This window comes from Periophthalmus magnuspinnatus, chromosome 3 (genome assembly GCF_009829125.3).
Source record: "Periophthalmus magnuspinnatus isolate fPerMag1 chromosome 3, fPerMag1.2.pri, whole genome shotgun sequence".
Classification (NCBI taxonomy): Eukaryota; Metazoa; Chordata; class Actinopteri; order Gobiiformes; family Gobiidae; genus Periophthalmus; species Periophthalmus magnuspinnatus.
The window spans coordinates 10,079,944-10,368,301 of record NC_047128.1 but is presented as its reverse complement, the minus strand read 5'-3'; the positions used below and the strand labels follow the sequence as shown (position 1 = coordinate 10,368,301).

Here is a 288,358-nt window from a genome sequence, read left to right as displayed (position 1 = left end):
CACACTGGAGGAGCTTGGAGTAGAGCCGCTGCTCCTACACGTCGAGAGGAGCCAGCTGAGGTGGCTCGGGCATCTGCTCAGGATGCCTCCTGGACGTCTCCCTAGGGAGGTGTTCAGGCCCCGGGTAAGACCCAGGACACGCTGGAGGGACTATGTCTCTCGACTGGCCTGGGAACGCCTTGGGGTCCCACCGCATAAGCGGAAGAAAATGGATGGATGGAGAATCACAAGTGTATTCCTGTCTATAGGTTATATTTATTTTACTAGAGGAAGGTCTGGTGCCAAGTTGTTAATGCTTTGCCTGTAATTTTCCACAGTAAAGCATTAAAGTTATGTGACACCATATAGAGAAGGAGATATCGCTATCAGGCTGAGTTACAGGTCAGATTTGTGAACATGAGGGCCCAATCATAATAAGTACATACATTTTGTCCAGGTAATTTTGAGTAATAAAAACATCTGTGGGATTGAATAAATGCAAGAAAGATAGATTTAATGCTGGACTGTGGAACATTACAGGCAAAGCAATAACATCTCCATGGAGACAAGCAAAAACTTGAAAACTTACAGAGCACATTTTGACAGGAATTTTCATTCTTAAAGCCACAATATGTCACCAGAGGCACACACTAAAATAAAAGTGTGTTTTTTGTTCAATCTGGTTGTGTATATTGCACTGAAAAATATACTCCTTACTGTGAGTGTGTCGTAACGGTGGGTGTAGCGGACCAAAGAGTGCAGACTCAGGGAATATTTACAGTGTTTATTGTACAGATTGAGACAAGATACAAAACTGAGGGTTGATCTGATGGTGAGCAGGAAGCCAGGTGCGGGCCAGGATCCAGGAACATGGAGTGCAGGGAAAAACCAAGACAGTACCAGGGCTGAGAAGCAGGGTAGAAGCAGGGTCGGAGCAGGGTCAAAACAGGGTCGAGGCAGGGCTGAAGGCACACATAGGATCCGGCACCAAACGCAAATAATCCAGTACGGAACAGGGTGAAGCAACGCAGGCACGACAGGAACACAGGGAACGACAGGAATGAAGGGACGACGACGATCTTGCGCCGAGTGTCTGGCCCCAGCTCCTCTTATGCTCCGCAGCAGGCGGAGGTAATTGCGCTGATGAGCTGCAGGTGCGCGCAGGAGGAGCTAGGAGCTCAGCCCAGCTCCTGCAGGTGAGGGAGGGAAGGAGCAGGACAGGAGGTAAAACGTGGAGCGGACGGTGCAGATCATGACAGAGTGTGCTTGCATCTCCACAAACCTGACTCTTATTTGGCCTGGAGGAGGACATTCTCCTGCTTGTTTTCATGGAAATGTTGTTCCTTTGACTATAATCTTCCACAGTGTAACACAAATATATCTCCATGAAGTATGGTTTTAACATTGTATTTTCCTTAGACATTATCTGTCATGATCCTGGTCTGTCTTGCCTTGTTTGTTGTCCTATCTCCCTCACGTGTCTTATTCAAGAGCTGGGGCGGAGAGCTGGGCTCCTCCCGTGTGCACCTGGGGCTAATCGACAATCAGCTGCACCTGGGGAGAATAAGAGGAGCCAGGACCTGACACTCAGCGCCAGATCATCCGCGTATCTCCGTGGTATTCCTCGCTTGGCTCAGTTCATGTTTTTATGTTTTTTGATCTCGCTAAACTGGATACTTTGCTCCTCACCAGGTCCTGCTCCCTGGACCCGCTCAGCTCTCCCGCCTCCGACGGTACAGTCCGTCCCGTCTCAGACTGTGCTCCTCCCGCTCTGCCCCTGGACCACGGCCCATACCCCGCTCCCGACTCACCGATTGACCCACGGTTCACTTTTTGCACTTTGTAAATAAACGATGTTAAACTTTCCCCGAGTTCTGTATCTTTGGTCCCTTGTGCTGAGCGTTACGACATTATCAGAAGAAAGAGTCGCACCCTCTGATGGATAGCTGCACAGCACACTAGAGAGCATTTTTTTCATTTGTACCAAAATGATTACATGATGCTGAATCCTACGAGTATCACCGATTAAGAAAATAAAACTAGAGAAGGAAATCATAGAGGGCGTGTAGTGGTGGAGGTGAAAACAGGGATTGATTGGTAGTATGGCATCTTGAAAATAAGTGATTAAAGATTACTTAAACATGAAGTACTCTATATGCAACTTCAGAGGCTCAAAGAGAAGGAAACAATTATAACATGGGTAAAAACTCTGAAAAGTCCATTTTGCAGAATAGGTGGGATTTAAAGTAGCTCAACTGGTTGACACTTTTGCCCAATAACCTGAAGGCTGACAGTTCAATCTCTACTTGTGCAAATTGCCGCTGTGTCAAATTTGCAAGCTACTGCTTCTGTTTTTCTCCACCCTTTTTCAGCATTTAGTTTCTAGTTAAACACTCCAGGTCTCCACGCTTATTAACAGGGCCTCATTGTGTTCACACTCTGAATGTATGAATCCCAAAGTCAGACTTGCGTGTTAGCTAAAACTCATTCATCATGTTTTGTAGCCGCATTAGCTTAAATCTTCACTACTGCTGGACATGTTGCTGGAAGAGTAAAAATATTCACACTCTTAGGTCTCTGAGTAGAACCCAAGGGGATAAGAGCTGTTGTGTTGTTTTACACTGGTGCAGACCTTGGCTCCGTTCATGCATTCCTACTACACAAAGCCAATGGGGAGATACGGGACAAAGACAGGGGCAGAGGCAGGGACAAAGACAGGGACAAAGACAGAGACAAAGACAGAGACAAAGACAGGGACAAAGGCAGAGACAAAGAGGGACAAAGACAGGGACAGGCCTTTTACTTCTAAACATGATGAGCCATGTAATGACTGGGGAAAAGGCTGGACAAGGTTGTAAGATGTAACTCAATGAACCAGGTCTCTGTATGCATATATTGTTTTAATTAGACAAATGGTGATACATGAGTCTGAATGATGATTTTTAGTGTTGTGTGTTTGGAAGTGAAAGATTTTCAACGGGAGGAAATGAAGTTGAAGATTGAAGATGGTTTCATGGTTTGGGAACTTTCAATTCAATATATTTTTGTAAAGATCACTGATTTAACCGACAGAAAATTAGAGAATCCAACAGTGAAACAGACATTGGTCAATAACAGACAAGCAAATTAACCAACAGACTAAACCATGACTAAACCGGGACTTAATTGGGACTAAACCAGGACTAAATTAAGACTAAACCAGGAATAAATCAGGACTAAATTGAGAATAAACCAGGAATAAACCAGGACTAAATTGAGACTAAACCAGGAATAAACCAGGACTAAACCAGGACTAAACTGGGACTAAAACTGGACCAAACTAGAACTAAACCAGGACAAAACCAGGACTAAAACGTAACTAAACCAGGAAGTAAACCGGGACTTAACCAGGACCAAACCAGGGCTAAACCGGGACTAAACCAGGACTAATCTGGGACTAAACCCAGACTAAAACGGGACAACAACAGGATTAAATCAGGACTAAACTGGAACTAAACCTGAAATAATATGGGACTGAACCAGGACAAAACTGGGACTACACCATATCTAAACCAGGACTACATCAGAACTAAACCAGTACTAAACCACCACAGGCAGACTACAGATGTGTCCAGGACTAATGTGTAGGGGCCATCCAGCCAGGTGAGGAATCAGGTGGAAGAATGGGCAAGTTGATTAGGGAGTCTCAGCTTTACCCTGCATCTTTTTACTCGGGGCAGGTACAGAGGCTGGCAGAGGACATTTTAAAAGATCACTCACATCCTCTAAATAATGAGTTCCAACTGCTCCCATCATGACAGAGCTTTAAAGAGCCTCTCTGTAAAACCAAGAGACAAAAAAGCAGCCATGTTCCAGTTGCCAAAATAATTGTGATTCATGATTATATCACAATAATTATTAAAACTGCTGACAGTTTAAAAATATAATGGATATGACTACTGTAATTATAATTTTAATATTATGAATAAATATTAAACCTGGAACTTCATATTGTTTAAACATGAAGTTCCATGTTTAAACAGCTGTTATAGTACAGCAATTTGTTACAAGTGAAAACAACTGTAACCCTGATGAGATCATCAGGAGCAGCAGGTTTGTTGAGCGCATTCTAGTGACATAATGGCAATTGTCCATCCATTCATCCATTTTCTTCCGCTTATCTGGGGCCAGGTAACGGAGGCAGCAGTCTAAGCAGGGACTCCCAGACTTCCCTCACCCCGAACACATCCTCCAGCTCCTCTGGTGGGACCCCAAGGCGTTCCCAGGCCAGCCGAGAGACATAGTCCCTCCAGCGCGTCCTGGGTCTTCCCCGGGGCCTCCTCCCGGTGTGACATGGCCAGAACACCTCCCTAGCGAGTCGTCCAGGAGGCATCCTGAGCAGATGCCCGAGCCACCTCAACTGGTTCCTCTCAACGTGTAGGAGCAGCGGCTCTACTCCGAGCTCCCCTGTGTGACCGAGGTCCTCACCCTATCCCTAAGGGTGCGCCCGGCCACCCTACGGAGGAAACCCATTTTGGCCGCTTGTATCCGCAATCTTGTCCTTTCTTGGTAATTACCTAGAGCTCATGACCGTAGGTGAGGGTAGAAACGTAGATTGACCGATAAATTGAGAGCTTTGCCTTTCGGCTCATCTCCTTCTTCACCACAACGGACCGATACAGCGCCCGCATCACTGTATACGCTACACCGATCTGCCTGTCAATCTCACGCTCCATCTTTCCCTCACTCGTGAACAAGACCCCGAGATACTTGAACTCCTCCACTTGAGGCAGAGACTCTCCACCCAGAGAGGGCAAGCCACCTTTTTCCGGTCGAGAACCATGGCCTCGGATTTGGAGGAGCTGATTCTCATCCCAGCCACTTCACACTGCCCCAGTGCCTGCTGCAGGTCCTGGCTCATTGAAACCATCAGGACAACATCATCTGCAAACAGCAGAGATAAAATCCTGTGGTTCCCAAACCAGACCCCCTCCAGCCCCTGGCTCCGATAATTGTCTCTGTTGGTGATTCTCACAATTATATAAAATGTCATTATATAAAATGTCCTATGAACGATTACTGTCGACTTTTTTTTTCACCATAAACCATATTATTGTTTATTGTCTCAAATCTCAATACAAAATGCAAAAAAGCCTCCAAATATTATTCACACTGTTGAGAGTTTGTAAAGAAACTAAATTGGTTATGTATCATTTCAAGTCAATTCAACTTTATTTCTATAGCACATTTAAAAACAAGTTGAGCTGACCAAAGTACTTCACTTGAAAGACAACAAAACACATATATACAGATAACACCATTCATAGGACAAGGACAACAAAACACCAAGATATTCTGTCTAGTTTGTATTAAAATCAAGTAGTAGCTAGTAAATTATTTTGAAAAATCTGACTACATTCCCTAAATATTTACACAAAATTTTACTTTTGTGTCTGTTTAAGGGCTGCTACCAACCGTTATGTTGCACAGATTATTCAGTCAATTTGTTCTTTTCAAATAATAATGCAACATTAGCCATAGCTAACATGAAGCATAGCTAAGACTGGAATTATGCACACATAGTGTGTTTAGTCCACAGTACTTGTCACAATTGTTAGTCATGATTAATTGAATTGGCTCTTGCAGCTCAGCTTACAACAACCACAATACTGTCATTATAGAGTCCAGTAGATCCAGTGGAAAAGATCTGCCCAGCAGCCGGTCTAATAATGCACTAATAAGTGAATACACTTTATTCAGACTTTTTACATAATGTATACAAGTGAATGTGATGTCACACACAGCGTTCGGCTACAGTCAAATGAAGCTCATCAAGGCTAGTGGTTATAGGGACAAATTTGGAGGCAAGTTCCATATTTGGAATTCCAACCACGAGTATCATAGCAACCAAACAGCCAATCTGGATCGAGCTGGTTGAAGGTAATGCCCTTTCCTGCCAGCACCGCTGGTTTAGCAGGGATCGGGCCCTTAGCAATGCTGTCAATCAGACCTGTTGCTAACTCTAGCGGGAGTGGCCTCGGGGAAAGAAGGCGCCTGATTTGTCTGCTATTAATGTTCATATCTTGATTTATGGACACAATAGCAAAATAAAAATACCGAGACAAGTATGACAGAGGCAGTTAAGGAGAGGGGTGACAGTTATAAAGATATATATTTCAGTAGTATATATATATATATATATATATATATATATATATATATATATATATATATATATATATATATATATATATATATATATAATCATTTTTCTGTGTGACCTGTGGATGCTGTGTCCCAGCTGTGCCTTGCTCCTCCCTCATCTCTAAAACACTCTGTCCATGTCATTACTGAGCTGAGAGGGGGGCTGGTCCTCATTCATCCAGAATCAGTCCCCCACCCCTCTCCCACCCCCAGGTCCCAGAGCGGCTGCTAAAAACCCCTCAGGTGAAAGTTCAATGATGAAGGGGGAACCACCTGCCAGTTACCGTTAGCTCTGACAACAATGGAGTCCCGCCCACTTCTAAGTCTGGTTCTGAAAGTACATTTTCCATTAATTTTTCACGTCGATTTTTCAAAAAAATTCAAATATTAAGAGTTCAAAGGCATCGCCGAGGCTAACCTGATACTTGCTAAGTAATGTCCATAACGCTGCTGTTTTAAGTATATTTAAACACAAGATTCTGCAAAATGCTTTAATAACTTGATGATTTATAAAGTTTCAGAAACAGATGTTAAATAAAATATCTTGTGATCATTGGTTACCATATAGCTGATTAGCCCAGAGCTTTCTAGCATATAGTAATTTTTTTTTTTTGTGAAGTCTTTGGGAAAAATAAATGCAAAATTTGACTTCCAGAACCAAGGAGTGGGTTTGGACATGTTTTGGGTTAAATATATCACAAATAATACATAAATGTCTGAAAGCAGCCTCTAAATAAACAGTATTGTAGTAAATATTTAAACTTACAAATAAAGATGTGATTATTCTCTTAAAACTGTAAGTCTTATAAAAATATAAAGAATGCTTGTAAAAGTTGTTTTTGAGTCATTGAAACACTTCAAAATAGGTAAGACATACTGTGGAACATTCCAGGCACACTAATTTATCTATCTTCTTGGCGACAAGCAGGTTGCTGATCCTCCACTAGAGATGTCACAAAGTGCAGTATAGCCACACACTGTGTAAAGAACAGTGAACTGAGCTACCCACAACATTCAGATCCAGTCAAATGAATCTGATTGAGGCTAGCAGTTATAGCGGTAAATTTGGAGCTGAGTTCCATATCTGGAATTCTGACTGAGAGTATCATATCAACCAATCCTGAGCAAAGCTGTTGAAAGTAACGGCCCTTAACAACGTTGTCAATCAAACCTATTGCTAATGCTAGCAGGAGCAACCTCGGGAAAAGAAGGTGCCTGATTTGTCTCATAGTAATGTTAGTATCTAGAATTAGGGACAAAATAGCAAAATAAAAACACCAGGATCACGTAGAGCAGGTTAATACGAACATTTTAAGACCAAAATGATGAGTCTGACTGCAGCAGTTCGGAGAGAGGGGGCACAGTCTTTCAATGTAAAGAGAATAAGAGCCAATGATGAAGCCAGAAGCGCGCCCATGATCATGTGCAATGATGTTGTGAGAATCTTCTCTAAATATTGACCCAGGACTCACCTGGACGCCTCCTCCACTCACACATACATGATCGTGTTTCAAATGAGACCTAAATGCTCTGCCATGTGCCACAGGTGCTCAGAGGCTAGAGCGAGAAACTAGCATGCTAAAGCACACTTCTTGATTACAATAACACACGAGATGCAAATACATGGGAAAAATCAGGTACTGGGCCTTTAAAAGGAATTGAATAAAATTGCTGTTTCCTTATGGTTCTTATGTAACATCTTATGTAATGCCTTTAAATTTCAGGACTAGAAGATGTAAGTCAGGTACAAGTTTTTAAATGTGAAAAGACAATCTTGCTATTTTTATCCAACCTGAGCCCGACTATCCACCTGTTTTTAAACTTGTGGTTCATTTTAAACCTGGCTTAGTCAGATTTGGCTCACGATTCTTTGGAAGCCTCTGTCGGCGCATTTTGTGTTGATTTGTCTCTGATCTTTGCCTTTGTACAACACAGCAGACTGGAATTCAGGCCCGATATCCCTTATAGCCACTGTCTGATGAAACAAAAACAGCTCCCAGCACTTTTTTGTTTGCCTTTATTTTTCTTGGAATGTAAAGTTCCTCTGGTTTTGGGATGTGTTGAGTGAAGTACAACTCTATGATCATTAAAAAGCACTGCCAACCAAATTGTTCTGCTTTTAAAACAGCTCAAACTGGCGTAGGCCCAGTTCTATAGGGGTGCAAAGGGCACCCCTACAGGACTACAAAGGGGTCTACAAGAGTGCAGAAGGGTCTATAGGGGTGAAAAGGGGTCTACAGGATTGCAAAGGGATCTACAGGGGTGCAGAAGAATCTACAGGAGTGCAAAAGGGTCTACAGGAGTGCAAAGGGATCAACAGGAGTGCAAAACAGTCTACAGGAGTGCAAAGGTGTCTACAGGAATGCAAAGGAGTCTACAGGAGTGCAAAGGGTTCTACGGCTGCAAACGTGTTTACAGGAGTGCAAAGGGGTCTACAGGGGTGCCACGTATTGTTTGTGTATTACGTCTGGTCCCCTTTTAAACACGAGTACAGCCTCAGTCGGTTTGGTCTGTACTCGGGCCTGAACCAATGTAACAATAATCACTTTTCAGTCCCTCCCAAAAGAATGTGCTCACTCGTGTTCATTTTTTTATTTTTGTGCCGATGTATTTTGCACTCATGCTAATTTGGCGTCTTGGAAAAACCTCAGGGCATGTATTGAATGACTCTCCCTTTCTTAATGCCTTACCCAGACTCTGCTGTATAGATGTCAACTATGTAGGACTTAAGACACTGTATATGATTTTTACTGTCTTAACAATGTGTGAACGGCAAAACTAGTTAATTTGAAACTGTTTGCAGTGGTTCAAAGTTATTCCTCACTTACCGTATGCATTCAGAGCATCCAGTTTATTCACAGTGATGAGTTTATAAGCACTTTTCACAATTTTCACAGGCAGTTTTAAAAGTATGGTGATGCTAACAACAACTAGCATGCTACTGCGCAGTTTCTGATTCTCAGTTAAAGATGATATATTGTGCTTGCCATATAGGAATAATCTATGACGGCAGTGCATCATTATGTTATAATTTGCACATTTTAAATCGCAATATTCAAATTCTAAAACAACTTACTAAAGGAAACAAGTCCCTGACTTCCACGTTAGAAAACTGAGGTGCCCAAAGGGTGCTGACATCGCTGTAAACATCATCACAACAAAGCAGATTAGGATTTCACATTTGTGCAGTTGGCATGTTAGTTAGTAGTGGCATGACGGCAATTTCACTCCGGCCTCTAAAAGTTGTGAAAAGCATTTATAAACTCATTACACTGTATACCTAGGATTCTAGGAATCCACCATTTCCCAAAATCCCACCTACTAGTGTCACTAAGGATACTTAGGATTAGACTCGATATGCGATACTGATTCTGATACCGATACCAAAATCATAATAAAAAACACATTCTTTAATTTGACAATAGAATCTTTTATATTCCCATGTAGCCTTATATCTGTGTAATCCTTCAGTGGTCCAGGTAGGTTCCATAGTGGTCCATGGGTTTGTACTAGTCTATGTGGTCTTATACTTGTTTTTATACAGCTCAAGATCATTCTAAAGCTATTCAGAAAAGGTTCATTTCTGTCCTAAGAATGTGAGGTTTTTAGTTTCAATACCTGCTCTAGTATCTAGTTTCTAGTTTTAGTAGTCTCAAAACTAGTTTTAGTAGTGTTAGTGACAACCCTACCCAGTACAGTTGAATTGATAATGTTTTCTTGTTGTGGACTGGGGAAAAGTGTCCTAAAGGATAATTGCTGTGTTCCATTTATCTTCGGAGGCAAGAATTTTGATTTTGATGTAATGATTTCTCTGACTTTGTGTTCCTGTGGGCAAGTCAGAAAAACAATAACCGGTATATTACAGTATGTACAATAATGTCTCAGCGGCAGTCCAGGAGCAGGTTCACAAACCAAGAGTAAACAGTAGTGAGCAACTAAAGACAAAACTGTATAATTACACTGCGAAAGTCTAATCTGGCAAAGTTTAAATTACATAAATTATTTGATTTGAGTAAATTACACTTTGCAGGAAAAATGATCTACCAATGGAACTAGGTATTTTATACTTAAAGAAAATATGCTAAATAAGATAAAAAAAAAAAACAACTATTACTAGATAAGATATGCTAAATAAGATAAGAATCTATTACTAGATAAGAAAAAACAATTCTTTCCACTTAAACTAAGAAACTAAATCTTGTTCCATCCGTTCTCTTCCATTTATTTGGGTTGTGAGGCAGCAATCTAATGCCAGATTTACCCTGTCTGCAGGTTGGGTCCATACTTACCCAGACGTGCACTCACATTCCACTGAGGTCAATGTTTTTAAAGGCTTTTTTAAAGTCTTGACCCATGCGAGTCCCTGACTGCTCCGCACTTGCAGTCAGTGTACATCCAGCATAAACATGGACTCCCAGACGTCCCTCACCCCAGACACTTCCTCCAGCTCGTCTGGGGGGGCCCTCATCGTGTTCCCAGGCCAGCTGAAAGGTATACTCCATCCACTGGATCCTAAGTATTCCTTGGTGCCTCTTTCTGGTGGGACATGCCAAAAACAAATGGAAGCATCCAAAACAGATGCCAGAACCACCTCTTTTTATTCCACTGGTCGATTTTTATTTATTTATGGATTTATTTATTTATTTATTTTATTTTTTAAGTTGAATGTACTTAAATCATGTTAAATTTAAGTAATATGAATTTACCTAGGTATAACTATTTGCAGTGTATTACTTTGGGTCAGCTACAGCCATGTTGGATTTTCTAATTCGGGTTCAGCTTGGGGTTCTGAAATGTTGGACAAGATTCTGAGTAGGAATTCCAAGATGGAAGGGTGTTGTTTCCAAGTCAGAACTATAGCAAAAACCGACCTTGAGGACAAATGGAACGCAGCACATATCCACTTTAGCCAACAAGCTGGCTCTTGATTATAAAAGGAACAACATTAAGAAATATATTTGGCAATATGGTAATGGGAAAAATGTATTCAGGCCAAAAAAGCAAAGAAACTCATTTTATCATTTATACTGGTCATAGGTTCTGTTGGTTATTTTAGGAAATATTTTGAGATGAAAATGAACTACACAACTTGCAAGGGACCATTTAACTTTTCCCTAACCCCAACCCCATCCTAACGCTACCACAACCCTAACCCTACCCTAACCTTAGCTTACTAACACTAACTCCCTAACCCTAAATTTTACAATAACCCTAACCTGCCTAACTCTTATCCTAACCACAACCTGCCCTAACCCTACCCTAATCCCTAACCATAACCTTACCCCTTACCCTACCATAACCCTAAACCCAAGCCTAACCTGCCCTAACCTACCCTAACCCATAACCTCTAACCCCCTAATCTCTAACCATAACCTTCTCTGACACTAACCTCTAACCCTAACCTTAAACCCTTACCCTACCAAAACCCTAACCTTACCTCTAACACTAGTCCTCTAATCCTAAATCCTAACCCTGTCCCCTAGCCCTAACTGTTCCTCCTAACACCAAACCCCTAACCCTACCTTAACCCCCTAACCCTAAACCCTAACTCGCAAACCCTAACCCCCTAATCCTAACGTTTAACCCCTAACCCTATTCATATACCTGGACGACTAAGGGATTATACAAATAGCCCACATAGTAATATAAAATAAAGTATTATTATTTAATGTTGAAAATCACATTCTAATGTCTAAAGAAAGAGTGTTTTAATTCCCATTGTGGTATAAGATCCGTATTGAGTATGGAGCCTCTTCCTTAGTATCGTGACAACACTATAGTTTGTTATGACAAACTCTAGGCATATTCACATCTAGCACTTTTCTCACACTCAATTTTATGATTTAATTTCCCCTCTATGTGTCAGATATTGGGCTGTGTGTTACCGGGGTGTAATATCACAGACTTGTGCCATTGGATGTTTGATATTTGGAGCACTCCTGTTTTTCCAAAGACATTCCTCTCTGATTCTACTACAGCATGTGTCCAGGTCACATGGTTCTGCAGCCTGTCATGTCTGGAAACCACCATCAGCTGTTGGGGCATTTCCAACGGACTGGAACTACTCACCAAGACTATGCTGGTGCTGTGCTTTAAACTGACTACAGCTGCTCATTGGGAGTTGGTTGAGGTGAAGCCAGATTGAGGCGAGTATAATCCACAAATTCAGTAACTTGGTTCATTAATGACAACCGATTATACTTATAGGTTTGAGGTAACTCTTAATAATAAAATTGCATTATCCTGATTCAAAGCACTTGTTTTATTTGGAGTTGTGTCAAATGGTGGCATAAAATACTGGACAGGACTATATATTCTATAATATCAATGGAACTGCACCTTTTGAAATTGTCCAAAAAAAAGGAGACTCTCAGGAGAGTTTAAGTCTATAAGCTACAAAAACATGCTACAATAATAAAACAATATTTTTTGGCAAAATAAAAGCATAGCAAACCATCTGCTTTATACTTTTGCTACATTGTTAAGAAACTGTTTGGGCGGATCAATGGGAGCCGTAGATGAAAGATGAAATAAAACAGAAAATTGACTTTTAAAAACTCCAGTTGGGTGTCAGTCCAATGCCGCACAAGGTTGTGAGACATGTTCAGAACACTAAATACTATCCAATTCTATTTATTTTTGTAAAGACTAAAATCACAAGAGCACTCATCTCTTAAATCTTAACGGGATCATTGATTTAACCAACAGATTAAATCAAATGTCAGACAACAGACATTGATCAATAACCATAAACTGTATAAAGAAGTGAACTAAGGAAGCGTGATATCACCCATAGCGTTCGGCTCCAGTCAAATGAAGCTCACTGAGGCTAGCAATTATAGGGGTAAATTTGAAACCAACTTCCACATTTGAAATTCTGGTCACAACTATCAACCAAAGAGCCAATCCAGCTGCAGTGAGGTTGTTGAAGATAACGCCTCTTCCCACCGGTACCACTGGTTTAGTAGATAGAGCCAGAAGTGTGCCCATGCTCTCTTCCTATTTGGAAGCCGGTTGGCTATGTCCAGTCCAGTTAAGACTTTGCCAATAACAGACACACTAACCAACATTCATAGAAAACCAGTAAATGCAGAACTGTTCCAGAGGCTCCTCCTGCAGGAACAATTAAAAAAAGTAGGAAAAATGGAGAAAAAGAGAAACCTCGAGGAGAACCACAGTGAAGGAGAGATCTGGATGTGTCCAGGACTGAACTGGGACTGAGCCAGGACAGAGCTGTGACTGAACCAGGGCTAAACCAGGACTGTAGCAGGAGTATGTCAGGTCTATATAAACAGTAGTATTGGAGTCACCCGTTTGCATGATTTGTATAGGTTTTGTGCCAGGACGTGATGAGTCTCTGTGTCCTCCTGCACTTTGGACAAAACTAGGACTGAGCCAGGACTAAACCAGGACTGAGCCAGGACTGACTCCGGACTAAACCAGGACTGAACAAGGACTATACAAGGGCTGAACCAGGACTGAACCAGGACTGAGCTAGGACTAAACCGGGACTGAAGCTGGACTGAACACTAAACCTGACTGAATTAGGAATGAACAAGGACTACCCCAGGATTAAACCAGGACAAAATCAAGACTGAACTAGAACTAAACGAGGACTGAACCAGGACTTAACCAGCACTGAACCAAGACATTCAGGCTGCAGATGTGTCCAGGACTGACACGTATTCATTTGCAGATACTACCATAGAGTACTTAGAGTGTAGTTTTTTTTTTGTTTTTTTTTTCTGTACTACTAGAAAAACAACAAAATCCTTCTTCTGAGCTGTTTTTCCCTGTCTGTGGAACAGGTGATGGTTCTGGCCTAGGGCACTTTGTGAATGTCCAAAGAATGTTCTGTTAACTCAGTCCAGCTCCTCCATTATCTGTGTGTGATTCACACTGTTACGTGGACACACAGGTGAATAAGCATTACTAAGTAGGGTTGTAAATAGAGCATCAATAATAGATACTAATTGTAACCTAGTAATATCACCACTGTCAAAACTGAGTTTAAAATTCTAGTATCATGACAACACTATACTGTGTATCAGTATACTATCTCTATCAGTGGTAACTTCTTCATACATTGTACTGTTATAACTCTATATCCTACCATTTACTTTTACTTTAGTAGCCAATTATTTTGAAGTTGCATTACTAGAATTGTACACAAAATTTAGTTAAAGCTGCAAGCTCGACTAGAAAAGTTACGCAGTGCACCTATAATTCTATACTATGGAACAACCCAGGCAATGAATGTCATCTCCATGGAGACAATAAGAGGCAGTGAAAAGTTACATAGTGTCCCTTTAACAGTTCTCCTACTCAAGTACCATATATTTGTCTCCACTCTCTTGCCTGTGCACACACTGAACAGAGCCATGCTTCAGAGCTCAGATGGGACAGTGGGAGGGGGAGGGGCGTCTGGAGTCTCATATTGTGTTAAGGCTCTGCTCACATGCATTGCTCTGTCTACTCTCCCACCACTTAGACTGCGCAGCTCCACAGGCTAGAGCAGAGCTGATCTTTGCACGATTTGTGTTGCCATTGGATTATTTTCTGTTTCTACAAAGACAGTATTGGATATTGCATCTAGAAAGTAAGTGTTCTTATCTTAAGTTCTTATCTTTTTTATATTCTATGGCTTCAGCTTCATGTTTGGGTGACATCCTGACTATAGAGATGGTTTATCAGTGATACGGTTATAGGTGATATCAGAAGATGGTTCCAGATATCGCTACTCGTCAGATGCTGATTTGTGTTTTTCTTATATCTTATCTGATTGCTTATGTAGTTTTCAGAATTGCACTGCATGTGTGGTCGGGTTAAGGGGCCTGTGCCTGATTTTTCCCAGCTCTTGAGGTCAAATAAGTTGTGTACTGTCTGCATCTAGTTATAAAGGATTTTATTGTCAGAGAATCAGTAGTATGTCTAGTGTTAGTATTGTATTACTGTGAAGGCAAAACTCCCCTCTGGTCTCTAGTAATGGAGATTGACCTGATATTTGGCATAGATTTTTTTTTTTGCACTGTCCCATGCGTCATTCCCAGTTTGTCAGTTTCATCAGATCAGAGTCAAAATGGAAATAGAAGAACTGTTTTGCTAAAATATGGCTGCATGTTCCCACAATCATGAAACAAACTACTTTATATCCCAGATAAATACATTTTGTCATTACATTATTTTTAACAAAAGCAAAAAGTTCATTTGTGAGCTTTAATTTGTTAACATAAACTTCTGGTTCTGGCTATGGATTTTAAAAGCTTTATAGTAAATATCGGTTACTGGCCACAACAGCAAGACAAATATCAGATATCAGTATTGACTCAAAAAAAAAAATAATAATAATAATAATAATTAATTAATTAATTAATTAAAAAATCATATTGGACCATCCCTGATTATGAGGACTTTTCACCAATCAAAAAACATAATATTTTGTTTTTTAAATAGTTAGTTGGTATGGTAACAGTTGTATTCATGAAATCCATGGAGAGCTGAAACTAGCAGCCCTATTTAAGCAAGTGCAAACCTCAGGTCTAGTAGCCTATTTTACATTTGCTGCAACCATAATTAAATTTGCAGTCTGCATTTTTCTAGCTTTTACTCTTTAGTTTTAATAGAGCATCATATTGCTATATTTATGGGCAAAACGTCTCCTGTTACCTTGGAGACTCCCGTGCAGTTAGCAGTAATACAAGTAACAGAGTGTCTCCTAATAGCTCTTATCTTTGGTTTAGAGTGCCTCAAATGAAATAGTTCATTGTCCTGTGCTTTAAAGTTTGGCCACAGGACATTGTTCCAGTGTACTGTGTGGGAGTCGTGCTAGCAAGTTACAAAACATTTGGGAAACACACTGATATTGTTAACATTGCAACCTTTTGGAAGCAATTCTTACATTACAATGAATTAAACTTTTTTTTTTTTTTGCTGTTGGTTGGTCTTCTATCTTCAAAATTATAATTAATGATTATGAGTGAATTTTGATTAGCAGATCCGTTCTAAGTCAATGCATTTATGTTATTTTGTGTTTTCTTTGAGCCCATGTCATGCAGCCATCGTGAAATGTTTGACTGAATGATGTATCTGTGTGAGATAGTAGAATCATCATTTTTTATTACTTTTGTGTTTTGGTTTGTTTTTCTGCTGCTCATTATATGACTCATTTAGGGTGTGTTCCGGTTCGATCCTGGTTTGAGCCAAGTATAGTTTAACACCCTGCCGCCCACTTCGAAGTCCACTCTGGTTAAATTTCCCATTATTTTTTCCCATTTAATTTTGCCAATGAATTCTTCCAATTGATTTTTTTTTTTTATTGAAGTATAAAGAGTTTAAAGGCAGGATGGAGGCTAACCAGCATTGTCCATAACGTGGTTGTTTCCAGTCCAAAAAATGCATTTATGATGATTTATGATGTTGTGATTTTTTAAGTTTTAAAAACATATATTAGATTAAATTACAAGTCTTGTAGTCATTAGTTACCACATAGCAGATTAGCCCCCAACACCCTTTAAAACTGTTAATATAGTTTTTCCCCCTAGAGTATATGGGAAAAATTTTATTTGGAACCAAGTGGTGGGCTGTCACTGGTGAGCTAAGGTTTTGTTCTGGCTTTAGTCCTAGTTTGATATGTGACCTCAAATGTACCTTTATTCTAGAATTGCACTTTCCTAGGTATGGCCAATGCATAAATAGTACAGTTGTTTTGTTGTATTTATATTTAGTCAAAGTCTTAAGTTAGTTTAATGCCTTATATCATGCATGCCTTTTATTCTAGCATATTGTATGTTTTACTATGATGTCATCATGGTTATGATTGGGTTTTTTCCATATCCCAGTTTCATTATGGTGCATGTACAAATAAGGCAGGATCCTGGTAATGAGAAATAAGGATATTGTAGCTGGGACATTCCAATTGGACACTGTAGCATGTATACTTAGTATCCCGGATAGGCCAACCTATGGTTGAGTGCGTATGCTTTAGACAGTGGTTTCATGAAAAGCTCAACCAAAACACAAGGCAGGTTGAAGGATGCCTGGCTCATTCTAAAGTTCTCCCTCCATTTACTGTCAGGCTCGCTCTGCACCTCCATCTGCTGGTCCTTGGTTTGAGTTGGTGTTAAGTACAGGCCCAAGATATTTAAAGGTATCAGTGTACCAAGACTCCACGGCTTCTTTTGTCTTCAGGTCATAAAGAAGTGGATGAGCAATAACTTAACTCCAAAGTGTGTAAATAAAACAGCGGGCGTCACAGTAAGCCACAGGGTCTCATGGCTTTCCAGGTTCACTAAATATATATTTTTTGCACTTGCACAATTACTTAAGCTTAGGTCAGTAAACTGGGACACTACATTTGATCATGTACACAGGTATATGAGTATCCCAGTTTCTCAGCGCACATGTAAACAGCATTTCCCAAATACTGCTATAACTGGGATATGGCTAATAACCGGAATACCCAAGTGCATGTAAATGCACTCTATGTTTTACTATTACTTTTCATAGCCCTTATCACCAAATGGCATTCCTAGTTTTACAGTGGCAATAAGATTATTTTTGTGTGAGTGGAGTAGCTTGCTCACATGTTGCTCTTTCTTGAACCAGCTGTGCAGGTGTGGTCTTAAAATCTAAACTTACATAATTCCCATTGGAGCTGGAATTCCCTGAAGGCTGATGGGGATTGTTGGAAGCACTTGTAGACAGGTAGATTTACTCAGTTTAATCGTGTGGAGAAGCAGGAACACACCGGGAACGTTTCAGATTTGGATCATTGAACAGGAATGTACCAATGTGTATTTTACAGCTAATTTCACACCCACGTTCAACTCCTGAGGCTTTTGTCCCAATTCAAACTACACAACACTTTATATTTACTGTGTTTGAGATTTTATGAGCTGGAAAGAACACTAGGAGGTGATAAGTACATGCCAAAACATCTAGTAATGAGTAGCTGTCATCGTTATGTTTTTCTTTCTTGATGGAGCTATGCCCAAACTAGTCAGTATTGAAATGTTATTGCACTATTCTACTAAGGTTTGTATCCATTGGCAGTTTATAAGTGAAACTGCAGTAAAACTGGACAGTGGGTTAGTAACTACTAACCCAGCATGAAGCATTTAGAAATCTATTTGAAGAGCTGTACAAATCTGTACTGCCTTAAAAGGGTGAAAAATAGAACTAGTTAATTTTACAGTGGTCCAGAGTTATTTCTCAGCATGCCGGTGCGCACTTCATGCTTATCAGACAGTAAAACGCTTTCCTGTTAGATAAAGACAGAACACAATGGGCTTATTTTGACTTCAAGGGCTGATTTTACAATATATCTGTACTGCAATAAGACAAATGTCGCACAAATATGAGGAGAAACATTATTTTAATGATTGTGATTCAGTGATTGTGTTTAAATGTGTGCACTCTATGGGTCCTCTTTATCTGAGGGTGTTACCGCAGCCCTATACACCACCCAGAGCCCTGAGGTCAGCTCACAAGCTTCTGCTGACTGTGCCAAAGCCAGGCTCAAGACCAGAGGTGACAAAGCCTTTTCGGTCTTTGACACAGTTTAAGACTAGACTGTAAACCCACCTACCCTCCTTGGCATTTAATACTAGATGGGATATACAGGTGCTTTATTCTTTTCCTATGTATCGTCTGATCTGTACATTTGTGAGTTATTTTTGTTGTTGTTGTGAAGCACTTTTTAAATGTGCTATAGAAATAAACTTAAATTGAATTTAATTGATTGAATAAACTTTGTTCAAACTGGGACAAATCCAAGACATCTGGAAACTGAGAAACTCACAGCACCAAGAAAGAAAGATAACAACAGGACAAATAAAGTAACCAGGATGTGAACTAACATAGAAGTTCACCAATGTCACAATTTGGGAATGTATCATCACCACATCACCAATACTGTGGGCAGTTATGTATCAGAGTTGTTTGGTAATCTTAAGAGTTCCATCAAAATCCTCTAGCTAAGGTCATCTTGAACAAGCCTAGTTCAAGATCCCTCCTGACAGGTGGTCAAAATGGAATTGAAATATGGGTCAAATGCACAGACAGTACAGGGACAAAATAGTATACATTATCTTATTTAACATGCACAGTAGGCTATCTTTCATGCACTCCTGAACAGTTGGCTCATTGATCTGGAGATGGGTCTTTAGGTTTCTAACTGCTCCTGACAGATGCCCCAGAGGAAGTGGTTGAAAGATAGGTCAAATGCACGACAAATTTCTTTATAACACTAATTTATGAATTTACAAATACAAAAGCAGCATCATTGCTATGTTTATGAAAGAATCTAAGATCTAATATGACTTTCTGATCATAGTCTGAAAGGAGTAGGTTGTGAATCTGTTATAAATAGTAAATAGTCACATTTTTATGTAAAGCTTGTCTACCTTCAAGACACTCAAAACACATTACATCAATGAACCACTCACCCATTCACACACACATTCATACAGGTAAGTTAAGTGTCTTGCCCAAGGACACAACGGCAGTATTCATCTATGGGAGCTGGAATGGGTCAGTGGTCAATCGCTCTACTAGCTGAACTACTGTCACCTCATTATACAGTCTGTGACAGGTTGACAAGTCACGTCTAAGGCTTGGTCCAGTCAGAGGCCTACACAGGGAGGAACTGGCTCTAATCTCTGCAGTCAAAGCCAAACTGGAAACCTGCTTTAATCCCTGGAATCCTCATTTTTTTCCTCTGTGTATTATTAGGACTGGGAATTTTACAGTGACTTTTGAGATTTTTGGCAAGAACAATCTGTCTCTGTTTTTCATATTATATTTCTTTCACATTCTACCTCATTCAGTTGTCAAAGAACATAGGACACTACATATTACAGTACATTTAACAGAACTAGCTCATTGTAAACGATTTGCAGTGGTGCAAAGTTACCCCTCACTTACCTTATGCATTCAGACCATCTTAATTATTCACCACAATGAGTTTATAAGCATTTTTCACAACTTCACAAAAGCAATCCATAAAACATTCAAAATCTCATCAGCATTCACAATATGCACTTGTGCACTCATTTTGCCTGTGGCACAAGCTGGCTGCTGTCTATTGAGAAGTGCTTACTGCCACACTTATCGTCTTACATAATAGTGTCAGCTCCTCAGTACTGTACATCTATGGATTCTGACAACGTCACTTGGGTTATTGAACAAAGTCAAAGGAAATTGCCAGTTGAACGTGCTCTGGCACAGACTCCAGTTTGTGGCCTTTTGACACCAGAGCTCCTCCCTGTTTTAAAAGCGCTTTGATCAGCTAAACCCCACATCTTTTTAATCAATGAACCTCAAAGACAAGGCCCCACCTGCAGGAGTTGTGCATGGAAAGTATTCTGGCTAATTACACACATTTTTCAAACGCTTAAGCTAAAATTATGTAGTTGTTGGTATACATAAAATGCATTTGACAGGTTAGACTGCTGTTAGCGTTCACAATAGTAACATTTCAAACTCGACTTTGATACTAAGGAATAGCCTCGATACTCAATATTGATTCCAATACCCCAATGATAATTAAAAAGACTCTTTCTTTAGGCAATAGAATTCAACAAACAGAAGTCATTTACAACATTAAATGGTAGTATTTTCTTTTATATTCCCATATGGCCTTATATCTGTGTAATCACTCAGTGGTCCAGGTAGGTTCCATAATGGTCGCATACCAGTCTATGTGTCTTATACTTGTTCTGATACAGCTCAAGATCATTCTAAAGCTATTCAGGAAAGGTTCATTTCTGTCCTGAACCTTTTCAGTACAGATAGATAGAAATCTAGTATTGAAAACAGAATCTAATTTCAATACTAGATTTAGTAAAATCTGTCAATTGGACAACAAGTTGTTGAACTGAAGAAATGGCTTAGATGAGCAGCTTCACTCCTACAACTTTTTGTCCAGACAGATTTAACTTTGGCTTTTACTATGGATCAATATATATATATATATATATATATATATATATATATATATATATATATATATATATATATATATATATATATATATATATATATATATATATATATATATATATATATATATATATATATATATATATATATATATATATATATATATATATTTTAAATTTGTATATTTGACTTCCTGGTTGGACACACACAGAAGTTATGAGATACATATAGAGGTAATTTCATAACTGTTACCTAGCAACTATAATGTAAATAAGGGCCAAAACCTGGCCTAATTTAATTACTAATTACGGGTCATGCCATCCAGACCCAGAGTCATGTTACCCAAAAGTAGTGAGCTGAGTGTCCGATTTGCTCTGTAAATGAGGCTCTATAGAGTACACTAAGAGTACGGGGCTGTGGAGTAAATGAGGGGTTAGGGCTGGGGAGATATTTGGACTCAGTCATTGTCTAAATATTTATGATTAGACTAATAAAAATTAATAACAACATCTCATTTTTTCAGAAATCAATTCATCAGTCAAATAGATTCTTCTTCCTATATTTTTGTACCCTTGTACCCTCATAAAACTATGATAAACATTTATCACAGGTACTACCCCACCAAACCAAGGAATTAGAAAAACAGAAAGCCTCTCCTATCTTGTTTCACAAAGCCACTGCAGAGACATAACACTGAATTAGTTGGAATACAAAAGGCTGGTTTCTTTAATGCAGGGATGTCCAAACTTTTCTCATTAAAGGCCACGTATAAAAACACAGACACAGCTAAGGACCGATTGAAGGCCATTGACCGGTCACCAATACAGTGAATACTTCAAATCTGCATTATTATTATTACATGTTAGACTGAACCACTAGACTTTTGTTCATGCTTACATCCTCAATGGGGCACATTAAATATTTGATGTGAGCTTGTAGAGCTTGTAAAGTTGATTTTCAGAAATGTACAGTAAAAAGTTGTGTTCAAGGTAATATGGGCCAATTCACCTGGAAGCTTAGGGCCAAGAAAAATTGGTCTGAGGGCCACATATGGCCCCCGGGTCCCAGTTTGGGCATGCCTGCTTTAATGTGATCAATTTACTGAACAAAAAGATTTGGGATTATAGCAGGATTAGGATTAAAACAGTTGAGAGGATCTTCCCCTCACTGTCAGGTCACATCTCAGAGACATTCATGCAGGTAGAGGGTCATGTAATTATGTGTGATGAATGATTGTGATTAGTTTATTAAAAAGTCTAAAATTGTTGTTGAGCAAAATTTGTCTGACTTGCCCCAGTACACATACTTTTTAAAAAATCTATTTTAAGTAGCTCTTGAGGTCAAAATAAGTCTGATGTGTTCTATCTGCATTTACTTACATACATACAGTGTTGTATTGTCAGAGAATCAGAAATATTGCATGCACGCTAGTTGTTGTTAGTGTTAAAGTGAAGGTAAAACTCTGCTCTCGTCTCGTTTTTGTTGCTTTAAAGGTCCTATATTACACAAAACTGACTCTTGTGAGCTTAAAATCATGTTATAATGCTGTTACCTCATATATAATGCTGTTATTGACACATTCGAGTAATAATTTATTATTCTGACTTTATTAGTCTGTCTAGATATCAAAAGCTCAAAATGTGCTTAATGTGATGTCATGAAAGGGTAGTTTTCAAGTTAACAGCTCCTTTTACTTTTTGTTCAGTAGAGATTGGCAATTCCAAGGCTGAAGTCACCCAAATAATTCTAGTGAAGGTGTGTGGAGTTTAAAAACACAGTGGTGCACTTCCTGTATTACCACATGACATCACAAGGTGGAACAGAGTGTTTCTATTTGAGAGAAGAACTCAGTCTAAATATGCAGGGTTTGTGTGTTAAAATGTGTGAATGAAACAAAAAACAACTGCAGGTCTGTTTGTGATGAGGAAACAACATTATAACAGAGAGTACATCAGAATATGGGCCCTGTAATAACAGTAATTATTAATCTGGGCCTCTACACTGACCCACACGCTTTTACTGACAGAAGACTGGCTGTAGACTTCTTCTGTAAAAAGACCCAATTTAATAGTTGACTATTTAAAATCATTTGATTAAAAGGTGATTAATTACACTGACCTACAGAATAGCAATCTAATGAAATGTGGTAGTTACTTTTAAGAAAACACAAAATAAACAACTTATTGAAATTCAAATTAATTAAAATAAAACCATCCAATTATTTTTTATATGTGGAATACTTCAGTTTGTGGTGTTGTTTTAATATTCCCTATACCTTAAAATTAGTATTAGCATTGCGACACAAACATGTCTCTAAACACAGAAGTGTCCTCTGGTCTTCTGGTATTCATTTTATTTGTGTAGTGTTGGGGTTGGGGGCGCTGTTGTACACAGGGCCTATTTGAAAGTTTTTGGAGAACAAGATTAAGCAAGCATGTTCCTCATATATGTGCTATGACCCTTCAGGCCCTTCTGCAACATGAGACCTTTATGTTCACTGTCACAGTTCAATGAGCCATGTAAAGAATCCAGGGCAGCAGACAGGAATTGCACTAACAACCTTTTTAAATCAACTTCACCCACTTTCTACTAATGAGGCAAAGCCCATGTCCTCTGAACTGTATAGAAATATGCCCAAACCAAGGTCAGGCAGTTCAACAATGTCAAAACTTTAAATCCGCTCTGAAAAAAAGCCCTGATGCCCTCCCAAAGTCAATAAGAGGATAAGTCAGTGCAGGCGGGCAGGAGGGCAGCTGTTACAGTCCACAGTTATCTGGTGAAGCTAAAATAGTTTGAAGTCTATTATAAGCTGGTGATAGTATCATGTGACTAGCTCATAGGTGAAACAATGCAGATAAGACGAGAGTGTTGAAGGGGAAAGATAACATTTCACAAACAGTATCTGCACATCTGTTCCCAGCGAGCATCTCTGCTAAAGGATTGCATTTAAGCAGTGGTGGATGAAGTAGTCTCTTTTGTTACTTAAATACAAGTACATATAAAGAGGCAAAAGGTTTCTCAGGTAAAAGTATCATATAAAAAGTCTATGTAAGTACTTGTTTAAAAATGTGCTTTAAGTATTCAAGTATTTCAAGTGTAAATGTATTGATATTAGTTAATATGATACATATTTTGGTCAGCAGTAACAACAGGAATCAGTTTCTTCATTTTTCTTATGATTTTTGTGTATTTATTTTTGTTTCCTCAAAGCAGAAACTTGAATTCAAAACCTTTAGTCAGGAACATGGTAAAAATGAACCCTCTGATCATGTCAAAAGTACTTTTTGTGTTTCAGTCCATTAGAGTAGAAAGTACAGATACCTGCTCCCAAATGTTGTGAAATAAATGTTGTTGAGTACACTGAGTACACGGGAGGAGCTCAGAGTAGAGCTGCTGCTCCTACACGGCAAGAGGAACCAGCTGAGGTGGCTCGGGCATCTGCTCAGGATGCCTCCTGGACGCCTCCCTAGGGAGGTGTTCTGGGCATGTCCCACCGGGAGGAGGCCCGGGGAAGACCCAGGACACGCTGGAGGGACTATGTCTCTCAGCTGACCTGGGAACGCCTTGGGGTCCCACCGGAGGAGCTGGAGGAAGTGTCCGGGGTGGGGGAAGTCTCCTTAGACTGCTGCCCCCGAGACCCGGTACCTGATAAGCGGAAGAAAATGGTTGGATGGACTGAAAAGTATTTTTTTAATGTAGTTTTTATTATTGTCTGAGACCTATTGAAAGGCTGAGGTTCATAATTTGAGCAAACAAAAATATCCAAATAAAAATAGAAAGAATAAATCTTTATCAAAATCACTACATTTGAAGCTTTATAAGATGTTTTCTGTGGAAAATCTGTGGAAAATACTTTTACTTGTTACTCTTTAAGTACATTATTTTTTTAATGGGTACTTTAATACTTTTACTTACTACGCAGATTTTTTCAACTAAATTTAGTATATCTTCCACCACTGATGGTTGCTTGGTAACAGTTTGGCATTACATGACAAAACAAAACAAAAAAAACAACGCTAACAAAAAATAAATGCAACATTTGACTAAAATCTGAAATGTAAGGATGTTAACTATGTTTTTGTGAAATTAGTAGTCTACCATTTAATATCCACTTTAAGTAGTGAACAAAAGAAAGAGAGTTTTGGCTTATAAAAGGTCTACTTCAGTACATTTAATGAAAGTATAAGGATGGGAAAGTGTAGGAGGCAGAAATCATCCTAACCTCTGTTGTGCTGCTGATTTGTACTTGTTAAATACTCACATCTGGAACAAGGTCCTCATATCGAACCAAGAAGGAAAAACATTTGGCCCCTGCTTGAACTTTGGGATTTTTTATTTTCAAAAAACTAAAATGGATGATACTTTCCCCATAATCTGTCTTCAAAACCGTGAACAAGATGAAGGATTAGGTGCAGAGACCACCATTGTTTCTTTAGTTTCATTTTCATCTTAACCAAACTAAAAACAAGTCTGACTGGAGACTGGATTAGGGTCCATTGCCTGTTTGTCACTATGGAGATGTTTTTCCTTCACCTGGAATGTTATACAGTAACCCATTAAATCTTAAATACCACCAAAGACGAGTAGGTGATATTACTTGGATCATTTTACAAGTCAAATCTGTGGAGAGCAAGCCTCCTCATAGTAAGATCATGTAAAACACCACTGTGGAACATTCCACGTGAAGCTGTAACATGCCCATCAGTTTTGCTGTTTTGAGCAGGAAGTCTTTTATCTGTTATTGCCATTAAAGATCAATATTACACTTTACAATGAACAAAATGAAGATTTACATGGTTATGCTGTAGTTTAGGATGGCAACAAATAATCATGTGTGATTTATATAGCACTTTAAAGACTCTCAAAGCATTACACATTCACTCCGCACTGGGTGGTGGTAAGCTACCATTGTAGCCAGAGCTGCCCTGGGACACACTGATAGAAGGGAGGCTGCCAATTTGTTCCCCATCCTACCACCATATTCATACTAGGCGGCGATGTGGGTGAAGTATCTTGCCTAAAGACACAACAACACTTTTTTGTCACTGGCACCCCACTGAGACACCTGGTATTCCCAGTGGTCTCTCATCCAAGTACTATCTAAATAACCAGGCCTAGCCCTGCTTAGCTTCTGAGATCTGATGAGATCAGGCTTTGACAAGGAGTTACAAAGGATACTGTCTTGTTTAACGCTCCAATTGTGTTGTGCCTGGATTGTTTCTGCAGAGGAACTTCATCTGTATCAGGTTCAGGTGCAGAGCTCTGACGTGTTTAAGGCCAGATGATATGAATCAGAACTGGATTTAACTTTGTAATGTCGTCCTTTTAGACTTGGAGCACTTCAGTACTAGTGTCTGGGCACATGCCGCTCTTTTGACTCATATACAACTTAACTGTGTCTGTGTAGAATATATTTGCAACCAGTATTTTCACTATTCAATGTACTGAATTATAAACAAAATGCAGTAGGATAAATAAACGTGATTAGTCATGTGAGCTCAGCAGCTGAGCTTACATGACGTAAGTGCAGACTATCTCTCTCTCTCTCTATCTATCTATCTATCTATCTATCTATCTATATATATATATATATATATATATATATATATATATATATATATATATATATATATATATATATATATATATATATATATATATATATATATATATATATATATATATATATATATATATATATATATATATATATATATATAGCTATTAAGCTAACGTGAGGTCCTGCTCTGTTTGGCTAACCTGTTTTATGATTGCTGTGACTGGCTCTGTAGTAAAAGACTGCAGCAGCATGGAGCGCACTCTGGACTGAATAATAGACTCTTAAAGGTCAAAGTTCATGGTCAAAGTGGACCCTCAAAGCTTGTTTTGGGTCATAACTTTGAACTCATGAGTTAAAAGGTGTGTTGGTGTTGGCTGGTGGTCTTTGTGGTTAGGTTAGTAACACATGGGCATCAAAAGGGGGTACTTTTCAGAGTACTTTTCTAGCAGCATACTTTTTCTCCTACTTGATTTTTTTTTTTTTTTTAAGTAACAGTACAGTTATTTGAGTAAAAGTTGTGGTTCCTCTTCTCACTGTGAGTGAGAATATAAAATTATTTGCACATTTGTGTTTCTTGCGTCACTCCTTCAGATATGAAGTTACTCTTTAAGTTACTCTTACTTGAGTCGCACATTTCCCAAATACTTTTTTATTCTTACTTGTGTAATTTCTTGGACCACTATTATAATGATGTACCATTAATCTTATTTAGTATAATATTTGGCCACACTACCCACCCCTGATATGTGTTGGGAAGTAACTCAATACATGCATCAAAAATATTCATAATACTAATTTTGAGTGTTTAGCTACAATTACTCTTTCAGTTGGTGATATTCAGAACCGTTACGTCTCTAAAATCAAAGGAGTACATTGCGAAAAAATAATGATCCCACCATCAGTGAGAACAACAAAACACACAGTGGGCATGGCTGAATAAGGTCAATAATACAATGTAACGTAATGATAATGTTAACTTGAAGTATTCAGAATACAGTACTCTGATTGAACCATGAAACAGAAGATGTCGCAAAATGAATTTTATACATTCATATTGGCATTCAGTTGCCTGGGATCCAGGTGGGGAATCTCCCTGTTTTCAAATGGGCATGATTGACAGGTGACATGCCAATCAGGAACACGCATGGTTCATCCATATTGGGAAAAAAAAAAAGGAAACATGGGGCTGAAACCAAAACCAAAACATGAACGCCCTTCAAGACAAATGTTGTAGTGATTTTGGGCATTACAAAAATAAAATGAATTGAATTGAATTGAATTTTGGGCATTATAAAAATAAAATGAACTGAATTTAAAAACATGGCAGATTTCAATGAGTGAAGCATTAAACTGTTAATCTGAGGTGAGAGAAATGTGGTTATAATTTGTAAATCATAGGTGACCAATGAGCTTCTTTGTTTCACATGTGTCACTGAAAAAACAGATCCAATTGGAAAATTACATTTGACCAGACAATGGAGGACATGGGGACCAGACTGACATCACTCTGTATAAAAAATACAGAGAGTGATCAGTTTGGATTTGCCAGGCAAAGTGTTCAGTATTCTGTAACTTTCACACATGTTCACAGTATTCTTCCCAAGATTGTCCATAAAGTAGGGACTAACCTAAAAAATATGTAGCCAAGATTAGCACAGATGTGTTTATTAGCCTTGTATATAGCCATAGTACAGTCAAGGTTAATCCTTGTTTAATTCATCCTTTTTCAACCCTGGTTTAAGTCCTTTATTGAATTTCATTTCAATCCTATAAAGTCAATTTTCCTAATGACCCTCTCTCTTCCTGATGACCTTTGCCCTGTGACCTCAGCCGCAGATGGTCCAGAGAAGAGCAGCTTTTTTTCGGTCAAGTGTAGTTCATTGATGGCCTCAGAGTCAACAGTCGAGGTCAGAGGTCACGGCAGCTTTACAGTCACCGTGGGATACCGTGACAAATGTCTCACTAAAGTGTGTGGACAGCCCTAGACTTTAAAAACAGTCTGCACTACAAACTCAGAACTCCTGTCCAAAAATCACACATTCCTCCCAGCCGCCATCTTGGCTTATGATAAATAATTGTTTCTTATCTGCACCAGTTCTGACCCCATGGAAAATAATACACTGGACATATGAGAAAACTGACTGTACTGTACAATATGAAGCTGTTTTTAAAGGTGCACTATGTAACTTTTCATGTAGGGGGTCTGCCACATGCTTGTCTCCGTGGAGATGCTATTGCTTTGCCTAGAATGTTCTGCAGTATGGCATTAAACTTGTCTACCTATAGCATTTATCCAATTACAGTTTTTTTCTTCTGCTACAAAAATACCTTGAGAAAAGCATGTCACAGATTAAAACTATAGAGTAGATGCAAGCACAATAGGGCTGCAAGAAGTTACCCATTTTCACAAACAAAATCACAAAAGAGTCCATGAAACCATTATTTTTACATAATGATAATAATCTAATAATAATAATACATTTTATTTATAAGCTCATTTAACACACAGGGATTCTACAAAGCACAAACACAATAAAAAATCATTTTAACACTACCATAAGAACATTCAACAGAACAATTGTAAGATGAGTCACTTTAAGTAAATTTTAAATTTTATGCAATTAGCAAATCACAAAGGCACATTTTTAATGACCATAATATCCTTCGCAAACAACAAAATCTCCAGTCTTATTCTGCATTAAAACTGCTAAACCTGTAGTTTAGATCTGTACAAACATGTTCTGAAATGCCCCTGTGTGTCAGATGCCCTCCCTGAGTGTCAGATGCCCTCCATGTTTCTCCATGGGGTCTTATTGTCCATAAAAGCTGCTAACCCTGTAGTTTAGCTCTGCACAAACATGCTCTGAAATGTGATTCTTGCATTAGTTTGTCAAATCATATTTTCTGGATGAGTTCAAACATTGAACTTTGAACAGAATCTTATTATTAAAACATAAATCGCAAATCTGATCTCAACCTCAAAGCTTGTCCGGAAAATCACAGTGAGATAAAACAGAGCAGGCTCATTAAAAAGGCAATGGGACTTGTTGCTTGGAAAGGGGTGAAATGCTGGCTTGCTTGTTCTAAAATAGTTTTGAATCTTGTTTAACCTGGCTTAATCCATATAAAAATCTACCTTTGGGCTCAGTTGGGCAGGTTATAAACACAGGTTGAAAAATGATAATCTTTATTTTTGTTATTATTAATCATACTCTGCCTTTTCCAATCTGCCCGAGCACTGACCCGAAACATAAAATAAACAGTGCCATTGTCCAGAGCCATGTGAGATAAGGGCCTTTCAGACAGCAGTAAAGGACATAGGACACAAAACTTCAGGACAGATAGCACTTAAGGGCTCTTAGTGTTTACATGCACCAAACATTGTTTACATGCACTAAACAGGAAGTGGAGCAGCCTTGTAAACCAATGGGACATCACCTCACTTCTGTTGTGGAGCACCCAGGCTTCTATAGTCCAATAATATTTAATACAGATGGGGGCAGCTGACTTGTAGCCCCTACTCTTTAGATTCACTTTTTCAGTCAGCTCTTTGTTTCATAACAGGTGATGAATTTAAAGCCAATCACTGTACACTCCATGAAAAAGTAGGTTGGCCATCACTATCTGTGAGAAGAGAACAGCACTGTATAAATGTATTTCTAAGGGACTACAACGATAGGCTGAGAGGGCTGACAGTTTTTCAGTGTAAAGTGAAATAGAGCCAGTCGAGGCAGAAGCACGCTCATGCTCACTTCCTTTTTGGAACGTGGTGGCTAGCAGGTTAGCTATGTCCATTTATATATACAGTCTATGATTCAAGATAACATAGGCATTTTCAATAAATCATCAAAGAAAAAATATATAATAATGACTTTTAAAAATGAATGGTAAATGGTCATGTTTATTTCTCCAGTCTTATGTTCATGTGTCTGTGTTGTCCCTGTAGTTCTCACATGGACTGCTCCCTCAGCCCGAGGCCTTAGTCCTGGATCATCTATGTAGGACATTAATCAGCTCAGGGTTAAGTGACTCTGAGCTGCATGTGAAGAGCCACTACAGGGTTGACCCTGTGTAAAATTCTGAACAGAATCCTACTTTTTCAATAAACATCAACAGTGTGAGCTGTGAAAAAACATCCATCCTTGAGCAAGCTTGCATCTTCACAAACTGACTCAAACGTAAAAATGTTTTGCAGCATTGCTCCAAATTTAGACTAATCCCTGATATTTGTCTTGGAGTCCGCTGTAGAACACTGGCAGTTTTTGTGTTTGAACTAAGTTGATGGTATCCTGGAAGCTGGAGTCTTATGTAAGATGAGCGTGAGTAATTCCGAGGTGAGATTTCTGTGTATTCCCCTCACCTCATGTGTGACTCCAAGCAAATGTTTGGGCTGGAACAGTTTGAGATTCCAGACGGAGCAGATGGACGGAGGGTCAGGACTTCTGCTTTTGCAAATGAGACCAATGACCTTGAGAACTTTTTTGGATTACGGACTTTTTTGCAGCTTTCTGGTCAAAAACGACATGTAAATCTAAGTTTGTGCTGCCTTCAGGGGCCTCACCAATGTCAAGTATTTGGTGATATCACAAAAAACTGCCATGATTACAGCCAGGTGTTTTCTGATTACGCAACCTGGCTGCAAGGAAAGAGTTTGAGTGTGGATACCTGTTAGACCAATCACTCTGTTCCTTAAACTTCTAGACCCCCTCTCCCCTTTAGTCCTCCAGGTACTGCCCACTTTAGCAGCTCTATTTGATATATGGTTGTGGGCGGAGTTAAGGTGCTTTGTCCCACTTTTAGGTACAAGTAGGAACATTTGTTCCCTGCATTTGACCTATTCGTCAATACGGCTGGGGAAACCTGTTAGGAACCAGGGACTCATCTCCAGATCCTGAAATAGTCATAGTCAGGACATCATTAGTGGGAGGACTTTTTATCTATGACACATAGCTTGGACTTAGTTTGAGAAAGAAATGTCAAACGGCTTCACTCCTACAACTTTTTTGGTTTAAGGCCGATAGCTGATTCGCCAACCAATATGTAGGTCGATCTCTAATCTTAATCAGAGTTTGAGTGTGCATGGATTTATGTATCTTAAGCAGAAGACCAAATAATCTGGAAGCATGTTTAAACCTATTATGGCAGCAGACAGGTGTGTTCTCTTATTTTCTTGCGTAGTCCGGGTGCTCGCCAACTCAAATTTTATGTAGGATTTAACTAATAAAATCAATCTTGCCTCAAAATGTGATTCTATTGCCACAGCTGAACTCCGAAATCTTCTAATGCCCCAGCGATATTTCATAGTAGGCAGCTCAGACAGGCCAGTCCATTTTATAGAAACAACCTGAAAGTACAAATAACAGAACCTATTTAAGAGGTGCTGACTAAGGCTAAAGATGTATTTTACATTTGGCCCAGTTTATTTAAGCAGTGGGTTTGGTTCTAATGCAAACAGGATTGACTCTAAAGGCGTCGTGCCAGATTTTTACCGTCTTAACAACGTGAAAAAGAGAACTAGTTCATTTTAAACGGTTTACGGTGGTCCAAAGTTCTTCCTCTCTTACCTTAAGCACTCCAAGTGTCCTAATTATTCACAGTGATGAGTTTATAAGTGCTTGTCACAACTTTTAGAGACCAGAGCGGAGTTTACCATCACTGTAATGCTAATGACAAGCATGCTAAACGTGTACTTCCTGCTTCTCAGAGAGTAAACCACTTCATAATTACATGTAGACATCACAAAGCTTATTTTGACCCCAAGGGTTGCTTATACAATATATCTGTGCTGGGGCAAGACACAGTTTACTCAGACACATGGACATAGATTCACCATCACTAATGAAAAGATATCATTAAGTGCTATAATGGAGCTGTGGGCCTTTGTGCCAAAAGTCATTTTTCAGTCTGTGAAGGTCGCAGGTCATAGCTGGTACATTTTTCTATTTGGAGAACCCAGCCCTAATTCTATTTAGAGCGTCGCCTGATGGATTTTTGTTTGTCAAGACATTAGTCAACTTAATAATGAGGTCAAATTGAACAATAATAGCGTGATTTATATAACCTGACATCTACGTCTGTCAAAAGAAAACGTCACTGTTAATTTTTGATTGGCCACTGCATAATATTTAAAAGGCACATATTACATTATTTTCTGATCTAAGTTATAATGTTGTTTCCTGTTCACAAACATACCTGGAGTTGTATTTTGTTTCATTCACACATGTTTAACACACAAAGCCTGCATATTTAGACTGTGTTCTTCTCTCAAACGGAAAACACTCTGTTCCACCTTGTGATGTCATGCGGTAATACATGACATCACAATTTTTTAAACCCCATACACCTTCACTAGAATGATTTTGGTGATTTCAGCCTTAGAATTGCCAATCTCTACTGGACTAAAGGTAAAAGGAGCTGTTAACCTGAAAACCGCTTTGTGACATCATAAGGTGGATAGAGCATTTTGAGCTTTGGAGATGTAGACAATACTAGACTAAACAATAGTTAATAGAATAATAAAGGGTTACTCAAACATGTGTGAATGAAACAAAACACAACACTAGGTGTGTTTTTCATGAGGGAACAACAGTATAGCATGGCTTAAATCTCTTGTAATATAGTGCCTTTAAATAAAAATGAAAGAAATGATTGTGTCTCATTCTCAACATAAGCAGGCTATATGTAAATGTATAATGTGAGGTTAAAATACACTTTTATTGTTCACGTAGAAAAATGGGTCCTCAGCATTTGACCTATCTCAGAATCTTTGAAAGGCGCCAAACAACACTAATGCATTGCTACTATGAGTAAGATACACTGCCTGGCCAAAAAAAAAAAAAAAAAAAAGTCACCACCAAAAAAAAAACGATCACACACTCTAATATTTTGTTGGACTGCCTTTAGTTTTGATTATGGCATGCATTTGCTGTGGTATTGTTTCTATAGGCTTCTGCAATGTCTCAAGATTTTTTTCCATCCAGTGTTCCATTAATTTTTCACCAAGATCTTGCACTGATGATGGTAGAGACCGATCACTGAGCAAAGCCTTCTCTAGCACATCCCAAAGGTTCTCAGTGGGGTTAAGGTCTGAACTTTGTGGTGGCCAATCCATGTGTGAAAATTATGTCTCATGCTCCTTGAACCACTCACAATTTGAGCCCGATGAATCCTTGCATTGTCATCTTGGAATATGCCCGTGCCATCAGGGAAGAAAAAAAATCCATTGATGGAATAATCTGGTCATTCAATATATTCAGGTAGTCAACTGACCCCATTCTTTGAGCACATACTGTTGCTGAAACTAGACCTGACTCATACCTATAGGCTTGTACCTATTTGCTTAATTAAATCAAGGTGGCAACTTTTTTTTTGCCCAGGCAATGTATTTTAACTTTAAAGTCACTGTACTGTTTTTACAACTGAAAAGCTTTTTGTTGAGGCCTAAAGTTATCCCTCATGTATCTTATGCGTTCTGAGCATCCTAATTATTCACTCGGATGCGCTTATAAGCACTTTTCACAACAAACCACAGGTGGAGGTGGACTAACCACAACTAACATGCTAACACAGACTTCCTGATTCTCAGAGAATAAAGTGCTTTATAATTAAATACAGATAGCATGCAGCAGGCTTATTTTGACCTCGAGAGTTGCATTTACAATATATCTTTACTGGGGCAAGACAAATTCGACTCTAATACATGGACAAAAATTGTGCACAACCCTTTTAATTGTGACTTCTTGGAAAAGTTTTTTTTTTCTCTCTTTCTCTCTGAATCTGAACTGATTGAACTCTGACAGTGGCTGTGTAGTGTCATGTACTCTTTGAGGATTGGTTTGTGTGGAATGGGGCTTTGGAGCTGCTGTTTGCTCGGCTGTGTTGTCTGACTTAATCCAGTGAAGCCAGTGAACTTCCTGACTTCCACCAGAGCTGCAGTGATGGCCTCATTCATACATTATCTGTGTGTGTATGTGTGTGTGTGTGTGTGTGTGTGTGTGTGCGTGGGGGTGTGTGGGGGTGTGGGGGTGTGTGTGTAGGGGTGTGTGGGGGTGTGTGGGGGTGTGTGCATGTGTTTGTGTGTGCACTGGATCACTGTTTTGGATGAGTGCACTGAGGATATGAGGCCAAATATAGGTTGAATTTGTCAACCCATTGTTTCATGTTGATAAAGTTCAATATTAGGCTCATTACACATTACAGGAATTTTCAGTCTTACATGATTTTAAATCTCTGAGTGCAAATACTGCAGTGGGATATGACAGTGAAGAGACTGCACACCACAAGTTAAAAGTTGTAAGTGCTTCTGGCATCAGCCTTTTTTTGTCCACGGTAAAACAACTCACTCTGAGACTCTAAAGTGTTCCAAAGATCAGATCAGTTGTTATTATTAGTTAAATGTGTTGTAGTAGTTCAGATAAATGTTTTTAATGCACAGAGGGAAGGAGATAAACAAACAGGACAGGAGTCATAAAGTCATTTCATTATTTTCCTGAGTTTGTATGTTGTGCCTCTTTTTTGTTGGCTGTTGCTGTGGTGATGTTTTGTGATTATATGACAGACCAGCTCAGAGTCACTTGGACATCACACACATGAAGAGAGCAGCAGATTCAAAATCGCATGTGAGGATCCAAAGTCAGGGAGAAGCAAATCGGGTCCTAAATCAGGTAAATTATCTTGTAGTATGTGGTGGGCTTAACTAAACCTTTTCCAAACACTGTTCAGAAAATGACACAGTTAGTATTATTTGCGCTACTAAGATAAATAACTTGGTACTGGTAAAAGATCATAAAATAAAAACAAAATCTGTCTTTTTGCTTTGCCTGGACATTTTCACCTGCTTGTCTCTGCAGACCTTGCTTAGAACAGAATGTTCCATGGCATGGCATTAAAACTAATCTATCTCTGGAGATAAGCACATGACAATACCAGGCAAAGTTACAGGTCAGATCTGTGGAGATCTGGCTGTAAGACAAAGCATAATAGAATAAATGGAAAAATAGAAATGTTTGTATGTATGTATAAATATGTTTGTATGTATAGTTTAATGCCAACCTGTATAACATTAAACAAGCAGGCAACGCCATGAGATCAAGTTACAGGTCAAATCTGTGGAGACACAACTCAGTTTACAGTATGAATGTATGTTTATTAAGGTATTTTTCAAGGCAATACAAATTCCAGTGATAGAATACATTCACGATAGATATGTTCAATGCCATACTGTGGAACATTCCAGGCAATGTGATTAAGTCTCTCTGGAGACAAGCAGGTGGCAGACCTTAGACCTTGAAAAATGCCCCACTGAATGAACATACACCAACTATTACAGCAAGTGACATATTTATACAAGTGTAAAAATTTAGAAGAGAACAGGTTTGCTCCCCTGAGCTGGACCCGGGACACTTTAGTCATAGGGAGCTCCATAGTCAGGGATGCGGAACTGCCTGCAGCTTCCACGCGGTGTTATCCTGGAGCCAGACTGGGTGACATCGAGGGGAATCTTAGGCTCTGAAAGAAAAGTAAGAATAGGTACCGCCGGATCGTTATACACGTGGGGGGTAACGATACTCAGCGCGGTCAGTCAGAGGTGGTTAAGTTACAGATAGCGGCAGTCTGTGAATTGGCTAAGTCGATGTCGGAGTCTGTGTACTTCTCTGGCCCGCTCCCAACCTACACCAATTGTGAAATGTACAGCCGCTTTTCAGCGGTCAACCAGTGGTTGACCAATTGGTGCCCGCAGAATGGTGTCGTCTTCATTGGAGGGCATTTGAGGGGAAGCCTAGGCTTATACGTAGAGACGGCATCCATCCCACGCAGGCTGGCTCCACCCTGTTAGCTCAGAATATGATTGCTAGTCTAGATTGACCAGAATAGCACGCAGAATAGCTCAGGGAAGCACAGCTATAGTGACGTTAGGAAGCAGTTTAGACCAGTGAGGCACAGCTCAGTCAGCGAGAACAGCTCCAAACAGACAGAGACTGTGTGTGCCCCACGTACAAAAAGTACAAATAAAACACCCCTAAACTCTGACAAGGAAGCTGTCAGATCTCATAACTTAATAAAAATAAATAAATGTGCCGCAAATAAACAAAATGATAAGTGTGTAAAATGTGGACTGCTAAACATCAGGTCTCTTTCCTCCAACTCCCTTTTAATAAATGAACAAATTGACGACCTTAATATTGATCTGCTAGCCCTAACTGAAACATGGCTTCGGGAAAATGATTATGTTAGACTAAACGTATCTACACCATCAAGTCACATGAACCTTCAGAGTGCCCGGAGCACAGGTCGAGGTGGTGGTGTTGCCGTCATCTCTCATTCCAGTCTAATTCTCAGCCCCAAACCCAACTATACATACCTCTCCTTTGAAAGCCTCGCACTCTCCATTACGTGCCCCAATTGGAAAAACCAAAAAGCTGTTATATTTATAATAATTTATCGACCTCCTGGTCCATATGCCGAGTTCCTGACAGAGTTTTCTGATTTCATTTCAAGTTTAGTTTTGAATTGGGAAAGGATTGTTATAGTTGGAGATTTCAACATACATGTTGATAACGGCAGTGATTGCCTCAGTAATGCTTTTGGCGCGCTCCTGGATGGGATCGGTTTCACCCAGAGTGTGAATAAGCCGACTCACTGTCACAATCACACAATCTCCTTCTAACCTATGTTATTGAAGGACGTAAACGTCATTGCTCATAACATCAAAGATTAGACTAAAAGGAGGTTTAGGACTTTCACGCAACACTGCACAAAAACACTCCATCCTTGCCCTATTGCATAGAAAACAACATACTGTGACAATAGATAGATTGTGTAGCATGTCCTCCCAGGTCAAGATGTTACAGATTAATGAGATTAATGATCTAATTGTCCTTCCTCAAAACCCTATACTCTCTGACCATTTCTTAATTACCTTTCAATTCATACTAAAAGACTATCCAGCCCTGCAGAAAAAAAAAAAAAAAACTATAATGAAAAGAACATTATCAGATAAATGGGTTACAGAGTTTAAAGAAATTATTGAGCCATTACTAAAAGATATGTCATGTGACAATGAGAATAATTTTAATCCAATTGTCACTGATCAATTGGTTGACAGAACAATGCTCACCTTAAAATCTGCTCTCGATGTTGTAGCTCCGCTAAAACAGAAAAGCATTAAACCAAGACCTCCGGCTCCATGGTATACGTTACAGCTCAGGACACTCAAACAACATATAAGACGCACAGAGAAGCTTTGGGGCCGCTTGCGCTCTGAGCAGTCTCTGAAGGCATGGAAGCTCTGCCTGCTCACTTATAAGGCCGCTCTGCAGAAAGCCAGAACCAGATACTATTCAAATCTAATAGAAGTAAACAAAAATAACCCCAGATTTTTGTTCAGCACTGTAGCTAGGCTGACAAACTCCCACACTGCTAATGAGTCTCTTATCCCCTCGAACATTAGTTGTGATGACTTTCTTCAATTCTTCGATTACAAAATTACAACCATTAGAAACAAAATCAACAAAGCTACTCCAAAAATCAGCTCTGAGCTAATCCAGTCTGTAATACCAATATCCCACATAGATCCTCTAATAATATTAGATAAATTTACTCCTGTTGATGAGGTGGAGATTACCTCAGCCATCATGTCGTCCAAACCATCAACCTGTATGCTCGACCCTATTCCAATCAGACTCCTCAAAGAAGCCCTCCCCCTAATAATAGATTCCATCCATAACATAATAAATATGTCATTAGAAAATGGCTACGTTCCTCAGACCTTTAAGTATGCTGTGATTAAACCCCTTTTGAAAAAAACAAACCTAAATCCTGATGAACTAGCCAACTATAGACCTATCTCTAATCTTTCCTTCCTCTCAAAAATTCTAGAAAGAGTGGTGATGAAACAGCTCTGCCGTCACCTGCAGGACAATAATATATTTGAAAATTTTCAATCTGGATTCAGAGCTCACCACAGCACAGAGACTGCACTGCTTAAAGTAACAAATTACTTACTACTAGCTGCTGATAACGGGCTGGCTTCAGTCCTGGTCCTACTGGACCTCAGTGCAGTGTTTGACACCATTGATCACAACATTCTACTGCAGAGGTTAGAATGTGACATTGGAATCAGAGGGACCACCCTCAAATAGTTTAAATCCTATCTATCAGATAGGTACCAGTTTGTTAGTATAAACCAGAGCACCTCTCCCTGTTCTAAAGTAGCCTATGGTGTTCCACAAGGATCTGTGCTTGGTCCAATCCTATTTACTCTGTATATGTTGCCATTGGGTAACATTATCAGAAAACATGGCATTAATTTTCACTGCTATGCTGATGACACTCAGCTGTACTTATCAATGAAACCAAATCAGACTGATCAAATAGATAAACTCAGTGCCTGTGTGAAGGACACCAAAACCTGGATGACCTTGAATTACCTGCTCTTAAATCCTGAAAAAACAGAGGTCATTGTCGTTGGTCACAAAGGTCAAAGAGATTCTCTGTTGGACCAGATAATCTCACCCGACAATGTGAGTATAGCTTCTAGTCCTACTGTAAAAAATCTTGGAGTCCTATTTGATCAAAATCTCTCATTCACAGCCCATATAAACCTAGCTTGTAAAACCACATACTTTCACCTGCAAAATATAACTAAAATTAGAAATATTTTACCTAAAAACGATGCTTGATTACTGTAATTCTCTGCTCGCCGCCTTCCCCAAAAGTACTATAAGGAGCCTCCAGTTGGTCCAAAATGCAGTGGCCAGAGTCCTAACAGGAACTAAAAGAAGAGACCACATCGGTCCTGTACTAAAATATCTGCACTGGCTTCCTGTCGAGCTTAGAATCAAATTCAGAGTCCTCCTCCTGACATACAAAACCCTAAACAGTATGGCCCCATCCTATCTGCAAGATGCTATTGTCCCGTACCAGCCAAACAGAGCACTCCGCTCTCAGAATGCAGGACTATTAGTGGTTCCTAGAGTGTCCAAAAGTACAGTGGGAGGGAGAGCATTCAGTTACCAAGCTCCTGTGCTATGGAATCAACTCCCTGCTGATGTTAAACAGGCCCCCACTGTCTCTGTATTTAAGACCATGCTTAAAACCTTCCTCTTCGGTATAGCTTATGACCAGGTTACTTAGTGAGGGAGTTAGGGAGTGACATTAAAACCCGGGATAAGATAGGCTGCAGTAGGAGATAACTAACTGGGGGAAGTATGGCAACCTGAGCACTATCCTCTGCTTCCTCCTATTTTCTCATCAGCAATACTATCCACATGTTGTCCCCTGTCCCACTGCCCCTGTGGAGTGTAACTCTTTCAGATGCCCCGATGACAGCTCGACCCCCTCCTCCACCCGCCTCCCTCTCCTCCTCGCCTGGCTCTCCTCCTCCTCGCCTTGTCTTCCTCCTCCTCGCCTGGCCCTCCTCCACCCCCCTCCCTCCTCCTCGCCTGACCGATTTTTCTTGTTTTGTCTGGTTTTTCCTGTTGTTTGATTTTCCTGTTTGTTTTTGTGTGTAGGCAGCACGGTGGCTGAGTAGTCCCCGGGTCGCCCAGGTCTTTCTGTGTGGAGTTTTGCATGTTTCTCCCTGTGTCTGGATAGGTTTCCTCCGGGTACTCCGGTTTCCCCCATCAACCAAAACATGAACGCCCTTCGAGACAACTGTTGTTATGATTTTGGGCGTTACAAAAATAAAATGAATTGAATTGAATTGAATTTTAAGTCTGTCTGTCCAAGATGCTCTATGTGTCTTGCTTTTGTTTTTTCATCTTGCATACAAAAAAACAAAATGAAAATGAAGCACTGGGTGACAGTAGCTCTACTAATCTGAAGGTTGGTTATTTGAATCCCTCTCTCAACATGAGTATCATTAGTAGGTCATTGGTCCACTGACCCACAGTTTGGCGGTGCAATTCCACCACCCACAGATGAATGCTTTCATTGTGTCCTTGGGCAAGACACTTAACCCCCGTCGCACCCGGTGTCTGTCTACACTGGTGTATGACTGTGTGTGTGTGTGTGAATTTTAAGGTGGAAAACCGCTGTATAAAAATGTATCTGCCATTTACTGTGCTAAAACCCAGCAGTTAGGTTCGGTTTTAGGTTTTGTCCTCTGCATTCATTCATACTTACTTCAGTGCTGCTGGGGCCACCCTCAGGAGAAGTGGGTGACTGCATATTACTATCAACTCTACTTCGCCTTGGACTTGAACCTACAAATCAATTTCTTGGCTTTGAATTAACATCATGTTTGTATATGAAAGATAACAATTTTCTGACAGTTTAAAGTTTTCATTTTCTTAGATAAAAAACTAAAATGGGACAAGCTTTGACCATTGTTTACATAATTGTTGCTAGGTAACAGTTATGGAATTACCTCTGTGTATGCCACATCTGCTGCCCGACCAACCAGGAAGTAAAATGAAACCCCACCAAAAGGCTCAAAATTGAAAATTTGGTACAATTTTAGCAAAATCTTAAAATATGACAATTTTTAAAAATAAATTTTAGTAAATTGTGTAGTCTTTCATATGCACTTGAACTTGAACCTGAATGTCATTTAAATTTCTCTGTCAGGTTTTGATTTGAAGTCTTATTATTTTGCTGGTCCAGTCTCACACAGAGCAGAGCGGCAGGATATAAGAGTCCCCCGTTAAAATCTGACACGTTTGGCCCCAAACACCAACTAAACCATTTAATCTGACATGTCACCCGTTCTCCGCCAGAGCCTGTGGGTCCCTGCCACTCTGGCTCTGCATTCTGGAACTGTGCCCGGGCTCCAGTGGGGTTCTGCTCTGAGTCGTTTCTGTTGGAAAGTGAAACTGGCAGATTGTAAATTGGTGACATTCCCAAACAAAAGCTGACTGTTGGTGTCAGATCTCCTCCGTTGGGCTTAGGGCACCTGTAATGGGTTTAACACAAGTGCGAAGTTTTACCTGTCAAATGTAACTTCATAGGCTGCTCTCTCAAATGCTTTGTTTAAATCTACGGTAAGTAATCTCCATGACCCTTCACCTCATTTTCAAAAACAAGAAAATGATTGCTGTCAACTACATTTAAATAAAGGTGCACTATGTTTCTGGTGAGGGTTTTGACACTTAAAGGGCCTGTATTACACTGTTATCTGATCTTTGTTATAATTGTGTTTACTCATCACAAACATACCTGGAGTTGTGTTTTGTTTCATTTGTCTGTGTAATCTCTCAGTCGTCCAGGTCTGTTTCATTCACACATTTAACACACAAACCCTGCCTATTTAGTCTGCGATCTTCTCTGCGTTCTTCTCTCAAATAGAAAACACTTTGTGATGTCATGTGGTAATACAGGAAGCGCCCCTATGTGTTTTTAAACTCCATACATCTTCACTAGAATCATTTGGACAATTTCAGCCCTGGAATTGCCAATCTCTTCTGAACTAAAGGTAAAAGGAACTGTTAACTTGAAAACTAGAGCTTGATGACATCACAAGGTGGAACAGAGCATTTTGAGCATTGGAGATGTAGACAAACTAATAATAAAGGGTTACTCAAACATGTGTGAATGAAACAAAACAGAACTACAGATGTGAAGTTTTTGAGCAGGTAATAACATTATAACATGACTGAAAACTCACAAGAGTCAAGTCTGTATGAGACTGTATAGGACCTTTAAATGTCACCATGGAGATGTCATGCTTTGCCTGTATTCCATGTATCTATCTACATTTACTCATGTCTATTATTGCTAAAAAAAAAAAAAAAAAGATCTGTGACCCTGCTCAAAGTAAGAATGCTTTTTGTTTCTCAATGTTTCTTTAAAGATGCACAATGTATTTGGTGTAAGCTGTATGTATTTTGGTGGGAATTTGTATTTGCTTTTCTTTATAATGATGCCATTGCTTTGTCTAGAATGCTCCACAGAATTTCATTAAACTTGTTTATATATTTTATATATATATATATAATATATTATATTTTATATATATTTACATTTTATCTGTATTGACTCAATTAAATGTGTTTTATTGCTAGAAAATATCTTGTATTGTAACACATATTCCAGCCTGTTTGTCTCCGTAGAGATAGATACGTTTAATGACATACTGTACAGTGGAATCTGACGGGGTAAGCAATAACATCTCCATGGTGACAAGCACATGGCAGACCAGAAAAGTTCCATAGTGCGCCTTTAAAATGTTTCTCCATAATTATCTGCCATATGTCGCTCAAGAGAGTAGTATGACTAATAGTAATGGTTTGTTTAGCAGTGTTTGTACGCCAGATGCCCTCCCTCTTTCAACCAACCACATGCTGTTAGTGGAGTGGACGTTTCTCTGGTTGGTGAGGTCAAGTTACTAAACATGAAAACATTCTTACTGTGAGCAGGGTTGTTTCTCCACAGATCTAACCTGTAACATGGTATCTCCTGCTCATCTCCATGAAGTTGGAAATGTGTCATACCATACACTGCAGCATTCCAAGCAAAGTCCAACCAAGTCTTCACTCTAAAAGTTTTATAAAGTTGACAAAATTAAATTGTCTTTTGCTATTCCAAGCAAAGCAATAACATGTCCATGGTAATAAATGGTGGACCCTTCTCCAGAAATGTTACACAGTGCACCTTTAAACTAAAAAATGCAATGAAAATTGTCATATTGTAGAACATTTCAAACAAAAAGCAGTTTGACAGAGCACCATCTGAAAAGTTACATATTGCAGCTTTAACTGACCTAACTATCGTGGGTTGTAATTACTTTCACTTTGTGTCCAAATGGTGCCAGACTCTTAAACATTTACTGTGTGCACTGGGAAAACATAAGCTTCCTTAGACAAACACACTCCAGCTCTGTTTGTGTGAGGGACAGGCCTAGTTCACAGGATCAGAATAGGAAGTTAACTCTATCATAACAGCTCCCTCATCAGGTGACAAAAGACAACAACAGCCTCTCCACGGCCCTGTGCCCCTCCTGTCCTCCCCCGGTGTCATGTTATCTATCCCCCATGGCCAGGAGTAGGGGTCAGGGCAGAGGCAGAAACAGGGGGTGTGGAGGAGAGCAGAGGAACAGCTGTTCAATCCAGATGTGACAACCAGAAGATTTCTTAAATAACTCTTATCACAATAGATGACCTGATCCTTAACGTGGTGGAGGGGTTTGAGCACCCAAATGATCCTGGGAGCTATGTTGTCGGGGGCTTCATGCCCCTGGTAGGGTCACCCATGGCAAACAGGTCCTGGGAGACGGGTCTGACTAAGAGCGGTTCAGAAGCCCATCATGAATAGAGTAACAACGAGGCCAGTTACGTCGCCCGGACTGGCGTTACCGGGGCCCCACCCTGGAGCCAGGCCTGGGGTGGGTGCTCGGCAGCGAGCGCCTGGTGGCCGGGCCTTTCCACACGGGGCCTGGTCGGGCCCAGCCCGAAGAAACGACGTGGGGCCGTCCTCCCGTGGACCCACCACCTGCGGGAGGAGCCATGAGGGGCGGGTGCGGAGAGATCCGGGCAGCAGTCGAAGGCGGGGACCTCGACGACCGGATCTCCGGACATGGAGACTAGCTCTGGGGACATGGAATGTCACCTCGCTGGGGGGGAAGGAGCCTGAGCTTGTGCGGGAGGTTGAGCGTTACCGGCTAGATATAGTCGGCCTCACCTCCACGCACAGCTTGGGCTCTGGAACCCAACTTCTTGAGAGGGGTTGGACTCTCCATTTCTCTGGCGTTGCCCGCGGGGAGCGGCGGCGAGCTGGTGTGGGCTTGCTCATTGCCCCACAGCTCAGCCGCTGCGTGTTGGGGTTCACTCCGGTGAACGAGAGGGTTGCGTCCCTGCGCCTTCAGGTCGGGGACAGGTCTCTCACTGTTGTGTCGGCCTACGGGCCAAACAGCAGTGCAGAGTACCCGGCCTTCTTGGAGTCCCTGGGAGGGGTACTAGACAGTGCACCAAGCGGGGACTCCGTTGTTCTCCTGGGGGACTTCAACGCCCATGTGGGTAACGACAGTGACACTTGGAGGGGCGTGATTGGGAGGAACGGCCTCCCCGATCTGAACCCGAGCGGTGTTTTGTTATTGGACTTCTGTGCTAGTCACAGCTTGTCCATAACAAACACCATGTTCGAGCACAAGGGTGTCCATCGGTGCACATGGCACCAGGACACTCTAGGTCGGAGGTCGATGATCGACTTTGTTGTCGTGTCATCTGACCTCCGACCGCGTGTCTTGGACACTCGGGTGAAGAGAGGGGCTGAGCTGTCAACTGATCATCACCTGGTGGTGAGTTGGATCCGCTGGCGGAGGAGGAAGCCGGACAGACCTGGCAGGCCCAAGCGCATTGTGAGGGTCTGCTGGGAACGTCTGGCGGAGACCTCTGTCAGGGGGGTCTTCAACTCCCACCTCCGGGAGAGCTTCTCCCTGATCCCGGGGGAGGTTGGAGACATGGACTCCGAGTGGGCCATGTTCTCCACCTCTATTGTCGATGTGGCTGCTCGTAGCTGTGGTCGCAAGGTCTGTGGTGCTTGTCGCGGCGGCAATCCCCGAACCCGGTGGTGGACACCGGAAGTAAGGGATGCCGTCAAGCTGAAGAAGGAGTCCTATCGAGCCTTGTTGGCTCGTGGGACTCCTGAGGCAGCTGATGAGTACCGGCGGGCCAAGCGTGCCGCGGCTCGGGCAGTCGCAGAGGCAAAAACTCGGGGTTGGGAGGAGTTCGGGGAGGCCATGGAGGAGGACTATCGGACGGCCTCAAAGAGATTCTGGCAAACCGTCCGACGCCTCAGGAGGGGAAAGCAGTGCTTCACCAACACTGTTTACAGTGCGGGTGGAGAGCTGCTGACTTCGACTGGGGATGTTGTCGGGCGGTGGAAGGAATACTTTGAGGATCTCCTCAATCCCACTGTCACGTCTTCCGAGGAGGAAGCAGAAACTGGGGACCCGGAGGCGGACTCGTCCATCACCCTGGCTGAAGTCACTGAGGTGGTTGGCAAGCTCCTCGGTGACAAGGCTCCGGGGGTGGACGAGATCCGTCCTGAGTACCTCAAGTCTCTGGATGTTGTGGGACTGTCTTGGCTGACACGTCTCTGCAACATCGCGTGGCGGTCGGGGACAGTACCTGTGGAATGGCAGACCGGGGTGGTGGTCCCTCTGTATAAGAAGGGGGACTGGAGGGTGTGTTCCAATTACAGGGGAATCACACTCCTCAGCCTTCCCGGTAAGGTCTATTCCAGGGTGCTGGAGAGGAGAATCCGACCGATAGTCGAACCTCGGATTCAGGAGGAGCAGTGTGGTTTTCGTCCTGGTCGTGGAACACTGGACCAGCTCTATACTCTCCATCGGGTCCTCGAGGGCTCATGGGAGTATGCCCATCCAGTCCACATGTGTTTTGTGGATCTGGAGAAGGCATTCGACCGTGTCCCTCGTGGTGTCCTTTGGGGGGTGCTCTGGGAGTATGGGGTCCGGGGCTCTTTGCTAAGGGCTGTCCGGTCCCTGTATGACCGGAGCAGGAGCTGTGTTCGCATTGCCGGCAGTAAGTCAGACCTGTTCCCAGTGCATGTTGGACTCCGCCAGGGCTGCCCTTTGTCACCGGTTCTGTTCATTATATTTATGGACAGAATTTCTAGGCGCAGCCAGGGGCCGGAGGGGGCCTGGTTTGGGAACCACAGGATTTCATCTCTGCTGTTTGCAGATGATGTTGTCCTGATGGCTTCTTCGAGCCAGGACCTGCAGCAGGCACTGGGGCGGTTTGCAGCCGAGTGTGAAGCGGCTGGGATGAGAATCAGCTCCTCCAAATCCGAGGCCATGGTTCTCGACCGGAAAAAGGTGGCTTGCTCTCTCCGGGTGGGTGGTGAGTCTCTGCCCCAAGTGGAGGAGTTCAAGTATCTCGGGGTCTTGTTCACGAGTGAGGGAAGGATGGAGCGGGAGATTGACAGGCGGATCGGTGCAGCGTCTGCAGTGATGCGGTCGCTGTATCGGTCCGTTGTGGTAAAGAAGGCGCTGAGCCGGAAGGCGAAGCTCTCGATTTACCGGTCAATCTACGTTCCTACCCTCACCTATGGTCATGAGCTTTGGGTAATGACCAAAAGGACAAGATCGCGGATACAAGCGGCTGAAATGGGCTTCCTCCGCAGAGTGGTCGGGCGCACCCTTAGGGATAGGGTGAGGAGCTCGGTCACACGGGAGGAGCTCGGGGTAGAGCCGCTGCTCCTACACGTTGAGAGGAACCAGCTGAGGTGGCTCGGGCATCTGCTCAGGATGCCTCCTGGACGCCTCCCTAGGGAGGTGTTCTGGGCATGTCCCACCGGGAGGCCCCGGGGAAGACCCAGGACACGCTGGAGGGACTATGTCTCTCGGCTGGCCTGGGAACGCCTTGGGGTCCCACCGGAGGAGCTGGAGGACGTGTCCGGGGTGAGGGAAGTCTGGGAGTCCCTGCTTAGACTGCTGCCCCCGCGACCCGGCCCCGGATAAGTGGAAGAAAATGGATGGATGGATGGACAATAGATGACATGCCGCTCTTTTGTATATCACTCTAAGTATTAAAACAGTTCGCTTTTTGTATACCATGGAGTATAAATGTGCCTTTGTTCCTGGTGTCACATATGGGACACATTACAGTCATGATGGGTTTAACAGAACATCATCTGTTACTATGGCACAAGACTGGAGCAATGCTAATTCTAATTTAAACCATGAATGAGCATTTAAATATATTTATATTATTATATTTATATTTGCCATAAAAATAATATCACTTTTATTCCACCATTTGATACCCTTGAATAATTCTCTCACAATTTGAATGAAAAAGGACATATGTAGAAAAGTTAAAACAAGTGAATCCAACCGAAATCAGTCAACCTGGCTTATATTCCCAGTGTGTCATACAGTCGTCTAGCTCCATTACTTCTAAGTGAAGAAAAAAGGTTCACAGTGCTGGATATTCATTTTCATTCTCAAATCGTTGCATTCTCCCATAACTTAAACCAGAATCAAAAACAATCCAGATTTATGTAGGATTTAAACACATATCTTGATGATTTTTGATCTACAGGTGGTCTGCCACTCTAAGATACAGTGGTCGGTTGTAGACATTCAAATTTAAATTGTACTTATCATGCTAAGTGTAGAAATACAAATCCTGGTGCAGGACTGTTGACATAAATTTGGGGGCCTGGGGCGAGAAACCTCACATGGGCCCCTTTTGCAGTGTTGGAAAGTAACTGAATACATGTACCAAAAATACATATTCAGAATATGTTTGAGTAACGGTATTCTCGTAGGCCTTTGCTTTGGTGGTATTCAGAACACAGTTACTCCTCCATGAGAGAAAAACAGAAAACATTGCTCTTGTCGTGAGGCATGTGAGATTTTTGCTTCTCCAACTAATATAAATAAATATACGCAGAGCAAACAGTGAAACAATTTTTTTATTATTATTTTTTTATCTTATGTTGCATCTTTACTCTATAATTTAAATGCAACTCTCTATTCAGTTTATTTTTGTAAAGCCCAAAGTCCCAACAGCAGTTGCCTCTTAGGATTGAACATAAGAATTGATTTAACCAACAGAAAGTTAGAAAATCAACAATGAAACAGAAACAGACAAGCAAATTAATCAACAGAAAACAAGCTAATGGAAAACTGTATAACTCTGTGTAAAAGTATTTTAAATATTCAGAAAACAGTACTCTGATTGGACCATGTATCAGACGACGTTATAAAATACATTTAAATGCTAGTATTGAGTAAAGTATTCGTCCCCTCACTGTTTATGTGAAATCTGCTTTAAAAATCCATTGCCCTGATATGCTGCAGTATTAGTGTTTGTCCAGCAGATGACGCTGTAGTGAGCAGCTTCCACAGTGGGCGTGTCTTTTGGGAGCAGAGGGTTGGACCGTGCGCTCCTCCACTGTGCGCGAATCAGTCTAATTTCAGACCTGACCGGGAGTGATCCACTACCAGCCTCTATCGGGGAAATACTGACAGAAAATGCACTTTAATAGGAATAAAACAAGACTCGACTGCGCCACAAGTCATGGTAGGAGCACTTTCAACTTTGTTTGCGCCAAGTTAAATTGAAGATGCGCTGAGTTTGCGTGCCGCTGGCAGCACATGGGCTCGCGCTGCAGAGTGGCAGGTTTGTTGTGGTGGGGGAGGGTTTGGCAAATGGTGTTGAGTTGCTCCGAAAGGTGTGATGATCCGCAAATAGTTTCAAAGTCAGTTAAATGTCTTTCTGTTGATATTATTTACAACGTTAGCATGCAAGTTACATTTTAATTTTAATACACATTTGGTCTACATATCTTTATATAGCCGTGTGAAAATGAACAGTATTTTTATGACAGGCATATTTAGACATTTAAAATATATATACTCTTATTACGCTTACGCTAATTTCGTTCCCGATTACCATGAAAAATAAATAAACTAAAAAATTGTTGAACTCACTTTAACGTTATGACAAAAACTTATGCTAGCATTTGAATATAACAAGTAATTCATGCTGCTAATTTACATGTCTGTTTTAGCTAACTTGGATTGCACAATTTAGCTAATATTCCAATGTGGCTTCATTCGGCTTCCATGGGCTTGTTTAAAGTCAGTTACAATTATAGATAGACCAATAAATCGGGCCGATATTTGCACTTTTTAGCGTATCTCCAGCATAGACTATGATCTCCAGCGGAGATCATAGGCTATGATAGGGTAGGTTGTTTAAGTCAACCAGCTGCCTAAAATGACCTAAAGTTTCATATGAACACTTCAGTGCAAAGAGAACACTGCGCTAAAGGTGACTCTTATCCAGTACATAAAACACGGTGGGAGATGAGTTTGTAATCTATAAAAAATGTGTATTTGGGGAAAAAATATCAAACTGCACTACATAATTGGGGATCAAATATTTGCAACTTGCTATGCTTATTTTTGTCCTAGGTTGTTGGCTAGGTTGTCTTACCTTTAAACAGAAGAAATTAAGTCTTTTTGTGGTTGCACAGAAAATTGTTATTACAGTATATCTGACCTAAAAACAGTGATGGAAGGTAAAGAATCAAAAGTAGTAAAGTACAGCACTGCAGTTACTGCAGTTTACATTTTAGGTACCTGTACTTTATTTAAGTATATTTTAAAGTGAATACTTTTTACTTTTACGTTACCTCATTTGAGAGCAGATTTCTGTGCTTTCTACTCCACTACATGTTTCAACAGGACTGAACAGTCAAATTATTTTTTATTAAATTTTGAAACCTGCTGAAAGGGTTGAGGCTTTATTTTTGAACATGTTCATAATTTCAGTAAACAAGAAAATATACAAAGGAAACCAGCTAGAAAAACTATTAATTAATTTGTTTCTGATGAACAAAATTCAGCACAAATCTTTATAAAAATCTATACATTTATGAGACCTCTAAATCTGCACAAAATACTTTTACTTATAGTCTTTTTAGTGCATTTTTAACTAGGTACTTTAATACTTTTACATTTTCGTAGGCTAGATTTTTTTCATGTGATAATTTGACTTGAGTATTTTCTGCTCCGGTATCTGTAGTTTTACTTAAGTAACAAGATTGAGTACTTCTTCCACAACTGCTTATAAATGAAGGCAAAGAGCCATATAACATTGCTGGTTAGGTCAGTGACCCAACTTATCATGTTTCTTTTTTGCATCTTTTCACACTGTTCTATTGCTTATGTATTAAGGAAAGGTCATAATCATGGGAAAATAACACAACTCAACCTTCTATTTTATTAAGTGAAACATGAAACATATTGTGAATCATCTCTGATGAGCATTGACAATTTCACAATTTCTTCAGCAATTATTGTGCAACTAGCTCAGGAAGAATGGCACGATTGTTTATAGATGTGATGTAATTAAGATTAGATAAAAAAGCATTGAACTGTTAACTTGTTCAAATGTGGGGACTACAAGCATGTTTAAAATCAGTTAAAATGCTACTGTGACTGTAGTAATGAGGAAAGAGCTGTTTGCTAGTGTAATTTTTAGACAAGATAACGGAATATTGTTTTTTAGTTTATTTGGATGACATGTTCAATATTCAATTATCAGTCCGATTTAACTGGAACTGATGGCACAGTTTAGGCAGCATTCACATTGCACACTGTATCAAAATTGGGACAAAACCTAGAACAAAACAACCAGGACTAGACTAGGCCCAGACTAGGCCTAGACTAGGCCCAGACCATGACTAAGCTAGGTTTACATCAGGACTAAAATGCGCTCAACCAGGACTAGACCAGGACCAAACCAAATACACATCAGGACCAAACTAGGACCAAACTAGGACCAAACTAGGACCAAACTAGGACCAACCTATGACCAGACCAGGACCAGACCAGGAATAGATCTGAACCAAACCAAGTCTACATCAGGACGAAACTGGGCTCAAACTAGGGCCAAGTGTGAAGAAGTGAACTTGAACCATTGACTGACTTGTAACTGCAGGTTTTTGGTTCACCTGTAGGCTATAGCTTTTATTTTTATACTCCACAATAGCATTTTGCAAAGCTACATTTCAACACATTTTTTACAAGGCTGTCAAAGAATCCAAAGTGTTTAAAAAATGTGGTCTGCAAAGAAAAACAGTTTTAGATGTAGGTCTGAATGAGCAGCTTTGTGCCTCATAAAAGATGATGACTCAGGGTTTGGGATTTAGGTCTTCTTGGTTTGGTTCCAGTTTGGAGCTTGTGAAACCAGGCGTCTGTCACACTGCAGCTGCGAGTGCCATACTGTTGTTTTTCTTTGGTTTGAAATTGGTTCAAACCGCAAGGACGTAGGTAATCCAACTCTACACTAGCTCTCACAAATGCACAAAATTTCAAACCTGACTGATTGAGAATAGACTGTAATTTCAATCTAAAATAGTAATAGTATTAGCTGTGGTGTGATTTTGGGAAAAAATAAAAATAAAAAATCATTGATCCGATACCACTGTTGATTTCTGCGGTTAATGCTACCGCTTACGCCTAGAGTGAGTTAAATGCAGACTGTGGAGGCATTGCAGACACTTTAAACATGCTAATAATGACAGAAAATACATTTGTGTTAGCTCTTTGATACCTTCATTTAGCCTTTGGCATGGATAACCAACACACCAGTGCTAACACGACAACAGCGCTAACATGGCAGCAGCGCTAACACAGACTTTGTTTTCTCTGCATAGCCCTGTGCTCCAAGGATGAGGTCTTTTTACAGGCCTCACTGTTGGTTTTATCGGTATCGGCAAGTACAGTAAAGCCAAGTATTGGTATGGGATCGGAACCAAAAAAAGGTATTGGAACAACATTAGCCTTAAGGTTAATTGGCTCATTTTAACCAATGCTATAGTGTAAGCCAAAAATGCTTTGTGGGCACATAAAACGCTTGCCAATTTCAGGTGCATCACTTTGAATTGCTAGCATTAGGCCCATTGTCGTCACAGCTTCTCTTGAACACTCTCTTTGGTTTGTCCACGGTTTAGTCTGGTTCTGGTCTGGGTCCAGGTCTCTGGTTGTCTCTGTTGTCTTTATGGTCCCAGTCGTTTTCTGAGCTGTTTAGGTTACTTTCTGAAACCTACAATCTGCTCATTACAGATGAGTGGAAGCAAACATAGTGATTTGCTCCGCACACGTTTTGCTAAAGTGATAATACTATAGCTCACTTAGACTGGCTCAGACTGCACACCAAAAACACAGAGTCAGGGTCAAATGCAAGGTCTACACAGTAATTAGCCAGGCATCCATATGATGTTTTCATTATTGTAAAGAGTTGTAAGCTTTAAGGTGGCCAATATATTGGATTTTTATTTATTTATTTTTATTTTTTATATACCTCATGTTCAAAATTTGCAAGTAATTTATAGTACAAAAGTAGATTGGCCATCACTATCTGTCAGAAAAGAACAACACTCACATTATAAAATGTATTTATGGGACTATGGCGATAGACTGACTCAATATCTCACTTGTTTGTTGAACTTTTAATCCAAGATCTCATGATTGTCTATATCTAAAAACTGGCAGCACTAGAAGTGAAATGGGGAAAAAAGCTTTTGGTTATTTTGCTTCTCAGAAATGGAATACATTAATGCCACTAATGCACTTTAATAATCTGGGGATAAACGTTAAAAACATTAGCAGATGTGATTATAAATGTTTGAAATGGACCTATGCAGGTATTTTGTTTGTTTGTTTTTGTTGTATAGTTTTGTATTTGAACAAGATGAAAAAGAATGTGGAGCTTTCACTGGGCTCTCTCTGTAGAAATAAAGATGAATGAAATAGAAAAAAAACAACCCCAAAATGCTGCAAAAACGTTGTTGCTGTCTTTCAAATAAGAGTTGAAAGTGTTTCTAGGTAATTACAGTCCTGTCATACATTTGCTTTGCTAACTTTAGCTTAGCTGGGGTGCCTGATTTTCAAAAAACAAAAGGAGAAAATCAAAATCCATCTTTCTTGCTCTAACAAACCCTTTGGCACATTGTACATTTACATCCATAAGTTTTTGTTCACTATAGCACAGTTGTCCCGATGACGCAAGTAAACAAGGTCTAAACTAAGACATAAGTGTAAAGCAGAAATTACATGTTTAATTAAGATCAATGAATCAAACTGCATTCAAGCTGCACTATATAACCTTTTCTGGTGGAGGCTCTCATAGAAATGTTGGTTGGTCTGTAATGCTCGACAATTTGGTATTAACCATTTTAATACCTGATCTCAAAAACATGCATTTTTACTGTGAGCAGTAATTGGCCTGGTGTGATCTCTGCTTGTCTGCTTTAAAATACCACCAGAGAAAATCCTTGGAAAAGATAGGCTCCACCTCTGGCTGCAAATCAATGTCAAACCCCAGTCCTTTTTGAGAATTCTTACTGCTGATGAATGGCTATGTTTGACCTCTGTACCATATTTCTTTGCAGTTGAAGTGGGACAGGTTTGACAGGCCAATTAGCATTAGAGTAATTAGCTTGTTTGTTTCTATGTTTGCTAATTTAGGCATGGAGGTGTAAAGTGAGACAGCCCCAGGGCTCTAGCATTCATACCACACATGGAAGCCAAAGTCAAGTTTAGTTTTCTGTATGTTTCACAAAAACCTCTACCTTTTTAAGCTCTGTAAGCACAGGTTCAGATTAGTGATGGTAAGTTTTGAAGTAGGAGGATATATTGGGGATTATCCTGATATTCACTAGGGTTGTGACGATATATGATAATATCGCTAATCACAATAAAAAAAGGTTCACAATTATCATTCTTGGCATTTTTTAATAATCGTGATCGTCGTGCACGATTATAATCGCCTTTACAGCACCAGACTGCCTCGTGTTTGCAGTTCAATACAATGTTTAGATGTTAGTTCTGGTGTTTGCCCACAAGGGGGGCCTCTGCCATAGCAATGACACTTGTTAGCTTCTGTGCCTATTGGGCAGCACAGTTATCACTGTCTGAACTATATTCTGCCAGATATCAACCATAAAGAAAGTCTGATCCGTAACTCTCTACAGGAACGTGCCAGAGTGCGCCTCACCCATGTGCATAGATGAGATGTTAATGTGTGCACATCTTATGTTTTTACAATAATGCAAACTGCAGAATAAAACAACAGCTTTCAATCAATAGACAAATGAAGTCCAAGTCATTCAGCTAAACACAAATGTGCCAGAGCACATGGTTCAAATGGGCTCTATGTGCACAGAAGCAATGATTACACTCGGTATATTTAACCTACAATTATGTCAGTAGCCGAATAAACCATGCTTACCGATCGAGAACAGCATCCAATCCATAAAAAAATAAGGTCCTCTACTTCTGAATCCACTGTGGAATCTTCACTCTTGCCACAAACCGCTCCAGGTCAAAGATGCCTCTAATATAACTTGTACAAACATTCACAGTGTCCTCGATCGCGTACTTCCTTTGTTTTGTCATGATTTCTGCATCCACTTGGCCGTGTCCCAATTCGCCAAAGTGCCCTTAAATACACCGTTCTCAGTGTTCGTCGAAGGGCACTTGCGTCACTTCTGGCGCAACAAGGAGTACACATTTTCGGCCGGGGACTTCGAATGGTGCATTTGACAAATTGGGACACAGCCTTCGTTTACGCACTTGTCAAGCTCGGTCTGTTTCATGGAAACCATGGCATGTGATACATCGTCATGTTCCGCTGCTCATTGGCTGTAAGGGGAAACGTCACTAAACGTGTGTAATGTAATTGTTTCATTCTACAAGGGGGAGAGAGGGGCATAAACTTTCATTCATCTGTAGCACTGATTCGCTTCAGTAACCCACAACCCCCATCTTATTGGCCAACATTGGTATCATTCAGAAGCTAACACGTGTGTTTAGCATTGAGGAAGAAAGTTGGCACTGTCAGAAGTTTATTATGCCTGAAATTGACAAAAGAATCACAAATTACGAATACTTTCCTGCAGCAGGTTGGACATGGAGGATTTAACTTATTTTGTGGACATAATTTCTTGACTGGATTATATTCTCTGGATCTGTACGGAACAAATGAGGCCAACTTTGTGTGAATATGTTGATGTTTGACAGAACCAGAGCCCTCAAAGGCAAGTGAAGTCCAAATAAAACATCTTTCCTGGCAGCACTGTGGTGATTGCAGGTGAAAATGGTTTGCATATTCAGAAAGATGAGCACCGTAGCTTTCATTTGATGTGTAGGTTGTTTCTGTGGGTGACGCAGAAGTATATGTACCTTGCTGTAGAGTTGTAAAGTAGGGGAACATTAACAAGTTAATAATTATCACGATAATATCATTAATTGCAATTATTTGGTCACAATAATTGTGACTCTAAATTTTAACATCATCCCATCCCTAATATTCACATTATGGCAATCGACCAGAATTGTGCTCATGTTTGTTTGGGTTGCCAGTTTGGTTTGGGTTCAAGTATCATGCCAAACTGCAATTTTCAATACTAAGGAACAGAGTCAATTGTCAATACTAATTCTGATACAATAATGATATTAAAAACACTCTTTAGAATTTGATTTTCAACATTAAATGGTAGTACTTTCTTCTATATTCCCCTTCTATATTCCCCACCTCTGTTTTAAATGGTAGAGGTTGGAACACTTTGAGTTTGTGTTTGTAGCATCACATTTTCAGTTAGATTCATGCTAAAGTGGAAATTTTAAAGCTGCACAATGTAACTTTTCTGGTGTGATCTGCCACCTTCTTATTTCCATGGAGATTTTAGCATTAAACATAAACATTCAGCTGTGTTTTTATTGCTTAAAAATACCTTGAGAAAACATGCTTTCTTATTACGAGCAGAGCCACCTCTCCACAGATCTGGTGGGTAACTTGTTTTTTTGGGTAATTGTTCCGTGATGATTTTGTTTACATTTTTACATTGTTTTGGCTGTGTATCTATGGATGTTTGGCACTACTGCTTCAAACATGGTGGATTTCCATGGTAACGGTCTATTTTTTTCCCCATACCGAGCTTTAGTAAATGTACTTAATGTTGCATGTATACTCTGGTTTTCTGAGCTTGTCCCTTGGAGGCAGAAGCAGGAGTCTAATTAACTTTGACTACCTGTTTTGAAGGGTGCAACCTGGGGCTGTCTGGTGTGGGCTCCGCGTATAAGGCTGTATTGTTGCGTACTGTAGCTTTATCTCCATAGCGACAGTATGTTTTTGTACATGACACTCATTGAAGTAGTGGGCGTGCTCTCTTGACTTTCTGACTACAGCCCAATGACAGGTCTAAGCCTGGACATGAACACATTACAAAATGTGCCTGACCGTGTACTTTTCACCAAATACAAATGACTCTGTTATTTGGTTTAGACAAAGGCTGGGGGCTGTTATTAGGAAATGTTTGTGTAAATGATACCTGTACTATGTGTACTTTCTTTTATTAAAGCAAGAGAGTAAGAGTCCTGGAGGTGGGCACTTTCTATCTGCACATTTCCATGATAGAGATAGACAACTAAGGAACCTTTGGAACACTGTCCATGGAGGTATATCAGTTTTGCCTTTAGAATGTTCAAGACAATTTAAGAACATCTCCACTAGGGATGTACCGATCCAGCTTTTTCCAGGCCCATACAGGTATTGATATTTTGACTTAAAGTACCTGCTGATACCTGATATTAGGCCTGTCACAATAAACAATTTTAAAGTTTGATATATTGCTGTAGTTAATATAGACAATAAACAATAATATTGAAACAAATTTATACCTCTGACACAAAAACCCAAGAGCAGATTTAAACCACAAATCTGTTCTAAATCTACAATCTCAGTCATGAGCTGCAATAAATAAACACACTACACTTTAGTTAGTAGTTTATCTGTACTGAGTCATAGAGGTTATTTATTCAACATTTTACAGCTTAAATCTGATCAACAGCCAAAGAAAAGGTGCTCATGATAAATATTGACCCCAAAACATATTGTTTCAGCTTTTGTATACTGAATCATAAGTAGATATAGTGAGTATTGTAACAGGTCTACCTGATAGTAACACACCAAACCAGTGTAGGACTGAAAATAGCACTTATTTCCTTAAAACACAGTGGGCTTATTCCATAGAGATCCAAATTTGATCAGTCTGATGTGAAGGAGAAATAACAGGTACAGAACAGTTTTACATCAATACAAGTTCAAACATTATGAGACGCTCTGGGGATAAAATCAGCCTATAAATCCTCTTATTACATCAAATTAAAGACCCAACCAGGATATCAGCTTAACAGTATCATGGACCCAATACCCGATTGAGCACATTTTTCAGTGTCAGCGTAAATACTTATACTTACTGATATCAGCATCGGTATCAGTTAGGCTAGGATAAACACTATATCGACTTATTGTTCAACACTTTTTAAGGGTCAGTATTTATCACTGGTTTTTCTTTGCATCACTGTTTTTTTTTCTTTCTTTTTGTTTTCTGTACTACAAAAGAGATTTGAGCTGTAGAATGCCATACCCTTTCATTCAGCTGTTTTTTAATATTTGTACATTTTCTTTTTGGGGGATATTTCTGATTTATGGTTTGAATATTATCTTTTGTCTAAATTGACTAAATTTACTTCAAAGTTTATCATGACAAACTTATATCGGTGCATCCCTATTCTTCATAGAAGTTGTCGACCCTTCAACAGAAAAGTTACAAATCAGATCTATGGCGAGTTAAGGCCCCTCACAGCAAGAGTGCATGTTTTTCAAAGTTTTTAAGTACAAGAAAAATGGACTAAAATAAAGGCATTTACTTCATTACCTATGTGTTTGTCCCAGTGGAGCTTTAAGGAGAACCTTAATGTTATTGCCACTTAGTTTTTTATTGATTTTTTTTTTTTTTTTTTTTTTTTTTTTGCGATATTGTGTGCAGCCCTCAACGCTAGCTCTTAGGTTGTGTTGACTGATAGTAGCTTGTTCAGTAGCACATGCACTAGTCTGTCCAGATGGCTGATTTACATGGTCTGTGATGTTTTTCCATTGTTTTTATGACACGGCCGTAAAGCGCAACCGCTGCCTTTGTGCAAGTCCATCACTGTTGACCTCATGTGTAACCTTCAGCCCATCCCACCAGACTAACATTGATTTGCACACATTCCATGGCTTTTACTGGATTTTTTTGTCAAATGAGAGCCTTTTACACCCTCCACTAAGTACTTACTGCACACACTGCTTTATCGACATTTTGGTGCATATTTTGTGGGCACATTTTGGCTTAAGGATGTATTTAGTTTTGTCTGCCATGCTTTTCATTTATGAAGATATGACTGGAATTTCACATATGAATAAATAGCAGATGGCTGAGAGCGCATGTTTGTAGCCTGATGGAGGAAGGTTTCATGTAAACAAAAAAAAAAAAGTAATCTTATACAACAGAATAGGCTTGTCAGAACTATAAAAAATCAAATACGAATCCATAGTAAAACTAATCGAAACTAGATAGTCATTTGAGCAGGTGAACATACTGGAAAAAATCACATTGAGTCTTATCAGATCAAATTTTAAGATGCCATTCTAAGATAAAGTACAGTTATTTTGTATATGAAATTTCCATTTCAATATCAAGGAATTAAGTATCATGACAACACTACAACAGTACAAAAACAGTATATTAGTTGGCAGGTACAGTGGGTACGGAAATATCCAGACCCCCTTAAATTTTTCACTCTGTTATATTGCAGGAATTTGCTAAAATCATTTAAGTTCATTTTTGTTTGATTATACTGTTTGGACTTGATTAGGAAGGCTACAAACCTGTATATATAAGACCTTACAGCTCACAGTACATGTCAGAGCAAATGAGCTCAGAGACAGAATTGTGGCAAGGCACAGATCTGGCCAAGGTTACAAAAAAAATTCTGCTGCACTTAAAGTTCCTAAGAGCACAGTTGCCTCCATTAACTTTAAATGGAAGAGTTTTGGGATGACTTACCCTTCCTAGAGCTGGCCGTTCGGCCAAACTGAGCAATCGGGGAAGAAGAGGCTTGGTGAGAGAGGTAAAGAAGAACCCGAAGATCACTGTGGCTGAGCTCCAGAGATGTAGTCGGGAGATGGGAGAAAGTTCTAGAAAGTCAACCATTACTGCAGCCCTCCACCAGTCGGGGCTTTATGGCAGAGTGGCCCGAGTGGCCTCAACTGCAGGGACAGGACGACTGGTTGCAATCGAAGCAAAGATGAACGCGGACAAGTACAGGGATATCTTGGGCGAAAACCTTCTCCAGAGTGCTCAAGACCTCAGATTGGACCGAAGGTTCACCTTCCAACAAGACAATGACCTTAAGCACACAGCTAAAATAACGAAGGAGTGGCTTCAGGACAACTCTAACTGAATGGCCCAGCCAGAGCTCTGACATAAACCCATTTGAGCATCTCTGGAGAGACCTGAAAATGGCTGTCCACCAAGGTTCATCATCCAACCTGGCAGAACTGGAAAGGATCTGCAAGGAGGAATGGCAGAGGATCTCCAAATCCAAGTGTGAAAAACTTGTTTCATCATTCGCAAAAAGACTCATGGCTTTTTTTTAGCTCAAAAGGGTGCTTCTACTAAATACTGAGCAAAGGGTCTGAATACTTATTTTTCTTGTTTTGTCTGATTTTTCCTGTTGTTTGATTTTCCTGTTTGTTTTTGTGTGTAGGCAGCACAGTGGCTGAGTGGCAACACTCATGCCTTACAGCAAGAAGGTTTGGTTCGATCCCCGGGTCGCCCAGGCCTTTCTGTGTGGAATTTTGCATGTTTCTCCACGTGTCTGGAACGCCCTTCGAGACAACTGTTGTTGTGATTTTGGGCATTACAAAAATAAAATGAATGAAAATGAACTTATGGCCATGTGATATTTCAGTTTTTTTTTTATAATTCTGCAGAAATTTCAATCAGTCAATATGGGGTGCTGTGTGTATTTTAGCAAATGGCTGCAATATAACAAAAAGAAATTTAAGGGCGTCTGAATACTTTCCGTACCCACTGTATATCGGGCTGATATTTGCACTTTTTACCGTATCAGCTGTCAACCTTAAATCTCCAGTGCAGGCCGATATTTCATTTTGGCTTTAACTAGCTGCCTAAATAATACACATAAAGCTTTACTTGAACATAAAGAAAAAGAGCTGTGGGTGAGTCTGTAGTAAAATTCCATTACATAATAAAAAAAATATATATACATTATACAAAATAGGCCTTACATATTGGCTCAAACATATAGGCAGAGCTTATCAGCCATCTGGATTCTACAGTATCAGTATTGGCATTGGCCATGAAAACACCCATATCGATCTCTAAATCACTGTAATTGTTGTAAATGATATTGATTTCAATGAATCCAAATGATTGTAATTAGAATTTTGTACATAATCTAGGAAATTCACAAAAGAAGAAAAAATTGAAACACCTTGGGAGCATAGACCTCTACCAAGACAATGGTAACAGTGGCTGTCTTGAACTCTACACACAAATTTGAATAGAAAATAATTACGTTTTGGTTTATGTTGGTTAGTTAAAGGCGCTGTACATGATTTTTACAGTTTTACAAATGTGCAAAACAGAAGATAAATGGTTTGCAAAAGTTCAAAGTTATTCCTCACTTACCTGATGCATTCCTAACATCCTTTTCAAGGATTTTCACAACTTTCTCAGGCCAAAGTAGAGTCACTGTAACGTTAACAGCAACAACTAGCGCACTAACAGCGTACCAGCACTTACTTGCTGGTTCACAGACAATAAAAACTATGTATAAATTCATGCAGACAGCACACTGTGATCTCATTCTGCTTTTACAATATATCTGTACTGGGGGATTGCACATTTGACGTAGGTCGAGCCCCTTTCAATTCAATTCAATTCATTTATTTTTGTAACGCCCAAAATCACAACAACAGTTGTCTCGAAGGGCGTTCATGTTTTGGTTGATGGGGGAAACCGGAGTACCCGGAGGAAACCCATCCAGACACGGGGAGAAACATGCAAAACTCCACACAGAAAGGCCTGGGCGACCCGGGGATCGAACCAAACCCTCTTGCTGTGAGGCATGAGTGTTGCCACTCAGCCACTGTGCTGCCTACACACAAAAACAAAACAACAGGAAAAATCAGACAAAACAAGAAAAATCGGCCAGGCGAGGAGGAGGAAGACCAGGCTTTAAGTTCTATAGTGATGTCTTTAAGCACAGAACTAAATGTAAACAGTGATTGAAACATGAAAAAAATATGGAGGTAATAGTCTCATGTTGTGACAGATGGCTGCTGGTTTTGTTAACTCTTGCATTTTCAAGGAGCCCCACAGTGCCTTTAATCCATGTAAGGAGATTAAAGTGGTTCATTGTTCCTGAAAACCAGCTATGACTTATTAGTGCTTCAACAGTATATTAACCCTTTAAGGACTGAGCACACTATGGGCCAGTATAGGTCACCTAGACTTTTATATTTTTGTTAGCCATAAAAATCATATTAAAGGAAGTATCAGAATTTACTGCATTTTTTCACACATCTACTTCTATTTTACACTTTCATCCGTATTTTTTCTTTTACGCATCGAATAAATGACAGGGAAAATCCCCGCAGCACCCGCGCTCTCATTCGTCACCTTCGCGGAGCAACAGAGGCAGATTACCGTAACTGACGGAAAAATATTTAAATAGCCCCGTGCCTCCGCTTTGAGACGCCATTTGAATTTACATGAGAGCAGGACTGGTTGCGGAGTTACGATGCTGGAAAGTCCGCATCCGCGTGCTATCGCCGACGATAGGATCCGACGCTATAGGGTTAACTACTGATGAAACACTTCGAAAACATTGGCTCTGTTTCACAAAGCAGGTTGAACTAAGCGTGGGTTTAATTCATGAGTCAGAGTTATCCCACTCAGACAGAGACAACTCAGAGTTTACCATTTCAGAAAACAGGTTTGGAGCAGAGTCGGACCACTCAGCTTCTTCACTTTGAGTTTAGCTGAGGAGAAATGCCATGATCAATGGATCCCAGAAGAGAGGATTCACCATGGCAACGGTAAATCAGAGGAGGGACAGGAGTCATGTGACTGTGGACAGGTTAAATTCAGATTTGATATTAAAAAGGGATTTTAAGTAATAATGTAATGAAAAAATTGTGTGATGCATTAAAACACATGATTTATTTATTTATTTACCACACTTTAAACTTTAATTATACAACGTTTTTTTTTATTTTCTGTGAGCCAGGAAGTAAGGCTAGTGCACTATTAGCTAGTTAGATAGTTTTGTGACCGAGGAATACGTTTGCACCGCTGCAAACTGTTTTTAAATGAATTACAATTTTTCATATTTTTAAGATGGGCACAGGTGTTTGAGATGTTGCGTTAGATGTTGAACAGTCAGACATGACTTTCCCATAGACGATGCTGAAGAAGTTACAGCCTACAGCGAGTCTCATCTTGTGTAATTATAGTTCTATGTGTCTTATTTTGACATTTGATGAACACAAACTTTTCAGAGATAAGTTTCAATGTTAGTGCTGTATCTCTGCCCCGACGTGTCTTCAGACTGTGCCATATGTTTTCAGACAGGCTGTAGGTCAAACTGAAGCATTGTTCAGACTGTTGGAGGTTGCATTCGGCTGCCATTAGACTGCAAGGACAAAATTCCAGCTGAAGAATGTTCTCCATGTCCCTGAAATGCCACTGATATGAAAAGTATTTTAATTAATTAATTTTTTTCCTCGTAAACAGCCATATTTGTTTTGACACGGACAGATCTGCGTGTCCCTGATTGGCTAATTCACCTGTCAGTCACCCCCATCTGAATTCTGAGAGATTCACCAGTGACCAGACTCACGTGTTGTAGTGTGTATTCTGAATCCCAGGCAGACTTCTTGATAAATCCCTACTTTGTGATCAAGAATGCAATCAGTGGCTATTGTATTTAACTGAGTAAGTAATCATGTAAATAAAAGTTAAGTAGGTTAGTGAGTCAGGAGTAAGGAAATCTATGACTTAATAAACAATTAACTTTTAGTAGTAATTTAAAGATCCGATATTACTAACTTGACAACTGGAGTTGTGTTTTGTTTCATTCACACATGCTTAAGTAACCCTTTATTATTAGTCTGTCTACATCCCCAAAGCTCAAAATGATCTGTTCAACCCTGTGATGTCATGAAGTGATAGTTTTCACGTTAACAGCTACCTTTTACCTTTAGTTCAGTAGCGCTCATCCAGATGATTCTAGTTTAAAGTTTAAAAAACACCGTAGAGTGTTTTTCTTTGACAGAAGAACTCGGCCTAAATATGCAGGGTTCGAACCGCCACCACCCCTTTCGAATCAGTGAACAAACACTGCCTACTCAGCTACTGTAATTTAATACCGTCCAGTCCTAATGACAAATTATTCAAAAAATTACAACATGTCAACTTATTAAAATAAAAATAAATAAGTAAATAAACAACAATTACAGATTTTATATTCTGACACTGCAAGTACAGCCAATATATGCCAAAATGTAGTATTATTTTAAGTAAAAAAAAAAAAAGTTAGCCTCCCAAGTAAACGTACGCCAAATATATTTTTTTCACAACTAAACAAAACATCGTGTTATTGCCTCATAGCTTTGCCTGTACTGAAGTGTATGGATGATGCAGTGATGGTTCAGATAAGAGTCTCTAGTTGTACTTGACAGAACTCTTCCTCTGTGACTGTGCGCCTGTGTTTGGACTTGTTTGGACGGGAGGAAGGGGGTGGAATGTGTCCATGATGGAGGAAGCTCAGAGCTCCTGTTCACAATACACATCTACACACAACAGGTATTCGCACACATCCAAACATGTGTGCCAAGTGTCAGTGTGCTGTATGCAGGAGGGAACACTATATGGCTGTGGGGATGGGGCTTTCAAAACAGTCTTGAGTCATGAGTTGTAACAGAATAGATTTACAATAGAGTGTTATGTCATTTACATGGTTGCAGTACAGGGCAGCAGTGGACTCCCTGTGTATCCCTTCAACTCAAAGCCAAGAATGAAAAACAGAACAACCCGAGTTCTAAGTTTTGTTTTTTTGCTGATACTGACACCGCATATTTTTTAGGTATAGGTAAGTACTCAGACCAAATCACCAACCCGATACCATTCTTTTTGGCTAATGCTACTGCTAACACTCAGAGAAGGTTGCATTCAGACTGTGGAGGCTCAACAGACCGAAAAGACATTTATGTTAGCTCTTTGATGCCTTCATTTAACTTTTGTGGTGGACACTGAAGTTGGCAAAATCACTACGGAGAGTGCAACCCGACAACAAGGCTAACAGGATAGCAGCGCTAACAGGGCAGCAGCACTAACTTGGACTTTGTTACGTCTTCATAATTATCCATAATTAGCTACTCAGACAATTTTCTGTGTGATGGCTCCCAAATTCTGTTGCTTTTTTATAAAATGGATCGAGAGTTTGAATTTGTATTGGCCCCTTTTGCTTTACAGCACAGGGCAAGTTTATTTGTAAGGCACAATTCATACACAAGGTAATTCAAAGTGCTTTACAGAATAAGAAAGACATTAAATTAACACAAATCAAAACATGAATAATCACAATTAATCATCATAAAATTACCATTAAAACAGAAGAGTGCAAAATAAATAACTTTCAGCCATATGCACAGCTAAACAGAACAGTTTTGAGCCTGGATTTAAACTTTGTCAAAGTAGAGGCCTGTCTCACATCTTCAGGAAGACTGTTCCAGGTTTTAGCTGCAGAAAACTGAAATGCTGATTCTCCATGTTTAGTCCTGACTGGGCACCAGCAGGAGGCCAGTCCCTGAAGTCCAAGATGGTTCATATGGCACTAACATGTCAGAGATGTACTTTGGTGCCAGGCCATGGAGAGAGTACACAAGTAGAGCTGCTTTAAAGTCTATTCTTTGAGCTACAGGAAGCCAGTGCAACGACCTGAGCTCAGGACTTATGTGCTCGTACTTCCTGGTTCTAATCAGGACCCGAGCAGCAGCGTTCTGGATGTGCTGCGGCTGCTTTAACGCACATTTGGAGAGCACAAGGGGTGTGAAATTCTGTCTAGTCTTTATTTTCTGCTACATTTTCTGTTTGAGGTCTGACACATAATCTGGAACCTGCAACTATCCACAATTTAAAGTGGTTGTACCTTCTTTTTTATCCATGTATTTGACCAGTACAGATATATTGTATAAGCAGCTCATGAGGTTAAAATAAGTCTGCTGTGTACTGGATCTAATTAAAGCATTTTATTATCTGATCATTTCAAAGTGCACTGTTAGCCTGCTAGTTGTTGTGCAGATTATTGTGACTCACTCTGGCCTCTGAAAGTTGTGAAAAGTGCTTAGGAACTCATTGTGGTGAATAATTAGGATGCTCAGAATAACTTTAGACCACTGCAAATGTTTCAAATGAACTAGTCCTGTTTTTCACATTTTTACCCGTGGCCCTGACTCTTCAGCACTCTCGTGCTCTCGCTCACTGCCTCAGAACTGGCTGGAGACCTGTCCATTGTAATATGCCTTTATCACAGAGATCGACCAAAGTTTAGATTGCAATTTTTGGCCCAGCCCTGTGTAGAGACTATATTTTCTGTGACTATCGATTACAGAGGGATGAGCTCAATTTTGTGTGAGGTTGTTTACATGCAGCCAACTTCCCATGCCCCCTCCTGTGCCGTCTTCTCCTGCCCCTTTCCCTGCCCTTTCCCTTGCCTCATCCCTTGCCTCGTGCCTTACCTTGTCCCTTGCCCCGTCCCCTGCCCCCTTCCCCTGCCCCGTCCCCTGCCCCGTCCCCTGCCCCGTCCCCTGCCCCGTCCCCTGCCCCGTCCTCTGCCCCATCCTCTGGCCCATCCCCAGGCCCTTCCCCTGCGCTCCTCCCCTGCCCTCTTCTTGGCTCTGTCCCAGTGACCCACTGGGCTGAAGCTGCTGCCTGTGTTTTGCTCTGCTCTGGGGTTTATGTATCAGAGGAGCAGGGCTTGACAGCATCTGCTCCACACATCCACCGGAACCTCCATTATCTGTGTAAAAGGACCCCAGACAAGGCGTGACATGCAACAAAGATGTCCATTAGACACACTGAGGCTCCCTCCTGCTCTGAAAAGCTGAAATCCATCTGACAGTTTTGGAGGAAGAGTATTGTATGGGCATTGAAATTACAATCTTCTGACAGACATCACAATTGCATCTGCATTGTATTTGTAAGAAGACTGTGGTGTATTTGGATTTGTGAGACATGGCTCAATGGAGTTAAGATACTGCTGTTCACTTCACTGAACAATTCACTGTCAATGCTTTGCCACAGTATTGCATTAAACTTGACAGTCTCCAATCAGAAAATGTTGCTCGGGTAGATCTGTGGATGCATGTGTTTTGGGCCAATATATCGGGAAGATTTTTATTATTTTCCCCTAATCACGTACTTTAAATTTACTACAAACTACCCTTAATCTGTATTAAATATTATTGTTCTATAGAATGTTGTGATGCCATCTGAAACCCAGCAGTCCCTTACACCTGTTATGTAATGTTAATGATCCTTGCCAAAACGTACAAAATGCCAATGACTAAAGAATATCCTTTTATTACATTCACTGATACCCTCATTAAAATACTGGGTATTCTTCCAAAGACTCAGGTTGTCTTAAGCAGCATTTCCTTCTTGGTTACATTTGGAGCTGATGTTGCCAGGATGATAGAGTCCTGAGGCAGCGGATGTCCACAATGCTCCTCTTGTGTCAGACGCTTGTTCTTTGGTTCCTGTGTTTTTCTCTTGAGCTCATTTTGAAAACCCTGTCATCCTCTGCTCGTCTGTGTGAAATCTGAATCTGTGCCCCCCCCACCCCACATCCCCTGCCCCCCTCTGCCCCCACGTCCGCTCTGAGAAAACATCCCCTTCGCCAAGTGGACACGCCCGTCACCTCAACCCAATGCTCACTCCCCCGGGAACAACCAAATGTATCTGTCTGACCCACTTAAACAGAAGGGGAAGTATCTAAATACACACTCCAAATATCCATACTGAGATGAATATTCAAAAGATAGATTTAGGGTTATTGATTGGCACCAAAAGCTTTAGTTTCTATCTGAATATACCCCCCCCCCCTTTCCCGCCATAAATTGTAAAATCCGCACTTTAACAAATGGAGTTGCTGTGTGCTGTCTGCGCTGTATAGATTGCAGATAGCCTTGTCATGATAACACATTTTGAAGTTCGATATATTGATGGAGTAAACATAGATGGTAAACGATAATATTGAAACTCATTTATGCCACTGACACTGAACAACCCAAGAGCAGATTTAATCCACAAAAACTATTCTGAATCGTTAAATTGTTAAAAAAAATCATGAGCTGCTATAAATAATCAGTAGAATGAAGATTTAGTTAAATTTTTATGACTTTAATCTTATCATATAGCCAAAAAATACCAAAAAAGAAAAGAACACAGGATAAATATTGACCCCAAAAATATTGTTCCAGCTTTCAAATACTGAACAATAAGTGGATATAGTCATTATCGTGACAGGTCTATTTGTAAACCGACAGGGCCTTGTGTGTTGTGTGAGTGTGTTGCTATCAATTTGAACTTGTTGGCAGAGTTCACCTCACCCTTTGAAATAGCTGTTCTAAAGCTGTGCAAACGCCTACAAATGCATGCGAATACTAGCCATGTATCTAAATGCAGCATGGCGGCTGAGTGGTTGTCACTCTCACATCACAACAAAAAGGTTTCTAGTTTGGCTCCTGGGACTTTCTGTGTGGAGTTTGCATATTTCTGCTTGTGTCTGGGTTCATTACCAGGCAGATGACACTGTGACATTGCAGGATGGATCAATGCAGAGGACAGATTTCCCAAATTGGAACTTTGAATAGTTCAATACCTACGTCATAGTTTAAGAATCTGCATCCCAATCTTTTAGATATGATATTGAAATTTTTCATTGAACCACTAATGTTCGGGTTTGTGGGTGAATGCTCTAACCGCTGAGCCACCCTAAATACCAATTCTTCCCTAATGTGTTGAGTATGTGACCTCTGTGTCCTGGTTCACCTCTGTACTGCTCCGTGCTGGGCCCTGCTGTGAAGAGGAAGAGGAATACAGGATAAACATAGACTGAAACTAGAGAGAGCAGAGTCAGGTGACCTCTTCTAGATTTATACACTGTAAATATCACAGAGAAGGAACTGGAGGCATCAGGACCAGGACTGGACTGTCGGGATTATACATCTGAACTAAACAGGTGGGCTTGGTCTGGATTTGTGTTGTCACACCAGTACCACCCCAGTAAAATAAAATACTGCATGACCTCGAAAACTGCTTTTGGTCAGGGGATTATGTCATTTCAGCCTCAATTTTTATGAAAAACATTTGATTGAATACAATTTTGATAACCTTTTATCATTGCGTAGGAATTCAATATATTATATAATCACAGCAGAGTACAGTGGAAAAATTACCATTCTCTTTCAATAGATTTTAAAACTGATGCCCTTCCTGACATACCCCTTTGTCCATCTATGGCCGACAGTATCTCAGTTAGTAGAGTGTTCGCCTACTGTTCTGAAGGTTGGCGGTCTGCGTACATTGGTGTATGAATGTGTGTATGAATGTGTGTGTGAATGGGGGAGTGGCTGCTTGATGAAAAATGCTGTTAAAAAAAACTCGAAACGCTTTTCATTTGCAGTTTAGTACAAAAAAGGTCAAATTATTTCTTCCAAATTCTGTATTCTGCCCCAAATCACGCTTTCACTGGCAGAAGATTGGCTCTATTCAAAAAGACCTAATTTCAAATGATTAGAAATGACTGAATCCTGGTTTTAATAGAAAAAAAGAGTACCACACAGCTGTAGTAATGAGATGGATGGATATAGTTTTAAGGGGGATTTTTAAAGACTGTTTTATATTGTGTCTAATCAGATTTCTATCAAGGCGCATGTCTTTGTCTCTGTAGCGCTGTGTAATGTGCTCTACCAGAGTTACTTCACTTCGATAAAATCTGCAGACATGATTGGCACCGTCTTATTAGATCTGAATACAACTCCTATTGTTTTTATTCACCATCTGTAACTAAACAGTCTGGAAACAAAAGACTCATATCTGTTCTTCCTCTGCCCTTTATATACAAGTGCTTCAACTAGAGTGCTGTTCAGAATGGACTTATTAAACATGTATGCATTGATTTAAGAAGGAGGAAGTGAACTGTACTCTATTACATCACCTCTATTTTGTAAAATTGACTTTTCAGAGTTTTTTGAACCATGTTATAGTCCTTTCTCCTCAACATTTGCCCATGAGCAATCTCGCCATGTTGCCGATCAAGCTGAGTTTTCACTGCCACATGCCCACTGCTGTTGTTCTCTGTTGTGTACTCGTTTTGGTACAAATGAAGAAAAGCATCCACTACTCTCTAGTGTGATGTGCAGCTATCCATCAGAGGTGAAGACAGCTGCACGGCGCTTTGTGGTGCCCATTGGGAGCTGACATTGCTGTAAACGTCATCACAACAGTTTTCTAACGTGGAAGTTAGACACGAAGACTTGTTTCTTTTATTAAGTCCTTTTAGATGAATATTGTTATTTAAAATATGTGAATTGTAACATAATGATCCACGGGTGTCAGAGATTATAACTATAGAGCACACACAAGCACAATAGAGCTGATTTAAGTAGAGGCTGGTGCTGCCATCAGTCAGGTCAGTTAGAAACATCCTGAATGGTGATGTTTAGAAACTCAATTTTCTTATTTAACATGCGACTTCATTAAATTTATTTCCTACACAACCTAACCTCCGTATGAACTTGAAGCTGCTGGTTCTGTTAATCTTTGGCACAAGATTAAAAGTCAATTGGTTGGATGCACCTAAAACATAAATCCCAAATCTGATCACAATGCTTGTCTGAAAAATCACAATTATATATTTTTCCCAAATCATGCACTGCAGCCCTCCTTGACTCTTAATCACAGAATGCAGTGGAACAATTTTCGTTCAGTAGATTTTGGTGGTCTTTGCGCTGTCCTTGGGCAAGCACTTAACCCACCTCGCCCCCAGTGTGGGTTGCTCCTTGATGTGCAGTGGGTATGGAAAGTATTCAGACCCCCTTAAATGTTTCACTGTTTGTTATATTGCAGCCATTTGCTAAAATCATTCAAGTTCATTTTTTTCCTCATTAATGTACACACACACCCCATATTGACAGAAACACAAAATTGTTTTTGCAGATTTATTAAAAAAGAAAAACTGAAATATCTCACGACCATAAGTATTCAGACCCTTCACTGTGACCCTCATATATTTAACACAGGTGCTGTCCATTTCTTCTGATCATCCTTGAGATGATTCTACACCTTCATTGGAGTCTAGCTGTGTTTGATTAAACTGATTGGACTTGATTATAGGGATGGGACGATATTAAATTTTAGACTCACGATTATCGTGGCCAAAATAATCGTGATTAACGATATTATCGCGATAATTATTAACCTGTTAATGTTTCTACACATCAAATGAAAGCTGCGGCGCTCGTCTTTCTGGATATGCAAACCATTTTCACCTGCAATCACCACAGTGCTGACAGGAAAGACGTTTTTACAGAAAAGTCACAAAGTGTGAATCTGGACTTCACTTACCATTGAGCGCTCTGGTTCTGTCAAACATCAACATATTCACACAGTTAGTCTCATTTGTTCCGTAACAGTCCAGAGAATATAATCCAGTCAAGAAATTATGTCCACAAAATAAGATCCTCCATGTCCAATCTGCTGCAGGAAAGTACTCCAAATATGAAATCTGCTCCGTCACTTCTTTGCATTTCTTTTGTCGATTTCAGGCAAAATAAACTTCTGACAGTGCCAACTTTGTTCCCCAATGCTAAACACACGTGTTAACTTGTGATTGACACCAATGTTGGCCAATAAGGTGGGGGTTGTGGGTTTCTGAGGCTGCAGACAGCGAATCAGTGCTACAGATGACTGAAAGTTTACGCCCCACTCTTCCCCTTTTAGAATCAACCAATTACATTACACACATTTAGTGATGTTTTCTCCTTACAGCCAATGAGCAGCGGGACAGGATGATGTATCACATGCCATGGTTTTCCGTAAACAGACGTACCTGGAAGAAAATGTGTACTCCTCAATGCCATGCTGTCGAAATGGACCAGTCCTTGTCGCGCCGGAAGTGACGCAAGTGCCCATCGACGGACACTTAGAATGACGCAATTAAGGCACTTTGGTGAATTAGGAAATGAGTGGATGCAGAAATCTGTGCATAATGGCACATTTTATGCACTGTTGTTTTGCGTTTTAAACATGACGAAACGGACAAAACAAAGGGAGTACGTGATCGAGGACACTGTGGATGTTTGTACAAGTTAAACTAGAGGCATCTCTGACCTGGAGCGGTTCATGGCAAAGAGTAAAGATCCCACAGTGGACTCAGGAGTAAAGGACCTTATTTTTTGATGGATTGGATGCTGTTCTCGATCGGTAAGTGTGGTTTATTCTGCTATTGACTGAATTTGTAGGTAAAATATACCGTGTATAATCGTTAGCATTGCTTCTATGCACATAGTGTGCATTTGGACCATGCACTCTGGCACATTTGTATTCAGCTGTATGAATTAGACTTAATTTGTCTATTGTTTAAAAGGTATTGTTTTATTCTGCAGTTTGCATTATTGTAGGTAAAAATATAAGATGTACACACATTAGCATCTCATCTGTGCGCACGGGTGAGTAGTGCTCTGGCATGTTCCTGTGGAGAGTTACGGATCAGACTTTGTTATTGTTGATATCTGGCAGAATATAGTTCAGACAGAGAAGCACAGAAGCTAACAAGTTCAAGCTAACAAGAGTGGGCAAACACCAGAACGGCCATCTAAACGTTGTATTGGAACTGGAAATATGAGGCAGTGTGGTGCTGTAAAGGCGATTATAATCGTGCGCGATGATCGCGATTATTAAAAAATGCCATGAACGATTAATTGCGGACCTTTTTTATCGCGATTAACGATATTATCATATATCATCCCATCCCTACTTGATTAGGAAGGCTACACACCTGTCTATATAAGACCTTACTGCTCACAGTGCATGTCAGAGCAAATGAGAATCATGGGGTCAATGGAACTGCCTGAAGAGCTCAGAGACAGACCTCAGACTGGGCCGAAGGTTCACCTTCCAACAGGACAATGACCCTAAGCACACAGCTAAAATAACAAAGGAGTGGCTTCAAGACAACTCCGTGACTGTTCATACATGGCCCAGCCAAAGCCCTAACTTAAACTCATTTGAGCATCTCCGGAGAGACCTGAAAATGGCTGTCCACCAATATTCACCATCCAACCTGACAGAACTGGAGAGGATCTGCAAGGCGGAATGGCAGAGGAGCCCCAAATCCAGGTGTGAAAAACTTGTTTCATCATTCCCAAAAAGACTCATGGCTGTTTTAGCTCACAAAGGTGCTTCTACTACATACTGAGCAAAGGGTCTGAATACTTATGGCCGTGTGATATTTCAGTTTTTCTTTTTTAATAATTCGGCAAGAATTTCAACAATTTTGTGTTTCTCTATCAATATGGCGTGCTGTGTGTACATTAATGAGGAAAAAAATGAACTTAAATGATTTTAGCAAATGCCTGCAACATAACAAAGAGGGGGTCTGAATACTTTCCATACCCACTGTGAAGTGCTTTAAGCTGTGGAAAAAATGCTATATAAAAATGTGACCATTTACCATTGACCAAATATTTTTGGACTCACAAAGCTGGTAGCTTATAGCCCCCATGTAGATGAACTATGGCTGCTAAAGTCTTTTTTATTTATTGTTTGTGATTTATATTTAAATCAGCATTTGGTTCAATGCTCACATTTCAAACACATCCAGGAGAATTGGCTGTAATAGGATGACAAAGAAGAATCACATTTCAGAACATTTTTGTACAGATCTAAACTAGAGGGTTAGGAGTTTGTATGAAGAATAAGATCCCATGGAGACACAGGGAGGGCATCTGGCACACAGGGAGGGCATCTGGCACACAGGGAGGGCATCTGACACACAGGGACATTTCAGAACATGCTTGTACAGCTCTAAACTACAGGATTAGCAGTTTGTATGCAGAAGAAGACATTTTGTCTAGAAGCAATGGTGGTACTTAAAAATGAGCTAATTGTGTCCATTCAATTTGCAATTCTGATTTGATTGTTATTAATCTTGTAGCTACTCATCATCCTTCCTAAATGCACGTGTCCGATGAGCTGTGAGGGGGGGCAAGCTAACAGTCTCAAAGGGGCTGTGTGTCCCTCTTTTCTTGGAGAAGGGACCTGAGGCTGGGTTGTTTGTGCCCATGGTTCGTGCACAGCTGGAGGGTAGAGCGCTCAGAGAAGTCCCTTTATAAATGCCAGTGTCTGAGAAGTTTAAAACTGTCAAGGCCGTCGCTGCCTCCTCCTCTGTGGCACCAGGCCCAAGCAGAATGGGCCAGATACTCCATGAGAGATGAAGTCATGACTAATCTCGAAAAAAATGCTGTACTTTCATTTTTGAAGTATTTGTATTTTGGCCTTTTTGAATCGCACCAGCATTCTTAATAAATATTTAAGACAAAAAAAAGGCAAGGGCACCCTATCCTTTAACAACAATATAACAGGACTTATTTTTTCCATCGACTGTATAAAGAAGTGGATGAAGTGAGTGTGACGTCACCCATAGCGTTTGGCTCCAGTCAAATGAAGCTCATCAAGGCTAGCAGTTATATGGGCCAATTTGGAATTACAACCACGAGTATTATAGCAACCAAAGAGCCAATCCGGCAGTTAAAGGTAACACCCTTCCTGCCCACACCTTTGGTTATCAAAGAACGGGCGCTGTCAATGAAACCTGTTGCTAATGCAAGTGGGAGCATCCTTGGAGAAAGAAGGCAGCTGGTTTCTCTGTTATTGATGTTCATATCTTGACACAATTATGAAATAAAAATACCAGGATCATGTAGAGCAGGTTAATATGAACATTGTAAGACCAAAAAGTCAATGGAGCTTGAAGCGTGTCCATGCTCACTTCCTATTTGGAACGTAGCAGATAATGGGTTAGCTATGTCCATTCATATATACAGTCTATGATTTTTTCATTGTCAAGCCTAAACAAAAGGAAAACAAACAAATACAATTTTTTTTTTATGTCTGCGTAATTCCTCAGTCATCCAGGTATGAGCCATAGTACTGAATCCAGTCCAGGTATGATCCATAATTGACTTACAGATGCCATTGGTTCAGTCTGTCTCCATCTCTGAAATCACCAGACCAAATTTCAGACAAAAATATTTTTAGTAGTCTACCTCTCACATACCAGCTTATGCCAAGTGATGAGTCATTTTTCGTCAGATTGATAAAAGTTAAAGTAATTTCCTCCATGTTTGATGAGTGTGATCAGTGTTACTGAGCACAATCTCATGATGTGACTCGCATCTCCCTGGTTATGGCACTCGTAGATGCAGTCAAGGTCATCTCCCTCACTCTCTGTCTGTTCTGCTCTCTCATGGGCACAGCGTGTTTGTGTGGGACCAGGATCTTCCCCCATCCTTCTCCATTATGCCCCATCCTCCATATTCTCCATTTTTTTGTATTACAAGGTTTCAGATATGTATGTGACTTTTGCCATTTGGCCAGCACTAGCTTTGAGCATGCTTTTTCTGTCTTGTGTATAATCTTATTTGTTTGGCTGCCATATTTATTTTGGTAAGTTTGATGATTTTATTTTTTGATTGACAAGAATCCTGACTTCATCGAATGGGAAGGATCAGACTATGTTTGGTTTATTGTGTAATCATTTATATTTGTTTGTTGTTGTCAGAAAAAGTTCAGATCCACTCCACTCCCACTCCATTCCCAAATGAGGTTTATGAAGAGCACAAATGCAAACACAGTGAAGCTGTTGTTGTATACATTAGAACATCTGTGTGGACGTTTGCAGCAGAAATGTCTCATAAATTTCCAAAAGCCCCTGCTCCTGACCACTGAACCATAAGTTTAAAAGTGTATCAAAGTTTGAGTCTCCCCGTCTCCACTCACACCTTCTCTTTGCCATTGGGACACCCCAACTCTGACGGCCCATCTCTATGCAAAGATCTATGAATAGTTTCTATTACAACTACATACCTCTTTCACCTGTCAATCATTTTGCTCTTTTGACTGTATACGTTTTTGTACTTTTTTTTTAATGAATGAGTTTTTAAATAAATATATAATTTATCTTTATTTATTTATTTATTTATTTATAATCTTTCCTAGACCCAAAACAGTGATCTGGATCCTCAGCGGATTTGAACATGTTTAACCTATGAATTTAATCCTAATTATTCAATTTGCATTATTTATTCATTCAGTTAAGTACAACAAACATTTTTAGGAATGAGCTAGATGAGCCTGAATGGGTATTGGTTCCTTGATATCGGTTAAGCCAGTACCCTGGTCGGGTCTTTAATTGGATGTAATGAACAGGATTTACAGGCTGATTTTGGCCCAAAACGTCTCATAATGTTTGAACTTTTCTTCATACAGAGTTGGAAAAATAACAATAAATTCAATGTTCTGTCCTTACACTGGTACCGGTTAATATCTGAAATTGGCAGATACTTAAAGTCCAAGTATTGATATTGGTATCTGAACTGAAAAAGCTGGATCGCAGCATCCCTAATATTTTTTGTAATTTTCGACAGGCTGAGACTTTAAGAAATGCATATGCTGGGATTAAGTATTGTTTTGAGATGCAGACAAACATCCCTTAGAAAAATATTTTCAGATTCATTAGTGTACCATTATCATATATTTTCATATACACTCACCTGAAGAATTATTAGGAACACCGTACTAATACGGTGTTTGACCCCCTTTCGCCTTCAAAACTGCCTTAATTCTACGTGGCATTGATTCAACAAGGTGCTGAAAGCATTCTTTAGAAATGTTGGCCCATATTGATAGGATAGCATCTTGCAGTTGATGGAGATTTGTGGCATGCACATCCAGGGCACGAAGCTCCCGTTCCATCACATCCCAAAGATGCTCTATCGGGTTGAGATCTGGTGACTGTGGGGGCCATTGTAGTACAGTGAACTCATTGTCATGTTCAAGAAACCAGTTTGAAATTATTCGAGCTTTATGACATGGTGCATTATCCTGCTGGAAGTAGCCATCAGAGGATGGGTACATGGTGGTCATGAAGGGATGGACATGGTCAGAAACAATGTTCAGGTAGCCCGTGGCATTTAAACAATGCCCAATTGGCACTAAGGGACCTAAATTGTGCCAAGAAAACATCCCCCACACCATTACACCACCACCACCAGCCTGCACAGTGGTAACAAGGCATGATGGATCCATGTTCTCATTCTGTTTATGCCAAATTCTGACTCTACCATTTGAAAGTCTCAACAGAAATCGAGACTCATCAGACCAGGCAACATATGTTCCAGTCTTCAACTGTCCAATTTTGGTGAGCTCATGCAAATTGTAGCCTCTTTTTCCTATTTGTAGTGGAGATGAGTGGTACCTGGTGGGGTCTTCTGCTGTTGTAGCCCATCCGCCTCAAGGTTGTGCGTGTTGTGGCTTCACAAATGCTTTGCTGCATTCCTCGGTTGTAACAAGTGGTTATTTCAGTCAACATAGCTCTTCTATCAGCTTGAATCACTCGGCCCATTCTCCTCTGACCTCTAGCATCAACAAGGCATTTTCGCCCACAGGACTGCCGCATACTGGATGTTTTTCCCTTTTCACATCATTCTTTGTAAACCCTAGAAATGGTTGTGCGTGAAAATCCCAGTAACTGAGCAGATTGTGAAATACTCAGACTGGCCCGTCTGGCACCAACAACCATGCCACGCTCAAAATTGCTTAAATCACCTTTCTTTCCCATTCTGACATTCAGTTTGGAGTTCAGGAGATTTTCTTGACCAGGACCACACCCCTAAATGCACTGAAGCAACTGCCATGTGATTGGTTGATTAGATAATTGCATTGAGGAGAAATTGAACAGGTGTTTCTAATAATCCTTTAGGTGAGTGTATTTTATTGTTTGTCTTGTTACATTTGTGAAAAATAAAAGTTGGGCTCATCTCAGTAAAGTCTGGAAGAAGGTTGTAATGTTTGAGCACTATTTTGTCACTGTTGTGAGAATGGACCACTGACCTGGCAGAGGTAAATGTTCTCTTTAAGTGTATCTAGATTAAGCATCTTGTATACATTTTTGCTCATGCAGCTGCTATTCTTACCTTAGTTTATAGCCTTGAGCATTCTTAAAAACCTGTCTGACTTTTGCGCAATACTGTACTATGTTGCAAACCTTCATAGTAGAACATAGACGTTTCATGTGAGGAAATTGTTGTTGAAATTTATCAAGGTTTGGTTACACAGATGAAGCAGCGGAGGTGATGAGCTCTCTTCACACGGGAATAGCATTACCGGCCTCAGTCTGTTTGTAATGATCAGGAAAACAGAGCCAGCTTTTGTGAGTCTAATCCAGTAAAGCAATGTCAAATTCCTCCACAAACAACGGCCGTACTTCACCAAAGGGTTGAGAGAATGAATGCAGCAGACGGGACATTTGGAAATGTGACTCTTGAGCATAGCTGGCTCCGCAGGTCTTGTTTAATTTGAAAATGCAACATCTTAAAAGCACTGTACCAGATTTTTATTGTCTTTAAACAAGTTTATTTTAAGCAGTTCACAGTGCTCGACAGTTATTCCTCTCTAACCTTATGCATTTCGAGCATCCTAATTATTCACCAAGATGAGTTTATAAGCTTTCAGAGGCTGGAGCGGAGTTTGCCATCACAGTAATGCTAACAACAACTGGCATGCTAAGTATGCGCTTCCTGATTCTTTGACAATATAACGCTTTATAACTTTGCAGACAGTACACAGCAGACTAATTTTGACCCCAAGAGCTGCGTATACAATATATCTGTACTTGGGCAAGACACAATACTGCTCAAATACATGGAGCGTACAGGCCCTTTAAAGGCACAATACGTAACTTTTTTGTCTGAGGGTCCATAACCTCATTGTCTATATAGAGATGTCTACATTGTTTCACAGCGTGTAATTACATGTATCTATTTTTATGGTGACAGTGACCAAGTTATATGTCAGACCTGTGGAGAGGATGGTTTTTCAGCAATAAATAATAACACTATTTCAGTGTTTCCATTGTAGCTGGCATCAGTTGTGTTTGATTTAGTCTTGACATGCAGTTTCTGAATAGTTTGAATATTTTGCTAGCTAATGTTATGTTTGCACGTAAAATTCCTTTCCCAGTGAATAGTCTAACGTACCTGCTGAAACTGCATTTGACATCACACATGACTTTGTATTGATACTTTGCAGCTGATGTCATCATCATTCCCTCAGGGTGTGATGCTAACTGGTCGCACAGTCTGTCTGAAACTGTTACTCAAGTTACACTTTAATTTGAGTTTAATTTTAACTAAATCTGACCATAAAGAACTGATTTTAACTGTAACTATAACAGGAGAACTGATTTGTGCTGTTAAACAAGTACCTGTCAGCATTAGCATTAATATTAGCATTAGCATTAGAATAATCCTAAACAAGACCACGAACACACATGCTCTTGAAAATGTGTAGCTTAAATCCATTTTGAAAAATGTTTTCTTTACTTTTCAGATCATTTTAAAACTATTTTGGCTTTGTTTGCTTATGTATTCATTGTGTCACCATGGTAACTAATGAACATTCCACCAACACGGAAATGGAGAGAGAATTTGCGCACAAGTTAAGCTGTTTTTTTTTTTTGACACTTTAAATCCTCATTTAAGAAAATAAAAGTGTTATCATAACTACTGTGCAACTTTTTGTTCTCGTTTAGGGTTGTAACATTATGTAATTACCTCTGTCATATCTGCCCAATCAGGAAATAAAAAAAGCTTGTAGTCGACTAAACTAATTCTTGGCCGTCGGAAGACGTGTGCTGCCGATCAATTCTTTTACTAAAAAGGACAAAAGCTCTCAAAAATATTACGTATCTCTGTGTATCTGACTCAAACCTCACTAAAAAGACTACATCTGCAGGGGAAATTGATGCAGAAACAACTACTTAGAAAACAGAGAATGACCGATATGTTTTTTTTCCTGGTCAATGGTGATTGTTTAAAATCCAGAGCAACCAATGGCTGATGAGCTCTGCCCATATTTTTGGGACGACACGCTGGTCTGATTTGGATAATTTTCCCCAAATGATGTAATTTAAATTTACTACAAACTCCTCCCAAGCCCATTTTTACCACAAACCTACAAGCATAGTCATATTTTGAGCAGTTATCTCTTCATATTAAAGTGTTAAGCGCTCTGTGTATTTTTAAACAGCAATGTGTTTTCAGTGGAGATTTGGTCATATTCTCTTCATTGACCAGTTTCTGTAGTGTTTATATCAGTGCGTTGGCTTTAAATCAGAATTACGTCTTACGTTTGACACTGCTATCACTCCAAATTCTCATAATGACTTATATCTACCCTGCTCCTCCCCGTCTCCCACCCAAACCACAGCTGTCTGGTTCCATCACTGGTGAGGGGTTGTAGGTTGGGTCTCTTGTGAGTCTTTAGCCTCTGCCCCTCAGTGTAGAGTTTTGATCCCGCCCCCTCCGCATCGTGTCGCTGTGATTAGATACCGAAGAGGTCACGACCCCTGCTTTTTGGAAGGCCCTTTTATGGATAGCGTTGGTGGAGCACATGGTGTCACTGCTTTGATGTTTCTGTGCATGGGCTGTGGACGCTGGTAGCTACTGTAATTAAAACATGAAAACACCCAACACTTAGAATTGAATTAGTCTGTGGAGTTCATGAACTATATCATTGAAAGGACAAAGGGCCTATCACATGGATTTTATACTGGTGTTGCGCAAGCCAATTTTACCAAAATACTAATCACAATTTTGTTTTCTTCATATAGTTTTGTTTTTTTTTGGTCCAATTTAAAACAAATAAAATGGTTTTCAATATGAATTTCTTGAACATAAACAACATACTTTTAGTCACTGCCAGTTGCCATAAAAAAATGGTAGAACTCGACTCCAAACTACATGCTTTTACTGAGAATTGGCTGTGAACCTCTGTGAACCAAAAACCCAAGTTGATGTATGTCAAATAGAAATGACATACATCAAATAGAAATGAATTAAAATCCAATGTAGTAGGGTTGTCAAAGTATTGAAAATCAGATACTAATCGATACCACAACTAGTATTGAAACTAGATACTCATTTGAGCAAGTATTGGTACTATAAAGTTCCATTCACAGTACATGAACCTTTGTTGAATAGCTTTAGAATGATCTTGAGCTGTATCAGAACAAGTATACGACCACATAGACTACTGGACCTGGACCACTGAGGGATTACACAGATATAAGGTGTGTGGAAAATGTGGAAAATCCCATTCTGTTTTCTAAATAGAAATTATTATCATCATGGAATTGGAATCTGTATTTAGTATCAAGTCTTTGCCTTTTTATCGAAATCAAGATTGAAATTTTTGTATTGTGACACTAGATTGTATACTTGTTCAACTCAATATGTTTTCCAATGTAGATAGTCAACAGATGAGTAGCTTGTTGTTAGCCTCCTCCTCTGACTCCACACCCCACAAGAACTGGTCCGACCATGGGCCTTGAGCATGGGGCATGTCCCTGTGACTCATGGTTCTCTAGAGACTCAGTCACTCATTCATTTAAACCAGAACAAGCCCAGATTGAATTAGTGTGAAGTAACCAGCTCCATCTGTGCTCCTGAGAGATGCTCACTTCAAATGCTGTTCTGCCCCCTGCTTTTGTTCCAATGTTTTCAAAGCACCAAAAACTGTCATGTTGTTTTAGTGACCAATGCCTCTGGCAGAGATTTGTGGAGGATTTGAGCTAAAGAGGCGTGCTCTGACTCCACCCGCTCAAAAAGGACAACAAGCCACCGTGCCTACTGATTTAGAATATAATGATGCATGGATCATTGTGTATTTTCTTCTTTTCTATTTTAGTCATCAATTTACTGACCACTGACTGACAAAAACTTTTCAACTTATTAATCATAGATATTGTTGTCATTTACTAATATGCAGACAATTTGGACTAATGATTCTGTTTTCTATCCTGATAATGATATTGATCACTCTATAAATAAAATAAATATACATTTGCAGGAGCCTATGGTCAATACAAGTGTTCATGGACCCAATGTGTGACTAACTGAAAAAACTGCTGGCTACGGCTAGCTAGCATGTGACTGTCGTTGGAAAGACTTGTTTAGCAGCACAAATAAACTCACTTATTGTAGTACTTCTAAGTCAGCTATAATAAATAAAGCTCCAGGTTAAAGTTTATTAGTGCTTCAGACAGGGCCGGGGCTACAGTTATCAATATGATTTATATAATATGTCAATCCAACAGAAATAGATTGTCTTTAGATTGGATCATTTGTTGAGGTTTCAGTATCAAGTACACATGTGAAAGTGCAGAAATGGCTTAGTTTACAGAATTTCGCCATCTTCATTTCAGCAGGTTGTGTTTAACTTCAGGCAATTTGAAATGATAAGAAAATGATCTCAGATTCTATTATTTCAATGTGTATCAATGAATTGTACCAGTACTGTAAATAAGGAATTTCAGTGAACAGTCGGAGGCTGTTAACTCATTGGTCACTGCAGGAAGTAGGATTAAAGCAGGAAGCTTTATTTCAGTCACTTTTGTGTTTTTACAAAAAGGGGTTCACACTCGTTTCTTTCAAAAAAAATTTCAGAGTCCTCTGCAGACTGCATATGTGAAAAGCAAGTTTAATGCAAAATGATGTAAAACCCTCATTAAGTTTGCCCTCATATGAGACATTGTGAGTAATAGTCTTCTATGGCTTATGACCTAGCACTGAAAACATGTTTGATATAAATATATAGGACATTCTTGCAGTACTATTTTGTTGCATTCTATAAATATTTTTGACTAAAAAATCTACCATTACTGTTTAAAAGTACTAAAAACGCATCTGAAATGCAGACTTCAAAACTGAATCAAACAAACTGGACACATTCAAATGGCAAAGTTACCACTGCCTTCTCCCAACTTTGTATTGCCAATTTCATGATTCAGCTTTGACTTTTGGTTGCACCCAAAATATATAGCCCTTTGCCTAACCCATAAAAGCTATGTGTCAAGTGGATTATCTGTATCCATTTAATTTAGTGCACTTAAAATGTTGCTCAAGCTTACACTGTATTTGTGTTGTTATTAGAGACGTGTGCATCAGGTTTGACTGGTTTTGACTGGCCTGTCGTCACATTCATTTACACTAAATAACACTGTGTAATGATGTTTACAGTAACGCCTTGAACCTATAATGCATTTCCTCTGCCACGGCACAGCTCACCACAGACACAACAGAGGCAGCAAGAAATTCATCTATAAAACTAAATGATACAATACAATACAATAGATTATAATGCATGCATTAAAGTGTAATATGTTGATTATGTCGGCCATCCGCTCATCTCCATAAAGATCTTATTATTTTCCAGTGAATGTTCAACATTATGACATTGAACGTGTCTATCTCCATAGAGACACACACCTTACAGGTCATATCTGTGTAGAGGTGAGGTGGTGAAATTTTGAAGGACGATATATTGTTACAGAGATGTATGGCGATAAATAGACAGTATCATTATGTGTCATGAGGTGCAATAAGTAAATAGCAGAATGAAGAAATAATTAGTCACAGAGGTGACTTTTTCAGTCTTCTACAGCTCAGATCTTATTGTATTACAACAAAAATGCCCCAAATCTCCACACTTTTGCAGAGAAATTCTACACAGAACAAATTTTGTGTCCCAAAATATATTCCCAGCTTTCATACATTAAATGATAAGTCGATATAGTCATTACCAATGTTCCCTCTAATTTTTCACAAGTCTGAGCAAACACACAAACTCCCTGAGCGTCCCGTGGACCACTGTGAGCAACATCAGACCTATGCACTGTGGTCATGCTGCATCACATCCATCCAAGTTAAATGGTTTATTAAAAGAATCAAATTACCGCATTTACATTTCTGTTATAAGACTTTTAATTAAGTGCTTTAGCCACTTATACAATGAAAATGACAAAAATCTTGCTCATGACCTGTGTAGTATGTTAATGCTATTGGAAGTATAAATATTTCATTTTAACCATGGCAAAACATTAGCTTCCAACCAAACCAAGCCAACTGTAAACTCCAATGTTGAAACACAATTTTAGATAAAGCTCTGACTTGTATTATGAGTATAAGCCATTGTGCGAAGCTTTAGCTTGATTTTTTACAACTCATAAACTAGTGACAGTATTCAATGACCAATACACACTGAGAGGAATCTGTATCTGCACACCCAGCTGCTCTATTACTGTACATTTATATATCATATCAAAACGCAATATATAATGTGTATTTGTATATAAAATATATTCAAAACAAGTGGTATGGATCAAAATAAATATATATTTACAAACCACACACTGCAAACAGTGAATAAACACACACACTTCAAAATGTAAACAAACACACACTGGAAACTGAAAATACACTGTACATGTGACAGTGTGACAGTCATTCTGTGACAGAGGCTGGAGATTCGAGTCCCGCTCGGACCAACTTCTGTCATTGTGTCCTTAGTTCTGTCATTGTGTCCTTAGGCAAGACAATTTGCCCAAGTGGTGTGTGCGTGATGATTGGTGGTGGTCGGGGGCGCTGATTGGCATTAGCTAATGCTTATAATTACACATAATACACATTTTACCCACAATTAAGTCAATAGCAGAATAAACCACGCTTACCGATCGAGAACAGCATCCAATCCATCAAAACATAAGTTCCTCTGCTCCTGAGTCCACCATGAGATCTTCACTCGGTTTCATGAACCGCTCCTGGTCCGAGATGCCTCCAGTTTAACTTGCACAAACATCCACAGTGTCCTCGGTCGCGTACTTCCTTTGTTTTGTCCTTTTCGTCATGTTTAAAACGCAAAACTGCTACAAAACAGTGCGTAACAGTACGCCCGAAGGCGGGCCGTCGGAACATTAAGGGGTTAAACAGCACTTAGCATCATTAGCGAGTTTTCACTCCACATCGGCCACATCGGCTAAAACTCTGATAGCGGCACATGAGGACACCAGTCAATGACGTTGATAAGCTACGCAAATACGTATGTGAATCACATAATTGGCTGGAGCAGCTCGTCCCCGGTCACACTCACTGACTCACATTGTAATAGCGCAGAATGAATTGTTGTGTGTTTATTTTATTTTCAACTCCAGTTCGATTTTTTTGTGCGCAGCACAGATTTTCTGTGTGCGGAGACCGTGTCAGCAGTGCGCAATTGCACACACGCAGCTTAGAGGGAACAGTGGTCATTACCCTGACAGGCCTAGTCATTGAGAATGATTACCAATGTGTTCTGATTAGGTCAGGTTCATGAAATAATGAGGACAAAAGTTAGACTAAAACATGAAGCACATTTAATCTGCTTGAAAACATATAACATATGAATACATAATATTTTATGGATCATCAGGGTTAATTTGCACTTGGACCATAGCTTGAGAACCCAGGCTGCTGCTGGCACTAAACTACTGGAAATCCTATCTTTAACCTTTCACCATGACCTTTGTATTTGCCTACCTTTGTAGCCACCAATTTCTGGAACACTTTTCTCCATATTGTGCTCAGACCAAAACTTGATCTAATAAAAATGCACAGACCAAATTACATAAAGTAGCACTGGCGTTTTATTTATTGAGATTTGGGGATAATGAAGGTATTATTCAGGGTAGCAGCAGAGTGGGTGGCCTCCATGCTTCTCCCATGGGAATCAGAGCGGTGCTTTCAAGTCTACCCTCTCTCCCCCTCCCTCTCTTTTTCTCTTCTCTCTCTCTCTTTCTCTCCCTCTTTCTCTCTCACAGCAGGCAATTCTATCCACTTAAAACTCTAATCCATTCATTTATACAACAGGAGGCTAGCAGTGATTTGCATGTAGTACAGTTGACCCTTAGCTCTCAAACTCTCCATTCTAAAACAAAAGCCACACACCGCAAAGGGACTGACTCAGGCCTTGAATGTGTGTCGGTGTGTGTGTGTGTGTGTGTGTGTGTGTGTGTATGTATGTATGTGTTTTGTTTTTGGTTTTGTTTTTTTGTCAAATCAGGAACAGGCTTTTGACAATATTTGGGTTGTAACAGTTTAAGATTGGATAAAAAAAAATTCCCACAGCTTGCATTACCTTAGTAGCCTTTTTTTATCATTTCAGATTAATCAGATTGATACAAAAATCTCAATTATATATAATCGAGATTTTTATAAATCCAGTTATTATTTAATAGTTATTTTTATAAATTCAGCTATAAGTTATTCAATTATAAATTCAGAACCAATTGTTTGTTTTTTCATTTGTTCATGTTTTTGTTTTTCTTACATAGATAAACAGTTAATATCACACTAGTTCTGGAGTAGAAATGAAGTTGATGCCTGGAATGTTCCACAGCATGGCATTCAGCCTTTCTATCTCCATGGAAACAAGGGATGACACTGAAGTATTCTGCAGACTTTGATATTGAGTTTTTGTTGAGTTGTTTTTTTTTTTAACACGTGTCTTTGTTTAGACTCATAATATTTGATGTCTGTTGTCTTCATGCCGGTTGTGTTTGCTCAGCGTTCACATTTAAACAGGAATCGTCTTTCTGAATTTTCTTGAGTTGAAATTGGCTTGATCAGTTCCTGTAAATGGAGTAAATGGACTAAATGGACTAAAGGGACATTGATATGGCAAACAAATATTGTTACAATCGTCTTGGAGCCAGATCACAATTCCAATTTTTATCACGGTTCATTTTTGCCTCTTTTCCATTGGCATTGTTCACTTGGGGGCGCCTTGGAGCAGACCTATTTGTTGTGGCTCCCTGCAGCCGAGTTGTGTTTCCATGCTCCAGGAAAGACTCCAGGTCTAGGGGCACAGCTCTGCTCCCTGAGACACTGACATCACCCAAATGTTACAAATGTTTTCTTAATTAATAAAATCAAAATCGTATTTTAATGATACTCCTGCAGTTCACGCAAAGACGTTTAGTGTGTGGCGTTGTGAGACGAGGCTAAAGCTAAAGCTAGCATAAACACTAAACTTCTGGTTTCTTGTCAGCTTGTTCTGCATTTCCTCCTCTGCGCCGTTTAAAACCCCTTTATGTAATGCAGTGGGTTTGGCTCAGATCCTTTATGACCTGGAAATATCACATTTTCTTTTTTTTTATATACATGAGTTCTGTGCATCGAGAAACAGGAAACAGCTGTTGCATTTGTGCTTTGTTTTGCAAAGCACATTGGCTCAACATAAAAAGTGGAAATACGGCGGCGATGTTCATATCTGCTTTTTGCAGTCTTGAGTCTGCTTTTCTCTTGTCCAATCATCTAATTTCTTGTATAGCCACACCTCAGCTAAAACATTCTGTACCATACTGGTCCCCTCTGGAGCGAGTACTCTCCAGGGTCCACTTCAGACCCTCAGATGGACCAGTATGGTTCACTTTAGGCAGTGGAGACTCTTGCAGCCCATATTGATCCGCTCGAAAGCAAACTGGTGGAAATGAGGATTTTGTGTTTTCTATTGTCTTTAAGTGGTAAATAACCGTGCTTCTTCTGAAACACTTCATTATGATTGGTTAAGTCCAACTGTCAGAATCTTGAAGCAATAAATTGGAGAAGTGGGTTGGAAGAAGAATCTGTGTTTTTTACCTTACAGAGGAATTACATAGAGACATAGTGAATCTCAATATGATGATATGATCAAAATAGCAGCCTTAATGCCTCCTCTCCTCCCTTCTTCTCCTCATTTGCTCCCATCTGCTCTCCCTCTTCTCTTCTCCCTCTTTTCTCCATCCTCTTCTTCTCCATATAGTTATTTCCTCTTCCTCTGTTCTTCCTCATTTCATCTACCGCCTCTGCACCCCTCCACTCCCCTCTTCGCCTTCTTCCTCTCCTCTGCTGAGTCCTTCTTCTTTTGTCACTTGATATCCCGTTGCTAATATTGACCTTGGTTGCACAGTTGTCGGACAGTTGTTGTGTTTAAGATTTTCTGGCTGAGTCACATCCACAAATGTCACTTCCGCACAAGTCTTTGGGGTGGCTACCTGTCAATCATGCCCATCTGAACTCTGGGAAATTCATCGGTGACCACACTCACATATTTGTAAAGTATTGGAGAATTGTGTTTTCTGGAATCATGGCTGAAAATGAGCCCCAACAGCAAAATATTAACGCAGGAAATTCTGAATTTCATCAACTAGGGTAATTCTCTCAGGTTCAAAAAGTCAAACTGCCTCACAGACTTGTTTGGATTTGAAGGTGTGTTGACGCAGACTAAGGCACTGTTCTAATTTATTTATTTTTTTATGCAAATACAACAAAATAGGTTTAGTTCCGTCACGATAACAATTTTTGAAGCACGATATATCACTACAGAGATACAGCCATAAACGATAATATTGAAACCATTTTAGGTCACTGATACAATAACAGTAATGCAAGATAATGAACAGTGAACCATTTTTAAATAGACATAATCATTCAAAAAGCCTGAGCTGCAACAAATGTACCAATAATTAGCCATAGAAGTTATTTATTCAGCTCAATTTTGATCTTATTACATAAAACCGGCAAAAATGTCCCGGCTTTTGCAAATAAATTGTGCACAGGATAAATAATGAGCCCCAAAGCATTTTTCAATATCTATCATATATTGATATCAATATAGTCATCATATAGTATAGTATGTGTGTATATATATATATATGTATATATATATATATATGTGTGTGTATATATATATATATATATATATATATATATAGTATAATGACAGGCCTAAGCAGGCTAATTTCCTCCATGCATCACAAACTGTGTTTCCACTAATATAAAATGCACATATTTCCACAATTCTCTTTAGAAATGCACGGAACAAATGCAACTTTAGCCGAATTTCCATCAAAGCATTCAAGTGCATTGCAAGATGTTAGCTGTTAGCATGCTCGTTATTGTTAGCGTTACCGTGACTGCAAAACTTTGAAATTTTTACTTCTACCAAATGAGGAATTGTTTGATTAAAATCTATTTAAAACGGCTGCAAAAACCTTTTACGTTTCAAAGACAAAATACTTGATATTCTAACTTTGCATATCTCCAAAACAACAGTTGCAATCTTATTAAGTTTTTGTTATATTTCCTGCCTTTAACTGCGAAATCAACAACAATACGATATGACCCAGCCCTAGGTACTAGTTTTTCTAATCTAGGGCGGTATGTTTGTAACAGAACCCCAATCACGAGAAGTATAGCCATTTTGAGTCTCCCATAAGTGTCACATTCTTTGACAGGAATAGCAGAAACAACATTACATTAACATGCACACAGCTCAGCATTATAACTGTGTCAGGAGACTGGAGCCAGACTGGAGTATCTATACTTACACTAGTCTGCTCTGCCCATACACCACTATAGACGCTGTTACTACCCTCCACTCGGGTTCTCCCAGGCAGTTCCAGGGACAGGCACTGTTGGACTTGTTTTTGCCCCCGAAAGCTCACACGTGCATGGGTTTGGGTCGAGGATGGGAGCAGCTGCAGGCTAAAGAAGCCGGCAAAAGCAGTACAAGTTGAAAGGCAGAACTGAGAATATTGCTGTGAATATAAAGCTGTTTTGGATGGATTAAAGTGACAAAAGGATAAACGGGGACGTTGCTGAAGATGGTCTGGACTCAGGTCTCTGCCCATGTAAGGGTCTTTTTTTGCTCACTCTGCATGAATCTCCTCACAAACACGTGTCAAGTCTGATAGGGCTGTGCATCTTTCATCATGTCCTGTTTGTTGGTCAGTAGCACCCTCACTGTATTATAACAATGCATCTTATCTCATCTTAGGAACACGTTTTTTGTCGTTTTGAGCTGGCAAATTTTTGATAATCCAAAAGATGCAATATTTTCTCTTGAATTATTAATAATTACAATAGAAGCCGTTCTAAACCCATGCATATGTAATTCTGCTTTGATAGCCATAACTTGGACTGTGATGGACATCAATAGCAAGAGCATTGAAAAAGTACCTCTTGGGGTGCAAATATGTCAGTTGCATACTGTATGGATCTAATTTTAAAGTGTGTCAGGAAGTATGCTGTTAGTATGGTAGTTGTTCATTGCTTTACCATGACGTTTGGGCTCTGAAAGTTGTGAAAAGAACGTATAAGCTATTGCAGTGAATAATTTGGATGCTCTGATACATTCTTTTAATATGTAAGTAAGTGTAAATGCAGATACAGCAGGTAAAGGTGCATGTACCAAGTACATCTATAGAATGTCGTACTACTTCATGACATGGTCTGGTTAAGTGGTTTGAGGTCTTGTGGGTATGAAACGTAATACAGCTCCACATATCCTTTTGATGAGGGCATCTAGCCACATAACATCGTTCAAAGCTCAAAGCTCAGATTAAGCCCGCCACACACTATAGGATAATTGTCCCGATTTCGGACCCGATTTGCTTCTCCCAACTTTGGATCATTGTTTGCATTTTTTTATTCACTGCACTCCTCGTGTGTGGTGCGAACTCTGAGATGCTCTGTCATGTTGTAAAAACAAAACATCACCACAGCAACAGCCAATAAAACAGATCATCAGGGGCAGACGGAGTCAGTGACACAGAGGCGCAAGCTACAAACTCAGGAAACAGCGACAATAATGAGACAACTTTATTCCTTACCTCTCATTAAGTTAAACTGCAGCATTCTCATCCATATTATCCATTAGAATGTGTCCTCCACAAATAAGACCCCAGTCCACAAAACAGTGCTATTATCTAGTGTTTTTAAAAAGTAAAAAGGTGAGAGTAGATCCTCACGTGTGTCTGTTTACATCCACACAGCGAGGATCAGGCTGAAGCTGCTGCAGATTAGTGATAGTGCATAGATAGTAATGATCTACGGTGCATTACAAACATTTATCACACCCCACACTGCATTTCACAAATAATAATAACACAGTTTTGACTTTTATCTAAAGTAGAACTGCAATCCTCTGATGTTTGGAACACTTTAAAGTCTCAGAGTGAGTCGTTTTACTGTGGACAGCTTTTAGCATGTGGTGTGTGTTCTCTTCACTGCCATATCCTACTATAGTCTGCACTTGGGGGATTGTAAAATTTAAAATCTCAGTGTGGCCGGCTTAAGTTTAGCAGAATATATATATATATATATATATATATATATATATATATATTTTTTTTTTATTGATATACTTTATTTATTGTTTGTTTTTGTTTTTTTTACACCCTCTAAACCAGAACTGGAAAAGGAATAAATTTATGAGGCATTGCTAGAGGCTTATTGGATCTGTTTGATTGGAATTTGATTTTGAGGTGTGTCTTTGTCATAAATAACTTTGAACGGTTCATTGTAAATCTCTGGTGTTGCAGATGTGAGGCTGTCATCTCCTCTGTTCTGATGCACTCCTCTTTCCCATAAGCTCAAACAGAAAAGCTTTAGTCTACTACTCCGGTTTTGGTGATTGATAGATGCGAAAACATGTTCTAGTTTTGTGATGTTTTGGAGTCGTTGACACACAGAAGCTGCATAAAGAAAGGAATTTTGTTTGTCTGAAAACCTCTTTAGCCTTTCACAACACACACACACCTACCTAACGTCAGACAGTCACAGCTCAACACTAGAGCTGCAATTATAGAGAAATTAGGGAGAATTATCCAGAGTCAAATGTTATGGGAAAGCTGACAAGAAGAGTTGGAGGGTGAAAATTGCCGAACATTAAACAGCTTTGTTTTCAAGTTTGCACCACCATTATTCATTCATTGGATTTGGGGACTGGGGATGTAGCCAGTTCAAATATATACCACGGAAAATCAATTGCAAATCTGCACTGTTAAAAACATGTTTATGTTTATTTATTAAATATGGGACAGTGCACATTGATCAACATGTGTTAGTACAGCATGTAAAAGTGCCAGAGTTAGCCATGCAGACTAATTTTCATCTCAATGAGTTAAAAAGCTACTTCTTTGAATGCTAAACTTTTGATTTAAAGATGCTGTATGTAACTTTCCTGATAGGGGATGGAGATGTTGTTGATTTGCTTCAAATGTTTTAAAGTAGGGCATTCAGCTCATCCATCTTTCTTTTATTTAATATACGTGTTATTATAGCTCTAAAATACATTTAAAACCATGCCTTTTTACAGTGAGTGGGGTTTGCTCTCCAGTCTGTACTGATCTGGCCTTTAACTTGGCCTAGAGCTATCACCTTCTTGTCTCCATGGAAACAGATATGCTTAAAATATTTCTGGCACAGCAATAAAACTTGTCTACCTTAAAGAAACAAGGGTCTTTACAAAACAAATGAATGATCCTGATCCTTCAATAATAATGTTTGTCTTTCCCTTTTGCAGGACTCTGAGTCGTTGGACCGGTGCCTTCAGACGGTGTTGTCTGCTCTGTACCCGCCGTTCCAGGTCACGTCGCCCACTGTCCTCTGTCAGGTCCTCAGTGTGGTGGAGCGCTGTTACCGCGGAGACGGACTACGCTACCTGCTGCACTTCCTGTTACCTGCCAAACAGTTCCTGCAGAGCCTCCAACAAGATGCCTGTGTGAGTATGTACACAAGAAGGGACTAAATGGCAAAATATAACCATTTTCTTACAGCATATGTCAGTATTTTGATTTAAACACAATCATGTACACTTCTACACTTCTCACGTGCATCTTGACCTGGGAATTTGTTTTTTTTGTGCAGCCCACCTAGAAACATACAAACTCTACATAGAAAGGCCTGGACTAGGCTAGAAGGAACATTATTCAATTATTGATCTTTCAAACTGTCGGTTGTGTCATTTTTGACTTTGTGTGTGCATTTTTCTGTTAGATAGGTTTATGCTTTAGTCTCAGTCAACACATTAGTGGTTACTTCTGTTGACCTCTGCAGAGTAATCAGGTTAAACCCCAGACATTAAACTGAGTCGACACACTAGAGTAATGAGATCTCTGTGTACTGTTAGCACTACAGTTGTAAATGTGTTTATACCGCCACTCACTATGCCTATGAGGCAAGGTGCACTGGCCAGACAAGACCAGCACAGACTCAAAATGCATATGATAGGTTAAACTACTAATTTTCCTAAAACATAGTTAACATCATTACTTTAACAATTTTACTGGAAAAGTTTGTAATTTTACTTCCTGGTTGGACATAGGCAGCAGATATGACATGCGTAGAAGTAATTCCATAACTTTTACCTAGCAACAATAATGTAAACAAGGCCAAAACTTTATTGCACAATAGTTCTGATAAATGGCAGCTCTTTTTTGTTATATGCATGTTTAGCCCGTCAGAAAAATGCCTTTCTTGTGCATAAATTGTGTTGATAACAGAGGTATTACGTTTTAGAACGCTCCTGTATTTTTGTACTTTTCTTTTCAACTTTTTATTTCCACAAACTGCCTCTTAACTGATGGAAAAGTGTGATAAATGTTTGCCACAGGTACTATCCCATCAAACCAAGAAATAATCAGAAAAAAAAAAAACTATAGCTGTGATTATGGCTGGGTTCACACTTGTTCTACTTTGGTCTTGGTTTAAGATCAGTTAAATCCTGATGTAAATCTGGTCTAGTCCTGGTCTAGTCCTGGTCTAGTCCTGGTCTAGTCCTGGTCTAGTCCTGGTCTAGTCCTGGTCTAGTCCTGGTCTAGCCCTGCTTTAGCCCTTGTTTAGCCTTGCTTTAGCCTTGGTTTAGTGTATTCATATACACATATGCATACACAAAACCAATCTGTGGTAAACCAAGTCATAGTGGTCCAATATGTTTTTGCCTTTAATACACGTGGATAAAGCGGATCGTCAGAGCATGAAACCATAGATTACCATAAGATTTCATTCACACTCTGTATCTGTTTTTCTGATGTAACCTGTTTGGAAAAGCCTTCAGTTAGATTACAGGGCTGTGTTGTATTTAGAGTGATTCAGACTCTCACTGATTAGTCAACACTCCCTCACCTCTCCTCCCTCCCTCTCTCCATCCCCCTCTCTTTGTTTTCTTTCTCCTTCTCTCTAATCTTTCTCTCACTGTCCCTCATGTTTCTCTGCCTTTCCTTTCACTCCCTTCTCTCTTATCTCCCCTCTCGCTCCTCTTTTCTCTTTTTTTTCTGTTACCTGTCCCCCCCTCATCTTCTCTTGTCTCTCCTTTTCTCTCTTCCTCTCCTCTCTGTCTATCTCTTCTCCTACCCCCTCTCACTCTGTCCTTTTTCACTTCCTCTCTTACCTCTCTCCCCTTTCTCTCTTGTTTCTTTCTCTCTCCCCTCCTGTTTTCGTCCTCCGCTTATCTCTGCTCCCTCTCCTTTTTCTCCCTCTCATCGCTCCTCCTTTCTCCTTCTCTCATCGCTCTCCTCCTTTGTCTCTCTTTGTTCCTCTGTCTTATCATTTTCTCTCTCTCGCTCACCTCTCTCCTCCTCTCTTTCTCTCTCTCTCTTGTTTCTCTTTATCTCTCTCTCCCTCTGTCTTATCCTTCTCTCTCGCTCTTGTTTCCCTTCATCTCTCCCCACCTCTGTCTTAACCTCTCTCATCTCTCTCTCTCCTCCTCCTATCTCTTTCTTGTTTCTCTTCATATCTCCATCCCACTGTCTTATTCTCTCTCTCTGTCTCTCTCATTTTCCTGTCTCTCTCCCCCTCTGTCTCCTCCCCTCTCTTTCTCATGTCTCTCCTTCAATCTCTTGCTCTTGTTTCTCTTCATCTGTTCTGTCTCTCCTTCCGTCTTATCCTTCTCTCTTTCTCATGTCTCTCCTCCTTTCTCTATGCCTCTTGTTTCTCTTCATTCGTCTCCCTCTCTCTTATTGTCTTCTGTCTCTCCTCTCTTCTGTCCCAGGTCTAGTTCAATCTTGCCTGCTGAACTCTTGCGTATTTCAGCTGTGTGTCATGTTTGAATAAGGTGACTCGTTCGATCGTTGCTCACCTGCCTAGGAGTGGCTTTGTTACAAATCAAAGAAACTTGTATTGGCACCTCTGATAAACATGTGCACAGGAGACTATAAAAATGTTATTGTTTAACATTCTGCTCAGTTCACGGTATGACCCGGCATCACTTTACTGTTTTTATGTGCCAATGAGTAAGACTCATTTATGTTGCATAATGAACACACATTTTTATACTTTTTAATTATGGGCACTTGACATTTGGAGGTGTAACTTCATTTTTTTCTTGTCCTATGGTGTGACTCACCTTTGTAACAAAATACAACAATGACTTTAAAAACAGATCAGCTCAACAATTACCTTTTCACAAATATTGCATAATTTTTTATATAACATTTTAACATGTGCTGTGGTATGACCTCTCCTTTCACTCCACCGGGCACTCACTACAAATTTGCCATGTTAAAAAATTTAAATAAAGTTCCTAGTTTAATAATGATTGAACTGTCCCAACGTAAAGATCTTTATAACAATTAGAATGGTATTTTTCTTGGAAATTCAGCTGTCACACCACAGGACATCAAACATGTTCAAAATTTTTCATAAAAGTTGGATTATGCAAAAATAAGAAACAGGTTAAAATGTATATCTTTATCTTAACCTCTTAACTCCAGAGTGCCCCCTGGTGCATACATATCATGTTTGTCTTTTTAAATATGTGATTTTCATGTCAGGATACTTTTGCATCCTCCAGGATACCTTTTGCTTTTGCTAAGCAAACGGTTTATACCTTTTATAGATTTAAAGTAGAGACGAACGTGTAGTTTTATTAAATAATGCAAACATGGTTCCCTTTATACAACACCCGTATGAACTGTCTCTGACACAATAGACTTATTTTAGAATGTTTTCAATAAAATTGTTAGAGTCACATCGCAGGAAGTTTGAGTATTTCTGTTGAAGTACCAAGAAATGAAGCACAGCATTCTAAAACTGTGTACCGGTAATTTATAGAAAACATATTTGTGCACACTTATTGCACTATATTTAGAAAGTCATTTAAAGCATTTAAAGTGACAATGGCTAAAAATGGACTTCACATCAGATACCCTTATACATATTAAGATCCTAAACTTTTATCATAAAAAAACACACAGAGAAATGGGTTTTAAGTGCTGAAAAAGTAGGGCTGTTTCCATAGCAAGGAAAAAAGTCATGTGAATAAAGCTACACAAAAATAACCTCCAGTAATTGACATGTATTGGTTTACTTCTATACTAACTAGTGTTTAATTTATTTTTTTATGTAATATGACGACACATGAACATTCTTACTTTGAAGACTACTTTTAATGCTTATATAATTCCTTGTCTCTCTCTGTTGTGTCCTTTGTTTACTATTATGCTAAAAGTTTTTGTTTGTTTTTTTGGTGGTGACGTCACAATTCTCAACTCATTATTACATTGAAGACTGCTTTTAATGCTGATCTAATTCCTCTTCCCTCTCTTCTGCCCCCTAGCTGCCGTACTGTGGTCTGCTCTTCCGTCATGAAGGCTGGCCCCTGTGCCTCCATGAGAAGATAGTCATCCAACTTTGTCACTTGGACCAACATCTGCTCCGGCCGGGGGACTTCTACCTCCTGGTCTCCCCCTCTTCCTCCTCCTCCTCTTCATCATCCGCCTCTTCATCTCATCACAGCTCCTCCCGTTCAGGCCCACCCACGCCTCGCCTCCTCCTCTGCACCGTCTCCACAACCAGCCGACATGTGGAAGAGCAAGAGATACCGGAGCTAGCTCTAAGCTCTGTGTTTACAATGGCTTGGTTGGATTCAGTCAACCGGGACCGCGAGGAGAGAGGGATGTCCAGGATGGAGAGACTCTTGCTTTCGGCACATGGGGATGTTTTTAGGGTGCCCTGGGAGGATCTAGTCTACCCACAATTCGTCAGTAGACCTAGAGCTTCATTAAAAGATGTAAAAGATGCTAGTTTCTGTTCATCTGTAGAACCAGATACAACGCAAGAAAAGACTTTGTTAAGCACTTTGGGACAAGGTAAAACTCCGTTACCATGTTCTGTCAACAAATCAACTCCAAGCAGTGACGATTCAGACTCGGAAGGCGAATACGTGGAGTTGACGGAGCTGGCATTGCCACGGTTTTCGCCACAAAAAGGTTCGCTAACTCAGCTGATCAGCCAGCAGCACAGAGCACGGACTAGCACACAAACCTCTGTCAAAACAACAACGCAACAAAATGTTCCAGCACAATTTCAAAACACTCCAAAACATTTACCTGCGGCATCCAAAGACTCTGCCAGCTTGTGTACGCCGCTGAAACACAATGATTCAAAGCTTATTAGGGAAGAAAGCTGCTCTATAGTTGTAAATAGGCCTGTTATTCTTACACCTGTTACTCGACCCTCCACTAGTGAGATTAACGAAAAGAGACTAACGGAAGGTACAAACTTGACCAAAAGTTCGAAACAAGTTGAAAAGCAAGTTCTTGACTCTATAGCTGTTGAAGTAGATGGTTTAGCGAAAGCAAATTTGATTGAAGAAAGGAAAGATGGAGTGATTGCTAGTGAAAGCATAGAGGAGAAACTGGAGGTAGAGTCGCCTGCCAGAAACAGTGGAGAGGACAGAGAGGTGGCGCTAGTTGAACAAATTGAGATGCAAGCGGAATGTGAAGGAGAAGAGCAAGAGAGTGGACAAACTGAGGTTCTAAATATAGGGAAAATACTATGTACAGACTTGGATAACATAGACTTAAAAGAAGCATGTGTAGAGATTGAACCAGTTCAGCAAAGGGTATCTGATTTCAAGTCTGAAATCATTGAGAACACGCATTTAGAGGAGACCAAATCTGAAAGCAATACAGAAAGTGCATATTTTGATACAGGAGAAAGCCAAAATCTTCCTGAAGACAATAGGCTGGATTCTGAAAATGTAAAAGTATATTGCAAAGGTACAGCTGAACCATCTGAAAAAGTTGAGCTATCACTAAATGCTTACATAGATGACCAATTACAAAAGCACTCTGAACAGTTACAAACCCGGATTATATATTTGGAAGCAACCGATTCTAGGAAGTTTGAACTTTTTGATTTACAAGATGAAAAATGTATGGCTAACCAAAAGGACAACTTTGGAGAGTCAGAACTGCGGTTTTCTGAAATGGACAGTTTGGTTGAAGATTTTGTTGAGCTAAAACCAGGTGATCACTGTGAAATGGAAAAACATTACCGATTGTTTGAGAGGGAAATGCAACGTTTAAATGCTGAGTTTGAGAATGCACAAAATAATCAAGTTGAAATGGCAGAAACTAAGTCTGAGTTTGCTGAACCTGATGACCCAGATTTTGAATTGGAAAAAGAAAATATTGAACTATTGGACAGTCAAGACAGACACTCTAAAGACAATGAAGAATTAATTTTGGATTTAGTCAAAAGTGAAGAGATGGACTCGCAAAACTCACTTTCTCAAATTGAAATCGATACAAACTACAAAGATGTGATTACTGATAAAACTACTGAACTATGTGACATGCAAGAGGTTGTTTGTGAACTTTCTGAAAAAGTGCCGGTATATTCAAGTGTAGAAGCAGTTTGTGATAGCGATAGGCAGAGGATGGATATTGAAAATGGCGATATTCAACAAGATGAGCAAAGAGAAATGCTGTACTCACAAAGTGTCTCTAAACTAGAGGATGTGAATGAAAAACAGATTTGTAAAGTTGCTGAAGAAGAGATAACATTTCCTGAAACAAAAATGGATTCTCTAGGCTTTGAAAAGTCTTATGAACAAGACTATGAATATCTTGAAATTCAGCATCTTCTGTCTGAAATGGTGGACACAGTTGAAAGATCTGCAAATACAAGCCTAACAGAAATGTATGGGATAAGTGAAACACATTCAGATTCTAGTGTTTTGTTTTTAGAGCAGCAGATTGATATTTTGGAGACAGAATTTGAATATTTGCAAAGCAAAATAAAGGAAATGAACCATGCAGAAAAGCAAGATTCCATACAAGAAGAAAAAACAGCTACGCCAGACACAGCCAGTGAAATTGTTGAACCAAAAAATTATGAAGAAAAAATAATGCAAGTTGAAAATATTTCTAGCAAGATTTTTGTTCAAGATGACAACGTGGTTTCACAAAACGAAACTGAAAGTCAAAAAGAGAACGAGAAGGTTGAGTTTTCACAACCCAACGATTCCAAAATGCAAGATTGCAGTAACAGCAAATCTACACCAAACTCAGACATTGCACTTAAAATGGACAAAGTTCTTGAACTTTCTGGTAAACAGCAAATAAAATCTTCTCAAGAAATGCCAGAGACTGTTGAAGATTCAAACGTTTTAGACCAACCAGAAGTTCAGAGCCCAGTCTCACATAAAGATACAGCTTCTTGCTTAAATTCTCAGCTTGCGAATATTGAAAACCATGCGATTGTAAAAGCACAAACCGAGCACTTATTGTCAAATTTGGATAAAATCATTGAATCTTCGGAAAAAATTCTAGAAAAAACAGAGACTGTTGAAGATCCAAGCATTTCACACCAACCAGAGGTTAAAGACACTAATCGACAAATTCAAGAAACAGGGCCACTTATGGACACTGAAACTCCTTTCTTCAATTCTCAGATATCCAATATAGAAAACAAAAAGAACAAAAATGCAAACACTGAGCACTTATTGTCAAATTTGGACAAAATCATTGAACCTTTGGAAAAATCTTCTCTAGAAACACGAAAGACTGTTGACAATCAAAGCATTTCAAACCAACCTGAAGTTATAGACACTAATCCACAAATTCAAGAAACAGTTCCACTCTTGGATACTGAAACTACTTGCTTAAATTCTCAGATATCCAATATAGAAAATGAAAAGAACAAAAATGTAAACACTAAGCACTTACTGCCAAATTTGGAAATAATTGAAGCATTAAAGAAAGTTGATATGTTGGATACAAAACTTACAAATTCCGAATCGTTTGAGCATCAAAATGGACAAGTCAAGATACCTAAAGTTCAACAAACCAACGCACAAGTCAAAGGACCTAAAGTGAAGACAAGAGACACTATGAATATTTTTGATCCGCAGAAAGGACGTAATGTTAAGAGAGTTCCCACTGAAGGTACAGAACCAGAATCTAGTCAACCCCTCCCCCTCTGCTCCTCCTCTTCCTCTGGGAGAATTCTCTACCTCCTCCTCCTCTTCTCCTCTTTTATAATAACAAACATGTATTTTATTGAACTCAAGAATGATAACTACTCTCCTCGTCTTCAAACCAAATAACATTTTCTCACTATATTTAATCACTACGACCTAACCTCTTATGTGAATTTAAAAAAAGTAGTTGAATAAATTGCTGCAGTTTATGCAGGTGGTACATGACAGTCCTTTGCAATTTGATCATAATTTAGGGTAGTTTATGTCTGAGCGACCTGGCAACACACTCCTGTGTGTTCCATTTTCTAGATATTTTACTTATTTGAACATAGATCATAGATTGCAGATGGTAGGCTCTCCACAAAAAAGTTCCATAGTGCACCTTTAAATATGTGTGTTGTTTTTTTTTTTTTTAATGAAAGCTACAACTGAACTTTACTATATTAACTACTTTTGTTCAGGTCCAAATGCTGTGCACCCAAAACCTGGTCTGAGCAATGGTTCAATTCCCAAACCTCCAGAAACGGCATCTTTGTCTGTTCTCATGAGTCTGCCTGTCCCACTGCACCTGTCCAAGTCTCCTCAGTCCAGGTTCAACAGGGTTCTGCTCAGCTCTGGAGTCCTCTGTCTGCCTGGTGAGATACAGTATTCATACAGATATAGCATACACCCAAGCAAGTCCCTAGTTTGTCCATTTTGTTCACTGACGACGACAATAAAACATTTTTACATTTTAACATTTTTGTTATACTTACTACTATACTACTACTGTACTAATTTGTGCCATGTTGTGTTGGCTTTTTAGGAATGTCACCTCGAATATTTGTGGTTATTATCAATCAACCATTATCAAAAACGAACGCAACCTACTTAGCGTCCTATTATAGGCAAATTGTTAATTGCTAAGGAGACTTTCCTAATTTTTATCGTTCTTCAACATGTGAATTATTTTGTCAGTCACCACAAGAAACTAACAAGGATATATGAATTCAGAATAAACTCAAAAATGTGTTTTTCCAGGATCCAGAGACAGAAGTGGTAGGGCTGTGGTGACTGTTAATCCCAAAAACCCTGTGTGGGCCAGTCCAGACTGTGACAGCACTGAACTGCTGCAAGTGCTGCTCTACTACCTCTCCACTCTCAGGTAAAAAGCCTAGCAACATGATCTCATTTAAAAATGGACTATGTAACTTTTCTTTCTTGTCTCCAAGGAGATGTTATTACTTTGCTTGAATGTTCCATGGTATGGGATTATATTTATTTATATCCAATTCAACAAGCAGACCAAGTTACAGGTCTAGAGGTCTTACAGGTGTGCGTGCTGACGCAATGAATGAAACACTTTAGTTGTTAGTTTGCGTCTGTAATGAGCCATAAGCATTATTAATTCAATCTTTTACGGAACTAAAAATGTTCTAGTAGTGCAAAGAAAGTGTACACATGATAAATATTGATGTATTATTTCAATATATTACTTTCATACATTGAACGATAAGTCGATATAGTCATTATTGTGCCAGGTCTACGTTTAATGCGATACTGTAGAACATTCAGAAAAGTTCTATAGTTCACTTTTAAAAACATACTTAGCTCTGTTTGTCACCTGTTGTAGTTAAGTGTTTACCTTTCAACTTGGTAACCCATAAACTGTAATCAATTGACTATTTACAATTGACTATTTAATTAGTCTTTAGTCTAATTAAAAGTTAGAGTAATTTTTTTTCCATTTTGTGATATGACACTGCCCTGGACATTTTCTAACATTCTACATGCACAGTAGAACTTGTGCTTTTTTAGATTGGGAACACATGTTTGGTATAGGATGAACAGTAATAGTAGCCTTTCATAATATTTTAATTTTGTTCATTATTTATGTCTGTTTTTGTGTTTGAGCAGCAAGGAGGTACAAGCCTTAGGTCTGATTGTTTTGGTGGACGTCCGAAGAGCACCCCCTCTGCCAGCTCTATATACTGCACTCCGCTCTCTGCAGGTGAGGCGCTGTCAGGCAGTTGATCACAATGTCAAAACAGTTTATAGCAAAGTGAATGAAATGCATTATCAGGACCCGTGTGCCAGTAATATCCCCTTAATAAACCTTTTAATGGCCGTACTCTTCCCAAAGCTTCAAATATTTTAACTTGCCTTTGGATCATTTGTTTTTCTCATAATAAACATGCCATAGATGATAAGATTAGAGTGGGCTTTGATGCTATTCTCGTGGCGTTTAATTCAATTTACTACTCAAAAGGATTTCAGACTTTTCCATCATATCTGAACAGTGATATGAACTGGAAACGTTATTTGTGACTTCAAAAAATATTAAACAGAAAGTCAAGGGATGAATTTATGCTTTGTTACAATGGGCAGACACTGAAAGTAAATGGCTGGGTTTCATATCACATTATGTTACGAGCCTGCTGTGATAGACATAGGGCAGGAAAAAAATTATTATTACTATTTATTAGGAAATTAATGCAAATTATGGAAATGTGTTATAAGTTAAATGCCAAGCGATAACATCTCTGTGGAACTTGTAGGTGTCTGACCCTCCAGCAGAAAAGTTACATGCACCTTTATACATAACTTGTCCTAGGTAGGAATTTCAATATTTTATCAAACATTGGGCGACAGTAACTCAGTTGGTATAGTGTTTGTTTGCGGACCTGAAGACTGGCGGTTTGAATCTCGCTCTTGTCATAAACATCATTGATCGAACGATTAGATTCACTGACCCGCTGGTTGGCAGTGCGATTCCATCTCCCACAGATGAAAGCTGTTGTTGATCTTCATTTTCTCATGACCCTGATGAAGCTTTATGTAATTTGTGTTATGTACACTATCAGTCAAACATTTGTATACACCCTCTCATTCAGTGGTTTTTGTTTTTACTACTTACTGGTACTTTAACTACTTTCTACATTTTATATACATAAGTTATCAAATATATGAGGCAGGATATATGGGGGGAAAAAAGTAAAATTACTCTACTAAATAATTCTTCAACACAGCAGAGGGTAGATACTTTGACGATTTGAATATAAAATATATAATATATAAAAAATAATTTAGTAGAGTTCTTTCACTGTTTTTCTTTGCTACACAATTCCACACACATATATATCAATATATATATATATATATATATATATATATATATATATCAATATATATATATATATATATATATATATATATATATATATATATATATATATATATATATATATATATATATATATATATATATATAAAATTTATTTAATGTTTTCCATATGTATCTAAAAATGGATAGGATGGTGTGTCCAGACATTTGAGTGGTATTGTATATTGAATAGTCAAATTTCTTCTGCCTAACCTGTTTCAACGCCCCAGATACCCCACTGAACTTCATAGAAAATGTTATACATGATACTTTTTATTATTTACCAATGAACTGTTGCCTTTGGGATATGTTCAAAAAACCAACACAGTGAAATAGACTTTTTGTTCCTTTTTAATCAGTAACTTTTTGTCAGATGGATAATAGTGTATTGTGAGTCTGTTTGGAGTGTGGGCTTGTGGTCACATTTATCTTGTTTGATTTTTTTTTTTGTATCTAAAGCTTTTGTTATTCTTTTCTATAGTTCATTGTTTTGCCTATTTTCCGCTGTTTCAGGAGGGTACCCCAGGCTCTGTCCACTCTGTGCTGCTGTTCATTAATAAGGACTCACCGATACGTCTAGACAAACCGCCTTATCTTCAGGTAATAGTTTTCATTATTTCTTTTCTTTTACTCGTGCGTTGATTAAACATAAGACTGTGATCAGCTCCCTATTTTTTACACATGACGATGACGATCAAATATAGAGTTGTTTTTTGTTTCATGCACACATGTTTAACACACAAACCGTGCATATTTAGACAGAAAACACTCTGTTCCACTTTGTGATGTCATCTGGTAATACAGCAAGTGCTCCATGGTGTTTTTAAATTACATACAACTATTTGGATCATTTCAGACCTGGAAAACAACTTGAAAACTACTTCATGATATCACAAGGTGAAACAGAGCATTTTGAGATGCAGACAGACTAATAATAAAGTTACTCATACATGTGTGAATGAAACAAATCACAACTCCAGGTATATTTTTGAGGAGGTAACAGCATTATAACATGGCTTAAAACTCATAAGAGTCAATTCTATGTAATAAAGAACCTGCTTTTGAAAATTTTTTACAAACAAACAAACAAATATAGCTCAACAGAACATGACCTATACTATCAATAAATTACAGCCAGGTTCTAAAGAAAAGAAAAAAAACACAAAAAAAACCAACAGGATCCCACATAATCACTCAACAGCTGCACCGTTCAGTAGTAAGACTATAGATTGATCAATGAAATGGAGTCCATATGTTCATGAATGGACGTTTTGTAAAATGAACATGACAAGCCAGATATTCCAAAGGAAAAAGTTCCATAATTATGAGTACCACCATCTTTTCTTTTTTTTTTTTTTTTTTGACCTTTTGATTCTGTGCCCAACCCTTGACAAGCTCAACTATTGCATAAATTGGTAGTTATGCTGTTCTATAGGATGAAATAACATTCTTATTTGATTATGCATTACTCCTGATCACATTATAGATGTTCATATTGTGCTGTTGCAGGCGGAGATGTTGTACTCAATGAAGTCCCTGCAGAAACATGTGGATCTGAGGCAGCTCCCGGTCGAGTTCGGAGGCTCCTTCAACTTCAGTCAGAGCAGCTGGCTTTGCTACAGAGCGGTCAGTAAATGGGTCACTGTTCATACACATGTCCTGGTGTGTTCCTTGTGTGTTCCTTGTGTGTTCCTGGTGTGTTCCTGGTGTGTTCCTGGTGTGTTCCTGGTGTGTTCCTGGTGTGTTCCTGGTCTGGTCCTGGTGTGTTCCTGGTCTGGTCCTGGTGTGTTCCTGGTCTGGTCCTGGTCTTGGTCTGGTCCTGATTTGGTCCTGGTTTGGTCCTGGTTTGGTCCTGATTTGATCTCCATATAGTCCTGATGGTTTGGTCTTGTTCTGCTCCTGATTTAGACTAATTCCAGGTTTTGTTACAGTTTAGTTTAGTCTTTAGTAGGGTTATCAAAAGTATCGAAAATCAGATGCTTGTCGATGGTAAAACTAGTATGGAAACTAGATATATTTGAGCAGATATCGGTACTACTAAAAAGTCACATTCATAGGAGAGAAATGAACCTTTCCTGTTTTTGCTTTAGAATGATCTTGAGCTGTATCAGAACAAGTATAAGACCACATAGACTAGTATACACCCATGGACCACCATAGAACCTACCTGGACCACTGAGGGATTACATTGTTATAAGGCCACATGGTAATATTAAATAAAGTACTACCATTGAAATTTGAAAATCACATTCTATTGTTTAAATAAAGAGTATTTTTTTATTATCCTCATGGTATCGGAATTTGTATCGAGTATGAAATTTGAGTATTGTGACAACAGTAGTTTTTAGTCTTGCAGCCTAAATGTCACACTTACTAATACCATGGGGGTAGTATGGTAGTACCGGTAATAGTTGTATGTTAACAAGAAGCATACCACACCCTTATTTACAAAATAAATGTAAGGGAAATTTGTACTGGTTCTCACTGCATCAGTACTGACAATTTGTGAATACAGTGTAATTTTACATTTTTTAAATATACTAACAATGGCCCTTTAAGTTTAATTTTAAAGATTGGTTTAATAATTTGTGATTTTTCAGAGAGTGGAGAACTTGACGAGCCAGTGTAACAATGTGATCAGCCTCCTTCATAAAACCATCAACATGCTGAAGACCACACCTTTGCCCGAAGATGCCCAGGTAACTTATTTTAAAAGGTCTTATAAAGTCCTACATTTAAAGATCATCTTAAGAGGTCACCTGTGTGTCTTCATTTTCATCTTAATACAGTATTGATGGTCATAAAAAGTAAATTCAACTCTTACAACCCTGCAGAAGCCCTGTTAAAAGATATTCTCAGTCATTTTACATATTATTTTATAGGATTTGAAGTCAAGTGGTTTTAAAGTAGTCTGACAATTGGATTAAACATAAACTTGTAAACAGGGTTCTTACAACACTGAGCAAATTTGTTGATATCAAAACATCTCTGTACTGGAGCGAGACACATTTGTGGATTGTCTGTTTTCATACAAAACAAGACTACACTTCACCCAGTCTAGAAGTCAGACATATTGTATAAGTATCTCTTGAGATCAAATTAAGTCAGCTGTGTACTGTCTGCATCGAATTATAAAGTGTTACATTGTCTGAGAATCAGGAAAGGTGTAGCATGCTAGTTGTTGTTAGCTTTACTGGCAAAACTCAGCTCTGGTCTTTGAGAGTTGTGAAAATGCTTTAACTAAGGAAAGTCCTTGATCATGATATAATTAGATAATGTACAATAAGCAAATTGTTAAAAAAAAAAGGACAGCAAAAATTATATGATAAAGTACATTTTAAACTTAAATTGTACTTTTTGTTTCCCAGAAAGCCGAACAGCTGCTGTCTAAATACAAGGCGGTGATGTGCAGCATTCTTCAGGACAGCCGATTGGTCCAGCTTCAGCAGGAGGGCGGAGCTTCATTGTCCAGGCTCCGAAGAGACGAGAGTAGCATTTGTGCCACTGAGGACTACAGGTGACACTACTTAATCTGGCCTGTGGGCAGGCCTTCACAATAAGGCTGAACAATTTGGGAAAAATATCTTGTCATGATTTTTCTGAAGTATTGTGATTAGATTCATGATTTATGTTTTAATGATCGTATTCTTGTTCAAAGATAACATCTTACACTCATCCAGAGGAACTGACAAAAAGACTGAACTCTAACCAGACAAATTAATACAAGACTCACGTTTCAAGGCATGTTTTTACAGATCTAAACTACAGAGTTGGCAGTTTGCATCCAGAATAAGACCCTATGTAGACACAGGGAGGGCATCTGGCACACAGGGACATTTCAGAACATGTTTGTACAGACCTCAACTACAGGGTGACACATTTTTATGCAGCATAAGACAGGTGATTTTGTTGTTAATTATAGTACTTCAGCCTTTGCGATTTGCTATTGTGTCCATTCATATAATTCCCATTGCGATTAACCTTGTAGCCCTACTGCACAGTAAATCACAAGTTAGAATTAGAGTGTCCTCTGTAAGTAACAAAATATCCTGTCTTTTTATAGAAAAATCTTGCCCGTCTCCAACCAGGAAGTATATTTGTAAACTTCACCAAAATGTAAAAACAAGAGGAAAAAAAAATGAGCAAGATTTTTACTCAAATCAAATGCAATGAAATGTGTATTCTAAACTGTTATATGCACTTTAATGATGTGATGTTTTATCGTAACAGAGCTGCAGTGGAGTCGGTCTCCTCTCTCTATGATCAAGTGGATGAGTTGCTGCATTGTCTTGTCACTTTGTCAAATTCAAAAACCCAAGAGATAAACTTCATTTTGGAGTTCACTGAGCTGGAGTCAGGATTCACTGAGGTCAGTCTGAGCATGCTCAATACAGCTCATGCTTATAACTGTAGCACATCATGTGCTAAATGCCTATAAACGATAATAGGGCTGTTTCTGTTTTGAAAATCTTAACATGCTGTTTTGACTTGTATTTACTGAAGCAAATGTTGTATTTCTCATTTAATCTGCAGAGTTTTGTTTTGAAGGTGCGCTATGTAACTTTTCTGGATGTTATTGCTTGCCTTGAATGCTCCACGGTATGGCATTAAAGTGATCTATTTTCGAAAAAATAAAATAAATGAAATGATATAATGAAATTTAATTAAATATCAAATAAAAAAAATAAAATTAAATAAACATCAAATGAATAAATAAAAATTAAATAAATATCAAAATAATACATTAAAATTAAATAAATATCAAATTAAAACAAGTAATTTAGCAATTTGGTACGCCACCTTATATGATGCTCAGTGCTTGCTGCTTTAAGTGACATTTACAAAGCGGGATAATTGTTGCCAATATTTGTCACGTTTACGCTGAAAAAACTCCCCCCCCCCCCCGGTATCTCGCGCGCCCCACTATTTGAGAACCACTGGTTTAATGCCATGCTGTGAAACATTCTAGGTAATGCAAAAACACCTCCATGGGCAACAAGCAGAAAAGTTAAACAGTGCAGCTTTCATTTGATTTTAGTAAAATAATTGACGCTAAAAATATGCATGGGTTTCAGGATGCATATAACAGCATAAACCCATGAGTTTAAGATATAATTCAGTTTTTCTCAGATGGGTTTGTTCTGTTTTTCTATGGTGGCAGATTAGACAGGAATCACTGAACACCTTTTGATACAGGTAACAGATAGTAGATAGTGATAGTTTCTGAACTTTTTATGCTGTTTACTATACTATTTCAAGTACTTCAACTTGCAACATTACAACAGTAATGAGGCTTGCTTGAGGCCTAGTGTGAGTTGTCTGTTTTGCTTGGCCTCAGGGCCTAGCTGGAGATAAGTGCATCCGGACAGATAGGATCTTTAGGATGATTTGGGGAAGACCGCGGGAGTTTGTGGAAATGTCAAATGGACATGTCAGAGCATGTGCAACCATCTATAGTTGGGCCTATTTTTTATGTTGGTATTGTCATACTACTACTACTACTAGTACTACTACTACTACTACTAGTACTACTACTACTACTACTAGTACTACTACTACTAGTACTAGTACTACTACTACTACTTCTACTACTTCTTTGTTATTTTGGACACTCACACGCTTTAAGTAAGAAAACAGCAGAATACACTTACACTTGAATTAGCTTTAATAAAACACTAGCAAAAACTGAAATCATTATTCCATATGATATAGACCCTAACTCTTACATAATGAAGGGATGAGGGTTATGGTACTTAGCTGGTGGTTCGAATGCTGCTCTTTGCATAAACATTCAATTCAATTCAATTCATTTATTTTCGTAACGCCCAAAATCACAACAACAGTTGTCTCGAAGGGCGTTCATGTTTTGGTTGATGGGGGAAACCGGAGTACCCAGAGGAAACCCATCCAGACACGGGGAGAAACATGCAAAACTCCACACAGAAAGGCCTGGGCGACCCGGGGATCGAACCAAACCCCCTTGCTGTGAGGCATGAGTGTTGCCACTCAGCCACCTTGCTGCCTACACATCATTGGTTGAGCTGTCAAATCCACTGACCCACAGGTTGATGGTGCGATTCCAGCTCCCACATATGAACACTATTGTTATGTTCTTGGGCAAAACACTTAACCCATCTCTCCCCCAGTGCCTGTGTACATTGGTGTATGAATGTGTGTGTGAATGGGTGAGTGGTTCCTTGATGTAAAACACTTTGAGTGCCTTGAAATTGAAAAAGCGCTATATATAAAAATGTGACCATTTTGATAACTTTTTACCATAAAAAAAACCAAAAAAACATACCATTTTGTTTTGAACTGTTAATGCTAATGTTAGTTTTGCTTAAAATTATAACTGCATTCCAAATTTCTTGTCCTGTTTTAGATATTGAGGGTCTGCGAATGAAAATTAGCTGTGCAGCTAACTTTGGCACATTTACACGTGCATTTTTTACTAGTGTTTATTAATGTGCATTGTCCCTTTTAAATAAATAACATTTGAAAATATAGCATTTTATTCTCATATTGTGCAGCTGTAGCGCTAAATCTAAGTCTGAGCAAAACAATGCCAAATTAGTCTGTGAATAAGCAGGAAGTTGAGGGTGAGAGAAGCTGTTGTGGTGTCACGTGGATGGAAAAAGTGAAAGAAGAAAGGGTAAAGGCCAAAGGTCAGAAAACCAATCATAAAGTACCTTTGAATTGGGAACGGGAAACTCATTAGCCACGTAATGCATTTAGTCAGGATGAACATATGGCCCAGAGAAGACATTAATATGGAAAACCTGAAGACTGATGCAAATCGATTTTAAACCAAGTATTATCAAAACAAAATAAAACAATCGCCTGAAGTAAACTAAAAAAAAACAAAAAACATTCAGAGCAAAGTGACTAAAGCAATGGTGCTTTGATAATGATGTTGTTCCGTGTGTTTTTGCCTTAGGTGCGCAGGTGGTTGGAAGAGGAGGGAGAGGCTCGCCTAAAGACGCTGGATGAACCAGAGGATTCACTGGAGCTGCTCCTCCAACACCAGAGAGACTTTAAGGACTTCTGCCCCACTGCCCTTGTATGAAAAACAAACAAAAAACAAAGAAAACAATCCAGAAACACATTTACAATCAAGCTGCATTCAAACAACATACATGCAGTGGTTCTTAACCTTGTTGGAGGTACTGAACCCCACCGGTTTCATATGCACATTCACCGAACCCTTGTTTATTGAAAAATATATATATATTTTTTTCAAATTCAAGACATATGGATGATTTACTGGTGCACAAAATGGATCGTGCATTAACACCACTGTGTTCAAAGAATAAAACCAATAAAATGCATGAACTCACAACAAATTACATATATACCTTTTTACAAAGACAGGACCTTTTTTAATTCTACCACACTGAAATTATTTAAATTTTTAACCTTATGTATTTCAATAATGAACTTATTGTATTTATGCTATTTATTATTTTTAACATTTTAACACACACCCATCACCTAATTTCCATAACTCTACAGGGTCGGCAACCTTTAACACGCAAAGAGCCATTTGGACCCAGTTTCCATGGAAAATAAAACACTGGGAGCCGCAAATACTTTTTGACATCTAAAATGAAGATAACATAGTATATAATTATAATAATAATGCAACGGAATAATGTAGGTTTTATTTTCACGGACAAGCCTTCTACCCGTGGCAGATAAATATGGCAAAAATAAGTTAAGTGCATAAAAAATACAACTCACCAAACCGCTGCATCAGAGGGAGCCATGTGCTTGTGTCTTTGGGATGAGGTGGACCCATCGAGGAGTGATGAGAGACAATGACACCCGCAGTGTGATTATGTCTAGTCTGCTCCACAGTTTCTTTCAAAAAACTCTAAAGGCTTATCTTTTAATCCCAGGTACTTAGTCTCCATGTGCCAAAGCAGTTTTGAAGGTTTCATTGCCTCATTTGCTTTTTCCGCATGTTACGCAGAGCAAACTCTGCATGTGAATCACCTGTAGCGACAAACCCATATTTAAATAGGACTCCTGGTATTGTCTCTTAAATTTAACCTCCTTTTTCTTGGAGGTTGTAGTCTCCTCTTCTGGCTCCTCAGTTGGCCTTTCCCCCTTTGTTAAAAAGCTCTCCAAAGACTTTTGTTTTGGCTCATTTTCACTCGCTTGTGGCTCTACTTTTGGACGACACGTCTGATGTGTTATACGTGATACGTCATTGCGGAGACAAGAGCAGATCTATCACAGATATAATAAACTTGTTACTACATCAAATAGATTTCTGTGGCAATTTCCTATCAGGATTTTCATTATACATCTACAGACAAGCTTTTTAGCGTGTCATGAGGGACGGGTGAAAGTTACGTCCTCCTGATCCTCCTGCTCCTGCGCACAGCATCTGAAAATCAGGGCTGTGTCTTTACGCAGGACTGTGAGCTGGGTCTATGAGGCGTGAGCAGTGTTCAAACGGACAGGTACTTCGATAGACACATCACATTTGTTGAATTGGGCCAACGTCTGGAGACGCTCGCAGTCCGCTAATCATATGAGTCGGGTGCATGTTTTGACCTCCGTCGAACCCCTGAGACTGACTCACCGAACCCCTAGGGTTCGATCGAACCCAGGTTAAGAACCACTGGTTTAGACGTTTCTAAATATTTGCCACTTTATAATACTGGCAGTAATGTCTTCATAAATTAATTCATTTCAGCATTTGATTACTCAAGAGCAATTTCCTTATATCTCACTTTTTATATGATTATATAAAAATGGGTGGCACAGTGGTGCAGCTGTTAGTGTTAATGCCTCACATCAAGTAGTTCCTTGGTTCAAGTCCTAAGCAGTGTGTTCTCATTGTGTAGAGTGTGCATGTGGTCCCTACCACTAAAAACATGTATAACATAGTGTTTAGGACCAGGACTCCTTTGAAAATTAGATTCTAAATCTCAGTTTGCCTTTCCTGGTTAAATGTAAAATATACTGTACTTTTATATTTATTTTATATTTATATTTTTCTTGTTTTTTTTGTTTTTTTTCTTGTTAAATTTTAAATTTTTTTAATTTAAATTTTTATTTTTATATTTTGGATATTCCAAATCTGGATCCAAATAGTTTCCCATGGCTCTGGATCACCCCCTTGTGGTTATCAGCTGTAGCACACACACATAAACGCCACTGAAATCTTAAAATATGACTAATAATTTTCCAGAGTGTGAATAGTGTTTTCAGGCACATTTCTTGAGACTGTGGTGTCTCTACTTTGGCTGTATCCTGTCGTATACACAGCTGACTCAGATGTTCAGATGGGGCTGATGGCCTGGGGGCTGCATGTTACATTCCTGCCTCGTGTCCGAACACGAAATTATCACTTTATAGAAGCTGTAAATGTGACCTGCCTAAGCCTGTACAAACTAATGCATTTATTTGCATGCATCTGATCAGTGTTGGGATTTTATGTAGTTTTTATTTTAATAAATTAAATACATACATTTTTATTTAATTTAACTAATACAAACTTAGTCTGCTTAACCAATCACAATTGTTTAGATCCATAAGCAGTGATGGGAAGAATACTTGTATTTATTTACAAAATCCTGAATACCCAAATTAAAATTCTGATACATGGTCCAATCAGAGCAGTGTATTCTGAATACTTGGAATACATTTACACCAAACTGCATGATATTATAGTTATAGTTATATTACACACACACACACACACACACACCCCCACACCCCCCCCCCCCACACACACACACACACACACACACACACACACACACACTTTAAGATACAGTGTTCAAAACCAAAACTGCATGATGAAGTGCAGCCATGTATTCCTTTTTGGAGAACTCACAATAATAATTAATATAAATTTTAGCTGCCCCCATCTGTATAGAGTTACATTTTTGGCCCAAATATCAGATCTTTGAGTTTGAATATAATTTTTGTTTAGTTCTAGATAGGACCAGTTCCAATAGAAGACAACTTAAAGGTATCTTTTCTCTAATCTGATTACCGTGTATCTGTGTAGGACTGGTGTAAACAGGGGCAGGCTCTGCTGAAGCGCCTGGAGCACTGGGACAACATCTCATCAGTAGAGCTCAAGGCCTACGAGGTCAAAGTTCACACCTTCTGGGCTCAGCTACAGGACTTCTCCCAAAGGGCCACTGCCACGGGACAGAACATAGATCGTGCTGTTCGACTCTACAGTTTCTTAGACCAGGTAATGCATACATATACAGGGGCTTTGAGTTAAAAGGTAAGGGATGTTTATCATGCTGCATTTTATTAAAGAGGGGGTATTAATCATCAATATCATGCCTGAAGAGGTTTTATGCCATCCATGCATGTTTGAGTATTTTAGCGATCTCTCCTGGGCCCTATTTGAACCCTGCTTGTAGTTAGCTGTAAGATTCTGCCCAATGCTCCACCCACAAGCCTACATCACCCATGCTTCCACACGACAATTCTTCATCAATATGAAAAAAATATGATACAAAAGTGTACACAACAACTTCACAAACCTGATATGATTGTGCAATAGTTTGTGCAGTAGTTTCATTAGTGGGATGCACGCTGATTGTGTTATGTTATGATTGTGATAGGGCTCTGAAAGGGGAGTGACTTGACGCAGGGAGCAAAAAGAGGGCATCAAAAACAAAAGTGAAACTTATAAAACATGTTAATATGTTGTTTTGGGGCCAATATAGCATTTTCAAAACAATAAAAGGTAACATGGCGATCTAAATATGTTATGTGTTAGCAGTTAATACCACATAGAAGTAAAATACTCCCTCTTTAAAGCAAGGAGATTGTATTGGTTTTCGGTAATGTTGAAAGAGGGGCCCAGATATCAGTATCGGTCCGATATTGAATGAGGGCCCCAGATATCGGTATCGGTCCGATATTGAATGAGGGGCCCAGATATTAGTATCGGTCCGATATAGAAAGATGTAGCTGATATTTGGAAGCGATCTTCTGCACTGTCCCAAGTGTCATTCCCAGTTTGACCTTGGTGCATATCATTTCGAGAAGGCTGAATGAGAACATTAATTTATATCCTAATGTATCTTTACAAGAGATAAGTGAATTTGTAAACTTCACTATATGAGCATGAGAAATATCAGATATCAGTATCAGGTCAAAAAATTCATATCGGACCATTCCTACATTGCATTACATTTATTCATATTAGGTAGTATTTTTAGGTTATTTTTACATTTGAAACTAATGACAACTTTGTAAAGCTTTTTGGTCTGTATATGTGTGACTGATTTAAACCTGATATCTTGAGTGTCTCTCATGTCTCATCTCATGTCTCTCTGCGCAATATGTAAATGTTGGGCCTAAAAGACTCTTTCCTCTTTATTTATTTATTTTTATTTATTTTATTTATTTATTTGAAGGACATTGTGCAGATACATTAAAAAGATGGCTGCACCAGATTTAGCAAAATGCTAATTTCCATCTCCACCTCAGATCAGTTCAAGACAGAATGACTGGTGATACCCAGCTTGATCTGATCACATCCACTGGTGTTGACAGTTTTCTAAAAACTCTCTTTTTGTAATTAACCCTTCAATACACAGCTTCTTCAAGTTCATAAACAGTGAACAATATTAGGATATATAAGAAATATAATCATATTGTTTCAGTTCACCACTAGGAGTCAGTAATTGTAATACAAAACATTTATTCACTTTACCTTTTAGCTCAATAGAAAAAACTATACTGATATTCTGTTGCTATGTTTCAAACTGATACTTTACCACCCACTCATCCTAATGGTCATGCTCTGAGTGAGTGACAGTAGCAGCAATGTGTTCCAGTGGTTAGCATCCTCTCCCACAGTCAAAAGGTCCTGGGTTTGATTTTGGGGAGGCACAGGGTCTTTCTATGTTGAGTCTGCATGTTCGCTCTATGCCTGTGTTTCTGGTTCCCACTATCATTAAAAGCATATACAGTTGGGCCAGCTCTGGGGCCAGGACTCCCCTGAAAAGGGATTCTTAATCATTTAATTTAAATAATTATAACATTTATATGTTTTAACTGGATCACAGTAGCTGTCCTTTGCTCCATCACTCCCTTTCCTCTCTCTCTTCCCCTCTCCTCCTCCTTTCTCTTCTCTCCTCCGTCTGCTCCTCAGATTCTCCTCTTTTGGTGACTCTGACAGTTTGTATTGAGGCCACAGCTCAAACTGGCGGGGTTCGTTGTCAATATTCTTTTATGTTGATGTCTGCTTGTCATAAAGGGTGTGTCAGGGGCAATTGTCTGTGCCCAGTCCAGCCTGTACAGTACGGCAGGGGTAGGAGGGAGGGGCAAGAGGGAGGGACGGGGGAGGCAGGGCATCTGAACATGTGGTACATTCCACACTGGACAGAGCATGAAATCAATGCAAATGACCAACGGGATCAAGGTTGAGTCTTTGTTAACCAACTGAAAAAACTTTCAGTTTTATCATTTGAATTAGTAGAATGAGATGATGCCATACACCCGGATGGGGAGGGCTGCAAAGATTAATCGTAGTAATTGTGACTAGCCCACCATTAAAATAATTGCACTTTGTATAGTAACGACTATGGGACTCTAAAATGCATGCCATAACATAAGCTTTCAGTCATCATATTGCAACCTTTATTTGGTTCAAAATGTACTTCACCATATCAGTGTACTATAAAAATAACCATTGCCATTTCTGCAGCAAAAAAGTCAACTAGTTAGTCAAGGAACAGTTTTCATATTGATTACTTGATGTTTTCATAAGTGCTATATAAATGTTGAGTCTGACCATTTCAATTAGCCACCACCAAGCCTAGCTATATTACAACAAAAATGTACGTTTACTTCTAGTGTGCACTTTTAATCATCCAACGTAGTATTAGTACTAGATAGTACTCTTGGCTTGTATTTTCAGTTTCTGATGGCAAACGATATCAGTGTACCTCTCTGCATACTGGTACGAAAATAGTAGCGTTGTAGCACAGTAGTTTACATACTGCTTAGCCGTTCAGGATTAAAAGTGGACTGTAATGTCTTTTTATCATATTGTAGTGTTCTGGCGTAAGGAAACTCCAAATTTCTTCTGGTTGTTAATTTTCTGAGCACACGGGCTATTGTAGGCCGTAACCAACACCAAACCAAGAGCAAAACAGCAGCAGTCTCAGCTCACTAGAACTGGTCTCTGAAACAGACCATTAATAGAACCTTCACATGCCATAGCAACCAAGTGTCATGTACAAAAGCTAATACATTAACAACAACACATAAACAGTTACATTAACAACAAAAGGTGTCAACTCTCAACTAAACACAAAATATCAGATCATTACAACACTATATGAATGGTCTAACTAGTAATCAATACTGAGAAAATAATCACATTGCCGCATTTGGATATCCCTCTGCGTTTTAAAATAATACTTTTGAAATGTTTTGTTGCACTAAAATCCAGTCATGGATGTTTAATGTGAAGTCATATGGTGTGATATTTTTAGGTCAGAGCTCATTTCCATAATGGTGAGTTACTGTCAGCTTTGTGCTGTGTGATGGGCAGGAGGACATCTGCTCCACTGTCTGTGTGTCTCTGAGGGCCACAGTATCTGCCTCCAGTCTGGTCTGCAGGTTCTACCACTCGTCAATGTCCTATAGATATTTTGCAGCTGATGTAATCAACATTCCCCGGGGACGTGACGCTAAGTGTAAGCACTGTTCTGTCTGAAGTTCTGTTACTCAAGTTAGACTTTAATCTAAGCTTTGTTTTAACACAATCTGACCATAAAGAAGTTTCTCACCTTTTTTTTTGTCAGAAATCAAGCACCTCAACAGAACGCTTGTATTGATCACAAGCTCCTGAAAATGTGTTGTATAAATCCATTTGGATTTTGTTCTTGTAATTTATCAGGCTGAGTTTGCTCTCTGGATTTCTATGTTGGATATTTCTTTCATAAACAAACGTGAAATCTTATCATCATTAGTTTGGGACTGGCTCCACAAACCTGCTGTATCAATCTCATAGCTTGAAGTCCTTTCAACTGTCAACAACTACGTCTTTGGGGTTGGATAATGGCATCACGTTATGAAGCCATTGTGAAAAAAATCATTTCACTGTTATTATGCCAACAGAGACGACATCAAACTTTGTGCCAGTGTTTGAACACATCTGCAATCTGACAGTTAAACAGCAACCTGTTTTCAGCTCAGTATATGAAGTATAGAGATTCTAAAACGTTGTGTTACGTGAACCCCATGCACAAATTACTGTAAATACCACTTCAATTAAACTAATCATGTGGTGTAACCGTTTTAACTTCAGTATTGCATAATACATTGTTTTATCATTTTAATGATAGGTTGCATTGGCTCAGCTAGCTCTCTGCTAGCATCATCATTTCATGGATTACAACTCAATCCCTTTTACGTCAAACTCCTTTTTTTCTGTTTTTCCGTCTGTATAAACTGAACAAGTCTGTACAGGTGTGTAAGCTGACACTAGAGTTCATGGTGATGCAACAGTTACAGTGTGGAGTCTTCAAATCAGTACTTTTAGTTTGAAAATGAGAAAGAAAGGGCTGATATAAGTAGAAATAGAGCTGCTACTTTCCATTATTGTAGTTGTCAACTTGTTAGTGATTCATTTTTTTCAGTTATTATACTGACGACTTTAGGAGGACACGCTAAAGATACTGGCACAACATCACAGAAAAAAGAGAATGTCTGGAGATGGGCTGCATGTGGAGGTTTCAGCACAAAACGACTATGATTATTTTGTATAGTCGACTAGATACAACTACTCTGCGATGGAAGCATGCTAGCACTCTGTCACAAAACAAATACAAACTTTTATTAAAAGCATAAAATATAAAATAAATGATATATTAAAATAAAAACTGTTTAATGTAAAGACTACCCGATTGTTTTTGTATGTAGATAATTTCAGTTAGTGGTGTTATTTTTGTCATGCCTTAAAATTAGCATTAGCGTTGGCATTGAGACACAAACAGATCCTTTTCTAAACATAGTGTCCTTAAGTTTTCACCTTGAACATGTTATTAGAAACATGCACCCTTAAGTCACTCTCCGCTGTCTTATGTTTAAATATTTATTAATTTTAGAATGACTGTATAAAAACCTCATAGAGATACAACTGGACAAGAAGTAGGGAAGCTAACAGATTGCCAGGTGCTGTTGAGCACAGAGCCAATTAACCTAAAATATGACATTTTCTTTTTGTAATGCAGCATATATTGTAAAATCTACTTAAATAGCACATAGGAACATGCCAAAGCTCACATCTTAAAGGGACTGTACTCATTGTTTGTTCATGTAATTAAATAAAATATGTCTTCTTGCCCCAGCGCAGATATACTGTAAAAAACAAAAAAACAAAAAAAAAAAGCTGCTCATAGGGCTAAAAAGAGGGCACTGCCTGCTGTCTGCATTTTCATCATCTGCAAACCAGGAAGTAATCCCAGCATTACTGTTAGTATGCTAGTTGTTTTTAGCAATACTTTGACGCCAAAATTCCTCTCTGAAATTGTGAAAAGTGCTTATAAACTCATCATGGTGAATAATTAGGATGCTCAGAATGCATTGAGGAATAAATTTTCTTGATTTTAAACGGTTTGCAATAGTCTAGTTATTCATGTTTCCAAGACAGTAAAAATCTGGTATGGCACCTTTAACATACTATGAAATAACAAGCAGATAGTGATGAATATAAAACAATACAATGTATCTCTCAATTATTGATGAATAGATTGGTATAGTAATTACTGTGACAGGCCTAATTTCTGCAGTTCTTTGGGAGTGTATGAGGGCCCCTCAGTGCAGTGACCTGTTGTGATTGACCTGACCCTGATGTCTGCCTGCCCATCCGGAGGCACAACCCCAGCGTGAAGCCCCCCAAACCTCAGGCCATATATGCCCCCGGACCACACCAGTAACACAGAGACTTCAACCTGTCTCATCAGAGACCACCTCGGAGAATGGAGGGGTTTCGGTTCCTAGGAATAGATGATTTATTATGATCATAATAAAGAACACTCTTTCTTAAACAATATAATGTGATTTTCAACATTAAATGGTAGCACTTTATTTTATATTTTCATGTGGCCTTATATCTGTGTAATCCCTCAGTGTCCAGGTAGGTTCCATAGTGGTCCATGGGCATAGACTATGTGGTCTTATACTTGTTCTAATGCTCAAGATCATTGTAATTCAGGAAAGGTTCATTCTGTCCTGTGAATTGGACATTTTTTTGTATCGATACCTGCTCAAATGAGTGTCTAGTTTTGATGCTAGGTTTTGTATCGATTTTTGATATTTTGAAAACACTAGTTATGATACAGTAAAACAATGGATGGAAATAGGAATTGACAGAAGAATATGTTTTTAAAGAAATTTATTTCACTTTCAGTTTATTTTGGCACAGGCCTAAATTACAGCAGTAGTCGCCTCGGGCTTTACAAAAACGTTTTAACCAACAGAAAGGCATGAAATCAAACTGTGAAAGAGTCATTGGTCAATAACAGACAGCTTACAGGGACTTTGTGAAGTGATTTTATTCTAAAACAGACTGAGCTAAGTTCAAGTTTGTAACAAAGTCCCCAACCAAGACTAAACTAGAACTTAAACGCAGGACAAAAGTAGCCTTAAATTTGGAACAAAATGAAGTCCAAGCCAAGACTAAATCACGGAGAAATTGTTATTAAAAATTTGTATTAGTTCAGTTGTCGACCAGACAATGATTGTCCATTCTTATTTTTCCATAAGATAAAAAATTAAGTTTCAAATCATCAGAAGGAAGAATTCTCAAAACATATACATTAATCTGTTTGGTATATAGTCTAACATAGGGGAAGACCTTTTATGGTTTGCCTTCAAATGTAAAGTGCATTATAAATAAAGTATATAATTATTATGAAACCACATCTAAACTAAATGTGTAATTCCGTAATAACCCCCCATTGTCCCTTGCACCTCCGTTTGAGAAGCACTGCTTTAGAGGAATGACCCTGGCCTTATCCAAACATGTGACCGACCTGTTAAGTCATGTCCGTATTTACCCTTTCATTTACTTGTGTGCACACTCCAGTAACACCCTAGTGCCAAACCTTTCTTTTCTCTCCTTTCTCAGGGTTGCCAGATTTGCAGAGAGCAATAAGCAACCTAGCCATTACATGCCAGTCAGGAAAAGGCCCAAAAAACAACCTGCCACTCTCAAAATAATCACGCAACTTTCCAAAAAAAGAAGCCCAATGTCGATATAAAGAAGCAGACTTGGCAACTCTGACCAAACTTTTGTTTTCCCTCCTTTTTCTGCTGCTTTCTTCAAGTCTTTGTCAGACTTGCCAGATTATTTCAGAGCATCAAGCGACCAAGCCTTTCAAAAACAGCTCTAAAACATTCAACTTGCATTTCAGTTATTACCATAGACTGTATATGGTCATTACTCAGTCTATTAATGTTAACAAAATTGAAAAAAAGTAATTAAAATCACGTCTGCCCAAAAATCTCAACCCACCACTGTCAGAATTTGTAAACAACTTCCAAAAATGTCCAATGTCGCTATAAACAAGCAGACTTGGCAACTCTGGCCAAACTTTTCTTTTCCCTCCTTTCTCAGCTGCGTTCTTCAGGTCTTTGTTACCCTCTCCTTCCTCCTTCCTCCTCCCTCACCTCCCCCGCTCTTCTCCCTCCCTCTCTCCCTCTTTCTCGTCCTCTCCCTCTCCCCATTCCTCCTTTGGGAACGCCCATCTGCTCATTGAGTGCCTTGAAAGCATATAGGGAGGGGGGTGGGTCTTGTGGGTGGCCTGGTGAAGTCGCAGTTTGGTTCATTTGTGCTTCGGAGCTTCAAATGAAAACATCAAGGCACTTTGAATCTTTCTTTTAAGGTAAATAGATTTGTATTGTTTTGGGTTTTGGCTGTCAGTTTCTAGCATAGTGGACTATGTTGCAATATATAATGTTAATTTTATATCTTAATCCCAGTTGTTGTCGTATTTTGATATGTTTTTTGGTCAGTTACGAGCAGCACTTTTGACTTTTTTTTTTTTTTTTTAAGGTTAAACCGGTTTGAAATGTTTTCTGTTTTGGCTCTTTTTTAAGTTCTATCTTTCGACTAACTGCTCCCTCTATACTATACTTCATTTTTTCATGTTTTTCTTGTTTTTGGATTCAGAGTTTTGGGACAAAGTTAGTTTCTTGCATTTTGGATAATTGTCTGCAATACTTCAGTCATCCAGGTCTGTCCAGTTGACAGATTTAACTTTGGCTTTTACTATTTTGGATAATTGTTACAATTGTAGTGTTTACCTTCTGCTGTTTTTATATATCTTAATATCACAATTCTTCTCCTTACCTGCGATTTCTACTCTAATGTGTGTGCTGTCAGAGTCAGTCTTTTTGGTCAGCGGTTTTTCAAAAAATAATTTTCCTTTTGTGATTTGAATCTCTGCAAATATTTACAATGCCTTTTAATTAGCTAGGTATCAATGCTTTTTGGTTTGTTCTCTCACAAGCTTCAGTTGTTGCATTGTTGGTCATTTCAGTAAAGCTGTGTATTAGAGCTGAAGTTACATGAAGCAGTAGGAATGTCTTAGAGCCCTGTTATGTGTGTTGGACATTATGCTTGTAGTTTTTGTAGTAACGAGAAGCTGGGAAGACTTGTATTTTATCCAAATTGTGTTCAGTCTGATCAGTATTGTTTTGCATGTTTGAATCAATAACTCTCCCTGCTTGAAGCTAAGCTTTGGAGTACTTTTGGAGTATATTTGTTAAAATTCAGGAGGGTTGACAGTCAATCATGCCAGTACTTGATGAGAGGGATGCACCAATCCAGCTTTTTCAGTTGTGATACAATGGATTTAAGTATCTGCCGATACTCGATATCAACTGATATCAGAGCAGAGGCTCAATACAGCATATATTTCCTTTAAACTAAAATAAGACAAAACTGATTCAAATGTGTTATTTATTTATCTCTCAAGTAACTACAGAACAAACGTTATGAGACTGGCCAACTACAACCAGAAAACATCAATTTCATCATCTTATTACATCAATTTATATGTCCATCCAGAATATTGACTGAACTAGTATTTGGAAGGCAATACCAGTATCAGATCAGTGCATCCCTACTTGTTGGAGTTCTGGTCTGAAGTTGATGCCATGTTTGACAAAGATTAGAGTGTTCTTCTTCTTGACTCTTTTGCCTGCAGTGTTTAGCTGATTTTAACCCTAACTTCACTGGTTTAGTCCTGTTTTAAACTAATATGCAGTACTTCTCTAATAACCTCGAATCATTGCTACATTTGAACCTTTTCTGGATGTTGTGTTTTGTTTAAATCTCATGCCCATTGTTTTGTCCAAGAACAGGACTTTACTTTAAAACATAATCATGTCACAAGGTCTAATCCGGACTAAGTTCTGATCAAACGCAATATTTATTTATTGTCTTGTATTTCTGTGCTACTGTGTCCGAGTCATTTCCATTTTTAGAGGCTTAAACCTCATCAAAATCTTTACTAAGATATCAAACAAATTCAAATGCATTCTATTAAATGTGCACTTTGTAACTCTTCATGTGGAGGGTCTGCCACATGCTTGTTTCCATGCAGATGTTATTGCTTTGCCTACAGTGTTCCGCAGTATGTTATTAAACTTATCTACATTGATTCAATGTATAGGCCTTTTTATTGCTCCGAATTTCAAAATCATCATCCAAATCATCCATTCTTACTGTGAGTGAGCTCATTTCTCCACAGATCTGACCTGTAACTGTGCCTTATGCCACTACCTGCTTGTCTCCACAAGGCTAGACCACTTTAATGCCATACTGTGAAACATTTCAGGCAAAGCAATGCCATAATATTGGAAGACATAGGAGACAACCAGGTCACTGAGCCCAGAAAAGTTACACACTGCACCTTTAAAACCTAGATTTACGTAGATTTGAAGCTTCTTCTAATCATGTTTGAGTGCGTTGTTTTGTCTGCATCTCCTGTCCGGTTCTATAAACTTTGCTTTGGTTCTGTTCTTCTGCTTTCATAAGGCAGCCCCAGTCTTCAGCCTGTGTGTGTGTGTCTGCTCAAAGTTAAACATTTGGAGGTGAAGTAAGTTTTTACATTGGTGACTCAGCTTCCGGTGTCAGCAGCACCACCTGGATTTACTCACATTTCTGCTTTGTTTCTTTGGACTCTAATCAATGGGAGTGGAAGTCATTGCATGCAAATCTATATTAGCTCTTCAATTAGCTGTATTAAAGGTGCATTGTATGACTTTTCTGGCTGAGAGTAAACATCCTCCATGGAGATATTATTGCTTTGCCTGGATTGTTCCACACTATAGCATTAAAGGGCTCATATTGTGCTATCTTCTGATCTATGATATAATGTTGTTTCCTCATCACAAACATACCTGGAGTTGTGGTTTGTTTCATTCACACAAACCCTGCATATTTAAGCTGAGTTTCACCTGTTCCACCTTGTGATGTCATGTGGCGATACAGGAAATGCTCCACTGTTTTTAAACTCCATAGACCTTCACTAGAATTACTTGGATGTTTTCAGCCCTGGAATCGCCGGTTTCTACTGAACTAAAGGTAAAGGTAACTCTTAACACAATTCCAGGTATGTTTTTGAGGAGATAACAGCATTCTAACATGTTTTAAAGCTCACAAGAGTCAAGTTTGTATAGTATACAACCTTTAAACTGATCTATTTTGCTTTTATTACTCCCTTCTTTGGCTTTTTCAATGTAGCTGTATTAAAGATGCACTATGTAACTTTTTTGGTGGAGGGTAAAAAATCTACATCTCCATTCCAAAAAACCTTGGAAAAACATGCATTGGCACTATGAGCTGTGTCGCCTCTGCACATGTTATCTAGCCTGATCCGTAGTGGTAGATTTGTTTAATGCCCTACAGTGGAACATTCCAAGCAAAGCAACAACCATGCTATCATCACCTATCAGCTATGGTGACATTCAGGAGGCGAACCCTCTAACAGAAAAGTTACATAGTGGACCTTTAGATTATATCGTTGGGTTTTAGCCACCGTAAAGAACTGTGAAATTGCCAAACATCAACACATGGGACTGGGTTTTGGCGTTTTGCATCTGCCATCGTAAACAGTTTCTCTCAAACCAAAACCAGATGAGTCAATTTCTTTCTGTTTTGTGGTCACTAGAACTAAAGAATGATATCCAGCTTCACTGTAAACAGACATAATTTATTTGTTTTTATAAGTGACTATCGCATTTTAAAGATGGACTGTGTAACATTTCTTTCGAGGGTTTTGTAACTTTGCTTTGACTGGAATGTTCCACACTATGGCATTAAACTTGTGTGTTGTTTATATAATTACATGTGTTTTTATTGCTCATAATTCCTTTGCAAAACATGCATTCTTACCGTGAGTTGGATTGTCTCTCCGAAGACCTGACCTGTCACTCGGCCTGCTGGTGTCAGTCACTCATCTCTAGTAAAATGGAAAACATAAATGCCATACTGTGGACATCCCAGGTCAAGTTTTTAACACCACCATAGAGACAGCAAAGTTACATAGTGCAGCTTTAAACATGCATAACATGTTTCTGCCTGATCAGAACATATAACCATTTGGTTGGTGCTGTTGTATTCTATTATAGATGAAAGAGCAGACATATTGTAAATCATGGCAAATGGTATCTATGAAGTGGTTTGCAGCAGTCTGTCACATAAAACGCTCCAATAAATGCTGAGTGTTAAAGTGTTAGCTCATTTGGTGTGTGCTTTAGTGCTCATTTTAAGACATTTGGAAATATGTAAAAGCTAGTCAAAAGGATATGACAGTAATAGTGTTGTACCAAAATTGTACCAGTGAAAAAAGAACTACTTTATTTTAAACAGTTTGAAATAGTCCAAAGTTATTCCTCACTTACCTTATACATTCAGAGCATCCTAATTACTCACCACAATGAGCACTGTGTTGGCCTGTCATGATAACGAATTTTGAAGAGCAGTATATTACTGAATTAAATAGAGATGATACACAATGACCAAACTGTAAAACTGCATTATCTACCTAAAAGTATTTTAAATGTATAAAATTGAAAAAAAAGAGGTGCAGTAAATAAATAACTGAATGCAGCAGTTGAGTAATTAGTTTGTCTATAATGAGTCACAGACGTTCAGAATTCAACCCTCTACAGCAGTGTATTTCAACCTTTTTTGAGCCACGGCACATTTTTTTCATTGAAAAAATCATGAGGCACACCATAAGCAGAAAATGTTAAAAAATGAAACTCTGCATCCTATATTTACAATATAAAGTAATTCTCATCAGATTATTTTGAACAGGAATCAAATAAACACACAAAAAAACATTTTATAATAAAATAAAATATTTCTACTCACTCAGTGTGAAACCTGATATTTTTTAGACCAGTTAGGTGTAATTGGATAATTTCCTACGGCATACCAGACAATATCTCACGGCACACTAGTGTGCCGCGGCACAGTGGTTGAAAAACACTGCTCTACAGCTCAAATCTTTACAACAAAAATAACAGAAATCTCCCTATTATCACAAAGAAAACATGCACACAGTAAATATTGAGCCCTAAAATATATATTTCCAGCTTTCATATATTGAACAGTAAGTGGATATAGTGATTATTGTGACCGGCCTAGGTAATGCTAACAACAATGACATTCTCAGACAGTAGAGTTCTTTCTAATTAGATGCAGACAGAACACAGTAGACTTATTTTGACTGCTTTTACAGTATATCTGTACAGGGACGAGACACATTTTGTTCAAATACATGGAAAAAAATCAGGAATAGGACCTTTGTATAATAGGTATAATAGGTATTTGTAAATGTACATATTTTTAATTATGTCCACATTATATTGTCTTTCAATATGTTTAATTCTTATCTTTGAATGTTTTTGATATGAATGTTCTCTTAATTGTAGGTTGCCTTGTTACATCTGGCCTGGGGACAACCGATGAAAATTAGCTCTAGTCAGCTAACTCGGGCACATTTACATTTTTTTTTTTTGTAATGTTGATTAATGTGCACTGTCCCTTTTTTAAATAAATAAATAAATAAATAATATATTTGTGTGAAAGAAAATGTGAAAGCCTTATTCAAATGTCATTGTCATAGTTTACAGGTTTATAAGAGGACAACATGTGGAGCCCTGTTTGCTCACTACAATCACAGTGGTTTCATTCCCACGTGTTTTGGATCAAATATAGCTGACTCAAGTTTGAAGATGTTTTCAAAGAGCTTGTGTGAACATTGTCATCTTTTGCTGTTAGTAGTTTTTATTTGACTATAAAAATCATTTATTTTATATTTTTTTCTATGAGTCCTGGTTTAGAGGCAGCAGCAGCAGTAGTGTGATCGCACATCACTATTAAAGGTGCACTATGTAACTTTTCTGGCAGAGGGTCTGTTACCTGCTTGTGTCATTAAAAGGCGATTGCGCCACCTGGAATGTTCCACAGTATGACATTAACTTGTCTACCTTTAATTTATTCAATTATAGATGGTTTTATCTCCAGAAAGACTTGGTTAGGTGGAGTCACTTATTTGTTTCTTGGAGATGGCCAAGTTTTGTGCCATTGTGTGCAATGTTCCAAGCAATACACAGTCTCCATGGAGACGAGAAGTTTTTGGACTCTTCAACTAGAAACTAATGTACTGCCCCTTTTAAAACACCACACACAATTAAAGGGTACTGTTACACTATGAGAACTGTAGTAAATATAAACCAAAATACATTTTTAAGTCTAAGGCTAGGTTCTTAGTCATATTCATGACTTGTAATCTAGATCTGTGCTAGCTCTGGTTTAGTTCTGATTTAGTCCCAGTTTTGATGTGATGTATTGAAATTTGAATGTAGTCTTAGGCCTATATTTCCATTACTTTTCCACAAAATCTCCTTTTTCCACAGAGTTTGCTTTGCTATAGTTGCAACATTAGCATTTTAGCCTGATAATTAGCCTGGCATTCACAGGGTTGGGTTGACATGTGAGCAGTTTCCCTCTTTCAAAGTTTCCTATACATTAAGCCTGAGGAATGTCTGGGAGATGCTTTCAAGGACCCTCCATTCATTATGTTATTTTAGCGTTTGCTCAGAGTCACTGACTTCTCAGACAGCTGTGGACTGCCCTCCCTGATGCAATGCGTTTCAAACTTATAGTACAGCTACTAGTTGTGTTTTTGGCTGTTTATATCTTGGTTCTTTGTATTTTGTTATCAGCTGTATTCATTATAGGGCCCATATTACGCTATTTTCTGATCTATGTTATATTATTTCCTCATCACAAACATACCTGGAGTTGTGTTTTGTTTCATTCACACATTTTTAACACACAAACCCTGCATATTTAACCCGAGCTGCACCTTGTGATGTCATGTGGTAGTTTAGTAAGTGCTCCACTGTGTTTTTAAACTCCATGGACCTTCACTAGAATTTGGATATTTTCCACCATAGAATAGCCAATGTCTTCTGAACTCTGGGTACAAGGAGCTGTTAACTTGAAAACTACCACTTCATGACATCGCAAGGTGGAACAGAGCATTCTGAGAATTGGAGATGTAGACAGACTCATAATATACTTAAACATGTGTGAATGAAACAAAACACAACTTCAGGTATGTTTTTGATGAGGTATCAACATTCTAAAAGGGCTTAAAGCTCACAAGAGTCAATTTTGTGTAATAGAGGACATTTAACACCCTAACTCCTTAAGTAATTATTATTAATAAATAATTTGATCATTACGAGTTAAGTCTACATTCATACTTTATTAAGGTAGTTATTATTAAGTGGTACCTAGTGTTTGTTTTGTCCTGTTTAGTTCTATGGGTTCAGTACTGTAATATCTTATAATATCTTAAGTGGGACTAAAGTGGGATTAAATGTGGAACTAGACCAGGACTACAATAGGACTAGACTAGGACTAGAACAGGAACAAACCAAGTCTTCGTCAGAAGTTTGAACACAGGCCAAATGTACTAATTTTCTGCCATGATATGTTTTTAAAAGTTCGATTCACCATTCAAGTTCATCTGCAGTTGTTTATAGTTTTGTTTTATTCTCATTTGAGTTAGTACTGGTTTGTTCCTGCTTTAGTCCTGGTTGAACCCTAGTACAGACTGCTGTTTTAGACCTAGTTAGAAAAGCGTAGGTTAAAATGTTAAAATGAGTTCAGTGCATTGATTGTTACCACTTCTGTCCATGTTCACATATCTATCTTAACTCACCATTTCAGTTTAAACAACACCCATCCCTGTCTGTTTCTGGTTGGCCTTTACTAAATGATCCATAGCCAACATGTTGTTCCCATCTCCCCTGAGTTTAAAGCACTTCTGGCTCACCATTAGACACACTCAGTCGACCGTGACCTCTTTCCCCCTCTCTTTTTCTCACTCCCTCTCTTTTATTTTTCTATTCCTTTTTTCCCCTGATACTAACATTTAAAAGTTGATTTTGATACTAAGGAGCAGGCTGATTTATTTTGAAGTACTGTCTACTGTCTAACAAATTATTAGTAATTTATTTATGTTATTTGGATTTATACATCCAATGAATCTCAAGATTATTTGGTTCAGTTAAACACTCAGAGGGTCAGTTTTGTCCTGTTCAGGTGTTTTTCTTTTATTTTTGAAATGGCCCGATGTTTTCGCATGTATTTGAGCAATATTTGTCTTGTCCCTTGTACATATATGCCTGTCGACAGAAATTTGGGTGCTTGGGGCAAGAAGTCTCACATGGGCTCCCCTCAAATACAAATGAATAGGAAGGGAGTCCAATTCAGGGGGCCAGGAGTACAGGCTGCTTTGTTCCCCCGTCTACTTCTCTCGTGGTGTAAATGGTCAAAATATGTCTGCAGCATTACAGTGACAAAAAACTCTACTCTGGCCTCTGAAAGTTGTGAAAAGTGCTTATAAACTTGCAGTGAATAATTAGGATGCTCTGAATGAATAAGGAAGTGAGGAATAACTTTGGACCACTGCAAACCGTTTAAGATGAATACTTAGTAAAGTTTCGATACTAGTTTTAGTATCTGATTTTTGTATACTACGTATACTTTTGTCTCTACTTCGTCACTCCCTCACTCTCACTACCTCTCTTCCCTGAATATTATGTTTCTACAATAGTAATGCAAATGAATAGTTTAAATGCGAGTTCACTCTTTCTCACCTTACATTAAAATGGGTCTGTAGTGATTAGGACTCCTCACACCTGCTGTTCAATTCAATTCAATTCATTTATTTTTGTAACGCCCAAAATCACAACAACAGTTGTCTCGAAGGGCCTGTTCTAATGCAGCCTGCTCATTTCCTCCTCCATTAACACCATTAGCATGATTAACATTTATAAAGAGCTATTCTGTTGTTTTGGCCACAGGAGGGATACTGTCAGGGCATTGTGTACCTGGACTTCATGTGGCAGGAGGACTAGTACTTTACATACATCTGTATTAGTTGGCTCTATAAATTTTTTCTTGATTGGATACTATTACTAAAACATGGAGAAATATTTCATTCATAATACACAAATAGTTTTTTGATTTAGGCTTAATAAATACTTTAAGCCACAAGTATGTAATTAAAAATAGGCAAAAATAGAAGTATGTTTTGGTCTTTTTTATCTGTTTATATTGCATAGAAAAACATCCTTAAGTGTCCTTATTATGTGGGGAGTTGCACCTCCACAAACCTCCTCCTGCTTGTTTCCATGGAAATGGAGTTGGTTGCCTTGACTATTATATTCCACAGTATGGCATAAAACTTGGTTTCTTCTGATTCTTGATTAGTCTATGTATGTTTTTAACTTTCTCTTTCCATGGACTCAAAGTCACATACTGTACCTTTAAGTACTGCATGAGGTGTGTAGTCGCTTACATTGGACACCACTAAAAATGATGTGACCCCTATTTAAGTAGGTAAAAGTGTGGACACAGCCACTGTTTGTTTTGAATTGTTAATTGCTATGGCAACAGTGTTACCTTTTACACCCTCTGAAGTGCATGGACAGTTAGGTTTGAGTAGACTTTAGCAACAGTGGAAACATGACTTTTTAATAAGCTTTTATGAGAAACCGGTTTTCTTGCTGCATGTCACGTTACTTTGAAATCTGAACTTTAAATGGAACACAGCTTTACCTCAGGGGGATAAAACACATGTCTTCACTGAAACCCAAAGGTTTACTCAAGTAACTAAAATAAGAGAAGAGAAGGATTACAGTTACAACAATATGCAAATCACTGTATTATAGGAGTCATACCCAAAAATAAATTTAAAGATGTAACAACATTAACAGTTTGATTTGTGCTTTACAAAAATCGACTTGAGTAATGAAACAGCTTATAGATAACACTATGTAATACTAACATTTCAAATTAAATTTCAGTGCCAAGGATAAGGCTCAATACAATGCTGATTTCTATACCACAGTGATAATAAATGCTCCTTTTTAGACTATATAATGTCTAAAAAGAAGTGTTTGCCCACTGATATGAAGGTTGGCTGTTTGAATCTTGGTCTCGACATAAAAACATCATTGTTTGAGTGGTCAGATCCACTGACCCATAGGTTGACTGTACGACTCCAGTTCCCACAGATGAATGCTGTCGTTGTGTCCTTGGGCAAGACATTTAAATCACCTCTACCTCTGTGTCTGTGTACAGAGGTGTATGAATGTGTGTATGAATGGGTGAGTTGTTTCTTGATGTAAAGTGATTTGAGTGCCTTGATGGTGGAAAGGGGATATATAAAAATGTGACCATATACACATGTGGACAAAATTGGTAGTACCCTTCGTTTAATGAAAGAAAAACTCACAAAAGTCACAGAAATAACTTGAATCTGACAAAAGTAATAATAAATAAAAACATTTATGAAATTTAACCCGTGAAAGTCAGACATTGCTTTTCAATCATGCTTCAACAGAATTATAAAAAAATAAAAATAAACTCATGAAACAGGCCTGGACAAAAATGATGGTACCCCTAGAAAAGACTGAAAATCATGTGACCAAAGGGACATGTTAATCCAAGGTACGTCCACTAATTAGCATCACAGGTGTCTACAATCTTGTAATTAGTCAGTGGGCCTATATATAGGGCTACAGGTCATCCCTGTGCTGTTTGGTGATATGGTGTGTACCACACTCAACATGGACCAGAGGAAGCAAAAGAAACAGTTGTCTCAGGAGATTAGAAAGAAAATTATAGACAAGCATGTTAAAGGTAAAGACTATAAAACCATCTCCAAGCAGCTTGATGTTCCTGTCACTACAGTTGCACATATTACCGGTATTCAGAAATTTAAGATCCATGGAACTGTAGCCAACCTCCCTGGACGTGGCCGCAGGAGGAAAATTGACAAATCAAAGAGACAGATAATATGAATGGTAACAAAAGAGCCCAGAAAAACCTCTAAAGAAATTAAAGGTTAACTTCAAGCTCAAGGAACATCAGTGGCCGTCGTTGTTTGAGCCAAAGTGGACTTAATGTGAGAAGACCAAGGAGGACACCATTGTTGAAAACAAATCATAAAAAAGCCGATTGGAATTTGCCAAACTACATGTTGACAAGCCACAAAGCTTCTGGGAGAATGTCCTATGGACAGATGAGACAAAAATGGAACTTTCATTTAATTGCAGTGATTGCCTCAAAAGGTTGTGCAACAAAATATTAAGTTAAGGGTACCATAATTTTTGTCCAGGCCTGTTTCATGAGTTTATTTTTTTAAATAATTATTTTGAAGCATGGTTGAAAAGCAATGTCTGACTTTCATTTGTTAAATGTAATAGAATTTTTATTTATTATTACTTTTGTCAGACTCAAGTCATTTTTGTGACCATTGTGAGTTTTTCTTTCATTAACTGAAGGGTACCAACAATTTTGTCCATGTGTATACATTCATTTGTATTTTATAGTTGATAAGATTGCTCTACGAGGAAAACCAAATCTTACTTTCACGTGATAAAACCCCTTTGACAGTTTCCCAACAATTGGATGAAAAATAACACAAACCAGGTGTTTTCAAAGTGGACTCTGGAGACTTGAAACTGCCTAAAACTGCCTCATAATAACACATAGCATAATAATAGTTTAAACTTTCTTGGCGACCTTGAGTTTTACCCTAGAGACAGACTGTTCTCCCTCCCAAAGAATGCCCCATCTGCACCATTCCAAGTGTCATTTTACACCCTGCTTGAGCCGTCCAGCTACCAGCCCCAAAACAGAAATTAATCTAGCACTAAATACCCCCTCCACAAAGGAACCACTTCAACTTTTTGTAGGTCTTAAAGCTTCAATCACTGAACTCTTAAGAACTGCCACTCCACTGAAGAATAAGTAAAATACCCTCCCCCTCAAAGTCCCTCTATATGAAATGGGTTGACTACTTTGTCCTAGTTTGCACAGAATTGAGACTTAACCCGGGGCTAGACCAATACTAAGCCAGGACAAGAACTTGGACCCAATCAGGACTATACCAGGGCTACACCAGGGCTACACCAGGGCTACACCAGGGCTACACCAGGGCTACACCAGGACTAAACACAGACTACACCAGGACTAAACACAGACTACACCAGGACTACTCCTGGAATACACTTGGACTACGCCAGGACCAAACCAATGCATTTGCTTAAGGATGTCATTACCAAGCTGTCACATATGTTTTGGTTTACTTTATTGGTAAACTAACATACCAACTTTATTTTGATTTATATAATGTTTCTAAAAATCATCAGTGTCTCCCTGTGCAAAATGACTCACTATTTAATCAACTATAAAATAATTATTATAATAATATAGTTATAATACCTATTTTAAACACTACTAAAAAGCAAGTAGAATAGTAAAGAATCAATAATAATAACAAAAGCTGAATAAAATATATTAAACTTGGGGAAAAGGTACCAGAATAATGCACAGACGTGTGTGTGTGTATATATATATAATATATATAATGTGTATATATATAATGTGTGTGTGTGTGTGTGTGTGTATATATATATATATATATATATATATATATATATATGTGTGTGTGTGTATAATTTAGAACTCTACTGGTCTCTTAGCATTACCGCAGTAGAGAATAGCTCCATGCCCCCTGTCTCTCCCTCTGTCTCTTTCTTTCTTCCTTTCTTCCAGGAGTCTCACAGGGCCACTGTCCCAAACCCCAAGACCAGTCTGAGGCTTGGTCAGCCCTTTAAAGACTGCACCAACCCCCCTCTCTCTCCCAACCCCAACCCAACCATCAGTTCCTCCACAGTCTTATGTTCAGGCCTGTCCACACTGCTCAATAACAGTAACATGTTAGTTTAATTAGAGCCAAACCTTGTTCTTCTCATGTGCTGCTGCTGGCCTGTACGCTTCAAGTTTAAGCTGGAGTATGAGTCATTGTAGTAGTAATTGTAGCTTCTACTCAATAATTATTAATTTACAGCAACTTTACACTGAGGGTGTTCTACCTCTATGGCGGAATGTTCAACAGTTACCATGGTGACACAATGCACACATTCAGGAGCCTGTGATCAATGTATATATTGGTATATTTCTATCCTCAAAATGATTTAGTCACTTATAAACAATTAATATATTGTTTGGAGAGGAAATGAAGTTACTTACCTAGTACACATCTAGATATCTACACTACAGTAGGTGTAACTAATGTAGTTTTGAGATCTGCCACCATGGAGATTTTATGTTCCACAGTATGGCATTCAAATTATCTACCGTACCTTTCCTCAGTTAAGGATGCCAATTACAGGTTGCCTTTCCACAGATCTGACTTGCAAACGTGACCTGACTGCATCACCTGCTTGTTTCCATGGAGAAATTTAATCCCATACTGTGGAAAATTCCAAATTAAGTTATAATATCTCCGTAACATCTCTACACTTAAAATACCACAATAACCAGTATTGGCTCAATTTACCCATATTAACGTCTTTATTAAGAATACACAGACTAGTTTCATCACATGCAGATTTTCAAAATCTAATGCTGTGGAAACATCTGCTCATCTGGTGTGTCTTCTGGGCTTTGTTATTTAATCCAGGCTTATAATACGTTATTACAGGATGCTACTGTCGTCATTAAAACAGGAGCATGTCTGGGCGGTTCGCAGAGTGCAAACAGAAAACAAAAGCTGTTTTACATGTGTCAAATTCGTTCAAATTTGCTTATTCGCCCAGTCTCCTTGAACTTTTCCATTGAACTGTTTAATGATGTCCAGTTTGCCCTAGCTTTGAGTTAAGACATAATATAATATTATATATATTATAATATATATATTATATATATAATATATTTGTGATTGTGCTTTTCTACTGAATAAATCCCCTATTAAGGAGGACCAACAAATACTAAACACAGATTAAAAGTGTTGTACGTAATTTTTTTCTGTTTTAAGAAAGTGAAAAACAGAACTAGTTAATTTTAAACAGTTTGCAGTTTGCTTATATATTCTGAGCATCCTAGTTATTCACCGCAATGAGTTTATAAGAGCTTCTCACATCTTTCAGAGGCTGGAGCCGAGTTTTGCTGTAATGGTAATGCTGACAACTAGCATGCGAACAGTCACTTCCTGATTATCTTATTTTGACCTCAAGAGCTGCTTATACAATATATCTGTACTGGGGCTTAGAAAGGTGCAGCTGTCCTGGTGGAGGGTCTATCATCTTCTTGTCTCATGAAAATGTTGTTTACCTAGAATGTTCCAACTTTCATGTCTTTCATTTATTCAATTACAGGCATTTTTTTTAATTGCAGAACAATGCTTGGATACGGTGGAGTAACTGGCTTGTCTCCATGGAGATTTAGGTAATTTTTGGAACATACCAGGCAAAACAATAACATTTCCACGGAGGAAAGAAGGGTTTGGAGCCACCACCAGAAAATATACACATTTCCCTTTAAATTAACTAAAACTATGTAACTTAAAGGGCCATTATCATGCAGAATGACATTTAACATAGTCTGGTGCTCCAGTTTGCCTCTTTGGACAGTAGTGAGTGTTTTGGTGACATGCTTTGTAAACAGACTAGATTGTGATAAGAGTGGATCCACAGCCATTTGTTCACACGCTCTGACCCACTAGCCCAGTGTAAGTCTGTGGTTTTCTCTGCATGCTCTTCTGACCTCTAACTCAATCTGACAGAACAAGAGTGGAGCAGATTTATTCCAGATTTGTGTAAGCACATTGTACATTTTCTCCGGTTTACTTTTTCAGATCCTTCACATGTTTTATAATTGTCATCAGTTAAAGCCACTAATGTTCTTGAAGTTTGCATGGCAACACTGTAATTTCCCCATTGTGAGATAAATAAAGGATTATCTTATCATATTTGACCATAAGGACATATGGCTGCACAATATATCGCAATCAAATGGTGCAATTCTCAAATCACAAAGGCTGGAGTTCTTTAGAGAATAGAATGTGTCTATTTATAGTCTTGTACCTGTAATTTAAACCTCAGATTCTGGGATGAAATGTATGGGATAGTTTATCAGTTGAGATTTCAGTCCTCCCCCAAATGTGATTGTTTCTGGTAGGCCTGTCACAATAATTACTATATAATTTATCATCGACATTACTTCAGCAAGATATCGAATTTCAAAATATGTTCATGTGACAGGCCTAGCTACTGGAGGTTACAGTGTGTGCTCTGGACATTACTTTTGAACTTTTTGATTGTGATTGTAGTGTCTTAGATATACATTACATTTAGGGCATGTCTTTGTTTGGCAGTGATAAGTGTGTTATCAGGCTAGGATTGTACCGGGGCCCACTCCTATTGATTTAGTCTCTTTTCTGTTACAATCTGTGCTTTAAGTGAATCAATACTCTTTGTGTGTGAGACCCCTAGGCTCACTGCTGTGGGTGAGAGGGTCTTGGCTCTCCCTGACATGTTTCAAAAAATGCTACTTGGTTATCCATTATTAACACTATCATTTAGGTCATGGTGGAGATGTATTATCATACCATTTAAAAAAAAAAAAAAACAGCAACTGAACACCGATTACAACCAATTCATTTTTTCAGAATCCTTTTATTGCCATCGTTTTTGAACACAGTTCACAAACTAGGAACTTACTTTGGTGATAAAGTGCAACATAAAACACACTGAATAAATACAAATACAAATAAGGCATGCATGAAGTTAAAAAAAGATATGCTTAAAAAACAATAAAACAAAAGGTAGAAAATATATACAACAGCAGCATCAGAACAACAGTGCAGACATGACTTATTAAAGTGACCGGTGTTATAAAGTGTCCAGTTTTGAGCAAATATTATAAAGTGTTCATGAGACAAACGGTAGAGGGGAAGAAACTGTTCTTATGACGAGAGGTTCTGGTCCCAATGGACCGTAGCCTCGTGCCAGAGGGAAGTGGCTCGAATAGTCCATGTCCAGGGTGAGAGGTGTCAGCTGCTATACGGCCTGCTCGCCCCCGAGTCCTGGAGACGTACAGGTCCTGTAGCGATGGAAGGCTGCAGCCAATCACCTTCTCAGCAGAGCGCACAATGTTGTTATTATTATTATTATTATTATTATTACTTTAATTTATTAATTTGCTGGTATTATACTTTTTTCTTTCTCTCCTTTGTTTTATTTTATTTTTTTATTTGTTTATTTAAAATTTTCTTTTCCCGGTTACATTCTCTATATCTTTTTTTCTCACTTACGATTAACTAGCAGTAGGATTCTCATCTGCTGTCCCCACGTTACCCCCTTCAAAATCATGAAAATATTGTTGTGGAAAAAATTACAGTTGTAGATGAAAAGTAATCCATTTACGAAGCTCGGTGAGTTTTGCAATACAGGAAAAAAGGTTTATTGTTTGTTACAGCAGATACAGACAGGACAGGGCCCAGGCCTGCCCTGGCCCCAGACTGGTAGCCTCCCGGCCTCTCCCCCATTTCCCCTCTCCCTCTAAGTCCAAGTCTCAACCAACCAACCACCCAGCCACATCAGCTCTGACTATTTTATACCAGAATGACAAAGCTACATACATTTCAAAGCAGAGTGACTTTTGTTTCACACCCATATGATAATGAACTTCTACACTTAGACAGGTAGAACAACAGCGAGTTTCCTGTGGGGTGGAGACAGAGCTTCACACATGTTAATGTCTGGTCTGGGTATGGCAGACTGACACAGATCAAATGCTTTTTAAATACACAACATGGCTATACTTAAATTTCTATCACAATATCATACACACACACTCACACACGCCCCAACCCCACACCCCCCCACACCCCCCCCCCCCCCCCCCCCACACACACACACACACAACACAAACTTGTCACATACAATTGTAAATAGCTGTTATAGCAAACAGTGTTATGTCTTGGTATGTCTTATTACCACTTGTTACCACTGTATATGGCTGGTCACTATGTTTTTCTGTCTTGCATTAAATAATAATAATTAAACAAAAAAAATCTGGCTGCTACACAAACCCCATCATGTTTTGTTGCACTGAGTTAAGCAAAATGCAATGCAAACTGTTATATTATGGACATACCTGGAGTAAAGCAGCTTAGAAGTGTTGGCATTCGTTGAATTCTTTACTCGAAAAAGTGACCACTTACCTGCACAAACATTTACCATGAGAGAATATTTAAGTCTTTTAAGAGTAATCCATCACTGCCCTGGTTTGGTCTTAACCTGCTCATATGAAGTCCATGTTTTCATGAGTCACGTATGGCCTGCATGCTAATTCTGAAGATCAACGCTGCAGCTCCAAGCATGTTAATTACACATGTTAATGGCTAATAGCTCTAATAAAACATTCAGCATTGAATAGTTAGCAAATCATTAATAACTGTACTGCATATTGTGGTTCGTCTCTGCAAGATTTCATTCAGTAGCAAAGTTGAGAGTACTTTTTTGAAGAATTCTTTGTCGTGTTTTAGCCTTGGATTTTGACCTTGGATAGTTGTGATATAGGACTACTTTGGTGGTGCACTCTACTAAACTTCTGAGTGAGTGATTTCATATTAAGAAAAACAAATTTTCAAAAGTCAATACAAGGATTTTATTTTATTTATTTGTTTCGGTACATCACCCAGTCCTAATTAAAGGCGTACTGTGTAACTTTTGTAGTGAAGGGTCCGCCACCTGCTCGTCTTCATGGAGATGTTATCGCTTCACGTGAAATGTGATATGGTATGTCATTAAGCATATCTATTACCATGGCGACAGGCATGCAGCACCTCCATAGCCAAGTTACAGTTAAGATGTGTGGAGAGGTGACACTGGCTTGCATTCAAGGCATTTTTGAGGAATAATACATTGACTTTAATGCCACGCTATGAAACATTCCCATATTCCAAAAAAGTAACAACATGTCTGTGGAGACCAGGCAGATGGGAGAAACCCCTTCTATCAGAAAAGTTACGTAGTGCATCTTTAAGCTTTATTCTAGTCACTGTTGTGTAGTTTGGTATAAAGGTCTAATATTCCTGAGGTATCAGCTGCTTGTGTATCTCCTCTCTAGTCTTTACAAAACATCATTCTCACCTTCTGCAAGTTTAAGTTTAAGCTGACCCTGATTTAAGCTGATTTCCATGGCCTCTTCCTGTACCACTCTCACTCTCTCCGGTTGCTATGCATCTCCATGCGGTTGGATACAGGCTGAGGCAATGTGTAAATTGTCAGCTTGGGGGGCAGAGGTTTATTCAGTCCATCAGCAGTGTATAAAGCAGGGGGCCTCTCTGCTTTCAATATACGCCCCATACATGCACACATAGGCATTTAACTATCCCAGGGAGGATGGTAGAGTTCCTCATGGTTGTTATGGGGTCAATGGAGAGGGAGGAACATTTTTAATTTGCATTGACTGACTGGCCACAATGCAAATATATATACCGGTATTTATAAATGTTTTGACCTGTAGATGTGTATTGATGGGATGATAGTACTCTTTCTCAAAGTGACCCTAATTTAGAGAATGGCTTATTTCTTAACTTTTGATATGAAGAGAAGAAATTATGCTTTGCTTTACCTTATGTTTGCCATCTATGTGCATATAGATATTTTAGGTAATTTTTCTTAATCGTAGACTATATACGGTACTCAATATTGTAGTTTTCCATATCTCCAAAACATCAACTGCTGTATTATTCATTTTTTGATATATCTCGAGAATATCACCACTTGAGCTTAAAAAAGTTACTGATGGCTGTAGTGTTGTCACGATACAAAAATTTCAAACTCAATTTGATTAAACACTCTTAAGACAAAACAATGTGATTTTCAACATTAAATGGTAGTACTTTCTTTTATATTCCCATGTGGTCTTATATCTGTGTAATCCCTCAGTGGTCCGGGTAGGTTCCATAGTGGTCCATGGGCGTATACTAATCTATGTGGTCTTATACTTGTTCTAAGGCTCAAGATCATTCTAAAGATATACAGGAAAGGTTCATGTCTGTCCTGTGAATGTGACTTTTTTAGTATCAGTACCAGCTCCAATGAGTATCTAGTTTAGACAGATTTTCAATACTTTTGACAAACCTAGATAGCTGTTAAAATGTGCCACAATGGTCTGTATCGTACACAGTGGTCAGTATGTTTTGGTCTCACTGGTATTTTCACACTCTGATTTGTGACCCACACAGCACATGGCCCCGTCTCTCCTCCCCCTCATTCTGAACAAAGCCTCACCACACTGACGCCTCTTTTGTACTTCCACACAAACTTCAAAGACACTTTAGTTTAGATGGACTTCGGGGGGTGATGTCATTCTCCCATCATGCCTCTGTATCCCTCCAGCTTCATTTGTTTTGACAAAAGAGATGCCCCACAATTATCTAGACTCACACTCACAAAACCAACTGGAAGTTTACATTTGTTCCGTCATTTATTCTTTTGACTCATTATCAACAAGTGTCCGTCAAGCTGTGATCTGCTGTAAAAGGTTCATTGTGATACAGGGACTTTCTGCCAAGTGTGAAGTACACACTTTTCTCACTTTAACATTGGCTATGTTTATATGTACAGCAGTAATCTGATCATGATCTGATTTCTGGAGTTGGTAATATGTAACAATCTACTTATGTATTGACTTGTACAATATATTAGTAGTAATAGTAGTAGTATAAGTAGTATCTCATTTGTAAGTGGATGTAAACACACGACAGAAATCAGATCTCTAATTATCTTATTTCACTGGCCATGTGAATGTAGCCAATTACCAGTGGTGGAACCACCAACATAGTGAAAGCGGCAAAGTAATATACTTAAGTATATATTTTAGGTATCTGTTTTTTACGTAAGTAAATTTTAAAGTGGATACTTTTTACTTTTGCTTCACTATATTTGAGAGCAGGTATCTGTTATACTCCACTACATTTTTGAACTGGACTGAAAAGTAAAAATATTTTTATTATTGTTTGAGACCTGAGGGTTTATTTTTAGCACGTTCATAATTTGAGAAAACAAAAATATACCGATAAAAACAGCTAGGAAAAACTACCAATTTAGTTGTTTCTGTTGAACAAAATTCAGCACAAATCTTTATCAAAATCACTTCATTTGAAGCTTTATTAGATCTCAAAATCTGCGCAGTATACTTTTACTTTTTACTCTTAAACTATATTTTGTAACAGGTACTTTTATTCCACCACTGCCAATAACTGCATCCACTTATTATATCAGTGTGGTTCAGCTTGTCCTATGAATCTGTCAGTACTTTTTCATGCTTGTGGCCATTCAAATTTCTCTTATTGGATTAGCACAACTGGAAAACACCAAATGTACTCTGATTACTGCTTCATGTATATTAACTGACTTATCTTATTTGGATAATGAGTTTAGCATTTTGTTTATCTTTGGATATGATTAATTGACAGATTTGGCCTTTTAGTGTTGAACATCTGACAGTTACAGACAGTATTTTGGTATAATTTCAAGAAGTATCCTATAGTACTGCAAACTGAATACAGTGTGCTGTGTTAATGTGTATGTGCAGGTGTCAGGTCCTTAACTCGTAAATTCATTTTTATCTGTGAGAAACCAGTGCTGTTTCATTATTAACTTTGCTCTGAATCAGACAGACTAATGTTGGTATTTTTTATCACTAAATACACAAGCGCTGGTGTTGGCAGCGTCCCGACTGCTGAGGTCATCTGGTCATTTACTTCACCTTTTCAAACACATTGTAAAAGCAAAATGGTTTCTTTGAGTTCACAATATTAATCATACTAGGTGGTGATATATTTTTAAAAGCAAATAGAGAAGTATAAGGAAAAACATTTGCATTTCTTTAATTCATAATAATTAACATCCTATTTATATGTGCCTCATTAGACCTGACAAAATAATAATATATAATAATGGTGAAGCTTGAAATATCGCTACAGAGAAATATTGTGATAAACGATAATATTGAAACAATTTTATATCACTAATTAAGAAGTAAAACATTAAAAGGCCTGAGATGCAACACATAAATAGAATGTACCAATAATTAGCCATAAAAGGAACTTATTCACCCCTCTACTGCTCAAATCTTTTTGTTTTTACAACAAAATTCCCCAAATCTCCCACTTTTTCAAAGAAAAAGTACTCACGATAAATACTGAGCCCCATATTCTATTGTTCCATCTGTCATACATTGAGCGATAGTCGATATTGTGACAGGCCTGTACACTGCTGGGACCCCGAAAGTAACCAACCACTGACTTCAAAATGACACTGACACGAGTAATACATTTAATACATTCAGGTTTAAATGTGTTTATTTGAGGAGTGTTATAACCATTGTTGGATAAAATAGTAAATTTTGTTACTTAATTAAAAGTACAGATACAGAGATAAAAGTTTTTCAAGTAAAAATACCACATAAAAAAACCTGCTTGAGTAAAAATATTTAGGTACCCGTTTAAAAGTGCGCTTTAAGAGTAAAAAATAAAAGTATTGTTTGTTCATTTGTGAAAGTGTAAATGTAGTGATATTGATTTAAACATATATTTTGGTCACAGTAAAAATACAAATAAATGTCTTTATTTTTCTGATTATTTTTGTGTATTCTTGTTTTCTCAAACGAAGATTGAACGCAAAAACTTTAATCAAGATGTTATCACAAACATGGTAAAAATAACCTCTCAAATCATATGAAAAGTACTTTTTACTTTTCAGTCCTATTCAAAAATGTACTGGAGTAGAAAGTACAGATACCTGCTCTCAAATGTAGTGAAGTAAAAGTAAAAAGTATCCACTGTAAAATGTACTTAAGTAAAGTACAGATACCTAAAAATTCTACATAAGTACAGTACTTTTTACTTGTTGCTACTAGTACACTACTTGTACTTTGTTACCCTCCACCACAGGTTAAAACATACAGTTTAAAATTTTAGAAATAGATTAAAATAGGTTTCCTGTTTTTCAATTAATTTCAATTCAATTCATTTTATTTTTGTAACGCCCAAAATCACAACAACAGTTGTCTCATTCATGTTCGACTTAGCCAATTCACAGACTGCCGCTATCTGTAACTTAACCACCTCTGACTGACCGCGCTGAATATCGTTACCCCTCACTTGTATAACGATCCGGCGGTACCTATTCTTACTTTTCTTTAAGAGCCTAAGATTCCCCTCGATGTCACCCAGTCTGGCTCCAGGATAACACCGCGTGGAAGCTGCAGGCAGTTCCGCATCCCTGACCATGGAGCTCCCTATGACTAAAGTGTCTCGGGTCCAGCTCAGGGGAGCAAACCTGTTCTGGACGGGGAGCTCTCTACTCTCAACCCTATGTCCCTGGTCTGCTACAGTCCTATTCTCAGCCCTGTGTCCCTGGCCTGTCCTAGTCCTACCCTTTCTTCTGTCACAAACCAGTCCTGGTCTGATCCCGGCTGCACGGGTTGCGCTGTGGGGCTAGTCTCGCTAGCTACGCTAAAGCTACTGCGGTCCGCGGTCCCTACTGCTGCTACCTGACTGTAACTCGGGGTCAGAGCCTCCAATGAGCGGATCAGCGTTTCTAACTCTGAAACCCTGGCCTGCAGGACTGCCACTACACTACACTTAACGCAGCTGTCCCTATCATCGTCAAATAAGCCAGGGTCATCACTCCACATATGGCAACCAGGACAGGGAAGAGCGAGAGAAGAGGAGGAAGGTTTAGCCATGATGCTAGTCAGCTAGGCTAGTTCAGGCTGAACCGAGAGATAGAGGGGCTTAATCACGAAGTACGGAGCAATAGATGCTGAATGAAACTTCAGTGGTTTAACGAAGTATTCAGGCACTAGTGTAGATGTTAGAAATTGCTTTTAAAACTGTAAGGATTCGTGGATTAACAATTTCAGGAGAGAGACGCTAGATATACAACTTGCAAAACAGAATGCACTCACCCGGAAATGACGTCAGATCATCCTCAGAGAATTAGAGAGTTTAGGCAACAATAACTTGTTGTTGTTGTGGTTATTTCCGGCAGACTGGGCATGGTTAGTGCATTGCTGCCCTCCGCTAGTCAGGAGATTTCATGTAGATTTATACCTCGTGGCGAATGCTCGCCTAAAGGAAAAGGACGTTACAGCTGCTCTTCCCTAAATTCTGTAATAAACCCAGTTTGTATTAGAAATCGAGTCACCAACCAAGCCCTCTCCTTGGGGTAAGCTCCATGTCCTAATATTGTCCTCAAAGAAAAGTTATTAAGTCCTATCTTAGATAACCCTCTGAGCACTATATACTGGACAGTGCAGCATAACATGCACCACAGTCTCAGAGACTCCACACCACTCACAACAACCATCATCATGTTTCTCAATGAGGAATAGCCCACTAGCAAACCCACAGTGGCCTAATCGGAGGCGTGTCAGTTTAGTGTCATCCTGGCGTGAGAGAACGGGCCCAGGAGGGTCATTAACTGAAACTATGCTGTGCATCTGTCTCCCTTTTGTTTCATCATCCCACTTTTGTTGCCACTGCTTTTTAATACTGGCCTGTATAATAGAACGACACTCCATCCTACCAAGAGGTATTCTGAGGTGTATTTCTGACTTCTTTAGACTAGCCTTAGCAAGACTGTCTGCAACATCATTTCCCTCAAGACCAGCATGAGCTGGGACCCATAAAAACCCCACATCAAAACCACCTAACTCAAGTTTATACACCATTACTAGAGTCTCATTCACCACGTCAGGACATCCCTTACTTCCTTCTCCCCCTTCCAAGGCCATTAACGCTGACAGTGAATCAGTGCAAATTACTGAACTCTTAACTCCTACTTCCTCCAGCCACCACAGTGCCCACAGAATTGCAATCAGTTCAGCAGAGAAAATAGAAATATCATCTGGGAGCCGGTGAATTTGTTGGATACGGAACTGGGGAACCCAGAAGCCAAACCCCACTTTATTATGTTCAGGGTCTCTAGACCCATCTGTGTATATTTGGGTGACCCCCTCCCACTGGTTCCCGAGATAATCTCTCACATAGGGCGCCAGATTTCCCTTGTAACCACTTTTGGCTAGCTTCTTTATTGACAGATCAATAATAGGCTCATGCCACAGCCACGGTGGAATCACAGGCCACTGCACCGGAGCCACAATTTCACTGCTTTTAACTCCAAGTTCCCTAAACCCTCCCTCTACACGTTGTAAAAAGCTATATCTATTAATTCTGCTTGCACTCTGACTAAACTCCCAGCTTTCTTCTAGCACTCGGGTGGACAGCAGTGATTTTCAGCCCCTTTTAATTTCACAAAATAATTGAAAGCCAATTTTTTACGTCGCAGGGTCAAAGGTATTTCACCTGCCTCCACCAACAGTGCAGAAATTGATGTCGTTCTCATGGCCCCGGTGCACAATTGAAGTGCTCTTGCCTGCACTACACCCAACTTTGCCAATGTCGACTGGGCTGCAGACCTATATACTACACATCCATAATCAAACACAGACCGAATCATTGCCTTATAGATCATTAAAAGCGCATCCCTTCCTGCACCCCAGGTTGAGCCGGTAAGGCACCTCATTATGTTTATAACCTTGCAGCATTTATCCGCCATTCTCTGAACATGTTCTCCATTTGTCAATTTTTCATTCATCCATACACCAAGGAATTTGAACACTCGCACTCTCTCAACAGGTTCCCCATACAATTTCAAATTATGACACCCAATATTCTTTTTCCTTCCAAAAATGACAAATTTGGACTTAGCGACTGACAGTCTAAACCCCCATCTATCTGCCCATCCCTGACTTTATTATGTGCTGACTGCATCTGACTAAAAAGGAGTAGTGGTCATCCAGATCTCAGCCACCACACATTCAAGCTGTAACTCAATATTTACTCTGCGGTATTGGACATCTTCTGCTATAAACATACCACATCCCCCACCAGAGGAATTTCAATCTTTACGCAGGCAGACATAACCAGGAATTACAAAATCTAAACACGGCCTTAACCAAGTCTCTTATATACAAATAATTTTCGGCACATGTGACTCTTTAAATGCCCCAATAAATCCTTTTAACTCTTGCCCATTAGCTATGAGACTCCGCGCATTCCATTGAAAGATGTGGAATATCATCACAAGATTAAGTAGGCCCCCCACCACCATCATCATGAGAACTTGGGCAGCGCCAGTCTGTGTTTTATCTTTTCCAAAAAACAAATTGTACAGGTACTCTGGATCTACCCAGGGAGTCCCCAAGATTTTTTGAGCACTATCAGCCACAGCTCGCACAATATCAGAGTTGTTTTTTGCTTTTTTAAAACTGCACATCACTTCGGCAATAAAAGCCAGAAAGTTCACTGTATTCACAACTACAGAGTCCTTCGCTACAGCTGACATAATAGTGGGGGCACTCTGCCGCTTCACATGCTTAAGAGCATCAGCGTAAGTCACACCTTTATTAGCCTCCTTGTAACTCTGCACTTTAGCAGCTTGCTTGTAGTGTTCATACTCCCTACTGCCAGCAATATGCCCGCCTCCACAAGTGCCACACTTGAGCGTCGCCTCCTTACACTCAGCAAACTCATGGTTACCCCCACACTTTCCGCACTTGCGCTCCCCCCGACACACCGCGGCAACATGCCCGTAGCGCTGACATTTAGAACACCTGAGTGGGGGTTTTCTATATGGCTGCACTCGCCAAACAGCGCACGTAGATTCTCTCAGGCAACGACTCCTCTTGAAAAGTCAAGACCACTGTGGTCGTATCCTTCCTGACGCCCTCACTAAACACCCGAATGCAGGAAGCATCTACAACCTTAGCCCTTTCAACTCCTCTCACTAGATCTTCCATTGTCATCTCAAGCGACACCCCATACACAACTCCTCTGAGCCCTCCTTTACTTGCAGGCACAAATCCTTCAATCTGCTTTTCACACAACATTTTAAGAGAGGCAGCTTTCTTCCTCTGGGACTCTGGAGAGCAAACAATAAGCAACTTCCCATCTGCCAAAATCTGGGCACTCATGATCTCCCCCAAAACATCTTTCACTGTCTTAGCAAGACGAATGAGGTTAACTGAGCTGAAGCTATGTCCATTCACAAACTTAAAGAAGATTCGAAGGTCTTTATTTCCATCCACTCTCTGAATTTTAACAGACGCCACCTAGCCGGCGGGAGTGGCAGGCTAACTGCTAGCTATCTAATAGCAAGGAGTCACTGCAGCTATGTCCCTCTAACTACCTGTCCAATTATCTAACTAATGTCCCCCCCTAGTCTTCAGAGAAGTACTTGTGGCGGGTTGTTATGCACAATAGCCCGCAAGACCGGTAAGGCAACCGAAACGGCGACCCACCTGCAGCCTCGGAGTGCTCCCAAGCAGAGCTTCAGCCACTTTCCTCCCCACTCCCACCCCAGCGATTTCCACCAGGAAAGCGCTCTTAGCCTGACAGGGACAAACTGACTGCAACTTACCTTACTATCCAAACCTCTCCTCCAAAGAGTTTTAAAAGAACCAGTGTAAACTAGAGAGAAACAAACCACAAGCCACCATATGCACTTCCTCTAGCCACAAGAAGCTAGCAGCCCGGCCATCGTATCGCCAGGCAACAATAACTTGTTTCCTAAACCAATTTTTAAATATCTTCAAATCATGTCCTGACCGTCAGTTTAGGAACCACTGCATTAGGACATGGGCGAGGGTGTGAATCTTTCTGTATCTAAAATGGATTAATATCACATTCACAATCAGTCAAGACCTCAGAGTTATTGAATTCAAAATAATTCCTGCGTTTACACATTTCTACAGATCAGATCAAAAAAGTTCCATGATCTAATCTTACATTAACTTTGCAAAAAAGCCCTTTTGATTGTGAATTTCTGGATTGCATGTATTTTTTAAGGATTTTTTTTTTTTAAATTGTGCTATTGCTGTGTTTCAGAAGACATCACAGCATTCTGTAAGCCAATAATGATGTTGTCATATTGGCCCCCTGGCAATATGACAACATCACATTGTAGAATCTGAAAACATCCAAATTCCACACATGTGTAACACTCTCCCTCTCTCTCTTTCTCTCCTCTTTAGGCCTATGGCTGGGCTCTGGCAGGTATGCGTCACTTAGCGGGCATCACCATGGAGGACTGCTCTCTGCCTGAAAAATGTCCAGTCGTGATCAGGTGTTTGGAAGAGTACAACCGCCTCCACCCTCCTATCCCTGACTCCTGCTTCCAGGAGATGAGAGCTTTGGCTGGGGAGCTCCGGGGCGAACGGGGCCTTCGACAGTGGAGCTTTGCTTGGTCCAAGTGTCAAGAAACAAAAAAAATGTTTGACCGGAAAATGGAAGCAGCTTTGCGGACAAGAGACTCCAATTCCAACCAGCGGCGCAGATCTGACTCGGAACAAAGCAAAAGTTCATCAGGTTTTTCCAGAAAATCTCTGTCAGGATTTTGGGGTGTGAAGGATTCCTCTCAAATGTCCCCATATGCCAACGATGAAACGAATAGTACTTGTTCATCATGTACTCCTTCACCTACAACAAATTTAAACTCTCCAATCACATCTACGCCTCAACACACGCCCCTATTACAAAGACTATTCAGAAGTCCCTCCAATTTTGATGACACTAAAGATTCATTTGAAACCACTCCTTCACCTGCGCCAAGTCTACAACGTCTGGACTCCACAGATAGTTTTAATTTGAGTTTTAGATCTCCATCAATCTGCTCTTCATCTTCTTTCACTCCTCTTGGCAGACGACAGCAGCTGCGTAAGACCCAAAGCTTCGACTGCCCACCCACCCCCGAGTCCTCCCGTTACGGTGCCAGTCCCAGGTATGGATGTCAAGATTATTGGGGTGATCGATAATTGGGATTGTCCAGGTCACAATATAAAAACTAAAAAAAAAAATTATAATAATTTAGATGCAAATTTAAAGGTGCACTATGCAACTTTTTTAGGTCTGTCACCTGTTTGTCTCCATGAAGATGCTATTTGCCTTTAATGTTCCACAGTATGGCATTAAACATATATTTTGGATTTGTTCAATTGCAGGACATTCTTTTTCCTCAGAAACACCTTGACAAACTGAATCCCTCTACCTATGGCATCAACACAGAATATTCCATCCGAAATGCAGGGACTATTTACTTTAAACAAGTTTTTGCCTTTGTTTACACTATGGTAATTAATTTCCTCTATGTATGCCATATCTGCTGCCAGTGTCCAACTAGGAAGTCATTTATTATTATTATTATTTTTTTTTTACAAAAGTAGGCAAGATTTTTTTTGTAATTTCTTCCAAAAAGGACTCATTAAGCCATGTTATAATGTTACCTCCTCAAAAACATGTCTACATCTCCAGAGCTCAGAATGCTCTGTTCCGGTTTGTGATGTCCTGTTGTGTTAATTTTCTAGTTAACAGCTCCTTTTACCTTTAGTTCAGTAGAGATGAGCCAGGGCTGAAATTATCCAAATGATTCTAGTGAAGGTGTATGGAGTTTAAAAACACAGTGGAGCACTTCCTGTATCATCACACACATCACAAGGTGGACCAGAGTGTTTTCTGTTTGAGAGAAGAACTCAGCCTAAATGTGCAGGTTTATGTGTTAAACATGTGTGAATGAAACAAAACACAACAGGTATGTTTGTGATGAGGAAACATTGTAACATAGATCAGAAAATAGCCTTATATGGGCCCTTTAAATATAATTATATTAACATTATTTTATTGAAGCTTGTTTTTTGTTTTTTTCCACACAATAATCATCACTCTAAAATCTGATATTGTCCCAGGACCTTGAGCGAGCCAGCACGGAGGGGGAACACGGGGGTCTTCATAAAGGGGCTGGAGGTATCGAGCACAGAGGCAGCTGACCGTACTCTCTGCCCCAGGACTGGAGCTCAGAGCTGGGTAGGACATGCTGCCAGCAGGAGTCCCAGCACCCAGAGCATCAACAGTGTGAGCTCCACAGCAGAGCAACGGCCCCGAGGGAGGTGGGTGCAACCAGTCAGGAGTTTGTTTGTTTTTCAGTTATTTGTCTTGGTACCAGCTTCTAGTGTAGGGCAGTGTGACACAGTGACTGCATTTAATATCTGTCACTGTAGTGTCCTGCTATGGATATTCAGACAATATTAAATAAATAAAAGCACGTTTTTAGTTGTTTTTATTGCACTGAAAAGCTAAGAAAAACATGTGTCCTTACTGTAAGCGGGCTTGCATCACCATTTCGGTCACTTGTATCCGCGATCTTGTCCTTTCGGTCATTACCCAGAGCTCATGACCATAGGTGAGGGTAGGAACGTAGACTGACCGGTAAATTGAGAGCTTTGCCTTGCGACTCAGCTCCTCCTTTAGCCACAACAGACTGATACAGTCACCGCATAACTGCAGACGCTGCACCGATCCGCCTGTCAATCTCAAGCTCCATCCTTCCCTCACTCGTGAACAAGACCCCGAGATACTTGAACTCCTCCACTTGAGGCAGAGACTCACCACCCGCCCGGAGAGGGCAAGTCACCTTTTTCTGGTCGAGAACCATGGCCGGTGACAAAGGGGTAGCCCTGGCGGTGTCCAACGTGCACCGGGAACAGGTCTGACTTACTGCCGGCAATGCGAACACAGCTCCTGCTCAGGTCATACAGGGACCGGACAGCCCTTAGCAAAGAGCCTCGGACCCCATAATCCTGGAGCACCTCCCAAAGGACACCACGAGGGACACGGTCGAATGCCTTCTCCAGATCCACAAAACACATCTGGACTGGTTGGGCAAACTCCCATGAACCCTGAAGGACCTGATGAAGAGTATAGAGCTGGTCCAGTGTTCCGTGACCCCGGTCTGCCAATCCAGTTGCACTGTCCTCGACTGCCACGCGATGTTGCAGAGACGTGTCAGCCAAGACAGCCCCACAACATCCAGAGACTTGAGGTACGGATCTCATCCACCCCCGGAGTTTTTGCCTCGGAAGAAGGCTCTCCCGGAGGCGTGAGTTGAAGACCCCTCTGACAGAGGGCTCTGCCAGACGTTCCCAGCAGACCCTCATGATGCGCTTGGGCCTGCCAGGTTTGTCCGGCTTCCTCCTCTGCCAGCGGATTCAACTCACGACCAGGTGGTGATCAGTTGACAGCTCAGCCCCTCTCTTCACCCAAGTGTTCAAGACACGCGGCCGGAGATCAGATGACACGACAACAAAGTCGATCATCAACCTCTGACCTAGGGTGTCCTGGTGCCACATACACTGATGGACACCCTTGTGTTCAAACGTGGTGTTTGTTATGGACAAACTGTGACTAGCACAGAAGTCCAATAACAAAACACCACTCGTGTTCAGATCGGGGAGGCCATTCCTCCCAATCACGCCCCTCCAAGTGTCACTGTCATTACCCACATGGGCATTGAAGTTCCCCAGAAGAACAATGGAGTCCCCGGTTGGTGCACTGTCTAGTACCCCTCCCAGGGACTCCAAGAAGGCCAGGTAGTCTCTGCACTGCTGTTTGGCCCATAGGCCGACACAACAGTGAGAGACCTGTCCCCGGCTCGAAGGCGCAGGGAAACGACCCTCTTGTTCACCGGGGCGAACTCCAACACGTGGCGGCTGAGCTGTGGGACAATGAGCAAGCTCACACTAGCTCGCCGCCACTCCCCGCGGGCAATGCCAGAGAAATGGAGTCCAGCCTCTCTCAAGGCTGTTGGGGAGTTGGGTTCCAGAGCCGCTCGGATCTCTCTACACCCGCCCCTCATGGCTCCTCCCGCAGGTGGTGGGTCCACGGGAGGACGGCCCCAAGTCGCTCCTTCGGGCTGGGCCCCGTGGGAAAAGGCCCGGCCACCAGGCGCTTGCTTGCTGTCGGGCCACCAGGCGCTTGCTGTCGAGCCACCCACCCCAGGCCTTGCTCCAGGGTGGGGCACCGGTAACACCAGTCCCGGCGATGTAACTGGCCTTGCTCTATCACTACTCATGTGGGGCTTCTGAACCGCTGTTAGTCTGACCCATCTTCCAGGACTTGTTTGTCATAGGTGACCCTACCAGGGGCATGAAGCACATAGCTCCCAGGATCATTCGGGTGCTCAAACCCCTCCACCACGTTAAGGTGGCGGTTCAGGGAGGGGGAGTCTATTTTAACTCTATCAAAATAGAGTTTGGAATTTTCAAAACCACATTCACAGTAGTAGTGATGTAAATCAGTACTATTGTGGATTTTTTTATAACTAATATTTTTTTTTTATAATTAATAAAACATCAGATGGTTCTGTTTCTTGATGTGTATTTGTTCTCTGTGTAGTAAACTGCGTCACATCGTGGAGGAGATGGTGACTACAGAGCGGGAGTATGTACGTTCGCTCCGATACATCATTCATCACTACTTCCCTGAGATGGAGCGTCCAGATGTGCCTCAGGACCTGAGAGGAAAACGCTCCGTGGTGTTTGGGAATCTGGAGAAGCTTCTGGACTTCCATAGCCAGTTCTTCCTCAAAGAGCTGGAGGCCTGCTGGAGACACCCGCTCAGAGTGCCACACTGTTTCCTCAGACATGTAAGGCAATGAGGCAACACACTGGGAGTTTTCACGTTGTAGGATGGGAGGACAAGAGCCACATTTCTCTATCCATGGGTTTCAGAATAATGAAAATCTGTTGTCATAGAAAATACCACTTTAAAATAAAATAATAATAATAATATCTTTTGAATGGGAAAAGTCCTCAAAATGCCACCTATAAATAGGAATTGACAGCCATGAATAGGTTATATGCACATGCTACAATTTGATGGTGTCATAGAGGCAGGAGCCTTTATAACTGTGGGAGATTCACAGTTTTTACTGATTTGAAAGAAGATTTTAACTGATAACAGTCACATCTGTGGGGTTGAATAATGCCACCACTTTCTGAAGTTATTGTGAAATGATCACTATTGTTTATTTATACTGATAGAGAAGACACTGAACTTTGTAAGTACTGGGCCTATCCACATGAAACAAAAACTGACAGATATATTCACCATAAACCAGGTCAACAAATCAGACAGTTGCATAGAAAACTCTACCACAGAATTCTGACCTGTCTCTAGTTTAAGAGGACCAAAGCAATTCACAATTAAAACTACATATTTTGAATGGTGAGAAGTCTTCCACATGTTTTTGGAGTTCTGGATCAGGATTGTACGCTCTTCAGTTAGCCATTCAGGGTGATATATAATAATAATGGCTTACACTTGTAATGCGCTTTTCAAAGCCTCTCAAAGCGCTACACTAGTCATTATTAATTCATTTCCACACTTGGTGATGGTAAGCTACTATTGTAGCCACAGCTGCCCTGGGGCAGACTGACGCGCATCATTCGCGCACACACCACTTTCTCACTAGGCGTGTGTATATATATATATATTTCATGTTTTTGTAGTTATTACTATGCACTTTAAATGTTTGGCTACATGAATTATACATATTCACATGTGTATCTTGTGTTTTAACAGCAGGAGCAGTTTGGACTCTACGCCCTCTACAGCAAAAACAAGCCCAAGTCCGACACTCTCCTGTCCCACCACGGAAACTCCTTCTTCAGGGTAAGACTCTGCTCTTTCAGTCTCTCTGACCCCTCCCTGGGCGTGACACCATGCGACCTCTGACCCCGAGTGTTTGCCGTTTTTGTTTCCGCATTCCATACATATTTTGCCAAACACACACATAGACCCTCGTAACGCCTTTGTGTGCAATTTTCAATGGTTTGTTCAGATCTGCCGTGTTACCATCACTTAACATTTCTATCCTTATTAGCTTTTCAGGTCTGAATGTGTCAACACTGAGTAACTGAAGTTTGGCATATTTAGGCAGATATCACATGCAGATTATAAAATATCTTCATTTTAAATAATAATCTATTAGAAAAAAAATATTAGCCCATCATTAGGGTAATATTTCAGTATTTCAGTCATTTCTGAACTTACTTACAAGGTATTTCAGTCATTTCTGAACTTACTAGAATAAGTCCCATTTGCCCTTAAACTCAAGCTTCTGCAAACAAACAAAGCACTTATAGACTTATTGTTCATCCATTTATGATACATATAATAGTTTCTTTTTGAAATAAAGGCAAAAATCCATCCATCCATTTTCTTCCGCTTATCCGGGACCGGGTCGCGTGGGCAGCAGTCTAAGCAGAGACTCCCAGACTTCCCTCACCCCGGACACATCCTCCAGCTCCTCCGGTGGGACCCCAAGGCATTCCCAGGCCAGCCGAGAGACATAGTCCCTCCAGCATCCAGCGTCCTGGGTCTTCCCCGGGGCCTCCTCCCGGTGGGACATGCCCAGAACACCTCCCTAGGGAGGCGTCCAGGAGGCATCCTAAGCAGATGCCCGAGCCACCTCAACTGCTTCCTCTTGACGTGTAGGAGCAGCGGCTCTACTCTGAGCTCCTCCCGTGTGACCGAGCTCCTCACCCTATCCCTAAGGGTGCGCCCGGCCACCCTGCGGAGGAAACTCATTTCGGCCGCTTGTATCCGCGACCTTGTCCTTTCGGTCATTACCCAGAGCTCATGACCATAGGTGAGGGTAGGAATGTAGATTGACCGGTAAATTGGGCTCAGCTCCTTCTTCACCACAACGGACCGATACAGCGACCGCATCACTGCAGACGCTGCACCGATCCGCCTGTCAATCTCACGCTCCATCCTTCCCTCACTCGTGAACAAGAAACGAGATACTTGAACTCCTCCACTTGAGGCAAAGGCTCACCACCCACCCGGAGAGGGCAAACCACCTTTTTCCGGTCGAGAACCATGGCCTCGGATTTAGAGAAGCTGATTCTCATCTCAGCCGCTTCACACTCGGCTGCAAACCGCCCCAGTGCCTGCTGCTTGTCCTGGCTCGAAGAAGCCATCAGGACAACATCATCTGCAAACAGCAGAGATGAAATCCTGTGGTTCCCAAACCAGACCCCCTCCGGCCCCTGGCTGCGCCTAGAAATTCTGTCCATAAATATAATGAACAGAACCGGTGACAAAGGGCAGCCCTGGCGGAGTCCAACATGCACCGGGAACAGGTCTGACTTACTGCCGGCAATGCGAACACAGCTCCTGCTCCGGTCATACAGGGACCGGACAGCCCTTAGCAAAGAGCCCCGGACCCCATACTCCCAGAGCACCCCCCAAAGGACACCATGAGGGACACGGTTGAATGCCTTCTCCAGATCCACAAAACACATGTGGACTGGTTGGGCATACTCCCATGAACCCTCAAGGACCCGATGGAGAGTATAGAGCTGGTCCAGTGTTCCGCAACCAGGACGAAAACCACACTGCTCCTCCTGAATCCGAGGTTCGACTATCGGTCAGATTCTCCTCTCCAGTACCCTGGAATAGACCATACCGGGAAGGCTGAGGGGTGTGATTCCCCTGTAATTGGAACACACCCTCCGGTCCCCCTTCTTATACAGAGGGACCACCACCCCGGTCTGCCACTCCACAGGTGCTGTCCCCGACCGCCACGCGATGTTGCAGAGACGTGTCAGCCAAGACAGCCCAACAACATCCAGAGACTTGAGGTACTCAGGACGGATCTCGTCCACCCCCGGAGCCTTGCCACCAAGGAGCTTGCCAACAACCTCAGTGACTTCAGCCAGGGTGATGGACGAGTCCGCCTCTGGGTCCCCAGTTTCTGCTTCCTTCTCGGAAGACGTGACAGTGGGATTGAGGAGATCCTCAAAGTATTCCTTCCACCGCCCGACAACATCCCCAGTCAAGGTCAGCAGCTTTCCACCCGCACTGTAAACAGTGTTGGTGAAGCACTGCTTCCCCCTCCTGAGGCGTCGGATCGGCGGCGGTATGCCAGAATCTCTTTGAGGCCGTCCGATAGTCCTCCTTCATGGCCTCCCCGAACTCCTCCCAACCCCGAGTTTTTGCCTCTGTGACTGCCCGAGCCGTGGCACGCTTGGCCCGCCAGTACTCATCAGCTGCCTCAGGAGTCCCACGAGCTCAGCTTGATGGCATCCCTTATTTCCGGTGTCCACCACCGGGTTCGGGAATTGCCGCCGCGACAAGCACCACAGACCTTACGACCACAACTACAAGCAGCCGCATCGACAATAGAGGTGGAGAACATGGCCCACTCGGAGTCCATGTCTCCAACCTCCCCCGGGATCAGGGAGAAGCTCTCCCGGAGGTGAGAGTTGAAGACCCCTCTGACAGAGGGCTCTGCCAGACTTTCCCAGCAGACCCTCACGATGCGCTTGGGCCTGCCAGGTCTGTCCGGCTTCCTCCTCCGCCAGCGGATCCAACTCACCACCAGGTGGTGATCAGTTGACAGCTCAGCCCCTCTCTTCACCCAAGTGTCCAAGACACGCGGTCGGGGATCAGATGACACAACAACAAAGTCGATCATCGACCTCCGACCTAGAGTGTCCTGGTGCCACGTGCACTGATGGACACCCTTGTGCTCGAACATGGTGTTTGTTATGGACAAACTGTGACTAGCACAGAAGTCCAATAACAAAACACCACTCGTGTTCAGATCGGAGAGGCCATTCCTCCCAATCACGCCCCTCCAAGTGTCACTGTCATTACCCACATGGGCATTGAAGTCCCCCAAGAGAACAACAGAGTCCCCGGTTGGTGCACTGTCTAGTACCCCTCCCAGGGACTCCAAGAAGGCCGGGTACTCCGCACTGCTGTTTGGCCCGTAGGCCGACACAACAGTGAGACACCTGTCCCCGACCCGAAGGCACAGGGACGCGACCCTCTCGTTCACTGGGGTGAACTCTAACACATGGCGGCTGAGCTGTGGGGCAATGAGCAAGCCCACACCAGCTCGCCGCCACTCCCCGCGGGCAACCTCAGAGAAATGGAGAGTCCAACCCCTCTCAAGGAGTTGGGTTCCAGAGCCCAAGCTGTGCATGGAGGTGAGGCCGACTATATCTAGCCAGTAACGCTCAACCTCCTGCACAAGCTCAGGCTCCTTTCCCCCAGCGAGTTGACATTCCATGTCCCCAGAGCCAGTCTCCATGTCCGGAGATCCGGTCGTCGAGGTCCCTGCCTTCGACTGCCGCCCAGATCTCTCAGCACCCGCCCCTCATGGCTCCTCTCGCAGGTGGTGGGTCCACGGGAGGACGGCCCCACGTCGTTCCTTCAGGCTGGGCCCGGCCGGGCCCCGTGGGGAAAGGCCCGGCCACCAGGCGCTCACTGCCGAGCACCCACCCCAGGCCTGGCTCCAGGGTGGGGCCCCGGTAATGCCAGTCCGGGCGACGTAACTGGCCTTGTTGTATTACTCTTCATGGGGGCTTCTGAACCGCTCTTAGTCAGACCCGTCTCCCAGGACCTGTTTGCCATGGGTGACCCTACCAGGGGCATGGAGCCCCCAACAACATAGGTCCCAAGATCATTCGGGTGCTCAAACCCCTCCACCATGTTAAGGTGGCGGTTCGGGGACGCAAAAATACCCAAGCAAATGTATGGGTCTTATGGGATCTTTGAGCCATTGGCCTGTGCAAATACTCTCAAATGCACTTAAACTATACTTTCTGTTGTTGCAGTATGAAAATGCAGTTTGAAACCATTTCTCTAAAATACTTCTATGACTGTAAAAAGTAATATTTTTAATGAGACAACAGCAGAGAGGGGCAGTGAGGGAGTGAGCTAAAGATAATCAAAAACTAGATTAAAATCTCACAAATTTAATCTGCCTTAATATAAATACATTGTTTCCTACGCAGAAAGTTTCCTACTTTCTGTGTAGTAGTTTGCATGAACTTCCCCTGCAGGTGTAGTCTTGTGAGAGCTGTTTGGGTCAAATACATAGATACGCAATAGTTTTGAGAGTGTTTGCCACGGCCCCTTTTTAGTCGATGAATCGATCAGCAGCACATGCCTTTAGTTCAACAAGAATTTGTTTTTTTCCACTACAGCCATCTTAATCTTTCTGTCTCTCTGCAGAGAAAGCAGGTGGAGCTGGGGGATAAGATGGACTTGTCCTCATACCTGCTCAAGCCCATTCAGAGGATGAGTAAATACGCCCTACTGCTGTCAGACCTCATAAAGGAAGTGGCCGTGTCCCAATCACAGGAGGCGGAGCTTGCCACGCTGCATGCCGCCACAAATATGGTCAAGTTCCAGCTGCGCCATGGCAACGACCTGCTAGCCATGGACGCCATCCGAGACTGTGATGTAAGATTTAGAGAAGAAATAGAAATCTGTTTTGATCTGTCTAAATCAGTGGTTCTTAACCTGGGTTCGATCGAATCCTAGGGGTTCAGTGAGTCAGTCTCAGGGGGTGGAGGTCAAGACACGCACCCGTCTCATATGATTAGCGGACTGCGAGCGTCTTCAGACGTTGGCCCAATTCAACAAATGCACCCTTTGATGTGTCTATCGAAGTACCTGCCCAACTTAAATGAGCGGTTCAAACGGCATAAAAACGAAGAAAAGGAACAGACTTTGCTGTGAAAATGACATGAGAATGGCACTTGCCAAGGTGAAGCCATGCATTTCTGAACTGGTCTCTCAAAGGCAACAGCAGAAGTCACATCATTGATTTGCAGTAAATATTCATTATTATTCTAGTGTGATGGAAATTAGGTGATGGGTTTGTGTTAAAATGTTAAAAATAATAAATAGCATAAATACAGTAAGTTCATTATTGAAATACATAAGGTTAAAAATTAAAATAATTTCAGTGTGGTAGTATTAAAAAAGGTCATGTCTTTGTTGGTATGGTATGTATGTAATTTGTTGTGAGTTCACACATTGTATTGGTTTTATTCTTTGAACACAGTGATGTTAATGCATGGTTCAGTAAAACATACATATGTCTTGAATTTGGAAAAAAAAATAAATAAATAAATAAAATAAAAAATAAATTATATATATATATATATATATATATATATATATATATATATATATATATATATATATATATATATATATATATATATATTTCAATAAACAAGGGTTCGGTGAATGTGCATATGAAACTGGTGGGGTTCAATACCTCCAACAAGGTTAAGAACCACTGGTCTAAATCAATCAATCCTAATTTTCTTTTGGTTTGTAGTAGCCCTTTTATGCCAGCACTGGCTTTAGTAGTTTCTTTGTGTCTACAGGTGAACCTAAAAGAGCAAGGTCAGCTGATTCGCCAGGATGAGTTCACTGTCTGGAGCGGGAGGAGGAAATGTCAGCGCCATGTGTTTCTGTTCGAGGACCTGATTCTATTCAGTAAACCCAAACGTATGGAGGGAGGCTTGGATGTCTTCATCTACAAACACTCCTTCAAGGTAATATTAAAAAGAGTGTTTAAAGGGCTCATATGATGCTATTCTCTGATCTATGTTCTAATGTTGTTTCCTCATCACAAACATACCTTGAGTTGTGTTTTGTTTCATTTATATGTTTAACACACAGACCCTGCTTATTTAGACTATATACATATTTAGAGTTCTTTTCTCAAACAGAAAACACTCAGTTCCACTTTGTGATGTCATATGGTAGTACAGGAAGTGCTCCACTGTGATTTTAAACTCTACACACCTTCACTAGAATCATTTAAATGATTTTAGCCCCAGAATTGCCAATCTCTACTGAACTAAAGGTAAAACTACAACTTCATGACATTACAAGGTGTACAGATCTTTTTGAGCTTTGGCGATGTAGACAGACTAATAATAAAGTGTTACGCAAACATGTGTGAATGAAACAAAACACAACTCCAAGTATGTTTTTGAGGAGGTAACAACATTAAAGCTAATAGCTCACAAGAATCAATTTTAGAACAATTGTAGAGCTGAGTTCTAAAGTAGAATCCCTGTATATCTGTACTCCATCAAAACTACAGCGACAAGGAGGGCATTGTGTTGACAGTTTTAACACTATTTCAATAAATAACAGTGTTGTCATTTATTTATATTAGTCAAATCATAACTATTGTACAAATTAAGAGTTTTGACCCTTGCGAACATTATGGTTGCTAGGTAACAGTTATCCTCCAAACTACCAATACACCATTATGTAGTCATTTTTAAAGAGTTACTTTGTAAACATTTAATTTAATTTGAGTGAATCTGATCAGTTACTTTGTGTTGATAGACAGCTATGCAAAGAGTACATTTCACACTCTCTTACACAAGTATTTTAAATCAGTTCACAATGAACTGATTTACTCTTCCTTTGTTAAAAACTGTACCTATAACACATAAGAACATAAAACACAAACTAAACATTAATGGGATTTTTTACAACAAGTGTTTATTATTTTTCATGTATCTGTTGTGAGTTTAGACAGCAGATGTGGGCCTGACTGAGTCCACTGGAGACGATGGACTGAAGTTTGAGATCTGGTTCAGACGGAGAACCTCCAAAAACCAGACGTTCCTCCTACAAGCTCCAAGTTCAGAAGTCAAACAGAGCTGGACCAGCGACATCGCCCGGCTGCTCTGGAACCAGGCCACACGCAACAAAGGTACAGGGACACATGTGTAGTGTGTGCACGAGTTTGGGTCAGTTTTTGTTTCATGTAGATAGGCCTAGAAATTACAAAGATATTAACCATAAACCAGGTCAACAAATCTGCAGTCTGACAGTTACATAGAAAATCATAGAATTCCGACCTGTCTCAGCTCAGGTTAAACTAGAGGAATTATAGCATGTGAAATGTATTTAAAGGTACAGTATGTAACTTTCTGAAGACGGAACAGCACCTGCACGATTCCACTGAAATAGAAAGTCAAAACCATACTTCAGAAGATGGACATACTGTAGTCCATGGCTTCTTGCTCAAACCTATGAAAGACAGTCACAGTCTGCGTAGCCTATTTTAATGACTCAAGCACTGGAAATAAATGGCATTAAGCATTATCACTGTTATATCAGTTTCAGGTAGGTCTTTGTATAGTGAAAAATCCAATAATACTTCATAATCTCTCAAGGCTTTGGGGGGCATGGATTTCCTTTATATCCCTCAAAGGGGGTACACCAGAAAAAGAGAGAAGCGCTGCCATACTTTGAAAGATTATAGCCAAAGAAACAATATCTTCGTAGAAACAAGCAGGAGGCCCTCCTCCAGGCCAAATAAGGTTTGTGGAGATGCAAGCCTGCACACAGTTAGGACACTGGTTTTGCAACCAAAATGAAAAAAGACATGCTTTTATTTTAGTATATTCTTTGTAGTATAAGTTACCTACTGTGGCTTTAAAGTCTAACTGTGTTTCAGAGATGCGCCTGAAGGAGATGGTGTCGATGGGCGTCGGGAGCAAACCATTTCTGGACATTCAGCCGAGCGACGCGGCCATCAGCGACCGAGCTGTGCACTACATCATGAAGAGCAGAGGTAACACACATACATATATACACACACATACACACACTGCAGCATGAAGAGCAGAGGTAACACATGTATATATACACACTTGTACACACACACACACACCCCCACACACACTACATTACTACAGTATTTGATATTAAGCATTCTCTTGTCATCAAAGTTCTCCTCATGTAGTCAGACAAGTCTTTTATGTCTTCTGGAGAATGTCTTAGGTTGGGTGTTAAGTCTGGTATTGTATATGGTGGTCCAAATAGTATCTCAAATGGTGTAAGTGACTTAGTGCAGCTGAGTATGCACATCACGCCTAATCAAACTAAGTCTACACAGTCAGGCCATGGTCTTCCTGTTTCTGCCATGTTTTTTCTCAGTTTAGTTTTGATGGTCCCATTTGTCCCCTACTAGTCCTGCGCTCTGAGGGTGGTAACTTCAGTGTCGTTTTAGATCAATTTTCAGATTTTGTACTACTTTGTCAATGACTTCATTTACAAAATGTGTTACTTTGTCACTCCTCAGCACTTGTGGAATACCAAATGTAGGTATTATTCTTTTACATAAAGCTTTTACTACTGTCAGTGCGTCTGGAGAGTGGTAAGGGAACAGTTCTACCCATTTGGAATAGGCATCGATAATTACTAGACAATATTCTACTTTGTTGAGTTGAATGAAATTCATATGTATAACCTGGAATGGATATTCCGGTTCTGGAAATTTTTCTCTTTGGTCTCAGATTTCCTTGATGATTTTGTTTTATGCAAATTTCGCATTGTAGACAATTTTTTTTGAGTAATTAGAAAATCCATAGGTTGTATAGTGTTGATTTGTAATACTACATATCCCTCCTGTTGAGACATGGCTTTGCCCATGACTCAATATTGCAGCCCATTTAAACATTGATCTTGGTAGAATATGTTTATCTGTACTAATATAGAGTCAATTTTGTACTATTGCACCATGTTTTTCCAGAGTTGTTTTTCTGACCCATTTGCTTGTTGTTATTAGAAAGAATCGTTATAATTGTTACTATTGAGAACCAAAGGACTCTCAGCTGTGCCCCACCTCCCTGATTTCATCCCTGTGCAGGTCCATGTGCACCTGGTCTACACAGGGAGGAAGCTTGGCTAGGAGTCTACACCTTCTGGGTCATAATTGTGACCTTAAGTAATCTCTCTCAACAATTGTTTTTCCAAGCATTAAAATGCCAGTGTTTTATGTTCTAATAATATGGTTTAGTTTGAGATACAAATTTCAAACACCTTCGGGAGTAGTGACATTTTGACCTAATATAAAGTATCATAGTATGTCAACTAAACATTTACAACAAACAATCTAAAACATTTCAGAACCCAGCGGTCTCAGGTTTCATGCATAATAAACCTAGATATATTGTTTGCACTCGAAGTTTTACTGCTTAAAAACATCAGTTTCTAATTTTAATTGTGGCCATTCTAAATACCGTTTCAAATGAGTTGCATATACAGTATGTAGCAGCCCCAGTGCAACAACGCTGATGTACAATGAAAAGAAATAGCCCAAATAATGCTACATTTGTAAACGGTTGTTTTCAGGAATGGAGCAAAAATGTTTAGAAATAAATGAATACCCTTCTAAATTTTGAATGTGGTTAAAAACAAAATATTTTAACTGTGTGGATCTGAGAGCAGGTTCCAGTCATGCATGCCCAAGCAAACACAGCCCCAACACAGCAGCAGAGGCAATTTTATCGGGCCTTTAGAAGAGCAGCAGAGCACTTGCCGAAGGTTTTGATTCAGTTCATTCATTTGTCACGTGGCCAGTGGAGGAGGAGCCCAGTCCACAGGCGAGCTTCAGACCCAGCAGGACCTTCTTTGGTTTTAGCGCAGTTCATCTTTCTCAGTGATGCAGCAGCCATGTTTAGACAGTCTTTAGACAACAGCAGAAGCAGAGCCAGTCCAGGTCATGTGACCTTTCAGTTCAGAGGTGGAGAGACATGCACCCAGAGAGCCACTGCACTCAGACCACACCCACCCAGGCACAACAGGCCAAAAACCCGTCTCAAATCCACTTCAGTCAAAACTAAAATCTATTCAAAAATCTGTTCCAACTTTCATGGACAAGTTATTCGTTTTGCCTCAATGTGTAAATAGGTTTGCATAGAAAATCTGTATCTATATTTAATTTTAAAAAAAAGTTATAAAGATAAGGTTTGAATTGCTTCTTTAAATTTCAGCATGATTTAACTACACATAAATTAATCTAAAGTTTGTTTGAACGCTAAAATAAAATCATCACTGTCAGATGAGTTTAAAAAATACTGCTTTTTCTTTGCATTTTACAAAGCATCTTCGTCTACGGCACTTTAACCATTGAGCTTGTATCATGTAGGTTTGGTTAAACTGAAGTCTAATTTGGGCATTTGCTTAATTTGAAACCGCTCACGGAAGCACAAATACTGGAGAAAATGTATTTATTCATCATTTATATTTAATTTATGGTAAAGACTATTTGTTTGGCACATTTGAATATGGGTTCAGAATATGTATTTTATAACCATTCTCGTTTATGTGTTATGCATCCACATTTCATATTTTAGCCAGAGATAGTTACAAATCTGCTGAAATGTAGCATTAGTGGAGGTAACACACACACATACACACACACACACACACACCCAACATCATGACGAGCAGAGGTAACATATACATATACACACACATACACTGCATTATGAAGAGCAGAGGTAACACATGCATATATACACACCACATCATGGACAGCAGAGGTAAGACACGCATATATACACACATATATACAAACACATACACACACACTACATCGACACATGAGGTAACATACACGCATATATATATATATATACACACACACACACACACACTACATCATGAAGAGCGAGGTAACACACACACACATACATACCACATCATGGACAGCAGAGGTAAGACACGCATATATACACACGTATACACACACACACACACACACACACACCCCATCATGAAGAGCAGAGGTAACGCACACGCATATACACACGTATACAGACACTACATTATGAAGAGCAGAGGTAACACACATGTATATATACACACATATGCACATATATACAAACACACACACTACATCATGAAGAGCAGAGGTAACAGGTAACACACACACATACACATGTGGACAACATTGTTGGCACCCTTCGGTTAATGAAAGAATAACTCACAATGGTCACAGAAATAACTTGAATCTGACAAAAGTAATAATAAATAAAAAAATTCTATGTTATTCTATAGTTATTCTATTTAACTTCTGAATTTCATTTCATTCATTCATTTCATTCAGATTCAAGTTATTTCTGTCACCATTGTTTTTCTTTCATTAACTGAAGGGTACCAACAGTTTTGTCCACGTGTGTGTATACACAAACATATACATGCGCGCGCGCACACACACACACACACACACACACACACACACACACACACACCAAACATCAGGAAGAGCAGAGGTAACACACACACACACCCACATATTTATATACACACACACATACACACATACTACATTATGAGGAGCAGTGGTAACACACATATATATACAACCACAACCACAATGTAAGCAACCGCACAATAGTAAAATTATTCTGAAGACGCTTCCTATCCAAAATGATTCAATGGCTGAAACACTTTTCCATGGTATTACTTTAATGTTATCGTGTGTTTCTCCATACATAGTGAGTATCCCTGTGTCTTGTGTAGGGGCCCGGACCCGAGCGTCTATAGCCGTGTCAGTGTTTGACCACTCCAACCCTTTTAAGAGATCCGTGACCTCTGACCCCTCTGCTCCCGTCGGCCCCTCCTCCTGCAGCCTCCTGGGACCCCTCAACCTCCACATGTTCAGGTGCCTGTCCACTGTGATGTGATGGTCAGATGGTGCTGTGTGTGTGTGTGTGTGTGTGTGTGTGTGTGTGTCTCTGTCTCTCTCTGTCTCTCTGTCTGTCTCTGTCTCTCTCTCTCTCTGTCTCTCTCTCTCTCTCTCTCTCTCTCTCTCTCTCTCTCTCTCTCTCATGTAACACATATATATTATTTATATATATATATATATATATAACATTAGAAATTTGGACTGTAACATGTAGCAAAGGTTCATTGTACAAACTGTTTTCCAAATGCATTAATTACATTAATAATTCATTTATTAAATTTCAGTTAAAAAGAAAAACTTTGAACAAAATATAATTTGGTCACATTCGGCGGGCCAGCGTTTGCCCATGTCTGATGTAGACGGATATTGGTCATTGTAATTAATATAAACACAAACGATCAGGTTCAACATTTTGAGGGCTCCTAACTAATGTGTGTAAGTCTCCATTTGATCCTATTTTGCCCCAAATGACCAAGTTTGCATCTCAATTAGATTTTCGATTTTCAAACATTCACCTGGTTAGCTAAAGCAGATGTCTTACGGACTGTTCTTGTTTCTCTTGCAGTCAAACACTGCCCCCTGTTGGTGCCTCTGAGGGCTCCTTCATAAATTCCTGCATCGAAGAAGATGAACAGGAGCACGAGACCAGCAGCCAGCCTTCAATGAGTGAGTTAAGGCACATGTACCAAAAGATTTAATCTCAAAACTTCACTTCAAGGTGAACAAACCACAGTTAATTAAAGTTAAAATATATAGATCATATGAAATGATATACACATTCAATCGTTGTTTAGAGTGTTTAAATTTGTGTTTTTGGAAATTATTCATCATAGTTTTACATCAGTTATTTGCATCAGAAATTCAGAAAGCAAAAAGTTGTAAAATACATGAAGCAGAATTGAGTTGTAAAACAGAATCCCTCTGTCTCTGTCATCAACTGTCATCACATATTAAACACTGATTTAACAAAATAGAGATGCTTTTTTAAATTTTCATTTGTAAAATCATAACTATTGTGTAATTTAGACCAGTAAGGCCCTTGTTAACATTATTGTTGCTTCTAAGCATGCCATATCTGCTGCCTGACCAGGAAGTAAAATTATAACCTTCACCAAAATTACAAAACTAGTAAACACTAGGCAATGTTTTGGTAATATTTTAAATCTAATTCTGTTAACTATGTTTTAGTGAAATTAGTAGCCTAACCTGTCATATGCACTTTCTCTATGGAGACAAGCAGGTATTGGTCAGATCTGTGGAGATGAGGGCCCATTCACAATAAGAATACAAATACCTCAAGTTATTTTTGAGTAATAAAAGCAGGATGGAGACAACAGACAAAGCAGTAACATCTCCATGAGACAAGCAAACCGCGGACTCTCCTCTAGTGAAGTCACGTAATGCATCTTTAAAGATAGTTTTTTAAATTGCATTAGTCATTTTCTCCACACTGTTAAGCTAGTTAAAAATGAAGAAAATGTAGCTTGAAAATAATGATTTTTACCTAATTAAAATTATTTAATCTTTAATCTAAATGTATATCATTATTCACCTGTATCCTTCTCCTCTCTCAGCCACAGAAAGTTCAGGCTCCTCATCTCGATGTCTCTCCGGCTCCACTGGCTCGGACAGTGGCTGTGTGTCCTCTCACCTGCAGGAGGCGCTACAGGAGGAGCAGAACCCGAGCCAGGCCTCTTCTTCCTCCTCCTCTTCCTCCTCCAACCCCCCTCCCACCAACAAAGAGCACCTCAGTAGCCCCTATATTTCAACAGTGAGTAGAGCTTCACCTGTCACACTCAAGTTCTCCTAAAGACTTTGGGTTAGGTTGAGATTAGTCCTATGAGGAAAAAAATGTGAACAATTAAACAGATCAAATAAATTGATCAAATAAAATGGCCAGTATTTCACACATGAGTAACCCTCTATTATTAGTCTGGCTACATCTCCAAAGCTCAAAATGCTCTGTTCCAACAAATTAGTGTCTACCATTTACCTTTGGTTCAGTAGACAATTCCAGAGCTGAAATCATCAAACTGATTCTAGTGAAGATGAATGAAGTATAAAAAAACTCATCCTAAATATGCAGGGTTTGTGTGTTAAACATGTGTGAATAAAACAAAATACAACTCCAGGTATGTTTGTGATGAGGAAACATGATAACATAGATCAGAGAATAGTGTAATATGGGCCTTGTAATAATAAACAATTGTTTCATTTGATTTAATTCTGTCTATTTAAAAACAAATTAAAATATCTTTCAATAGTTCCTTCAATATTCATTCAGAAGCACGACCATAATAGTGTGTTTGCCAACTGCTTCTATTTTCGATTTGATGTCATTTCTTAATACCTTGGGCTTAATGAAATTATCTTACATTTAACATTTTGCACAGTGCCATAGTCATAGCCATAAGCTGAAGTATTTTTAAGAACATCAAAGACCCAGCAAAATGAAAGTCTAAAAATGTGATAATACTGAATAGTAAACTAATTATAGTTGTTTGCTTTTACCCTTGACAGGATGCAGGTCCAGTCATCAGTCCAGCCACCATAGTGTGATCAGGACAAAAGAGGTGAACAATTTCTGATTCCTCTGCCCAGCTCTCAAAATTAGACATTTATGTGCCCCATTCTGAACTGGTCCTTTGTGTTTGGTCCAGGACCTGCACAACAGACAATGAGAGCTGATTGTTAAATCATCACTTTTAGTTTTGTATTGTTTAAAGTATGTTGTTATTTATGTGTTGGGAGCTGCAGTTTGCCTGTTCTGTTCTGTAAATATAAGCATTCACAGTTTATAAAGATGACCTGTGTTTCTTCTGTTGGAGTGTTTAAGTCTCCATAGACGTAGCTTTGTGCCCATTAACTGTATACGAGTGTAAATACCTGTGACCACTGTAACTTCCTACTTGAAAATAAAACAAAACTTGTGTAAACTTGTGTAAAATCCAGTGTTTTTTGTTTGAATTATAAAACAGTATTCTAACCAAAGTGATTTCTGCCTCGTATAGCTCGAGCCACATTTATAGTTCCATTTAACTCTTCTGGTGAGGTGCTGTTAGATAACCAGCAGAGCAAGATGGATTATGGAGATATGTCAATTTACAAGGACGCCAAACTGTGAAATCCAAAATTCACAAGGTAGTTTATATTTCACTGTTAGGGGTCAGCCGTGAAGAAATGTTAAATTGTTTTTCTTTAATTTGCAATAAAATCCAACAATAAAACTCACTTTAAATTTTTTTTCTTAAAAAACACTTCTGAATGCTTAAAACCTTTACCTGTAAAATGGACAGATACATAGAGGAGCAGATCTCTCAGGGAGGGCAGATGTCAGATCTGCGTGTCTCCACTGATGTTTTATTGCTTTGCCTGGAATGTTCCATACTATGACATTGCACTTATCTATATCCGACTTGCAGATCAGGTTTGCATAAGGTTGAGCCAGCTAAACACAAAGTATGTGTCATAAGTTTAATTTAACATTTAAAAGTGAACCTGACTCACACCAGATATATATTAATGTGTATATATCAAAATTATATATATATATACACATAGATATACATATAGTTTTGCTTGATCTCAAGGGCACTTGTCTTTTTTGTGAAGTTTGGATCAGACATGGTCAAATCATAATTTATTGAAAGCTTTGGCCACATCCCCGGTTTTAGTCAACTCTGCACAACAGACACTGGTACAAGATCACACACATGCATCACATGATCTGGTTTTGATGTGTTTATTAAAAACAATAAAAAACAGACTGCAGAAAGCTGCAGACACAGAGTGAGCAGACAGACCAATCAGAGTTCTACAATGAGAAGCAACTTTTGGCATTTGAAACTACAGCTGAGCACACTTTTCCATGGGACCGGGAAAGCTTTTGGGGCCAAAGAAAGACAAAAATGTTGATACAAGTCCAAGGAAGACATGAAAAATCCTCTGAAGTACAGAATGAGTATTTCCTTGTATTGCTCACTTTCAGTAGATCAATAGTACCAGTAGATCTGGTTATGTCATTTAAATAGATTTTTTCCATAGACAACTCAAAAATAAGAGTTCAGAGAATGAGCTATGAGTGCCCACCACTGACAACCACACTATTTAAAAGCTGCACTGTGTAACTTTTCTATGGAGTGCCCACCACCAGTTCGTCTCCATATTTTATTTTTTTTAAACGTATAAAAATGCAAGACATACTGTGGACTATTCCAGGCAAAGAAATGTTATGTCCATGGATACAATTAAGTGATTAAATTTACTCAGTGCATCTTTAATTTGCACTAATTTCAATCAAGTTTCAAATAATTATTCAAATCAAAATTAATCAAATGCTACTGTTCCCTGTAGCTCCGTTGTCCTCATAGACTTATTTGCATTAAAGGTTCACTATGTAACTTTTCTGACGGTGGGTCCAACACTTCCTCGTCTCCATGGAGATGTTATTGCTTCACCAGGAATGTTCCACAGTATGGCATTAGACTTATGCAGATGAGCAGGAGACAACACCAGACCAAGTTACAGGTCAGATCTGTGTAAGAACGCATGCTTTTAAAAAGGTATTTTTGAGCAATAAAATCACTTATAATTGAACAAATACAAGATGGATAAGCTAATGCCATATTATAGATCTAGTTAACAGCAGCCACAGATGGCAGACCTCCCCACCAGAAGTTACACAGTGCAGCTTTAAATCTCACAACTTATTATATTGTAAATGAACTATTAAGATATCTATGCATTTTATAATTGTTAAAAAATCAACTAGTCTAGCAGGATCAAATTTCAAGTCTTCAAGAACTTGCAAAAAGTCTATGGAAAAAAGTTCTTTCTTGAAACCTTGAGGTGGCGCTGTAGGGCTCAATTAGTCAGGTCACTTCCATTAAATAACATACAAAGCTGAGTATAGACTAAATAGACTAAACTACAAGTGAATTTGGGGCTAGTTTAGGATTAAAAGCATAATTCACCTCAAAGGGCTGATTTTTCTTGATGAAGATTAAAATTAAAGCATCAAAACACATAAATACACTGCATATATTATAATGAATGAATCTACCACTTTTTGGGTTAGAACATTATCTAGTTTAAAGTGCCACTGTACAATTAAAAATAATTAGAATACTGTGATGGGAAAGCATATTGTCAAAGACGATTTACACATGGGAATGACCCAGTCCGTTCAGCTGGTCAATGTTACAAATTGCAATAAATGTTTAATGATTTTTCTTTGCTCAAAAACTGCACCAGAATATTCTACTGAAGTCCTGCAGTGTCTTCGTCTGTAGCACATTTCCAGTGAGGTCATCACAGGCCCCCAAGATTCTTCAGGCTGTTAGTTTCAATCGTCCTGCAAAGAAAGAGATATGGAGGTGTGTATTGGTTTTGTGTGTTGATTTTGTGTTATTTAAATCATGGAAATGTTGGAGCTGTTGTCATTTATGATGCAGAAAAATACAAATGAATTCATAAAGATGTTTTTTATTGGAACAGAAAAGTATTTGAATATTCAAATCTGACTTTTTAAAGCCAACTTTTTTTTTTTTTTTTTTTTTTTTTAAAGCCCCCCTTAACGTGGTGGAGGGGTTTGAGCACCCGAATGATCCTGGGAGCTATGTTGTCGGGGGCTTCATGCCCCTGGTAGGGTCACCCATGGCAAACAGGTCCTCGGAGACGGGTCTGACTAAGAGCGGTTCAGAAGCCCCCATGAATAGAAAAACAACGAGGCCAGTTACGTCGCCCGGACTGGCGTTACCGGGGCCCCACCCTGGAGCCAGGCCTGGGGTGGGTGCTCGGCAGCGAGCGCCTGGTGGCCGGGCCTTTCCCCACGGGGCCCGGTCGGGCCCAGCCCGAAGGAACGACGTGGGGCCGTCCTCCCGTGGACCCACCACCTGCGGGAGGAGCCATGAGGGGCGGGTGCGGAGAGATCCGGGCGGCAGTCGAAGGCGGGGACCTCGACGACCGGATCTCCGGACATGGAGACTAGCTCTGGGGATGTGGAACGTCACCTCGCTGGGGGGGAAGGAGCCTGAGCTTGTGCGGGAGGTTGAGCATTACCGGCTAGATATAGTCGGCCTCACCTCCACGCACAGCTTGGGCTCTGGAACCCAACTTCTTGAGAGGGGTTGGACTCTCCATTTCTCTGGCGTTGCCCGCGGGGAGCGGCGGCGAGCTGGTGTGGGCTTGCTCATTGCCCCACAGCTCAGCCGCTGCGTGTTGGGGTTCACTCCGGTGAACGAGAGGGTCGCGTCCCTGCGCCTTCGGGTCGGGGACAGGTCTCTCACTGTTGTGTCGGCCTACGGGCCAAACAGCAGTGCAGAGTACCCGGCCTTCTTGGAGTCCCTGGGAGGGGTACTAGACAGTGCACCAACCGGGGACTCCGTTGTTCTCCTGGGGGACTTCAACGCCCATGTGGGTAACGACAGTGACACTTGGAGGGGCGTGATTGGGAGGAACGGCCTCCCCGATCTGAACCCGAGCGGTGTTTTGTTATTGGACTTCTGTGCTAGTCACAGTTTGTCCATAACGAACACCATGTTCGAGCACAAGGGTGTCCATCGGTGCACGTGGCACCAGGACACTCTAGGTCGGAGGTCGATGATCGACTTTGTTGTCGTGTCATCTGACCTCCGACCGCGTGTCTTGGACACTCGGGTGAAGAGAGGGGCTGAGCTGTCAACCGATCACCACCTAGTGGTGAGTTGGATCCGCTGGCGGAGGAGGAAGCCGGACAGACCTGGCAGGCCCAAGCGCATTGTGAGGGTCTGCTGGGAACGTCTGGCGGAGCCCTCTGTCAGGGGGGTCTTCAACTCCCACCTCCGGGAGAGCTTCTCCCTGATCCCGGGGGAGGTTGGAGACATGGACTCCGAGTGGGCCATGTTCTCCACCTCTATTGTCGATGCGGCTGCTCGTAGCTGTGGTCGTAAGGTCTGTGGTGCTTGTCGCGGCGGCAATCCCCGAACCCGGTGGTGGACACCGGAAGTAAGGGATGCCGTTGTTATGGCATTCTTTAGCATAAATCTTTATTTGTATTATTATGGATCATTTTGACCTAACCTTCATAATACTATCTGTTATGTTGTTATGTCTTTTGTGTCTGGCGTCAAAGCCGCTTCGATTAGACCAAAGTGGCAAGATTGTTTTGGTGGTATAAATACTCTGTATTATTTACATTTGTCAGCTGAGGGCGAGACGACACCGTTAGGGACACAGCTCTTTGACAATTGTGCACAATTGATTCAATAAACAAGACCTTTGATTCAAGACAACTTCTCTGTTTATTTTTATATCTTTAAGACTTTTTGACTATTAGAAATTCCACAACAATTTGGCGTTGTCGGCATGCCCTTTCGTCCGGTTCTTTTTCGGTGACAGTGATCCAGCGGCTGGCCACCCGGGGAGGGCACTCCCTTCCTGCCTCATCTCTGTCTTTGAGTGAGAGGGCTGCATCACTCTCGCTGGAAAACGCCGGCGCTAAGGCCTCGAATCTGAGCTACTAGAAGTTGTGGTGAGTTGTCTTGTTTCAAGGGGGCTGTCTCGCTTGGGGGAAAAGGAAAAAAAAAAAAAAAAAAATAGGGGGGAAACTAGGATACTGAAACACTAATACTAACACTTTAAATTGAAAAAAACCTTTCCATTACTTGCTGTGCCCTGGTGTGACCTCCACTCTGGTATCTAGCTGCTGTTGTGAGCGCGCTGGCTGGGATTGAAGGCTCACCGTATTGGTTCAATTCTGTCATTCTGAAGGTAGAAGACGTCGGACGACATTTATTCTAATAAATTTAGTCCTTGATGCACCTCGCATGAATGAGGACTTGTCAATAGGAGGGTTGAGCAAAGCCTACCGTATTCCTAAATTGTGTGTTCTGGGCTGAAATTGTCGCAGTAACGTGGGTATTTATGAATACGGAGAGGAGACGAAAATAACGTCTAGTAAAAAATTCACCCTACGGACGCGTAGAGGTTGGTATTCAGCGCGCTGACCATTTTAGAGAAAATGGGAAAGAACCAATCCAGGAGCGAGGCTCAGCGGACCCCAGAGTCTGCAGTCACTGCAGCCATGCGCAGCAAGTATGGTCAAGGTTGTCTTGATTATTTGCATATTTGGTCAAAAGAACATGGGTTTCCTGAGAGTGGGTCTTTTAGCTTGAACCAACTAAACAAACTTGAAAAGGAAAGAGAGAAACTAATGCAGGCTAAGAGGGTTCCTACTGCAAAATTACAAATGATAAATGATCAGGAGAAATGTCTGAGTGTGTGGATGAATGAGGCAGAAAGGCGTGATCGTAAGAAAATTTGCAAACAGGCAGCACATGCCAACACTGAGATAAAGAATGAATGTGAGAAAGGGAGTAAATGGGAAGGTCCCAAGTGGGAAAACAAGAATATGTGTGATAGTAGGACGGGGCCGGATGGTCCGTCAATTTATTCACCCAGAAATCCTTTTACTCAAACATATACACCTGCAAACAACACTGGATCCAGCACACTCACACAAGTACACAATGTTAAAGAACGAGTTACTGCTGTTGATTCTCGTCTCTATCCAGATCTGAGCACCCTTTCTGCTGTGCACATCGACCCTGACCTCGACCTCTGCCCGCCTGTCAGCCGAGCCCAGCAGCCTAAATCAGAAGAGGACGAGGAAGACGCACCACCACCACCTAAAGCTAAACCCAGACTGACCAGGACGACACCAGTGGCTTTGCGCAGCACCGCAAAAACAGCCGGCACATCCAGCTCATTTCCTATGGTGGAGGCTGTCGGTCCGGATGGTCCTGTGTTTGTGTATCGACCTTGGGGCACGGACGAGGTGGAAAATAACGCACGTACCCTGCCCGATCCTGTAATGAATGGAACCAGATTTGCAACTGAGTTTCGTGCCTTTTATGAGGAGTTCCGTCCATCGGGACGAGAATGCAGAAAGATACTGTCGAATTTGATGAAAGCAAGCGATATAACGAAAATCAGAGACCATTTCCCAGACTCAGACATGCATGCCTCCGAACCGCGCTTCAAGGACAATTGCGAGTACATCCAGGCCATGGAGGGCTTGTGCAAGACCATTGAAACTGCTTTTCCTGCCAAAATCAACATGCTTGCTGTGACAGCGTGCAAACAGAAACCAGATGAGGACACTGACCAATTCATACATCGCCTGATTGAGACTTTTACTGTTAACAGTGGCTTCTCTGACGTTGACCCTGTTCAAAAACGTGCATTTAATATCCACATCTGCCATGCCATTCGTAGAGGCCTGATCCCAGAGGTCGCTGCTGCCGTGGACAAAACTTATGTGGGTGGACTTGAGGAATCAGACTTGGATGAGTTGCGTAAGCATGCACGCCACGCTTACCTGACCTACCAAGAGAAGCTACAGGCCAAAGAGGCCAAAAGAGACAAAGACGCTTTCAATGCCACAATGACACTATTCTCACAGGCCCGGGGACAACGTCAATTCTTTCCCCGCCGTGGGCGAGGCCACGGGAGATCTGGGTTTGACAACAGAGACGGACGTAGACGTCAAACCTGGTACGGTCAAGATGTCTGTTATATCTGTGGCCAGAGTGGACATTTTGCTCGTGAATGCCCGGAGGGGCCACAGTCAGAGGGGCCTGCTGACCGCCGTGATGAGCGTGGCCGCTTCAACAGGGCACCACGGGATGACCGATGCCGATCTTCAGACTGACTAGGCGGCACAGAGGCGGGGGATGGACTTGACTGCACCGGAGAAATGGCCTTACCACACCCACCACGAGATGGTAACATGCACCAGACAATACACACACCTGAGAACACCTCATTTGGAGCACAGGGGAAAATTGGCATGTATGCACAACTATCACAGAATCATGATAAATTTCCCGAGTACACTTTAATTGTTAATGGTGATCAAATTAAATTTCTAGTGGACTCTGGGGCTACGCATTCCGTAGTACGAACCTCAGCTCTCTCCCATGTGCCCCGAATGAGTGGTCGGTATACTTTTTCTCAAGCAGCATCTGGTAACACAACAAGAGAACGTTTCACTTCTCCTCTGCATTGTTCTGACTCTGAGGGCAATTCATTTAAGCACTCCTTTCTCTATTCTCCACTATGTCCTGTGAATCTACTTGGACGCGATTTGATGTGCAAATTGAGCCTTTGTCTAGTTTCCACACCAAACGGTCTGCAAGTGGTGACCACAAAAGATTTGGCTGTGACTCAACCAAATTTCATAGGGCTTCACACGGAAAGTCAAACTCCCAGTTATGATTTTCACTGGAAATTGTCCCCAATTCCCTCAAATGACTTACTCGATTTGGCAATTGACAGAGTATGCCCAACAGAGAGCACAGAGTTGAGGGACGTGGGAGACGTGCAGTGTTCTGTTGATGTGCCTGTGACAGCATTTCAGGATTTTGAAAAACTTTGGGTTGAGAGTAGTGGGGATGTGTTAGTTACTGAATGGTTGTACTGGTCAAATCAGTACTCTGCTATTTCTGTGTCTAACCCACAGTCTCTGCAGGCTCCTGTTCTATTTTTAGATGCTCACCCCTACATAGCGTTATCTAAACCAAAAGAAATTGAGTGGACTGGGGTGGGGTTGTTTGTTGAGCAATGCTTGGCTGCCAATGATTGGGCACAGACCAGTGACGTCACTGTTACATTCTCGCACTCTGCTCAGGCCTGGAGAATGGGCTATCCCTCCTCCCTCCAGGCATCCCGGTGTGTTTGCGTGTTCCCTGATAACAGTGCTGAGACAGGCTGTTTTTTGTCCCAGGCTGAAGCAGAAGCTATACTAGAACTGAGGGGTATTCCAGCTGATCTCTGGGCGAAAGGCCCCACAGATGTAGGCCTCATACGCAGTTGTCAGCCAGTGGTAATCACGCCTAGATCTAACGTGCGTCCCTGTAGGCCACAATACCCCCTTCGCCCTGAGGCTAGGGCAGGTATAGCTCCTGTGTTCAATGACTTGTGCAAAGCAGGTGTTATTGTCCCAAGTGAATCTGGGGGCGTTCGAAGCCCAATTTTTCCAGTCAAAAAGCAATGTGAGCCTGGTGAACCTCAAAAATGGCGATTCACAGTAGATTTGAAAGCTGTGAATGAAGCAGTTGAGCCAGTTGCTGCGGTGGTTCCAAACCCATACACAATTCTATCACAGATTCCACCTGAAGCAAAGTTTTTTTCTGTGGGACTGAGAAAAAAGCATTTGCCAAATCCACCAGTGCACAAGGACTCTCAATTTTGGTTCTCTTTTGAATATGATGGCAATCTGTACAAATTTACTAGGATGTGTCAAGGTTTCATTCATGCTCCCACGTGGTATAATGCAGCGCTGCGTGATTCATTAACTCCACTTGAGTTGACCCAAGGCACATGTCTATTGCAATATGTCGATGACATTCTTTTGTGTGCTCCTACTGAGGAACAGTGTAAACGTGACACAGTGTCACTGCTGAAACATTTGCATGCCGATGGCCACAAGGCTAGCCTTTCCAAATTGCAATTTGTTAAAAAGGAAGTCACTTTTCTGGGTCATGTGATTTCTGAAAAAGGCAAAACTATTCCTATCAAACGGGCTGCAGCCATTCAAAACATTCCAAAGCCTCAGACCAAAAAACAGCTCATGTCATTTTTAGGTATTTGTTCTTACTGTCGACAGTTCATTCCTAATTATTCAGTTCTAGAGGCTCCTCTGAGGGCGCTCATTCATGGTAAGACTCTACGCACATGTGACAAAATTACCTGGACTGAGGAAGCAGAAAAATCTTTCTGTGACTTGAAACTAGCCTTGCAGACACCTCCAACTCTGGGTCTGCCTGACCCAGCTCGACCTTTCACTCAGACAGTGGATGAACGTGATGGATGCATGGTTTCTGTTCTCCTTCAGAAACATGGGGGTACCCTTCGTCCTGTCGCTTACTTTTCTGCTAAGCTTGACCCTGTTGCTGCTGGTCTGCCCCGGTGTTTACGTGCTGTTGCCGCAGCTGAGAAGGCTGTTTTAGCATCACGTGACCTCGTGGGTTACTCTGATCTCACTTTGTTGGTACCACATGCTGTTTCTCTGATCTTGCTTGAACAGAAAACTTATCACTTGTCCACTGCTCGCTGGTTGAGGTACAATACCATTCTTTTGGAGTTGCCAAATGTCAAAGTTAAAAGGTGTGCTCAACTGAACCCTGCAACTCTGCTGCCCATTGAAGGGGATGGCGAGCCACACTGCTGTGTGTCAGAGATAGATTTGGTATGTGCTTCTCGCTTTGATTTGCAGGAAGAGCCTTTAACTAACCCTGATTTGATTTTGTATGTAGATGGATCTGCATCCCGTGACACGAACACCGGCAGAAATAGGGTGGGATTTGCTGTGTGTTCTGATCATGACACAGTGGTTTCAGGACCCCTGCCCTCACACTATTCTGCACAGACTGCAGAATTGGTGGCACTAACTAAAGCTTGTGAATTTGCAGCTGGACAATCTGTGACCATCTACACTGACTCACGGTATGCTTTTGGGGTGTGTCATGATTGGGCGGGTCTGTGGAGACACCGCAAATTTTTGAAATCTGATGGTAAACCTATTTTGAATGCTTCCCAGGTTGCTGACCTCTTGGAGGCAATTCTGTTGCCTTCGGAGGTGGCTATTTGCAGATGTCACGCTCACACTAACTCCAATGACCCCGTCTCTTTAGGTAACAGGCGAGCGGATGCAGCTGCGAAGGCTGCGTCCTATCAGTCTGAGGCAATACACTCTCTGTGTCTTGGCTCTTCACCCACTAATGTTGACATTCCTTCATCTTTATCAGCTATGCAGAGTTTCACAACACCATCTGAAATCGCCCTGTGGACTAAACATGGGGCTGTGAGGCGACAGGGCATCTGGCTTGGCCCTGACAACAAGCCTTGCCTCCCCAAACACTTTTTCAGGCACATGGCAGTACTGTCTCATGGTCGTGACCATGCCTCAAAGGGGGCAATGGTTGATCTGGTCACACAAAACTGGTTCACAAAGGGCTTCTGTGCTTACGCGCAGAAGTTTTGTCAGTCGTGTGCCATTTGTTTGGCACGCAATCCAGGTAGGACTAAACCAATCCCGCAAGCAGCGCACCCACCACCAAATCGACCGTTTGGACACATCCAAATGGATTTCATTGAACTCACTCCATGTGAAGGTAAGAGATTTTGTTTGGTTTTAGTTGATGCCTGGTCACGACATGTCGAGGCGTTCCCATGCAAACATGCTTCAAGTCATGCCATGGTTAAAGCACTCATAACTGAGATTGTGCCACGGTGGGGCATTCCTGAAAAAATATCAAGTGATAATGGGTCGCATTTTGTGGCCAGGATAGTTGAGGAGGTGGGCCGATTTTTAGGTATTGATCTCCGCAAACACACTTCTTATCACCCTGAATCTGCGGGTATGGTAGAGAGGGAAAATGGCACATTGAAACGCAAACTTGCCAAAATCTGTGAAGACACAGGACTTTCATGGATCAAAGCTCTCCCTCTTGCTCTCATGTATATGAGAATGAGGGTGCGATCCCGATGTAACATGAGTCCGTTTGAAATACTGTTTGCAAGACCCCCAAATCTTGGTCTTGGCCCACCTCCAAGGGAACTTCCACACAGCTCCTTGTGCGATGACAATGTTTTGGCATATTGTAAGGAACTTAATGCACTCTTGTCTTCTATTTCTGTACAGGTTAAAGCTGCCCTGCCAACAGCAGCTGAGGCTGTACTGCACAATATCCGAGTGGGAGATTCTGTTCTGGTCAAGGAAACCAGACGCAAACACTGGCACTCGCAACGCTGGGTGGGACCTTACGTGGTTCTCCTCATCACCGACACGGCAGTGAAAGTTGCAGAGCGGGGCACCTGGATTCACGCTTCACATTGTCGGGTTGTCCCTTCTCCACTCGAGGAACTATCGTGTGACCCTGGCGAGGGCTGCACCACGGCTCCCGAGCAACAAGGGGTAGACTCAAACGCTGCCCCCACCACCGAGACCGGACCAGACCGTTTGGCGGGTCCCAGCGGACGCAAGCCACGAGGGAGACCTCCTGGTTCACGGACACAACTCCGCATTCCTGAACCTACTGACCGTGTGCTGAGGCCTCGTGGTAATCGGAACTGACTCATTGATCTCCCATCGTACATCCATGGGTATTGTTTTGCTTTAATATGGCTCCTGAGCCTGCTGCTGCTTCTCCCTCTTTCGGGGGGGGGGTCTTGAAGGTTAAATGTTTGACATGTTCTCATCAATCTGGCCATAATTGTAGGCATGATCTTGATCTTGTGCTCCTGTGTGGTCCCCTGTCTGTTAAAAGCTATGCGTCAAATAGTGAGTTCCCATTTTGTCAAAATCAATACGACATTGAGGCTGTTGTGTATCCACCTGATCCCGATTATGTTCTGATTCTGAATGATGACTCGTTTATTACAGAACTTAGCTCCAGATGAGCAGACTTCAACCTCAGTGAGTTCCATTTCATGTTCTGGGTGGCGGCTGACGGCGCGGACGCGTCCAGCAACGGCTTGGGCATGGAGTGGGCTGCTGAGCACTTTGATTAGACAAAAAAAAAATTATAAAATGAGAAAAGAGAGAAAAAAGAAAAGAAAACTTTAATGATGCGTGTAATTTAAATCGATACTACGAATCAGGTTGTATTTTATTTTCTCTTCTATGTGTTCCATAATCACTATGAATACAACAGTTATGTTATTCATGTGATTTTATTTTGATCAGGTGTTCTTTCTTTTGAAATGTTTTATTCAGGGATGATTTTGGGTACATGTTTTCATGTTTTTCCATGTGTGATTTTGAAATAAAGATTTAAGTTGAGTTGATTAAAAATAAATGTGATTTATTGTAATCAAAAGGGGGGAATTGTTATGGCATTCTTTAGCATAAATCTTTATTTGTATTATTATGGATCATTTTGACCTAACCTTCATAATACTATCTGTTATGTTGTTATGTCTTTTGTGTCTGGCGTCAAAGCCGCTTCGATTAGACCAAAGTGGCAAGATTGTTTTGGTGGTATAAATACTCTGTATTATTTACATTTGTCAGCTGAGGGCGAGACGACACCGTTAGGGACACAGCTCTTTGACAATTGTGCACAATTGATTCAATAAACAAGACCTTTGATTCAAGACAACTTCTCTGTTTATTTTTATATCTTTAAGACTTTTTGACTATTAGAAATTCCACAACACCGTCAAGCTGAAGAAGGAGTCCTATCGAGCCTTGTTGGCTCGTGGGACTCCTGAGGCAGCTGATGAGTACCGGCGGGCCAAGCGTGCCGCGGCTCGGGCAGTCACAGAGGCAAAAACTCGGGGTTGGGAGGAGTTCGGGGAGGCCATGGAGGAGGACTATCGGACGGCCTCAAAGAGATTCTGGCAAACCGTCCAACGCCTCAGGAGGGGGAAGCAGTGCTTCACCAACACTGTTTACAGTGCGGGTGGAGAGCTGCTGACTTCGACTGGGGATGTTGTCGGGCGGTGGAAGGAATACTTTGAGGATCTCCTCAATCCCACTGTCACGTCTTCCGAGGAGGAAGCAGAAACTGGGGTCCCAGAGGCGGACTCGTCCATCACCCTGGCTGAAGTCACTGAGGTGGTTGGCAAGCTCCTCGGTGGTAAGGCTCTGGGGGTGGACGAGATTCGTCCTGAGTACCTCAAGTCTCTGGATGTTGTGGGGCTGTCTTGGCTGACACGTCTCTGCAACATCGCGTGGCGGTCGGGGACAGTACCTGTGGAATGGCAGACCGGGGTGGTGGTCCCTCGGTATAAGAAGGGGGACCGGAGGGTGTGTTCCAATTACAGGGGAATCACACTCCTCAGCCTTCCCGGTAAGGTCTATTCCAGGGTACTGGAGAGGAGAATCCGACCGATAGTCGAACCTCGGATGCCTGGAGAAGGCATTCAACCGTGTCCCTCGTGGTGTCCTTTGGGGGGTGCTCTGGGAGTATGGGGTCCGGGGCTCTTTGCTAAGGGCTGTCCGGTCCCTGTATGACCGGAGCAGGAGCTGTGTTCGCATTGCCGGCAGTAAGTCAGACCTGTTCCCGGTGCATGTTGGACTTCCGCCAGGGCTGCCCTTTGTCACCGGTTCTGTTCATTATATTTATGGACAGAATTTCTAGGCGCAGCCAGGGGCCGGAGGGGGCCTGGTTTGGGAACCACAGGATTTCATCTCTGCCGTTTGCAGATGATGTTGTCCTGATGGCTTCTTCGAGCCAGGACCTGCAGCAGGCACTGGGGCGGTTTGCAGCCGAGTGTGAAGCGGCTGGGATGAGAATCAGCTCCTCCAAATCCGAGGCCATGGTTCTCGACCGGAAAAAGGTGGTTTGCTCTCTCCGGGTGGGTGGTGAGTCTCTGCCCCAAGTGGAGGAGTTCAAGTATCTCGGGGTCTTGTTCACGAGTGAGGGAAGGATGGAGCGGGAGATTGACAGGCGGATCGGTGCAGCGTCTGCAGTGATGCGGTCGCTGTATCGGTCCGTTGTGGTAAAGAAGGAGCTGAGCCAGAAGGCGAAGCTCTCGATTTACGGTCAATCTACGTTCCTACCCTCACCTATGGTCATGAGCTCTGGGTAATGACCGAAAGGACAAGATCGCGGATACAAGCGGCTGAAATGGGCTTCCTCCGCAGAGTGGCCGGGCGCACCCTTAGGGATAGGGTGAGGAGCTCGGTCACACGGGAGGAGCTCGGAGTAGAGCCGCTGCTCCTACACGTTGAGAGGAACCAGCTGAGGTGGCTCGGGCATCTGCTCAGGATGCCTCCTGGACGCCTCCCTAGGGAGGTGTTCTGGGCATGTCCCACCGGGAGGAGGCCCCGGGGAAGACCCAGGACACGCTGGAGGGACTATGTCTCTCGGCTGGCCTGGGAACGCCTTGGGGTCCCACCGGAGGAGCTGGAGGACGTGTCCGGGGTGAGGGAAGTCTGGGAGTCCCTGCTTAGACTGCTGCCCCCGCGACCCGGCCCCGGATAAAGCGGAAGAAGATGGATGGATGGATGGACTTTTTAAAGCCTTTGTTCCCCCTTTTTCATTAGCCCTCTGAAGTTGTATTTGGAGTCATTTGTGCAGGTTTGAGTAATATTTATTCTCCTGTATTCAAGACTTGTTTGTACAGTCTATGGTTAGATTGGAGCAATGAAGTGGACTGAGTGAGCGTGACGTAACCCATAGCGTTTGGCTCCAGTCAAATGAAGCTCATCGAGGCTAGGAGGTATAGGGACCTATTTGGAGCCAGATTCCATATTATGAATTCCGACAGAGTATCATAGCAACCAAAGAGCCGATACAGAGCGAGGACTGCCCATGCTCACTCTCCAATTGGAACGTGGTGGCTAACAGGTTAGCTATGTGTATATAAATAATAAACTGTATATATGTAAATATACAGTTTATGGCTCTACCCTCGTTTTCACCTCACCCTCTGTGACGCACTTAATCGGTGATGCGCGTAGGATCCGGCAGCGTGGCATAGTCCCTTTGTTGCAATAACATTTACAGTGACTTCTGTTCCCATCTTCTAACCCCAGAGTCAGCAGGCTCGCTTCTTCTATGAAGTTATTAGGTTTTAGATCAATATTGCACAACATAATGACTCCAGGGGTGTCATTATGTCATACTTCATACTTTGGATAATATAAAACACAATATTGATCTAAAATAACTTAAGAGAGAAGGGGGGAAATAACACTGCATTTGAAATTCAATCTTGCATAATACCTCTCCTTTATTGAGAATATATCAAGCCAACATAGCCTTTACAGTAAAAATAATAAATCGAGTTTGACTAGAATTGTTTTAGGCACTTACACGGTGTGCTATTTGGGAAAGGGAGGGCAAAATAAAAGCAAATATTAGACAGCAGTCCCACAGATTTCCATCATTTAAGTGTAGTTTTAGTGAATCATGTTAGATTTCCCACAATCCTTTGCTCGTCAACACAGAGCCAGCAGACACAGAGCAGTGGAAAAGAGTGAAAAGTGAGTCACAGAATCCACTCGTCCAACATTCACTCAACACCAGTTCAGCTCAAAAGGATTTGGTCAGTGGTCCATCTGCTGTTCTGTGACCTGTATATATGTGTGTGTATATGTACATATGAATAAGAACATGTTAACGCCAGCAAAAAATAGTATCATTAACTGTATTGGTTTCATAAGGTATGCCATTCTAGGGACTATGCCCCTGTCCTGGTCCCAGTCCCTGCTTCAGTCCCTGCTTCAGTCCCTGCTTCAGTCCCTGCTTCAGTCCCTGCTTCAGTCCCTGCTTCAGTCCCTGCTTCAGTCCCTGCTTCAGTCTTTAGATCTTGGTTGGTTAGTTTAGATGTTGGCTGCGTCCTGGTCCATGTTTCAGTCCTCTTAGTTTCAGTCCTCATTTTGATCTTGTCTGAGACCTACTTTAGTCTTAGTTTAGTTCTGGTCTGGTCCTGGTTCAGCCCTTGTTTATTTATGAGCCACTTCGCCAACAACACACAGGAGATAACCTACTGACCAAACACTGGAATACTCTGAACACTGTACACTCGTGCTTGGAGCCTGCGGTGGGCCCCTCAGTCTCTCTGTTAGAGTCACAGTGTTTTTAAGGAGAAGGAGGGGAAGGGAGGAGGATGGGGGTTCCACACTGACATCACGTGGGGGCCATGCCATGCCGAGCACGTCCATGCCAAGCGTTGCACCAATCGGCTTCTCTGAGCCCACCTACCTGCCCACCATCCACCAATGGGCTGGCTCGGTCTAACTGCCTGTCTGAGCACCGACCAATCAGACCACAGAATGGGGAAGAAGAGGAACAGATGGGAAACACACCTGGATTTGGAATAATACAAAACTTTGTGTCTGAAATCACCACATAAAGAATTAAATTGCTTTTGTAAAATATAAACTTAAAGTGCATAAGACAGGTGTTCATGTTTTTCCAATTCTGACTTGGTTTGGTGGATAGTACCTGTGCTAAATACTTATCATAGTTTTGCGTCAGGTAAGCGGCAGTTGATGAAGATGATTGAAAAAAAAAAGCACAAAAACACAGAAAAAGCTAAAGCTCTAAAACAGAAACCCTCTGCCTATGTCATCAACACTGAAAATGTATGGGCAAGGTAGGCATTTTGTTTGACTACACTTTTATTATGTTGAATGAGAATGTTTATTTACATTTATTAGTCCAAATATAATTATTTTGCAATTTAGACATGGATGTTATGGTTGCTAGGTAACAGTTATGGAATTACCTCTACGCATGTCATGCTGTCCATATCCAACCAGGAAGTAAAATGATAAGCTTCACTAAAATATATATATATATATATATTTTTAAAAAGGAAACGAGAAAAACTTTATATTGCATTAACATTGTACTAATCATGTAATTATGTAAACTATGGCTATGTCCAAATGTTCACACTATTCTCTACGGGGGCACTAATTGTGAAAAAGCAGTGCACTCAAAATTTCCCACAGTGCACCTCGAAAAGTAGTGGGCATCAGTGGTTACTGGACTGTTTAATATAGACCACAATGCATTGTGGGATTGTGAAAAACAATAGCAAGAGGCAGGTCTTTAACTGGACAACTGAAGCCGATAGAAGTGCAGGTTTATCGCACTGTTGATCCTGATTAGCTAGAGGTAGCCACTTCCCTTAGCTCGAGCTGTTAAAAGAGTGATAATTTCCACATCTCAGACCCAAAAACATAAATAATCAATTTATGGCTAGCAGACTTTTTTTTCTACCCAGACCCAGAGTCATGTGACCTGAATGGAGTAGACCAGGTCAGAGAGATTCGGACAGAATCCACTAAAGTGTGTGGACCTGTGTAGTGAGTGAGGGGTTAGGGGTTAGGGGCTAGGGGGACATACGGACACAGCCATTGTTTTAATGAAATTAGTCAAACCCGTCATATGCATTTTAAGATAATCCAGGCTGTTCTCCACCTGTCAATGACTGTATACACTGTATGATGTATACCTCATTGGTGTTCAAAATATGAATATTGTACCTTTGGTAAATCTCAAACAAACCAAACTAGTGAATGATTTCAGACACATCAACGCCATCCTACATTTCCCACAATCCCCTGGTAAGTGGGTGTTACCTGCAGACAGCTGGGACTGGGACCTCCTGCGAGATCCCGAGGGAGTCCTGGAGGTGGTGGAGAGGGTAGAGAGGGTGGAGCCCGCACTGCTGGCTCTAGAGATCGGCAGAGGACCAGGGGTGGAAGGGGGAGAGTCCAGCTGAGAGAAGGGGTAGACAGGGAGATTAAAATGCAAGCTTCTATATAAAAAACATTCCACATGTGTCATTCAAAGTAGTGTAAATAATCATGGAAACAAATATCTTTGACTGGTCATGTATGTGTTATTAAGTGCAATTAAAAAAGGTTGCCACATAAAATGCACTACTTTTGACCAGACAAAGGTGTGTGAACTGTAGAAACAGTCTCATGAAGTGTTTTGAGATGGGTGGGTTTAGCTGAATATGTCATGTCAATGTGAGTGTTGAGGGAAACCATTAAAAGCAAAAGTGACAAGCTTAATGCCATACTGTGGAACATTCCAGGTAGCTAGGTAGGTAGGTATCTCTTTTTAAGCTCTGCAATATTTTTCCAGCTGAAACATAGGTGAATTATATCAAGAAGTAATATTTGCGTTACCTCTACACTGTCGTGGGTGGGCGAGGACGAGGTTGAGGAGTTCTCGTGTTTCCGTGAAGACACAGAGGAGCTGAGTTCGACCGTCCGAACTCTCTGAGCAAACTTCAGCGAACAAACAGACTCGCTCATGTTCGATGATAAAGGGGAAACCTGAAACATAAAATATATAAAAGTGTCGCATTTTTAACATGTGTAGTGCTTTGAATCATTTGAATTCTGTTTTCTGAATTGAGTTATTGCAGAAACCAGCTCACTGCAATAAGAATCTTTAGCCAGCAGGGGGTAGTCCTCTTTCAAACCTCCACATGTAGACCATGCTGTAAATTCTAATGAAAACCAAGAGCTAACTGGACTTGAAGTTTGTTTTTGAGAAGTGATTGAAGTATGACAATTTAAGGTGGAACTTTACCTGTAGAGGGTTCACCACCTGCTTGTCTCCATGGAGACTATCGCTTTTCCTAAAAAGATCCACAGTATAGCAACTGTCTCCATGGAGTCAAGTAGAAAGCAATTTTAGGCTAGATCTGTAGATAGGCAATCCCATTCACAGCAAGAATCCAACTTATTTTTTGTGCAATGAAAAGACCTCCAATTGAATAAATGCATTTCAGCCAGGAGAATGCAGTCTGGCATTGAACCTAAGAAATAACATCTTGGTAGCACACCCTACTGGTTGCACTTTGAAATTGGAAGAAAGTCTTACAATGACTGAAAATGTAATCATTGCATATAATTTGAAGATTACAATCTTATATTTGTGTTTTGTAAATCTGTAAATATTATTAATACATTATCCAATCACTTTCCTATTGTTAGCATTTTATTATAGAATAGATCATGAATGAATCATTTTATTAGTTCATTAGTTACATTTGTCTTGCTCCCTAATATTCTCTGCACTGACCTGGACCATCATGAGTGTCTTGCTGTCCCCACTCAGAGAGTCCTGTAACAGATATGTGAGGCGAGAATTTCTAAAGGGGATGTGGGCGTGTTTGCTCCGCAGCGCGTTGATGACATCACCGAGTGCTGACAGAGACTTGTTGATGCACTGAGCTTCTCGGAGCCGGCTGCCCTCTGCGCCGGATTTACTGATGCGCTCCGAGCCTGCCAAGTCCACCAGGTTTAGCTTACCTACACAATAGAGATACAAATGTGACATCAGGGTCCAGTAGACAAACATCCCAGAGACACCAATAGCAGTAAGGGATTTTACCTTACCTCCAGCTGAAATCTAAATTAAATCATGGGTCAAAGAGCCTTAAGAAGTACAAGCTTCACCTGTGCTCAGGTCTCTGCACTGGCTCCTGTGGCTCAGAGAATAGACTTTAAAGCAGCTGTGGTGCTAGGCCGTGGAGTGACTTGTACTCAAGTAAAGTACATCTACCTCATGTTAGTGCCATATGAACCATCTCTCACACTGAGGATTTAAGGGACCAACCTCCTGCTGGTGCCCAGAGCCGGGACTAAGCCGGGACTAAGCCGGGACTAAGCCGGGACTAAGCCGGGACTAAGCCGGGACTAAGCCGGGACTAAGCCGGGACTAAGCCGGGACTAAGCCGGGACTAAGCCGGGACTAAGCCGGGACTAAGCCGGGACTAAGCCGGGACTAAGCCGGGACTAAGCCGGGACTAAGCCGGGACTAAGCCGGGACTAAACATGGGGAATCATGTTCTCAGTTTTATGCAGCTAAAACCTGTAACAGTCTTCCTGAAGATGTGAGTCAGGCCTCTACTTCGACAATGTTTAAATCCAGGTTCCAAATGGTTTGGTTTAGCTATGCACATGATTGAAAGGTTTTTATTCTGCCTTTTCTCTTTTAATGTTCATTTTATGATGACTATTTATGTTTCGATTTGTTTATACTGTGATTTTAATGTGTTCCTTATTCTGTAAAGCACTTTGAATTACTTTGTGTACCCATTGTGCTTGCCTCGAAGCTGGATTCTCCCCTGATAAGACTGAGCTCAACAGCAACCCATTTACCTTTCCCACAGAACTGATGAAAACAAAACATTAGTTTCTTTCTGGAAGGCTAATGCAGGAGAAGTTTATTTGCCATGAGTACAGGACCTGGAGACATGAACACTACGACTATGCTTCCACTGTAGGGAGTATTATACCCACTGATGACATAGGCCAAATAACAAGGACCAGGCTGGTTTCCATGGTGCAGTAATGTTCATATCAGTAGTAAGTTAAGAAATTATGAATTTCACACAAGTCATTGTATTGTTGCTGTAGTACCTTGCGTGTGCGTGGCAGTGGTGGAGTTGTACCCAGACACAGTGATGATGAGCAGAGCGTGAGAGCGAGAGCTGTGTTCATTCAGGTTTGTACAGGCCGTGGCTCTGTTCATGTGACCCAACTCAAATACCTGCAACACAACATCACAAGTTGCATACATATGGAGACCCACAAATAAAAACCTCCCAAACAAGAGCATGTGAGCGAAATTTGATAACATTTAATAAATAAATCATTCATTCATTCATTCATTTAATACACATAAATTAGCTTTATTATTTCTAAAAGTCTTCTGTCATTCTGTTGTTTAGAAAGAGATGCTTGTGTCTCAATGCTAATGGTAATGCCAATTTTGAGGCATAATAAATTTGAAAACGCCACAAACTTTAATAGGTTGTTCATTTTAAGTTTAACGATTTTAATAAAAGTGACTGTTAGCTTGGAGACACAGTGAGCCATCTAGCCATCATGCTGCTGTGGACTTAGCAATGATTAGGACAGGGCTTTTTAGAGCAGATCATCATCAAGCTACACCTTTATTAATCCCACATGGGCATTAGGCTGACAATCATGTTTCAATTCAAATTTACAAAAGGGCCACAAGATTGATCGCAATCAAAACGAAATCGCAATTTGAATGGACAGAATTTTTAAGCACCATAATTTCCTCCTCAAACAACAAAATCGGTGTTATTCTTCATACAATCTGCTAACCCTGTAGTTTAGATCTGTACAAACATGTTCTGAATTGAGATTCTTGTATTAGTTTGTCAGTTCACATTTCAGTCTTTTTGAGTTTAAAGGATGTGTTTAAAATGTGAACTTTGAACTTGAATTTTGAAAAACTGGAAATCTAATTTAATTCCAATGCTCTGGAAAAAACAAATGGATGTTTTTCTCAAATCGCTCAGCCCTAATTTGCTCTTAATTATGCTGTTAATCACTCAATAAGCAGCCCAAAAAGAACCAACGATCAACTGTCTGACCCTGTTAATATCCTCAGGACTCTCCACAGTGATCTTGGTGAGTCCGGGGACGTAGAGCTGTCCGCTGCCGTCAGGGTGCATCTTAATGTCCAGCTTCTCTGTCGGATTGTCCCCCAGCAAATTCCTGAAGAGGAAAAACATATTTAAGATCAGAGAAAGATAAATGTACACAGCTGACTTAAAGTATAGTTTCATTCATTTTGATTGTTGTCACAATATCAAAATTTCAAACTTGATACTAAGGCTACGCCATACTGATTACGATACCACGATGATGGTCACATTTTTTCTATAGCGCTTTTCCACCTTCAAGGCACTCAAAGCGCTTTACAACAAGGAACCACTCACCCATTCACACACACATTCATACACCAGTGTACGCATGATGAACACTTTAAGACAATAGAATGTGATTTTCAGCATTAAATGGTAGTACTTTATTAATATTCCCATCTGTGTAATCCCTCAGTGGTCCAGGTAGATTCCGTAGAGGTCCATGGGTGTATACTAGTCTATGTGTTTTATACTTGTTCTGGTACAGCTCAAGATCATTCTAAAGCCATTCAGGAAAGCTTCATTTCTGTCCTATGTAATGGGACTTTTTCAGTGTTCATACCTGCACAAATGAGTATCTAGTTTCAATACTAGTTTTAGTATTGATTAGTATCAGATTCTTCAACTGATTTTTCATCCCATTTTGTACTGGAAAATCTAGATTTTTAGCTGAAGCCCATTAATTTATGGAAACACTTAAAATGCACTGTAACTTTTCTGGTGGAGGGTCCCACATATACTTGTCTCTATGGAGATGTAATTGCTTTGTCAAGATTGTTCAACAAGTATGGCATTACAGTGCTTCCTCCTTTATCACAACGGTTACGTTCTAAAAATAGCCCGCAATAGGCAAAATCCACAAAATAGTCAGCATTATTTTTTACATTATATATGTTTTAAGGCTGTAAAATGCCTCACCACACACTTTTCTCAGATTTCTCTCTTGTTTAAATACTCCTCGATGATCACTTTAAATTTGTTGTTCACGTGCCCCTGCTCCAGCAGTATCTACAGAGGCTGCCTATCCGTGCAGAGAAACACTTTTAATTTTGAAATTTGTTGGTGCAGAACGCTTCATCAACATTGTGGGTTTTGTTGGGGAAAAAACTTGCAAATATACAGCACTTCAGAGTCACACTGCTAGCGATTGAACTTTTATGTAAATGTAACCCTAATATATTGTTCTCACCAGTCTCTTGAGGCTGTGGGTTTGGCGGATTACAGTTGGATTTAATATCTCATCTCATGCGCGCCCTAGTTGAGTCAACTTACATTTTTATCAGTCCACTCCTCAGGTCCCAAGTGGGACCCAGTATTATTATGAAGAAAGTAAATAATGTATTCAACATAATATAATAAATAATATTAATAATATATTATTGTTATAAATTTGGCTGAACACATCCTGTACTGTACAGGAGACTGATTGACAATGGTCTACAGTCCCTTAGCCAATCAGGACACAGAACACAATGCAATGTAAAAAAAAAAGCATGCAAAATTGCACACACAAAAAAGCGAAACAGCAAGACCGCGAAAGATGAACCGTGATATAGCGAGGGACAACTGTACACTTATCTCCATGGAAACAAGCAGGTGATGAAAAGAAGGCTGATCTGTGGATAGAACAACCTGCTCACAGTAAAAATACACGTTTTAACGACAACAGTAATCGCATAAATGCAAACTGGATAAAATTGGATAAGTTTAATGCCATACTGGGAAACATTCCAGGTAAAGCTTTAATTTCTCCAGAGACACACATGTAGCATGGTTCAATAAAAATTAAGTGTTTGTTTATGATTTATGAAGGCTATTAAAATGTAGCATTACCTTTTAGCCAACATGAATCATACTACTGCTGCCAAATACTTTCTGAAATCGTACTTTGTGTGAAAGCCATTATATAAGAAAACAGAAGATTTAAAAAGTTCAACAAGCCTATAGAGAATTATGTACATTCTCCTTTGCTACATCAATATAATGTTCCAGATAATCGGCTTAGTAAACATACACATTAAGCTCTATATCTAGCTCTACAAATCCAACATTTCAAGAAGAGCAGAGGATTACAACCGTTTATAATCTGAACACAAGGTTAATGTTATCACTCAAACTGTGCACTTCCCGTCTCCCGATGTGACCTGCTGTTCCCATGGCGATTTACAGATGTGCTGTGATGTAATCACTGGACAGATGTGAACTAGCTGACCCCGCCTTTATGTAACAACCGCTTTAGGGCTGAGTCATACACAAGCAGCACACGCCTTCCACACACCGACCTGGACCAGTGGAATCAGGTCTTGGAAACTGCTTTTTGTTGTACTGGTTTAGTTTCATTTCATCATGGTAATCAAGTTGGTATTTGGTGAAAAAAACTTTGGCAACCACCGAAAAATAGGCCTGTGTCATTTCTTTCAAAAAACACCCAAACTGATAATCTAAAAATTGTGTTATAGATTGGTTTTCCATACTTCCAATATTAATCTTTATGGTTTAAAGTCCTTTCAACTGACAACAATCACATCTATGGTGTTGAATAGCACCACTTTTTGTTTTATGTGGACAGGCCCAATAATTACAGAGATATTAACCATAAACCAGCTCAACAGTAAATTTTACCTGAGGATTCTGACCCATCTCCAGCTCAGGTTAAACTAGAGGGATTGCAGGCAACTGTGAGGTCACGTGAACAAACATAAGTGAAAGATTTTTTTCACAATAGCTTCAAAAAGTGGAGCCATTATACAACCCCAAAGATGATGTCAGTAGAAAAACATTTAAAGCCATAACATTAATGTGACAGGTTTGTGGAGCCAATCCATAAAAAATAATGAGAAGGTTCAACATTTGTGGATATTAGAAGCCTAGAATGTGAACCCAACCCATTACAACTGCATAAGGTCGTAGTCATTTTCCTTCTTTGCATTCGTTATCCTGTGAACAGCCCTGACCTCAGAGTCTCGTTGTAGATCTCCACCATGCTCACAGAGATGGTGTAGTCCCAGTCTGCCGCCTTCTCCGTCACCTCCGAGAACAGCAGTTGCAGAGCACGCTGGTTTATACCGGGGTTTTCAGGTACACCCTGAAAATGGATTGAGTTAGATGGACATAAAGAGGTTTTCTTTGTTATGGCAATTGTCCAAGAGTAGTTTTTGAGTTAATTGTCAAGTAAACGTGTTTGAAAGTACTTACTAAACTATAATATCAACTAAACTAAAGTACAACAATCATGAATCACTTTTTATCACAGTTTGGCAGGGGGTGCAACTTAAACGTTGATGCGAGTTATATGTGAAATTATTTAAATATATAATTTCACATCTTCCTTATTGCCACAATGACAACCACGCAAGGGCACTCTCTAAGCTCGAGTACAATTATGTACTATTCCTGTATGATTGAAAATTTCAACATTACGGTAATTTAAAAGACATCTGGAAAAGACTGAACAAAAATGTCCCCTAAAAGAAAATCATATCCTGCTGAGTCTAATGACAGCCACACGGATTGGAAGGGGTGCTTCTTCTACATCTGGGGTTGGCAGAGTTTTTCCAGAAGCGACACCGAGGATGAAGAATTCAATGTATTTAGTAATTCGGAGTGAGATCGAGAGTAAACTTGTTAGCTTGTTTTTTTTGCTTTAGTTATCTGGTTAACGGTTAATATCTTACGTTAACATACAAGACACATATTCAGTTTGTTGTGTATGCTTGATGTAGCTGAATAAATATAAATGTGTTACATTAGCGTGCTGTACTGCTATTCAGTATGTTGTTCTCCATTTTATTGTTATTATTATAACTTTCCTTTAAAGATAAAATGTCTGTTCTTGGTCTTGAATTTTGTAAAATAAAATTCCCCAAATAGAGGTGGTGGTCCCTCTGTATAAGAAGGGGGACCGGAGGGTGTGTTCCAATTACAGGGGAATCACACTCCTCAGCCTTCCCGGTAAGGTCTATTCCAGGGTACTGGAGAGGAGAATCCGACCGATAGTCGAACCTCGGATTCAGGAGGAGCAGTGTGGTTTTCGTCCTGGTCGTGGAACACTGGACCAGCTCTATACTCTCCATCGGGTCCTCGAGGGCTCATGGGAGTATGCCCAACCAGTCCACATGTGTTTTGTGGATCTGGAGAAGGCATTCGACCGTGTCCCTCGTGGTGTCCTTTGGGGGGTGCTCTGGGAGTATGGGGTCCGGGGCTCTTTGCTAAGGGCTGTCCGGTCCCTGTATGACCGGAGCAGGAGCTGTGTTCGCATTGCCGGCAGTAAGTCAGACCTGTTCCCGGTGCATGTTGGACTCCGCCAGGGCTGCCCTTTGTCACCGGTTCTGTTCATTATATTTATGGACAGAATTTCTAGGCGCAGCCAGGGGCCGGAGGGGGCCTGGTTTGGGAACCACAGGATTTCATCTCTGCCGTTTGCAGATGATGTTGTCCTGATGGCTTCTTCGAGCCAGGACCTGCAGCAGGCACTGGGGCGGTTTGCAGCCGAGTGTGAAGCGGCTAGGATGAGAATCAGCTCCTCCAAATCCGAGGCCATGGTTCTCGACCGGAAAAAGGTGGTTTGCTCTCTCCGGGTGGGTGGTGAGTCTCTGTCCCAAGTGGAGGAGTTCAAGTATCTCGGGGTCTTGTTCACGAGTGAGGGAAGGATGGAGCGGGAGATTGACAGGCGGATCGGTGCAGCGTCTGCAGTGATGCGGTCGCTGTATCGGTCCGTTGTGGTAAAGAAGGAGCTGAGCCGGAAGGCGAAGCTCTCGATTTACCGGTCAATCTACGTTCCTACCCTCACCTATGGTCATGAGCTCTGGGTAATGACCGAAAGGACAAGATCGCGGATACAAGCGGCTGAAATGGGCTTCCTCCGCAGAGTGGCCGGGCGCACCCTTAGGGATAGGGTGAGGAGCTCGGTCACACGGGAGGAGCTCGGAGTAGAGCCGCTGCTCCTACACGTTGAGAGGAACCAGCTGAGGTGGCTCGGGCATCTGCTCAGGATGCCTCCTGGACGCCTCCCTAGGGAGGAGGGGGGCCGGGAGGAGGCCCCGGGGAAGACCCAGGACACGCTGGAGGGACTATGTCTCTCGGCTGGCCTGGGAACGCCTTGGGGTCCCACCGGAGGAGCTGGAGGACGTGTCTGGGGTGAGGGAAGTCTGGGAGTCCCTGCTTAGACTGCTGCCCCCGCGACCCGGCCCCGGATAAGCGGAAGAAAATGAATGAATGGATGGATGGATGGATGGAAATTCCCCAAATAATGTGACTTATAGTCCAGTGCGACTTATGTTTTTTTCTTCATTATTATGCATTTTTTGGCTGGTACAACTTACTCTGGAGTGACTTATAGTCTGGAAAATACGGTACTGAGAAAAACATGTGTCCTCTATCTGCAGGTTAAATTTCTGGCAACACAGGTTCAGTTCTGATTTTCGTATCTTTGTTAAAACGGTAAAAGCACTGCTAAACAAGTTCCTTAGGTAAAAAGTCAACCAGTGAAGTACATTCACTACAAGACAAGATCAAACATCTGAATAAATGGTATTTCACATTAGCATTTGGTTACCTCCATGGTGTAGGTTTTCCCTGACCCTGTTTGTCCATAGGCAAAGATACAAACGTTAAAGCCGTCAATACAGGAAGTAACCAGGGACTGAACTTCCTGGAACACCTGCTCAAAATCAGAAGACAGAACAAAAAATGTAGGAATAATTGAGTCTAAAAAAATACATTCTGTAATTTAAACCTCTTCTGACCTCCTCCTGTGTGGATTTTGGAGGGAAGACCCGGTCCAGTTCAAAGGTCATGACTTTGCCCTTGTTGGAGAGGTAGAGGAGGGAATCATCATCTGAGTCGAAGCTGAGCATGCTCTTAGCATCAGAGGAGTCCTGCTCCTCCTGACTGACTGGGCGCACGCGGCAGAACACACGGATGTTTCCTTAAAATATGACGGTAAAGAATGAGAAAAGTGAACCAGTAACTAGGGATGTAACAATATACAAATCTCTACAATATTTTCACAATATGAATCTCACTGTACTATATCAATTACAATATTTTGTGGGGGTATAAAATGTGAATATGCAATTTCTTTCTTTTAAAATGTCTTGACAAGCCTTTGGTTCTTCTAGATTCAAACACAGTGTAGAAGGAACTGACTGCTCAGGTGAACTACAGTCATGGGCTTTGATGCAGAGTCTCTATGGCAACTGATGACACCAGCCTGTGCCTCTGGTATTAACTCCCATGTGAACAGAGCAGCAGTGCTAAATTAGCATACAATCTGATATTAAAGCCACAGTAGATATGTACATAAAAATAGGAAGGAGAAAAAAAATCATGTTTTTAGTTTATGTTTGTTGCACTGAAAGATACATCCATCCTCTGAGCAGACTTGCACTTCCTGACTTCTTTGGTCTAGAGGAGGGCCTCATCCTGCTTGATCAATATTTTCGTTTCCTTTAACTATAATCTCCCACAATATGGCAGAAAACACAATCCATCTCCATAGAGAATGTTCCGGAGTATGGTTTTAACTTTCCATTTCTATGGAATCCTGCATGTGACCTCCTCCAGAAAGTGACATACTGTACCTTTAACATTTTGAAGTCATAATTCATAATTCAGTTACCACATTTTTCCACAGTGTGTTGCATGGTCCATAGACTACTGACATGAACACTAGACCATGGAAACACGCACGCACACTCAGTTTCACAGACATCTCATGTGTTTGGTCTTTCACCTTTAAGCCGGACGAGCTCGTTGTGGCATTTCTTCCTCAGGTTCATTTCTCGTTTGTATTTCCGCAGCAGCTCCTGGTTTGTGCTGCTCACTTCACTGATCACCTGACAAATCTAAACACAGAACACATTTAGAAAAGTCTACACACATAACACATTTGGACAAGTCTACATACAGACCTTTAAATGATACTGCACATTTTAAAATGGTTTACTGTGATTATCCTGCATTATTTTTTAATCGCATCAGTGGCATAAAGTATTTTTACTTATTATTATATGTAATCACAATATTTCTTCGTAGCGATACATCATGTTTAGAAATGTGTTATGGTGACAGGCCTACTCTCAAGTACACATTTTGAGTCCTCTTTCCAACACTATATGAATGACATGGTGCCATACCTCCTGCTTGGCCTCTGCGATGGCCTTGTCCAGCATAAAGGGGAACTCCTGCACCTGTCTCTTCAGACTGTTGTAATCACTGGTGAGAGTCCTGAGAGCTGGCTGCAAACTCAGCAGGTTCATACGCACTCCTGAAATCACAATGTACAAACTCATTAGAGATCATTCAGTTTTATTAAAATAATGAATGTCATCATTTTAAAAAGTAAATGTTAAATGTTACTAAGGTTAACCAGAACTGACTATAAATGTCCGGTTTCAATCATGAATTCTTAAAATTACTATGCAACACAGCATTCTCTTCAAACAACAAAACCTCATTTATTCTTGTAAAAAAAAAAAAAAAAAAAAAAAAAAGCACATGTCCCTCCATGTGTGCTGTGTTATTTTGATCCAGAATGGAAACTGGAGCTATTAACATGCCGTCCTCCCCAGACGCAGCATGTAAACAAAGAGGCTTACAGTGTAAAAATTCTAACAGAGGTGGGCTATATTGTTTTTTGACCCAGGAATGACAAAAAATATGAACTTTTAAATGCTCTAAAACTGCTTTTGGCTTTACATGGCATTAATCAATTTGACTTGTGATGCATGCCATCTTTTTTCAGACAATCTCATAAATATGACTCAGAAAACAGTCCGTTGAGGCATTTCTATGTTATACAACACAGTTGCAATGTTCAGAAAGAAGATGGGAGAACGCTGTGTGTGTAAGAGCAGGGGAGTGTGGGGAAGAGCTACTGTCTGTGGCTGCTGCTGGAGACACAGCAGTGCGGACACAGGCATGTAACAAAATGAGAGGAGAGTTAGGAGGAAATATCAATATAAATTAATAAAACATAATAAAGTATAAGTGTGATAGTGGATTTCCTCTAGCAGTCTATATTAAGTGTATATTATAAAAACTGTTCTCAATATTTATTTTCACAAAATACAAAGCTGAGCTGTAAATCATTAAAGCTGAGCTGTAAATCACTAAACTAAAACCCTTCAGTGTTTGTTCTTTAATTTATTCGAATGTTTCAAGTTAATATCAGCAGTGTTGTATAGTTTGTTTAGTTTGTCCATTAGCAGGGAAAATTTGTATTTTTTTTTTTTTTCTGTGACTCAAATGTATCAAAATCGTATGCATATTGTGACCCATATCAAATTGTGGAAAAACTGTATGATGGCATCCTGAGTAAAAATATATGATGTACTGCATACACTAGTAATTCAATTAAGGTTGCTGTTATTAATCATAATATAAAGTAGAATGACAGTACTAGAGGAACTTACACTCACCTGAAGGATTATTAGGAACACCATACTAATACGGTGTTTGACCCCCTTTCGCCTTCAGAACTGCCTTAATTCTACGTGGCATTGATTCAACAAGGTGCTGAAAGCATTCTTTAGAAATGTTGGCCCATATTGATAGGATAGCATCTTGCAGTTGATGGAGATTTGTGGCATGCACATCCAGGTCACGAAGTTCCCTTTCCACCACATCCCAAAGATGCTCTATCGGGTTGAGATCTGGTGACTGTGGGGGCCATTGTAGTACAGTGAACTCATTGTCATGTTCAAGAAACCAATTTGAAATGATTCGAGCTTTATGACATGGTGCATTATCCTGCTGGAAGTAGCCATCAGAGGATGGATACATAGTGGTCATGAAGGGATGGACATGGTCAGAAACATTGTTCAGGTAGCCCGTGGCATTTAAACGATGCCCAATTGGCACTAAGGGACCTAAAGTGTGCCAAGAAAACATCCTCCACACCATTACACCACCACCACCAGCCTGCACAGTGGTAACAAGGCATGATGGATCCATGTTCTCATTCTGTTTATGCCAAATTCTGACTCTACCATTTGAATGTCTCAACAGAAATCGAGACTCATCAGACCAGGCAACATTTTTCCAGTCTTCAACTGTCCAATTTCGGTGAGCTCGTGCAAATTGTAGCCTCTTTTTCCTATTTGTAGTGGACATGAGTGGTACCCGGTGGGGTCTTCTGCTGTTGTAGCCCATCCGCCTCAAGGTTGCGCGGGTTGTGGCTTCACAAATGCTTTGCTGCATTCCTCGGTTGTAACAAGTGGTTATTTCAGTCAACGTTGCTCTTCTATCAGCTTGAATCACTCAGCCGATTCTCCTCTAACCTCTAGCATCAACAAGGCATTTTCGCCCACAGGACTGCCGCATACTGGATGTTTTTCCCTTTTCACATCATTCTTTGTAAACCCTAGAAATGGTTGTGCGTGAAAATCCCAGTAACTGAGCAGATTGTGAAATACTCAGACCTGTCTGAGTATTTCAGTCTATATCAGTCTATATCAGTCTGGCACCAACAACCATGCCACGCTCAAAATTGCTTAAATCACCTTTCTTTCCCATTCTGACATTCAGTTTGGAGTTCAGGAGATTGTCTTGACCAGGACCACACCCCTAAATGCATTGAAGCAACTGCAATGTGATTGGTTGATTAGATTATTGCATTAAGGAGAAATTGAACAAGTGTTCCTAATAATCCTTTAGGTGAGTGTATGTTGTCAACATAGTCACTTTAGTCATTGTCAACGGATCAACAGTATGTCCCTACAGGCCCACCATAGCAGTGTTTACCATATCACTTGGTGTATTCATTTCATTTTCAATGAATGTATTCTGGTAATTATACAGCAGTACAGAAAAGAAAACATGCTTTACCACAGTAGATGTTAATTTATAATTTTATGAACCCTTTACACATTATATGCACCGTAATGTATTTAATCTTAAATAAGATTCATGTGCAGTGTTTTTCTGACCTGCGAGGTTTTGGTGTACTGCTTTCATTTCGCTCTCCGCTCTGATAAATGCCTCTTCAATCACACGGTTCTTCTCCTCCTCCAGATTCTGCATCTCCGCCTCTAGTCGGCCCTGTGCTCGCTCCATCTCACCCTCGTACACCAGGATCTGTGGGGAAAAAACATTAAAGCAGATATATTATGTTTGTGTCTGCTATATAATTATAATCTATGACACCCACGGATTATCATGTTATAATTTGCACATTTTAAATCGCAATATTCATCTAAAATGACTTAATAAAAGAAACAAGCCCTCTGACTTCCACATTAGAAAACTGGGGTGCCCAATGGGAGCTGACATTGCAATAAACGTCATCACAGTGGATAGCTGCACATCACACAAGTGAGCAGCAGATTTATTTTTCTTCAATTTGTACCAAAATGACTACACGTTACTGCCAAATCCTTAAGAAAATGAAATTAAGAAACTAAAATTGAAGAACAAAGTAAGTCACAGTGGGCGTGTACAGGTGGCGGTGAAAACAGGGATTGATCTGCAATATCTTGAAAATAAGCAATTAAAGATTACTGAAACATGCACTAATCACTCCAAATACAACTTTGATGTTATTGCTTAGCCTAGAATGTTCCACAGTATGGCATCAAACTTATCAATAACCATGGAGAAAAGAAAATGGCACTACTAGCCCAAGTGACAGATCAGATCTGTAGAAAGGCGATTCTGCTGATAGTAAGAATGCATGTGTTTTAAAGGATTTATGAACAATTAAAACACATGTGATTGAAAAATGTTATGCTGCAGAACATTCCAGGCAAAGCACCCACATCTTCATGAAAGACCACCAAACCTCCCCTAGCAATAGAACTAATGCTGGTGTAACACGTGTAAAATGAGTACTCTTTACACTACACAATCCAGTAGGATATGGGTCACATCACAGTTTACAATGACCAGGTTCACAGAAGGAGAAGACTGGGGGCTACATTCACAATAAGATCAGACCTTAGACAGTCTATGAATGACCTCAGTGTGGCCCACAGCTTTAGTGAGTGAATGATGCAAATGCTGGAGGCATGCAGGAAACAGAAGAGGAACTGAATACAGGGTCAAGTGTGTAATATCAAACATGTACAACATTATGAAGCTTACAAAATAATAAGTACAAAGAAATCGTACATGACAAATGATGTACTACAAATGTTATTGTTTAGTATGGCAGTGCTTCTCTTCACTCTGCAGTTTGAGCATTTTTTTTTTATTTAGAGTCAAATCTATATATGTTTTTGTCTTGCTTTTGGTTATTTAGAAAAGCTACATTAACCTACCAATCTGGGCCCTTAGCTCGCCTGCGTTCTCAGCTCGCCTGTGTTCTCAGCTCGCCTGCGTTCTCAGCTCGCCTGCGTTCTCAGCTCGCCTGCGTTCTCAGCTCACCTGCGTTCTCAGCTCACCTGCGTTCTCAGCTGGGTGCAGGTGCGTTGGGAGTCATGAAGCTGTGTCTCCAGCTCTCTCAGGAGCTGTCTCTGCACTGACACCTGCTCTTGAAGAGCAGAGTTCTTCCCCTGGAGCTCAGATATGACCTTATGAGAGTCTGCTGACTGCACCTCCACCGTCTGAGTGACATACTGCGGACAGAGAAAGGACATGTGAGGCTATTCACATTAAAGCAAGCTTAGACGTTACCTTTTGTTATTTGATTATATTTAGCTTGATAAAATTATTTTTGTAAGTTATTGTTGGAAAGCATATTTTTTGCGTAATTATAACAAATGTTTGACCTGCTCCTGCTACTTTCACGTCTTTATCTTTATTAAGCTCTGTATGGGCATTTGTTATTTTAATTCTGAGCACTCGCATACCTCTCAGTGTGGGACGCTCCTGCTTTGTTCTGCTCTTAAGGAAATGGGTTTTATCATACTCTGGAGGGGTTGGTTTTATTTGTGAATGCAAATGGCCCCAACAGGAGTTTGATTACACAATCACAGCTGCTCGAATTAAATTAATACAAACAGACTCGATCAGACAGGGTTCCAAATAGCATCACAGGCAGGCCACAGTGTTACTATCCAGTGACCCCCCCACCCTGACTCTAGGGGGCGCTGTGTGTTCCCTCACCTTGACTCTGGGGAGTGCTGTGTGTTTCCTCACCATGACTCTGGGGGGCACTGTGTGTTCTCTCACCATGACTCTGGGGGGTGCTGCAGCCTGTGTGTTCCCTCACCTTGACACTAGGGGGTGCTGTGGCCAGTGTGTTTCCTCAACTTGACTCTAGGGGATGCTGTGGCCTGTGTGTTCCCTCACCTTGACTCTAGGCAGCGTTGTGTGTCCTCTTACCTTGACTCTAGGGGGCGCTGTGGCCTGTCGGTGCAGCTCGTCCTCACACTCCTGTATCCTCAGGCTGAGTTTGTGCTCTGCCTCAGTCTGGCTGCGCTCTGACTCCTGCAGTTGTCTTGTGGTCTGGTCCAGCTCTCTGTGAAGAGTCTCCACCTTCTGGCTCTTCTCCTGCAGGTCTCTCTCCAGCTCCACCAAACGCCGCTCCCTCTGCCGTGCCTGGCTCTCCCAACGGGTGACCTCCCTCTGAAGGGACTCTGCATTCTGGGACACAGGGGACAGTCAAGATGTTAGTATGTCTTATAGTTTAAACAAAAGCAAATGCATTATTATCATTTAGAGTTGATCTACATCACTTTCTGACTGGCCACTTGCTCGTCTCCATATAAATGTACTCGATGTTTGGATCAATAAAACTACCCGTAAATTAATATATGCAAGACTCGCAACTTTAATGCCAAACTATGGAACATTTCATGCTAAGCATCTCCATAGCTACAAGAGCATGGTGGACTCCCGTTACATAGTTACCTGGCTGTGGGAGCAGATGGGGCAGTTGTTGGAGGCGGGTTCTGAGCTCTTGCATATTTTCAGCTCCTGCTTCAGACGCTGATTCTCGACCACCAGCCGCTCCAACTGCTTCTCCAGGTCTGTCGCCCCCTGCAGGACAAACGGATGACAAGGGGGACTGAGCACTGAAACTACCCACAACCACATTTCAAATAGAGCTGCTGGGCAGTGGGCAGTGGGCAATACCTGGAGTACTAAAAGGAAGAGTAAGGAGGGACGGGGTCTGGAGTAATAAGGAACAGTGTGATTGGTCTAGCAGGGCAGTCTCTTGTGATGTCACCAACTACTTGAAATTGCAAAGGCCACTGAAGGCAACACACACTTCAGCGTAGGTGTTTTTGACCAGAAAGATGCAAATGTATCTAGTTTGCACTTAAGTTGCCAAAATGACTAAGAACAGTAGATAATGTTATTTCCAACACCATATACAGTGGTCCCTCGCTATATCGCGGTTCACTTTTCCAGATTGTAAAAAAAATGCAAAATTGCACAAAAACAATGTATCGCACATTGTGTTCTGCATCCTGATTGGCTGAGGGACATGCCCATCTCCTGTACAGTACAGAATGCGTTCCGCCAAATTTACATAAATGTTCTATGCTAGCAGTGTGACTCAAACACCGAGGCATCAAGAACACATTGAATGCCTCTACTTGGATGCCTCTAGTTGGTTGCCTTTACATTTGTGGACAAATGTACATCATCTTGACGGCCGTCTAGAGCGTCCGTTGGAGGCGAGTGCCTTTGGATGTTTTGTTTTCCCTGTGTCTTTGTGAACACTGCAGATTGAGAGTGGCTTTAGTGTGTTTATTACATAAAACCCATCAGCGGAGGTGATCAGCTCTGTGGTGGTATGTCTGTATCTAGCTGGGACTAGCCTTTACGCCTTTAGTCGGTGCGCCCGGCATAATTAAGTTGCCGCTAGTTTGTGGCTGATGTTCTTCTACTTGTTCTGGATAATGACGTTGCTTTGTCACTGGAGCGTAGTCTCTCATTGATTGACGCTTCAAACGCCAAAAAAAAACTTTCAGCTTTTGGACGAGTGAACAGAGCATCTGACGCTTGAACACGCGCCACAGAAACGCAGCACGGCCAAGATGCGCATCCACCATAGACTTTGCAGGTAAACATAAAGAAGAAGGAATATAACATAAGGACAACAGGAGCAATACGTTTTAACAAGGATGCAAAAAGGGTTGTAACCATCATAAGAATGGAGTCTGCTTTAACTTTGTGGATCAGTGACTGCAGGAAAAAGAACATTACGAGACATTACAGTGGAGCAGCGCCAGAATGAAGAAGCTCGTGACTCACTATTAATCATTTCTTATGTGTCCAACCTCGTAGATTGACCATTAAAATTTAATTTGTTACAGTATTTCTAAAAGCTGTAATTTTTATTTACAGTACAGTATGATATTTGGTTTTGTTCTATAATACTGTGCTTATATTTTAAAATCTACGAAGGCTTGAACTTTGAAACAAGAGAGAAATGAGAGAAATTGTTAATGCCTGTCTGAGACAATTGTATGAAATGTGTGGAGAGGGGTTTTCCAGCCTTAATATATATATAATAATTGTAAAAATAAAGTTTTCTATTCTCGGATTTCGTTTATTGCGGGTTATTTTTGGAATATATCTCCCGCGATAAACAAGGGAACACTGTACACAGTTTAGCATCAGAAAAAGTGGATTTAGTGTTTAATTTCAATTTTACAATGGAGCTTAAGAGTCAAAGCTGTTTTTTGTAATATAGCTGGTTTTCAATCCAGAAACACATTTTTTTTTTGTACCTTTTTGATATGCAGCATTTGTAGTTAATCACTTATACATCCTCCTACAGCTCAAATCTTATCATATTACAACTAAAATAACAAAAATCTCATTATCAAAGAAAGTGTACACACCATAAATACTGAGCTGCATACCTTGTTAGTATTGAAATATAGGCATTTTGGTATCGATCCGCTCATCACTACATCTGAGCAAGGCTAGCTAGCAACCGAACTATACTATAAGTAAAAGGTCTCCTTACGTTTTGTATTGAAATGGAAACTATAATAAAACAATGTTCCTTTATGTTGATGGTAAGCCAAGACACCACCCACAGAACATGGTCACTGTGTTACATAACAGGCACTTTACACCAGATCAATGCTGACAGCAACAGCCGTATTGATTGGTCCATCTATAAAACCATTGTGACAAAAAAAGAGACAGTCACCCAGAGCGAGCCAAGACTATAGTAGTTTAGTAATATACACAGATTTTTCCCTCTTAGCACTAGAGGGCAAAAAATGAATAAATAAATAAATCATAAAATATTTTATTTCATGTTATTCTTGATACTTAAATGAACAGTGCTTTTACTATGTAAACCCATTTTGTTTACCATTGTGGCTATAAAGCCTTATTATACATTTGCACCGAACTGCCAAAGCACACGCCCTGTTCGCAATTTTGTTTTTGTTCAACAACAATGGCAATAAAGCTTTCTAAACTTAGATCTAAAGGATACCAAATATTGCTGAGATTTTCTTGCACACTTTCTAAACATGTCCCCACTAGGACCCACTCTGTCCTTACAAAAGTTACCTCTGTAGATATAGTCTTTCTTATGACCTGCTTTGCTGCATGTTGAATTCCACACTTTCACTTTGTTTATTTTTCTAGGGGGAGTGGTTTGTACCAGTTCAGAGCGCAGTCTTTCCACCTCCTGGGTCTGGTCCAATAACTTCTCCTCCAGCTCCTCCACCTAAAAGACAGAAACATGTGCAATCAATGAGGAGCAGTAAAAGAAATACCTACGACAATGACAAGTTTGGAAAGCCCTCAAGGCATGAACATTATAACTGCAATTATAAGTGAACATAAGTGGTGGGACAATAGGCCACAATAAATACATACATACAACACAACAAATGCATTATCAAAATAAAGCCTTTCTTTGAACTCTTCCAGGTCTAATCTAGGGCTAAACAAGGTCGAACAGTGGACTACATCATTTTCACACTCACCATAGTTTCATCTAGAACAGTCGTTCTAGACTTAATGTTATTGCCTATCAATATTAAATCTTGAAAAGTATCCATCTAGTACGGCCACATATTGCATTCACTTGAATAAAAGAAGTAAAGTAGTTTCTGTTTTTATGAGAATAGTTTGGATGAACATGGTGTTGGGTCCTGAGCTGTCCATGAAAGCCACCCCACAGTATCCATAGGCTCTTTTTTAATTTGTTAGGTGTAAGCAATTTATTTTGTAATTAAGTTGATATATATATATATATATATATATATATATATGTATACTGCCTACCTCATACAATGATGAGTGTGAATAAAACTTACAAGATGCTGGCTCAGATGTTGCTCAGCCAAACCGAAACCGAAAGCTCCCAAATCCAGCACCCTGAGACTGTAAGGGCCGTAAGGAAGGAGGCCGAGGACTAGTGAGTGTGAGAGCCACAGTCCAGGATGAAACATCCAAGATTCATGAGTACATCAAAGACAAAGACAACAACAGATGACGTGCTCAGCGAATGTCTCACACAGTGGAATGCAGAGGAAGAGGTGCTGGAGGAACCATCATGGAGGGACAAGCCCCTGCACGGGATATACCACTGGAACATAACTGAAGTAGCTGATCAAGAAATTCTACCAATGGCTTGAGAAAAGCTAGACTGAAGGACAGCACAGAGCCACTAATCCTGGCTACACAGGAGCAGGCCTTGAGCACCCGAGCAATAGAGGCTCAGATCTACCACACCAGACAAGACAAGACCCAAGGCGTAGGCTGTGCAAAGAGGCCCATGAGACAATCCAGCTGCAGGGTGTAAGATGCTGGCAGGGAAAGCATACATGGAGCAGCATAACCAAGTGGTGTGCATAGTGTACAGAAACATCTGTGCATAGTACGGACTGGAAACCCCAAGATCAAGGTGGGAAACACTTCCAAAGATAGTGGAGAATGATCGAGCCAAGATCCTGTGGGACATCCAGATACAGACTGACAGAATGGTGATGGATAAACAACAGAGCAACGTCGTTTTGGTGGACATCGCAGTACCAAGTGATGGGAATATCAGGAAAAAGTAACATGAGAAACTAGAGAAATACCAGGGGCTCAAAGAAGAGCTGGAGAAAGCCTGGTGAAGGTATCAGTGGTGCCCGTGGACATCGGAGCACTCGGGGCACTGACCCCCAAACTGGAGGAGTGGCTACAGCAGATCCCAGGAAAAACATCAGACATCTCAGTCCAGAAAAGCACAGTACTAGGACCAGGAAAGATACTATGCAGAACCCTCAAGCTCCCAGGCCCCTGGTAGAGGTCCCGAGCATAGAAAAGAGGGGATGAGACCACTCGCAGAGGGTGAGGAGGGGATATATATATATATATATATATATATATATATATATATATATATATATATATATATATATATATATATATATATATATATATATTCTAGACTAAACTATGGTATATATAAAAACTAAAGACTGGACTGAGACTAAAACAGTAGCCTGCTCTTTAGGCGAATAAACACTAACACTAAATGCACCATGTCCTTATACAGCCATGTTTGGGATTAACTGGAGTGCGTCAGATCTGTGCACTACATTTCCACAGGTCAAACCAACTCCAGCAGCACGTCTTCAACTGTGGATTCTACAATAACTGCCCAATCTCACTACATCTCCTCAGGCCTTAGTACATGCGTTTTATCCCCTGATGATTGGGACATGTTCTTCACTGTGTCATCTGCAGAGAACCATTCATAGTTGGTCTATAAGTGTATATAAAATTTAAATAGTCATAAAACAGGATTTATGTCATGTCTTAAAACAGGATTAACCTCACTCATAAGAAACAAAACTTCTCATAAAAACATTTTTTTAAATGTATTTATTTTAATTTAAGTGCTCAGTTATGGAAGAGTATTGCATTCAATGTTATATTAGACTGAGTGACAGAATAGAGTGAAGTGCTTTGTTTTGTATTGTTTGAGTTTATATTTTTCCTAGTCTATTTTCTTAATGCATTATATTGCCGTGAAAAAACAAAATAAATGAAATCAAATCTGATTCTGAAGAACACGTTTGTTAATTTACAACAACAAAAAATCTGCGATTAACTTGAGGACCAGGCAGGTAAAATTACAAACTTTTGCTGTATTTAAAAAAAAATGAAAAATTGAACTATGGAATAAACTTTTCTTTTTGCAGTTTTGCTGCCATGGTAATACTAACTACAACTAGCATGCCAACGGTGGACTTCTTGATTCTCTGAGGGTAAAACACTTTACAAATAGATGCAGATGGCACACAATGGTCTCAGTTTGAAGCCTTGGAGCTTTTACATTATACCTGTACTGGGGGAAAAAAATACATACCGCCACTTTAACTGTTTCTCATCATCCTATAAATCAGTTCATTAAACAAACTGGCACATCTGACTGTATCTGTTACTAGCACTTATAGGTGAAGAGCTTTTATCCAAAACACAACAGCTAATAATACAGTGAGTAGAATCAGCAGCAGCTCAGAGGGTACGGAGAAGCACAGTGTTTAGAGTGCTTCATTAGATCAGTAGCACAGTACTGTCAGGGCCATGTTCACAGGCTCTGAACAGCTCCCACTCACATTAAAATAGACTCTCTTTAACACAGGGAAATCAGCTTGATGTTTGTGCCGGTGGAGGCTATAATAGTATTGTGTCGCTACGCCTGTCACAGCAACACCTTTTTGAAATGCGATATATTGCTACAGGAAATACAGGAAAACAGGCCCCCAATAAAATGGCATCACATAGCAAAGGGTCCAGATTAAGTAGGCTTGTCTTGTGTTTTTATTATAGTCTTATATATTTTTGGATGACTTTGGACTGTCGATAGTATTTATCCTGTAATAATGTTCATCCCACTATCTGAATTTGAAATACTAATGACCCCCAAAAAGCCTCTTGCACAGGGTCCTCTCAAAGCTACATACAGTCCTGGTTTTGACTGCATGGTGACTTGTGACCTCTGACCTGTGTTTGCAGCCGGGTCACGAGCTGCTCCTCCTCTGCACTGGGACGGTCGGATTCACTGGGTTCTGACAGCGGGACACCTGCAGGGAAAGGGAAAGTGTTTGCTTTGAAATAATTGTACAGTAATACATAACATATGTGTATAGAGGATTATACTGTGCCTTTATAATAATGCTATTTCCACTCTCACCGTTGCAGAGGGCAGGTGCAGGAGAGCCTTTGGCTGAGTCCACAGTAGTTCTTTCGTCTGTGTTTTGCTGCTGTAGCTGTTGGACCAGCAGGTGCCGAGTGACCTCCTCAGAGCGCAGCCGGGCCTGGAACTCACACACCTTCTCCTGGAGAGTCTGACACAATGGCACAGTGTAAGAGCAGCTTAATGTCATTAGCCTTTATTGAACCAGGACAGTCTCCGAGCAGAGATTGAGAAACTTGTCACTGGGATGCTGGGCCATAGTTACGTCTTCTTCAGACTAGGCATGGGACAAAATTGAAATTTGGTGTTATGATTATTATGGCCAAAATAATTGTGATTAATAATTATATCACGATAATGATTAAAGCTGCTGACAGTTTATTCATATCCATAACATTTTTAATTATGATTTTTATGTTATGTTATGAATAAGCTTCATGTTTAAACTACTTTTATATAATTGTTCGTTGCTTTCAACTAAAACAGCTACAATCTAGTGAATAACATTCACTAGAGATAAAATTATCTCTGTTGGCGATTATCATGATTATATAAAATGTCCCACGAACAATTTTTGTCCACCCTTTCTATCACGATAAATGATATTATCGTTTACTGTCTCATCCCTTGTTCATACTGAACACAGATCTGCAGTACGTAGACCAAAATAGTTTCAAACTCGTAAAGCCAAATGAGAGGAGCTCAGACGGCCCTGGCAGCACTGAGATAGAGTCGCATAGATCCAAATTCATTCCGTCAGGAGTGCATTTTCACTGGAAGCTGCAGTCCTCCATAGGCTTTTTTCTTATATAAATTGTTAGTTATCACAGGAACCATGGTCTCATAAGAATACCACTCCTACACAGTGTTCGCAGTTGCTCCATGTGCAGTCTGTGCAAGTTGTTATACGCATATATTTGTGTACATTTGTTTTTTATTGACATTTATGTGAAGCACTTTGGGCAGTTGAAGTCATTTTAAATGTGCTATAGAAATAAACATGAATTGAATCCGCAAGGTTCATTTTTAGTGGTAGGGAATCAAAGAAACACATTACATTACCCAACACTACTCTGTTAAAAGCAGCTGAATCCAGGCTATGCAAGAGGAAAAATGTAGTTAGTATCTGGAGACTTGTTACGGAGCTGGACAAGAAAAAGCAAGCACTGGCGGTGGCACTTGGGCTCGAATGGAGAGCCACAGAAACAGTGTTAAAAATATCCGCGGAAGATTTCAACGTGGATAACGGTATGGAAACGTTGCTTGCAAAACTTTGAGAGAAGAAAAAGGTCGCGCTTACGAAGCATACTCTTACTTTGAAAAAAGTTTATTTTTATGTTCTATCACGATACCATGCGAGAGTCGCGGCTTCACCGTTTTACCTGTGTGTGAACATGGCGGCTGAATAAAAACCTATCTGCGGAATTTACAACTATAGCACAGATGAGGGAAAATGAAGGGATGGCACACACTGAAGGGACCGGAAGTATCTGAAGCATGGAGGGTATTACATTGGCTGAAATCCAGAGCCAGGACCAGGTGAAATTCTGAGAGAGCGGGACAGACAATGAGAGAGAGAAACACAGAAGTCAAATATGGGAAAAGGTTCATTTAAATAACAGAGCAGACAGGTGAAGGGAAGAACATATTGTACTTGTGGGCCCATGGAGTTGATAGAAAATGCAGAGTCACAGGTTTGGCAGAGGAGCAGTGATGGTGAGTGATGTCCCAAAGGAACAGAAAACATGAGTAAGCAGAAGTTAGAGCTGCGAACGAACCATGACTCAGCATTTAAACTGGACTCAGATTAGCTTTAGGACAAATACAAATACATAAGGATTCAGGGTAGTCATTTGACTGTCAGCTTATAACTGGCACAATATAGTTCCGATGAGAACTTTGCCTCTTGGTGCAAAAACCACACTGGAATAAATAATTACACATTTGTTTTAGAGAGCTTTTCTGTTGTTTCTTTACTGATCAAATGAAATTTCAAAACTGTAAAAAATAGTGGGATTTTTTCAAAAGAAAAATAGATTTTACTTTTTTTAATACACACTGAAATCATGTCTTACCTGTATGAGCAGGTGCTGGGTAGGGGAGCTGCTCTCGTTCAGCTCGGAGCTCAGTGACGATCGCCGTGGAAACGCAGACGAAGGTAAAGACAGAAACGAGCTGTCCTCTTCACCATCACTCATCAGGAAGTCCAATGAGCTCGCTACAACATACACAAGAGAATATAAGTGAGAAATACAGGTGATAAACAGGCACAAAAACATCATGGGGTTAAATGGTTGCTTGCTGCTACTGTAGGATTTGTACCTTATATCATGTATCATCCAAACGGGCCAAGCTAATAAACAGCAGGCTTTCCACAGCTGTGATCTGTCCCTGTTACTGCAGCCTGGCACAGGGTTCACAATGTTTTTTCACCCAATACTTCATTGTGTGAGAACCTGAAAATCTCTTTTTGAACTAGTTGTGCAAACTGCCAACAGCTAAAGATGTTGACCTTAATACCACAGAACCATCTGACTTTACAAAATCTTCTTATAGGTTCCCCAATGTGCCACAAGGACCTATATATATGTTCAAGAACGTGAGCCAAAATACACCTTGGAAAAAGGGTAAAGTTAATAATTTTTCAGACGAAATTGTGAAGAGAATTTGTGGTCACTGATATGCGTTCTGTAGTGATGTTATACAAGACAATCTGACAGGTGATGCAAGAGAAAATATTCACTTTAAACTGCCTTCAAATCACTTTTTATTTGTGCTTTGTGTGTCTTGAATTGTGTGCTATACAAGTAGTATGTATTATTATGATTATTATGATAATGATTGTTAAATGTTGAAAGCTTGTGTGTCATAGTGTAGTCAGGAGCTCAAATCAACCCTTAAATAATAGGTACACTGTGGGAAATATCTGGGCATTAACTCAGCTTAGGGCAAACACATAACTGCATTCAGCACTGTATGCAACCACTATTTATGTTAAATTATTTACTGATATCATATTTGTGCCAGATGCCCTTCCAGTCACTACCAGTCAAACACTGGGGTACAAGCAGTATCGGCAATGAGTCAAAACTACACAAGAGCTTGACAAACCTGATGTGATGTGCAGTAGTTTCATTAGAGGGATGTGATAGTGCTCTAAAGGGGGAGTGACTTAGTGCAGAGAGCAACAGGCAGGGAAGACTCGGCATCAAAAACAAAAATGAAATTTGTATTATTATTATTAATGTTATTTTCTGCGAATATAGCATTTTCAACAATCAAAAGGCAACATAATGAACTAAATATTTCATGTGTTAGCAGTTAATACCCAATAGAAGTAAAATATTCCCTTTCTAAGGAGTTTTAATTAGTTATTTTTGTGATAAATGTTGGCTTTTTTGGATAAGACAACTATAGTATGAAATGAGGAGAGTTAACGCCTTAAACCACTACATGACTGGCTACATTAAGCTGCATTTTAAAAGACTGCCCAAATGAATACCTTTGAAACCATTTCCACCATATTGTTTCAATCTTAAAAAGGCACAATGTAACTTTATAAAGGTAGAACATCACATGCACAACGGTATGCAATTAGAAAAGTTCAAACCAGACTTTGTGCTACAGACTCCACAAGAATAGCCTCTCTGCATGACTCTACCGTACCTTTCCATCACTCCACTTTGGACAATGGGCTTTTTCAGTGAAGGCCGTGTGTCCGTCCGTGTGCCCGTAAAGGTGTTTGAACCCATTGTCTGTCACTTGAGTGTGTTTTATTAAATGTTTGGGGGTTGTTCTTTTCCAGGGGACTGCAGATGTAAATTGCATATTGAGGCTTTAACTGTGTAACAGTTTAGAAAAGTTCAACATAACATGGAAATAAAATATTACTATACTGTACTGCATTTCATTTAAAATCATAGTTAGGAATTTTAAATATTAGTGCACATAATTGAACATCACACATAAAGAATAGTTGTCTGTCTGACAGTCTGGGAGTGTGCACAACACCATAACATACAAATGTGCTTACAGGAACAAGCAGCATGTCACTCATCACCTGCTTAGCTCCTGTATGTAACCTTTAGCTCTGATCATATTTTAAAACTGTTTAGGGAGTGAAACAACATGAGCAATGTGTCAACAGTATGTGAAACTACTACAATTTAACTGATGAATTCTAAATTCACTATAAATTTTGCTTTTTTTTTTTTTTTTTTTTTTTTTTTTTTTTTTTTTTTTTGTAATTCATAAATCTAACTGATTAAAGCGGCAATCATAACTTATAGGCTACCATACATGTGTCATTCAAATCAGGAGTGATCATAAAGGGCTGCATGTTAGTTCGCTCACTGTGTCTCAAAAGCCAACAGTCACTTTAATTAAAATCAGAAAATAATTTTGCCTCAAAATTATCATTAGCATTGAGACATGTTTAATCACAGAAGTGTCCTCTGGTGAAGTATTCATTTTATTTGTGTAATGTTTAACATGTTGTCAGTGACATCCACCCACAGCTCCCTGTCCACTGCCTCATCTTTAAAGTTCAATTCTGTCCTATGAATGTGACTTTTAGTATCTAGTAATACCTGCGAACAATGAGTATCTAGTTTTGATACTAGTTTCAGTATCTGATTTTCAATATGTTTGATAACCCCATTTAATACAATAACTTCTATACAGCTTGATGTCAATACAAATGGCAGGTGAATCAATTTTGAACCCTACCTAATAAGTCCATTTCTGTTTATGCAATGACATGGAAAAACAACATTAGTTTGACACCTGGCCTAAAACTCATGTACAGTAAAACAAGCTCTGAAACTCTTGCCTCTTCCCTCTGAGCCACAATAGCTGCTGTGTTTTAAGTAACCCTGATCTCCTTTGCTCTTCTGGGACCAACAGTGTAAGGCGATAAGCTCTTATGTACTCAAACACCACCACAAGAAAACACAAATCTAAGTATATTCTAGCATTTTACAGTGTTATAATCTTACCTGTTTGCTGCATTGACAATGACACCTCTCTCTAATGCTCACTGGACTTCCATTCATTAATTTAAAAGGTACGTTTAGCAGCTAGCCCCTCCCTTCACACAACAACAGACATGCCAAAAATGCGGCCGGCTGGGTTCTCCCGGTTTCACCCATTTCCTGCTCACCGTCCAATGAGATGTCGTTCTTCCAGAGCTCCTGCAGGCAGGGGGCGTGGCCAAGGTCCCAGGTCTTTCTTGTGCCAAACATGACCGCAGGGTTGAGCAGAGCACTGGACCGCGGGACCGGCTGTGAGGGGGAGAGGGGGAATTAAGAGTTAGTGCCAAAATATAACCATTATAATCCAGTAAAATATAAAATGCATGGCTTGCAAACCACATAAATGTATAGATGCAAATGTTTCGGTCATTGGGTAAAAACTTTATACAGCAAAAATGGCCTTACATTGTATTGACTCTGGCCAGCAAGATGAATTCTCGTGCTGTGAGTTCAAACCATAGACTCTATAAAAGAAGTGGACCAAGCAAGTTTGATGTCACCCATAGCGTTCAGCCCTAGTCAAAAAGCTCATCGAGGCTAGCAGTTATAGGGGTGAATTTGGAGCAGAGTTCCATATTTGGTTGTATGATACTCCATGATTAGAATCCCAGAGAGTCAATCCGGAGGCAGGCTGTTGAAGGTAACAACCCTCCCCACCCTTCCCGCTGGTTTTGCAGGGAGTGTGCGCTTAGCAATGCTGTCAATCAAACCTGTTGCTAAAGCTATCGGGGGTGACCTCAGGGAAAGAAGGCACCTGATTTGTCTGCTGTTATTGTTCATATCTTGTTTCACGGACACAATAGTGAAATAAAAATATCAGGACTATGTAGAGCTGGTTAATACGAACATTTTACAACCAAAATGACGAGACTGACAGCAGCAGTTACAGAGTGAGGGCAGACAGTTTTTCAGTGTAAAGTGAATGGGAGCCAGAGTTGATGGAGCCAAAAGCGTGTCCAGGATCACTTCCCATTTGGAAGGAGGTGGCTAGCAGATTAGCTATGTCCATTTATATAAACAGTGTATGATTCAAACTCCTATAAATCTACCCAGTGGTTCAGACCAGTCACAGCTCAGCACTGTGGTTTCAGCGGAACTAAAATGTGAAGCTCCCAAACAAACCAAAAAATCCTAATTTAGCAAATATACAGACTAAAAATTTAAAAATATGCAGAAGATTAGAGACAGGGAAGATGTCCGCTTTCGATCTCAACTGGATGTAACAAAACTGATTGGTCAAAGCATCACCACAGAGTAAAAATATTCGTCATGACTTTCCTCCATTTCCCAAGCCTCCACAGCAAGAGCCGTTTCAGATTGATAATGTGTAGTACTTTAACAAGTAATTATATAGTTAATTGGCTCACTGATGTGGTAGCAATCTATTAGTAAGAGCAGTCCTGACTTTGTTGTTGGTGAGGTGTAGGTTTGTTAATCCCAAATTTCTAAAGAGTCTTGGCCCAAGAACACAACAGCAATAAGCCATGTCGGCAAAAACAAAGTGAGAGAACAAATTTACATATTCTATTCACCATGTCAAGAGCATAACATGCTAGAACAAATGGCAACATTACATGTAACTACAATATGATCCAGCTAAATAATAGACTGAAAGAGCAAAGGATCACCACATTGTGTAGTTCCAGTCCCCCTGCTCAAGTATCCTACCTGTCCTCGTCTCCATGGTTTTCTCTGATCCACTGTCCAATCAGATCTGTCTTTCTCTAACCAGCTTTTGTGAATGACACTTCCAACCCAGCCTAGCATCCTGTTTAAACTTTACATCAATCTTTTGCTTTATGTTTGATTAGATCTTGACATCATGCACAAGCTCTGGTGAGGCAGACTGACCAAGTACTCTGCCCTACACTCAGGTTATCCTCTGCCATACTGTAAATCTGATCTAGAGTCAGTTCAGAACTTCACAGTCCCAACAAAAGGACAAATGTAGATTATGTTCAACTGATCCGAGGCCATCAGCGAAACAGTGACCGTAATCTGTGTTAATCCCAGAGCGGATGCCCTAGTTAACCCCTGAATGCACTTTAGTCATTGTCCACTGTGTTAGGCCTGATAATGAGTTAGAATTGTGACAATGAGTGTAGTGAAAGTTTAATTCATTCACTAACATTTCAAACCATTTCAGTACTAAAGAAGAGACTATACTTGATGCATATTATGATATCCAAATGATCATTTAAAAGCTCTTTTTTAAATAATATTGTAATTTTCAACACAAAAAATTGTGTTTGTTTATTATACCATGTGGTCTTATTCTTATACATGTTCTGATAAAACTCAAGGTGAAACTGTTCAGAAAAGGTTCAATTTGATCCAGTTCTGTCATTTTTTTCTGTATTGAAACCTGCTTAAATGAGTATCTAGTTTTGGTATCAATTAGTGTCTGATACTTTTGACAACCATAGACAAAATATAAATTTTTATTTTTCCCATTACTGTGAGATGATGTATCACAATATTACGATAATCCATCATTTTTTGCATCTTAACCAAATGATATGGTATTTGTCATTGTCTAAATAAAGGCCCTGTTATGTATCTGGGCAAAACTCATCTTTCACATGCACAGATATATTGTATAAGGAGCTCTTGAGATCAAAATTAATCTATGTAATCAGGAAATGTGTGTTAACATGCTAGTTTTTATCTTAAGTGTTGACAGCAAAACTCCACTCTGGTTAATAATTAGGGCAATTGGATTGCATAAGGTAGGTGAAATTGTTCTGTTTTTCCACATTTTAAGGTGTACACATTTCTATTGGATTACATAATTATTGACTGATTATCATTGCCAGGACACTCTAGATTATAATGAGATACATTTGTTTCAATCTGGCCGTCTCCTCCATCAGTTTGTTCATCCTTCAATAACATTAATAAGTGCTATATATAGTTCTATATGGCATTTCATGTTAAACCTGATGTGTAAGTCTGTAGTTGCAGATAGAGGATAAGGTACATTGAAGATGAAATGAAAGAAAAAGTCAGAAGTTGGAAAGCATAGCAGGAGGAACTGTCCCAAACACAACACTGACTACCAAAAGTTCTGCTGGTGGCTGATGAATCCTGATTGGTTAAGATGGTTGCTGGGCTCGAATGTCAGAATAATGATGGAAAAAAAAGAAAAAGAAAAAAAAGAAAACCTAATGACTAAACTAGGAATGTCATAAATGTTATGTTCAATGTCGGGGGGGGGGGGGGGGGGCGCGTATGACTCCGGGAACATGCTTTTCTTTTCGTACTAGAATATAGTGTAATTGCACGTCCACTACTGTAGGTGGCAGTTGTGCTCTCATTGTCAGAGTGTGCGCAGGCCCTACACCATAGAGCTAATACTATGCCATGTACGCACACAAACCCTACACTGTAGGTAGCGCGTACGCAGCGCGCACACAGCAAAGAGCGAACAGATCGAGACACAGGGCAGTGAACAAGAGGCACTTTTGCTAAGACACTATAGAAAACATTTTTAACAGGGATGAAAAGAAAGGCGGAAGTAGACGGAGGTAATGAGATGCACAAAGTCACCCGAAAAGTAAGGTCCCAGCTAAACGTTGAGTAGATGAGAGTTGCAGTATCATGCTTCAAACCCCAGTTGGAAAAGTTGTGCCCTGCAAAACGTGCTCATTGCAGCCATTAATCCTGACTTCATTTTGATAAAGAAAAAAAAAAACAGGACAAATTATTTTTGTCTTGTTAATATTGCTGATCAATTAATTATTATTTATTGATTTTATTTAATTTTAATATAATATTTATTTAATTTTAATGTATTATTTTGATATTTAATTTATACATTTGATGTGTATTTAATTATATATTTTTATTTGATATTTAAATAAATTTCATTTTATTTTATTTTTCAGTATCAAATGGTTCAATCAGTTGTTTGAAAATGTGTATAGTTCAAATAAGAATATATATATATATATATATATATATATATATATATATATATATATATATTTCAAGAAAATGTATGCATTTTATATTTTACAAATAAAAATATTAAAGTATTTTTGTTGTAAGTTGATCTATATTGCTTTCTTGTTTTTGTTTTTTGTGAAATTTTCGCATTTTTTTTTCTTCTTCATGGGGGGGCATGATAGAAAATAATTGAAAAGCACTGGTATAAAGCATGTTACTCAGTATTATTTATTTTCACTTGGTAAAAAAAAAAAAAATACAAATCCTGTGTTTTGTTTCATTTCCAACAATAAATGACCTAAGGCTTATTTCTGTACATTAAACTGTGCATGAATTCAGATGTGCAAACCTCTCCATGGGATAAAGAATCGTTAGACTTTGCTCTGCGTTTCTTCACATTAAAGCTGCAGTGTAAGGAAAGATTACGCTGCTGCTGACACAAACCTACACAAACTAATGTACATGGGAGAGAGGGTTTAAGCTCTGGAGAAAATGTAGGTTTGGAAAACACAAGCAGACCTGGCTTAAGACCTTTTAATACATCCAAACGAACACCAAACCTCGGTACTCAAAGAGCAATGTATGCAATGTATAATATTACATAGAAAATGATAAGTAGCAGTTTATGGTTAAGGTTCTGAGAGGACCAATTTTGAATAAAAGACAGAATTTGTGAAGTGGTCATGGAAAAAAATGCCACACAGAGAGTGGGTCTGAGTTATTTAGGATGGCAGCTGCTGACACATGTCTGTCTGAACCACATCACACTTCATGTACCACAAACAGGGAATCCTGGAAACTAGGGATGGGACCATCCTGGCAAGATAATTACTACATCGACATCTTTTTCAGTAAATGACAGATGGAACAATCGTTTTGGGGGAAAGGGAGTCAATATTTGCCGTGAGGACTTTTTCTTATTAGGGAAAAAGGTTCCCTTACAACGATAAGATTAGCTGTACAGGGTTGAATAAATAACATCAGCTTATTACAGAAACTCTTTCTTATGCTGTGTTTTCTTCTGCTATTTTGTTCCTTTTTTGTATTGTTTATTTTCTTCAGCAATAAATCCCACTTCAAAATGTGGCACGAGATCATTGTGTTACCTAGATTGGATAAAATGACCTAAAAAAAAAATTTAAAAAAAGTCTCGTCGTGTGTCATTCTCTCTGATACTGAAAAAACAAGACTGGATAATAAAGTCATATTAAATTCTTTCTAAATTGTATATTTATTAGGGATGCACTGATCCAATACTGAAAAATGTTCTGGATCAGATATTGGTTTCCAAATACTGATTCAGCCGTGTTGGGGTTCACCCCGGTGAACGAGAGGGTCGTGTTACTGCACCTTCAGGTCGGGGACAGGTCTCTCACTGTTGTGTCGGCCTACGGGCCAAACAGCAGTGCAGAGTACCCAGCCTTCTTGGAGTCCCTGGGAGGGGCACTAGACAGTGCACCGACTGGGGACTCCGTTGTTCTCCTGGGGGACTTCAACGCCCATGTGGGTAACGACAGTGACACCTGGAGGGGCGTGATTGGGAAGAACAGCCTCCCTGATCTGAACCAGAGTGGTGTTTTTTTATTGGACTTCTGTGCTAGTCACAGTTTGGCCATAACAAACACCATGTTCGAGCACAAGGGTGTCCATCGGTGCACGTGGCACCAGGACACCCTAGGTCGGAGGTCAATGATCGACTTTGTTGTCGTGTCATCTGATCTCCGGCCGTGTGTCTTGGACACTTGGGTGAAGAGAGGGGCTGAGCTGTCAACCGATCACCACCTGGTGGTGAGTTGGATACGCTGGCGGAGGAGGAAGCCGGACAGACCTGGCAGGCCCAAGCGCATCGTGAGGGTCTGCTGGGAACTGGCGGAGCCCTCTGTCAGAGGGGGTCTTCAACTCACACCTCCAGGAGAACTTCTCCCTGATCCCGGGGGAGGCTGGGGACATGGACTCCGAGTGGGCCATGTTCTCCACCTCTATTGTTGATGCGGCCGCTCATAGCTGTGGTCGTAAGGTCTGCGGTGCTTGTCGTGGCGGCAATCCCCGAACCCGGTGGTGGACACTGGAAGTAAGGGATGCCGTCAAGCTGAAGAAGGAGTCCTATAGAGCATTGTTGGCTCATGGGACTCCTGAGGCAGCCGATGAGTACAGGCGAGCCAAGCGTGCCGCGGCTCGTGCGGTCACAGAGGCAAAAACTCGAGGTTGGGAGGAGTTTGGGGAGGCCATGGAGGAGGACTATCAGACGGCCTCAAAGAAATTCTGGCAAACCGTCCGACGCCTCAGGAGGGGGAAGCAGTGCTTCACCAACACTGTTTACAGTGCGGGTGGAGAGCTGCCGACCTCGACTGGGGATATTGTCGGGTGGTGGAAGGAATACTTTGAGGATCTCCTCAATCCCACCGTCACGTCTTCCGAGGAGGAAGCAGAGACTGGGGACCCGGTGCCAGACTCAACCATCACCCTGGCTGAAGTCACCGAGGTTGGCAAGCTCCTCGGTGGCAAGGCTCCGGGGGTGGACGAGATCCCTCCCGAGTACCTCAAATCTCTGGATGTTGTGGGACTGTCTTGGCTGACACGTCTCTACAACATTGCGTGGAGGTCGGGGACAGTACCTCCGGACTGGCAGCCCGGGGTGGTGGTCCCTCTGTATAAGAAGGGGGACCGGAGGGTGTGTTCCAATTACAGGGGAATCACACTCCTCAGCCTTCCTGGTAAGGGCTATTCCAGGGTACTGGAGAGAAGAATCCGACCGGTAGTCGAACCTCGGATTCAGGAAGAGCAGTGTGGTTTTCGTCCTGGTCGTGGAACACTGGACCAGCTCTATACTCTCCGGCGGGTCCTCGAGGGTTCATGGGAGTTTGCCCAACCAGACCACATGTGTTTTGTGGACCTGGAGAAGGCATTCGTCCGTGTCCTTTGGGGGGTGCTCTGGGAGTATGGGGTCCGGGGCTCTTTGCTAAGGGCTGTCCGGTCCCTGTATGACCGGAGCAGGAGCTGTGTTTGCATTGCCGGCAGTAAGTCAGACCTGTTCCCGGTGCATGTTGGACTCCGCCAGGGCTGCCCTTTGTCACCGGTTCTGTTCATTATATTTATGGACAGAATTTCTAGGCACAGCCAGGGACCGGAGGGGGTCTGGTATGGGAACCACAGGATTTCATCTCTGCTGTTTGCAGATGATGTGGTCCTGATGGCTTCAACGAGCTAGGACCTGCAGTAGGCACTGGGGCGGTTTGCAGCCGAGTGTGAACCGGCTGGGATGAGAATCAGCTCCTCCAAATCCGAGGGCATGGTTCTCGACCGGAAAAAGTTGGTTTGCCCTCTCCGGGTGGGTGGTGAGTCTGCTTCAAGTGGAGGAGTTCAAGTATCCCGGGGTCTTGTTCACAAGTGAGGGAAGGATGGAGCATGAGATTGACAGGCGGATCGGTGCAGCGTCTGCAGTGGTCGCTGTATTGGTCCGTTGTGGTGAAGAAGGAGCTGAGCCGGAAGGCGAAGCTCTCGATTTACTGGTCAATCTACGTTCCTACCCTCACCTATGGTCATGAGCTCTGGGTAATGACCGAAAGGGCAAGATCGCGGATACAAGCGGCCGAAATGGGTTTCCTCCGCAGGGTGGCTGGGCGCACCCTTAGAGATAGGGTGAGGAGCTCAGTCACATGGGAGGAGCTCGGACTAGAGCCGCTGCTCCTACACGTCGAGAGGAGCCAGCTGAGGTGGCTCGGGCATCTGCTCAGGATGCTTCCTGGTCGCCTCCCTAGGGAGGTGTTCTGGGCATGTCCCACCGGGAGGAGGCCCCGGGAAGACCTAGGACATGCTGAAGGGACTATGTCTCTCGGCTGGCCTGGGAGCGCCTTGGGGTCCCACCAGAGGAGCTGGAGGACGTATCCGGAGTGAGGGAAGTCTGGGAGTCCCTGCTTAGACTGCTGCCCCCGCGACCCAGTCCCGGATAAGCGGAAGAAAATGGATGGATGGATTCAGCCGATATCATGGTCAGACATAAAAATGGATGTAATGAGACTATTTATTGGTCATAGTTGGCCCAGAAAGTCTCAGAATGTCAGAATTTGTATTTATACAAAGTTGCTCTGTTGTTACTTGAGACATAAATAACAGCTACATAACACATTTAGATCAGTTTGGTCTTATGTTGTTTTTGGTTTAAGGAAATAAATGCTGCTCAATTTGAACTGGTGTCGGTTAATATCAGGCACTGGTTAATACTTAAAGCTACATTATCGAAATCAGTATTGGAACTGAAAAAGCTGGATCGGTGCATCTCTAACATTGCAAAAGCACACATTGCTATGGCAACGGCTTTGAAGGGCTTAAGTAAATCAAGTCAGGATTTTGACCGATTCCAAAAGGTTGCTGTGTTCACACTGGTTTTGAGCCCTTATGGTTTTGTCCTGTTCTAGTCTGAGTCTAGTCCACAAACTGGTACTAGACCAGTTTAGTCCCAAATCCACATTTTCTGTCTAGTCCTGTCATGATAATATATTGACTTCTATTCTTCCAAGTATCATGTGCTGAATGATATTTTGGATCTCAGTATTCATTATGTGTATGTTTTCTTAGTGTTGTCATAGTTGTCATTTTAGTTTCAATGCAATAAGATCTGAGCTGTAGGAGGCTGAGTAAGTACAAGACTAAGTCACTTGCAGGTCATGCCTTTTGATAATAATGGCTTACACTTGTAATGCGCTTTTTCAAAGCCTCTCAAAGCACTACACTATAGTCATTATTCATTCATTTCCACAAAATTATACTGTTATTATTTAAATATACTGTATTTAAATAATGCTGTACTGGGATTAACCTGCATCACTGTTATTGTGTCAGTGGCATAAAGTACCGGTAGTTTCAGTATTTTCAGTAGTTCAATATTATCGTTTATCGTGATACGTATCATTACCATGACAGACCTAAGGTATGTGGAAGTCTGATTTTTGCAAAGCCAGAAAGTGAATTCAGTTTTATCACGATTCATGTTTCCTTAGTGTCTCTATACAATCTAAGAGGAAGCAGCTGCTCCTAAAAGTGGACTCTTTCTTCACTGTGACTAGTTAAACCCACCTTCTGATAAAGCTCAATACACTAACCCTGTTCAGGAAAGCTCAAAGTTTGTCCTCTTAATGTGATTTTTTGCAGTACTGATACATGTTTAAATGAGTATCTAGTTTCGATATTAGGGTTGTCAGTAGTATTTCAGTAGTACTGACATGCGATACTTATCAATACAAAAAAACTAATACATTCTAACATTATGATCCTCAGCAGTAGTAAGCACAGGGGGGAGGCCCAGGGACCCATTGCCAAAATTGGAGCATAAATCTCCATCAGGCAGAGCAGTGCTGTGTCTTCTCTTTAAACTGGGCCAAACTCCAAAATGGAACAATCATTTGGAACAATCATTTTTGGAGCTCGATATTTATTGTGGGCAAGGGAGTCGAAAAGACGTCTGTTGTCCCAGAACCTAGGGCGCAGAATTGGACCCTCTTCCTATTGACAGATATTAGAGGGGGCCCATGTGAGGCTGTCAGTTAATGAAAGAAAAACTCACAATGGTCACAGAAATAACTTGAGTCTGACAAAAGTAATAAGAAATAAAAATTCTATGAAATTTAACCAATGAAAGACATTGCTTTTCAACAATGTTTCAAAAGTACTATTAAAAAAATAAACTCATGAAACAGGCTTGGACAAAAATGACGGTACCCTTAACTTAATATTTTTAATAATAACAATAATTTTTATTATTACTTTTGTCAGTGACCCCATTGTGAGTTTTTCTTTCATTAACCAATGGGTACCAACAATTTTGACCATGTGTGTACACAGGCGATTGTAACCCTAACATATTTTGTGGTATAAATCTGCTTTAGGTTGTCAGTGGCATCGATTAGCTTCAATATTATCGTTTATTGTCTACATTTTCTTTAACAATATTTCTGACTGACAAAATGTGTTATGACATCAGTTCTAACTTTACACTGTCCTCCATGTGCTCCCAAGCTCCTCACTGCTGCTTTGTTTACTACTAACCAGGATAAGCAGCACACACATGGGACCAGCTCCTAATTACAGGAACTGGTCCCATGTGCACACTTCTTTAGTTTGAACCCAAAACCATTATGTCTAACAAGTACACATAGGAAAGGAGCATTACGATTTAAGGTGGAGGGTCCAAAAAACAAAAACAGGTATGACTAAATCAGGTTTAACATTCCAGATGAAGCAATAATCTCGTCATGGAGAAAAGCAGGTACATCGTCCACCAGAAAAGTTAACACACAGCGCCTTTAATAAATGCATACAATGTTGCTATGTGGGCCCTCTGCCTGTCAGATCCAGAGTCTTTAACACAGTTTAATGCACACTAAACATGGGGAATCTGTGTTTCAGTTTTATGCAGCTAAAACCTGGAACAGTCTTCCTGAAGATGTGAGACAGGCCTCTACTTTGACAATGTTTAAATCCAGACTCAAATCTGTCCTGATTAGCTGTGCATATGACTGAAAGGTTCTTATTCTGTAATCTTCTTTTTTAATGTTAATTTTATGATGATTTACGGTAATTTGTTTTGATTCTTTATATTGTGCGTTTAATGTGTTTATTCTGCACTTTGAATTACTTTTTGTACCAATTGTACTACCCAAATAAACTTGACTTGCCTTAAAGACTAGACTGAAAACCCTGGCATTTCATACTAGACAGGATTTACAGGTGTTTTATGGTTCTTTTCCAATGTATCGTGTAATCTGTACATTTGGGGTTTTTTTAGGGTGATTTTTTGTGAAGCACTTTGGACAGCTGTAGTTGTTTTAAATGTACTATAGAAATAAAAGTGCTTTTTTTTGTAGATATAATTTCAGGTCTTTTTTTCCCCTAACAAAATAAAATACAAATCAAAGCACCAATACAAGATATTCTAAACACTTCCAACACTACAAACATGTAAATTTTATTTGTACCAAATATGGTATTTAAACTCTGCATTATTAAGGACAGCTGAATAATCCATGTGCTCTTCAAATGAACTGAGATAAGTCTAGACTAGAAGAGTTCAAACTTTGCTTTAAATACCTTTATAGTGAGTACAGTGACACAGCAGCCCCCATCCTCTGCCTACCTTTGCATCCCATTCAAACCAGCCTCATATACATCTTTAATATCCAGGAATCATCCAAATGTCAGCAGCTTTTAAATGCAGCTTCCATTAGGGCTCAACGTTTTGGCCAAAATATCCAATTGTGTGTGTGTGTGTGTTTTTTTTTTTCTTACAAGCATTGCCATGACAATTAGATTTGCGATTTATGTTTCAACACTAGGACTCTGTTCTCCGTGTATTTGAAATGTAAACTTTGAACATTTGACAAAAAGACTGAAATATAAACTAACAAACTAATACAAGAATCACATTTCAGAACATGTTTGTACACATCTAAACTATAGGGTTAGCACAAGCATGGGCAAACTACGGCCCTTTAGGATTATTAACCAAGCCCGCCAAATATGACCAATTTAGATTAAAATAGGTAAGGGTAAACCTTGTTCAAAGTTTTTCTGCTGTGTTTATTTAACTGAAATGTAATAAATTAATTTTTTATGCATAATAAAACTGTAGATTTTGTTGTTTGTGGAGGAAATTATGGTACTTGCAGGTTTTATGATTTCAATTTGATTGCAATTAAATGAGCAGCTTTGGAATCTATTTAGCAACATGAGACAATAGGAAACAAAACATAACTTTATCATTTAATTTTACCCTGTATCCTGAGTCGAGTAGCAGTTGCCGTCCTACCATCTTCCATTCACAGAAAATAAAATCCCAAATGGTCCTTGGTCTAAACTGCAGACCCATACAAATGAATGACAGGTGCAGACGGAGGGACACCTGGTGCAGCTTAAGTTACCCGAGGTTAGTCCCGCCCTCACAGGCTTCACTGCTCCCATCTCCCCAGCAACAGGACCCCCAGAGTGTCCATGTCCCATTCAAAATTAAAGCAAGTAATATGATTAAGGAGCATCACTGTAAAAAGCAAAAGCAGAATCAAACGTTAAGGATAAAGTGTCTGGTAATGCAGCAGTAAAAAAAACATTTTAATGGTTGTTTCAGGGGTAGTGATTAATTATGAAATGAGGCTGGCTGTTGAGTCAAATGAATTTAAAAGGTGTTCTATGTAAATTTACTGGTGGGAGGTCCATCAACTGCTTGTTTCCATGAAGATGTGAGTGCTTCACAGTGTGGCATTACACTATCCATCTTATATTTAAAAAAAAGGCTTGGTTGGCCCAAAACTTTTTAAAATTGAATGAAGCAAAGACCGAGGTTATACTGTTTGGCTCTGGCAGTACCCCCACGGATGTGGGACCTCTTCAAAATTATGTGCGTCCCACAGTCACCAACCTTGGCGTCACCATAGACAGCGATTTTAAATTTGACAAGCATATTAATGGCGTTTTAAAATCTAGTTTTTATCATCTGCGGCTTTTATCCAAAGTCAAACCATTTTTATCTTTTAAACTTTTTGAACAAGTCGTGCACGCTTTTATTTCTTCGCGCCTGGACTACTGCAATGCACTTTATTCTGGCATTTCGCAAAACTCGCTTTACCGACTGCAGTTAGTCCAAAACTCTGCTGCACGACTTTTAACAGGAACCAAAAAACACGATCATATCTCACCAATTCTTGCGTCTTTGCACTGGCTTCCTGTTAATTTTAGAGTTGATTTTAAGATTTTATTGTTTGTTTTTAAAGCTTTGAATGGTCTGGCCCCAGATTACATCTCGGACCTCATCAAAATTTACATCCCGGTGCGCGCTCTGAGGTCTGAGGGCCAGCTCCAGCTCGTGGTCCCTAAGACCAGACTTAAAACCAGAGGGGACAGGGCCTTTTCTGTGGTTGGACCTAAACTGTGGAACGCCCTGCCCCCCCACGTTCAAACAGCTCCCACTGTAGAGTGTTTTAAGTCTCGTCTTAAGACCCACTTTTATGCTCTGGCTTTTAACACCGCGTGAGTTGTGTGGTCCTCTGTGTTTTTCTTTTCTTTTATTTCTTTTATTTATTTTTATGTGTTTTATTGATTTTATTTTTTTTATGTCACTTTGTCTCTGTGCAGCACTTTGGAAACAATTTGTTTATGAAATGTGCTATATAAATAAAGTGGATTGGATTGGATTATATTTATTCAGTTAGAGGTGTTTTTAAATTAGGGATGCACTGATCCAGCTTTTTCAGTTCCAATACCTGATCGATATTTGGTTCTTCAGGTTTCTACGATACCCGATGTCAGCCAGTACCCTTGCAGAGACTGAAAATATGATTTATTTTCTTTAAACACACACAGACGACAATTACAAAACACATTTGTTTTATACTTAACCATACGCTATCATTTAAGGCAACTACAGAACTACTTTGGTCTATAATTTGGTGTAATAAGACCAGAAAGAATAAAGTGAGATATCAGCTGAACCGATATCTTGGAACCAATATCTGATCCATCAAAAAATTTCAATATTGGTGCCAATATTTGATGCCAGTGTTGTATCATGCATCTCTAATCATATGCTGCCAGATGAGATAACACTTATTGTTTTATTATGAAGAATATTATTATGAACATTGTAAATCTGTCTCCACATTCAAGCAGAGAGTAAAAGCGTTGGCCATATCCATCATTAACTCAATAGATGTAATTAAAACTGACCTAAAGACTATGACTCATACGCTCTCATGCTGCAGACAAGGGCAAGGCTGTAAAACATACTGTAGAACTAATCTGGGATATATATTTGATTAGCACAAAACATGATTAGTCATTTTAAAATGAGGTCAAATTTAGGCTCAAACGGAAAATCGCTATACATTTTGTAGCTAATTTGACAATTTTTTGCATATAAACTCAAGAGAGATTAAACAATTTTTCATGGACGATGTCGATACAGATTGTTTAGAATCTAGAGCAATCTATGGCCTATTTTTGGGCCAAATTTGATTATTTTCCTCAAAAAAGGGCTGTGGGTGTCTATTATAGGTTTGTGGTAACTTATGTAATTTAATTTTACTACAAAGAGATAAATCTGATGCACTGCTCTCTTAAAGTGTTAAAGCTTTATGTGTATGTTCTAGGCAGTAAACACATCAAGACGAAATACCGGCCTGTGCTGGAGATATAAGGCCAATACGCAAAAAAACATAAATATCCACCCAATACATTTGTCAGATAAATAGATCTCTCTCTCATATATATATATATATATATATATATATATATATATATATATATATATATATATATATATATATATATATATATATAAATAAATAATAGCACTGCATTAAACTGGCCTGACTATTGGACTGTTGGGACTGTCGAGGTTCTATTGATTCATGGAGAGATTTTGTATTGATATTCCTCCAGCTGTGAATGGCCAAAATGTGAAATAAAAAATAGGATGTTTTTAATGATCAGATGCAGAGTGAGGAAAATCTCTGTGCAAAATAAAGCACCATATATCGCACACTATTCAAAATTATTATGACAGTTTTTCATGACTTGAACTAAGACTTAAAAATGCCCAAAAATACAGAATCATTGGAGAATTATTCTATTCATTTTTTTTTTACCCGTTTCAGAATAGGTTTTATAAAGGTTGACAAACAGCAATGCATATAAAATTCTATACAAGAATGCAGAATTTGTTAGTGCAAGTCTAGATATTTCTATAACCTGAGCCTCCAGAGAATCAGTGCATACTATCCGGAAATGGGTGGGTCTCTTATAATGGTATGACAGCATATTGCAGTCCTGGTGTAGGCCAAAGCAAAGTCTGAATCATTCTGATGCCGAGTTTCACACAAAATTCAAAAACTGCATGCTCCAGTTCCAGAAATATAAAACTTAGACTGATTCTAAAAATGTTCAGTAAAAAAAAATTCTATTTTTGTGCAAAACTATGACTTTAACTACAGAATTTGAATAAAGTGCACCCAGACCAGGTCACTCCTCCCAGCATGCTAGACATGTCCCTTTTTGTACTCGAAGGCATTTAAAAAGGCACAATTCTGATTAAAATCTGAAATCTGAAAAATTAATTCTAATCATTTATCATTCGATTATCCTCCTATAATTATTATCCCATTATTATGGGATTATGTCTATCCCATCAGCTATGCTAACATTTTATTCAAATGCATACCATGAGCCACAATTCTATTTAAATTGTATGAAATCTTGGCTTATTCCAGTCAAGCAATAAAAATATATAAATGCAAAAAGCTATATAGAGATATATATAGACATTACATCATCAGCCCTCATTTCAGCAAATCTGGTCTCTCTCTCAGTGTGAATTGTAAATAATGATGCAGCCATAAGAGAGGGATTATTCTAATGCGATGAACCATGAATAAATATATAAGAGAGTAGCGGTCAGCCATGCTGGGACTGTCACACATCTAGGCCATAACATAAGCTACTGCATCAGGTTACCGCTTCATCCTCTCTTCCTTCCTTCCCTTTCCCCCTCCCCCTTCTCCTTTCATTCAACATGTTTTTCTCCATGTTTCCGCCATTTTTTTTTTTTTTTTGCACCATTCCAATTTCTCATCCCCTTACCTCTCTCCCTGCGGTCTGTTCTTTAGATCATCCGTGCATTGTAAACCTCGACACAGCCATGCATCCAATGTCAATGCTGTCCGACGCAACAAAATGCTCCGGTCCCCCTCTCTCCCTCTCCCTCTGCTATCTCTCCTCATCCGTGTGTGCCTTTCGCTCGTCCTTACCCTCTCGATCAGTTCCCATGGCAACTGCCCACCTCGTAAGGCCCCTCCCACAGCTCCCCCTCCTGACACAGATTAATATTGCAGGTTGTGAATGACAGGGCAACAGCTCCTCCCCCTCTTCTTTAAAAACTGAAATATTTAGTAGTGGTAGTCTACACTGGGTCTGTTTACACAGTAGACAAAGCATATAAGGAGAATGTGGCTCATGGGTCACTGATGAGCATTGATCATGATTCAGTCATCTCCAATCCTCAATGATGGGAGGGGTATTTGAATGAAGAGGTCTACAGCCAATCCTCTGTCAGGAAAAGCCGGTGGTTTGGAGCAGACTGAGGACTTTAAAGGAGGAAATTATTATTTTTGTGTTAAGAGGCTTGCATACATGTATTGTACTGTTGCTGCTATTGTTTATGTTCATGAAATGAAGCCTTTAGATTTTGTTTTTGAAAAGTCTAAAAAATAAAAATTCAAAAATCAAAAATCGAGAACAATCAATATTTTCCCATAATGCCCAGTCCCAGTATGGGACTAGAGGAGACCCACATGTCAATGCTTATAACCACTAGCAGAGTAATCAAATTAATAATATAAGTGCTAGGAATGCAGCAATCTGGCTTTTTCAGTTTTGATATTAACCCATAACAGTGAAGGGTCAGAAAATGGCACCCATTTCCTTAAAACAGTGAGCTTGTTACACAGGAGGTCCAATAATGTTAAGTAACTGTTATTTATCTTGCAAATCATTACTCAACAGCATTGTATAAATATGAATTCAAGTTCAAATATTATGAGACGTTCTCATACTGGTTGGGCCTTTAATTGGATGCTTTGGCTGAACCGATATCATGTAACCAATATTAGATCCAGCGAATCGTATTCAATACCAATATCAGTACATCCCTAACAGACATATTTGATTTACAAAAGTGTCTTTTGGACATCTTTCACTCCACATCACACCCGCTGCAGCAGACGGTTGGGCACTTGGCATCTCCCATCAAAGTACTGACCAGGCTCCGCTCTGCGCAGCTTCTAAGAGCAGATCAGGCTTTGACAAGGTGGTATAGCCAATATAGATTTGTACTAAAACTATGTATATTTGATGTTAAGTTAAAGCAAACTAGACTGAATAGTCTTACCCCCGCTTACCCTACCTTTCTAATATACACGATTTGACCCATGTCACAAATTAAACTGTGGTGAGAATGATGAGGCTCATGCAAGTGTTATGGTGATGCAGACTCTGACCTAACAACTGACTCACACCATATGACTTTTATATTCATTTGAAGGGATCATTCACGTGCATTAGGCAACCATATTACCCAAGCATACTAATATAATAAACACAAAGATTGAGGCATGGGCAGGACAGACATACAGTGGCTTGGAAAAGTATTCATCCCACTGGAACCTTTTCCATATTGTCACGTCACAACCACAAAGTTAAATACATTTTCTTAGCATTTTGTGTGAATGAGCAACACAAAACGGCACACAAGTTTGAAGTGAAAGTAAATATTTTATAACATTTCCAAATAAAAAAAAGAAGAAGTTTGTTAAGAGTGTTGGGGAGCAAACCACAAAATGATGTCAAAGAAGCACACCAAACAGGTCAACACTTTTTAGATCTAAGCCCCGCTTTAAACTTCACCACAACTTTTAGTTTGAACATCAAGGAGTTCAGAGAAACATACTCTTTCCAGAAATGGAAAGAGTATGGCACAACGGCAAACTAACCCAGACATGGGTAGGTTTGCAGTCCACCAAAACGTATACAACGAACAAGAAGAGTACTGATCAGAGATGCAGCCAGGAGGCCCATGGTGGTGCAGAGATCCACAGCTCAGGTGGGAAAATCTGTTCACAGGACAACTATTAGTTGTGCACTACACAATTCGGGTCTTTATGGAAGAGTGCCAAGAAGAAAGTCATTGTTGAAAACCATCCATAAGAAGTCTTGTTTACAGTTCGCTAGAAGTCATTTGGAGGACACAGCAAACATGTGGCAAAAGGTGCTCTGGTCTGATGAGACCAAAATCAAACTTTTTGGCCTGAAAGCAAAACGCTACGTGTGGAGGAAAACTAACACTGCACATCACTCTGAATACACCATTCCCACAGTCAAACACTGTGGCGGCAGCATTATGCTGTGGGGGGGGGGCTTTTCTTCAGCTGGAACAGGGAAGCTGGTCAGAGTTGATGGGACAATGGATGGAGCTAAATACAGGGCAATTTTAGAAGAAAATCTGTTGGAGTCTGCAAAAGACTTGAGACTGATGGTTCACCTTCCAGCAGGACAACGATCCTAAACATAAAGCCAAAGCGACAATGAAATGGTTTAAAGCAAAACATATTCATGTGTTAGGTCAGTAACTCGAACTAAAAATAATTTTCCATCAAATGAGTCCCATTTTCTGCTGTCTGCTGCATCAGACCTGGGACTGTGTTGATTAGGATAAAGGAGGTGGAATATTCTATTATTCTAGAAGGGAGCATGAACACGGGAGTAAGCAGGGGGGGCAAAGGGGTGTATTGTCCTGGGCCTGTGGTCTTAGGGGCCCAGAATTGGACCCTCTTCCTATTCATTTATTTATATTAAAGGACAGCCCATGTGAGGCCCCCTCTAATATAAATGAATAGGAAGAGGATCCCTTGCAGACCACACCCACCCAAGTTTCTGTGGTAAACTAAATCTAAAAAAAGGTAGAAAAAGGTATAATATAATATTGCATCTTGCCCCAGTACCATTACATTGCATAAACAGCTCTAGAGGTCAAAATAAGCCCACTGCGTGCTGTCTGCATCCAATTATAAAGTGTTTTACTGATAACCAGGAAGTGCGTCTTAGCATGCTAGTTGTTATTAGCTTTACCATGACAGCATAACTCTGCTCTGGCCTCTGAAAGTTGTAAAAAGCACTCAAACTCATCGGGGTGAAGAATTAAGATGTTCTGAATGCATAACGTAAGTGTCTTTGGACCACTGCAAATCTAAAAAAAATGAACTAGTTTTGTCTTTCTTTCTTTTTTTTTAATTGTAAAAATCAGGTACAGCTCCTGCCTCATGAATTAAGCAATAATTAACTTGGAGGTGAAAGTTCCACCACTGCTGCTTGATCAGAACAAGACACAGGGAGGGCATCTGGCATACAGGGAGGGCATCTCAAACACAGGGACATTTCAGAACATGTTTGTACAGATCTAAGGTCGTTTTCACACCTAATAGTCCAGTAGACTCGGTTCGATTCGGGACCAAAATTGAAACATTGTTAACATTTTCAACTGGAGCGGTTTGCTTTCACACTGCTTTTTGTCAAACGAACCAAACCTTTTGAGAAGCTTGTCTAATCCTTCACATGTGGTGGCGCTGTACCAAAAACCATGGAAGGAAACGAGACAAAAAACCATGAAGAAGAAACGCCGCTTGTCTATTGGTCAATACAACGCAACTTCTTTTCCGCAGGGAAATGTAAACAAAATGGGCACTGCGCTACAGTGCGGGGGAATCCTACTGCTTTCATTTTTTTCACTTATTAATTTATAAACCTCGTTGTTTTTGTGCATGGTCACGAGTAACTGACATATATTTTCGTCAGACCATATTTCTATGAGGGCTTTTACCTCCTCTTCACTCCACGTCTGACCACGAGCCATTTCTCCGCTCCGCTAGCTTTGCACCCGTGTTTGTTTTGGTTTTATTTACCCAGAATGCTCTGCATGTAATCCGCTTCCTGTCTTTGGAGCGGCCTGTGGTCCACTTGGCGTTCACATATGCATTCGAACCGTACCAGAGTTCACTTCAACCGGACCGAGACCTAGGTTTTTTTTGTATGCAGAATGAGACTGGAGATTATGTTGTTTGTGGAGAAAATGGCATTTCAAAAACTGCTTTGTGATTTGCTGATTACATCAAATTTAGTTTTGATTGCGGTTAATTGATTGATTAATTGATTAATCGTCTATTGACAGAGCAAAAATTACAAAAAGCAGTGAACTGGGAATAAAACGCAGTTAAAAGTTCAAACCTATGACAATTTCTACAAATCACAAAAGTTAAAATAAAGTTCTTGAAAGGCGCTTCACTTGAAACTCCTACAATTATTTTTGTAATACATCTCACAATCCTTACCTGTCCTTTGTTTCGGCCATTTTGGACATGACTGATTGCAGCCCCTCTCCTCCTCTTCTGTCCTGGTTTATAGCTGACAGTGAAACCACCATCTTTCCTCGGTCCCAGCACCAAAGTTGTCTGCCTATCTTTGGACAGACCTCCCTGCAGACTGCGCCTCTTCTTCTCCTCTACCTCCTGTGGTCCCGACTCCAGAGCCTTATTCCCGTGGTTCTTAAACAAGCTGTGAATGGACAGCGCCACCAGGGTGCACAAAACGTACATGATGGCATCCAAAAAGCCACTTCTAATAAGGAAATAGTCCAAAGTTCCAAAATGATCTCGGATTCTTGATGACCAGCTCTTAAGGCATCCAAGTTAGAGCTCAAATTCTACATCTTGAAGGTTGCGTTTAAAGAATCTCCAATGTTTTTAAACTCCCTGCTCCATCAATGGACTAACAAATGGATTTTCATATTGCTAATGCGACACTGTTAGACCCCTGCATCCAATCTGTCCTGAAAAAAAACTATTTCCCAAGGAATCAAATGAGCAAAATTCACAAAAGTGAACTTTTGGCAACCTAAACTAAACTGGCCTAAACCTGGACTCAATCTGTTACAATGACTTAAACAGGACTTAGACTCAGTATAGTACTTTTGGTCCAATTAGTCCAAGTAAGGACTAGACCAACCCATGACCAAACCAAGAACAAATCACTATATCACCAAAACAGGCCCAAGAGACTATAAATCTACACTAAACCAGGACTAAACTGGTCTATGGCTATCAACTAAATCTGACCTAAACCCAACTACAACAAAATGGTGTACTTTACTAAAAGTGCATCCACACATGACCGAGACTAAATACTACTATGTGACAATCTACCATTACTCCATTACGTCAGTGTGTGCCTCACCTGTCCAGCCCCTGCTTTCTCTCCACCCATTCAAATCAACATTTCCATAGAAGAGAGATAAAACTACTGGACCTTGTCCTGCAGACTGGCCATTGGCACCAGTCTAAGTCACGTCTCTCATGGGATAGTAATATGAGTCCCGAAAGGCGTCACCGTCAAGGGAAACTAAACACCTTAACTTGGGATAGCCCTGTGCTTGATTTTTTCTATGTATTTGAGCTGAATGCATCCAGCCCCATTATTGTATAAGTAGCTCTGGAGGTCAAAATAAGTCTACTGCATGCTGTCAGAATCCAATTGTAAAGTGTTATTGATAACCAGGAAGTGTGCGTTGGCAAGCTAGCCTCTGAAAGATGTGAAAAGCGTTTATAAACTCATCAGAATGAATAATTAGAAATTTCAGAAAACATAAAGTAAGTGGGGAATAACTCCGGACCACTGCAAACTGTTTCAAATTAACTAGTTCTGTTTTTCACGTTTTTTTCTTTTTCTTTGTAAGACTGTAAAAATCAAGTACAGCTCTCGGAACTTTCACCTCCAAGTTAATTATTGGTTGATTCATAATCCATCACTGCTGCTTGCTCTAAACAAACATAAATGTTATTCAATGGGGAGGTTTGGGCGTTGGGTGATTGTTACAGTTCGGAATAAACTTTAATAATTGACAAAAACTGGACTTTTTTTTTGGGTTCAAAGTATTCAAATATTGTTTTGAACCTACAAATCTCTGAATACAATTGAATGAGTTGTATTTTTGAATTGGTATAGTGCAGGTTTAGCCAAAACCTGGTGTATTCAAATAACCAAGCCACTACAAGCAATATTACCAGGCTAAAAGCAGAATAGACATCTGACTTAAAATTCTACAGATTTTTCAATCAAATCTCATACACACAATATAAAGCCAACTTGTACACTGCAAATGTGATCAAACAATACCATCATCACTGAAACAGACCAGAACAAATGTTCAAATCCTTCATGTCTTTGGTTTAAATGGATTTTGCAAAGAAAAAAAAGGTTAAAATCTCACATACTTTGGAACAGTACACATTTGCATCCTGAATTAAAGTTTTCAAAAAAACTCCAAAGTTAAATGATGACAAAATTGTAATCCTAAAAGTGAGTCCATGCTCGTTGGGACATTTTGTGAATCCAGAAGTTGTGTCCAGCACTCAGTTTGTAACAGTGTACTCCAATAGGCAGAGAAAAGCAGATTAATATGATGATTTCACCTTCATCAGAGAGAAGAGAGAGCAAATGAAATGGATGAGATGGAGGGGATAGAGGGAAAAGAGAGAGAGACTAGCAGGCCCCCCCCCCCCTCTTACCCCCATGTCCCTGGACCATCTGGTACAGAGCAGGATCAACTCAATCAGTGCTGACGTAACAAATGACAGTGCTGAAAAAATGCATTTGAACTAAAGGTGAACTGTGGAACCTTTCTGGTGGAGGGGAAAAGCCATGTAGTTGTTGTCTCCATAGAGACGTTATTACTTTGCAAATATGAATGTTCAACAGTACAACACCAATCTCGTCTCCATGGACACAATCGGATACCACAACCAGGCCAAGTTACAGGTACGATCTGTGGAGACAAGACCCAGCTCACAGTAAGAACACATGTTGTTCTAGCAATTCAACACACTGTATTTAATTCACACAACATAGATTAAATGCATACTGTGGAACATTTCAGGCAAAGCAATAACATTTCCATGGAGACAAGCAGATGGCATGCCCTCCACTAGAAAAAGTTACATGGTGCACCTTTAACACAAAAAGTCTAAATTATTTCTTCAAAGTCTGAATTCTGCTCCAAACTACTCTACTTGGTTAAAAAGGGTTTTAAAAGTCTTTATGTGCAGAAATAACCCAATTGTTTGACTAGTCAACGATAAAAAAAAAAAAAAAAAATCTCTGATAGGTATACTACTGAAAACAGGGGAGTCGACCAGGGGGGGATCTTAAGGGGCCAGAAATGGAACCTCTCCCTATTCATTTATATTAAGGGGAAGGGGGGTTTACGGTTATAGTTGCAGCCCCACTGTAGCCATGTTGATTTAGAAAGCTCCAAGCTGGTCACTGACAATGTGAATCTATTGGATATCAAACTGATTCAGATTTGAATAATTCCACAGCCCTATTTCAGACCAAGTTTAATGGTGGTGATGAGACAGACAGGCCTGGGAACTGCTCATGGGAACGCTTCTATGAATCAGTCTCAGCTGTAGAACGTTTCGTCAGATTCTGCATTCAGAGCACATCGCCAGTAAACAGTAATGGTGCCATTTGGGTTATTGAGCAGAAATAAAAGCTCTGTGTTCAGATCAGTGAATCTTTTCATGGGGCTAATGAGGAGGAGGAGCCAGAGATATAAACGCAAGTGGAGATTCAGGACACAAAAGGACTAGGGTGGTCCCGCCATTACTTAAAACTTGAATGAATAATTGCATTTTTTTTTAATTCTTAACAAAACGTGGCAAGAAATAAAAATGACATAAAATAATAAAACCAGTGTAGAAAGTACCACACCTGACACTTCATTTTAAATGGTCTGCAGTCAAATCAAAGTTATTCATCACTTACCTTTGCATTCCGACGATCCAAATTATTCACCACGATGAGTGTATAAGCGTTTTTCACAACTCTAAGAAACCAGACACTTCCTGTTCTTTCCAATTAGATGCAGACATTACATTGCGGACTTATATTGTGTAAGCAGGTGAGGTCAAAATATCTGTACTGGGACGACACACATTTTGTTCAAATATATAGAATATAAAATCAGAATCAGATCAAATTCCTTTTCTCCAACTTGTGGTATGATGTAAAACAGTGGTCCCCAACCTTTTTATCACCGCGGACCGGCCAACGCTTGAAAATTTTACCGCGGACCGGGGGGGCTAAAGCTAATGCTAATGCTAATGATTACACATGATACACATTTGACCCACAATTAAGTTAATAGCAGAATAAACCACGCTTACCGATCAGGAACAGCATCCAGTCCATCAGCACATAAGGTCCTCTACTCCTCAGTCCACCATGAGATCTTCACTCGGTTCCACGAACCGCTCCGGGTCCGAGATGTCTCTAGTTTAACTTGTACAAACATCCACAGTGTCCTCGGTCGCGTACTTCCTTTGTTTTGTCCGTTTCGTCATGTTTAAAACGCAAAACTGCTGCGTAAAATTACGCAATAAGCGCGCATAATTTACGCGCGGATCTTTATATCCAGTCTCGTGTTTTTACGCAGAGAAGTGACGGAACAGATTTCACTTTCCTGCAGCAGATTGGACATGGAGGCTCTAACTTCCTTTGTGGACATAATTTCTTGACTGGATTATATTCTCTGGACCTTTACGGAATGAATGAGACCAACTTTGTGTGAATATGTTGATGTTTGACAGAACCAGAGCGCTCAATGGTAAGTGAAGTCCAGATTCACATTTCTGACTTCTCTGTAAAAACGGCTTTCCTGTCAGCACTGTGGTGATTCGAGGTGTAAATGGTTTACATATTCAGAAAGATGAATGCCGTAGCTTTCATTTGATGTGTAGATTGTTTGTGTGGGTGACGCAGAAATACACGTACATTGCTGTAAAGTTGTAACGTGTAACGCGGGCGGGCCGTCGGAACGCTAAGTGGTTAAGTTGTCGGCGCTCAAGTGACGGAAATGTAACCGAGAGAATCCGGTCATTTTTCAAAATAAACGATTGTTCAGACTCAGATAATAAATACAACAGAAATAATTAATTATTTCTTGGACGGCCCGCGACCCGGTACCAATTGATCCACGGACCGGTACCGGTCCGCGGCCCGGTGGTTGGGGACCACTGATGTAACACATCTCTTGGTGCTCTGCCCACTCCATCAAACAGTAACCAGCACGCCAAGCCTTCACACAGACAGGTAAACAGGAGCAAGGTGTGGTGCAGGAAGTCAAAGGGTTTTATAAGGACCATACAGAGGTCATCTAAAGGCTTTATGGGTCAAACATGATGGTGAAGTCGATGGAAACAAGCCCAATGTTATGATACCAAATGTGTTTATATGGGGAGCAAACAGGAATCCAAGTCAGCCAAATCACCCATTATTTTACAGTTATAAAACACTACTAAAGTCTGGTTCAAGTTTTATAGGCCCTACATCAGATTTGCTTTCAATATCTCTAAGGGTAATAATGGACTGAGACTTGAACTTTAACAGTCACAGAACAACAGCAGCTACAGCTTTTTACCATCTCAAACACATTGCAAAAAAGGTAGGCAAAAGGTAAACTGTCAAAACCAGACTTGGAAAGACTTATCCATGCATTTGTATCCAGTTGGTTAGACTACTCTAACGGCCTGTTCACTGGCCTCTCCAAACGAGCGTTAAGACAGCTGCAGTACAATCAGAACACTGGTACTCGAGTCCTGAATAGAACCAGGAAGTACGAGCAGACAAGTCCTGTGCTCAAGTCTCTGCACTGGCTCCTGTGGCTCAGAGAATAGACTTTAAAGCAGCTCTGCTTGTGTCTCTCCATGGCCTAGCACTAAAGTACATCTGACATGTTAATGCCATATGAACCATCTCGCACTCAGCAGGAGGCTGATGCCTGAGGTCCTCAGGGTCAGGACTAAACATGGAGAATGAGTGTTTGAGTTTTACGCAGCTAAAATGTGGAACAGTCTTCCTGAAGATGTGAGACAGGCCTCTACTTTGACAATGTTTAAAATCAAGGTTTTTATTCTGCACCCCTCTATTATTCATTTTATGATTATTTGTGATTTAACACAACTCCAAATATAATGTTACCTCTTCATAAACATAACAAGGTTTAGAGCTCACAGGAGTCAATTTTGTGTAATACCTTTAACAGTTCTGTTATATAAAATTATATACACTTCAATGAAATGAGTGCTATCAGTGATTACTCAAATGGAAGTTTCAGTGTAAACCGAGTAAGCCAATCACAGCAATGCAGAAGCTTCAAGTCCCAACCAGTGCAGCCTATGGGGTTAAAAGTATCGATCATATCACTTGCACAGGACAGAAATGAACTTTTCCTGAATATTTTTAGAATCAGAATCAGAAGACTTTTATTGCCATAGTCTGTGAACACAGTTCACAAACTAGGAACTTGATACGGTGAAAAAGTGCAACATAAACACACTGAATAAATACAAATACAAATACAAAGATGACTTTGAGCTGTCGCAGAACAAGTATAGGACCACATAGAATAGTGTATGCCTATAGACCATTATGGACCGACCTGGACTGAGGGATTACACATGTATAAGGCCACATGAGAATATAAAAAAGTACTAGCATTTAATGTTTTGATTTGTTGTATTGGGATTTTAATGCCTTCTGTAATTCTGTAAAGCGCTCTGAATTACTTTGTGTACCAATTGTGCTATACAAATAAATTTGCCTTCCCTTGTGTATTTGAGCAAAATGACTCTTGCCCCAGTATATATTAGTAATAATAATAATAATAATAATAATAATAATAATAATGGCTTACACTTGTAATGCGCTTTTTCAAAGCCTCTCAAATAGCACTTGGGCGATATGTAAAACAACCATATATCATGATATGGATTATTTTGTATCACTATATTGTGGTATATCATGATATGATAAAGTACGTTTTCAGTTATTCTCTGAAAAGCTTTGTAGATGCTTGTGTGAGAGCTTTTAGAGTGTTCTGTTGAAATACAACGAAAAAGTATGTAATGTAATAATATATTTTGACAGCAATTTTAATTTGTATAATCATGTATCACTTAAATGATTTAAGGATTGATTTATTAGATACTGCAGGCAGCTAGTATCACAATTCATTCTTTACCATGACAAAATGGCAAAATAATAAAATGGAGAGAATGACTTGTTCAATAATATTATGTACATAGGCTGATCAAACATAACACAGGATAACCAAACTAATTTCAATTCACTAATATTTTTGTTGCTACTACAATATTCCCATTGCAATATTACACTAAGCCATGTTTAGATTGTTTTACACTTACCAATGGCTAGTTGTAGAGGGTGACCAACTCATGCCTTTGTGAATGTAACGCAAGATGGCACATGTGATTTGTTTATAGACGTTTTCTCATATGGCAGGGCTTGTGCGAAAGATTGCTTTATCTTCGGCTGCATATAGTTTTTCTTTTCGCAACTTGCCCCCGCAGTTCCACCACTTGGTTTTCTTATGTATCTGTTGTGACTCCGAGCATGAAACTTTAACCTGTTACGCATTCATCTTTCAGCACTCATGAGTTAAGTAATGTAAAATGTGTCGCAAACCCGCATTAGAATCAAAGAATGTAAAGCAGCGTCATTTCGCAAAACCACAAGACTGAGTTTCTTTGCGAAAAATCTCATATTATCTTTCTTTATTTGCACTTATATATACTATATGCATAGCGACAAGACAACACTAATACAATCATTGCAATGATATATTTGCTATAATAATCAATAAAATTAGGGTGAGAGAGAGAGAGAGAGAGAGCGAGAGAGCGAGAGGCTGAGGTGGACAAATGTTTTCAGACCAAAACTGGACCATGACTTCACAAGCCACAGAGCTCCTCCTCCTACCTGGAGGGTTTTATTTCATTCACACAAGTTTAACACACAAACCCTGAATATGTAGGCTGAGTTCTTCGCTCAAACAGAAAACACTCTGCCCCACCTTGTTATGTCATGTGGTGAAGGTAAAGACCTTCACTAGAATCATTTGGATGAGTTCAGTCCTGGAATCTCTTCTAAAATAAAGGTAAAGGGAAGCTTTTAACATAATACTACAGGTTCATGACATCACAAGGTGGAACAGAGCATCTCCAGATATAATGATGTTGCCTCCTCATAAACATAACAAGGCTTAAAGCTCACAAGAGTCAATTTTGTGTAATACAGGACCTTTAACAGTTCATATTTCTGTCTTCTGTCAATCACTGTTTAAAATGTACTATGAATAGAATTAAAAAAAAAAAAAAAAAAAAAAAAATATATATACAATCCTCATTTCAGAAATGATTGCCCAAATTGGATAAACTCAATGTGAAAACATAGGCTGGATTATAAATTTTGCATGAAATAAGTGCTATCAGTATTCAGTGATCACTAAAACGAAGTATCAGTATAAACCCAGTAAGGCAATCACAGCAATGCAAAAGCTTGAAGTGTCAAGCAGTGCAGCCTGGGGTCAAAAGTATCAAAAATCTGAAGCTAATCGATACCAAATCTAGTATCAAAACTACTTGAGCAGGCATCAATAATAAAAAAAAGTCACATGCATAGGACAGAAAAGAACCTGTCCTGAATAGCTTGTGAATGATTGACAATTCCATTGTCTTAAAGTGTGTTTTTAATCATCATGGTACTGTAATTGGAACGTTATCGAGCGCAACCTCACTTAAAGAAGGCACCTGATTTCTCTGTTATAGTTATATAGGGACAAGATAGTGAACAAGGACAAGTTTGACAGCAACAGTTACAGAGAGAGGGGTGACAGTTTTTCAATGTAAAGTGAATTTGAGCCAGAGTCGAGAACTGCGCCCATCCTATTTGGAGTGTGGTGGCTAGCAGATTAGCTATGTCTATTAATATATACAGTCTATGGAATTGAGACTGTATATGTATTCCATAGTATCGAAATAAAGTTTGAAATTTTAATATCATGACAACACTAGTGCAGACCCAGTTCTACTTCAGACAGCAAATGTATATTTAGTGTCACCAAAATCTAACGCAACCTTGAGTTGTTTCTGTAAGAACACAAATATAGATGATAGTGCTTATAGGGCTTTTACTCTGAATGAATGGAAAGAGTAGGTAGAACAATAGCAGGGACTGGCCCAAGAGGAAATCTGTCTCTCTGAAAGACTTCAGTGAGTTTGAGCTAGACAGGAAGTGATGCTCCAGCTGTTTAGAAAGAATGGAATGTAAACACGGCACAGAGGGGAAGGTAGAGGGGAAGGTAGAGGGGGGGACAGGTGGAGGGCAGAGTAGGGGGCAGAGGAAAGGGCAAGTGGATGACAGGACAGAGGGAGGGGCACAGGGGAGGGCAGAGGCACATACAACTACTAGAGTCTGCTCATTTTCAGAAAAACTACTGTATGGCACAAAGTGTCAGTGTTCAGAATACAGTTACTTTTCTAAAATCAATGGAAAACATTTCAGTACGTGATCACACAACTTTGGGTTCAAACTGCCTCATGTTAGTAAGAAAAATAGACGATACTGGTTTTGTGGTGAGGTAGGTGTGATTCTCTCTTCTTTTCTCTAATTTGTGACAGGAAAAGCAAAACAAACCTGATTTTTTATATCTGTTTTTAATCCTATGTTGTGTCTTTATTTTCAAAGTATTCTTCTCATCGCTGTGTATCACAGCTAGTGTGACACATGGCATAATAAACACAAACATTATGTTATACTATTATTTAGGATTAAAAATGCCTAACAAGCTTCTAAAATGATCTTTTGGGAATCAGTATCAGGATCGAGCATCGAGTCTATTCTTTAGTATCGAAATAGTTTGACATTTTATTATTGTGTGGAGTGTAACATTTGTCTCAATAGACTCCATAGTATGGCAGGTGCTTGGTCAGACCACGTTAAAGGTCAGATCTGTGGAAAGGTGACCACCACTCACAGTACGGCATCATTAACCAATAAAAGCACTGGTTTTAATGAATGTAAAATAGATCACTTTAATACCATAATGTGGAACATTCCAGGCAGAGCAATAACATCAACATGGAAAAAAGTTACATACTGCATCTTTAACCCTCTGTTGCATGAATTATGAAAGCCTTGGTCAAGATTTTTTTTTCTGAGGTGTTTTTCTTCTTCTCAACACATGAAAAAAAAGCTCATGAAAAAATAATATTTTTTGAAAAAAAAAGTTGAAGTTACAGACATGTCCAATCCAGTGGACTATGTGCGCCTGAGCACTCAACATAAAACATTGTGAACTGACTGTAAAATTACTTAATTTGTGTTCTATTGTAAATATATAGACGCATGTTTCTTTTTATGCTTTGAAAAACATTTCAACAATTTTTAGGAAATTTCAACACTGTATAGGCGCAATGTTTAGGCCTGAATAAGAAAACCAACCTTATACCTGAATGTGTCAAATCATCTCCAACAGGAGAAACATTATTGTGAGTCTCCACACTTTTATAAGGATGCAGGACAGTATTAACAAATCCTTATATTGGCAGGTTGGAAGAAAACGTGAACTGATATTTTAGTCTCTGCAACTTTGAACACTTCTATGTTCATTACACCTAAGCTGTATGAAAGTTTACAAAGCATCCAGGGCACAGTGGCACACAGCATTGCATGCAGATGTGTTATGTCTTCCGTCTGCATGCAGCATCATGGCATCTGTTGCATTTTTATTTTATTTATTTTTTGCATTGCATATTTTGCAATTGTTCATATCTGATTACAGACATAGTATTTGCAATTATTCCAAGACGAAGGCCATCCTCACTAGACCAGTACATTCTTGCCCTAAGATACCAAATGTACCCCATGATCAGGTTGGTTCCTAGAAAAATCTGCATCTTTTCTCCTATCACTGCCAAATTTTCTTTCCCTTTCTGGAGAACATACAAGTTGATGTTGTGCACTATATCATCAATGAGATCTGCTGTAAACAGATGTCTGAAGAAATCTATGGGATCTCTTCTCTCCACATTCAGTTTGCATTCTCTTAGAAAAGTCGTCTTCATCAAAATCAATGTCTTGGACTTTCCAGATATTTTTGCGGGCTTGAGTGGAGCTGTGGAAGATGGGCACATGAGGTACCATGTGCCCATCTTCCACAGCTCCCTGATCATGCTGACCTTCCTCTGCATCCTGCTCCTCATCATCCTCACTTTCTGCATCCTGACTGTCTGTATCTCCATCATCTTCAACTCCCATGTCTCTGTTCTTCTCTGGCAGCCACTCATCGTCACTGTGGTCACTACACTCATCACTGGATCTGGTTGGAATTTCCTGAAATATTCTGTAGGCTGCCTTATTCTTTGCTGTGTCTACAAAATATGATAAAATAATTATTATAATAACTCAAACTACTCAAGCTAATCTGCACAAAAAAATATATTTTCAATGAAAATCTTATAAATATAACAATTATACACTGACTTATAACCAAAACAGTCAGAAGAAACACTGAAACAGTTATATGATTAGTGTTAAAAAATATACTCAATGATGCATGATGTCCACTTCACTGGACACATGGTTAATCATAATTTTCTACATATTGGACCAAAATTGTATTTATTCCAAACTGATAATATCCTTCCCTATATATTACTGCACATCATATTTTTATTTTTTTAATCAGTGGGGCTTTTCCAGCATAGAAGGATTGACAGGATATACCAGAAGTGGTCTGCAGGGGTGGCTGTTTGTTGGCCATCTTTGATTCAGAGGAAATTTACATGCAGTTACAGCAACTGACCACTGAATTGACCTCAATGGAGTATGGCAGCAGAGAGCACTCTAGAGGCTGATATGCAGTTCCACCATATAAACCAATGCATTAAAGGGAAAGTTATGTTTTAGTAGCTGTCCACTGCAGTGACCTTTATGCACCAGAGGGTTAAAGTTAATGACAGAATAATTGTGATAAAACATTTGTACAGACTAGTATTCAAGAGATGGAGCACCCAAAGTAAATACGTTGAACAGGTTATGCACAAACAGTTAAGCTAATGTTCAAATAACTCAAGGCTGAGGTCAAACGATCCAGTGGATTATGGTTTCTTCAAAAAGAAAAATGATGTCATAGTAAAGTCAAATATGATTTTTTTTGCCTAGTGAGTGACATTTAATTAAACAAGAATGATCAAGGTCTCTCTGTTATTACAGGTCTTTTATCTGCCAATGTGTTTTCATCCAAACATGTCTGCATTCACAAGTTTACTCAAATTCCTCTTGAGGCTGTTTTTGACACAGGAAATGAAGTACGGCTCAGGATGAGACTCTGCAGCTCTGGCTCAGTGGTGACCTCTGTTGGTGTGAACAGGGACTGACTGAGGTGAGTGGCTGAATAAAATGAAACACAGATGGTTTCACACAGAGAGGCACTCCCAGCTTTAAACTCATATGCTCACTAATGGCAAGTTAAGACCAGTTTAATTGTACAGCACAATTGGTACACAAAGTAATTCAAAGTGATTTAGTGCTTTTAAAAAAACAAAACATAAAAATCGCAATACAAACAAATCAAAACAAATAATCACCATAAAATAAACATTAAAAGAGAAGAGTGCAGAATAAAAAACATTCAGTCATATGCACAGCTAAACAGAACCATTTGGAGCCTGGATTTTTAAAATGGCTTACCAAACATTCATGACTTCATCTGAAATATCTGCAACTGAAAAACTCATGTTTTATGATTTTACAGATTCCTGGTTTATTCATATGCAGAACATTGTCATAAGAGTGGGGGATATTGACAAAAATGAATTATCTTATTATTATCATATAATAATCTCAGACCATATTATGTCAGTTCAACAGAATCTTAGCATTGAGTTGAGTCTCAGACAAATGTGAAATGACTGAAATTAGGCTGTTGATATTGATATTCAAAAACAAATTCATAGTACTGACATTTCAATAATCTGACCTTCTGCTTAGGCCTGTCACGATAACATTTTGAAGTTAGATACTGTATATCTCTGAAGTAAATATAGATGATAAACAATAACATTGAAACAAATTTATGCCACTGACACAAAAATCCAAGAGCAGATTTAAACCACAAAACTATTTACTGCAGTTTATGTTTAACAATATTTTACATTTAGAATAAAACAACAATGAAACATTTTAGTTGTTAGTTTGCATCTGTAATGAACCATAGAAGTTATTTATTCAACCTTTTAAGGCTTAAATCTGATCATATAGACAAAAATCATGACAGTCCTACTTCTTCCTTCTACTTCACCACAACATCAACGTTAGACTAACAAATGCATCCTGTTCTAGAGAGAGTAAGTTGGTGAATCCAGACAGTTCATATTCCTAAACATTAGGTCTGTGTAATCCACATTGTCCAGTAACACACAAAAGAGCTGGAATATTTTCATTTTCTATTGTATCAACCTCACACAAAAACTCAATCTTGTATAAAGTCTCCCCAACACTAAAATGGGACCTAGGATTAAACTCTGACTGCAGCTAGTCTAGGTGGCTAAACAGGGAAAGCAGGAACATGAAATCAAAGAGTCAAATAGAAGCAAGGCTGTTGACAGTATACACCGCTTCCGTTTGCACAGCTAGTTTGGCAGGTGGTGGGCACTTAGCAACAGGTTGATTGACAGCTTTGTTGCTAACTCTAGTAGGAGCAATGTTGGGGAATGCAGGCACCAGATTGGCGTGTTATTATTAGTTCATATCTTAGGGACAAAAAAAGCAAAAAAAAAAAAAATGTTTTAGTGGCTTTTTCAAAAACTAAACGTTGGTTTAATAATCATAATAATATTATTAATTGCAATTATTTTGGTCAAAATAATTGTGACTTTAAATTTTAATATCGTCCCATCCCTAGGTACAAATCAATCATAATTCAATGAAAAATTGGAGACAGAAAAATTATCAATCCGTATAAGTCTCCTGTATGTGCCATCTCACCAACACAAGAGTCACATCTAATCATGTTATTTATCCAAAGCACTGCATTCTTTCATCTTGTTTTGACCTGTTCATTACATAACAGTGTAACAGTGTATGATGCTTTGATATGAGCTGATGTACACAGACCCGCCCTGCCTGTCCCGGGGCAGTTTGGTGGAAACTGGATCATGTTTGACAAGTCCGGCTGGTTCACAAATATCAATATAAAGATATTCTATATGGAGATACAGGTCTCCATACTTTCCTCTTTTAAGTGTCCCAAAAGCAGTTTGAGGTTTAAAATAGTAACAGTAAACAGCAGCTCTTATTCCCATATAGCAGGTTTTGTTAATTCACTTTGTAGTTTAAGAATGAATGGCCAATGTGACACATTTCTGTGATGAGTAGGAAAGAACTTGAATGGACTTTTTTTTCCTACTAATCCAAGGCTGGCTTAGTTTCTCAATAAATTGAAAAAGTACAAATTATTATTTTTTAAATAATGATCAAAGTTAACCTAAAACTGGCCGAACAATAATGAGAGTCATGTATTTACATATCAAAAGTTGAACTGAAAAAAAAAAAAAAAAATACTGTTTGTCCACTCAAAATTGTGACAAAAAATATTCTTCAAAACAAATCAAGACATGTTCTGGATTCTAAACTCTCAGTATCGGCAGGGGCCATGAAAAACAAAAAATGAGGTCGATCTCTAATTCTAATTATTCAGAGATGAGAAAAAGGCATTTCACTACTTTCAGACACCAGAGCGGAGTTTTGATGTCGCTATAAATGCCAACAACAACTAGCAAGCTAAGCTTCCTGATTTTTGAACAATAAAACACTTTTTATTTGATGCGGACAGTACTCAGTCTGTACTTGGGCTAGGGCTGGGTATCATTAAGAAGTTGCCAACACATACCTCGATATATAGGCCACAGGCCAATACGTATCTCGACACAGTGCACTGCCGATTCGATGCAATACAATACAATACTATATATTTGAAATTGATTTGATTCAGTGAAAAAATTTGCTTCCATTTATTGATGAATGAACATGACAGTGCATTTAATTTTGTGCATTTTACCAACTAGAAAAACACAGACTGCTTATATGAATGCTGTTGCAGTTTAATGGCTCTGAAGGATCAAAACATATTTACTAAATCAAAACTGTGATACTAAAAGTCTTGGCTAAAAGTTAAGAAATAAACCAATTTTAATCATCAACATAGTGAATCAAATGTTCTACATAAACAAGTGTTTCCTCTAAACAAGCCACACAAATGTAGCGCTGTGACAGAATAATTTTGCTGCCCACGATATCGATACTGTATCATTAAATTAAATGATACGATATATAGATCATTTTGCACACCCCTAATTGTGGCAAGACACATTTTGCTCTAATCCATGCCCAAACTAAGTAAAATCAAGTATTTGAGTTCACTTTAGCACCAGTCAACGTGGCTTTAATGGAGACCAATTATAACACTCGGCCTTACAAAACAGATTACAGATACTTAAGTCAGTTCATAGAGAGTTTGAATGAAACAGGGCTGAGTCAGAGGCCCACTGCTCTGACGAATGGGGTGCGACCAAAATATGTCTGTGTGGTTTTAACAATGACAGGAGAGACACTGGTCACATGCCACAGAGGAGATGCTGGGCACTACCAACTGAACAACGGAGACACAGTATTGCAACAGTATTGAGAAAATACATTATTTAGTCAAGTGTAGGCCTGTCACGATAATGATTGTATCGACTTATTATTCAATACATGATAGATGGAAATATATATGTTGGAGTTCAGTAACGATATTTATCGTTTGTACTTTTTCTTTGCACTACTCATAAGACTTTTGCTGTTCAACTTTCTGCAGCTCAAATCTTATCGTATTACAACTAGAATAAGTATCTTCTATAGCCAATTATTGCTTCATTCATTCAATTGTCCACTGATCTGAGGATTGCCGGTTTGAATCCCGCTCTCGTCATAAACATCATTGGGTTGAGCGGTCAGATCCTCTGACCCACAGGTTGGTGGTACGATTCCAGTTCCCACAGATGAATGTTGTTGTTGTGTCTTTGGGCAAAACACTTAAAGATTACCATTTACCATTTTACCATTTCATTCTGCTGTTTATTTGTTGCAGCTCAGGCCTGTTAATGATTCTATTTAAATAATAGTGCAGTGGGATTATCTTGCTTTGTTGATGCTGTGATTGCATCTACATCTCTGTAGCGATATATCATGCTTTGAAATTTGTTATTGTGACAGGCCTAGTCAGGTGAGTGTAGTAGTTGTGAAAGCTCTGTGCAGTTTCAGAACACATTCACTTTTTTTTTTTGCAACAAAAAGACTCTTTATCAAATGTATTCTCAAATCGCATTACCTTTTACTGCTGTATAATTTAAAAGAATCAAACACAATATACCCAGGTCGTGGCCTGTACTTGTACTTGATTTGATGTGGTACTGGCTGGATCCCAATAATCACTTTTGTTCCAGTGGGGCATTATTGACATTACTCATTCAGATGACAGAACATAGCTGTAGATAGACAGAGAGACATGGTGGAAACTGGTGTTCCCTGATGTGCTATTGAAAGTTAGTACAAAAGTACAGGTTTAAAAGTTAGACACACACCTTCATTTAAATGCCCTCGAGAAAATAAAAACTCCAATACATTAGAGGTTCAGATTTCCACACAAAAGTATCATGTTAACAAAAAGGTTTTCCATGAACTATTATAAAGACAAACTTCTGTATGAAAGACATGAGGCTCAGTCCTGGGCAGACTCAGGACTGAAACAGGAGAGCTACAACCTACAGCAAACCTTACCTTTAAAATCGCAATCCCTTTATTCACAGAGCTTCAATACAGCTCATATAAACATATAAACATGCACACATGCGCACTCGCACACGCACACGAGGCTAGGTACATATAAATGAGGCCGAGTACAGATGAGGAACAGCCACCAGGACACAGGGAGAGATTACACAAAAACACCAACCCTCCACCAGCACACAGGGAGTAGGGGAGAAATGAGGCCCAAACACCATCCCCCCACCAGGACACAAGGGAGGCCCAAACACCAACCCTCCACCAGGACATAGGACCCAAGAGAGGCCCAAATACCAACCCTCCACCACCAGGACACAGGACCCAGGGAGAGATGAGGCCCAAACACCAACCCCCCACCAGGACACAGGGCCCAGGGGAGGCCCAACTACCAACCCTCCACGGGCACACAGGGAAGAGATGAGGCTCAAACACCAACCCTCCACCAGGACACAGGGCCCAGGGGAGAGACGAGACCCAAACACCAACCCTCCATCCAGGACACAGGGCCCAAGGGGAGATGAACCCAGAGATGAACAGATGAACCCAGACTCGTACTCCCTTCTCAAGACCCACTGGCCTGTACACTCTCCCTGCTCTGCATCACATTAGGTCAAACCTCGTGCCACTGCATTCTACACATTTACTCCACTTTTCCACGTCACCCAAACTCTAATCTAATCCAAACAGGAAACCCAAACAAGACAAACTAGTTAGCAGGTTTCAAACATGACTCCATATGGACAGCATAATTCACTGCAGAGTAATGTGTACAACAGAGGTAACTGCAGCTGCTCCTTTGTCATTGGCTTATTGCAACACTTCAGATAAAAGATTTGTACTTGCCACCTTTGCAGCACTGCATTACATCTATATCAACAAGGACTGGACACCTGTTTTTGTGGTGAAATGTGATTGTATCTCAAAAAATATAGATGTTATGTGTTATGACTTCAACACCCGCTAAATTGTTATCTGACCAGATTGCCCCTGACAAAGGGATCAGCAAATGACAAAAATTATATTTATTTGCACACTCCAGAGAGCAGTTCTTTAGCAAGCAGGAATAAATCCATGCATTTTCTGTGTAACAGTCATTTCACTTGGTCTAACTGTCCTAAGAATGCAGGCCATTCTGGTTGACATCACATCGTACTTTGGGGCAGTACATTTTTTCAGTTAACATTTTGCAACATCCAAATTCATTGCTAGGAGATCTTGGGCAATGAAGTTCTTTAAAAAAAGAAAAAAAAAACCCAAAAAAAACAGTTCACCAATTGTGGTTAATGTAATCCCAAACTGGATCTTGACGGTAAATAGTGAATACAGTTGCAGTAAACAGTATTACGTCGATACCAACTCCTGTTTATCTGCTGTAGATAACATTCTCCTACAGGTTTCTGATTTGAACGAGTTAATATTTAAGCACTACACATACAGACACAGAGCTCAGTTAGGCCACTATACACCAGTCTACATTATTAAAAACACAATTAAATTTTAAGTTCAAATCGATTAGTTTGGAAGAAAATCTATTTTATTTCCTACTTTCTTGTAAGAAAGTTTGCTCACTGCAGTCACAAAGAACAAGCTTTCAGAAGTGATCTGCTCTTCCTGTGTGTATTTGTCCCACAGAGAAGAGAAAAGCAGAGGAGGAAACAACAGCACTGACTGTTTGAAATCAGCTATGCCAAATGAAATGTTGCCAACCAAAACGTGTGATTTGCACTTTCTCATCGCTACATGTTTAATGCACCAATGGACTATTACAAACTTTCCATCGTGACTTGACATGACAAATGCATTTATGAGACATTAAGCAAAAATGGCTATTGTTTTGACAACCAAATTAATGCATGTAGTGGAAACAAACTGGCACATTATAAAACAGGGCAAGTATCAACTTAATGCAATATACTGTCAGTCAAATACGTGAACGTTAAAATGCATTTCATATTAAAAGAAAAAAAAGACACATGCCAATATGGATTTACAAGCAATCACAATAGAAGAAATCCTTCCAAAAATACAAGATTGGCTCCAAAGAACCTCATCTGCACAGTATGAATTCTTGCATTGATTTTGTCATTACTTTTGTAGTAAACCAGGGCAGAACCATATTAAACAAAAACATTCCTAAATCAGGATGAGACTTGTTTAGATTCAGAAATGTAAGTCATATTTTAGACAAGAACCTGTGTCTTTCAGACCAGAGAGAACAACTGGATTCTCAGTCTTAAACGCAGTCTTTTTTTTCTGTGATAAGTCGCTCAGCCCATCTCAGTAACAGCTGAACTATCTGGCAACCCAGAGGAAACAGAGGCTCTAGTGTTAAACTTGGCATCCCTGGAATTTAATCATGTACGATAGCAATAGCACGGCTCCGTGACAAATACTTGACAGGAATTAAAACCAAATCAGCACTTTTACTCAGAAAAAAAAAAAAAAATTACTAATTGGTTAATACTTGACGTTTCATTTTCAAATAATTTGTCCGTTAAATATATATTACTTATCTTGCTTATCTTCAAATCAGCTAGTAACTGAAGACTGAGTGAAAAAAAAAAAACAAACAAAAAAAAAAAACAGTTAAATCTTGTTTTGAGTAACATCAATTAACTTAAGACAAAGGCATGTTTTAGTACATGTCTGAGGATCAGCCAGGAGGATAAACCTCAGAATGATGTCCTTTTTATCGCCCACGTTTTATTAGAGATGCACCAATACAATACTGGTATCGGATATCAACGCTAATACTGAAAAATTTGTTGGTACCCATCAGTTAATGAAAGAAAAACTCACAATGATTACAGAAATAACTTGAATCTGACAAAAGTAATAATAAATAAAAATTATATGAAATGAAAGTCAGACATTGCTTTTCAACCATGCTTCAACAGAATTACTTAAAAAAATAAACTCATGAAACAGGCCTGTACAAAAATGATGGTACCGTATTTTCCGCACTATAAGGCGCATCGGAATATAAGGCGCACCTTCAATGAATGGCCTATTTTAAAACAAATTTCATATATAGGGCGCACCGCATTATAAGGCGCATAGAATATAAACTACTGTAGTATCTGGGGTTGTGTTATACATCCACGAGATGGAGCTGCGCTAAAGGGAATGTCAACAAAACAGTCAGATAAGTCAGTCAGTCAAACTTTAATAGAATTAAAAAAAAAAACGTTCTGAAAACTTTGTTCACTCGCAAAACAAGTTAATGCATTCACAATATAGTAACTCTCGAAATAGTGCAACGCAATAACAATAACTCAACGTTGTTCAAACGTTAATGTCCATATTCACAATATCTCCCAGCCTTGTTTAGTTGTAAACACGTGAAAGAAACACGTAAAGCTCACTTTTTCAGTTCATTCCTCATTCACGAATCCGTCGAGTTCTTCCTCTTCAGTGTCTGAGTTGAACAGAACGAGCTCATTCAAAGTGTTGCCGTGTCGCATTATCCGTGTCGCTGCTGTTGTCTAACAGTTCAGTGACAATTCCTGCCTTCGTGAAACTCGGACCACAGTTCAGACTGATATATCAGCCCAGGCATCCGCAATCCATTGGCAGATTGTGGCGTATGTCGCCCGGCGCCGTCTCCCCGTCTCCCCGTCTCCCCGTTATCCCTATAGCGTTGGATCCTATCGTCGCTGTTAGACTCACGGTTGCGGACTTTCCAGCAGCGTAACTCCGTGCCCAGTCGTGCTCTCATGTAAATTCAAACGGCGTCTCAAAGCGGAGACATGGGGCTATCTAATATTTTACCATCATTACGGTAATCTGCCTCTGTTGTCCTGAAGGTGACGAATGAGAGCGCGGTGCTGCGGGGAATTTCCCAGTCATTTATTCGATGCGTAAAAGAAAAAATACGGATGTGGTGTGTAAATAGTTGTGTGAAAAAATGCAGTCAATTCTGATAATTCGTTTAACATGATTTTTATGGCTAAAAAAGGATAAAAGTCTAGGTCTAGGTGAGGTATACTGGCCCATAGTGTGCTCAGTCCTTAAAGGGTTATTACCGCTATTACTTCAGTGACGCCTCCTGACTACGGCTGTCATAATTGACCAATATTGATCCATATATAAGGCGCATTGGATTATAAGGTGCACTGTGGGTTTTTGAGAAAATTAAAGGCTTTTAGGTGCGCCTTATAGTGCGGAAAATACGGTACTCTTAACTTAATATTTTTTTGCACAACCTTTTGAGGCAATCACTGCAATCAAATGATTCCTGTAACTGTCAATGCACCTCTCAGCAGGTATTTTGGTCTACTCCTAAAGGAGCAAACCAGACTCCAGTTGTCTCAGGTTTGAAGGGTGCCTTTTCCAGCTCCTTCCAAAGATGCTCAATCGGATTTAGGGGCTCATAGAAGGCCACTTTAGAATTGTTTTCCTCTTAGCCATTCTTGGGTGTTTTTAGCTGTGTGTTTTGGGTCATTGTTCTGTTGCAAGACCCATGACCTGTGACTGAGACCAAGCTTTCTGACACGGGCCAGTACATTTCTCTCTAGAATCCCTTGACAGTCTTGAGATTTCATTGTACCCTGCACAGATTCAAGACACCCTATGCCAGATGCAGCAAAGCAGCCCCAGAACATAACAGAGCCTCCTCTATGTTTCACAGTAGGGACAGTGTTCTTGATATGCTTAGTTTTTCCATCTGTGAACATGGAGCTGATGTGCCTTTGCAAAAAGTAAAATTTTTGTCTTAGCTTCTGAGAGAATGTCCTATTGACAGATTTGTGGCTTGTCAACATGTAGTTTGGCAAATTCCTTTTTTTATAATTTGTTTTCAACAATGGTGTCCTCCTTGTCGTCTCCCATGAAGTCCACTTTGGCTCAAACAACGACGGATGGTGCGATCTGACACTGATGTTCCTTGAGCTTGAAGTTCACCTTTAATCTCTTTAGTTACCATTCGTATTATCCGTCTCTGATTTGTCATCAATTTTCCTCCTGTGACCACGTCCAGGGAGGTTGGCTACAGTTCCATGGATCTTAAATTTCTGAATTATATGTACAACTGTAGCCACAGGAACATCGAGCTGCTTGGAGATGGTCTTATAGCCTTTACCTTTAACATGCTTGTCTAAAAGTTTTTTTTTCCAATCTCCTGAGACAACTGTTTCGTTTGCTTCCTCTGGTCCATGTTGAGTGTGACCATATCACCAAACAGCACAGTGACTACCTTTAGCCCTATATATAGGCCCACTGACTGATTACAAGATTGTAGACACCTGTGATGCCAATTAGTGGACACACCTTGGATCACACCTTTGGTCACATTATTTTCAGCCTTTTCTAGGGATACCATAATTTTTGTCCAGGCCTGTTTCATGAGTTTATTTTTTAAATGAATCTGTTGAAGCATGGTTGAAAAGCAATGTCTGACTTTCATTTCATATAATTTTTATTTATTATTACTTTTGTCAGATTCAAGTTATTTCTGTAATCATTGTGAGTTTTTCTTTCATTAACCGAAGGGTACCAACAATTTTGTACACGTGTGTATATATACAGATACTTAACCTGGGCCATCGCCCCTACTTTACAACTTTGCAGCAATGTACATATACTTCTGCGTCACCCACACATCAATTGGAAGCTATGGCTCTCATCTTTCTGAATATGTAAACCGTTTTCACCTGCAATCACCACAGTGCTGATAGGAAAGACATTTTTTACAGAAAAGCCAAACATTTGGATTTAGACTTCACTTACCTTTGAGGGCTCTGGTTCTGTCAAACATCAACATATTTCCAGAAAGTTATGTCTACAAAATATATTAGATCCTACATGTCCAGTCTGCTGCAGGAAAGTATTCCAAATGTAAAATCTGCTCTGTCACTTTTTTGCATTTCTTTTGTCAATTTCAGGCACAATAAACTTCAACACCAACTTTGTTTCTCAGTGCTAAACAAACATGTTTGTGATTGCCACCAAGATTTGCCATGAAGATGGGGGTTGTGGGTTACTGGAGCCCCAGACAGTGAATCAGTGCTACAGATGATTGAGTTTACACCCCACTCTCCCCGTTGTAGAATCAACTAACAAAACAAAGGAAATATGCGATCAAGGACACTGTTATGCTAGAGGCATCTCAGACCCGGAACAGTTCGTGGCAGAGTGAAGTTTTCACAGTGGACTCAGTTTGCATTATTGTAGGTAAAAATATAAGATGCACACGCATTAGCATCTCATCTGTGCGCATGGGTGAGGCCTGCTCTGGCACATTCTTGTGGAGTTATGGATCAGACTTTGTTTATTGGTGATATCTGGCAGGATATAGTTTAGACAGCGATAACTGTGCTGCCCAATGATAAACCCAAATGTTATCTTCAGATTGACACCTAATTTGAGAATCAATGTTGGCTTTGCAGATCACTGAAGCCCCAGATCATACAATGTTTATGCTTACTCTCACCGTTGTAGTATCAACTAATTACTACACATTATGTATTGCTGATGCTTTACACTAACAGTCAATGAGCAGCTGAACAAGACAATGTATTGTTTGGTATGCTTTACTGTACACAAGTAGAGTACAGTGTAGAGACGTAGCTCCACTTCATGCGTAAATCCTGCATCATTGTGTGTCGTTTACCGTTTTTGTGTGATATGTATATGATATATTATTTCACCAGCTCTTAATTTTGTACCTTCTTGTTACTAATGTGTTTGTGTTTTTCCTTAGCCACATGAGTGATGTTGACCTATCACATGTGCTCATCGGCCATTACGAGGTTTTGCACAAAACAAAAAAATGGTGCAAGACATTTTTTCACCATTTTGTGGACACTGACTTTGTGAAGGCCTTAATTCTCTATAAAGGACACTGTAGATCAGTGGTCCCCCACCACCGGGCCGGGGACCGGTACCGGCCAGCAACTGCATGTACGTAACGTAACTTTCGCCCACCCTCATGATGCGCAAAAATAAAACCTACATTATTCCGGTCCATGGTGCAAAAAAGGTTGGGGACCACTGCTGTAGATCAAAGGGTAAAATCCCTATATGTACCAAAAGGCCTTTAGAGACACTTGTCTTGGAGCTGGCAGAGGTAGGAGCCATCAGAACACAGCAAGAAGGAAGCAGGGAGAAGCCACAATCATGTACAGCGTGTTTACAGTGCGTTTATTTACATTTTGAAGTGTGTTTGTTTACTGTTTGCAGTATGTAGAGTTTGAAAATATATATTTATTTTGAACCATACCACTTGTTTTGACTATTTTATAAACAAATATCAATTTTATATTATGTTTCGATATGTTATATAAATGTACATAGTAATAGAGCAGCTAGGTGTGCAGATAAAGATCCCTCTAAGTGCAAGCTTTCAGTAGAGCTCTCATTGATGTCTGTGGGTTGAAGCATTCAAAAGTTATTGCAAACGTTCTCCAAATTGGAAAGGTTTGGATAACTTTGGAGAAGGTTTTTAGGTAAATTTGGATACATCAAAAGTCCCTCCATAAAACACCTGGATTTACTAATAATAAATGAGTGTAAAAATTTCATTTTTATAGATATTGTCCTTTGAAATATGAGAGGTCAACAATATTTTCAGTTGAGATACAGTGTATTTTTGTCCCAAGCTACCTAGTGCAGCTTTCTGCAATTTGATTTTAACAAATGAGGATGAGACATACTTACAGTGATTCTGACACCTGTGGGTAAAACTATTGGGTGTAACCTTTACAAAGACCCCCAATTTTGTGTATTTACTACTGAGGGTTAAATAATGGCTATCATTTTAATTTGGAGAGGTCAAAACAAAGGCAATTTCTCCAAAATGGCCCGGAATTGTAAGGGGTTAAAGCAGCAGTATTGAAATTGGTATACCTACTCTTCATAGAAACCTTTTGAGAGGGTGTTCTGTTTGTCATTGACACTGAATGGTTTGGAGTTGACATGTTGCCATAAACTACACTGATGTCTCTGTCCAATGAACTCTCCAGAGGAGCCTGGAAACAACACGTCACTTTTACTGTCAAGTGTAACTGCCACAACACTGCTACAGTTAAAGTGCAAATCCTGCAGCTAAGATTGGTCCTGACGAAGCCAGCTTAGGATGTTGCCCCAGTGGCATTAAAAGATGCGTCAAATGCAGAAGACAAATTTCCCTGGTGCAATGAAATATATCTGCTTTCTAGGCACTTTGTTCTCTTAATTTTATTTTCCTAAAGTCAGTGATACTTGTTGGATTCAGTAGCATCACGTAGGGCACCAATCGAAAAACGGCATGATCTGCAGCTATGAGGGGCCATATGAGGAGCCGACAGCATGCAGCACTTTGTTTTAAATCAGCTCCTAATACCTCAATGGGTACAGCAATTTTTCAACCTGGAAATCAGCAAACTTGTTTTGTTTATTGCACTGCCAGGTACCAGGATAAAAATGTATTTAAAATATCTTAATGCACAACAGAAACTAGATGACTAATCAGAAAAATCACTGACTAGAACTAAAATAATTGCTAGTTGTCGTGCTTTAAATACAGCCTCGTCTTGAACCCTGAACCACAGCCTGTAGTTTGAAACATTTAAATATGGCTGAGTCCTGAGGAACAGCACAAGTCTGTTTTCTCTTTGAGATTTATCACTTTTTCCGGTTCCAGTCGAGCCTTTTGGGACAGACTTCACAACAGACTTCCTGCATTTTCCTCCAGGCAGCCTGCAGTCAGAAGCCAGAGCGGGACAGCAGCTTTCCACACCAGCTAGCACCTTATACAATGTTATTTGGTTTTAATTGTAGGGATTAGTGTTGCCATGATACTACAAACTTGATTTTGATACTAAGGAACAGACTTAAGGCGCAATACTGATTTTGATACCACGAGGACAATAATGATGTCTTTCTTTAGGCAACAGAATGTGATTTTCAACATTAAATCGTAGTACTTTCTTTTATGTTCCCATGTGCCCTTATATCTGTAATCCCTCAGTGGTCCAGGTAGGTTCCATAATCGTCTATCGGCGTATACTAGTCTATGTGGTATGGATGGGAGGATATATGATATCGCTAATCGCAATAAAAAAGGTCCGCAATTAATCGTTTTAATAAACGTGATCATCACGCACAATTATAATCGCCTTTACGGCACCAGACTGCCTCATGTCTGCAGTTTCAATACAATGTTTAGATGTTAGTTCTGGTGTTTGTCCACAAGGGGGGCCTTTGTAGCAATGACACAGCTTCTGTGCCTATAGGGCAGGACAGTTATCGCTGTCTGAACTATAGTCTGCCAGATAACAATAAACAAAGTCTGATCCGTAACGCTCCACAGGTACATGCCACACCACGCCTCGCCCATGTGTGCGCCATATTTTTACCTACAATAATGTAAACTGCAAAATAAAACAACACCTTTCAAACGATGGACAAATGAAGTCTAATTCATACAGCTAAACACAAATGTGCCAGAGCACATGGTTCGAATGTGCACTATGTGCACAGAAGCAATACTAACGATTACACATGATATATTTTACCTACAATTATGTCAATAGCAGAATAAACCATACTTACCAATTGAGAACAGCATCCAATCAAAAATAAAAAAATAAGGTCCTTTACTCCACCGTGGAATCTTCACTCTTTGCCACGAACCACTCCGGGTCCGAGATGCCTCTCGTATAACTTTTACAAACATCCAGTGTCCTTGATCGCATACTTCATTTGGATGCAAAAATCATGACAATCATGACAAAATGGACAAAACACTTGGCTTCGGCCGTATCCCAATTCACAAAAGTGCCCTTAAATGCACCGTTTGCAGTGTTCATTGAAGAGCACTTGCGTCACTTCTAGCGCAACAGGGCTGTCCCATTTTGCCAAGATGGCGGCTATACTGAGGAGTACATATTTTTAGCCAGGTACTTTGAACGGTACTTCAAATGGTGCATTTGACGAATTGGGACACAGCCTTTGTTTATGCACCTGTCAAACTCCGTCTGTTTACAGAAAACCATAACATGCCATACATCGCCGTGTTCAGCTGTTCATTGGCTGTAAGGGGGAAAAAGTCACTAAATGTGTGTAATGTAATTGGTTGAATCTACAAGGGAGAGAGTGGGGTGTATACTTTCAGTCATCTGTAGCACTGATTGATTCACTGTCTAGGGCTCCAGTAACCCACAACCCACCTTATTGGCCAACATTGGTGTTAGCCAACATGTTTGTTTGGCACTGAGGAAGAAAGATGGCGCTGTCAGAAGTGTATTATGCCCGAAATCAGCAAAAGAAATACAAAAAAGTGACAGGGCAGATTTCATATTTCATATTCAGAAAGACAAGCATCGTAGCTTTCATTTGATGTGTAGATTGTTTGTGTGGGTGACACAGAAGTACATGTACCTTGGTGTAGAGTTGTAAAGTATGTGAATGTTAACAGGTTAATCATTGCGATAATATCATTAATCGTGATTATTTTGGTCACAATAATCGTGAGTCTAAATTTTAATATCGTCCCATCTCTCGTCTAATGTGGTCTTATACTTCTTCTGATACAGGTCAAGATAATTGTAAAGCTATTCAGGAAAGGTTCATTTCTGTCCTGACACCCTTAGAAATTAGAGGACTGGAAAATGCCAAATTAAAAATGATCTTCACCTGGTTTGAATTTGCAATAAAAGCCTCCAGCCTGAGGGATTTAATCACTGCATACCTTCTGACAATTTCCTTAATGTCTCTCCCCACTCTTCTCAACTATCCAGCCTATGGGCCAAAAAATATGAAAAATACCTGCTCCACTACCTGCTCGTCTTCGTGGAGATGTTATTGCTGTGTCTGGAATGCTCTATTATGGCATTAACTTATCCACCTTGCATATGTATTTTAGTGCCAAGAAAATTGTGTATTCTTACTGTGACTGGGCTTGCCTTTCCACAGATCTAACTTGTATCATGGCCTGACGGTGTCACCTGGTTGTCTCCATGGGGAAAAGTTATGTTATGTCATACTGTGTTGAACATAGGCAAGGCAATAACATCTCAAGACAGGTGGGTAGCCGACCCCTCATCAGAAAAGTTACATAGAGTATCTTTAAATTGAAAGTTATCCACATCTAAAAATGAATACATTTTAATTCTAAAAAGAAGTCGTGAGAAGAGTAGCCATAATGCAGCCTGTCCCTGCTGCTGGGTGTGTCACACTGAAGAACTCTAAAAATAAAATGTTTTGTCTTTTTCTGGGAGTGAGGTGGAGCCGCGGGAAGCACATCCTTAACCATATAATTACTCTGTGGGAAGTTAAAGGAAAGTTTATCCCAGGTTTAAAAGGCATAAAGACAAAAACTATTGGACTGAAATGGCATTTGAATGGTCATGTAAACACTGGAACGATTTAAGTCATGTCTGTCCACTGCAAAGAAGAAAAAAAGTGCATCCACCGAGTCTGTGGATAACCTGTTCAAGCTTTTTCATCCATCTGCTGATATGCGATATTAACAGATACCAGTACAGAGACTGAAAATGGCATTTATTTCCTTTAAAACAAAAATAAAATAAAACAAAACTTATATGAATGTGTTATGTGGGCCAATTGCAACCATTAAATAGTCGTATTACTTTAATTTATATGTCCAGCAACATTTTCAAGATTGGTGCCGATATTGGATCTTGCATCCCTAGTTTAGACCTCAACAAACATTCTGAAATCCATGGGGAATTTTATAGTTTAACAGCAAACCTGTTTTTTCCTTATTAATGCTTCTAGAAGTTTAAAATGTTCACTGCCAAAACTTGAATTTTGTGCAAGTTAAAGGAACAAAACTTTGACCAAAGAGTTGTTGTGGCTAATGAGTCACTGGGGTGAATATATCCTCCATTTTCCCTTCTGTCATTGGACTAAAAATGATGCAACTGATCTGCAATAGGTCATAAAATACATTTATACATTTTTTCCTTTTATAAAAAAAAATTGCATTGGTTGGTCATTTGCAGTTTTATCACATACACTAAGGAATAGATTGTCGGGAAGCATGCCTCAAACAGCTGAAGGTCAAAACGGGAACAAACTGATTATATTCAATCATCTAATCCTTGGGCTGTTTAAAACTGTAACATCTGACCTAAAGAGATTGGGTTTTATTTATTCTAATAGAATCTTTTTGCAGACCAAGGTTTAGTTTGCTTTCATCCCTGACAGTTTGGACTGCTAGCTCACTAAGAAAGAGTACAGTAGTTAAACATGGTACGTTACGGTTGCATTAGCAGCTAGTCCCTCCATGTTCTTATAAACTTTTGTGTTTGTGTGTGCAGATTGGCATAGTTGTTTGCACCAAGGAAACCAATGAGAGTTTAATGGTCTGGATTTACAGGACGTTTTGTAAGGAAATTAAAAGCCACAGTATGCAACTTTTTTCATCAAAAACCAGACAAAAATAAAAGCATGTTTATCATTTGGGTGTACACATCCTGCTTATTCTGTTCCAATACCGATGTCGATATTTAGGCTTTAAATATCTTCAGATACTCGATATCAACCGATACTAGGACAGAGACTGAAAATATAATTAATTTCCTCTAAACACAAACAGCATATAGTAAAAAAAAAATGAAATGATTCAAATGTGTTTTGTAACTACTGAACAGTAAATTGTCCTATTACACTAATTTGGAATGGGCTATTGGTTGAACTGATATCTTGGAAAGTCATTGAAATTCTCTGCAACTCTGCTTCCCAAAGATAAACTTGAAGAACATGCATCCTTACTCTAAGAAGGCTTGCATCTCCACAAACCTCTCAATTGGCCTGAAATAGGACCTACTCCTGCATGTTTCCATGGAAATGTTGTTCTTTGGACTATAATATTCCTCAATATGGCATAACACTATAGGTGTCTGGGGAATGTTCCTAAGTATTATGCCCTTTACTTTACATTTCCATGGAATCATGCAGTTGCATCTTTTTCTGCACCTCCAGAATGCGGGTTTTTGTTTTTTGAAGAGTTTTATGTGTTGCAGATTAGACCCAGATGTGTCCGTGTGTCTGAACTGAATAGTGTCATTACTAGCTCTGGAAAAGTTTTGGGCGTAATCATTTATAAAAGTCCAGAAAAGTCTTAGCCATAACACAGCTGCTTCTGAAGGCTATGTGATCTACACCATAAAACACATACTGGACAATACTGGGCCCAAACACACACTGTGAATGATTTCCGAAGTATCCTAGGCTTCCTGACTTTTCAAATACACATTGTTTCAAGCCAATCCCAGCGCCTTGACCGGTAAAGCTGAAAAGTCCTCTCACTCGTGACACTACAACATTACTGTAATCACCATCTCCAAATGGCAGGATTTCACAATGACACGTCCAAACACACGCTGCAAATACGGACATGAAGCAGCCGCCTTTCAATCAGCATCACTATAGAAACTGACACGTGCGCGCGAGACCAGGTGACGCATTGTTTCAAATCAAAAACCCTGCGTAAAAGGCAGAGAAAGCTGCATTCAGGCGATGGAAACTGCTGGACCACTGCGTGAAAAGGACGCCCACAAAACAAGCGAAATAGCATTGTTTGTCACGTTCAACCAGCAACAATTAAACGACAGTGGCTCGGCAATATGTTTCAAGCACAAATGCGCGCTGACGGCAACGTATGAATTCACCAAAGCGTGTGTAACAAAAATAAGCTGAAAGTTTAAATTCTCCTTACCCCGATCCACAGACTCCTCTCCTGGGTCTTCCTTCAGGATTTTCCGGTGACTTTTACGCGATAAATCCACAAAAATACACTAAAGTCAAACGCGCACGAAAAGCCCCACGACCCACAGTTGTGTTCCGAGTCTGAACTTGGTGCTGACAGCGCCTACTTTCCAGTTTTCCAACTGTGTAAGAGGTTCTTAGGAGAAGTAGAGACTGAACAGTCCGTGCCTAAAGTGTGATTCTGCTGTGGTAGTGCTGCGTTCAGTGAGCGACAAGGAGTGGAGGAATTCAGAAGGCTGAGACAAAGCGCATGGGCGGAAAAAACGCAGTGAATTTATGGACATGGGCGTGGGCTGCATCTGTGGGAATGTAACAAGACCACATTAAACGTGACACACATGCTTTGAGTTTATATGGAAATCAGCCTGTATACTAGGCCTATAGTTTAATGGTAAAGATGAACGTGCAAAACTGAATGATATTAAATAGTATGAAGACATAATCTTTGATAAAGATTACTCTTACTCAAGTAAGAGTTGGCTGACTCAAATATGAATTCAAAATAATATTACTATAATATATATTATAATATTATTAAGTACAAACTACTGCGGGTGTGTTCAATAAAATACTAAAATATATGTTAAGTAAGTACAAGTAATTGAATAGGGGATAATAAGGGGGCCTTGGACCTGCATTTTTTGGCGTTGGGCAGAGCAGCAGGATCGGGTCAACTGACCTCAGGGCTCTAGATGGGATATAGGGCTGCAGTAACACCCTTAGATAAAGAGGACCCATAGAGTGGACACATTTAAACACAATCAGTACCACAGTTCAGACACCACTTTACAAATGTGTGGATTACTTTTTCCAGATTCGCTTTTGGAAGGTAAGACCTTACTTTAACCTTACTTTACTTTATGACAGAGCTAATGTGCTTGTCTTGTTACTTTCAAATATATATCAAATGGATCCCATGCAGAGTCTTGTTGTGTACATGTAGTCTGGCTGACAGATGTAGGTCATTGCATGTGAATATAACTGAGGTTAAAAAGCTTCATAATGAAAACAACTTTGTAATCCATAAAACACCAAACATTCAGAGACTTCATTTTCCAAAACAGTATGGTAGTTTACGATTGTCTTTGAAGGCACCCGCAGCTGAGAGCAAAGACACATGCACATATATTTACTTTGCTGTCAATACTAGGACAGAGTCTGATATAATGCATTCTCTGCACTGAACAAATGTGACCTTTAACTTTTAAGATCTCAGGAAAATCTATAATTTTGAACATTTTAGCACAGTGAGATAGTGTTGGCAGAATAATACTCTGTAATAATACTGTTATTAGTTCTACCAAACAAAATGATGAAATCTTTATATAAATCTTTATATAATTACAGCCATAAAGTTGAACTATGACATTTTTCTGGAAGGGCCTCCATCACCTGCTTGTCTCACTGGAGATGTTATTCCTTTACCTGAAATATTACACAGTATGCAATTAAACTTTTATCTTCCATTTATTCAGTAATCTTTGTTTTCATTGGCATAAAATGCTTTCTAACTGTAAGATCTGACCTATAACCTGCTTGTCTTCATGGAGATAGACAAGTTTAATGCCATACCATTTAACAAAAGCAATATCCTATAGTAGACGGGCTAAAGTTAGTGTTGCTACTGCTTAGAAGCACAATTTCAATTCAGCCAAAGTGTGATTCAAGCTACTAGGTGTATTAGTACTTACTACTACGCTAGTACTTAGGCCTATGCAATTTGAACTGTGATTGTGATTCATTCATTCTTATCAAAGGTCAGCTTGGGCCTTTTTAAAGGAGAGGGCTAAGATCAATCCTCACTGAAATCAGTTGGAGTGTTCATAATTTTGAGGAAGACACTTGATTATTTGCACATTAGCCATAAACTGTATAAAGAAGTGGACTGAGGTAGTGTGATGTCACCCACAGCGTTCGGCTCCAGTCAAATGAAGCTCATCGATGCTAGCAGTTATAGCAGCCAATTTGGAGCTTAGTTTCATATTTGGAATTCCAACAGCAAGTATCATAGCAACCAAAGAGCCAATCTAAAGCCAGGCTGTTGAAGGTAATGCCCCTTTCCACCCACGCCGCTGGTTTATCAGGGAGCATGCGCTTAGCAACACGTTCAGTCAAACCTATTCCTAACACTCGCGGGAGTGCCCTCGGGGGAAAGAAGGTGCCTAATTTGTCTGTTATTAATGTTCATATCTTGATTTATAAACACGATAGCAAAAATAAAAACAGGATTATGTAGAACTGGTTAATACGAACATTTTAAGATCAAAATGACAAGCCTGACAGCAGCAGTTACAGAGAGAGGGGCCACAGTTTTTAAATAGAAAGTGAACTAAAGCTAGAATGGATGGAGTCTGTCGTAACGGCTAGTGCGGGTGCGGACCAAGGAGTGCAGACTCAGGGCAAGTTGACAGTGTTTATTTACAATTTGTGCAAAAGACAGTTCAGATAGTTCATTTATCATACACGGGACGTAGGTAGCGGGAGGCAGACCAGACGGGCGTAGGGCAGGGCAGGAGCAGGAAAACGGAGCCGGAGCGGGAGTGGAGACTGCCAGGACCGGAGCATGATGAGACCAGGGACAGGACCAGGGAAGACTGAGCAGGGGTAATCCAGATAGCAGGAGCCAGAGCAGGAAACGGGAAGCAAGCCGGAGGCCAAGACAGGGCAGGAGGCAAAGCAGAGGGTCGACTGTACCGGAGCTGGGGCGCAGAGGCAGGAGCAGGAACGAGCAAGAGCAGGAATCTGGAAAGTGGCAAAAACTCCAATGAGCAAACAGGCGGGCAGGTAACAAAATACGAAAACTAGGTTGGAGCATTCACATTGACATGCGGACGGTCTGGCTCCGAGTGTCTTCTGCCGAGCCCTCATATACTCGGCAGCAGGTGCAGGTAATTGCGCTGATGCACTCCAGGTGCGTGCGGGAGGAGTCAGGAACTCCGCCCAGCTCCGGGCAGACAGGTAGGGGAGGGGGAGAGAACACAGGAATTGCAGGCATCATGACAGAGGCCGTGTCCCAATTCGCCAAATGCACCCTTTGAAGGGTCCCTTCGAAGTACTCTTCAAAGTGTAATTTGAAGGTTCCGGTCGAGAATCTGCCCTCCTCAGTGTAGCCGCCATCTTGCTGAAGTGGGACAGGTCTACACCACGGACCGCACTTCCACCACTGTCTTTGAGCGTACGATACGTACATTACGTACGTTATTTTTAATTATTTATTATTTAATAGAAGAAAAGTCAAGATGTCATTGTCACAGCCGTTTCTTTCTGTTTAGATTGAATATCAATAGGCAAATATAACGTTCGAGGTGATTTTTTTACTCAATTGTAGCTACTTCATAACTTAAACAAAATATACCTTGTGAAAACGTAATAACAGAGACAGAGGTAACAATATCATTTTGACATTCATAGTCTATAAACCAGAGAACACTGATTAGTGGTACATAAAGTGGGATATTGCAGTTTAATGGTTCGGTATTTTGGCCAGTGGCTACACCACCTTAATAACAGTAGAGGGCACTGTTTCCCTTCTATGCCGTGCCAGTTCTTTTCATCTGATTATTATAAGGTATTTTCTAGCAGTGCAGCGCTACATCAAGCTAGTGTCTTGATTTACTAACACGAAAGTAAATGACACGTGCCCACGAGGGAGTGCAGACCTATGGAATGTACGGAACTCACGAAGATTTGTGCACGTCTCAGGACTCTCTTCTGTCCTTTCTGGAGAGTCCGTTTCTTCATTGTTCACATTACCTGGGTGCAACTCATTAAACTCTTCTGACTTTACGTTTCAGTCTCTTGGTCTTTGACGCTTACAATAGAAATGAACATTCTTACATTATTCTTATTGCAGTAATAATTTTTAATGATAATAATGTTTTCTTATTGTCTAGCAATAACTCCACATTCCTTTATTCCATGAAACTCCCCTCCTTCTTAATCATCAAACACACTGTACAGATCTTTATTCAGATTTAACAGTTTCATGTTGCTCTGTTGTAAATGAGGTAAACCAGTATGAACATTTGAACGTGTATTGCACAACGGACTCCATTTTCTTCTCTTTTTTGCGTAGTCGCGGTGCATGATGGGATATAGAAGTGCGTGAAGTGTGCACGGATGCACGCTTCGGTTACATCCGATCTCAATGGAAACGGTGCAAAGGGAAGGGCAGGTTTGTCGGCCGCATTCAGTAGGGTGCATTGAAATGGGACAGCCCTTGTCGCGCCGGAAATTACGTAACTGCCCTTCGATGCACACACTTCGAATGGTGATTCTAAGGCCAGTTTGGCGAATTGGGACACGGCCAGAGTCAGAAGCACACCCATGCTCACTTCCTATCTGGAGTGTGGCGGCTAGCAGGTTAGCCATGTCTATTTATATATACAGTTTATGATGTTGGCAATTATTGAAAGTCAGCAAATCAGGAAATTTTTACAGAAAAATATTTTTGATTTGTTTTTTTATAACATAAAATGAAATGCATGTGTCCCATTAGATTGTTAAACACAATGTACCCTTCACATGTGATCCGTATAACATTTTAATGTGGGCAGATTTAGCGTGGAGCATTCGTTCAGCTGCAGGGAGACATTTTGGTTTCATATGATGTAATCAAGTTTTTCAGATCAGCAGTTTGAGCATCATGTGGCCTTCATGTGACAGTCAGAGTATCATACAGATATAAGCAGATGTTTGGGTTAAGGGATCAACAAGGGCAAGCTTAACCCAACGAGGTCGCAACTGGGAGGGAAAACATTTATATACTTACACCATCCCTTTAACGGGTGAAAAGTTTGGTACCCGCATTTGACCCATCCTTATGCATGTTTTAGGGTGATAGAAGGAAGTGGTGGAACGTAACAAAGTAAAAATAATGTACAAAGTGTAAGCATTTGTACTTTACATGAATACATGTTAAAGTGGATACTTTTTACTTCACTACATTTGAGAGCAGTTGTCTATACTTTCTACTCCACTACATTTTGAACGGGACTGAAAAGTAAAAGTATTTTTTATTTTTGTCTGAGACCTGCTCGAAAGGTTGAGGGTTTATTTTTAACACATTTGTAGTTTGAGCAAACAAAAATATGCAAATACAAACCGCTAGGAAAAAAATAAATTATGATTCAGTTTTTTTCTGTTGAACAAAATTCAGCACACATCTTAATCAAAAATCACTAAATTTGAAGCCTCATGACACCTTAAATCTGTATGAAATACTTTTACTTTTTACTCTTGAAGTACATTTTTAAACAGGTACTTTAGAAATCGAATACTTCTTCCACCACTGATGGAAGGAATCACAGACATGGGGAGGAACATACAAACTCCACACAGAAAGGCCTGGACCTCAAAACCTTGCTATGAGGCTATGAGAGAACTAGACTCGTGCATGTTTTAAGAAAATTCCTGATTAGTCAGTGAGTTACATGCAGAAATGACAACACAACTCTGGGTGTTTTGATTAAGTAGGACCAGTTTTAACATGGTCTCTATAAACATTACACAGTTCCAAAATACTGTAGCTTAGAATGGGCCCATGTAAGGACTCCATGAGCAGTGCCTCTCCTCAGCCCACTGTTCTCTACAGCATCACTTTGGATTTGACCAATGAAAACAGCAACTACTTTCTGCTCTGTATGTTACAATAAATAAACACACAGATACATACACAGTGATGGAAGAATACTTTGAAAATGTATGTCGTTACAGAATACTGAATAACCAAATGAAAATGTTTTTTGTAACATATTCTGATACATGGTCCAATCAGAGTACTGTATTCTAAATACTGTGAATATTTTTTACACAGAGTTACATTTAAGTTATAGTGAGAAAAAACATGACATTACAGTTACAAAACAATTAGATATTTGTTGCTGTAAGAGAAATAAAATTGGCACACACATGCGCTACAAGAGCTATGTTTAAAAATTTTCTTACTAACAAAAACACAGTTTAAATCCAGAGTTGTGTAATGACGTACCACCATGTCTTTGATTTTAGAAATGTAACTGTATTGTGGATACCACCTTTGATTTTAGAAATGTAATCTGAATACTACCAAATTAAAGAGTAACTGTACCAGAATACACCAGAAAATGAGTGTTCTGAATGCGTATTGTTGGTACATTGTTGGTATTCAGTTTCTTCCCAACACTGTCCATACATTACATTAACAGTTCAATGAATCATTTAAGCATAAAATGATGTTTGTGTTGAGAGTGGGATTTGAACCTTTGCATCAGTGGGCAAACACCCTACCAACTGAGCTACTGTCGCCCCTAAATTCACAAAACTCTAAGTTGTCATGGTTTGATATAGGACCCAAAATCAAGACACAGGAAGGTAGTCAAAATTATTTATTTACTGTTAATAAAGTGGTTGGGCTGGAAGGGCAGGCAGGCAGGCAGGCAGGGGAGCAGGGTAGGCATGCAGGTGAGCAGGGCAGGCAGGTAGGCAGATAAGCATGGCAGGCAGGCAGGTGAACAGGGCAGGCAGGTAGGATGAGTAGAGTTGATCAAACAAACTAGAAAGGAGTGGCTGCGGAGCTGCTCTACTTATACTGGAGATGGGGGGGATTTACATGAACAGGTTTCAACATGGAAGCTCGAATGGATCCTCATAAAAGCAGGTAACTTAAGTTTTACAGATTTTGTCAATTACAAATGGCCCAATGTAAGATGGTGCTAGCTTTTTCGATTCAACTTGCAACGGAATGTCTCTGGTCTCTGGTTGAAAGCCAAACTTTCCGACCTGCTTGGTATGCAGGTGAAGGACCCCTATGTCTATCAGCATTTTCCCAGTTACTCTCAGCTGAACGCAGTAGGGCGGCATGGGCACACTTCCAGATCCTGCGCATCGGTTGAGGTGGTCTTGGACAGACGGCACAGCAATACCACCCTCCTGCATAGGGAACAAAGGTGGTAGATAGCCAGGGGGACATTCAAATGGGGTCATACCAGTAGCAGCAGATGGCAGTGAATTATGTGCGTATTCCACCCAGGGAAGTTACAGGCTCTAACTAGAGGGGTTCTGGTCTGCAACACGACAAAGGGCTGTCTTTTGCACTGCCCATTGGTCTGTGGATGAAAACCTGATGAGAGGCTCACTTTAGCTCACTTTAGCTCGACAGAAACTCCTCCACACTTGTGAGATGAATCGGGCCTGTCCATTGGAGACTATACCCAGTGGGGTTCCATGGAGTCTGAAAACATGATGGACCAAACAGCCAGCTGTCTCCTGAGCAGATGGTAACTTAGCTAAGGCCACAAAATGTAATGATTTTGAAAAGCGATTAATGATGGTTAAGATTACAGTGTTACCTTCGGAGACAGGGATAGTGATATGGGACCATGTTCGTGTGGGAACAGGAAGGGGAGGTAGCAGTCCTGATGGCCGTTGATTGGAAGTTTTATCCCTGGTACAAACTGTGCAGGCTTGTACTCCCTGGTATCCCTCTCCATAGTGGGCCACCAGAAATGACACCATAGGAGAACTGATGTACAGTTAGATATCTGTGTAAACCCTCAGGCGTCCAGGTCTGATCCATAGCAAAAGACGAAGTTAAAATCTGTCAATGAGTTGTCCAATTGACAGATTTTAACCAGGGTAACACGCAAAACAGGGAGTATGAACCCATTGCAAACCTATGAATTTACAGACTGAGGAACATACAGACAGTTATGGGGTCTGTTACCTGGGTCTGGTTCAGTTTCTTGTTCCGCTTTAACCTTGGACTCAATCTCCCAGGATATGGATGCGACCACACAGGAGGGAGGTAGAATGTTGTCAACTGGGTTCAGGCAAGTCTGTTGAGGAGAACTGACGATAGAGTGCATCTCGTTTGACATTTCTTGACCCTGGTCTGTAAGTTAAGGTAAAGCTAAAGTGCCCAAAAAACATATCCCAGCGAGCCTCGTGAGAATTTAACTATTTTGCTGTCTGTATGTATGAAAGGTTTTTATGGTCTGTCCACACTACAAATGGATGTTCTGAGTTATCTAACTACTGTCTTCATTCTTCAAGGGCCAATTTTACCGCAAGGAGTTCACAAGTTCACAAGTTCTATAATTATGTAATTCTGCTCAGCTGGGGTCAAGCTTCAAGAGAAGAATGCGCACGGGTGCAGTATTTGATCGGAAGGTGTTCTCTGGGTCAGTACAGCTCCCACTCCAATGTCCAAGGCATCCACCTCAACTACAAACTGAAGAGACTGGATGAACAAGGACTCGACAAAACTTTTGGTTGTTCGTCCAAGCTGCGGCTTGGATGATTAGCTTTATCCAAGCCAATCCTACAATGTTTTGTCCAGTTGAGATCTTATATTTTTCTTTTCCTGTACATCAGACCTGGATGACTGAGGGATTACACAGATTTAAGTACTTAAAGTAGGTCTGCCACTAAAATTATTATATGGACATTCTGTTCTATGATGAGATTTGAGCTGTAGGTCAAATTCTGAACTTCTATGGCTCATTATAGACACAAATTTTAAAAAAACATTATAAACACAATTTATTTACTGCAGTTCATCTTATTATTATTATTATTATTATTATTATTATTATTATTATTATTATTATTATTATACAATTTTGCACATTTATAATGTTTTTGTGGATAGTTTTGCCTTATAGTTTAGTTTCACTATTATCATCTATATTTACTTTAGCAATATATCGCTCTTCAAATTGTGACATGCCTAACTTCAAGGTGTAATTTCTAATGATGTCCTGGTGGTGGAGGTGTTATTGCTTTCTCTGGAATGTTCCATGTTATGGGATTATTCTTAATCTTCTTAGAGAAAATTAGGTGACATGACCCTTGCCAAGTTACAGGTCATATCTGTTTAGAGGCAGTAACAATACATGTTGCTTTTCCATATTTAGCAATAAAATATTTTTAATAGAATACATGAAACATTAACGCCACACTGAGGAACATTCAGGCAAAAAACTGTAAACACCTCTGTGAAGACAAGGTGCTGGACTCTCCTCTAAAGTTCCAAATTACACCTTTAAACATGGAAATAATATGAGATATTTTTTTACTCTGAACTGGGGACTGAAAGTTGCATGGCTTGTTCTCATACCTGAAGGATTCTGGGCTCAAGGATTTACTGTTAAGTAAAAAGAATATGAACTGAACTGATCATGGGTTAGTTCAAATCTCAAGCCTGGAGCAGAGATTACACTTTTACAGTGAAGGTTTATGTCGCTTGATCTGGGCTGTACCTAAACCAACAATACACTGAAAAAATGGTCCGAGGGGGGCAGCTCACATTGCAAACACAAAATTTACAACATGTACATCTACAAGAGTAAGAATTGTGTTAACATTTGAATGTGTTACTTCCACAGAGTCTGGAGACAATGAAAGAGTGATACCAGAGCACTGCTGCAGCTGCTGCTAAGATAACACATTTTACACATGTTTAGTGATTTTGTGCAGCACCATTTTAAAATAAGTGCATCAGTTAAAATAAAAAGAGACACAGTAAAGTTCCTGTATCTGTTTCAGAAAAACACAGGACTTCGAAGAACCACCAAAACACAGGCCACAGATGAACAAAGTAAGTGAACCAACTCAAACGATTTGAACAGGTCTAATTTTTTTTTTTTACAACAAATGTGTCATCACTTGTGTCTGCAGGGGGTGTGGCAATAGGAGGATTTGTACCAGATGCCCTACCTGTTACCTAATGCCTATGACCTACCTATATTATTTTTGTATTGTTCATTGTGATTCTGGACTGGTCCATTATTGTATTAGTGAGTAATAAGAGCTGTCAGTATACAGTTGAAACAAGAATTTTACACTATATACAAAGACAAATAAGCTTTTTTTCCTCACTGTCTTCCATGAAATCAGACTAAACCTTTCCTGTTTTAGGTCAATTTAGATTACCAAAATAATTTATATTTGCTAAATGCCAGAATAAAGAGAGGAGACAATTTTAAACATTTTTTCATTACTTTCTTCAAACTCAGAAGTTTACATACAGTAAGATGACTGTATTTAAACAATGTGGGGAAAACCCAGATGATGATGTCATGTCTTTGGAAGCTTCTGATAGGTATATTAACAATATTTGAGTTAATTAGAGCCACACCTGTGGATGTATTTGAAGGCACACCTAAAACACACTGCTTCTTTGTGTAAAATCATGGGACAGTCAAAAGAAATCAGCCAAGATAACAGTAAGAGAATTGTGTACTGTGTACAAGTCTGGTTCGTCTTTGGTGCAATTTCCAGATGCCTGAAGGTGCCACGTTCATTTGTTGAAATAATCATACACAAGTATAAATACCATGAGAATGTCCAGACATCATACCACTCAGGAAGGAGACAGACCTTGTGAAGATGCTAGCAGAAGCTGATAAGTGTATGCAATTATCCACAGCGAAACAAAATTCCTGCCAACGATTGTGAGAAGCTTGTGGAAGGATATCCAAAACGTTCAACCTCAGTCCTACAGTTTAAAGGCAACGGTACCAGAATCACTTGCCTCATGATGATGCCATTGCTATGTCTAGAATGTTCCACAGTATAGCATTAAATTTGCCTATCTTGCATTTCTTTGATTGTAGGCGTTTTCATTTCTAAAGATACCTTCTTACAGTGAGTGGGGTCCCTTTTCCACAGATCTGACCTGTACCTTGGCCTGTCACCCGATTGCTTGCATGGACCTAAGTGTTTAATGCCATGATGTGGAACATTTTGGACATAAGCAGATTAAAAATTACACAGTGCCCCATTAAGCAGTTTTGTGCAAGGTGGGTCATATTGAAATCATTATAGACACAAAAATAATGGGTTTACTGTATTTTACTTTAAACTTACCATAAGGATAGAACAGATTTGACAAAGGTTTGGAGAATAATCAAGGACATCGGCTCTTATCTTCAACAGCAGACAGTCAACTTCCACATATGAATACAAACAGTTCTGCCCTATTTGATAAACACTCATATTTGTGATATCTATCTAAGGTTAGTAAAGTTTTCCTTGAGCTGCCCCTTTGCAGCATAAAATGCCAGATGCCCTCCCCAACACAGATATATTTAAAGGGTTTTCATATTTCAGAATTCCTAAATACTATGTTTTGGTGGGGGGATCTGCCGCCTTATTGTCTGCATGGAAATGACTTTGCTTTGCCTCAAATGTTCCCCACTATGGCATTAAATCTGTACTGGGTGTTTTCAGATTCTAGAATGTGATGATGTCATTCTTCCAGATGGGGGCAAACACCAGATTTTCCCAATAACTTGCTGTATTACAAGAAAACACAGACATTTTAACAAAACTGGTTTTAGCTGTATTCAGTAATATGGAGCTCCACAGTCCCACCTGCTTTAAATTAAAATTCTCATTCATTTCCCCCATAGACTTATCAAAGGTGACAGTAGCTCAGTTGGTATATGTCCACTGAGTCAAAGGATGGTTGTCAGTGGTTAAGACCAAAAAGAACTGTTACACTTCCCAGAGACGGGGGAGGGGGGAGTTTTGATCTGTTCATTTCTGTTGCAACACTGTCAGATTTATACATCACTCTTAAATGTACTTGTATTACTTACATATGCAAAGCTGTAGATATTTGGCTTGCATTTGATCCTTTCCAGAATCAGAGTGCGATTAGAACAAACACACACTCAAATTTTTTGTTATTTGTCCAAATTTATTGAAACTTTTATACAAAATTTCAATTTTTATCCACATAATTATTTACATTCTATTTGCTATTTGAGCAAACATACATTAAATGTGTCAACGGTTTAGTTTGAATGTAAACTGGCAGCTGTAAACATCTGCTTTGAAGTATCTCTGTCTATCATTTTATGTTTCATTCAAGTCATTATAAAACACTACTGCGTCATCTAAGCATTCTCAAGCAGCAAACATGCTCAAAATTAAAATATATTTGAAATAAATCACACAAAATGAATGTGAAATAATAGCAAATGTTAGTTACAAAACATTATTCAAAACTTTTATGAGTAAACAGCTGAACATGTGTAATAGAAAGTCACTGTAAAACATGAGGTTGAAATTAAACTACAATTCCCAAGATGTATTTCACATTTGAAAAGCTATACAGACACAAATCAATTATAATATTGTGAACTACCAATTACATTTAGAGTTTATATTGATAATAAACACTGCTGCCTTCTGTAAAGATGACATATTGGAGTTTGTGGACATTAGTGACACCTTGTGACAGAAGTGCAAATTGCCAAAGAAAACGTCTTTAAGATTAAAATAAAAGAATGCTATGGAAAATGAACTCATAATATGAACCACATCCTAAATCGGCAAGTTTAAATTTAATATGAAAATTATGAAAATGCTAAAAATTATTGTTTTTGCAGAGAGAGTGTGATATTGCCAGATATTGCCCATGTCAGTCCTGTGAGGAAAGCCGTCCTAAAGCAAACCAAAAGTATTACTGTTACCTTTCATGTCATGACGTCAACATTCCCTGGGTTGTGAAGTTAACTAGAGGCACTGTTCTGTCTGAAGCTGTGTTACTCAAGATAGACTTTAATCTAAGCTTTGTTTTAACACCATTGGATCTGAAAGAACTGATTTAGTTAGAACTACAACAGGGGAGCTGATTTGTCTGGTTAAACAAGTCCCTCTTACCTTACATTACAGTCACAAGCTAGCTAGCATTAGCCAACTGTTTCAGTTTTCAGTCAGCTAACAGCGTTTATCACATAGACTGTGTAAAGAAGTGGAATAAGGGAGTGTGACGTCACCCATAGCGTTTGGCTCCAGCCAAATGAAGCTCATGGAGGCTAACAGTTATAGTGGCTAATTTGGAGCCAAGTTCCATATTTAGAATTCTGACTGAATATCATAGTGACCAAAGAACCAAACCAAACGCTAACAGGAGCGACCTCGGGGGGAAAAAAAAGTGCCTCATTGGTCTGTTATTCATGTTGATATCTTGATTTCCAGACAAAATGGCAAAATAAAAATCATCATGGGTTAATACAAACATTATAAGCTTATAAGCTAGCAGCTTAGCTATGTCATTTTTGTATACAGTCTAGTTTGCCATTGCCCGATTTGCCACCTTTTTAAATTTAACTCATTTAATTCTTTTAGATGTTCTTGTTATGCATTCTGTCTGCTGTAGCTGCACGTATCACTTATCTTAAATTTAGTCATATCAAAGTTTGATCATTTCAGAGTTCATCCAAAAACAATCATATTTGACCAATATCTTCAAAGTTAACCAATTTTATTATCCAGTCAGATGTAAATCAGCTCTGCTCTGCATTCTAACATTTATTAGGTTCAGGTTCCAAATCAGACAATGACAGTAACCACTGATGTCACTGCAAATATGAATAAGTCTAATGAGTGTTTCCTTCCACATCTCCCATCTCTCTTCTGGTTCACTTCTTCTCTCCAGGGCCCATCTCCGATCCTCTGTCCCCGTCCTCCTCCTCTGCCGGGCTGACCTCCACACTGAGCACCTCCTCCCCCTCTCTCCTAGGGGTCATGCGGATGATGAGGGAGCTGTCTGCAGTCTCCGCCACAGTGTCATCGTCCTCTGCGGCTCTGAACACTGGGACAGGGCTACGGCGGTGCATGGGGGAGGGCGGAGGGCGTGGAAGCTGGGTGGAGGAGGCCTGGGAAACATAACACATTAAGCTGGAGTTGAACATATTATGCTTTTTCTGGTTTTTAGTATTAAACTAGAACCTTTCATCTAAAACAGCTTTAAAAATAGAAATTGGACTCTTCACTTTTGTAAAAAAAAATAAAAAATGCAGAACCGGTTGGCCCTGCCTCTTCATAGTGCCGTTTCTCCATAACAAGTGGGCAGAGCAGAGATGGCCCTTACTTTTAGGGGGCCCTAAGCTGAATTTGTCTCTGGGGCCCCCGACAGCGGATGCTTTCTGGCGAATGGTGATTCACATTTGACAACATTATGACTCTGCTCTCATCACCTTCACCAGTTGTATTTGTATTTATATGACCAACATCAGACTGAAAACATACAGAATGTCACAACTACCACAGTCACAAGAACAGCAGACATACACATAAGGTTTTTCTTAGTTTCTAGTGGATTTTAATGTATTCCAGTTAGCGACAGTGGGCTTACATTTACATTATAAAAGATCCTTGCACCTGTATAAACACATAGCTGCCCTCACCTATGCCCGACTCAAAAACAAATGTAGCAGCAGCAGATATTTCTTTACTATAGATATAAAACAAATGTAATTGTGTGTTTACAGCAGCTTAAATATCCCTCTCAAACCCTAACCCAATAAAACTTGAGATATTATATTATTTTCAATATATATGTATGGGCAGAGATAGGGGGTATGTGAAAACAGCTAATTTCTGAGCACTCGAGCCTCAAATACAGTCCAACACAAGATTACTCAAACATGCACAAATCAATCCAAATACAACTATGAGTAAAGGAAATTAACATCTCCATTATAGCAAGCAGGTGGTAGACGTCTAACCATAGACAAATGGATATAGCTAATGCACTAGCTGCCGAGTTCCAAATTGGAAATGAGCATGAGCTTCCGGCTCCATCAACTCTGTCTCCAGTTCACTTTCTATAGAAAAACCTGTGGCCCCTCTCTTTGTAACTGCTGGTGTCAGACTCGTCACTTTGGTCTTGTTCGTATCAACCCGCTCGTGGTATTACACTATTGTGTCCGTAAATCAAGATATGAACATTAACAGACAAATCAGGAGCCTTCTGTCCAAGAGGTCGCTCTCACTAGTGTTAGCAACAGATTTGATGTCACACTCACTCAGTCCATTTCTTTATACAGGCTATGCTTCTAACCAGACAAGTTACATAGTGCAACTTTAAAGATACTTAAAATAGTAATAAAACAAATATGCATGAAGTGCAGTTAAACCACTCATACCTCCTCTGCCTCTGTTGGTTTGTAGGCTGCCTTGAGTTTGGCAAAGGTGCCCTCTATCCCGGCTTGTTCGGTCACTTTCAGAGCCGCTTTAAACATTTTAGGGGTCTCTGGTCTTGGGGGGATCACCGCCACTGCCTCCTTACCCCCCTTCTCCTCAGGCTTCTTATCCTTCGTCAACATCGTTCTGCAGAACAAGTCGAGTTTGGTTAAGTACAAAGGCAGGATCAGCAGAACACACATCTGTTATTTTGAGTTCAAAGGTTTTTGCAGTATGAATGAATGGACACTGAGTCTAATTCTTTAGGAAAAAAGTCAAGAATTTAAAGCCCCACAGTGTAACTTGTGTAACACTCAAATAAAGGCTTTAAAAAATTGTACCACCTCCACAAAGTTCTCAGTTCTCTTTTTAACCAAAGATGCCTGTGTAATCCCTCATTTGTCAAGGTATGATCCATAGCAAAAAGAAATAGTTTGAGGGGGGGACTTAAAGAAATTTAAAGCATTTTTTTTTTTTTTTAGGAAAGACAATCCATCTCTGAACAGGAATGGGGGCCTTAGATATAATCTTTCTCCTATTTATAGCTCCATCCTTAGACCTAAATACAAACACAAAAAACAACAACAATAGTTTGCTAATAGCCAGTACGCTAATACTGCCTGAACGATTATGCTAAATATGACTCTGTCACATTTTAGACTTTGTGTAGTTCTAGAGACTTAGCCAACAAACAGAAACTGTAAACAAACAGGTGTGTTAAATTCAGTCTAGTTAGCTCCTCCCTTCAGACAGATATAAGGCAGTGTCCACCAGGAATCTGACCAGAACTGAGGAAGCAGCTCGGATGAGCGGCTAAACGTCTTCACTCTAAAACTTTTGTCCAGAAACAGAATACATTTTTATTTTGCTTTTTAAGTAAAGAATAAAGCATTAGTAATAATTAGTATTTTGAATGTATTTCAAGGGTACAGTCCATTGTGGGTGTAACGTGTCTACAGTGGTAGAAAAAGTACTCAATAAACCAATTACCCAAATAAAAGTACAGATACTGGAGCAAAAAATACTCAAGTAAAAGTATCACATGAAAAAAATGTACTCAAATGTAGTGAAGTAAAAGTAAAAAGTATCCACTTAAAATGTACTAGTAAAGTACAGTACTTTACTGCACATCTATGAACTGACTTGCTTTAATTACATTAAGTGACGTGACATGCATTGGCCTAATTACTGCAGGTTTATGTTGAGCTTACAGCCTTCAGTGCTCACATATGCTTCAGAGGCACACAGGACAATGTCACCATGGTTCCACTAAATTTCAGTTTTGTTTAGTATTCTTCATCACAATTCACAAATAAGATTAAAAAAAAAAAAAAAAAAAGTCAAAACGTGAGCAAAGGCACAGTGGCAAAGCAAAAACATTCACTTGTAAATTACCTCCTCATTAACAAGACCCATGCTGATCATGACCATTTGAAACTTTTGGTTCTCGATTCTAATAACATTTTAATAAATAGCACATCCCGGGTTGAAACATGCTGTGGACCATGGCTATCTCAGGGTCCACAAATGGATAACAAGTTTGTATGAAGCTAATGTTCTCTCTAGGCATGCTAAGATTCAAGATGAAACTTTTTGCCCATTTCCAAACGACTACATAAAGCATACCTGAACCAGAAATGCGGGTACTAACCTTATGCTACGACTCCACCAATGTAAAACACATATCCGTTTAAATCGCTACATTGCATGGCACCCATATGAAGCTGTAGCTCATTCCTGACAGAAGCTAAAGGAGCTAAAGGAGAATGTGAGCTGGCCTCCTGAGTCACTGTCCTGAGACCTGAGCAGATTAAGAGCACAGGGTCTAATCCCACCGAGCAGAGGAGAGCAAAAACACGACCAAGGTGAAGACAAGATGCAGCAAACTCTACAAACCCAGTGCATGCACTTTATTCCTTTGGTATTTCACACTGGAAAGCTTTACTCTTTGTTGTAATTTACGCCTGGGATGTACAGGTCACTTCTGCCCAGAACCACTAAAACGGCTAACGGCCTCTACAGTGGGGACCTCAGTGCTCAGAGTCTGATTGCCTGAGGAGGAAATCAGACTCCGAGCACTGTTCCCCCCCCTCCCCCCTCCACCTAGGTCCACCATAACCCTTCACTCTCCACACCTGCCTTAGCACCTGTCATAAGACCTGTCATAACTGTGTACTGGACTCTGCATGGATGCAACAAATACATTACCTCCTAATACTGCTGTGTCGACCTCTGCCTTTATGTCATGTTGTGTTGCTGCTGTATGTTCCTCGGTAGTGATTATGTTTGCATTCTGAATATTTGCACTTTATGCTGTTAGCGTTGCTACTTCCTGTCTAATTTTTATCTCTATGAGGTCTTTGCAGAGTCACACTAAAAATGAATAAATATTTAAAGATGAGGCAGTGGACGGGGAACTGCGGGTGGATGTCACTGACAACATGTTAAACACTGCACAAATAAAATGAATACTTCACAAGAGGACACCTCTGTGTTTAGAAAGAGACATGTTTATGTCTCAATAGTAATGCTAATTTAACACTATACCCCCATATAAAAACAACCAGGTAGTCTTTACATTAATCAGATTTAATTCTGATAGGCTGTTTAATTTATGTTTTATAGCTTTAATAAATGTTGGCATTAGCTTTGAGACACAGTGAGCTAGCTAGTGTGCTACTGTGTACAGAGCTTATTGCACTAATACTGTCTCGCACTAGCACACTTAGTGTTTATTTTCATTGTCACAAGTAAAAGACATTTAAAACCTTGAGTCTCTGAGTCTCTGCCTTTGATGTTTTCTTTCTAATAGAAGGTATCTGTCACATGTTGTCCTGTTTGTAACTTTCTGGCTGGTTTTAATCATTATACAAAATTATATACCACAAAAAATGTGTATAAATATAAGAATATCAAACTGGAGGAGAAGACCATGTGGCACAGAGAGAAATAGTTTCAACAGAAAACAATCTAGGTCAAAATAACAAGATATAGATAAAAATACTGGCTCATGATATAAGTGGGTGTGGCTTCTGTATGAGTGGGTGTGTCTTTGATGTCAGTGGGCAGGACTCACTTGGCCTTTTTCCGGAGCAGTTTCTGGGATTCTGGGTAGTGCACCAGGATCTCAGCCAGGTCTTTCTTGTCCAGGATCATGAGGTTTGCAAAACCATGAGCTTTCACATTGGCTGTCCGTCTGTTCCCTCCGCCTCCAGCGAGCAAACTGACCAACCAGAGGAGAGGAGGGTCAGACACAGAACGATCAGATGAACTGCAAAAACACCTGCTTAGCAACACGCAGCCTCATCAGATCTCGGTAGCTCAGCAGGGCCAAGCCTGGTTTCCATTGATTGTTTTTCTTTTTTGTAGCCTAAATTGCCCATATGACATAATTTTATGATCTGTTCAAATGATATTTCTTTAAAAACATATCTAGAGTTGTGTTTTGTTTCATTCACACATGTTTAACACACAAACCCTGTATATTTAAGCTGAGTTCTTCTCTCAAACTGAATACACTCTGTTCCACCTTGTGATGTCATTTGATAATACAGAAGTGCTCCACTGTGTTTTTCAACCTTCACTAGAACCCTCTGGACCATTTCAGCCCTAGAATTGCCAATCTCTACTGAAGGTAACTTAACTTGAAAATTACCACTTCATGACATCACAAGGTGGAACATAGCCTTTTGAGCTTTGGAGAAATAGACAGACTATTAATAAAGTGTTACTCAAACATGTGTAAATGAAACAAAACACAACTCGAAGGAAGGTTTTTGAGGAAGTAACAGCATTATAACATGGCTTAAAGCTCACAAGAATCCATTTTGTGTAATACAAGACCTTTAATAAACCCAGAGTTAACCCTTAAATACCCGGGCTATCTCTAATCCTTGCCTGTCTTAAACCCAAGTTGTGGCTGAACAGTAATGGTAATAGTTTAAGTGGATGAGTCCAGTCTGACCTGATCTCCCCGAACACCGAGCCAGCTCGTATCGTCACAAACACTGTGGTCAAGTCGGGACCACCCACCACCTGCACTTCGCCCTGCTTTATGATGTACATCTCTCGGCCAATCTCCCCCTAGAAAATAAACACCATTACATCAAATAAGATATAAGGAATTATGTAGCAATGAAAAAAAGGTAAATAACTATACTATTTTTGTCTATATTTTATATTCAAATCCCCAAAGTATCCGCCCTTTGCTCTGTTAATATTTAGTTAAGAGTAGATAGAGTTATTTATTTAATTTTTTCTTTGATACATAATTCATATATCTTACTGTGTGTAAGATATACAGTGTATGTTTAAACAACACCAGCCTCTCATTAAGCGTATTTTTTTCTTTGTGCTTACTACTTTCTGTGCTTCTACATTTTATATACACACAGAAGAGATCAAATATATGATGTAAAATATATGGAGTTATGTAGCAAAGAAAAGTCTACGACAAAACAAAGGGTGGCTACTTTGAGGATTTGAATATAAACAAATAGTAGAGTTATTTAACATTTTTCATATATATATATATATATATATATATATATATATATATATATATATATATATATATATATATATATATATATATATATATATATATATATATAGTACCTTTTTGCACACAAAGTCTCCGGGCAAGTACACCACAGACTTGAGGCGGGTGAGCATGTCAAAAACCATCTGCCGGTCACAGCCCTGGTACAGAAACAAACTTTATATATTTCATTATGTTTAACTTATTTAATGCATGTTAATGGACATATCACACATTGGATTACAGCTGGTCCATAACACTGCACAAACCACACAGTCAAATACTATACATTTTACACATATCACCCATTCACATTCAGCCCATATATGGAGTTATGTCTCAAGAAAGAGAATTGTCAAAAGTATCGAAAATCAGATACTAATCGATACTAAAACTAGCATCAAAAGGTAGTCAATACTAAAAAAGTCCCATTCACAGGACAGAAATGAACTTTTCTTGAATAGCTTTCGAATGATCTTGAGGTGTATCAGAACAAGTATAAGACCACATAGACTAGTATATGCTCATGGACCACTATGGAACCTACCTGGACCACTGAGGAATAACAGATATAAGACCATACGGGAATATCAAAGAAAGCACTATCATTTAATGCCGGACATCACATTCTACTGTCTAAATATAGTGTTCTTTATTATCATTGCGGTATCGAGATCAGTATCGAGTCTATTCCTCATTATCGAAATAAAGTTGAAATTTTTGTATTGGGACAACACTACACTGAATATGTTTTTTGGTTTGACTTGAACATTATGATATCATGAGGTTAGCGTGTTCTGGGTCATCATAAGACTCTCCTACATACGGTACCTATTAGCCCCATAAATAACATAAGCATTTAAGAACTAGGTCAGTACAAAATGAACTCACTGCAGTTCAACTTGTCAAATTAGTTCATCTGGTGTTGTGTACTGGTATATCTATTCAGCTGTATGTGATATTTATGTTGAAAAGGTACGATATAAATCATATTTTCACCACGGGTTTGTTTTTGTTATATTGATATTAGTTTCTTAAATTCATTTTGGAGTTTTGCCAAACCCACACAATGGGAAGTGGTACCATTTTTATATAGTTGTCATGATGCACGCATTATCTGCCTCCTGTGTTGTCTCCCTGTGTACTTTCCCCTCCCCCACCTGTCTGGGCCTGGAGCTGGGCGGAGCCCCTGGCTCCTCCCGTGCGCACCTGCAGCCCATCAGCACAATTACCTCCACCTGCTGCTGGGTATAAGATGGACCAGCTCAAGACATTCGGGGCTAGATCGTCTGTTTGTCTGCCCCCTGCTCCCAGGACCGTCTAGGACCAGACACTCGGGGGGCCAGATCGTCTGCGTGTCCACATTCCTGCTCTCTCGCTCGTCCCTGCTCCTGGTCTCTGGTCCTGCTCCCGACTCTGCGCTCCAGCTCCGGTACAGTCAACCCCTTGTCTTCACCTCCTCGTCTCATCTTGGACTCCGGCCTGCTCCATGTCTCCCGCCCCGGCTCCCGCTCCTCGGACTACCCCTGTTCGGCTCTCTATGGCTTCGTTCCCGGTCACGTCCTGGTCCTGGCCGCTCCCTGTTCCTGTTCCGGCTCTCCGCGACGCATTCCAGGACCCCGGCTCCCCATTGGTTTAATGAACTCTTGTCTTATTGCACAAACTGTAAATAAACACTGTAAATCTGCCCCGAGTTCTGCACTCTTTGGTCTGCCCTACACCAGCCATTACGACAGAACGATCTAGCACTATGGACTCGGGGTCGGATCCCTCGCTCCGTCAGGCGGTCTCCCACCACGGAAAATTCATCGGACAACATGACCTGCCTACCCTGCTTACCTGTCTGTCTCCTGCTTACGGGCCTGTTCCCTGCTTGCTGTCCTGTCCCGACCGGTCCACTCCCAACCTGTCCACCCCTCGTCAGGACCGTTGTAGCTCCGCTGGACACCGTCTTCCGTCCAGGGACCTCTTCGTGTCCTCTGCCCCTCGTCGGGACCGTTGTAGCTCCGCTGGACACCGTCTTCCGTCCAGGGACCGCTTCGTGTCCTCTGCCCCTCGTAAGGACCCTCGCAGCTCCGCTGGACACTGCCTTCCATCCAGGGACCTCCTTCGCTGTCCCTCGTTAGGACCGCTGTAACTCCACTGGACACCGTCTTCTGTCCAGGGACCTCCTTGTGTGCTCTGCCCCTTGTCAGGACTGTGGTAGCTCTGCTGGACACTGTCTTCCGTCCAGGGACTTCTTCGTGTCCTCTGCCCCTCGGTGGGACCCTTGCAGCTCCGCTGGACACAGCTTTCCATCCAGGGACCTCGTTGTGTCTTCTGCCCTTTGCCTGGACCATTCACTGGACAGTCTACCTTGTACCCCAAATTCAGCCGGCCCACACCAGTGACATTGATTCTCTATTTTTGATGCTTGCTGATTTTTGCTGCTCCTGACTCTGCGCTCCAGCTCCGGTACAGTCAACCCCTTGTCTTCACCTCCTCGTCTCATCTTTGGCTCCGGCTTGCTCCCCGTCTCCCGCTCCTTGGACTACCCCTGCTCGGCTCTCTCTGGCTCCATTCCCGGTCCCGTCCTCGCCCTGGTCCTGGCCGCTCTGTTTCTGTTCCGGCTCACCGCGATGCATTCCCGGACCCCGTCTCACACCCTGCTCCCTGTTGGTTTAATGAACTCTTGTCTTGAACAAACTGTAAATAAACACTGTAAATCTGTCCCGAGTTCTGCACTCTTTAGTCCGCCTTACACCATCCACTACGACAATAGTGCTTTACATCAAGGAACCACTCAGGCTCAAGCACACAACAACAGTATTCATTTGTGGGAGCTGGAATCGCACCAATCACAATCTATGGGTCAATGAATGTGATCAAAAGCAGGATTTGAACCTCCAACTGTCAGATTAGTGGATGAACACTCTACCAACGGAGTCACTATTACCCCACTGAGCTATTGTGTTGACCAATGATGTGTCCAAAACAAGTTCACATTCACAACAACATTCAAATAAATAATAGACTAAACTAAACTGGATATAAATGTAGTACCTCTGTTGCCAACAGGTGGCGTTAGACAGTAACTTGAGTCATTTTGTATTTCACATTTACATAGATATAAATGAATGGTACAGGCAGTGGTGGACTCACTACTTTGGTTGCTTCAGTAGAAGTTTAGATATCGGAGTAAAAAAAAATACTCAATTAAAAGTAAAAGTATCACATGAAAGAAAAGTATACTATTAAGTACAGGTTTACTAAATGTACTTTAAGAGTAATACATATTTCACACAGATTTTGAAAAAGTGTAAATGTAGTTATATAAATAAGAAATTGATTTGTATTGTTAATGTCACCAAAATATGTATAGTTAAAAAAGATTTCTTATGAATTTTTTGCTTGCTCAAAACTGAAACCTTAACTTGAAAATTTTCGTCAGGATGTTACCACAAATATGGTAAAAGTAACCCCTCAAATCATATGAAAAGTACTTTTTTACTTTTGAGTTCCGTTAAAAAATGTAGTGGAGACGAATGTAAAGATACCTGCTCTCAAATATAGTGAAGTTAAAGTAAAAAGTATCCACTGAGAACAGTACTCACTTCTAATTCGTAATTTACAATATATATATATATATATATATATATTTTTTTTTTTACCTTTGTTCACTGTTTCCCACTGACCTGAAACAAAGCCACTTTACTGACAATGTTGTAGTTCACATCCACAGCAATGTCCATTCTCATTTTCTCAGGAAGTTGGATCAACAGCTCCTGCTCATCTGAGAAAAACAGAACAAGAGAAAGAATTTAAGCTTAACAGTAAAATGCATTTCAAATATTTCCCCTTAATATTGATTTTATATGCTCATATTAATCAAGTAATTGTACTTATGGCACAGATCGTGTCACACATATTTACTCACGAGTATACACAGACCGTAGAAGTGTCTTGCCCAAGGAAGCAATGACAGAATGCACTGATTGGAGCAGGCCCATTGACAAAAATTTGGTGGCCTGGGGCAAGAAGTCTCATATGGGCCCACTTTTAATATAAATAGGAGGAGGGTCCAATTTTGGGCCCCTAAGACCCCAGAGACAACAGACTCTTTTGTCCCCCTCTGTCAACTCCCCTGGGCGAGAGCATGGGAATAGTAGAGTTTAGACACGTAACTGTAAGACTGGCATTGTCATCTAGTGGTTTAGGCTGCAGTGAATATACAAGGCGCTTAATTATATTTGATACAATATTTTGTATAATTACAGAGTAGAGAATAGAAAATCCAGGAACAACAGGTGAAGTGGATGTAAAAATGAAAACAAACACAAAACACTGTGTAGCTACTGTATTAACTTTATAATGTTAATGTAGTAAGTCAATGCAGCACGTTTGGTTCCAGAGGGTACAGACATAGGCCAAAATTCTAGCACAGATGGGAGAGGTGGGGTGAGAGCTGAATGTGCTATTTTACTAAAACACTGTCCAAAATGCACATTCATAAAAAGTTTATCACAAGAAATACAAATAAAAAAACTGAAAATAGATTGAATTGAAAATAATGCCTATTGGCTCCTCACCGAGCATGCCCTGGCTCATCCAGGTGTAGTCGTACCAAGTCTTGATGCGGTGCTGCACTTCTCGGGGGATGTGGTATGTGGTCATGTATTTGATGGTACTGTCCATACAAGCGCGGTAATAGTTCTCCCCCGCGGTCGCTGCTCCAACAACGTCTCTCATCTGAACACAGCAAAATATGAACCATTTTTGCATGGACATATTTTTAAAGGGGTGATGTTATGTAAAATTAACTTTTATTTTAACTGTTATAACAATGTTGCCTCGCCATTAGCGGACACGGAGTTGTATTTACATTCCCATAGACTTTATAAAGAAGTGGACTAAATGAGCGTGACATTACCCATAGCATTGGGCAATTTGGAATTCCGTCTGTGAGTGTCATAGCAACCAAAGAGCCAATCTGGACCAAGGGCGCTTAGCAACACTGTCAATCAAACCTGCTATTAGTGGGAGTGACCTTGGGGAGAAGATGTCTGATTTGTCTCTTGTTGATGTTCATATCTTCATTTACAGACAAAATAGTGCAATAAAAATACCAGGATTACGTAGAGCAGATTAATACGAACATTTTAAGACAAAAATGACAAGGCTCACTGCAGCAGTTTCAGAGAGAGGGGCTACAGTTTTTTCAATGTAAAGTAAATTGGACACAGAGTCGATGGGGCCAGAAGCACGCCCATGCTCACTTGTTATTATAACAAGGAAGCTAGCAGGTTAGCTATGTCCATTTATATATACAGCCTATAAGTGATACATGTTTGGGTAGTGCTGTGTTTTCCTGCATTTGAGTTTGTGTTTTCACCTACCCCCTAGCTCCGACCACAGCACCGTACATACATGTAAGGTTCAGAAATGCCACATATCAACCCTAACCCTTACATTAAAAACATCTGTTGGTTACTATGGTGAAATGCAGTGTCAAACAGGAAGTCAATGGACCAGTTTCTATTATTATTCTAGTATATAATCTGTCGAGGGACTACAGATGAAATGATGGCATATTTACATGCAAATGTTGATTAATATGCACTGTCCCTGAAATAAATACGGTAAATAAATAAAATAAATACAATTTTGAGTTTCAGTTTTATAAACATGACCTAACTGTGTCCCCAGATACGAGGTAGACATGTGCAAACAAAATGTAACATTTACTGATAAAATCTATATGCTGTCTTTTACAAAAAAAAGCATTGGACATGATGGCATGAGTTGTTACAAATGCATCATCTTCAGAACTTAACCTACAGATCTTAACCTAAGCACACACTATTTGACAATACTATTTTGTGCTCTTGTTTCATTCTACATACAATACAGTACAGGGACAGCTTTTGGTGGTAGTATATGTTTTTGATCAATTTAACTTAATATATTTAATTTGATCTCAAAGTCGTGCATGCTTATTTCTAAGCAGAAACTCGCATATACTGACCCTAACCCTTATCTAAGTGCAGTGGGCTGAACGTAACAGAACTAACTGAAATAAAATTATAGCTTAATTAGGTTATGCAGACATCAGGGGTCTAATGTGATTTAACCCTTGTGATATTGAGTTACTGACCTGTCCAATCATGATGGAGAATGCAAAGACGCCCACAAAGTAGTTTAGGAGCTGGAAGCAGATCTCAAAGACTGTGGTGGGGTCCGGCAGCCCTCCAATGGTGATCAGGGTCTTCACAGCAAAATAATAACAACGGATGTACCTGAGGAAATACATCAAATATATGAATCCTAAATATGTTTTACCAGTGGGAGGAATTCAAAATCACATTTCATTTCAATAATACAATATTTTTCAACATTTGTTGATAGAAAGACATATTGAAAAGATAAAGCTAGAGATATCTGTGTACTCTCTCAGTCGTCCAGATCTGATCCATAGCAAAAGACGGAGTTTAAATCTGTCAAATCGTTGTAGGAGAGAAAACGTTTTGTTGCTCATCCAAGCTGCTTCTTCACTTCTGGTCAGATAGCTGGTGGACACTGCCTTATATCTATCTGAAGGGAGGGGCTAACTACACAGAAACTGTAAACAGCTATTGTCTCCAGTTGCAGCCTTAATAACCCTATTCAACCGTTAATAGCCCTCTTATTATACTTTTTGTTTGCTTTGGGAGGAGGATGGAATCATAGATCTGTGAGAGATTATGTCTCAGGCTCCCATTCCTGTTTAAGGAAGGATTGTCTTTCCTAACAACTCTTAAACCAAACCAAAATTCACTGAAAATTCTCTGAAGTTTTTCAGACAATTTTCAGACAATGT

General features: G+C 40.1%; 3 protein-coding genes across 7 annotated transcripts in view; 1 reads left to right on the top strand and 2 right to left on the bottom strand.

Moving 5' to 3' along the window:
* The first annotated feature begins 48,496 nt into the window (after nt 1–48,496).
* plekhg4 (pleckstrin homology domain containing, family G (with RhoGef domain) member 4) lies at nt 48,497–166,954 on the top strand. 2 transcript variants are annotated; one of them, XM_055232525.1, is made up of 25 exons: nt 48,497–48,648; nt 91,559–91,756; nt 95,591–99,206; nt 99,703–99,876; nt 100,262–100,385; nt 101,138–101,231; nt 102,897–102,983; nt 103,893–104,009; nt 104,984–105,082; nt 105,752–105,900; nt 106,614–106,752; nt 109,321–109,443; nt 112,411–112,602; nt 146,893–147,638; nt 148,600–148,800; nt 151,085–151,334; nt 152,273–152,362; nt 156,722–156,952; nt 157,891–158,061; nt 159,062–159,242; nt 159,993–160,109; nt 163,847–163,988; nt 164,578–164,678; nt 165,587–165,783; nt 166,533–166,954. In XM_055232525.1, the coding sequence occupies exons 1-25, from the start codon at nt 48,646–48,648 to the stop codon at nt 166,569–166,571; spliced, it is 7,581 nt and encodes a 2,526-aa protein (XP_055088500.1). In that variant the 5' UTR covers nt 48,497–48,645; the 3' UTR covers nt 166,572–166,954. The 2 variants fall into 2 exon arrangements, with proteins under 2 accessions (XP_055088500.1, XP_055088501.1); XM_055232526.1 differs by having other exon boundaries at nt 48,556–48,648; nt 95,591–96,242; nt 166,533–166,926.
* A 785-nt stretch (nt 166,955–167,739) lies between these two features.
* kifc3 (kinesin family member C3) lies at nt 167,740–262,197 on the bottom strand. 4 transcript variants are annotated; one of them, XM_055232537.1, is made up of 22 exons: nt 261,976–262,197; nt 212,162–212,282; nt 209,076–209,218; nt 206,998–207,151; nt 206,808–206,887; nt 203,464–203,529; nt 200,736–200,864; nt 200,208–200,468; nt 199,325–199,498; nt 197,873–198,020; nt 195,080–195,210; nt 194,677–194,788; nt 193,688–193,869; nt 193,498–193,602; nt 190,898–191,028; nt 187,890–188,013; nt 186,904–187,033; nt 185,561–185,790; nt 184,657–184,806; nt 184,099–184,237; nt 182,711–182,814; nt 168,216–169,365 (listed from the first exon to the last, which is right to left on the bottom strand). In XM_055232537.1, exons 2-22 carry the CDS (start codon nt 212,241–212,243, stop codon nt 169,357–169,359), a joined length of 2,784 nt encoding a protein of 927 aa, XP_055088512.1. In that variant the 5' UTR covers nt 212,244–212,282; nt 261,976–262,197; the 3' UTR covers nt 168,216–169,356. The 4 variants fall into 4 exon arrangements, with proteins under 4 accessions (XP_055088511.1, XP_055088512.1, XP_055088509.1 ...); XM_055232534.1 differs by lacking the exon at nt 261,976–262,197 and adding an exon at nt 231,902–232,249; XM_055232535.1 differs by lacking the exon at nt 261,976–262,197 and adding an exon at nt 231,902–232,248 and having other exon boundaries at nt 182,711–182,754.
* Nucleotides 262,198–275,437: 13,240 nt separating this feature from the next.
* cngb1a (cyclic nucleotide gated channel subunit beta 1a) overlaps nt 275,438–288,358 on the bottom strand; it is a 31,234-nt gene continuing 18,313 nt past the window's right edge. The window contains exons 17-24 of the mRNA XM_033991780.1: nt 287,657–287,798; nt 286,092–286,251; nt 285,198–285,295; nt 281,601–281,684; nt 280,948–281,066; nt 280,060–280,206; nt 276,947–277,130; nt 275,438–275,674 (exon numbers count right to left, since the gene is read on the bottom strand). Coding sequence (XP_033847671.1) covers nt 275,438–275,674; nt 276,947–277,130; nt 280,060–280,206; nt 280,948–281,066; nt 281,601–281,684; nt 285,198–285,295; nt 286,092–286,251; nt 287,657–287,798 — 1,171 coding nt within the window. The remainder of the gene's footprint in view (nt 275,675–276,946; nt 277,131–280,059; nt 280,207–280,947; nt 281,067–281,600; nt 281,685–285,197; nt 285,296–286,091; nt 286,252–287,656; nt 287,799–288,358) is intronic.

Coding starts and splice junctions, on each gene's coding strand:
- plekhg4 (XM_055232525.1), top strand. Junction 160,110..163,846: donor CTACATCATGAAGAGCAGAG/GTAACACACATA, acceptor TGTCTTGTGTAG/GGGCCCGGACCCGAGCGTCT. Junction 164,679..165,586: donor CAGCAGCCAGCCTTCAATGA/GTGAGTTAAGGC, acceptor CTCCTCTCTCAG/CCACAGAAAGTTCAGGCTCC.
- kifc3 (XM_055232534.1), bottom strand. CDS start 232,165: ATGTACGTTTTGTGCACCCTGGTGGCGCTGTCCATTCACAGCTTGTTT. Junction 194,789..195,079: donor TCGCAGAGGCCAAGCAGGAG/GTATGGCACCAT, acceptor TTCTGTGTTTAG/ATTTGTCAGGTGATCAGTGA. Junction 185,791..186,903: donor CACTGCCACGCACACGCAAG/GTACTACAGCAA, acceptor TCTATTGTGTAG/GTAAGCTAAACCTGGTGGAC.